Source organism: Plodia interpunctella, chromosome 15 (assembly GCF_027563975.2).
Source record: "Plodia interpunctella isolate USDA-ARS_2022_Savannah chromosome 15, ilPloInte3.2, whole genome shotgun sequence".
NCBI classification, from domain to species: Eukaryota; Metazoa; Arthropoda; class Insecta; order Lepidoptera; family Pyralidae; genus Plodia; species Plodia interpunctella.
Window position 1 is genome coordinate 9,821,279 of NC_071308.1, and position 270,015 is coordinate 10,091,293.

General features: G+C 34.9%; 4 protein-coding genes across 9 annotated transcripts; 1 reads left to right on the forward strand and 3 right to left on the reverse strand.

Annotated features, from left to right (window-relative positions):
- Nucleotides 1-10,280: 10,280 nt before the first annotated feature.
- Nucleotides 10,281-206,661, reverse strand: LOC128675763 (protein sidekick-1-like). 6 transcript variants are annotated; one of them, XM_053755418.1, is made up of 10 exons: nt 206,269-206,661; nt 200,664-200,744; nt 161,931-161,959; nt 127,646-127,798; nt 25,570-25,718; nt 23,500-23,716; nt 16,975-17,019; nt 15,703-15,820; nt 14,423-14,610; nt 10,281-13,773 (listed from the first exon to the last, which is right to left on the reverse strand). In XM_053755418.1, exons 4-10 carry the CDS (start codon nt 127,737-127,739, stop codon nt 13,664-13,666), a joined length of 921 nt encoding a protein of 306 aa, XP_053611393.1. In that variant the 5' UTR covers nt 127,740-127,798; nt 161,931-161,959; nt 200,664-200,744; nt 206,269-206,661; the 3' UTR covers nt 10,281-13,663. The 6 variants fall into 6 exon arrangements, with proteins under 6 accessions (XP_053611393.1, XP_053611395.1, XP_053611392.1 ...); XM_053755420.1 differs by lacking the exon at nt 200,664-200,744 and having other exon boundaries at nt 23,506-23,716; XM_053755417.1 differs by lacking the exon at nt 200,664-200,744.
- Nucleotides 37,435-39,284, reverse strand: LOC128675762 (cytochrome P450 6B6-like). The gene has a single exon (XM_053755416.1). It carries the CDS (start codon nt 39,235-39,237, stop codon nt 37,708-37,710), a length of 1,530 nt encoding a protein of 509 aa, XP_053611391.1. The 5' UTR covers nt 39,238-39,284; the 3' UTR covers nt 37,435-37,707.
- On the forward strand, nt 56,657-58,136 carry LOC135309855 (uncharacterized). Its single transcript, XM_064436437.1, has one exon. The coding sequence runs from the start codon at nt 56,666-56,668 to the stop codon at nt 57,509-57,511; it is 846 nt and encodes a 281-aa protein (XP_064292507.1). The 5' UTR covers nt 56,657-56,665; the 3' UTR covers nt 57,512-58,136.
- A 32,076-nt stretch (nt 206,662-238,737) lies between the features above and the next one.
- LOC128675931 (cytochrome P450 6B6-like) lies at nt 238,738-242,277 on the reverse strand. The gene is made up of 3 exons (XM_053755749.2): nt 241,028-242,277; nt 240,649-240,892; nt 238,738-240,078 (listed from the first exon to the last, which is right to left on the reverse strand). The coding sequence occupies exons 1-3, from the start codon at nt 242,141-242,143 to the stop codon at nt 239,906-239,908; spliced, it is 1,533 nt and encodes a 510-aa protein (XP_053611724.1). The 5' UTR covers nt 242,144-242,277; the 3' UTR covers nt 238,738-239,905.
- Between the last annotated feature and the right edge of the window lie 27,738 nt (nt 242,278-270,015).

Genomic DNA, 270,015 nt, shown 5'->3' on the forward strand with positions numbered 1-270,015 from the left:
TGTGTTTAACTTGTTGACAACGTGAATTTATTATATGTATTTACATAAATATGTAAGAATATATATTTTTCGATGGAAGATGAATGATAATAATCTCTATTTTTCTCAGCACACTTTTACAGCTTATCTTTTAAACTAAACTACACATGACAATTTGGAAATTGTGAGAGAATTATGTCTGAGGTGGGTTTCAGAAGAAACCTGAAATATGTGGTGGAAGAAACGCGTGGAAAAAGCCAAGACGATAGTAAGTATATTATATAATTTTGCACCTGTATAGCATTCTTTATATTACGAGTACCCAAAGATTGACTATTAATCTGATAATGCTTATAGCATTAAGTCTGCCTATTGTATTTTTACAAAATAATTTTGTGCAATAAAGCTTAAATAAATACTTATATGAAAAATAATAAATAAAATACTCATAGAAAATTAAAGCTATGTTGAATCAAAGATTTAAAAGAGACAGACACTGAATCCAACAAGAAATGAGCTTAAATCTTCTCCCTACTTTGAAAACAGTTTTAAAGTATCAAAAGCGTTTTATGAAAACATTTTTATTAAATTCCTTTTCATAAATATTGTACGTGGAAAAGAAACTGAACCTTATCAGCCTTTCAAAGTAGCATCATAACATTTCAAAATCCCATAGAGTGGGAGCGAAAAGTATAGTCACAAAGAGGCGTCAAAGGCTTCGACGCGTTGACTGATTAAACTGATAACAACTCGATGTTGCACCGGTTCAATGAGACTTTACAGACATTGTTTGTAGTGTCAGCTCTTTAGGATTCCATATTTTAATTCTTTATTTAAATTTTATTTACCAACATGGTACAGATGCGGAACTACCTAGGAGTTCCGGCCGAAGTGAATACTTGAATTTTGTCTTGTCTTACGAATTTTCGATCAGATCACGTGTTCTGACTCGAGTTAACAATTTCTACCCATCACAAAAAGTGCACAACGCCGCTAAAGAAGTTTTCACAATTTCAAAAAATTAAAAAATATTTAAAACCTTTTTATGCTGCTACGCTGGTCTGAAAGATATATATTATAATAATGGATGGAATTTTGAGTGTAAAATTCAATCAAGGGAAAGGGCTATAAACTATATTTTTTTGTCATAGGCGATGGGCTATCATTCAGTCATCATTTAATCTTAATTCCATCAATAAACCAGCTAAACGTGGCGTTCGGGTTTCGCAAATCTAAGTTCTGTCTACCCTATAAAGAATAAAGACGTGATATTGAATCTGTATTAAACCTAAAAAGATAAGAAATATTAATACGATATGATCTCGCCAGAGCGCAGAATTAAAAGTATTTTTTAAATTGACAATGACAGTGTTCAAAGGAATAAAAACAAATATTGACCTGTGCACCATGGCAACGAATGCTTTTTACTTTGGCTTTGCCATTCCGCGAAATAGTATGGACCGATGCGAGCAGTGCAATGCGTAGTTTGTGAGTTTCTTATAATACCACAACGAAAACCAGCAATGTACGTCGAATTTGCCTCTTTCGGCGAACTTTTAGCTCGTAATTAAAATTGATATCACTAATGGGTTGAAATCACGAAACTGAATAAGTTTTCGTATAAAATCACATTGTATTATCCTTACATATTATAAAAAAGAAGTCCCCCTGTTGCGCCTGTCTGTCTGTATGAATGCGATAAACTCAAAAGCGGATTTTTGATCAGTTTTCACAAATATATAGTGTGGTTCCTGAGGAACATAATAATTTATTGTGTATTATTTTGTAAGCTAACCTCATTATTATTATATACTCATTTTATACAACCTTATTATACTGCCAATTCCAATTTCTGACTCACATTTCAAACTATGACGCAGCTTTTATGCAATATTAACTGTCGCGTGACAATATTATTTCGTAATTTAGCCATTCTTTTGTTTTCGGCTGCACTAATAGTACACGCGAATGAGTTGCATTTGTTTCGAGGCCACAATTAGCCATTTTCTTAATCATTCTTTTTAATTTGTACATGCTTTTGTTTAATTGGCCTGTGCGAAGGTCATTTATTTTTATGTGCGGCCAGTATTTTTTGCGAACCAATAAATTATAACTTTTTTTTATAGATTGCCTTTCACGACGTTCTACAAAGTTTAACCTACTTATAAAGCAGCATTTCCGATAAAATCGATATCCAAATAACTTACCTACGTGACATTTTGGCGCCAAACCGCCCGTTCCTAATTACCCGATTCTAAGCGAGTTATGTGTGATTCCTCCGGGATCCTGGATTGAGAGCGGTATTGACATAAATTATATTTGGTGTTGTATGTGGGAAGTGGGAATTTTAATTAAGTAACTGTAAGTAAATATTGGAAAAGCGATTGATTGCGCAATGAACGGCGCTTAAGAGAGGTTATACAACTTTTGTAATAGTTCTTGGAATGGACAAGATATAGGTCGCTTTTCACGAAAAAAAAAAGTTTTTTTTATCTATGGGAATGCTGACCTGGCTGAGCTTGGAATAACATTGAATTTTCTATTTTAGATTTGTATGTTATCACGCGATCTTCGACTGTTCGCTAATTAAGTTTGCTCAGTTCTGAAGTAATTACCACTGGTTTTGTTCACTAATAAAAGTTCCAAAACTTTACGTTTAAATTATTCACGCGAGTATTAACCTGTTGGAGTTGTCGCCATGACCGAAATCGGTCAGTCATTGTAACGAAAAATTTTAAAAAGTCCCACAAAATTTCTAAAAGCGAAATTTGTAAGTAAATTTTTATATTGTTTGTAAGTCAAATAGGACTGTGGATAATAGGAGATATTTTGTCCAGAAAGCAGGGACCGGACCGCTATACCTCTCACGGGTTTTGAAGGGGTTATTGGAATGGGTTTGCTTTCGAAAGCCGTTCGGTGCTGTAACCCGTTCAATTTGCTTTGGTAAGCGCTATATCAACGACTACAAAACCCTTACTTTGATTATATATATATATAATCCTCCATCCAATGTCTGTCGAATGCCCTAAGCTTATCCGACCATCTAGCCCTAGGCCTCCATACCCGTCAGTTGGAATCCAGGCTGTAAGAGTGTGGGCCCATCTTTCAGGCTGCGTACGGCAAACGTGACCCGCCCAGTTCCACTGTAGCCTAGCCGCTTCTCCTATATCTGTTTCGAACTCGATCAGTTAATTTAACACCTAATATGCTGCGCTCGATAGGTTCATACATATAAATTAAATAAAAGCTTGCCTTAAAAAAAGAGTCCCTTTTATAAGCAACTTTATTTACACAATACGTATGTGTAAATAGTTCTCAGAAGCAAAATAAAATCCTTAGGGATTTAAATAACCGAAAACCCCGTGCGGATAAAAAGCTCATATTAATATTATTTTGCGGGAACTCTCAGACAAAATAAAATGTCTGAAGGATACATAAATATTTAATATCATTGTTTTACGGCCTCAAGTGCCGATAAAGGAATTATGATTGCCGCGTTATGACGCTTGATACGCCATATTATGCTTTATGTGTTTGAGTTAGGGACTTTATTGATATGGCTGTGATTACCCATGGTGCAGCGGAGGTTTGTTTTGGAAGTTAAGTGAATAATATTGTAATTGGATGAAATTTTGCTTCCAATTTAGTTTTATTGATTATCACTTGTTTATATTGTTAGTTTTTGCCCGCGGTTTCACCTGAGTGAATTTCCCACCCAAAAAAGTATTAAGTACACTAAATTTGTTTTGTTCTGTAATTCTGCAGGATTAGTTTCATATAAATTCTTAGCTCATAAAAAATATATTTTTGAATATATTTGTCTCTCGTTCTATTTACCGTGTCCCGCTAATTTCCGTCTCATTTCTCGTTATCATGTATTCTTTGTTAATTAATTGCCAGCATCGTAATATACATTCCGAGAGAATTTTATATAAATTCATTTATGAAAATCCATATGTTTATCTGTAATGTTATCAGGTGGGAATTTTCTCTAGCCTATTTACTTTGAGATTCATTTCTCCCTCAAACAGATAAAAGGCAGCAATCAGAAAGCAGTTTAGGAGTAACGAAACAATTTTGGAAAATGCCACATCATGCCCAAATCTCATTGGCTCTCACCAAATCTTCCGAGGGTGATGCTAGGCACGACCGCTTAACAGCTTTTTCTTATTGATAATTTAATTGCTTTTTAGTGTGTGCCTCCTGAGACGTGTGGTCCCGCTCCAAAAGGAGAATGACTCTAAGTTTTCCTTTTACATTACAGAATATATACACATATGCATAATGGTCTGACAATTAGGTAAAGTGAAGTGGAAGTGAAGAAGCAGAAAAGCTACTGAGTTCCGAAGATTTATTCAGGGCCGGGAACGCGCGTGTGGCACCCCTGGTGTTACAGGAGTTCATAGGCTGCGGTAACCACTGTCCATTATGTGGGCCGCATGTCTGTTTGCTTGCTCAGTCTTCTTCTTCTTATTTAAGAGCAGCTAAGCTCTTGTCGGTGGAGAATACGCCACGGCTCTCTATCCTCGGCTTTGCTTTTAACGTGTCGATACGACACAACGCCTGCCTTCTCTTGCGGTTGCTCGCATAACTCTTCCTTGGTTTCCCTGGACCTGTTCTTCCTTTCGGCTTTCCTTCGAAAATAGTTTTAAATAAGGCGTTGTGTCGTATCAAGTAACCATTCATCCCTTGCTTGCTCAGTACAAAAAAAGTGCACAGAATGAATCTGATTGTTCTTGCGTAAAGAGTAAAACATCCATCCTCACAACCTAACACATTTATAATTCGCCAGAGTGCGCTAGTGTAGTTTCTGCCTATTGTGTTACAAGGGTGGGTAAAATCTACGATACTTCTTTACAATAGCCTCTATTCAGAGTGCCCTATCTAATGCGTGAACACATTTCCTCTATCCCTTTCGTGACCTACCTAAGTGAAGCGACCTAATGACCTTACATCCTACAATTATAACACACATTTTTTAGCTACGCGTTTGTCTGAATTCTACATTTTATCTAGCCGGTGGATGTTGTGTCTAACTGCTGGGCAAAGGCTGCCCCTGTTTGCTCCACTTGTCTCTTTCTTTTGTATATTCTAGTCATTTTGATATTTTGATTAAAATATATAATATATCACAATATAAATATGTAATCTAAACTAGAACAGAAAGTTTGAATAAAAAGACGAGAGGAGCAAATAAGGAACAGCAGTATACTACTAATTAATTAAAATGAAATTTAGCTATTAAAATTGAAGGGATTGAGCTTTCTGATGGAGCGACAGACAATAGACATAATATTTTAACAGAGAAACCTAAAAATGTCGTTCTTGGACAAAGTCTATGTTTTTATGTTAGATACCATAAAGTCTACTTAAGTATAATACTGCACGAATTTTGATGAAATTTTGTTTACAATTTATTTATTTATTGATTAGGTTAATAAGATATATATTTGCACAAGTATATAGGCTACTTTTCACCTGGAATTCCCACAAGTACAGCCTAGTGGTGAAGCTAGTTTCACAATATAACTTGAACATAGTTCGTCTTAGCTTCAAAGCTGAATTCCCTAGCAAATCTTGGAGCTGGTTCGATAAGTATTTTGGAGCTGTACAAAGGCCAGCTTATCTGAGCTATTCAAGCTTGTTCTCCTGTGCAGTCAATGCTGGAAGGAAATCCAGTGGTGTAGCTAAGTAACCCAAAGCCCTAGGGCAAAAAACTAGAGGGCGGCGGCCGCCTGAATATGTTCGATTTTAACACATGAAAAGCGAACATTTTCAGGTGTAACAAATAATGTCGAAAGCCGTGCAAAATGGAACCTAGGACCTTAGACGCAGTTATGTAATAGCAGAAGAAGTCGAAAGAACGCTCAAATGAGACAGAGTTTAGTTGTAGTGGGGCTTCAGATATTTTCATTATAGTTTTATTATACGAAATGATGTGATAAAGGTCACCGGTGAAAGTCCATAGGTCCCCTAAATTGAGTGCCCCGGGGCCTGGAATAGTCTTGTCCCTAGGTAGCTACGTCACTGAGAAAATCCCTCAGTAATGGCGGCCTTGTGATTCGCTGTAGTCGATGTAGTTGCTCGTTTGTTTGAAATACATGTCTATTGTCTTTCTATTGTATTTTAAGGATTATTAAGCAACTGCTGGTTACATGAAAACTGGTGCACGCAGCTCCGCCTGCGGCAAATCTTTCTCCAACTACACACCAAACAAAATCACGTCGATCCAATGCTCAAAACATGATATGACCTGAAAATTGTCTAATAAGATAAGTAGACTATTTGGACAAGAGGTCTAAGTAGGAGACGATTGAGACAAGTAAGTAGACTGATGAGGAACCTAGATCGATCGTTACGAAACAGAAGTAAACGGATTGGGAAATACAGTTTGAAAAAGTATTTAAACGGCAAAGTAGACCATTCGATGTGGTTGGAAAATAAATAATAATAATAAATAAATAAATATATAATAAAAAGGACAAACACTTTCACAATAATATTAATTGTGTGACAAACTTTAGTTAGCTATCAGAGTTTAATAATAATGACCACTATGGTCAGGCATAAGTATTTATGTCGACTTCAATATCCAAAAAATAATGGCTTGTGGTCGTCAAACAGAATACGTGTCAATGTTCTGACTACTAAAATGTCTAATTCTGCTAAGAATATGCGAAATAGAAAAGAAAAGTATAACGGCTCAGGAAGGAACATGAATAGGCTCAGATGAGAGGGTAGCTATGTATTTCGCATTATATTACCTTATGTAACTATTCCATATGTTCCTGTAAATATGGTACGTGGTGATAGTAGTACGTGGTAAGGCAGCCGGTTATAAAATCAGAGTCGAATGAAAAAAACGGGTCCTGGGCTTTGGCGATAGCGGCCAGGTTCGTCCATACTTGTCACACTGCCACGGGGTACATGCCCCTAAGGGACATTTTGTATTTTAATTTTTAATTTATGTTTACTAACACTTAGGATAAAAGAATAGTTAATAGTTATTAACAATTTATGAGATTTGGTCTTGAAATAAAACTTTTATTTAATTTATTTTTATTTGAGGCAAAGTTTTTCTATCTACATAGTTGTTCTAATATTAAACTGACTCATTTCAAATGTTATATCAAACGTTGCTCCAATCGCGGTGAATTTTACTGGAGCGTTGAGTAAATAAATATTTTAAAGACAAATGAGGTACCAAAACACAAAAGTTTTTAAAATTCCATCGGGTTTTGTGCAAATGTATTTTTGTGTGTGTATTTAACTCGATGACTCGGAAAAGGCATGTTTGATGTGGTTGAACTTTTTGCTTTCACATTAACATGTGTCCATCCAGCCAGACACTTTTTCCGTTTGTACAAACATTCAAGTTTATTTTTGTTAATTCAATTGCCGACATTAATTTTAATATCAGAATAGGTAGTCGCTATCAGTCAAATTGGATACTTTTTCCATGTGTCAAAAAAAATATATAGGGCTTGTATGACAGTGGGCACAAGTGACGTCACAAATGTTGGAGTCAAAAGCGTTTTAATAATACTTTAATAAGATAAAAATAAAATGTTACTAATAAAATTGGTGAATTTCATGTTTCATTATGTGAATGCATTTATAAATTTTATTTTGTAAACAAACAAAAATCCAAGTTGATAAAATATCCAAAAGTAACATATTAAATCTATGAAAGATTCCTTTGTGCAAACATTTTTGTTATAAACTCTTAATGTCGCCATTAAAAACGGCTTAGATTTTCTTCATACAAAATTTCACCAAAATATATATTCGCGGGATTAAAGGAAACATAATATGAGGAATTGAATGAAACACATCAAACGAGTTACATTCGCAAGACGTTCTATTATATTTAATACAAATTTAATAGGGGCTTAAACTGTTGAAGATATACAAAAATAAAAAAGTTGGTATTCCAAATGCGCTGGGTTCCAAACGTGCTTGTCATTCAATTGTCTTTTTAATTTATTTGTTGACAGCATCACAGAAGAAAAAAGTGGGCTCGCTAATATATAATTTTATGAGTTATATATATGTAAACACCATAAATGTTTAATTATGCCAAAAAATGGAAGGCTTAATATTAAAGACCTTAGATACATGTGAGTAATCAAAATTTAATATTATCGTTTATCACTAAAGTTATTGAGGTTTGCGTTTATTCCAAAATATCAATGAATTTATGGACGTAATTTGAAACTTAAATTATTTCAATTCATAGTTCTCTGGCTCTCGCGTGCAGTATGAAAATAAATAAAATGAATTGCCAGAATTTATCAATGAAAATCGATTTTGTATGAACCGCTGCACTGAACCTACCTGGCATAATTAAAAATGTATTGTGTATATATGGATAAATCATACAGATTGAGCTAGCCCCAAAATAAGTTCGAGACTTGTGTTGTGGCATACTAACTCAACGATACTATATTTAATAACAAATATCTATTAAGTATATGACTTAATAGATCCAAGACCCGAGCCAATCAGAAAAAAGATAATTTTCCATCATGACCCGACCGGGGATCGAACACGGGACCTTTCGGTTCAGAGGCAAGCACTTTACCACTGCAATCAATAAATGTTTTGCTTGAACGAACTTGATTCTGAATTACTTACTGCTGTACGGTCACACCGTTCGTGTCATTCGTTTCGACTGATATACTTTTCGCGTCTTTTTTCGTCATGATAAAATTATGTAGATAAGTACACACTACTACAGATACCACAGGTACCTACTAAAGATATCTATAGTCAAAGAATTTAAAATTGGAATGCGAGCGAGCATGGCCCGGTCTCACGTCACGAGACGCGACGGCGCGGCGCGCAGGAGGAATAACCCGCGCGTATTTAAAAAAAAATCGAACAGAATAAAATTATGCGTAATTTATTTTTATGACGAAAGACAAAGTGTTGAATGTATATATGTTAATTAGCATAAACTATGAGTTAAAGTGTATTAGGTGAAAAATAAGTACAATAATATATTATGAATATTAATATAATAAGAAAATGAAGATTTAAGCGAACTCGAAATTTCGAATGTCAGAACTCAGAACGTGATCATGACCGTAGGAGAGGAATATAGGACTGCATGTACTTACCTTTCTAGAAACAGCTCTCCCAGGATCACAGCAACAGCATCTCGTAGCACGGTTCAGAGTCCACACACATTACGTCCACTAAGTCCAGTTCACAACGCGTCACGGGCACTTTTTGACACAGACGGAATTAAACTTATGAACTTATGCATATATTGTAAAGGAAATCAAAAAATGGGGTTTTCAATCTCAAAAACCTCGCACGGATAGCGATTTCGGCAAAATTGAGCAAACGACACACGCACGACAGCGTTTGCGGTTATTTAGCTACTAAGTTCGAAATTTGAATTGATCGTTATTCTCTCTATTATACACGTCATAGTCACGTGTAGATGGCGCAACAGAATATATAGGTCATGAAGCTATGGGTAAGTATTTTTTTTAAAGAGGATAGCTAAGGCCATGCAATTAATTTAATAAACTTGGAAGAAGGAAGTATGCTTAAGAAACGTTTTATTGGTAAGTCAAACGTGAATATTTTAATAATTTAAAAATAACATAATCATGGCGACTCTGCTACATATTTATATAAACTTTTTTTTTGGACGTATAGCTAAAATATATTTTGTTTCTTTCTGTCAATATCAAATATTATAAAGTGCGTTAATGACAAAACATATTTTGTGAGCTTGGGGTGTTTTTAACTTGTTGTATTTATATGCAGGGTTTCCGATTTTATTTATTGGAACAAATATACATTGAAAAAGTTGGCTGTCATTGTCAATATTGTTGCCTTTTTAAATTTAGAAAAAATCGATAGTACCGATAGCACAACGAGTTTAAAACATCGAAGTACAAGAAGATATTGTCGATACTTTTTGACTACAGTGTTGTAATAAAATTATTTGTATGTGTTTAAAATCGACCTATTCTAACAAACGTGTTGATTAATGTTTTTTTCTGAAACTTTATTTTTGCGTGACTCAGTGTGTTTTTGTTTAAGTCTCTTTTCAGAAATCCACTTATTTTACGAGATTATTTGTTACATAAGTGTATAAACATGGGCGTTATTATTGAGCATTCACTGCATCATCATTGGTGACTGATGATGATATCGGAGAGTTCACTATTATAGACCTTAGCATTTCTGATATGACCGGTTCCAGGGTTCCCCGCGACTTTGGCCAGGTCATCCGACCACCAGGTTGGCAGGTGCATTCACATAAAATAAAACAATTTTACTTTTTTATAATGTTTATTAATATCCCCTCTCACATCATTACAATATATTTACAAAGTACAAAACGAAAAGACCGCCAATAATTTTAAGGGGCGACGTTCACCCGCTATTTAAAAACGCTTGTACAAATAATCATTCAAATTACACTTATAACATCATCTACTTATTATAAGGAACATAGCTAGATAATTCATCTACCGAACTATAATACTGTGTAGCTACTTTACAAGTATACAAGATGGGAAAAACAGTTTCAGGCCAAGCAAGGTCTACGCTCACTTTGAAATTCTCTCAGAGGACTTACTAATTTTTGATGGATGAAATAGTGGTTGTATCAACCAGAAAAATCATATGGTTTTGTTTATTTTGGGCTAAAGTACGATAATTTCATCGCTCGATTTGATTATGACGGATGATTTTAAGATTTTTCATGAAGTCTCATACTAATATCCGATCATCTTTACTCATTCGCAGATTGAAGTTCGTTTCAAAACATCTCGTAATTAAGTAACTTGTCCACTACGAGCTTATTTTTATCAGTCGGATATTGTATTTAACTTTGAACTTGCCTAATAATGGTATATTTACTGTTGATGACGCTTATACGCATATAATGCATACACATTATAATTACCACTAAGCTACGACATACGTTTAAACACGTATAAGCGCCTTGCGTTCAAACAGATTTAAACAGAACTAATTCCAAATTCAAACAACTTATCTCCAAGAGTACGTGCAACTCATTGCAGAATCACCCACCCGGCACACGTCTCACTAAAGTTGCAGTTTTCAAAGCGAACGGAAAACAAGCTGTCAAATTAAACGCGAATTTCGTAACAGTAAGAAACAGTCGATAATTTTTTTCTTTTATAAATTTATTTGTCATTATTTCTAAGTAATAAAATTGGACCTCTTAATAAATTAAAGTATATAAAGATGAAGTGTTAACAAGTAAATATATAATACAGCGAAATATTTAGAGCTTTCTATACCTACTTTTAATTTATTATTTCATAAATTATATTGTGTTAATCAAAACTTCACTGAACTCTTCAAAAAATGTGACAACGAAAATGATGGGTATTATTATTGAAACATCAGCAACAACTACTGAATGAAACGATAGCGTATGGAGACTATCATTTTATTTAGTGTCCTTATGTTTTCTGCTGGAAAAATACACATATTGTACATGCCAAATGATCTGCGATTTGATAAAATATTGCAAAGTTTCTTATGACTATATCCACTATCATCAAAGAATAAAAATCTTCAATACCGATGCACTTATTAAGTATATCTATATGAATTCATCGGGAGCAGTTCACCGCGGCGCGTCGCCTACAAGCGTAGAGGAAGTTCCTAGTTTAAGTTGTGGGAAAATTTACCTGCGGAACTTATTTGACACAGTATAAGGCAAACAGATCTCGACGCGGCGTTCCGCGGATCTGCTGGAGTTTATCCTGTGGAATTTTGTTCGTAATCTTATTCTGGAAACTATGTTAGGTTTAGTGACAACGTACTCGATGGAAGTTTCGAGACGTTATTGTGGGAAGATGGTTTGTTTGACTTGTCTTTAGTGTTATAAGTTTTAACAATAATTGTTTATTTTCACGACATATGATGGAAAGTATATCGATAAGTAAGTATTTCTGCAGGTACATAATGTTTGTTTCTTCACATTCGATTTAATTATATTTTTTTTGAAGCTTAAAAAATAACATCTAACGGACGCAGCGTTGTTAAACGGGTTTTTGCCCGCCTCAGGTGACATCACATAAAATAGAATTCCTGTAGCTCGCCACAGGTTTATTGAATTTTCTAGGAAAGAGGTCCAACCTGAATTTAATTAAATTGTTCTAGGAACAAAAACAGAGTTTTCCACCACCCGAGTGGTTCCCTACGAGATTCAATCTTATAAACTCGATATATACAACAATACGAAATATTTACATTGTCTGATATAAACTTTATTCTACAATTACGTATAGTTTTAGATTTATTATTTACAAAGTTGTCAATGTACATTCCGTTTCAAGGATTACAAACTAAATGTGAGCAATTAATGTATTAAAACAATATCACAATCAGGATAAAATCAATCATCTATAGAAATAAATAAATAATAACACAAATGCTCTTAAAAAGGCAGGAAATGTACGATAAAATAAAATTTATCTGGAAATAACAATTTATTATCACTTGTCACATTTGCGTTTGTGACGGCCATATAAAATGAAAAATAAAACATTAAACAACCTCCGCGTTCAAATTTTACACAATATAATATTTTTCACCTCACAATTTGCTTTCGTTCATAATTATTTTTCAATTTGAAACATAAAACTAAATTGCAATTTTTATTGAATCGTTAATGAAGTAAGATCAGAATGATGTATTGGTTAAGTTTTGCAAACTTTATAAACGTTAAAAATTGTTCCACCGTGCATAGGACGAATATGCAAAATTATGAATTAAACATACACAAATAAAGCCGTACATTACAATAGTATACACTTAGAGTAAATTAATCTTATTCTACTTAGATCACTCATTTCGTTTCCTTCTGATCATTTTATAACAATTGTTCTAACGAGTTAAATTACTTATAATTTAGGTTTTTACTGCAATAGGAGGAGCAATAGGAGCCTTTTTATTCAGTTTTTCACAAATTGAAAAATAAATGTTTTGTGGTTCAACAAAATCCTTTTTCCATTGTTCACAACCGAATTTGTTTGGATAGATCTAAATTCATAGCTCTATGCAAATATTGAATGAAATGAATTTATGTCTAAAACAGTCGTTTTTCACAGGGTACCACAATATTTTTAGCAAAAAGTGAAATATATGTGTGGAATTGTAATTTTTTCTTTAAAGGACTCGTGAAAATCGAATTATGGCATCTTTTGTCCTTACTTTTATTCGCTCTCTTTCTCTCATTTTCGCATGATCCCAGTTGCATTCGGGGCCGTGACGCCGCGGCAACGGCCCAGGCTATAGTCAGCGTAAAATCTACCTTTAAATTTTGTGGAAATCTGGGACCTTTACTATTTTAACTAAGTATTATAATTATAATTTAATTTGTAGTAATTTTGACAACCGCGAGCAGTTTTCTGAAGGCATAAATAAGATTTAAAATAGATAATACTTGCCCGTCTGCAGATGACAAAAGATAGTATTGATCACATACCTACTGTCGATGTGATGTGACTTGGACGTGGTGTAAAGTTGACGTAAAAAAGGAATAAGTAAATGATTCTAATTATTATTCAGATGGGACGTGAAGAAGTATTAACGTAAACAATTCATTTAAATAAAGCACATTCACAATTCACATAAAGCTCCTATCGCCAGCTCCGACCTCCTTGAAGACTCAAGCCCATCATCTGCAGACTGCAGACGAGAGAAGGTAGGTGAGGAGAGCGCAGCTGATCTGGGACGTGAGGTAGGACGAAGCTCGGTTGCTGGTCTGCATCGCCGCCGGGTGCTCACCTGTGGAAAACAATTGTAGAATTTATTAATCAGGTCGAGGTGTAATGTCGCTTTTACTACCTACTGTCAAGGTGTATTATACTTTGCTTTTCACTTCGGTTGCGAGGAAATTGACAATATTATTTATTGTAATAGGCATTCTAATATTGGTTGATGTAAGTAAGCGACTGTTTATCTTGGCCAATCAAATTACTGGCCACTTATAAGACGATTTTACTATTTTTGTCTAGAGCATTCGAATTTTGTTTTACGCTGTCAAGCAAAAAAGAAATTCATAAACGAATACTATCAAGAGCTTAAAATTTAATTTTAGGCAATTTCCATCCAATCTTATAGTCAAACTTGACGAGCATAAGAAGTCAAAATGTAATTTTTGCCAGTTTTTGTCGTCAGAGAGATGTTGCATTATACCTACGCGTCATAAAAAATCATGTTCATATTTAGACTTTGTGTTAACCTGAGTCTTGGATGTTTCTTGTATAATTCTCGAACTTACTTTGAGGATAACTCAATCTGTATGATCTGTCTATATTTATTTATGAAAAAAAAACAAGAAATATATAATGATACTTCTGAAGCCAGGTTTACCAACCCGTCAAGGTCTGAAATTCTATAACCAGAAACTTCTCAGCTGTAAAGGACTTCCTACCATTGAGCACATGCACGGATACAGAGGCAGGGTGTGCATTGTTGGGCACACAAGTATAGTTCCCGGAGTCTGTCAAAGCTGCTTTGGTGACCAGTAGTTTGCTGGTGGTGCCCCCTTCCGTCTTCTCTGTCTCGAGGCTGATGCCCCCTCGCGGCGAGTCGAAGTCCACTACTGAGTTGCCGTGGTACCTGAAGATGAGGGGTTTTATTGGAACTTCTCTTTGTCAAAATGGAATAATTACTATAGAGGTTCTTGTTTAAACAATGTACAAGGTAATTAGCGGCTCAATGTAACGCCATACGACGAAATATATATAGGTATTATCATGTTTCTTTTATGTATGGATATTATATTATAAAATGCTCAAACTAGGCCACGCAGCTTTGTTCATATTGTAATAGCTATGATAAACAACTTTTATTTTATTAACTTTATTGTAAATGATCAACTAAATACAAAAATTCGTCAAAATCATTAGAGCCGTTTCGAAAAATCCATTTAAAAATTCAAATTATTTACACAGAATTGCTATTGCACAGATATACAAAAATACCTAAAAATAAAGCAATAACATCATGTTGGGTGTACATTTACTTGTAAATAAGAAAATCGTTAACTGAAGCAGATTGACAATCTAAGATCCGAGATTAAATTCCTCAGGGCTCTGGTTTTCAAGGCCTTTTGTTGGAATTTATTTAAGTAGAGCTTTCAATTTTGTGATCGGCCAGCGACCGATATATATTGTGAAACATATTTTTGTCGACATTCCCTTAGCATTTTTGAAATAACAAATGTGTAAAGTGAGAGACAAAGGTATAATTTGTAAATAAATGTTTTGACTTTGACTTAGCGTAGCTTATCATGATTATACATGTGGGAATCTTAATATTATAATATTTCTGGATTGCGGTTCCTTTCAAGTTCCAGAGTCTCTCTTAATCGGTTTCGGTTAGGTTTCCATAGTATTGGAGCCCAGGGTCCGCATTCCTACTATTCATTCTTCACTTCGCAAGGTTTTCTTCAACCTTAGTTGACAGACCATTAGCACGCATCCTCCTTACCTTGACGACATCAAGCCAGCACTATTCGGCTTTGCTTTTACTTCCGGGACTACCTGGCACAGCCATACGTTTGTTTCCTACGTAGCAAACTACGTAGGGAACAAACGTATGGCTGTGCCACGTATGCCAATTCTCGAGTAATGAAAATACTGGTTTTCTTATTTTAAAAGGACGAATAGTTGCAATAAATAAAAATAGTTAAATCAAGGATATTCTCACCATAAAACGGAGGCGCTGGAAGGAGGCGAGGAATGGACATTCACTGAACACGTCAGCGATATCGTGCTGCCTTTCTTCACATACACGTCTTGCGAGCCCCAGATGCTTGCCGCCGCCGCTGCAACAAGCAAAATTAATCCTAAAGATACACAGAAACTTTCAGCTGAAAATCCAAAATCGCCTGATGCAGCCGGATCGAACGCTGAATTCTAATCCAATGGACTAGTAGGATTTAAAGCGTGAAGGAATACAATTGATGTTTATGGAAATTCAAGTGCTGATTCTTGCTTTGTTTTTGTCAGTGATTTGTTGTATGCGAGATTTCTAGTTTTATAGGATGAACGAGTTATGGCCGAAGACGCAATATTGGGTGTTAGTGATGTACGCTACAATTAGATTGCTGAATTTAAAAAATGATTGTTATAGATATATAGATAGCACATCATTATAATATTGAAATAAATCTGAGGGTACTTTTTATTTCACAGCAACTCATCAGCATTCTACAAGATAATATTGTATTATAATAAGTGAGTACCTCTTTAGATAATATTGATGCCACTTCACATTGTGTGAAGAAAACATATCGTAAAAATGTATTTATTTTCTAAAATGATCTCTTTAAAGAATGTTATTTAAATATAATCCAATTCGTATGATCGAATCATTTTCATATAACATTAATGGTGCTCTGAATAAATAGAGTAAAAATCTTTATCTCTGTATTCGTTTCAATAGAAGTAGGTACATACTTGTATAATAAAAGTGGACCAATAGGCATACACCCAGCGTATGAAAAAATATCATCTATTTTTTTAATCGACTATCGCGATGTGTCGGGCACAGCCAGAAATGGTTTTCGCCTGGGCAAAAACGTTTATACTCTGGACATCAACCAATCTTTGTAACGCTCATAGCCGGTCCTTGATAAATCTCTTCGTAGCTGTTTCTAATAATTATGTTGTTGTAGATTTCAACCTTCATTTTTTTGATTACAGCAATGTAATCTATAAAATTATTGATTCTAGATCATGCAGCTAAATTGAAAACAGACATGCCACTAGCTGTTGATCCTAATGATAGAAATAATGAGATCGAAAAAACTTTGAAATTGCCATGTCTATAGGACATATTATGTACTAATATAGATAAAATAAAATATAATAAAAAAATATGAAATCATATCGAATCAACTAAAATTTAATAAAGAAAATATATCAATAAAATTCTAGTTATTGATGGAAATAATGAGAAAGGAATCAAAATTGATACCTGAGGAACGGGGCGGGGCCGGGGTCGCGGGTTGGGAGGACTCATCTGGAATTCAGAAGACAATGCTTAGGGATTTGTGGGAATTTTGGGAAACCTATTAGACCGGTCAACTTGAAAAGAATATGGACGGTGGATGCTACGGTTTGGAAGAGAACAACGTTCGACGTAAAATGTTTTAGGTATCGACTGATTTAAAAAAATCGTGTACTGGCTAAGAGTACCTATTTATAAGTCAATAGAGCAGATAAAAAATTAAACAATAATAAATTATTAATAACGTGCCAGTAATACTTTACGTCCATCGGAACTCATAATGCTCTACAAAAGTGAAACACATGTTCAGTTTTTAAGCATGCTTAGTTGTTACTTGCGGCTCTGACCACGACAAAATATGATTGGCGACTACAGTCTGACAGGAAATACGTAGAAGTTTAATAACGTCACTCGTAAACAAATGTCGATGTATAAAATTTAAATGATAACAATTAATTTTGATATTATAAAAAATTGGCAAGAAAAAATGGCAAAAGAACATTTTCACTCAACCTACCTACTAAGGACTAGAGGATTCTAGTCCTCAGCTTTTTAACTTTAGTATTTTTTATCTTCTACTTCTCTTCAGACTAGGTACATCTACAATACATGTGTAAAAATCCTTCTACAATACAATGTTTGTCGGTATTCAACATTGAGGCCCCGTTTAACATTATTCCACCCATTCTTTTAATTATAACCATATTAAATTTCATCAAAATTATCAACAGCTTAACCGAGCGCACCACACACAAAACATTAGCGTATAAAATTATGAACTACGAAGAATGGTGCGAAGTGGTTACGAAGAATTAAGAAGAAGTATGGTGCCAATAAAATAAACAAGCAATAAACTGACGGTGTGCGATCTTTAAAATCAGAACTGAAAATATTTATATCATAGTTTGAAATGTTTTTGTGAAAAAATATTTCTGGATTTATAGTGTAGCAGGAAGCTGTGAGGTATTGTCGGCATTTTTCAGATATAACAAGCGCCGTAATTGGTTGGCTGAATTTGAGATCCTTCACTAGTATACTGTATGATTAATGGCAGTGAAATATCTCATTTTGTGCCCAATTTCATAGATTAAGGCATAGGTAGATGAGGTAATGATTCTCATAAAAAAAAATGCTAAGTTCGAAATAACTGAACAATAGGTATGTATAAAACCATTATTATAGATTAGAAGAAAAACTAACCATTAGAATCTTCTAATTTTTTTTTAATAGTAATATTTTTAGTAATATTTTTTTCGTAAGTATCTACTTACAAAAAAAATATTACTAAAGGAGATAATGAAACATTTTTCGGAGATGTTCTTAATAAAGCGTTAGCTAGCGCTATAGAATACGGCCACTAGATATCATAAGAGGCGACTAATTAATTGACTTGGGCAATCAGTCGTGGAAGAAGTCGGAATCGAATATATTGCGAAACAGATTTGTCATCGGACCCTATGCTCTTATTCTTATAGGCTGAGGAAGAAACCGGAAAAAAAACAATAAACGAACGTAAAGCCACTGGCGAAAAATAGCCAATAATGAATTTAATTTATATGGAATTAAATAGCAGTATAGTTCATGAACTATTGTGAAAAAAAAATCTCATGATTATAATGTGAATGCAATACTCACACACCCATCAAAACATCAAAGGAAAATTGTAGTAAAATCTAGCAAAATAAAGACGTTATGTAAATTTTTGCTGCATTGAAAATGATATTCCTTTTGCATCAATTCTGAATTGAAGTTCTGAACAGTACCCCTTTGAGATAAACTTCGGAAAGCAATGTAGTTTTAATATTGGATAAAGTACGCGACAGTAAGACGTTGTGCAGCATTGGACTTTGAATTGTATGTACTTACATTACAATAAAGCGGATAGGTCTTATTGCATTGTAAGTACAATATTCATGGATGGCGTTGAAAATAGAAAAATAAAAACAATAAAGCTTTGATACGACATATCAATATAGGTAACCTCATACTGATAACAAAATCGATATTAATAAATTATATTATATAAATGTATAAGTTTCATTCTCTAATAGCGATAAGCGGCGGTGGTTCAGAGGTTAAGACCGTCCGCCTGTGATCATTAAGTTCGCCAGTGCGTGCTCGACTACTTGCCACTAAACGCAATAGCTAGTCGTAAAAAGTCAAGTCAGACGCTTTTAGGCCAATTGAATAAAATCTGACACCAGTTTTAGCAATTAACATAGAATGAAAAATATGAGTGAAGGAAAAATAGGAAGGTGGACGCCGACTACGACGCTCTATGGCCAAGGAAGTAATAAGAGAAATATTAAAGTTCTCTTTCTTTACTTTAAAAATAAAAATATAGTTAAACTCCTTTAAGAACTGGATGACATTCAGCAATGTGTTTTACTTATAGTATCTGCACAACAACATAAATCTTTATTACAGCGCACTGAACTCAAATATCTACTTTTTTAAAGCCTATCATTTAGCAATCAACAAATCTTTGCCTCTAAATAGCACAGTAAATAATTTCTTTGTCAAATAGCAAGATTCATTTATAATCGCAAATTGATCAGTTTCGTAAAGACTTCGTGATCAAAGTGACTCGATTTTAGTATGAACCTAAAACCAAAGCTTCTGTAATTAAAGTAATGAATATTGTAAATATTCATCTACTATATAAAATAGGTTTCTATTTTGAAACGCTTTTTAAAATTGGTTTTCAATTGAAATCATTTCAATGAATTTGAATTATACAAAATATTGTGAGTTCAATTTAATATTTACAATCCACATAATATGGACTTAAATTGCACATAGGTAAACAATTTCATGATTTTCATCTTTACATTAGTAAATCGTTGTGCAGCGCTGGACTTTGAATAGTGTGTACTCACAATACAATAAAACTGATAGGTCTATTGCACGGTAAATATTATATTCCTGGATAGCGTTGAAAATAGATAATAAAAAACATGCAATGCATAGACATTTAAAGTAGTCCGTATAGAAATAAAAGTTCTAAAAAATTCTTGTATTTTTTTCTATCTATGCTGTGGTAACAATGTGGGACCGTGAGACGTGCCACTAGGTGAGCCGCCAGCCTGTTCACCTGTATGTAGCACACATTTTATTCCGCACTAGCAAGGTGTGGAATAAAATGTGTGCTAACAGCAAAGATAATTTGTTTTAATAACCACAAGATTACAGTCGCCTCGGCCACTGCCTATTCTCGCCTCATCAAATATGCACACACAATCCCAGAACGCATTATAAATTCTGCTATTCCCGCGTTTTTCCTGAAATATTTAACAGCCCTCCCATCTGACAAGTCAGATCTATATTGTGTGTTAAATAACAACGATCTTTAATTCTACTTTCTAAAACAATTTATTTAAAAATTTCATTTTTGTTTTCTGCGAATTTTAAATAGTTTTAAATACATTTTGAATACATTTTTTATTTATGTAGGTAACTAACTTATAATAAATATAAAATAAATGAAAAACTTTTTTTCATTTATTCGATTTACTTGTACATATGATGTAAAAATAAATATCCGATAAACCAAGAAGCAAGTTATATTTTTTGGTAGATCGATCTACATAATGTAGAATATCCTCTTTGCACGGCATAATAGGATAAAAAATGTGGAAATAACAACAGAATATGAGTCCTGAGACAAGACGTTACGCTCACGCTTCGAAAATAAGCCTTCGCGTAAATTACTTTATTCCCCCACGTAACAAAATAATTATAATATAGAGGTGGAAGCAATCTCTTTACATATTTTGTAGCTGGATTTATTTTTTTATTTACCAAATCTTATTCAATTAATACAGGTTTACATCCAATGCAATAGAATAGACACTTTCAATAAAAACATAAGTTACAACAAATAACATGCAATGCTACGTTTGTGAATCCACACAGAGATTGGTTTAGTGTTCCAATTAAAATGTATATAAATGTATTTTATTTTTTTATTTTTTTTAAACAATAGAGTCTTATATAAATACTACGTCGTACTGTATTTTTTATTTGAATTTTTAATTCTTTATTAAGCGTCCCATGAAGTTGAATACAGCAAGTAGCAGCGTTTTTTTTTAAATTTAAATTAGCTTTTTTGAAATGTTGCAGGCTGTTTTATGGAATAATATAGAAATACTCGTAAGCATGAATGTGTTAACGGTTGCATTCACGGCTATGATACTGAAAGTCCAACGTCTAAAAAATTGAGTAACCAAGCAATTAAATTTGTGCTTGTATCAATATAATGGTATACATCTGCTCGTTCCTTTTACGCCCTTTTTGTTTTCCACCCACGTGTAAACTGAGTGTAAGGTAATGCCGCATTCGTCCCTCGTCATATTAGAAGAGGCTAATGCTGAGATACAAAGTGGAAAGCATCACTCTCAGTCATCTAGACCGCTACCACGGTCTTTGTCATGTTTATAAATTTACTATTATACTATAATTTTATATATAATTTTATATTATAATTTTTGGATAGCAACATAATAGAGACTAGAAATAATACAGAAATAAAAAAAAATATTTTACCAAAGATGATAAAAATTTGACTAGATCATTGCAAATTTCTCAATAAAATTTTACTACTAATGATAAAAAAAAATTGCGTAGTGCAAGGTTTTGTTTTGTATTATGTTTGTCTCTTTTGTCCTCGCGTATTTCCGGTTGTATCAGATTGTGATGCCAAGCCTTGAATTCAACCGGCTGGAGCCTGACGTCAATCCTCCTAGGGGGTACGCTATGATTGCCTTTTAGCGGCCAAAATATAACATTTCTGCTTTATTAAATTGATAAAAAAATGAAACTTTAATGTAAAAACAAATTATATTTAAGTCTACTACCACTAAAACGAAGTTACGGACACAGTTATATTTTTTTTGTGAATTTTTATTCATATTTGATGTGAATAAACGCCAATCGTTTAATTTCTGAATACAATTTCGATTTTAATTTTTTATCTTTATTTTTTTTCAAATCGAGTTTGCATAGTACGTCCTGTTTATTGTGTCAAAGTGTAAAGTGTCACTTTGTAATATTTTACAGGCAGGTGAACGCACTTATCAGGTTGGTTCGCGGATCAAGTCGCAAACATATTGAATAAAATCAGGGCTGTGACGTGGAAAAATCCTTATAAAATTTTTTTGGCACGTATTCACTCGAATTTTACAGAAGTACCAGTTAAGTACCCATGTAACTCAGATGTGATTCTGAAGATCAGAATTAAAAACTTTAAATTAATATTAAAGTATCATCCAGTACAAACAATACATATTTAATTTATTAATAACTAGTTGTTCGCCGCGAACTTAAACCTCGCGAACACAATACATTTTTGATGAGTTTATACAAAATTGTGAATATTTCAAAAACGACTTAACCGATTTTGTTGCCTTACGAACTCAAAAATTATATATACAAATGTATATTTTTTGCCCCAAGTTGTATGTTACATATGCAACGGTGGACTTACCCCATGAGATCTCTTTCAGTCAACCCATAGGTTGAGAGGAATTGTTTGTGTAAATAAGAGCTGGCTTTTGAGTTTATTTTAAGGCATCAATATCAATATTTTCTCTAACAATCAAATATTCAGTATTCTATTTTAAATTTATGTATTAACTATATTTTCACATAAAATCGTACGTGATTTTTTTTGTAAGTCAAATAGAATTTTAATTTGTATACAATTGTTGATGATAATTTTTTTTTTAATTTTATGAATTATTTTTAAATGATACGATTTTTGTTTGTGAAATGGAAATTTTTCTGCGAATTATTAATTGAAACGAGAAGATAATTTCGCTAAGTACTCTTTATATAATAGGATTATAATTATTTCAATGTCAAATTTTAATATAAGTACGAGTGTTACAGTCACTTGAGACAGGCTCTTCACCACTTTACATTCATCAAATTACTTCAGATTTCCAAGAGTTCCATTTATTGCCATTCGCCTACGGAACACTAAAAACAAGATTTATTTGGAGGGAAAAGAATACGTGTTCAAAACGGCATGGCTACTTCCGTCGGTTGATTTATGAAGAGGTGGCCTAACACAATCTTCGGATTGGCCGCGAGCGAACTTGTTGTCGGTTTGTGGTATTATTTCATTTAGATGTGTAGTTTTTTAAATGCACAAGGACCAACTTTTATCAGCATAAACTATTTGAATTCTATTTGCATAAAGAAAAAAGTATGGTCTACACCATACTTATTATCTACATAATATACAAAACCTGTTTCTCTTACATAGTCTACCAAATGTTATTTAATCAAGATTGTCTTTAATTTGACTAGGTAGAATTGAATTTTTAAACCCCATTAATTTTATTACTTTGATTAGCTAGAATGAGACTTTCTGTATCCAAGGTAAGAAAGTATGGATACAACCAGAGAGTACTTCAATTCACACTATAACACACACTGCGTACGAAAAAATACTGGCCATCTACAAGAAAATACAAAAAGAAAACTAACGTTCACCTTCAACGGAGAGTATGATCGCCATGTTGATTTTGGGCTCAGTATTAATCTGGCACTCGTAGACGCCGGCGTCTCGCGGCTGCACGTAGTCTATCTTCAGGTCCCAGTCGTCCGAGGGTTCAGGATGTAAGACGCTGAACCTTGCATCTCCGGTGTACGTGAAGATGTGTGACGTCAGGATGTGCAGGTCGCGTTTTCGCATCCAGGACACCTGAGGAAATAAGGATATTAATTAGGTACTCTATGGTCCAGTTGGTTCATTATTATATACGTTGGTGAACTCATATTTTATTATAATACATGTTGTTGTAATTGATTCATTTTAGATACTATGTAATATTATGATCTGAATTGCATGCTAATTTATGAATAACTTGTGGAACTAACTGTATATACCATATTAAAGCAAATAAATATATTCTATTTTGAAAACCTTGAGATGATCGGTGAATAAAGTACAACAAAATGTACGGATTTATCATTACAGACGTACAATACACGAGTCAACAATATGTCTCCACTTAAGACCAATCGAAAAATAATTGAACAAAATATTTCCAAGAAAGCTACTTAACCCACCTACTCCCAAGAAAAATAAAGGTACCCTCATCAAACATATGTTTTACATTCCGAGATAACCCCTTAGAGATTACGAGGGCTATCTCGGAGATCGAAAAACTGGACCTTTTTTATAAGAAAATGATGTAAAATAATCTCCGTGAACAATATATTATAATGCGTGGTGACGTGTCACACGGCTATTTATTTTCGGGGTAGAATGGGGTAGGTTGGACCATTAATATGGGAGCCACTCAGACGTGGGTGAAAAGGGATATTGAGGGCCGATGAGGACTTTGACAGTGAAAAATGGTATGCACCATGTAAGTTATGGGTCTTAGTTGTTCAGTTTTAATTGAATTGACAATTTTCAACGAGTTTCCTAAAATGCCTATTTACTCTTGCCTGAGAATATTCTACGATATTTGTTATTCTCAGATAGCATCACTTCTTTATCTCAAGGAATAGACAGAGCTAACAGTCACGAAACACGAAATCTGAATAGTGAGCTTATTTAATGGATTCGGAATTCAGAACTGAGTGATAGGTTGCTAAGCTATATAGCCTTTGAGAAGAATCCCCAATTCTCGAGAGAACAACTGCAAAAGGTGAAAGTGACAGTGAAAAACTAAAAAGTTAATAAACGAATTGACCAACATTAGAATACTATGAGATAGATTTACATAGGATCCTGATTTCAAAGGGCCGCCTACACATACATTGTGTAGTGACATGATAATAGCGCTAATAACGTCATTAATGTCACCGTACTGGAACATTCGAGAGCGACGCTTGAGCCGTAATTAATGAATCTGTGATAATTACAGCCATGTAGTGACGACTCCGAAGAAATAATATATTTTATATTAGACGGTAACAAAATAACTCATATTTGACAATAAATATGTAAAAAGGACAAACAAACATATTTTTACATTCATAATATTAGCCATCCATATCCATATATGGGTCTTGTAGCAACTTACCTATTGAAATCGTACCTATTGAAATGACGTGGTGGATACAGTTCACAGATAAACAAATGTACGTATGTACGTGTTTGTATAACACTTTATACATAAACCATTTCAGTCGTAGTGTTACACAATATTGAATGAATGGAATTGTTTGGAATGTCATTGATCTTTGATATTGTGCGAAATCTAAGATTATATATAACCTACTATTGTGAAACGGTGTTATAGTAACATTATTGTGTAATATACATAATGTTTAATAAATACAACTATGTTATTTGCAGAGTGAAACCAAGCTACAATGTTAGTTGTTGTGAATTTATGTAATTTATTTGCTCTTGCCTTGCCTAGCCTTTGTTTGATTCGGCTATTCACTTTGGGATTACAAGGAGATGACCTCCAAATGTGATTTAGATAAAAAATCTTATTTACTATGAAACCACACTATATATCAATATATTCGTATTTCCTAGGGTCGTGGTCATTACGTGGAATAATGACACCTAAAGCGAAGGCGAAGTACACTCACAGTTCTATTCCCTATATGTTTCGCTCTGCATCTCAACACGGCTGCTTGTCCGACCACCGCGGAGACGTTTCTCGGAGATACATCATCAAAGTACGGGCGGTCTTGACGCACGCCCTCGCTTCCGCTCACTCCCGGCAGCGTGCCCACACCTGAAACAACGACATTATTTGTTATGTATAAAACAATAAATTAGCATTTTTTTGGACATGACTTAATTTTGGAAAATGTAGGTGGACGCTAGTTGACCAGTCAAACTGGCGGTTTCAAGTCACAAATTTGTAGGTTTCAGAAATAAATAATAAGACACTATAAATCGATTTGGAAAAAAATACCGAAATAGAGTTTTTAGTTCGGCAATATTTTACTCAATGATAATGCCGATATGGTTGCCGCCCTAGAATTGGACCAATCCCTATAAGGGAGTCAGTAAATGACTGAAGGATAAAAAAGCCTGCTGCCAGCCAGCTGAGAAGCAAGTGTAAGAGACAGGGTGACTAATATTTTGAAATTCATTTTTCAATTTGAGCCCTGTGTTTTGAACCTTTACAGTCAAAAATATAACCGTGAACAGGCTCAGATAAAGCTCAATACTAAACAAATGCCTAATCAACATATTTTGAGAGTTCTATATAATACAAAGTAAAAACCGAAGAAAACAAAACTTTTCCACGAAGGCCTTTGAAGTTTGATTTTCCATGAATAAAGACGCTACAATCTCATCTTTGAGCTATATTAATAATTCCAAGACGATATTGTCGGAGATAAGCAAAGTCGAACGCTGGCAAATAGTATTTATCTGGAAAAAAATTGTAACAATATACTCACTCACCCTACATATATCTTAATGTAGGGTGAGTTACAGTCAACTTTGACGTTGACTTTAATTTGCGCGTCGCCGCCGACTCGTCGCGACTTTTAGACAAAATTGTGTACTTTGCGTTCCGTAACCTATGCAGAAACTCAGGCTAAAGTTAACGACACAGTTGACTGTTGTAATCCATCCTTAAGCTCACTCCACATAAAATATATTTGTAATTTCATTTTTTCGCTTACTGGATAAAACTAAATTCATGGAGCTGACTGACAACATTCAGTCATGAAAAGGCACATAAAGAAGAAGATACAATTAACCATCATAACTGGTATTTACATCAATCAATAAACTAAACCAGGGAGTGTAGGAAGCATGTTGTTTCAGCCCGGCGACCATCACAAACAGAGCAATCAACAGTTTACAAACCCCTCTGATTCTCATAATGAGCCTGTACCTCCAGGCTTATAATTACGGCTGTAATACCTTATCGTTATAATTAATGCTTGTTTACTACACAGCACTGGAATAAGGAGTTTACAGAACAATATATTGGTTAGCTTCTGGGAAAACGTAAATTTAAATAACAAATGACAAACAATTTTACTAACGATATGGACTTAAGTATATTACATTGTTAGTATAGTTAGTTAATAATTAGAATATAAATAGTTTATTCGCCACTAAATCATAAACATAACAAAAAATTACACGCTGTTTTCATAACAAAAGTAAAATATAAAATTGTGGGTGAACTAGGCCTCCGCTCAGCATATGCCTTACAAAATTCATGTCGTGGTATTGTTTCTAATCAGGAGTACACTCTTCTTTTCACAGTCGTATTACACAGCTTTGTGATGGTTTCACTGTGATGGTCACACCGGCCTTACAAGTTCAATGGTTTGCCCTTGCCAAATACAGATTTCCTCAATTTCAGAAAGTGGGCCTTTTTTCACATAAATATAAACTTTAATATAATATGCATATTTTATCTTACAAATATATCTATCTATAATTGAAAAAGCATTGGTTCTTATCACGCCAAAACGGCTAATTATTTTTTATCTCCTTCATCGGAATAGTATATCATTACCTAGTACAGGTATTGATTAAATAAATTTTAATTGTGCCAGATCTGCAAATTCTTTAAGTAGGTCAACTTTTAGAAGATGCCAGATTAAACACGTGCCAAACGTACACGACCGCCATGTATATTAAACATGACTATGTTCCACACTATGGAAGCTGTGATAATGAAACGGCTGTGCTTTAGCCTTAATTGGGATTAAGAAGTCCTAGGTTCAAAATTAATTTCATTTGTTACTTATATGTAACAACTTTATGGCATGACAATCCCGCTAATATGGAGGCGAAAGTTTGTAAGTATATATAACGTTACTCCTTCACGCTCAAACGGCTGGGCCAATTTTTAGGAAATTGGTATTGATGTAGCGTAGCGAAATTTCCATAGGATTTGGTCACAATGTATTTTTAAAACACCATTTATTGATAATAAATGGTCTTTTAAAAATTAGATATTGCTACAGTACACAAAATTAAAAGGTAAGTAAAGTTTTACTTTTAAAATACTATTCTTGAAAAGTACTTTACAAGTTTACAACTTTTAAAAAAATAGCAATGTTAAAGCGCGGGTAACACCGCGGGGTGCAGCTAGTAAGGACATAAATTAAAATTACTACAAGAAATATATATACAACGGCGTACATCACATGCAACCTCCTACATATTATAATGATGCTTAACGATTTTACATTACTGCATTAGTATACTACTGGTTAGATAAGCTAATATTGCTCTCACTAGTAACAATAAACAAACTGTTGATAAATTTCATGCGAAACTACCCGGAACCTTTCCGGGGATCATAAATAACACCTTTTGTTTAAAACTGGAGTACATTAAAATCGCGAGTTAGGTAATCCTTAATCCAGGGTTTGCGGTGACTCCGAGCGCGGGGCTACAGTTAAGCTGACTGCTGAACTAATTTGGAGTTCGTTTGGAACTAATCAGCGGTAATTTTTGTCTAGACTTCTTTATTTTACGAATTTTTTATGGTTTTTTATGACTTCGTTGTCAGTGATAGAATCTATCACTCGCTATTGTAATTTTCGCATGTTCGTGTGAAGTGTAGGGCCAATAAAAAATAACCTTATCAAAGACTTATGTACGAATTAACTATAATGGCGTGCATTGCAACTTAATTTTGAAACAGATATCTTAAACCCATGGAGCCGAAATATTGTATAACGTTATTTTTATATATCCAGTTTTTTAGACGACGTCGATGGCGCAGTGGTAAGGTTCTTGCCACTGAACCGAGAGGTCCCGGGTTCGATCCCCGGTCGGGTCATGATGGAAAATGATCTTTTCCTGATTGGCCCGGGTCTTGGATGTTTATCTATATATGTATTTGTTATAAAATATAGTATCGTTGAGTTAGTATCCCATAACTCAAGTCTCGAACTTACTTTGGGGCTAGCTCAATCTGTGTGATTTGTCCTAATATATTTATTTATTTATTTATCCAGAAAGGACCCCTCATGGATTCATTCACTTTACGAACATTCACGTGTTGAATTCAATAAAAAAGCTTGTATTAAAAGTTGTATTAAAATGTAATTTGTATATTTTTATTTTGTATGTTTTTTTAATACCCAGACAGTATTAAGTACAGATAAAAAAATTAATATGAATCTATAAACCAACAGCCACGATACGTTAATCTTTGTACTTCGTGCATTTAATTACCAATCCGCTCTTATAAAAATTATATTTCGATAGTTTGTATTGAGCGGAATTCATAAAAGAGCGGATTTTACAAAATATAAATGGATTTAACAATTAATTTTTTGTAAAATCCACTCTTTTATGAATTATTATTCCACTTTCCATGCAATTCTTGCTTTTACACAAACGTCAATTTTTTGTTGTAAATATTAAAACAATATATCGGAAAGCCGTTGCGTCGCTAATGGAGACCCGGCAAGCGTGCGACAAATAGGGCTGTCAGTTGAAATAGTGGTTGTCATAAAAATGCGCTCTGATAACCGGCGAGACACAAAGCGCAACCTTGGTGCACATGCACTGAGTGCAGTACAAAAGAACCCCGTCATTCCCATTTCTCGGTCGCGGACTTATCTTACGGGGCCACGAAACGGAAGGAGTGGAAAAACGCTCGCGCTTGTGAAATAGCTCTATGATAACGAACAAATTAATTTACGGTGGAAATACAAACACAGCAGCTTATACACTTGCATGCCAGCTACCAAGACTATGTCAAAGTCATTACATGCTGCACATGCCAGCTGCTGGCATCGCAGCCATTTGCCCGTTTTACTTATGGATAACATAAAATATGATTCAAATAAAAGTGGCTACAAAAAGTACCACTTCTCATTAGATCCGTTCTGGCAAACATTGGATCTACTGTGAAAGTAACTTCTCGCTAAATCTACCACGGTTCTCAATACTCACTATGAAGGACTGATAGACCCTACTGATCCATAAAAAATCTGGATAATGGATCTAGCGTACATGATAGGATTATAAAGCGGTATAAACATTGTTTACTGTTTTCGAGGCCCCAACCGCAGCTATATACGGGTGTGTTTCACTCACAAGGAGCTTGCAAGGCTGTGTTGTTATTTCCGGTTCGACGGCGCACCGGAAACGAACGCGGGCCTCTGCGGTAATGATGTGCTGTTTTTGTGCACTATGCTTTTGTACATGTAAATCCTGCTGTCGTGTGCGGCTTTGGTTGGCCGCTTCGTTAGCGGCAGGTAACTTTTTGGTGATCAAGTTGTTTGTTGAGAATCTAAACCTAGTGTGGCACTACGCGTTTGTTTTAAGTTACTTTGTCAACTCTACTCTTCATAGTCGTATCATGGCTGAGGATTGTGTCGAGATCTTTCAAGATTGTCTTTTGACGTGGTTTTCTTGTTGATTTTGTGTAAATAAAATAATAATAGGTACGTAGTTAAAGTATTATTATTTTAATTCTTAACTAGATGTCCGGGACTTCGCTCCCGTGGGAATTTTGAGATAAAATATAGCCTATAGCAATCTTGCACAATGTACCTTTCAAATGGTGACAGAACAATTGAAATCGGTTCGGTAGCTTCTTCACAAACGCTTACCTCTTTATAATAATAGTCTCTATTATTCTTTATTACAATATAATATTTATTCTTAATAATACATTTATTTTTTAAATGTCTCCACATACCTACCTAATACATAAATTCGATACAATTCAACACAATGGATTCGCACCGCGCTTTAGAAGCACATGGGCGATTGGGACATGTGTCCGAATACCTCGCGGTCCCAATCACGTAACGACCGATATTCTCCGTCCAATCGAGTGTAAAAACAGAAAAGTTATTCCATTTACATCGATACAATCGTTCCGAGTTTTAATCCGATAGTTTGAATCCCTCGATTTATCGAGAATTCGCTTCATCGGACTCGATTTTATCGCTCAATATGAAACTCCAATATCCAGGGATCTAATTAAAGTTTCATCTTATTGAACATATTGCTCTATCGTGAAGATTTATGCTTTTCAAAATTCATTTTAATCAAATCAAGAACTTTAATTTGGCTTCTATATATCTAAAACTGAAGAGTTTGTTTGAATGCGCTAATCCCTAGAACTATCTGTGCTTATTTTAGTCATTTATGGCATAAGGCATATGAATAACCTTATCCAGTTGTGTCCTTGCCAGTAATATCCATACATCGTCGGTCTATCTAGCTGCCGGATGACCTACGTTCCGTTTTTCATTTCTAGGATAGGTATCACTCGTTTGTAGCTTTACTTCCATCGATCCTTCGAGGTGTTATTCTAGTACTGCAACAACTTCCTAGCAAAAATAAACACCAATTCCAAATTCAGTTAAGTCTCCAAGTTATAAATAGTAAATGAATAAGTTAAAATTTTAAATTTAGTTGCAAAAATAGTTTTAAGTTCTCCAACTTGCCTATCCGAGCCGGGCAGTGCGATCATTACATCAACAGTTTCTCTTTTGGTCAACAGGCAACTAAGATTTCCAGGAACTATCGTTCGCATTGTAACTCCAACAGTTTTTGGAGTCGAAAGTTCAACACAAGTAAGGTAGTTAAAGTAAGTTTTGACACCGGGATATATAATAAATCAATTATTATTTATAGTTTACTTCTACAATGCTATAAATAAACGGTTCCTATGTCTATGTCTAAGGTAACGCAGCCAGTATCAAAAGTCAGTAAATATATATAATAAATAGTTCCTTAAAATACATTGACACTGGTACGTGCATGCTTACGCCTTTGGAGGCATATACGCCCTGCATTTGGTCTGAAGGTTCTTTTTCATTTCTTCCTACCTTTGATTGGTACATTTTTTTTCCACGATCCATTTAAGTCAACTTCCACCTAGAAATTATAGATAACACCAATATGGCTATGCTGTCTGGTGAAAATTGGCGATCTAAATGCAACCGCATATTCCCCGTCTAACGGCACCGACTATTCCCGAAGTTATGATCCCGAAGTGCGATTCTCAGTTATATTATTGGTTAATTTCAAAGTTTTTCAGTATCATTTTATTGTGTAGTAGGATTGGGCATTTTAATCACAACTCGCTTATTTGGCTTTCACAAAATCTAATTCCAACTTTGTTCTAGAATGTATCTTAAATCCAAAGATGTTCATAGAATTTCAAGTGGCCCCTCGGGCCACACGCACACAATTTGTTTCGATCAGTCGAGTGGTTTATTTATTTTTTGACTTTGTTACAAAAATGAAAATAGTATTTATTTAGCCTAGGGCATTTTACCAGTCAACAAACACAGAGTGATGTAGATATCAATGTTACGAGCGTTTAAATGAGATCATTGTCACAATGATACTGATTTGTTATATTTATATAGAAACAGCGACCGTCGACGTCAAATATTTCCGTCCGTTTTTGTTTTCTTATCCATAAAAGTTTGCAATGCAGTAGAACAAATTAAAAAGCGCATAAGTAACTGTAATGTACACCGCCCATTAAAAAGGTTAACATAGCATCTAGTTAAGCCCTAGTTTCGTGTCAATCAGTTGCTGCAAAAAGCCGACACGCGATCCTATGGCTGCCAAGTATTTTCGCTGTAAGAAATGGTCGAAGTGGACAGCTACTTACGTGATTTTACTTACCTATTTGAAATTCAAATAAGAAATTTAAAAAGTTGAAATTTGTTTTAAAAAAGTTATTCTTTTACACCTACATTTAACCATTTTTGACAGACTGTACCTTGGTCTAAATAGCTCAATATAGGCCTAGCAGAATAGAAGCAGGTTACACCTGGGTTACACGTGGATGTAGTCTCTGTCCATCTGAGAACGGCTCGGTCATCAAAGACGATAACAGCTAATACTAGGTATAGTCGAAAACAAACAGACCGCCACACTAAGGGTAAGTTGCACCAGTCAACTTTGACGTTAACTTTAACCTGTGCGTCGGCGACGTTTAGACTTTTTCGACGCGGGTTAAAGTTTACGTCAAAGTTGATGGGTGCAATCCACTATTAATATTACTACTCCATAACGCTCCTGTTAAAATTACATCAGATTTTGAGGTAAGCCAGCTTAAAACGCTAAAAGCAATAACTGGCCACACCTATCGAGGTTACTAGAGCAATATTACTAAGTGGCTCGCATCGAAAATCTGGTTTAATGCTGAAAATAAGGTAAGTGCTGTCCTGACTACATAATGTTAATATGACGGAATATTCCATGGAAATATGCTTTGTTGTATTAAAATATAATTTGTTGTTTATTAACTTAACGAATACGAAATATCGGCTAATCTCATGATTTTATCTATGGCTACTCCACAAAGAATTGATACAATTTCTACCATCGGGAACATATCGTTTTTTGTGTTAATTTAAACAATTATACACTTAGATATTGTAAATGTATTGAAGGAGAAAACATTTGACAGACTGAAGAACGAGAATACATAGAACAGCGATACGTCGTAGTCGTATACGATTAAACGATTTTTTCTATCGTCTTATCAATGGGACATCCAAGGAAATTACTGAAAAGGACAAAACATGTTAATTTTTACAAGAAGATCACATCATTCACATCGCCTACAATTTTTGTTATTAAGTAGCAAAAATTTTAAAAAGAATGAGCACTGAAAAAATGTGCGGTAGAGACTTTGCCCAACATTAGAACTACAAGGTACAAAAATCACTAGTACAGTTCGTGTCAACTAAGCATTATGCAGTAAAAGTGCATTTGGACATAAATGACATAATACACCGGACGCTGAGCCCCGCCGGGCAGTGCTAAACGGTTTGAAACCACCTCCGGGCGGGATGTGGGGATTATATTGCTAATGTTTTCTATTTTTCGTGGCAAGTATGACTTTTTAAGGTTGCGAGATTATCATGGGTAAAGAAAAATATATTTGCGATGATGAATGATGGCCACGCGACGGGTTATGTCTTATCTTGCGATCTAAAACAAAAACTACGCGACGACTCAAAGCGCCAACATTATGTAAATTTATTTACAAAAGAAGCATTATTAAAGGTTTTTGATAGGAATAGGGTATAAAGTAATGTCTTAAAAATAAACGAGCGCCAGAGCGAAACAAAACTTACCTTCAGAGCCTTCTAAAGGCAAATAAACGTAATAAAATCAAAACAGACGCTGCTGGGGCCATCTGCGGGACATTATGCCTTTTTATTTCAATACCAATTGTACTAAGCTATAATACGACTTTAACAGAATATAAATAAGGCTCGAAATCGCGTTTGTATTTTGAGGGTAGGTTTAAAAAATCAGTCACGTTTTGGAAGGATACGCGTATCGAATGTTCTGGTTTTTATGTGTTCATCAGGGGTTCGGCTGCTCGGCTGAAGCTTAGTTTTTATGGAATAGATTGCTGATGTCCAAGTAGCTGAAAATGGCCGCTCGATGGGAGTATCAATATTTATTGCGTGATTCATAAAATTTTAGCATTTGCACCATCTTTTTATAATTCTTTGAACATCGAAAAGTGCGTTTGACTACATAAATAAAGATGACAAATTTTTATTTTGATGACTATTCGAATGCCCTTATATTATATTATTAGAAACGTATGTTTTTTACGATGGTTGAGTTTACTTTTATAATTTTTTTGAAATGGACTTTCCAACCAACTTTGAATGTTCGCTTTTACACCCTTATTATTATAACAATCTATTTTATATAGATCATACATATTTTTAAAATTTTTGACTGTATCAAAAAGTAATTCTTTTTTATTTATTCGCGTGTATACTGAAAGTTTTATAAAAAAAAGTAGTGCTTTATTACTTAGTATCCTATTTTTATGTTTAATGTTTACACAGCTATTTCGTGTACACTGTACATAAATTATTTTAAAAATAAGTCAACTAAGTACAATATACTACTGAAAAAATGTCTTTGTTTTATAGCGAAACGTGATGCATATAATGTTTAAACACTCTGAATACCCATATACACCTATACCATACATCATTTTAAATTTTGTCCTGCACTATAATTACGTTTTGGATACAATTTTTAATAATTTATTTTTGGAATAACCTCAATACTGCAATTTATGTGATCCATTCATATTTCCACAACGATGAACGAAAAAGATTCGAAATGGAATACACAGTATTCAAAATATTTTCGTTAAATTTATAGCTGCAATGTAATTAAGCAATATGCAAAATATTTTTACCGGTATTTATATTTTATTATTCATACGCAAAATTATCTGTGTCAAATGTTAGTTTATGTTACATAGATTAATTAGTTTCACATAGATTAATCAATCTCACTTCTCTCAACAGGTATAAAATTAACTACTTCGTTTTAGAATTATTATGATAAGTGTGAACAAATATTGCGCCGGTTATATATATACCAGCACACAACTAAAGAACTACACGAATATTATTTTTCACTCGATAAATGCATTGCGTACGATCTTCCTGATGACAATAAAGGCTTGCCTCTCAAATACCTGGCGTTTCGTGAACTAAAGAAATAAGAAACAACAAAGTAGGTAAAAATAAAGACAGCAGTGTAATCAGAATTCCTCCATCCATCTATTAGGGTTTAATATTCTCGTAAAGCAGACAGCGCAGCAACATTGTAAGTTAGTGGCTACGGCTACGTGCCCTCGTAGCGTGCTCTCGTAGCCGCTACGAAGCGCTACGAAGATGCGAGTGCAACTTTCATTCGATAAAATAAATTGAGTTGTTGATTTGTTGTTCGTTATGGAATTTTTTATTTTAAAATTCAACCGTTATTGCAGCGGAGAAGGTGTGTGGAACTGAGTAGTGGTGCCATTGGGCCAAAAATTTGATTATTTAGTGTCTACAATAACATCTACATTTGTATTAATCTCTCAATCGAGTAAGATCCGAAGTCCTTGTTGTAGTTATTTTTACGCAACATATTTTAAGAGATGACTATGCACGTCTATTTTAGTGTGTAATTATTTTTTTATTCTCACTATAAATTTCATAGAATAGATTAATAACATTTGAAAAGGCCTGTATCAAAATATATATGTAGCATCTCATAAATTATTGACATCCAATTTTTATTAATTGCGAATAAGTACAAAGGTCACATTAAAATAAAATCTCACTTGCTGGGTGATCCTAATAGATTTCTAACTTCTTCCCATGTCATGTTATTATTACCTTCAATCTTTTTCTTCTGCAGCCTCTGTACTTCCATGCAATCCAGTTAAATGGAAACCAGCAATACATAAAACTCCGTTCACCATAAATACTTCAGTTCTCGAATAATAATATATCTTTCAGAATGGCGTCGTCGACGTCCGAACGGCCGGGAATCGAAGCGGATCATTACGATGCCGCTTTATGTGCTCGCTCTAGTGGCATCACTTACAAGGAACTTTTTATGCGACTTGTTTGAGAGCGTTGATACGGCTCGTTGAGTTGTATCTTGTAAAGTTTAAGAGTCAGGTCGTCTTGTGAAATTCCGTTATTCTGGATTGTCATGTGTCTCTTTGGTGTTTGCTTTTTTGCGCAATATAAACGCATTGAAAATCCAAAAGCATTGAAATTTTTCAAATCATGTTACCCATTATCTATATCAAGTTTCACTAATAGTGTTAAAAGAAATAAAGAATCACAGAAGTGACGTGCTGTAGTCGTAATTCCATATGTAAGTAAGGATAGATGTGTATTTATCCTACTTTTATATTGAAATACGACTTTATTACTATGAAATTATTTATAATTGTACTACACTCGTGTGAGTGTAGTACAGTTATAAAATTAATTTATGAAATTTGTCATTAATACAATATTTTATATTCATACAAAACTGATTGTCTCTTTATCAGTATCTTATCTAAGTATTTAAACATTGACTAAACGATCACAATCCATGTTTTATTGATAAAATGGAAATCTAAGAAACAAATTAAATATAAAAATTGTAATATGTAATGACAAATATCGCAATCTTTTGATGATTATTTTATACAATTTAATTAAATACACAGTTTTCGATAAATCAGTCACCTTTGTTCACTGGATAATAAACACACATACCGGATACAATAATTAATTTTTCACATCTTTTTTTTTATAATCGGACCAATTAACATTCTTCAATGACTGACGTGTAACATTAAAAAGGCCGACCCGAAAACATGTCTGTAGTCTTGATCAAAAATAATTTGTGTTTGGACTTAGTCCGTTAATACGTTTTAAGTTAAGTTTAAGTTGGCAAAACTTATTGCAAAATATCTTCTATTTATTAGAATTAAAATCTACCACAGGTGAATTAATTATATCATTGACCGTGACAAAAATTATTATTTTGGTCACGGTCAATAATCAGAAATTTCAATTGAATTTTTTTTGCACTGCACAGCAGTTTTGTTGTTTGGCATGAAGATAAGTCTTTTACTTTTTTGAAAAGGATCACAAAGTCTTCTTTCAAGTATTTTTTATTTTTCAATGAACTTACTAAATATAAAAAAAATGCAAGACGATAAAAATGATTTTAATTCATTTCATATATTAAAAACATTTAAAAATGTACTACTTACTAAATGATTTACGAATATAAAACAAAACATGGTGAATAAATAAATGAAATTATGATAAATGTATCATAATTAAACCGTTATAAACAAATATAGTCATGCAAAAAAAAATGACGTTTCGTGCTCTGTGATTACGCTATATATAATGAAGATTTATTGAATTTAAATTCAAAATCACAGAAGTATTTAAATTTATTGAAGAATCGTGAATAGACTACTTTCTCACACGGAATTGCAACGGCAAACCTCCTTTGATGGTCTGAACGATATCCGAGGTTGGGTCTATTTTTGGCGATCGTATTGTATTAGGTGCCGGTGATACAGTAAACTTTGACAACACAGCCGCCAGCCCAGCCACTGATTGCATCAGCCCTAATCTCTCGCCAATGCAGGCGCGAGGCCCAATACCAAATGGCAAGTACACGTCTTTCTGTTCTCTGGTCAATATTTCCGGATTAAAACGTTCTGGACGAAATTCCTTGGGATTATCAAAGTACTTTGGATCATTATGCAGCGCCTGCACTGGAATCGTTATTTGCACGTCAGCGTCAATCGTCATTCCAAGCTCGGGAAACGTGTAGGGCCTCACACTTTTGCGAATTAAAAATCCAAGAGAAGGCAACATCCTCATGCCTTCTTTGAGCGTCCATTCCAAATAAGTCATCTCTTTGACTGCATCATAACTTAATTTATTGTCATGCTTAGCCAGAACTGTGTCAATTTCTTTCTGTACTTTTTCTTGTATTTCTGGGTGGAAAGCTAGTTCGTGTAATGTATAGCTGGTAGCAGAAGAGGAAGTCTCAAAACCGGCTGCAAAGAAGACAAATACCTGAGCAGCAATCAGCGTGTCGTCCAGTTCAACGGTTGCGATTTCTGGGGATCCATCTTTCTTTCGCCGTTCAATAGATTCACCGACAATAGTACCCTTTGCTTTACACTCCAACATCAGATCGATAAAATCGTTTCTTCCTGATGGTTTGTAGTTTCTGAGACGAAGAACTTCAGTCACAAATCTCTTGAACTCATCTTCAAGTCGAGATAAATATTTCAAGTGTTTGAAAGTATCCGGAAACATTTCTTTCAATACAGCTACTATGATATCTTGGACTCGAGGCGTAAATATATCTTTGCCAAGTTTTCTAAAGGCTGAATCTTCATCACTGAGTGAATCAGCATTAACACCAAAGCCACAAGCTCCGATGAAGTCAGTCGTATATCGAGCCATCATGTCACGGGCGTCTATTGTCTTCGCGTTGATTGATTCAGAGAGGGCACGTTTTTGTAGTCTATCAGCGCAGTCAACGATCAAAGGAAACATAGCTTTCAGCTTGCCGCTGGTGAAGGCTGGTGTCATCCGTTGCCGTAAGAGCCGCCACAGGTCACCATCCGCAAAGAACAAATTTCTCATCAGAGGTTCCACTACTTCCTTATGATTAATCCCACGAGGGTAGAAATGTTCGAAATCAGTCACTAAAATACGTTTAATAATTTCGGGATCTCTTATCACCAATTCTGGTTCAACTGCACGAAAGAATCCCACGACTTTCTCATGTGGATATTTCCAATATGTGTCTACGACTACTTCCGTGACACTTTTCTGGATAAGATATCCCTTGAGGTTATTTCCAACAAACGGTAAAGGTTTATCATATTTGACACCCCGTTTCTCCCAGTATTTTGATTTTCGCGTTCCATAATAGTACAGCAAGATTGTTACTGCTAATATTGCGATAGGAAGAAACATTTTGCGAAATACGCAGTTTCGCCGCAAAAGACAGAATGGAACTGAACTGAAATTGTTGCATGATTTTTTATTATTATGTGCAGATATAATCTCACTGATATCAGACCCTGAATTATCGCTGTTATCAAAACATTTATTAATTTTAGGGTTTTGCATAGTTACGTATACCTATTTGACAAAATATATGAAGTGTATTTATATGTATATAGGTCGTTTCTGATAAATTGAATCATTAAAGACGCGTAGATATTTCAGATAGATATATAGACCACACTAAGTAAGGTTTTTAATTTTCTGTTTTTTTTTACAACTTGTACTTCAAATTTGTACGTCAGAAAACTGAGATTTTACTAGGACTTGATGGGTGGCTTTTACTTGAAAATAATGGAATAAACATAAATAATAAAATAATGCAATAAACTAATTATAATATTATTTAAGAAAACGCTCTTTCCCCTCTAGTCAACCTATATGAACCTTCTCTACGGAACCTTCATCTCCAGACAGCTCTTGGTTGGGTTTTGTTTTTAGGAATGCTGTACGAAACTCACATTCACATGTGTTTGTGTTCTTATCATTTTGATAAGATAACATTTGTCAACAATGTGGTCTTTTTCACATAGTGCAATATTATTATCTAATATAATGATGGAGGCCCTGGGTTAGTTTAATAGGACGGGAAAATAATAGTACCTGTGATGACAAATATTTGACTGTGGTTCTGAATGTGTTGTGCTCGTTTCTGTGTGTGTCCATCGGAGCATTGCTTAGTGGGAAACACCCACGACGCTAATCATGTAGGTAGTAAATGTGGCAAATATATTAAGATATACTAGTTTGCGATGATTTTATATTTGTTTTTATCAAAGCTAATGACACACTAATAAAATAATGTTAAGACCGTTATCATATCATATAGTCTAGAGACTATGAAGTGTAATAACGTGATAAGCATGAATCACACTCATTATAAAGTGTAAGGTTCGAATCCCACTCGTTCCATACTAAATCACGTTGGAAGAAAATATCGTGTGAAATCTTGGACTATTATCCAAAGTCGAAGGTACGTCAATAATGCATATATATGTTAGTACATGTAAATGAACTCTAAAATTGCGTGTGCTCTGTCATGCACTTGACCAGTTATATAATGATATTATTATATCTAAGACTTTAAGACTTTTGCCGTTTTACAACCAACACACGTAGTCATCAAGCGAGCACGGGAAGAATTTTGTCTGTTTGTATAAAACATGAAGTTGATACTTGAACTGATAGTGTAAGAAGAGGGCATGCATCAGAGAAGAAGGGCGGCGGCTGGTGGAGCGAGCCAACCAATATGACCAGGACCGCTCTGTCAAGAGCGTAACGGCTCAGATGATAAATACTGAAATAATATAAATAATCAATGATCAATTCAGTGAAGCTGCTGCAGCAAACAGTGAGGTGGTATTGCGGTCGAGACGATCGCACAGGATTTTTTACCAGGAATGGCGCCTTTTCCCTGCATTTCTTTTGCCTTGGATTTTGGTCCTGGATGATACGCTGCAAAATCCTGTATTTGAAGTTACGTATAAAATTACCTATACTTTGTTCATTTTATGCGTAACTTCAAATACAGGATTCAACTTCCTTCGTTACACGGTGTTAACAAGTTCAACAGTCTTATTCATTTTCAGGACATGATAATACGTATACGAAGATCGAGGCTTATGTTTCTATCACACTTTATTCATTTGAGTAGTACCGAGTAGTATAAAGTAAGTAGAACTAGAAAAACCTGCCCTAGAAAGCAAATGGCGTGTGTCAGCGAGCTAGAACAAGCGTAGGTGGAGGGGAGCCCCCTCGCTAATGGCCGCTGTCGCAGACCGACGTGTTATTTCTTATTCTCTCGTTACCGGTGATTAATGGCTCTACTGGTTCCGTATACTTAGTGCTGTGTTTGATAGCTATGGATTTCATACGGTAGGTATAGGGATCAAAACCAAAGAGAGGAATCTTTATTAAATGAGATCCAATGCATCAGTATATTTCAAAGACCGCTTGCTTTCAGTAAAAGGCCTGCTCTGGTCGAAACGTTGCGTGACAACTACCGTACTGCAATGATAAACAAGTTATGTCAGTTACATAAGGTAACTTTCTTCTTATAGTTATTCCTCATGCTGAAAGTCGTGGCTATTATATGGAATATAACATACACAACGACTTCCTGGGCAATATCCTTTCATATTGTCATTTCAGTTATCCATGGCCTTTTCCATTTTCATTTTGTTGACGACGATTTTCACACAATCAACAATCCATACAAAACTACATACAAGACTGTGATTGGTATAGAAACACGAGTAGGATTTGAACTTGGGACTTTTCGGTTCACCATTGCGAACCATCATTACTATTCCGTTTAAAATTGGGTTAATAAATGCCATGTACGAAGTTTATAATTAGTCAAAGCATTTACTGCATTGCATCACAGTATAAAAGTTAGACTACTAAGCACGACAAACAAAAGTTAATCAACATCTCATCACCCCCGCCATAAACACCATCTTAAATGGTCAATAAAGTGCCTAAATAGTTTTTATCGAGTCATTCCATCGACGTGACGTCATTTGTCACACGGCTCGTCGCCTCGCGATTAATAGCAATCTTCAATCTAACAAGGAGCTTAGAACCAAACCGATACAATGCTTGGTCTTTCTGAGAAAAGTTGTGGTTCTTTGCCATTTCCCCATTAGCGCTAAATTTTAGACGAGTATGTATCGTAACGCCGTCTTGAAGTTATCTAGTTCTAATAATAACATTGATATTAAAATAACCTAAGCATTGCTATTGAAGTACTTTAGTGAGTATACATTTTGAAATAGTTTACCTCTGTCGTCGTATATATTTTAATCTGATACACATACCTGTAACAAGGAAAATACAACAATTATTAGCATATCTTATATAAAAACGAGGCCTTAACTTTTCAAGATGTTCAGCTCTATTTTAACGGGTTGTCGTACATTTTCCACAAAGGTGATACGTCATGTTCGCCGAAATATAAATATTTCGACGAGCTACGCTGAATTTATTTAGTATTAATGGACGGATATTTCATTATTAAAATAAATAAATAAATAGATTAATAGATAATTCACTGATTCTCTTCGAGTTCGAACTCTTCGAGTTTCTTAGCTTCTTGTCTCAAAATGAACCAACAGACAATAGACAATTTTGTTGTATTTTTGTTTGAGATAATTTCCGAGATTACTGACTATTGAAGATTGAGTGGAATATAGAGCGGTGTTTTGGGAAAATTATGCAGAAAAATGTTTACCTATATATTGAAAAGTATTGTTTTCCTATTTATTTTATGACAAAAATAATTAACAATTCGAGACAGCTTATCCTGCAAAGGTGTGTTCCAGTGATTAAGACCGACCGCCTATGATCGAAAGGTTCCAGGTTCATCCTACTGGTGCCACATGATTACTACCATAAAGCAATGTGATTCATCTACAGCTGTTAGTGATCATTGACCACCACGAGCTACCTGTGAAGGAAAACATTGTGAGGAAACCTGTTCGCACTAGTATGTTATGTGGCCACGACCCAGATAGGGAGTCGCAAAACGCTTGTGGAATTTTATATTTGAGACTAAAAGAAAAATATTTTATTTATTTACCTAATTTTATCACGTTTCGTTCGCAGACGATTATCTGTGAACCGGGATAAGTTATGTAGTAACTTTTAGCTTTTAACATATTCAAAATTCAAATTCAAATCATTTATTCAGAAATTAGACCTTCACAGGCACTTTATCTCGTCAATCTTTATATTTATAGTTATTTCTCACAAGCTACAAACTACTGGCATTTCGGAACAACCACTGCTGAGAAGAAATGCCGAAAGAAACTCATTTGAACAGTGTTGGTCCCTATCATGCCAGATCGGCTTACCATTATTGTTTCTTATAATGTTTTTTTTTTTTTCTTTCTAATAATATATAAAAGTACATAATGTACATACATAGTCCAAAGGTATATCAAAACAGGTTATGATTGTGATCCGAGTGCTGATTATAATATATTATATATTTTCTGTAACGACGTCTCAATGTGATTGGTGGCTGCGAAATGTAAAAATAATATTTCTATAAAAGCCATATACATTTGTAAGGTTTTTCACAATGTTTTCAAAGCTTTGAAGTAGTTTACCGATGTATTGTTGTTGATCCACAAAACAACACAACAATAACACGTTCCGAACAATGACTTATCAAACCTTAAACGAAATCCACTAAGGGAGCGAGCCTCCACTCAAGCAGGCATTTCCTTGTAGGGTTGCCATACGGCTAGATAGTCAGGGATTTTCCCCAAATTAAAATCACCATTTTTATTACCATATCCATGCCATATCCATATTTAATAAAACTTATTTCTTAAATTTTAATGTGGTAATTAATTGCTATATATTTCTGTACAATGTGTATACACCAAGATAGTTTAATCTTGATGAATAAAAAGATAAAAAATAAGTAGATGTTAACCCTACATTAATAAGTATAACTTAATTCTACGCCATTAACAGTAAATGGGGCGGCGCTTATCGGGCGCATCTAGCTGCGATCAGCTCACGATTTTATATCTAAACATCCCATCAAATGTTTTTCTTTAATGATCTTTATGTTAATTTACTGGGCCTTCTAATTATTAGCTAAACATTAGTCCTCAGAATGTTCGGAAAGAGGTACTAACGTGACTTTTTTAATTTTGTCCAATTAGTATAGAGAATGGCCCATCTCAAAGGCTTTGAATGATTGGTAATAGACCTCATTCGACCAGTTAGTGAATCAGTTAGTGAGCGAGCAAACGGTACCTTGCAACTATTCCAATATAATCCTTACATATTATAAAAAGAAGTTCCCCTTTCGCGTCTGTTTGTACGAACCTGATAAAGTCAACTAATACACGGATTTTTGTATGGTTTTTATCAATAGATAGTGTGATTCCTAAGGAAGGATGGTCTCTCTCTAGTTGTATCTCTAAATTTCACAGTATATTTTATTTACTACGTCAGCCATCAAATTAGTTTATTATATTTTTATCATATTCATTATTTTTGCGTCTTATGCTTTGTGTAGTCTCTTAATACTAATTCATTTATATTCCATGTTCTTTAATTTAGGCTACAAAGTCTGCAACGCGCGTGCCCCTAGTGTTGCAGGCGTCCATGGGCTATGAAGCACACACCATCAGTACCTGTTAGCCTGCTTGGTCTTGGTAGTATAAATATATACTTACAAATTAATCAGGATAGTACCAATGTTGTAGAACAGTTGTTAACAGTAAAATTAAATGCGTAGGAAATATTAATGACAGATAAAAATATCGTTACTCATAATGACAAATCATATAGCAAAAATAAAATATCTCCAACCTCACTGATAGTATCAGAGATTATCTATTATTAGATTATTATTATTTTACTAAATATTTGTATTGTATTGTACCTTGGATTGTATTATACACGGAATGCTAGACTTTAAGCAATGAATGACGTAATAGGAGATACGTATTTCATATTCAGTAGGATTATGTACAATCTGTACTTATTACAGAATCATTAAATGAGTACTGGGGTGTTATGTAATATGTGCTATGAGTAAGCTAAAAATAATGAATTTTTACTAGTTTGGAATAAAAACGTAAATTATTGTATTTATTTTATGATATTCCATGTCAAGTTATTAAAGTTGTGTAATTCCTGCCCTATAATAGGACTATATAATATAACTCCTGCCCTATAACAGCATTTCCAAAGAGGGTTTTCGCCAGGCAAGGAGAAGACTGATAAATTGTATCTGAATCTTTAATATTTTAAGGTTGTACCTTTTACAATGAACTCAGGCTTCGCGGCGTTACAGCCCCGAATAAAATATCATGCAAGTATGAAATACCATCGTAAATAAATCGCGTTAGAGTTTTTCCTCAAAGCATCGAACAGCTAATCGCTTTGGTTTGCCTTACCCTATGAAACAGTCGTTAGTCAGCTGTCGCCTACTCGACATCAGTTTTTGTTGACCAATCCCCAATAACAAGTTAATCTTCTCCAATGATTTAGATAAGATCCGATTTCAAACTAAACATTTTTTTCTGAAACATTTTGGATGACTGCATATAACACATTGTCACTTATGGATGGACAAAGAGAATTGAGCGATTTTTCATGTATCCCAATTTATTTGAAGTCATCTCTCCTAATAATTCTGCGCCACGACCATACGGTAGCAAATTGTCAATTCGTTTAAATTGGCCGCTTTTTGGTATTTATTTATAATTTGTGTCCAGGATGTTGAAATTGAAAATCACCCACGGCCACGTTTACTGAATAACTTCTAATTTGTTGGGTTTTAATAATATTTTTTGTGGGTCATGGCCCATTGCCCATACTCATAATTCACATATAAGAAGGCTTGTGCCCCAGCAGTGGGACGTGGTAAAATTCTGTTAAAGATAGATTGAACAATAAATAAAATGAAATAATTATTGAATATTATAGTAATGATTTGAATATATTCTTTATGACAAAAACAATCTAGGAGATGAGACGAAAAACGTATATCGATTGGCGTCCAAGGGGCCATAACTTAGGCCTCCGCCCCGCTTGACCGTTACGCCTTATCGCGAAACTTCGCCAGTTACAATTTTATTGTTGTCTTTATTGCCGCGTTTAGTGAAAATTATTGCTGCAGATAATGTTTTATTGTAATTTGATTACGAGTTAATATGTTTGTTCCATTCGGGAAGTTTTGATGTAATAACTGCATTGCGTTTTATTGATGTGAGGGAAGGATCATAAGGAGACAATGAGTTCGAATTGCCTAACAAGTTTCCCAGACTGTCATGTACATCAACTCGTAGGTAAATGTAGAATGAATAGAGCAAGCTTTTGTAACGTAAAGTTATCTTATGTATTTTTTTTCACAAACTTAAAAGATCTAAATTAAAAAGAAATAGAAAACAATACAAACGATATAGATAGACTTACAAAAAATAAAAACAAAAAACAGTATAACTATTGAATAAATCAAAACTATTTCGATACAGAAGAACTTCGCAAATAGCTCATGTGTTATTTCGGTGAAAAATAAAGAATACCATAAAATATCTCGTGTTTTCCTTAATTCCGCAGAGTGGAAACAAATTGCCAACAATTTAGTCGCAGTTAACTTCCAAAAACACTACAAATTTCAGAAGGCCCATTCCTCAAAGGGGGGTAAATAAAATTGGGGGCCATAAAAACGGTATGTGTTATCACTTAATCAAAACTCAAGTTTGGGGAACTATAAGCGATGATCATTGGCATTTCTATTGCCGTATTAGGGCCCTCCCTGCGAAGGTAGTTCATATTGGACGCGTGCAGAAGAATCCAGATGAAAAACATTACATTGTAAATCTGTCATAATAAATAACATAAATAAAACGGATCGTTTGTTTTCATCATCGTAAGTTATAATATAGTTATAACTAGAGCACTTAAAACTAATCACTAATCGCTATTCGCTATATCCTCTACCGCGTCTGACTGTATGTTCGCTATAAATTCAAAACTACCTAATTTGTACGGTTTCCACCAATACTAGACACGTGTGATTTCTGAAGAAGGTTTTGAGTTTATCGTGTTCATGTAAACAGACGCGACAGCCTGACTTCTTTTATAATATGTACCGATTTACGATGTATAAAAAATGAGCAAAGTGAACTCGACCAATGTAACAATGTAACGTTAAATGCTACCAACTGTGTCCGGGGCTCGGTTTCGGAGAAATATATGCTTAACAGTGTTATTTACGGTCAGATTTATTTTATTCGCGAGGGATCCCTTTTATTCGCCATTTTATAGTTCCGTACATTCGGACCTCGGCATCGAAGCATCACCCCTAATGTAACCGGAATCACGCGAGGGTGAGAGGGAATTTACTCAAAATTATAAGTCAAATTAAAACGTAACGATCTTGACTCGTATTTAAATGACGACCAAAGTATAAATATTTTTCAAAGTTCTCGGCCCCACGCTGAACCGCGGCCCAAGTGAATAGGTAAAAAATACCCGGGCATTATGGAAAAGTTGGATTCCCCGGGAGCTAATGCCCATAATCTTGGCAACTTTTAATAGGACAGACCCGAATTTGACGGTCGTTATTCAAGAAATATACTCGCAGCCCGCCATCTGTGAAACTTTATTTCATTCGAATTATGTCATCAAAGTTATTTTTTGCGATGCTTCCGCCGGCGTTGCCTTTGATTCGGAACGGTTTAGACTGTTTTGGATATTTTTATTTCAGTTTAAAGTAATATTCAATCTACTTATGTTTAAAATATTACAGTGCAGGAAAAAGTTACGTGAAAAACGAACTGTAGAGGAGCGTCAATCGTCATGATGATGGGGTGGAACTTTTCCTTACGGCTAGTTTTAAAATTGTCCACAACAGTAACACTCGCATTCAGCGGCTACATGATCAAATAGCTCCTGAGAACACTCTTCATTATAGATGTGGCACAGAAGCGGAGGGACAATAGTATAACAAAAATAGTAAATAATAAACAGAACTATCGAAACTTCTCAATTATTGTGAACATTTATAGCTCTATAGAGCTTTGTATTCTTTTGAAAATGTCTCTTCACGAAATTATCCCATTTTCCTTTTGTGACGTCGACTTTCCCCTATTCTTTATTTATCTGCGATCTTTTAAAAATAATCATTATGTTGTTGAAGGATCGCTTTTCAGAGGTCACTTAGGGTAATGGTTCTTCACTTCAGCTCTCTCGTCTTACCGTCTATGGAAAATAGAATTTCCGTTCATTTCGGTATGACATCAAAGGATGTTTTCAATTTTCTAGAAAACTAAGCTACTTATTTTAACTTAATAAATATTTTCCATTTGTGTTTTTAAGACAACAATTTATTTACATATTTGCCTAAAATATTAGAATAATATTCATGGTTTTGTTTAATTTTTGAATATTCAGCGTTATTAATTGTGAATAATAACGTACGCCCGTTTCGTTTCTGTTATGAGGAAATTAAACAATACTCATATTATATAGTAAAAAACAAGTTGGACGCAGAGTCTGTTTCTAAGCGTTTTTCTTTTAAACCACGAAGCGGATTATGATGCAGTTTACAGAGTTGTTTGAAACAATTTATCAATGAATGTTGATACATGCAAAACCGACTAGACCGAGTGGAGTTTTAGATATTAACCACACAATTTAAAGTTCCAATAATAAATAAATGACCCCCGTCGCCTTTTTGCTTTATGCACTAGCGCATACAAATCCACACTAATGTTAAAGAAAAATGTATTTTTTTATGATTTGTTTGTAATGAATCAACTCAAAACTACTAGACTGATTTTAATAAAATTTGGCACAAAGACAGAAGAAACCTTCAGAAGTGACATAGGCAACTTCTTATAATGATTTTATCTGAGCCCGAAGTCGAGAGGGGCGCCAGTTCATTATGGGCAGGAAATATTTGAGCAAAATCACGAACTTCACGAGCAAGCGAAGTGGAAAATCAGTATATGGGTATTATAATAATGCGCAGTAGCCATGTTACAAAAATAACCTCAAAAAACAGACGTAGATTGCAAGCTGCAATACCCCATTTTAGTCCCTTTCATACATCCGACACAAAGAAGGGTAAACATCCCTCTAACCGACCACTGGCTAGTAATGGGCTCCAAATTAAAAGACAATATTTTAACATTACCTGTGTCCTTTCAGAATATTTGATGTGAGGATTATATCACAGTTTCACTCATGTAAATTGAGATTCTTTTCATTTTAAATTGCTCCTATAACGCTATATAGAAAAATTATTTATTTATGATCAAAAAATAAATACTTTTAGATTAACTTTATACATTATTATATATATATTATACAACACTGTTGCATTAGAATATAGTTATTGTAATGGATAATTAAATTTCTTAAAAAATAAACAATGTCATTTGTGTTTTTACGACAGAATCAATGTAGCTATGTTGATATCAATACAAATTTTTGTACAGCTTTGTACTTATGTAACTTAGATTTTTTATCAAACACAACTCACACTTTACCTTCTTCACTTCTTCATTAACTTCTCCACCCTGTGTGGATCTATTTCGCGCGTCATCGACTAAGCTCCAGCAGTTAGCAGTTAGATTTTATAGCTTCGCGTAGTAAAAAAAAACATAATTTTAATTTAAACCGAACATTTTAAAACATTTAAAATATGAAGTTAAATTCTCAAACGAGAGAAACTGATATTGCATTCGGATTAGATTATTTCAAAATTAAACGAGAAATATAACATTTCGAGTCTTTATAGTGACGGTAGTCCACCATGTAAATATTTTTCTGTAATTTTGTACAGTAGAGTTTTAAATAAATAAATGTTTCCCTGAAAGTTCGTGGGTTATGTCCTTGCGTCGTTAGATTTTACGTCAAATAAAATAGATGCTCCAGCATTTTTATAGACCTGTCGTTTTCTGAAGCGAGAAAAACTTTTAGAAATGCTTTAGTGAAGTTTGTTAGTTTCATATAAAAGTAAATGCTAGTGCAAATGTGATGCAAAAATATTATTAGATCACCATACTGGAGTATTTAAGTGTACTGGGGTAAGGTAACGGGTGTGAGGGCAAACGTTTTCCACATTGACTTCCACTTGGACCTGGACAGTGCTAATCAATTTCATTGAAAAGGATCGACATCATTGCATTGGGTTTCTAACTTTAAGCATACAAATTTAAGCCATAAGGTAACACAGCATACTGTGCTATGGCAATAACGTTCTTACGCATAACAAATTGAAACATAACTAACCTAACATATCCCAACTTAAAAGTTAATTATGCCACATTACCTATATGCCAAAAATCAATTATGCCTTAGATCTATGGAACCATCATGGAATTTGTTGTTTGATACCGGGTTTCGCGGGGTCACAGCCCCGAGGGAAATATAAGATAAAGACAGAGAAGGTCATGACCGAATTTAAAATATTTTTTAATCTAATGGCACACATTATAATAGATGTACTTCTGTGAAAGTTATAAAACTCAAGTTTAAGGGAATTAAAAATAAAGACTGTTCATTATTTCTGACAGCATGAAACTGGAAACCTACAAAATTTAAAAAGTACCAATAAAGAAAAAAGAAAACTGAGAAAAATCCTTTAAAAGTAACTTGAAGCCCGGAGTGTTTCTCAAGTTTATATTTCCGTCATTGGTGTTTTTCCATTTTCACTTCTAAATTACTTTTAGTAATGTAGTGACTACCTACTTCTGTCGTGTACTGTGTTACAGAAATAACTTGATCCCACCAAAAACATCATGTAAAAACTAGCCAAGTCTTTGTTGTTTCTATCTGGGGGACGGGAGTGCCCCGCCAAGACGAGCCAAGCGCAAGGGCACTACCTGCCTTTTCTCGAAATGTTTATTTATTCAAAAATGTTTTGCACAAAATTACAAAACAAATATGTACAAATGCATTCTCTACCAGTCCTCTATAAGACGAAACAGAGATAGCATTGTGGTGCGATAAAAATATTTTTACCCAAAAATATTTGCAGAAATCGGAATATAGTCGAAAGAAAACATTCGACGGGTTTTATCGCAAAAAGAGAAAAAAATTCCCAGTACATTTTCATCGAAAAGTGAATTGATGGAGCGACGGGCGAATATAGTCGGGCGGCGCGAAATAACGGCGGCGCACGGTGAGCGGTGTCCTAACTTGAACGAATGCTATTTCTGGATAATCGAGTTGGACGCCTTTGTGATAGTTTTCGGACTGTATGTTAGTTTGAAACAGGGTGACAATTAGATCGATCGACATGGGGACAGAGTTATGAAAAATATTTTTCAACACTTTGCAGGGGCAGATGTGACTTTCGAAATGTTGACGTCTTGAAGCCTCTGTCAGGTGAGTCAAGAGAAAAATTTAAACTTTGTATTTTAATGATTGGACTGTGATTTCTCCGGCCGTAGACGTCAACCATCTTTTGGAATGCTGTTGTTGCCTATCAGCTGGTAGTGTTTTTTATGCTTTCATCGCCACGTATGACATTCACATAAGGATTCACTAAGGATCATGAGTGCGGTGTCCACCCAAACGTTGTTAAAAAAAATATTAGGTAATAAGCATAATACATTCGAGGTAAAGTTAGGGTAAGGCCTAACTTTGCCTCGAATGTTTTATGCTGTCATTTTACACTTAAACCGGCGACTACTTTATAAACTTCTTCAAATATTTATGTGACAAACAAAAAACATATATAACAATAGCTGTGTAAGACTATAAACCAGTGAATAGTGCCGTCTCCGACACTGCACTGCCCGCTATCCGCTATTCACCCCTATAAAATTATAAACAAAGGTTGTAAAACATGTCCCCATAAACATCTGCATGAAGTATGGAGGTTCTGGGTAATGACAAAGTTGATAGAGGGACGACCCGCGGGGACTATTCTCCTAGTGATGGGGATTAACCCGATTGAGTGGAGACTCGAGACTCGATGAGCTAGCTACAGTATGGAATAGCGAGTGGCACTCCGAGTGAAATATGAGACATACAGTTGATTTTTTGACGTCCGGTAGCTAGTGTTGACCGTATGAAAAAAAAACGTGTCTTTTATAGTCGTGGCAATTATGAAGTATGAAACAAACAAATATTTTCTGAGCAATTTAATTGCCACTGCCCTTTTAATTGTCGTTTGTTATCTATGTAAAAAAAATAACATATAAGTTATAGTTCCTTACTAAGACAAAGAAGCTCTAACAGTAATACTTATTAATAAATACTTACCTACTAATCAATAGCCAGTTTCGCCGCTTGTTGATCATTTGGTTTGGAAAGTAATGTTATACAATAATTAGGGCCTGTTTTATTACTTTCTGATAAAATATTATATTGTGATCTGAGAGATAAATTAACTGCTAAATAAATTTGATTAGCCAGCCCTATTCAACACTTGAGAAACTCAATTTTTAACGCTATCCGTTCGATATGTTACTAGTCTATATTTTATTAGAAAGTAGGTACCTACTTTTCAAAACAAAATGGCATAATAGAACGAAGTCTCGTGGGTTTCCATGTGGAGATCTTCCTTCCATGTGGAGAGTCTCATTTCGCATCACTAAATAAAACCCGGCCAGAAAATGTTGAAAGCCGGTAAACTATGATACTGCAGACAGATATGCTCACTGAATTTGTAATATTAAGGAAATATAAGTGTTTCATTAATAAAAACGTTATTCGTACAATCAAACTGTGGAATCAAATTCTTGCGGCGGTGTTCCTGATACGACTATGACCTCTTAATTTTTGAATTCTCGAGCGAAGTTTACGTGTATAAATTATTATGTTTTTACCGAACAAAGCCGGGATGGGCCTCTAGTGTAATTTAAATCGTTTTCAATCCTGAGGAAGCTCGCAAGGTCTGCGATATAGATCTGCGCCGGCTGCCAACTGGGGCACCGGCGCTAATAACTGCGCTATCTACATAACGTGTGACGTCACTGCCTGCCAGTTGTTTTGGCTGTACCTGCTGGTGATAGAACAACTTATATTATTACTACGTGGCATGCACAGGGCGTACCTTAGACTTGGTCTGAATATGGAATTATTTCAAATACAAAATTCTTTATTCAATTTGATATACATAATTTATTAACGACAAAAATTTACTTAAAATTAAGTCAACTGCCGACTTTCAAAGCGCTGGAGAAGAAGCGGCGCAAAAAACTTCCCCGCAGCTTTTTCTCTAAAGACGTTAATTATCTAATGCAGGTCTTTTGACGCTAATTAAAGTAACATTTTTATCTAAACCATGGAATTAGTAGGTACTCCGTACGAAGTCCTACTATTTCCATGATCTGAACATTGAAAACAAAATGGTACGTTCTAAATTCAAAGATATTATTTTTTTCCTTTTTCTGTCACTCGACAGACTGGCAAAGCAGACGCTATAGCATGTGCATTGAAAATATACTACCTAAATAGTGACCAATTTCTTTTTTGGTCCAAACCACCATGAATACAAACGAAAGACATATGTGGAGAGATAATAAAATATTGTTCATTGTTCTATTTTTTGGGTAATGTAATTACAATTATTACGGAAGGTACGGGGCCTGATATAATAGTATTTAAATTAATAAAAGGTAACAAATACTAAGCTTTATTGCACCTACTTGTTAGGTGTTCAATTATCAAGATGTTATGTAAGGATACATATTTTAAAAATTCTGTCCTTCTTGAAAAATCCGACTGGCTCCGCCACAAATCCCTTATTAGAACACCACCGAACGCCCCATATATTCCAAAAGCACAATAATTTAACCCTGGCGTAATTCGCTACGTAATTGAATTCCCATTCTGGTGAAATATCGCGCGCCGTTGCCGCATCAATATTGTTAACTCTCGCGTTTTTTATCGCGACAGCGCGGTGGATGCCGGCTTTATTAAATGTGTTACGTATACAAGGGGCTTTAATCAGATTATGCAGTATGGTTAACGTGATATTCGCCTACTTTTGTGTGGTAGTTGTAGAACACAACAAAGAAATACTTCTTTGTTGTGCTCCGTTGCGTAGATGCAGCGCCGCTCCGTCAGTTTTGATCTTGATGTGTTGCGTTTTTGTGTCGTTTCGTCGTAAACCTGAGTGACACCAGAAACCTGAACTCTAGTTGATAATTGATTACCTGGTGTGTGAAATGGAGAAGGCAATGGGTGTTTCATTTCACTTAATTAATGACCACGACACTCACCCATTGAAGAATTCTAAATTTTTTTTAATATCTTTAAGAATGGTCTCTTTATACCGCAGACAGAGTCTTATCTCGTTCAAATCTATATTTACTATAACCTTATTAAAAGTTCTTGTTCTTCTTAGCTCCTTTAATTTTCAAAAAATAATATAAATAAATAATATTCAATTAATATTTTATCCTCAATATGGCAATGTGCTTCAGATGAACTTTTTAAATCCTACGCATCTTTTTTGTAATTCATTTTTCGTCGCCGATATTTATAAATGAAGTGGAATAAATAGTTATGTTAATAAATTCTAAACATTAGATTTCAAATTATTATATAAATATAAAATAATATTTAGAAAAAATGTTGAGAATTAAAAATAAAATTGATGGAGACAATCTTATAAAATAGATTTTCAGTAGCTATAATAATCCGTCATCAGGAATGAAAAACGTGGAATCTACAAGATTGAGATGTCATTACCAGTAAGATGAGATTTGGGAAATGTTCACATTGTGCAAGTAAATGTGATGCGAGTGATACAAATGTAGTTGTGAAAACAGATTTTGACATTTCACGCCTTTTATTATCATCAATAGGTTGTAAGGGTTATTATACCCGAGTTCTAAATTCAATTAAAATAGTCTAGAATTGAGCGCTGACATTATTCCAATCTATTGAATAAGGATATCGACACAAGAGTCAAAACCGCTGACAATATTTTTTTTTGAATTTTGACAAAAAGATTCTTTGTATAGCGGTAATTAAATTGTTAAATCCATTTATTTATTTATAAATCTAAATTAGTAATTCAATGTAAATTATCATAATTCATAAAAAGAAGTTCCCCTCGTCGTATCTCCAAAACTACCCGAGAGGCTTTTTACGGTTTCCACCATGTAATTATGTCGCATCTCAATAGCTGCAGTAGGGATTTCTGTACGATTTTCACCAATATACCTATTACCAATATATTGTGATTCCTGAGAAAGCTTTAGGTATATAATTTATTATGGTTTTACTCGAGTGACGCGGGACAGTTTGCTTATTTATTTATAAAGGAGAAAATGTCTGACTAAGTTTATGTGGGAAAAGCTGAGGGAAAAAATCTTGTTTAAATAATAAATATATATAAACTGACTAAACACAAAGTCGCTCAATGTGAACATCTGCAACTGGCAGCCTTCATTATATGGAGTGTGCTTCAAGCACGGCCCACGACAATAAGCAGCGAATACTTAAGACGAAAGACCTTCACAATTAATATGGACCCCACGGCTCAAGTGGAAAAGAAGGGGGAGGGGGGGTATTGACAAGATTAAGTCACCTAGCGACAGAGTGTAGTCAATGTTTATAATTTGAAACACGACGTGGTGCTGATCCAGTGCTTAAGATGGTCGTAGGTTCTTAATCGTGCCCCATTAATATATATATCGGTTTTTTTTTTACTTTTCATTTAGTACAATTTGCTTCCGAAGGAAAACATTGCATGAAAATCGGTTGACTCAACTCACACTAGTATGCAGACCACTACTTGCCGCTAGCTAGCTGCAGTCGTCAGCAAAGTCGGCCCTCGCTTACACCTGTCGCAATCACAATCATTGCCAAAACAAAATGATTGTCAGCTGTAATATTCACAAACCAAGTTACAAGGGTTGCCAACATATTTTTACTGAATTCTATTTCACCATTACCACACAAGTCAAAAATATATGCAATATTACTAAAACAGTAAAAAGTACGGATACCTATCCCTAGTTTGGCATCTAGGTTACACAAATACAGGATGCCAGCCAAATTCATTCTGTCACACGTTAGTGTCAAAAATATTTCCTAATATACTTTTGAACACGAACAATTTATTAAAAATAATAATTATTAAATAAATCAATTAAAATGATATTAATAGTCATTATCGTGTTTATTTAAATACCTTTGAAAATTTTGCTACGTCTACTTCTAACCGAGGGCAACCCTAGCAGCTACGATATTGTCTCGTCTCGTATGGAACCACTCCATTGACGTCAATTACGAGTTGAAATATGAAAATATATGAGGAATAGCATCTCACGTCCGTGCGCCTGCTTTCAAATATTATTCGTTTATAAACTATTAAATTAAAAAAAACGTCGAAGTATATGGCCACATATATATATATATATATATATATATACACATGCAGTTTCTGAAAAATAGAACAAATAGTATCGAGTATTATTATAATAACATTGCGTGTTATAAACTGCGTGAGACGGCAAGAAATAGAAGACGACAGAGTTATACAATGAAAAGACAAACTAAGTGTATTGAAGAAGTCAGGAATAATAATAATAATAACAAACTAGACCTTTTGCTAGGAACGTTTCAATATTTTGATACAATTATTTTCATATTAATAGTAATTAAAATAATTATTTTGTTAGTCACACACAACGTGACTGTTTTTAACATTCACCTTGGAAATTTGAATATGGATGTTGAGAAAATAAATACGCCACATCATTTTCTTTGAATGCTCTGTGGAAATCCTTGTGTATGTATTCTCATGGATTCCGATACGTATTTTTCTTTTTCTTTTTCCCCTTAAAAATAATCGGTATGGTTTGGTTTCTCTGATGCCGATATTTCTCTCATGGAAACCGACAACAAGATATCAGATGAATTGCGTGAATTTCGTGCAGAAATAATGACTCGATTCGACAATCAGGAAGCAGCTTACAAGCAGCTATTGGATGAGTTAGTTAAAAATCAGTCAGAATTGCAGGAGTTACGTAGGAGTTTTGCGATTGCGTTTCAAGAAGCTAAGAAAGTAACAGTGTTGGAAGATGAAATAAAAGTTCTAAAAAGTAGAAATGAATACCTGGAATCGTGCTTTAGTAGTATGAATAGCAACAAAGGGAAGATTGGAATATCGAATAAAAAATCAGAACCATTATCTTTTGCTTCGGTGACAAAAACAAAAGTGCAGGAGGTAGTCGCACCATCGTGTGGGGCCATGAAACAAGCAACCGTACCGGCGATGGCGAAGCCCCTCCAACAAGAAAATGAAGTTATACGTTTGGACTGCACGTTGAAGGATGTAGAAGTCGCCGAAAACAAGAAAGAGGAAAATAGCTGGACGGAAGTAAGAAGAAAAAATCGTTTTTCTAATAGCGAAATTAAAAGAGGAGGGAGTGTGATCTCAACAGATATAGAAGGAACAGAACGGAAAAAGTATTTACATGTGTGGCGATTAAAAAAGGAAACAGCGACAGAAAATTTAGAAGCATATGTTAAAAAAATATGTGGTAAAGAATGCCCACTAAAAGTCGAGAAAATAAATCATAAGACTGAAAGAGATTATGCTTCATTTAGAATAGGAGTGCCTGAAAGCCACTATGATAAATTGTGTCAATCGGACGTATGGCCTGTCAACGTCGAATTCTGCGAATGGATTTGGTTTCGCAAAACGCAGGATGCGAAAAAAATCTCCCCATAAATTGATAGAAGTCTATTACCAAAATGTCTGCGGACTCAGGACAAAGTTAGAGGAGTTTAGTGCAGCGGTAGCATCTTCAAGTGCAGATTTAATAGCAATTACTGAAACAAGCTGTAACCATTCTATCAGAGACGCTGAACTAATTCCTCCGGGTTATAAAATCATCCGCTGTGATCGAACGGACGGGCGTAAGCAGGGCGGAGCGTTTTTAGTGGCCACACCGCATATCGACTTGCGTAGTGTACCGATACCGGATGACGTCAAAATAGACAATCAGGTTTTCGAACTGGTTTGTGCCAAGGTGTTTATAGGTGATAAGTTTTTATTGTTGTGTTGTGTTATTTACATTCCGCCGGGTAGTAATGACACCGATTATTTAATATTATTTAATATAATAGAAAAACTTTATGATAAATATAATAGGCGATTATTAGTCATAGGTGACTTTAACTTGTACTCTGCTTCTGTGAATACTAATAATTACTTTGAGTATTTTCTAACATATTGTGAATTCACCCAGATAAACAAAATAGATAATAGCATGAATCGTCGGTTAGATTTAGTGTTAACTCCAGCGGGAGAAGAGTTGGTGGGCGTGCGTGCTGCTCCTGAGCCGTTTGTTCGCATTGACCGGCTACATCCCCCGCTTGAGATATCAGTGACTTTGTCGGCTTGCGCGACGGCGGCGGCGGACCAGCGACTGCACTGGGACCGCGATAGGAATGATGCCAATGTGAGTGCAGAAAACCCTCAGTGGAATTTCGCCAAGGCTGATTATCCCCTGCTGTACTGTAAGTTAACATGCATAGACTGGTCACCTCTCTGGGATTTGGATAGCGTGGAAGCGAGTGTGTCGTACTTTTATAATATTTTGAATATGGTTTTTAGTGAATGCGTCCCGTTAAAAAAAAGACACCATTATTTTTCAAGGTTAAATTACCCTGAATGGTACGATAGTGAAATTATACGAGAAATAAAATTAAAATCTAAGTATCACAGGCGTTATAAGCTAACTAAATCGCGGGAGGATTACGACTCTTTTGCTAAGTGTAGGGCGCGTCTAAAAACAATGATAAGGAAAGCTCATAAAGACCATCAGGACCGCGTCCAAAACCACCTAATAGAAGATCCAAAGTCTTTTTGGAAATATTTAAAATCATTAAATAAAAATTCAAGTGGGTCCAAAATTTACAAAGACGGGGTAGAAGTAGAGGGACATCAGTGTGCTGCGGAATTCGCTGAGTTTTTCCAATCGGTGTACAGTGCTGCTAGGCCGAAGCTTGACGTGGACGCAGCAATAATGGAAGCGGGTGCTAGAAATGGAGCTGCGCGGGTGCATATCGACCAGCTTCAACTGAGCGATGTGCTCCTGGCCCTCACAAAGCTGAAGCCAAAGCGTTCTGCTGGCCCTGATGGTATTCCAGCTTTTGTCTTTCGCGATTGTCGCATGGTATTGGCTGAACCATTGCTACACATTTACAACCTGTGCTTGGCGGAAGAGGCATTTCCAGATATATGGAAGACAACTCGAGTGGTTCCAGTACCAAAAGGTGGTGCTGCTCATAGCGTGGATGGGTTCAGACCAGTAGCAGTGCTTTCAACACCAGCTAAAGCATTTGATAGCGCATTGCAAACAGCCATATATGATCAGGTAAAGGCGCAGCTGACGGACGCACAGCATGGTTTCCGGCCGGGTCGCAGTACTACCAGTAACTTGCTTTGCTACATGAGGCAACTTACGCTGGTAGTAGATGGTGGGGGGCAGGTGGACGTGGCTTACTTTGATTTTCGGAAGGCGTTCGACACGGTTGATAACGACGTTCTCCTAAAGAAGTTGGCTGGTGTCGGCTGTACTCCACATCTGCTGAAATTTCTAGCCAGTTATTTGAGCGACAGGCAGCAATATGTGGAGTGCGCTGGATTCAGGTCGGACTCGTATTATGTCAGATCAGGAGTAAGCCAAGGCAGCAATCTTGGGCCCTTGGAATTTATCATAATGGTCAACGACCTGCCGGAAGTGCTGGGGGACTCGTCTTGCCTGCTCTTCGCAGACGATCTGAAAATGTATCGATCCATCACGGATGTTAACGATTGTGAGCGTTTCCAGGATGATATAGATAATGTGCTTTCATGGAGCGAAGCCAACAAGCTGAACTTTAATTTATCCAAATGCGTTACCATCACTTTTACTCGAGTTCGTCAACCAATTTATCACGACTATAAAATTGGTGACATGAGTTTAAAGAGGGTCACAGAAGTAAAAGATTTGGGAGTTAAATTCACGGCAGATTTACAGTTTCGGGATCACACTGTTAGCGTCTGTAAGAAAGCTTACAGAAATCTTGGATTTATACATCGTAGGTCCTACGGGTTCAATAACATAAAAGCAATCATCGCTTTGTATAATGCGTTGGTCAGGAGTAACCTCGAATGCAATGCAGTTATATGGGCACCGCATGAAGCAAAATATAGCCTTATGCTGGAGCGCATTCAAAATAAATTTGTTAGATACCTATATTTCAAGAAATATGCGGTGTATCCCTTCTATCCGCTAATGTACCCTACATTATTTATACTGGGTATGGTAGGATATAACGAGTTGCGAGTTCGTAGAGAGTTGCACCTGGTATCCTATATTTTTAAGCTGCTGAGAGGTAGGCTAACAAATAGCCAGGTCTTAGAGTGCGTTTGCTTTTTTGTCCCAAACAGGTACGTGTGGCGTCGCCGTCGCCCGCGTCTGCTGGCCGTGCCGCGCGGGCGCACTAACTTGTTCAACAAGGGGCCGCTTGCACAAGCACTGCTCACACTTAACCAAGTAGCTGACCGAATAGATTTATTTTCCTGTTCACTGGGTGAATTCACTAGAATTGCACTTTTTGTTATTAGTTATACTTAGGACTCAAATGATTTTTAAGTACCTATTTAATTAATGTAATTAAGTTAGTTACGCTATTATAGGCTAATGCTGTAAAAATAGCTGTAAGGGTGGTGAATAAATAAATAAATAAAAAAATAAATAAATGTTCGTTTGTTCATCAATTCCGATGCTCATGCCATACCAATTTGTTTGTTTGCCGTGTTTCTTTTTCTGGAATTGGGAAAGTCAATATCCTGCTCGTACGGTAAAAGAAAACATTGAAAATTATGTCAAAGAATTTATTCAAATGCTATTATATTCGTACATGAAATGAATTCTGCTAGAGTGTACATTTGATTGTAAAGTTAAAGTAGTAAAAATAACTTCATATTCAAAAATCGATTAAAACTTTTTTATTAAATAAGATTATTTTGGAAAATGCTGACATTTAAAAATGTTTCACACACAAATCTTGTTGGCTAAGTAGTATATACAACCAGATCAATTATTTAAAAATGCCCGATGCCTTGCGTTTTCAAAAAAGTTTAATTGATTTAAAAAAAGCTAAATGTATAGATTAGTTCAACACATTTTACATAATTGTATAATTCTAATTCTGAGAATGTAAACAATATTTATATATCTATGATTCTGTTATCGCAATTTCTGGGTTTCGAAGCCCAGGTACTGCTTTCCTATTTCATCACTTCGCACGTTGTAAGACCATTGGGTTGCTTCTTCTTCAAGGATCAGGCAAAAACGGCCATTTGATTGTGCGAAGTAAATATATGACTGCCACAAACGAATCTAGACAAATGCTCTAAACAAAACGCAAACTGAAAATTCACAAACAATTCTAACACAGATCCAAATCAGTTAAACCAAATCCAAAATAAAATATTAAACCAAGGAAATCCTTTCACCAGATAAATATTCCGAGCAACGCAATCGAAACGAATGCAGTAATAATTTCAAGTGCATTACTGGAACACTACATTGTGCAGACTGCTTCCACTGAAATGCAAATATAATGCGGGTACAAAAGGAAAAGAGATTTATATTTTGCGACACTTATCGTCTGAACAATTTCAAAGTGATCTACATCTAACTAATGTCACAAGTTGGAGAAGTTATCTCTCAAACAACTTAGCGTCTAGATTTAACCACAAATGAAATTATATTTTACACATTTAACTTATGTCATAACTAAGTATAATGTTTGGAAACGAAGCGGACAAAATAATGAAAATAAATTCATTTTATTTCAAATTTATTATTACATACAACCTAATAATAATTACTTAGTTAATCAAAGTCGACCAAGAAAATGATTTAATTAAGCACAAGAAAATTGTGATCAAATTACTCACAATGCGAGTTACAATGTAAAATTTTCGAACAATTCACTTTGTCATCATCTACGACTTGTGTCGCCGAACACTGAACCATTCAAAGTTGAGAAATCGCCGATCCTCAGTCAACAATAAATCTGAAGTCATTTTTGTAAATCCCACAAGAACACGGTCTTTTCAAATGCTTTTACTAAAATAAATCGAATCCAGTTTAATTGGCAAAGTTGGTTCGTTCGAGTTCGGGAAAATTAGCGAATTTCGTATAAATTAGGAACCTCAAGTCAAACACGAACGAGTAATATCGGTTATCGCTTAGCGGCCGAAAAGGCGAAAATAAAGGTAACTTAGTTACCAGCGTCGAAAGAGTTATTGAAACTTTTCTAACGTCCGTGATCGCAACTAAAATAAATTGACATTATTACTGGCATGAGATACTGTTTCTTTCATCTACGTGTGGTCCTATTGTATTCTCGGCTGTGGCACTCAAAAGCCCGGGGTACATATAAATCAAAATATTTGGAGAATTGGCTGTAATTTTATGACCTGATGTTAACTCTTTGGGTATGTTATTGATGGATTCGTCAGATCTGCAAAACACAGTTCTTTTAAATGCATAATACACCGTATCTTATTTAAAGCAGCTCAAATATTCATAACATGAAGCTAACCTAGTTTGCAAAGGTCAAACAGCGTCATTTGAACAGCAACTGTGCCTCTAGTGGACGGTATCGACTCTATCGGATACACATTCAGAGTTTGATGGAGTTGCCTTGTTTTGCCATTAGCTGCGACGTCCATTTTATCTGCCGGTCGTATGGTACTTAGAGATAAGGGTATTTTTTCCGTGAATTATATAAAAGAAGTACTTTGTAAAAAGGCATATTACAAGTCTGATGATTATGTGAACGACAATAATGTTTGGCCCAAGCATGGTGCAGTATGTAATTGATTTAAGACATGATTCTGTACGTTTTATATTATATAGTTTTGTATTTGTATTATATACATATTTTTTTGGCAATTTTCAATAATTTTATTGGAAATATTATACATTTTTAATTTATTTATTTAAATTTTGTCATTTTTTTGCTATAGGCTGTAATGATGTGAAGTTGTCCTCTTAATATTTGATATAATATTATGTATAAGACCTACATTAACGTCTTTGGAGAAAAGGCCGCGGTGAAGTTTGTTGCGCTGCTTCTTCTTCACCTGCACTTTGGAAGTCGGCAGTAGACTTAGTTTAAGTATTTGTTTTTACGTCAATAAGTGATGTATATTATCCTATATGGAATAAATAATTCTGAATTTTAATTTTCTTTAATGTAACTTATTCCAATTTATTACAGCAATCGAATTGTCTGTTATCTACATTTATACGCATGTCTAATTTCTGGACACCGAAAAATATATGTAGTTTATACTTACTTAAACATTGAATATTTATAAGCGAATTATGGCAAAACATAGGGGAGCACATACTGGACTGCTATAGGCTGATGATGATGTTGATGATAGCGCTATTTTCCGTTGAATAAGTTTCAACTAATTAAAAAAGAAATTGATTGAGAAAACTGGGGCATAATATATTTCATTGCGGTGAAGTTGGTTACGACGATTCTTACCTGCGCTTTGAAAGTCGGTAGTATATCTTTACCCAGCCTATCGCCGTTAAAATTTCACAAGGCTCGCTACAATTTAGGCAATAAAAGTAAAAAAGACAAATATATGTACTGTTAACAAATAAATTATCCGAGAACAATATCGCAGTGTTTATTCTTCGGCAGCCATTACAATAACAGACGAGCTTTTAACGGTTTTACAGTACATTCATGCGGTCAATAGGGTTGCCACTTTAATCATTCAATCGTTCATTTGAATATTTCTGACGTTATGGTCTATTTGTTTGACCAAAGACCATAATTAGACGACACGAGAACGGTACGTTTTATTAAGTTGGCAACACTTATTTATATTTTGTCTAAATTGTTTGGAAGTTCAAGTTGACAACTGAGTAAATGTATGTAATAAATTAAAATTTGGTAGGTAAACATTGCCGTTAACAAATATTATCAGATCTCTTTTAGCTTCTGTTTTATACCTCTAGTTTGACTATAACTTTAATAATGTTCGAAGCAATACAAGAAAACTGGGAGCCATTATCCCGAACACAAAACAACTAATGCCTTGTCAATGGACTATCTAAATGCACATAAATTATGGGATTACGCGATAGTCGGCGATGCCAAGTGGAAACGTCCTGTTTCTGTGTCGGTATTTATGTACAGGCTACTGACACAGAAGACACAGGTCTACTTTACCCCAGAACAGTTTATTTATTGAAATTGATTCAATATCAACTTCATAATCTTCTACTCCAGTGTGTTATTGCTAATATTGTCGTAATATTTGTATTCAAATCGCCAAGAGGGTTATACAGGTTGGCTTCATACAAGGCAGATTTTCTTACCTCTTAGCACAGTTTCAGTATTATATTATTCATTTTAGACACATCACACTATTTTAGTAAATACAATACAAGGTAGATTTTCAAAAATATGATTTTTTGAAAATCTACCTTGTATTGGGCAAACGGTAAATATAAATCCAGTCGAAATCGCCACTATAAAACACCAATAAGCAAATGTACCCGAAGAAACAATCGAATGCTTTAGATCCAATGCGCAATTACTATGGAATACATTACACTAACTGCAATAGAAGCGGCGGTGGAGATGCAAAGTGAGATCTAACCGTGCCAACTCGTATTTCACGGGTATTTCTTGACTTTGCATTAGCATAATACTTTTTGTCTATAACTACTACTTCGAATTGAAGAAGTTTTATTTATTTGGGCACGCTAATATCAGAAGCTGCCTGTCGTTTAGTTACTAAAGTAGTAGTTACTAAATTGGTCAAAATTAATTTTTACCGTTTGAGTATCAAACACATCTAAAACCAATTATTTTAGTCGTAAAAAACCGAAGCAATCACACAAAAAAAAAGAAACATTTTTCTTCAAATCGGCAAAGATAAGGCCTCAAAAATATTCTGAATAATACTCCAAATGAATTCGGAAGTGTTCGTAGTAAATTAAATTTCAAGTGCGTCCTTTATTTTTGCGCAGAAAAATTTTGCTGGATGATTTCTTGGATATAAAACGGAACAAACTGCTTTCGCGTAATGTCTTCCATGCTTGATGTGACCAAATGCCCGGATTTGGCAGGATATGACCTTTTATTTATTAAAAAAAAATCATGTTGGATGCGAACTATGTGAAGTTTCTGTCTTATTTGAGCCCGCTCCATTCCCTTATATATTATCGGCTATGAAGACTTATCCTGGGATCGGTTTAAATAAACCTATTTATTAAGATTCTGGTGTAGCTTTGCGACCGTTGGTGTTGCTTTACTACCTCCTTAGTTCCGATTTTTTTCAACCGTATTCAGTAATTCGTTTTACCAAAGTCAAATCCATTTATGAAAGGCTCTGAGAAATTTTCATGTCAAATTTTAATATTTCTCAAAACTACAATCATTTCAAAATTAACTTCAATATTCAAAGTCCCGAAATTACCTATTAGTTGGTTGCCCTACCTCACAAAACTAATAAGCCTCCCCAAAATTAAAACTAATTTTATGGCGAATCGCTTGGGAAGCAGACTTAACTCATTTTCCCGAACTCATAAAGACCGTTAAATATGACTGCTTAATATTACTTAATAGCAATCTTACGGTAATTTTCTTTCACAAACACTCTTTAAGAAGTTTTTGGGGAAGGAATAAAATCGCCTTTTAAAAAGGGATCAAGGGAGCAAGGGAGCTTGTGTATAGTATTATCCCGTAGTTTTGTGTTTGTAATTCCATAGAAACTTCAAAGATTTTTACATCAAGTTAATTTTGTCGAAATCGAAATTGTTCAAAAACAATATCTTCAAGCTTTTCACGTTAAATTTTCACTGATATAGTATTATTTGTATTTATCAAAGCTACAAACAACTAGCATTTGAAAACGACCACTGCTAAGAAGAAATACTAAAAGAAACCTATTTCAACAGACGAACAAACTTTTATGCGATCGTAAAGAACTCTTTGAAATCTGATAATTTTTAGTACTCGCATACAATTAAAGTTATCTAGATGTACTTATTTCCGAATTGAATTATTATATTTGAATTGAAACTTGGCGCGATTGGCTAGTAATAGTAGCGTAGGTACCAGTGATTCGGTTAAAGGCGATAAAACAAGGACGTTTCTTGAAAATGATGCTCATTAATTAATTCTGGTCAAAAACAAAACAAATATAAAGACGGATGAAAAGGTAAAAAAAATGTAAACGAGCTTTAAAAATGTGAGTCATATTAATTTAGTTCATTTATTTATTGAAACTTTTTGTACAATAGGCAGATTTAAATCTAAGATGAAAGTGTCATACTTATTCTAGGACATTCATATTTTATGACACGTTTGGTAGGTAGGACCTGTACAATTTTCGAGTTATTTTATTATATATACGTTGAAAAATCGTGAACGACCGTAAATTAAAAAATTAAGCTTTAAATCTTCGTGAATTCGAATTCCACTGAAAGTTTCAAGTGGCAGTTAGGAGTAAAAAAAGCACATGCAAATTCTGGAGAGTAAAGAAATTCTCCATGAAATATGAGTTGGCACGGCGTGATCGCACTTTGCATTTCCAATGCTAGCTTCTATTGCAGTTAGTGTAATGTATTCCATAGTAATTGCGCATTGAATCTAAACCAGTCGATTGTTACTTCAAGTGTGCTATCGATTTCGCTCAATGGAGTTGTAATGTTACTAGTTGAACTGAGTAGTTTTGCCGTAGGGAAGGAGATGGCACACAATAGCTGATAAATATAAGAAATGTATGATTTATATTCAATCAGTTTGACTCACTGTATTATGGTAAAGTGGATTTAAATTATAGTAAAAAAAGTCCATTGAAGGAGTCTAAACTTCAAATATACAGACAAGTAGTATGGCGAGATATCTTTCTTACGAACTAGTAATTACTGCTACTCGTCACTCTTTATTCTACCGATGTACCCCAGGCTTAACAGTTATCAGTACTTATAAGTAAAGAAAGGGCAATAGTATAATTATTACCCGACAAATTTTAAAAAGCAGCCTATTAAATCCCACTAATAATTGCGCACTTTTCTCAATTTCCCACGTGAGAGAAGCCCCGGCGCGCAGTAAGTCACCGACTAAAACTTAAAGCCGAAGACAGAGGAGCGTGGAGTATCTAAAGCCGATATCTCCAGTATTACGGCACCAAGTGTCACCCATTTGTCCCCACTATCTGCTTAACGGCCACACGACAGAAACACTGAATTTGAAATAAGTAAGCACATAGAAGTAGCTATCATAAAAAAGGGGTATACTCCTGGCCTAGAATTAGATCTGTAGATATGGTGCCATGGTGAGGGCATGAGATCCATTACCTTGGCATGGGTGGATTTCAGATAGGCGGCTGGTCGTAAAAATCTTAAAAAATATTGGGTTTTATTTTTATTTTTTCGCAAACCCCATCTAACTAGGGATAACCAACCATATTGGCCCGCCCATAGAAGCGACGGTGGTTCTTTCGTCCAAATTATTCAGTATGACAATTAGCTCCGAAAATTTATGTGCATATTCAAAATTAATATAAACGTACGATATTGAAAAATATGAAATTTCAATTTCAAAAATTTCAAATCAATTTAGCGTGTAAGGTGTTGACCAAATTCCCTTGCGGATTACATCAAATAGTGATTTAACGCTTTTTAGACATTTCTATTGTTATTGTATTTCGAATTCTCACACTTATCTTCATCACTGCGTTTATGCGCTCCGGGCGGTTCATATTTTCAGTGCTTAAAGTGCATCTTTTATAGCCCCTACCGAGGACGCTAAAATGACGACGTTATTAGTTATAAAAATGTTGTTACTAACCTTTAGTGAAATTTAGTTGCTAACAGATTAATGTGCTGATCAAACGGACAACACTCAACGGCCCACACTACCAAGCAAGCAAACAGGTATGCTGTCAATTTTATGGGAAGTGGTCACCGTAGCCTATGGAAGTCTACGGTCCTCTGTCACACACGCGTTGCCTGCTTAGTGGCCTTAATTTATGCCACAGTACCCACCCTATAATTACACTGCCTCTCGATTCAAATAGGAACACAACAAACAATACAAGCACTGCTGTAGTAGTCATCATCAAGCATTTGTTCTTGTCGGTGGAGCCGCCTCCATTTATACATCTATACTCTGCCATCGATTTTACCTCCCTACACGACACTACCCCCGCCTTCTCCTTCAACTGATCCATGAATGCCCTTCGTGGCTTTCATAAAATTGTCGTCTCGTATATGGTACAAGAGAGTAACAAACTACTACAAATAAAAACGTTGTTTAATTCACTTCTATGAATCTTACAAATGGCTTCTATCTGATAGAGTTTAATATTTGATATTTATATATGTGTCTTGAGAACAAGGTCTTGGCACCAGCTTCATTCTCTGGTCCCTAATAGCTTCAACTTGCCAAGCAATTGTAACCTTATCATATTGTTTGTACCGCATTTGTGGTGTTATTCAGGATTTATGAGTTTGAATGATGTATATGTGGGCCAAATTACAGCAACGAGTATTGATAAAAATCTGTGAAAATCTCCGTACATTGCAGGATCTTTCTTGCTCTAATAAAAAGCTCACAGCTCAAGATATCTTTATAATTATAATTAAAATATATTTTACTGTTACATCACTCACATGGGCATGAGCCTTGGATCCCGACGCTATATGGCTGAGCACTGAGAACGAGAAACCTAGTTGTAGCCGCATTTCCGAGCTTTACTTTAGACGTGCACAGATATACCTAATATTGTGGCAATGTTTATGAGCCACATATCAATTAACACGATAAACTGATTTTTCAATTTAGGTTTCTAACATAATTGACTATATTTGTCACAAAAATTTTGGTATTTCTAAATTCTAACGGAACAAAATTTCACTTACACTGTGACCTTGTTGTTTATTTATAAAACCAGGGCCGAAACCTGCCATTTCTTCATCCCTCCTAGTCGTTAGCTATTACGAGATTAAATCTGCTTTCCTTAAAGTCATATCTTAAAATATGCAAACAGAATAGCGATACCAAGGGTTGATACGTTTGAGGGAGGGCGGTGGGAGGGTGGGGTGACATTTTTTCCATGGTTCCGAAACAGGACGCCATTCGAATGCAGTAACAATAATCGTTACCATAGCGGACGTCGCCTGACGGTCCTGGCTAAAGATATAACACCTCTGGATACGGCATGTCAACAAATAAAGCAATTATATATTTCTAGAGCCTTTTTTTTGTTAAAATGGTTGTAAATTGACGTGAAATAATTTTTTACGCTGACCCTGGACTTTCCGGCATCACAGCCCCTCAATGCAACCAGGGATACGTGAAAATGGAGATAAAACGGCTTGTAAATATCATGACAAAACAACTATCAGTAACTTATGGAATTCACATGTTTTTTTAGAATCCTTACGGTGTCGACTTTATTATTCAAATTTAAAGCTATCTTCATTGAGTGTTTTTTTTTTATTTTTACATTTATCTCATCATCGCTCAGTTATAAAAATTGACGATTTTTGAATTTACCCATAATTTCTTTAATATAATATTTCTTCAATGTATACGATAAAATTTAGACAATAACGTTAGCAGTGTAAAAGTAATTTTTAACTGAGTCGAAATCGATCTCTGTGCAGATGATGTCGTTTATCACGATCCAAATTTTAATTCACATTTAGTATCAAAAAGCGACATGCCATGACATTGTTATTGAGCTGTTCCGTAGGGGTTTGTGCTCCAAAAATTTTTCATGATATTCATTTACAGATATGTTTTTCGCTCACATCCAGAATTATGAAGCAGCGGCGCGACATCATTACTCGCAGTTACTGCATTGGAGCTTGCAGTTATCTGATCATTGTTCTGTTCGCAGAGTATTCCAAATACTCTTGTTTCTAACTCGTATTGACATTTTATTTCGAGAGGTCAGCGTCAAATTGCGCTTGAAACTACTTTCTTATTGTAGTCTAGAAATAAGTATTTAAATAAAATGTTTTTATTTTATCTACGTTTTGCTTTCTGAATAAGCATGAGCCCTTTTTGTTATCACAAAAAAATTGGAAATTTTACTTTGACGTCAAATATGAGCTATCAAGACTTATCAGTCCTACTACAAAATCAATTTTGTAACTTTTTGTTTATCTATGTACAAAATTAAACAATGTCTAATGTTATGTTCTTCTACATATTAAAGCACGACTTTAACTACGCATTAAACAAATTTGAAACGTTCGCGTCAGTTCGCGTTCTGAAGTATAAAAGTACGTGCGCGTTGAACACTCGTATTAAGCAATTAACTAACGCATTTCTTGGTCTCGACGCAAGCCACTGCGTCAAAGGTCAAGGTCAGAGATACATTGGAATTGGATATTCACTTGAATTATAAGACAGTAATTCAAAATATTTATTCTGCATAAAATGAGTAATTTTAGTAAACGCAGTGTCCATGGCGATCGTCCAACAGTCGCATGAGATAGGGACCACTGTGTTCACTGATTACAACGGTCGCGTGGCGCTGATAACTGAGGGGTGTGCCAAATGCACTGTGGTTGTTTTGATATCAACATTCTGCGATAAAAAAAAATGCTATTATGTAAATAATTCGTATTTATGTACTGTTATAATTTTATTTAAGGAAAATGTTGTACCGACCGACCGACCGTAAGTTTATAATTTATATGTGTACCACATGTGATTTTAATTTTTTTGACAATTAAAAGTACTAGTATGTCCTAGTAAAAACTAAGATTTTCACCTGTGAGGAAGATTTCACCATAGTTCTTACCTGGAAAAAGAAAAATATATTAGTCCAAATATTTCTTGTTGATTCCGTTCAAAGAGGGTCTATATTAGACTTGGAAAAAAATACGATTTATCTTCGGAGCGCCCACAACCCACTTACAAAGCTAATTCTCTCTTTGCCTGATGAATCGCTTTGATTCCGCCAAAAGTCTGATTGTAATTTCTTATAGGATTGGTGAAATTTTAATAACTAATGAAGCAATCATCTTGCTTTGAATCAGGGTCTGAATCAGAAGTCTCTATGCAATGAAAGGTCAAATGTTTGAATTATAGAAGGAATGATGGTGTTGTGGGCACTCAAAGAGCGCGTCGTTTATAAAATGAAAACAACATTGTCTTATAAAATAAAGTCGGAAATGTGCCCGTGGGGTATCCACGCCGGTGAAACCGTGGGTAACAACTAGTTTATTATAAAAATGAGGAACTACAGTAATAGTCGATATACAGAGCTCTCGGATTATTTTTATCGTAAAGTACTCAAAATTTTCTCTCTCATATTTTTCGTAATATAACTAACATTTTATAATTTATATAAATAAATAACATTCAGTCATACCATTAAATAGTTAGGTATTTCGTCTCCCTTTGTGTCTCAAATAGACACAACGCTTCATAGAATTAAATCAAGGTGTCAAGTCTGTCACAAGCTGAATGCGATTTACGAGACCTTGTTAGAATTGTATGGCCGGGAGGAATGTTGACCTAATTACTAATGTGCAATTGAAACTATGAGTACATGCTATTACATGTGTTGTATGAACTGTAGGTTGAAATGCATAATTGAAATAAAGCCATAGGTTTTTTTTCGCACTTTTCGCGTGAAATCTAAATTTCCTTCCCATTCTCGCGTATTCCAGGATAAGTAAGTACATTCGGATCTGCAATGTCGCAAAGCCCGCGGGATCTGCCCTTGGGAATGCTAATGTCGCCTGTTAACTGCTAAGGCTACGCGTCCCTCATTATCCTCGTACGATATACATGGAGGGATATGTTGCGGTTCAATTATATAAGTAGATCGGACCACACATTTAATATCTAATAATCATAATTGATCGAGTCTCAAACATTTTATATTTAAAACAATGGATGTCTTCAACTCACTTGCTATTTTATCACACGATACGAATCACGGAACTCAACGTGCCGTCAAATGCGGTCACAGTAACTTTGTGCATATGGTCGTGATAGTTTGTAGCTAATTTCCCGGCTGTGTCGCAACATTCGTAATAGATTTCCAAGTCGGTGACTAACACAACTGCAATGTGTAGTCGAGGAGCTGCAATACATGTCATAACTTGCAGTTCGCGTTACGTTTGTGTCCGTAGAGTAATAAATACGTAGATCTCACTTCGCTCTGTATATTGAATAATATAAGAATAAAGTAGCAGTAGTATGACGTCAGGCAGGCGGCCGTAAAATCTAGTCAAGTCTTCAAAAATATAGTTTATTTTTTGCACTGAAAGAAGAGAAGAAGGGCTTCGCAGGCCCACAGCCCCGGAACACGCGTAGATTAGATAGACTAGATAGATTTTCAATCCTGTTCAAATGAAATTATACAAGTTGTTCGCCACTAACTTAGATCTCGCGAACACAATAAATTTTGATGAGTTTTTTTTACTAAATTATGAATATTTCAATTGTATTTTTGCCCCAAGTCGAATTCATATCTCAATCACAACATGGCTCAAAATGCATTCTAAGTAACGTATAGTATGGTAATGGTAAAAAAATCTTCTTTACCTTTTTCCCACTCATGTGAGGTTGGCACATTAAGTTAACTCCTTCCATTTAGTTCCATGCCATTTCATTTAACACACGGATAGACTGTGAGGATAAAGGTAACTTTATTTTCAATGTTGATACACAGCTAGAGCACGAATGGCGTAGATAAATAGTATACATAGAGTTTATTATAGCCTGTCAATACTTTTATCCTAAAATTTCCGCAGGAGCAAAGGCCCGAGATGGAATGAAATAAGTCTCATTCGATGCCAAACTTCCAATTACCACATGAACGAATGCACGTCGACAACAGACTCTGCAACACTGCAAACTACACAATTAACTAAAGGCGTGAATCTGAAATGTGGTACTGTTAAATGGGGGAAACACTGGAAATGAACACTGGCAGCACTATTGCTGCAGCCTCATTATAACTTGAATTGATTTTAGGCCTTTGTCGTCAATATTCAATAATATTCTATTTTGTGAGCAATTTGAATTTGTGTCATTTTCATATTTTGTTGATGAAAATATTATATTCAATTTAATAATGAGTCAAACCAAAAGCGACTTGTTTATATATCTAATTAGGTAGGTACATTCATGTGCTCTAGTTAATATTTAGTTAATAGGTAGAAATTAAGATACTGAAATACATTATAAAAGAGCATTTCTATAAAACAATTGCATTCGAAAATATGTATGGTAAAATATAAACTTAGAATAAAATTTAAACACTAGATAATACATATATTATAAAATAAACTTCTGTCAATATCAAATATATCAAAGTGCGATATTGACAAAACTTTTTTATGAATCAGAGGGAATGAGAGTTTCGATGAGAACTGGAACGAAAAAGCAAACGACAGAAATGAGCGGAGGAAATTGCACAAGTCATTTTCCCAGCAGAATTTAAAGGTCTACACTTCAAATCACTTCGATTTATAAGTTGTCAGTTGATAAAAAACAATAGTTTCTTTTGAATTTTGCGACACTCGGAATCGTGGAGTCAAAGAAGAAATGTACATTGTCGCAGAAGTGTATTGTCGCGATGAAGCGGCGGCGACGGCGAGGCGAGCTTAGTCTGACAAAGAAATATAATGAATAAAGCAGTAGAAGTGTTTGCATGTCACTTTGTCACCGTCCATATATATATGAAGTCCGAAAGAAAGCATTCCCACAAACCATTTGAAACCAATTTTCATTCAAATTTTAAAAGTATAATGAACAATATCTAATAACTTAATTTTTATTTTTATTAATTTTCATTACGTTAATATTGTTTATTGTAGTATTATTGTTAATTTCGTGAAAAGTTTCAATGCATCTCTTGATGTTTACTCATTGCTTGAAGTTTACGTGTAAAATAATTGACGAACGATTTTGATTCCATTATTAGAGACGTAGTAATAAAAATAGGCTGTAAAAAAGTACTGTTTCATATTTACACTTATTTTTCGCTAAGCGCTAAGCATTTCTATATAATGGTTATATTCCAACTTCCGTGGTCTGACTTGTATTGTCTGACGAATTTGGCACGCCATTCACTGCGGTGTCGTGAGCTATCATCTACAAATGCTGGAGAATCGAGACTTCTTATTCTTTGTGCAATAAAATACACTGGGATAATATACTTATTGCTCGAAGTATTCTGCATCAGACTAATAATACAAATGGGAGAGTTTGGTTTATACCACTATTTTCACCTGGGTGATGATTATTAAATTCTACATTCATGTATTTTAGTTCTTTTAATACTACAAAGTAGGCAGTGAGTGGTAACCGCAACCAATGGACGCCTGCAACACCAGGGGTATTACAGGCGCACTTTGTGGCCTAGGGTCTACTGCCACAGCACCCTACCTGCCTCTCGCACCCTCAAACTAGAACAACAATGCAAGCTGTATGATGGCAGAAATATGAGAGTGAGATACCCATGCAGACTTGTACCTAGGTCTACATCTGGTAAATATGGATGTTTGTTACTGAATCACGCATAATTTTCTGTATGAATTTACATGAAGTTTGGAACTTTCATGGAACTGACAGAATAGAACCTATTTATGCCAGAATCCAAGCGGAAGCGCAGCCCAGGACATTGTACGTGTAACTCATAACAATAAAGAGTACGTTAATTTTAGTAATTATCATTGAGTGGTACACTTCACGTTAGTCTTTCTGTACGCGATAAACTCCTACCTGACGGATTTTTGTACGGCTTTCACCAAAAGTTAAATTCCTGAGGAAGATTTCCGGTGAAGTCTGGACGGGCCCTTAGTTTACTCACCACGTCAGAGTTTCGCTACGACATTACCAGTCGATAAGAAGAAGTATATATTTATCTCATATACATATATTTAAACTAGCGACCCGCCACGGCTTCGTTCGGGGAAAAATTATAATAAAAAGTGGCCTATGTCACTCCTGAAGATTTCGTCTATCTCTGTGCCAAATTTTATCAAAATCGGCACAGTCGTTACAAACAAAAAAGAAACAAAAATACAAATCTTTTCTCTCTATAATATTAGTATGGATATGCCGATTGACACATATTATTGTCAAGTTCCGTCGCGGCTTCACTGACGTATGTGCGAAAATGAAAAATGGCGCGTTTGTCGTGCGCTGAAGGGTGAAATTGCTTGTTAGGGGCTGGTCCTTTGATGTTTTTCATAATGTGAAGAAGAACTGAATTTGTTACTTGATTTTAGCCTTTATTGCAGACAATATTAGAAGTGCTTAGTAGTACTACAAATTCAATCTTCAATTTCAATCGACTCTTTACTCTATTAATATTGCCTTGACTAGACAATGATAGACCGAAATTCGTAGCTATCTCTAAGTTGAATCAAAAAATCTCACTCATATTTGGACAAAACACTCGAATAAAGATCCTAACACTATTAGTGTAAAACTCAGACATTTTTTAAATACTATTTCGCTATTTCGTCTTGCTCAGCTAAAAGCATCTAAATTCAAAATCAAGAATAGCGCAATCATCACTACACTCACAGAAAGCGAAGACCTTTGCAGTGTTCAAACGTCGTCAGCAAAATCGCGGACACTGGATAAAATTTAAAAACCGAACAACATTGGACACTTCAAAGCCCCCATTTGTCGGCGTCACATGTCATCGGCGACCGCAACGAGCGTTTTTGACACGACCAAATTGTCGTTGTCACTTTTGCCGATACCACGCCGCTGTACGGACGGCTTCTCCATTTGGCCGGGTAAAATGATATTTCCGAATAGAATGATGATTTCGGGTTTGCCCTGTCTATCTAACTGTCTGTGTGTCTAACTTCAAGCATGAAGTTAGATGAGATTGTATTTTCGGGTTTCGCGCGTATTGTGTTTCAACGCTACGATATGACGACTAGACATTAGTTAGCTCATATATGGAGCACCCGTTTCAACATCATGGACCAACTATAGTTGGTCCATGATGTTGTTTCACTATAGTGAAGGAACCTGTGCAGCTACAGTGAAATGCCCACTGATTTTACGTAAAAGGGCGGGGCTTATTTAAACCGCTTCCCCGCTCCATCTTCTTCAGTCTCGCATATCATCACAAAAACTTTAGTCTATGACTTTTCTATTTGACTTTTGTTCCAGCCTATAATAGAAGCAAATACATAAAAATAATCAATTATTATTATTATTAGTTTTTAATAAAACATAACCATGTTTTATGAAACGAAATGCCTACATACGGAAGGCAAAATAAAAGTTCCATTAAACTTCCATTTACACAAAATTAAACGTAATCTTTGTGATACATTGTATATATCTGAAACACAGTCCTAAACTGATTATAATGATGGCAAAGTATGGCTAAGTTCCTTCTAATGACCGAATAATACGCAGTATTACAAGGCAGCATGACATGACACATTATCGCCTTTTGATTACACAGTTCTAACGCTTGAATTTCTAATTAAAGATGTTCTTGTGGTACGAGGCGAATGTGGGTCATATGGTTTTGGCATCTGATAGCTATTAATCGCTCTTTCTTTATTTTTGTAACAGATTTAACTCAAGATTATATTTCATTTTAATAAAAATAATGATATTAATCGCAGCATGTACAGAAGTGCTATTTCAAAGCGGGTAAAAAGGCGTTGTAATAGAATATGAGTATCTGATGTAACAGAATATGAGTATCTGTCTGCATAGTTTTTATTATGGATACTTTAGCGCATAAGCGTCATGTAAGTAATGTTGAAAACTATACAAATTCGCCCGTACGAACGAGGGCAACGTTAAACGTCGCATTTTTTCACATTGTTTAATAAATCGCTACATCACCATCGTTTGTCAGGATTGCAAAGTCACATAATAAAGTACAGCCTTTTGGCAAATAGCATGTAATATCAACCTATCGCTTCGTTGATATGATGTAGACGTTTAGTGGTGACTTGAAGAAAAACGAGTCAGTATAATATGAAACTATATAAATAATATTTTATTATTTTAAATTGCTATGAAACGGCATAAAATAGGCTTTTTAATTTGCAAAAATATGAAATATATCATCTTGTTTAATATCATTTTACTATAAATTGAACTTTTAGTATGTAGTACTTATTTACTTATGTAGCGTTGTCGATTTTATTATTACTTCTAAAATGATTTCATAGATTTTCTTTCATAATATTTTATCAGACTTCGGCCGCCATCTTGAAATCTGTTTTTGACATTGCTAGACTAACCAAACATCCCTCACAATAAAAAAAATATTACAAAACTCGGATTTACAAATTGAAATGGGAAAGAGAATCTTCAAAGAGCTAAGCAGCTGACAATCCGCGACACTTGACTGAGTGTCGGAGAGTGGACACGAGTGTCGGACACGGGCACAATGACACTCGAGGACAATGCGTGGGCGGTCGGTCGCTTTTGTTTCTTTTAAACCGCTGGAAAATTTCGTTTTATATATAAAAAAGGTTAGAAATATCATCATTTATATATTTTGTAGTTTAGACCTAAGGAGAATGGGCCATAACCAGATCATGACGCGGGCGTAATGAAATCCAAAAATATAATATAATGATATTATATTTTTGGTCACCCATCAAATGATGGATCATAGCGGAAGTGATTTAACCGTCAATATCGCAGGCCGAGCGCGCTAACCACTGCACCACCGCGCTCGTCCTGACAAAAATACCCAAGAAATGCTGGCTTTATTCATCAAGGAAGAATGATGACGCTTAACAATATGTGCCAATGGTCTTACAACTAGGGATGATGACGATCATGCAAATAGAAGACGAAAATGTAGGAAAACTGACCTTGAGCTCCGACGCTCAACGGCTAAGGAAGATAACGTGAGTACGCTCAGATGAGAGAGTAATTGCTAGTGCTAACGGAATAAATAATGTTTAATCTGAGCTAGTCTCAATAATGCGGCGACAGCGACGAGGGTCTGATCGTATCTGGATCGATTACCTGTAGGTATAGCTTTGGTTGCGATTGTGGTTGGCGTGCTCCTCTTGTACCCTTCCTAATAGTGCTATCACGTTTTTGTTACGGAGCCTTGCGGAATTAAAAGTGTCCGTAACCACTTACATAGAGATGTTAATCAGGTTTGCCATTAAGTACTGTGTAGATTAAATACACTAGCACTTGACAATAAGCAGTAATTCTTCTCGTTTATACAGCTTAAAGCAGACTTAATAATAAAAAAATTATAAATAAATACGAAAATAAAAATAAACAGGGGTTTTCGAATATTTTCTTTAACTGTAAACAACAGTCAATCAGTGGTCTTTAAAAGTACAGAATACAATTTTAATACCTACGTTCTCAATATAGCATATGACGAGTAGGATTAATTCCTGGACATTTTAATTACTTCACTAATGGTAGTTAAGACTACAAAATGGTTCTACAAAATCTTATCTAAATCATTTTCCTAGTACTATATATAGTCCATCAGCTTTGGTTGCGCGTCTAGTATTTTGTCCCTTGGCCTCTTCCTGTATTGGTTTTTTTTTTATCACAAAAGGTCTTCACGGAATGAAAGATACACGTATATGACACTATTAATGGAACGGTTTTTCATTTGTCTATAATTGTACTATTTTATAATTAGGTATAATTATTATTATACTTGAGTCCAGAAAATCTTAATATTAGAACAGGTGAAGGAGGAAAGGTGTCAAAAAACAGATCCAAGTGGAACCCACCCAGCCCTCGGACTTGGTAGTGACACCCCTACCATAATTACTCCCAGGCGCGTCCCTGGAGCCTCATTTAATTATTTCCAGATGTCGGAATTGTTCCGCTTTTGTTGCCTTCGGAAATGTAATATTTTGGATTTATTCGGCTGCGATTGTCTTTGTAATTATGTTCGTGTGTTTCTCACGCAACCGAATTGCGACTATTCCGTACGTGTTAAGAATAAACAACTCCTATAATCTTGTTTGTACGCAAACGATGTTATTATACTATTTGCTCGGGCGTTCGGAATAACTAAAGGGGAATGTTCTACGTGCATCGGACTCGAATGTCTATACCATAACTATATTTAAATCGAATAACTAGCACATACTAAATCTGACTGAAGTATAGATTTACAAAATTTGTACGTATAGAATATGCAAAGTTTTGGACTTCCGATGCGTATGTGGATATTTGTTGCAACGGGTTCGTTGCAGAAATATGCGGGAGTTGGGCCTAGGCCCAGTACACCTACCTAATATTAGTAGATATAAATGCATTATGATTGATTGATATAATAGAGTTGAGAAATAAATATATATATTATGAGTTTCCAGATATTCATAATAATTGAATTGTATTTTAGTTTGAAATACCGTAAAGGTAACTCGTACAACTTTGCATTTGTCAAACTGACGTTTGACGTAACTTTGAAGTTTGTAGTGACATAATAGCGAGGTTACGAAAACCGCGTTCGCAAAGTGCTAAATAAATATTTTGCTTCGTCAAATCAAAGTGCGACTTGTTTTAATAAAAACTATTAATAAATAAATGTTTATCTATTTAATATAGTCTATATTGAATATATTTAAATATAAAATATTGCCAGATTTATATCTCACAGGTTCCGAAGTCACCACGCGAAGCGGAAACTAAACTTCTAAATCCATTATTCGTGTACAAATTGACTCAAACATACATAACTGCGAATATGAAATACAAACGTTTACTTCGATTTGCTTCAGTAGAGAACTAGCTTTATTTGCGTGTTATTACGTATCGGAATCCTCACACAACTTCAATTACTCAAATATGAGCCCTAAGACGTGGTTAATAGAGTTGAAACTGATTTTCTGTATAGTAAGTGTCGTGGTTTCGTCAATGTCAGTTACGGCGAGAATTAAAATGAACATACTCGTAAGTACGGAGACGGCTCGGGACGTCCTAATTCACTAAATCACAATTGTGTGTAAAGTTGCTATTTACGATTCTATTCTAGGGCGGAAACCGATAAAAATGATGCGTAAAATCATTAATAACCACGTTTCTTCATATATATAATATTCAATAATTAATAACCACGGTTTGTCTTCTGTCAAGTTTCGTTGTGGGAACTTTGATGTCGCAACACTGTTTGTTTGCGAGAAATATGAAACATACTAATTATGTAACGCAACGTGTTACGTGTATTAAGATGGTAATTAAATATTTGATGACGTAATTGGATGAGCTTCATTTTGGCAATCGACAAATTTATCTTTTAGCGTAACTATCTTATTAATGGCATAATTAATATTTAATTTGTGATTTATATTATATTTATTCAAAGATTATTGCAATATAAATACATTTGATGAAACAATAGATCGATTTCAGACCCTTTTGACCGACATGTCATGTGTGGCCCACTCTTTAAAAAAGTAGGTTTTTTAAAGACTGGACTGACACGTTTGCCTGGCTTATTTGTTTGTGTGGCACACTGAGAAAAACCTATAGGTACCCGTAACACTGACTTCTTTTTTCTTTGTATGTATGTTCCATAGTACACTGATAAAAAGCACATAAGTTTGTGGTTAGTAAATTATTTAACTATTTTGAAATCCACTCCACAAATCGCCGCACACAAACGCACGTAAAACGCAATTGCAACATTTTTTTCTAATTCCCCTCTAACAGTCGACGTGGGCACAAAACGCAGATCGTAATGCGATACCTACTCATAACAGCACAAAGCTCGCTCGAGCAATGGACAGAAAAAGCTCACAACTAGGGCGCGGCACAAAGCTCGCGATTGAGCTGACTGATGCCACTGAAGCTTTGTCTGGGCCGAGGACAGCTTGTGATGGGACATTATCGTTTTTGCATGAATTCAGAATTCTTTATTCAATTTGGGATCATCTCAAATTACATCTCTTATTCATGTCAAAAATTGACTTAAAAATAAAGTGGATTGCACCAGTCATCTTTGAAGTTAAACGTGCGCAGGAAAACGCAAAGTACTTACGGCATTTTTTATTAACGTCATCAGCGGCGTGTCTTCAATGGTACTATACTAATAGGGTCAGCTTATTATGTTATCTCTGGCACAAATGACATCACGGAAATTATATAATACTAGCTGCGCCCTGGAGCTTCCCTCGCGTGGGAATTTTGGAATAAAAGTACCCTATGGGTTATTCCAGATTATGCCAAATCATAATGATTTGCGTATTCATAACGATTTTGCGGAAAGAATAATAATATATATAAATATCAAAAAGGATATTTATATATATATAAATATAAATATAAATATCAAAAAGGAGCTCAATGGCGCAGTGGTTAGCGCGCTCAGCCAGTGATAGTGGCGGTTCGGTTAAGGTTCTCACAATAGATGGGTGAACAAAATTAACCTGGGCTCCGCCGTGTTTCGGAAGCCGTTGCGTTGGTCCCGGTTGCATTTACAGTCGTTAACAATAGGGCCACGTGGTGGGTATGGCCCAAACTCCTTGTCCATCCGTAAGAAAGGCCAGTGTTCTAGCATTGAGGACATTGAAATGCCTATTGATGAATGCACATCAGTTGTAGCCCAGTAGTGGGCCATTTAAGTCAAAAACACATCGTAATTACTCTTTACACACCAACAACAAATACTGAAATTCTTAATTATTCATGAATTCAGCTGTTAAAATGAAAATTTACATAATAAATTTCACTAATATGTTTTTCTGTTTTCGCGTTGAAATATGTAAATTAGTTAATCCACGTAATTATAACTAAGTCTGGCAGTCTAGAGGTTACGTTGGTGTCATTAACTACATCAAACGAATTCATTCCATCTTAGAGTAGGTAATAGGCGTTTTCGGCGACTTCTTGAAATAATGATGCAGATTTTCAAATATTCGACGTTGTGATGTCAGTTAGAAAATATCGTTTCAAGAAATCACTTTAATATACGTTCGGCTACGTAAGTGTAATTTTGAACCTTATTCCATAGGAGAAAGACTATTATTTTGCAGCTGACCGTACCTAGTTGGAACAGATGATCTAAAATATTAACTGCTTTTTTTCTAGCTATTTACGTCCCGTTGTAACCACTAAGTTCAATTTGAAAGAATACATTGTAAGATTTTTTGTGTTGAATGTAAAGTAAAATGATGCGTAACAGAACGAAACATATTGAATTAACTGTCATATTTAGTAAAATAAGTAAAACTAAATTATTATTTTCTCGCAGCAAAATTACGATAATACTTCTTGAGCAAGTATTTATGTGCAAAAAAGACAACACACAACGATATAAAGAGGTATACTAAGCTAACTTGACCTCCGATGTCAAGATAAATGGTACGAGGGGAGGAAATATAAAAAAGCCATGTCACAAATCCGTTTGCTGAATAAACCACTTATTGTGACAAAATATATTTTCTTTGCGAATATTCTTAGAAGTGATTGGTAACTTTTTCACCTTCACCTCAAGAGATTGTCGTGGTCAGGACCACGACACTCTCAAATAGAATCAATTCATACCCTTTGAGATTAAAAAAAGTCGATCAAGTGCGGTCGTTGAACTCGCGTGGAGTTCTGTACCTTGAATATACCTCTGTTTATGTTGGAGGTTACTTTTGGGTGAATTGGAGCAAAAAGTATATTGGGTGGTAAATTGAAGAAAAAATTGTAGTTTCGCAAATTTCCAGCTTGTGGTATATCAGATTGAAAGGGTGTGTTATGAGTATTTAGGATGTGTTTTTTATTATAATGTATTTTTGAAAAATTAAATAAATTGTGCAAAAATCGTCTATTCCCCTGATCTCCGAAACTGCTAAGTCTAAGTTTAAGAGAAAAAAATAATGGTAATAGTTCTATATCTATTAATAGGTGTACAGGAAAACCTATGAGAAGTAGACATCCTCAAAACAAGTCCATTCATTTGATCATTCCATCATATATGTCACACGATATATTTCGCGAAACTTTTATTTTAATTGAAATATAATAAAATAGGTAAATATTTATTTAAGTTACGTATACTTGTCGTTGTCGCAGTTCGGAAATAAATAAGACAGCAATACTTTTCATGTCGGGATTTTTAATTCCGGAAATTAATTTCTAAAATGTTGTCAAATTTTATAAGGCCAGGGACAACAAAAGCTGTCTTTGGCCTCCACAAAAATACGCGGTTCGAAACCGCGGGCATAGCTAGTAAATTAATTAATTCTGTCTGAATGTTTGTCTGTACCGGAGTTGAAATCTATTTGACACCTTGTCGTTGTGCACAAACCAAACCATAGCGCGTTCTAAAATCCAAGAGCGCCATCTAGATTTCGTGAGTGTAAACTATTTTATAAGAGCACGATTACTGTCTTTCACAAACAATCGCCTGTTTCTTTTTATTAAATTAATAATTTGTGTGTGTATGACCATGGTTAGACCTCAATCTACCCTGTTGGAAAGCAAAATCATATTTTTATGTCTAGGAAGGTACAGTCACGGTCAAAAATGCCTACACAATTTTATCGATGCGGAAAGGAAATTTCAAATATAATCAGTTATTTTGTTATTCGAATTTTTTGGTTATCGCATTATCTCTCTCCTGAGCGTTTTCCCGGTTTCTTCAGCCCCAGAGCGTGGGATCCCAAGATCCGCGTTACTGTTATAACATCATCATTAAAAAATCTTAACATTTGTCACAGGAATCAATATTTAGGACATTGCAATTACATTTTTATGGTCTAATTACATTTCTTGATATGAGGACAACTAATTGATATGTAAGTAAAGGACGCCGTAGACCTAATGATGTGGAGAAATAAAAAATAAGAAAGCGACCTTGGGCTTCTTGGACTGATGAAGAAACCGGGAGAGCGTTCAGATATGAGATAATAAATTCTCATATTCATGTAATAATTACTGTGAAAATATTATTTTACTAACATTATAATATGGGAGTAAAAAAACCTATCAAATCATGGTATATGCCACCCAAAAATCACAACTCTGTTTAATACGCAAATGAGGGCGATTAGTGGACACATTCAAATATCGACTCGAATCAAACTTCTGATTGCGACATTAAAGTCCAAAATCCCATGCACTAGTCGCCATCCCCTTCCATATTCAAAACAAGACTTTATGCTCGAAATTATAAGGACGATGTTTGCTGGAGATTGATGCAGTGCACGTTACCCATTGCGGCGTATAGAGTGGCATGGTAATTGACAGCGCCCGCATTTACGTCAATGGATGGCGATCATGTCAAATTTGCGATGACTGAGCCGTTTGAGCTGTTTGCATTGGACTTGACGTGACTGACGTGGACGGGCCTGATTCGTTAGCTGGAGCTTCATTAATATAAGGCATAGTTTGCGTCGATTATTTTGTTTTCTTTCCATAACATTTTATACACGACAAATTATAAGGATTCTTATATTCGCGTTGTAATTCCGATCTTTGATTAAAATTAATCATGGTAATGAATGCTATATATGTATTATACTACCTTACCCGTGTTTTATCATTATTTAAATATTTTAATTATTTTTAATAAAACATATACCTAATAAATAAATAACTGTGCCACATTAAATAAAGACATTTATTTTAACGAAGAATAGGTACCTACTTAGATTTCCATTACAAAATTACACTTGTAATGAATGACACACACAGTCAGTTACACAGTTGACTAAATCGAATACGGTGACCGCTAAAATCCGTTTAGTCAACTATGACCACATCGTATTACAGAAAACTAAGATAATACTTTGTACCAACATTCTTTATCTCTCTCTTATCATCGCGTGTGCTGTTACATTTGGAGATGTGACGAAGTCCAGGGTTCGCAAGATTTGGCTAGGTTATCACAACCGGCTGCCTGCACGACGTCAACCCTCTTTGGGGATGCTATTGTTGCGTATCAGCTGTTAAAGCATATGTCCGTTAGTCGCGACATTCTCGGGAGGATTTCGAGTGGTGTTATTCTAGGGCGGGACCACACGCTACTAAAATTATTTATCTGGTATGGCATAATTGTTAAAGAGAAAACAGCTGGTGGCGTTAGTGTGCCGGACAATTTCAGTTGTCTTATACCGAGTTCTGTAGAATGAACGCTGGGTTACATAACATTAAAATATACGGGTATCGTAGTACAAAGTAGCTAAAGTACCCCCCTCCCCCTACATCTGTCATCGTATTTGTCACCCCCTACTTACTTACACGCGTCATCCCTTGCAAGCCATTCGTCTTATTTTTCGCTTTCTTCTTTGTGACATCGTGCTAACAGATTTTATAGGTTAACTAGCTTTTGCTCGCGGCTTCACCCGCGTTTGTTTCGTGCGTCCGCTCGTAACTTATTATTGTCAATAAATCGGCTTCTAAGTAACACACACAGCAGTAACAATATATATGTCAATTTAATAAATAACAACTTATTAACCAGAAATTTTCGTCCCAGTATTCGTTTAAGTTGTAATAACTTTTATTAATTAATATTTTTTAATTCAAATGTCAAAATTATAGCTGTCCCAATGAAATTTATATCTGTAGCCCGCGGCTTCGTTTGCGGCAAAAAGTAGCCTATGTCGCTGGCCAACTATCTCCATAATATAAATCACGTCTACTTAATGCTCAGTTTTGAAATGAAAGAAAAGGACAAGCAGTCTCACATTTATATATTATTAATATGGATTTCAGCGTAGTATTAACGCAGACGACATTAAATTTAGATGTTAATGAACCTTATGCAAAAGGACTCGAAATTAAATTATGATGCCTCTCCACATTTAGGACGTGTTTGTGACAGGCCTATTATCCAACAGTTTTATGAACCATACAAATTACACAAAAGTATTATTTATACACGACTGACTAAAAAAAGGATTATTATGTTTTTAAATAAATTGAATCCATCATATTTTAGGACAGTAAAAAAGTTGTAATATTTCATTGCGGAGTTAACACGTACCATAAAGCCGGAATAGGACTTAATGAGTCGCAATCGTTTAGCTCACTGCTGGACGAACGCCAACTTTTAATGAAGCGACTATAAATTTTACACGTAATGAAATAACTAACGCGTCACAGTAACTGCCGCCGTGTTCTACGCTCCGCCATGTCCGCATTACACAAGCGAGGTCGGAGGCGATTTTTGTTTATTTATTCAAACTTTATGTACCAATATGGTATGAAGGGCGGATTTGATGCTAAAAGGATTATCTATCTTTAGGGAAAATTGAAAGATAATTACTAAGATAACTGAAAAATAAAGTTCATGAAATATGCGATACATACAAGGTGACTAGGGGACAAGTAATTTAGGTGCTGATAAGCAACTATAATATTTCTACAAAGAGTTAAGGTTAAGCAGGCTGCCGGTTGTAAAATCATAGCCGTTTCTTAAAAATTGTAAGGTTTATTTTACACGCCGAATGTAACTGACAACAAGCGAGGCTGAGTGAGACTATGAAGAGGAATATAATTTTAAATGGTGTTGGTGGTGTGTTAGTATAAAAAAAACCCCATCAATGTAAACACACCCGAAGCTGTGAGAGGCCAGAATAGCCTAAATACTAGTTGTTTGGATAAAAGCTCTCCAGTTTGAATGGTTGCGACGGTTAAGCCAAATTGGGTGAGTTTCGAAACTCGCTGACAGTTTTGATATTACTAAAAAATAATACCTGACGTTTAATCATTAGCTCCTATCCTAATTTCAAAAAGTCGAAACCGTTTCGTTCTTTAAATTGCAAAATTAAAAAATTAAGGTATTCAAATCCAAGTCATTTATTCAGAAATTAGACCTTCACAGACACTTTTTCTCGTAAATGTTTATATTTATTTCTCACAAGCTACTAACTCTGCCACTGCTGAGAAGAAATGCCGAAAGAAACTTATTTGAACAGTGTTGGTCCCTATCATGCCAGAAGGGCTTACCATTATCGTTTCTTACAATGTATTTTTCTAATAATAAGTATTTAATTTTTTTGACAATTTGTCGTGATCTTGGTCAATTTAGCTCTTCCAATTCTTTTGTCTTACAAATCAAATCATACAATACAAATATTTTCACTGTTTACAGTAATTAACCCAATATACGTAAATTTTAGTCAAAGAATGGCCTCATGGGCTGTCAATAACAGCAGTTCCACCCGAACAGCAATACGCGGAATATTTGAAGATAATACAAAGGTATATGTATTCATAAATCAACTGGAGTCATCCATCTTGTTGTCTCGCGTTATCGACGCCTAGGATATCATTTATAACCTAACACCAACATTCATGCAAACTGAAGAAATTGCTTGGATATCAAGGGCTGCAATTAGGGTTGCCAGATCCAGGCTTATTATTTTCTGACACGTCTTAAGCCACGATCATTTTTGGCGTCCGATCCGTGACTACTTGAACCGTTGACGGTTCTAGATACATAGATGTAATTAATTAGATTCTATTCGCGTCATTCTATTTCTTTGGCTATTGAAAAGAAAAAATATTAATTCACAAAAGCTAGTATTTATGAATTACAGGACACCGAAGTAATATTACTGGACACAGGACAACATGCAGAAGTCCTGAAAAATCCCGGATTTCCCGGTCATTTGCCAACCCTAGCTGCAATACTTATACCTACTTATACTTTCACATTCATCCAAATCATAAGCTTTAAAAATTGTGAATTAGAATTTTGTATGCTGATGACCGTTATGTCTTCTGTTGGATTTGTGAGCATCTTCCTAATAAGTGACCATTATTACAAAAAAAAATTAGGAAAGTGGATTTATTTATTTACACGGATGATTTTATCAAAACCGAAACACTGTGGTTTCAATAATGATATGTATGCAAGTACTGGCACTTAATTGGCAGTAGTTGTATGTCAGATGCCTTTAGACGGTTTGAATAAAATCTGACTCAGTAACTGTATTAAAAAACATTGTCATTGTAATACAAGATTTATGATACGTTTCGAATCCTACTCGTGCCCATGAATTTATATACCAATCTGACTTATGTGAATAGTTTTCTCTTCTTCGGGTGAAGGAAAACATCGTGAGGAAACCTGCACTCTGGTTGATTTTCAATTTGTGTGTGAAATGGAGGAAGGCAACGGCAAAACACTCCAATAATAGTGCAAAGAAAGTCGTTATGTATTTTTCATTCCACGTAATGACTACGACCCTCAGCCATGAGGAATCCACGACAATGAATATTAATTATTTATATTTTCAAAATAACACAGTTATGTTTGGGATAACATAATATATGAGTATCAGTAGATTAATCCGAGCCTCAAAACTTGGCAAGCGAACAGTGTGTCTGCAACAAATGCCATTTCAATGGAGTTATAACGCCTAATATTTTGCACACATGGTTCGTGCGTCGTCTTATTGTCTCCGAAAATTGGATCTCGAATAATATAATCATAGCAACAGTTATTGTAGCGATAGTTTCAAATCTATGTCTCACCTAAGTGAAACAACTTGTACATACAAATTTATACAAAGTACCTGATTTAATATAGCCGTGTTATTCAGAGTATGTCGTTTAATAATATCCATTACCAACATATTATACTTGAATATGAATATGATATATGAATCTTTGTTATCAGAGGAAATAAACGAGATATTTATTATATTATACTAAAAATATTAAAAAAACGTCGTATTTGCTACGGTTCTACAACAGCGCTACGAATTTATATTTCTGCTACGATTGTTCGTCGAGCTGCTACCAAATTGCGGTAACAAGCTACCAAATTTTGTACCCAGAATTTCGCTTTTCTAAAAATGTTTACTTTATTTTTTTACGCCAAAATACCTGGACATGATTTTGTCGGACAACATGGTTTTATCTAACGTATTTCTAGTTTACAAGCACGTGAGTCGTGAGTACTACGTGTGAAAAATAAATGAAACGAGAAATAAAGCGGAAATAATTTAACGTTTCGTTAGTTAATGGAACAAACCAATAACCATTGATTTTCCAAATATTTTGTTTATCACAGCGAACAAAACATCCCTTTATAGGAATTAGCGGGTAAACAAACTAGCCTAATGCGGAAGGGGATGGCGGCTATTGTTTCGAGAGGACGACAAAGCGGGACAAAGGGATGAAGGCTGTTGGGGGTGGCGACGTACAGAGAACGTGAAAAATATTATGTGGCTACAATATTAGGTTACAGGACATTGTAAAAATAGCAGTTGCGATGATAAAAGAGATTCGTAAAAAAAGATAGGGGAGGCCTTTGCCCAGCAGTGAGACACATTTTATATTATATCTTACCCACGTTCTACGCAGGAATCTATACTGTTCTCATAATAAAATATCTGTAAAGATTCGGAAGCTTGATTTTACACCAACATTTGATTTCACAGGAGTCTCATCACAACTCCCATAGCAGCACGCAGGCGTACAACAGTAATCGCTCTTAAAGGCTTATTTCTTTAATAGCTTATGCAACGCGTGCCGTCCCATTTTCCATGACGTTTTACGTCCCGGTTTTTTATTAACCACAAACGTAAATTAAACATTTTTTGTATTTACTACCTTGAAAATTATATTATGTTCCATACAATCTAACATCCCCTTTTTGAAGGGGTTGAGGGTTAATTTTCAGAAAAATCTAAAACACGTGTTCATTATTTTGTTGTAAATAACCAAAATCTAAATTTTCAAGTCACTAACTTCAACGGTGCAACGGTCACGAACTTTCATATTTACAATTTTTCACCCCCTCCGGAGTAGAATGTTCAAAAAACCTCTCTTAGTGCTCGTGCCAAATTTCAGCTTCCCGCCCAGCAGTTTCGGGTGTACGTTCTCTGTCAGTCAGTCAGTCACTCAGTAACGGGAGTTTTATACACTTATATATTGATACACACTGCGCCCACCTTGATACCTTCTAATTATATCTATATCAGACTTTAAGCGATAAAAAAAAATGTTTATATTCTGTTTACACCTTTCTACAAAATTTTAAAGTAAATTCCTACAGGACCCTCCTCATTTTCCGGGATGAAATGTCTATAAGATGTTAACCCGGGATTCCGAGGAATTTTTGATTCATATCATAATTAGTTTTTCAATTATCCTACGGGAATCTGACCATTTACCGGGATGAAATGTATCTAATTTTCCCACAGGACCCTCCTCATTTTCCGGGATGAAATGTCTATAAGATGTTAGTCTGGGATTCCGAGGCATTTTTGATTCATAATTAGTTTTTCAATTATCCTACGGGAACCTGATCATTTACCGGGATGAAATGTATCTAAGATGTTAACCCGGTATATAAGGTACCTACATACCCAATTTCAAGCAAATCGGTCCAGTAGATTTCGAGTGATGTGCGTTCAGACAGACAGACAGACAGACAAAACTTTCCAAAACTATATTTTCGTCATCTATATCAGTAACTAAGTATATTCCATGAAGAATTAAAAAAAATATCCAATGTACAAATTAGGCCTTTCTTCAATTTTATTATATGTATTGATGATGATTGATGACGTACGTGTGTATACGGAACATTATAATATGTATTTTTACTGTTGATTTTCCCATGTGTTTGCGTACATGGTAATTCGTTTTATTTATTCATACACCTATTGCTATAATTGATATTTCTGGCAAATTCTAAATTCGATGTGTACGTAACTAGTTATTCGCCGCGAATTTACCTCGCTCGCTTCGCTAGCTGGGTCAATTAAATCTTGGTACGTAATTAATGTTTGAATAAGTAAATAATCATTGCGAGTAAGGTATCTTTATTTTCAAAGTAAAAACGATAGTAAAAAAATAAAAGCAGTATTTAAATATTTTTGACAAATATCCAGACTTTTAATATATTATTTAATATACATATGTATGGTGGTAAACAATTTATTTTGTACTGTCTCAGAAATAACGTAAATTTAATTTGTATTAAAAATTAACCAAGTATCGGAGGTATAATTAAAACCGCCATTCAAAAATTTATAATAAGGTCTAAAAGAGACACCTAATACCTTAAGCATCTTACAAACCTAATTTACACTTTAAACTGTAATTACATTTTTGCTAATGAGTTTGATTTCTATTTTTACTCGATCACGTTTTGATATATTTATTTTGATACATTTACTGATATCAAAACAAAGATGCTAATAATTTCTCATCTGATTATGTTTCACAATCACTGTTTTCATAAATTTTACCTTAAAAAAAGTTTTTACAAAAGGGTTTTATAAGTCATTACTTATTAACGTGAAATGAACTATTCTCATTAACCATTGTTAATGAGAATAGTTCATTTCACGTAGTGGCAAGTCGTTTCGCTTAAACGCATCACCGCAATAATTAAGGGACAGACTTTTTAGCTATCCAGCAATAATAGCATTCCCAAGGCGAGTTGACGTAAGACAGGCACAAATATTAACAGTGAAATCACTGCCGAATCTTCAACATTTTTTATATTCAATCCGAGCTTCGCGGCGTCTCGGCCCCGAACGAAACCAGAAAAATGCGGAAACGAGAGAGAAAGTACACACAGTCCATATTGACCCCGCTTTTTAACCTATAGGTAAGCCCACATGAATCGCTCGCCGCGTTACGGGTATCTGTCAACTTGCGAATGACGTCCTGACACAGGTCTAACGGATGACATAAGTTCTCCAACTATATTTACAATAAAAATGTACTCTATCATTATCGTGTTTGAGTTTAATTTACCGTGAGATTTGTGAAGTAATTTGCATGCATAAGTACGTGTCAGCAGTGAGTTGGGATGATCGAGTTGTGACGTTTAGTTGGTACTTGTATACTGTTTTGGGTGATTGACCTGTCATTGCCTGGCTTGCCTTGCCAAAATCACTATTTCTATTCATCCCTACGAGTTCTCGGCTTCATTCTCGGCTGTGATGCTCCAATACCTAAGATCAGTCATTCAAAAAATAAGTTTAATTATATGTATACGTAAATAAGCATATTGTTTTTGTATAAAACGCTCTCCTCATCTAACAGAATCGCTGACGTTGTTAATAAAAACAAATTACATTTTCTGCTCCAACAATGTTTTTAACAGTTTCTCAATGTTCTTGAGTTCAAACAATTTGCTACTTGTATCTAATCTAATTCGATGTAAAAAATTTAATAATGTTGTTGTGGAAGTTTGAAATCTTATTTGCAATGAGATTAAATTTTTATGGAATAGAAATGTATATGATGGCGTTGGCGCACATTCGCGCGCCCGCCTGCGGTAGTGGCAGGTTCGCTATAGTTGCTCATTGGATGGGTTAGAGGAACAAAAGTTTCTCATTTTCAATATGTATATTTACTTCGATATGTAGGCATATACGTTTATTAATAAATAACGTGAATATTTTTAATAGTTGTGTAAAAATAGCTATATAATAAAACCAAAGTTTCAATAAAATCGCCGCCGACCTTACGTCACGCGGACAGAACAATCCCGCACCATGAATATTTATAAAAACCGGTCAAGTGCGAGTTGGACTCACGCACCGAGGTTACGTGTTTACTTATTGCAAAGTTTCATCATTCTATTTCTAGATTCAAATCCAAATTTAAATTCAAATTAATTCAAAAACAAGCACAAAACATGTATAAAAATATGGTTTGTGTTTGGTTTTTGAATAAATTAATTTGAATTTGAATAAATCAAGAGGAAATACCCTGTAAGATTTTATTCCTATGTGTAATCGGAAATATACGACATAATTAGTCATATCTTTTGATCGGGTTGACTCACAAGTTTGATTTTCCAATAGCGAAAAACAGAACCCGAAAAGGGTTCTGCTTTTTTACCTTTTGATGTACGGAACCCTAAAAATGCACACGCTGTATATGTTATGCTGATTTAATATTTATGCGGATAATGTATGTCGGGGCCGGACACATAACTTAACTTGGACACGCGTATGAATGAAAAATAAATATATTTTGTCGACTCACGTCTCACTGAATCAATATACATGCTTCTATTGGCCCAATCGCCTACCAATGGCACAATAGGCTAAGAAATGTTTGTATAAAAACAAAATTGAAGCTAAAATGAATGGTGCTATTAAATCAACATTAACATTCTTCCGAACCCCGGGTCATTCCGCCGAAAAAAAGTGTCAAAGTTATCCGGAGAGTTTCCAGATTAATCAACCGGCGTTGGGCCCTTGGTATAAAACATCAGTGAGTTACAACCCTAGGTTGCGTTCGTTCATCTTATACGTTTGAGTACCGGCCGAAAATGCTGCGACTTTTTGTGGTTAAATAAAAGAATAGTTATTCATAATTTTATTGGCCTTGAAACACAAGCAAAGAAAAAAACCTATAACTTTTTCCAAAAGATTTCGCTGACAACCAGCCGCCTGCCTGACGTCAACTGGCTTCTGAAATACTGTTGTTGCGTCTTAGTTAACTAGCCTTTGCTCACCTTGAATCCACAATATGGACAATTCATGTATGAAAATGTCTTTTTGACCGCATTATCAACATAAGTGAATTCAAATTCAAAATTCAATTTCAAAATTCTTTATTCAATTTAGGATGATATACATTACTTATTGACGTCAAAAAAATTACTTAAACTAAGTCTACTGCCGGCTTCCAAAGCGCAGGTGAAGAAGAAGCGGCGCAACAAACTTCACCGCAGCCTTTTCTCCAAGGACGTCAATAACAAATATAGGTCTTATATATATATATATATATATATATATATATATATATATATATATATATATATATATATATATATATATATATATATATATATATATATATATATATATATATATAAATTAGGAGGACGAATTTATTAAAAATGTCAAAATTTGAATAAATAAATAAAATAAAATATGTATTTCCAATAAAATTATTGAAAATTGTCACACAAAATATATATATAAATAAAAAGTTAAATGTACAAAATGTACGTAATAATGTCATAACGTACGTAATAATGTCAGTGACAAAGTAGCATTATCATAGATTGATTTGCATCAAGTTTAAATGAAGTGAAATGTTACCTCGAGCTGCACAAAAAGGTATAAATAAAGCCCGGGACACGGCTAATTGAAATCGCTTATTTTCATTAAGCGCCGCTCAGAAATGTCCCGAAAACAGTTATATAAATCAGCAGGAATAAAAAGGTTGTGCTTCTGAGTAACGGGTTAAGTTTGGCTATTTACCAAGCGCAGAAAAACTGGAAACGTCATGAGTTATGGGATTTTAAGTAGTAGGCAAGTAGTGGCGAAAAAATGTGTAGATAGATAGATGAATTATTTTTGCATCATTTACAGAGGAATCATAACTTGAAAACATAAATGAGTATATTCAAACATGACACATAAATGAGCGCAAAGGCTCGTATCCTCTTACTCGTAGAATATGACGTGAAAAAGTGCCTGTGAAGGTCTAATTTCTGAATAAATGATTTGATTTGATATTCCAAATACTATTTCTTCCAGCCAACCTTTTGGTGGAAAGAAAAGAAGTAAACTAAGAAAGTAGGGTAACGCAGTGGTTAAGTGACTTTCCCAATGGTCAGTCTGAGACAGAAGACTGAAATTATTTTCCTTAAATTTCGTTCAGCTTCACTACGGTGGGTGCACAACGTCATTGATCCCATAACTAATTATAATAAGACACTCCAATGTCTTTTCCATCCATGTATATCGTCCCTTTACAGTTCCACAAAAATATACTTGTAAGAAATTGACTGTATAGTTATGTTTACGCAAAGAATCACCATAAGGCAAGTCGTTTATTTCGTCATAATTTACGTCACGAAAAACGTATAAATTTGGAGGGCAAGAATATCGTATAGTGGCACTCTTTGTCATGCGCCGTCGAGTAAAAGCATCATTTTATTATTAATGTTACTTCTTAGTTGTTCCCTTTTCTTCTTAGACCGTGGCCAATTGCTATTGCAGAATATGTTCTGTTTGAATATAAATAAAGTTCATTTTGACTTTCAGGTATATCTGAACTGTGGATTCCGTAAGCTAAATGTTATTGACCTTTGGAAAGGTTGATGTTATAAATAATTGAAAGCAGTAAATAAGGATATAGGGCATCCTGTTTTGTATCGTCCTTAAATAATTTAATAAATAAAGTTTATAGCGAAATATAGTTTTGTATATATACTTATAGGTTACACTCAATCTCAAGTTTAGGGTCTATGAGAAGAGAAAAAAACCAAACCCTAATAAGATCACTTCGTTGTCCGTCTGTCAAGATTTCAGGAACGCGGAAAGGTATAAAGTTTATATTTATTTTAAAACTTGTAAGAGACATACTACGTATATGTGGATATCCACAATATAGGTATTGCTAGTTATTTGTCACCCATCGTTGTTTTGACGTCCGTCGACAGACAACGCAGAAATTGTATGAAGTTCACAAAATGTACGTCGAAACTACATACAATTTATGGTTTTGGCACGTCAGTGTCAAAACCTATAGAAAACGGAGCTAAAATATACTGAGTCGCCACAACGCAACGGAGCACGACTGACAATGGGGCGTGGCTCTTAGTCAACATGAGGTGACCCTTTAAGTCACATGTTGCAATTTTACAAGAAAATCAGTAACTAACTTTTTCATTCAACGTTCCACCCAACCATTATTTTAACATTTGCCGCTATTTTTCATAATAAGAATAATTTCATACTATGAAAGTATTTATACGCAACAAACAAACTTCTCAAAACTAGGGTAACATTAATTATCAGTATAACTTGCGAGGCTGAGTAACGCTCGCAAAATGTAAATTAAATACCGGAGATCTTGTACAAAAAATAAAAGACATTGAAATTTATTTTGAACTAGCTTTTACCCGCGGCTTCGCCAGCATGAATTTCATAGCAAAATGTTTAATTTATATATGTTTACCAGTCTTACAGAGTACGCGATAAAAAAATGTTTTAACAAACGTAAATTAAACATTTTTTTTGTATTTACTATTACTGTTATTTACTACAAAAAGTAAGTGTGCCAATTTTCAGCTTTTTATCTTGAAAATTGTATTAAGTCCCATACAATCTTTCACTCCCCTTTTGAAGGGGTTAATTTTCAGAAAAATCTGAAACACGTATTCATAACTTTGTTGTAAACAACCAAAATACATATTTTCAAGTAACTAACTTCAACGGTGTAGAACTTTCATATTTACAGCTTTTCACCCCTCTCATCCCCTTCGGAGTAGAATTTCCAAAAATGTTCTCTTAGTGCTCACCTACATGCCAAATTTCAGCTTTCAGCCGCCCAGTAGTTTCGGGTGTATGTTCTCTGTCAGTCTGGCTAATATATAGATACATACTGCGCCCATTATATCTTTATCAGACTTTAACCGATAAAAACAATTTGTTTATATTCTGTTTACACCAGATACAGATTGTTATTTTAATTTTCCTACAGGGGGTCCTGTATTCTCATTTTCCGGGATGAAATGTCTAGAAGATCTACCTACTATATATGTAGTTAACCCGGGATTCCGAGGAATTTTTGATTCATAATTAGTTTTTCGATTATCGTACGGGAACCTGACCATTTACCGGGATGAGATGTATCTAAGATGTTAACCCGGTATATAAGGCCTACATACTACTACCTACATACCAAATTTCAAGCAAATCGGTCCAGTACATTTCGAGTGATGGGCGTTCAGACAGACAGACAGACAGACAAAAATTTCCAAAACTATATTTTGGTCATCTATAATTAACTAAGTATATTCCATGAAGAATTAAAAAAAAATCCAATGTATAAATTTGACCTTTCTTCAATTTTATTATATATATTGATATAATGGACAACATTTGAAATAATAGCATATTCAGTCTGAAGATATAGCTTAATAATAATCCAGACATGACATAAAATAACTTAAGTCTTTTCAATGCCTGATTCACTTTATAATACCCAATTACAAATATATTTTTAGTTAGCTTACCTGCTTAGACTTAACTATATTTTCAGGCATTTTACACGCTTCCAAATTCCGACATTTCCGCCCCTGAACTCCCGAACATAAAAACTTAATCTACATAAAAACAATACTATTGATCAGAATGAACAACACTAGAATCTAAATCAGAAACAATATAACAGTCGGCAATCTACATATATTGCGTTAAGTGTTACAAGTAATCAAAATATTATATCCAGTAATTTGTCAGTTCCCCACATAATACCTCAAAGTTCAAAAAAGCTTTATTAGCAGGAGCTATATTACGGTATTCTGTAATTTCTCATCATAAATAAGGAACAAAGAACTTCAGGGCAAATAATTAGAAGCCTTAATAAGACTTCATTTAGAGATGATTTATGATCACATTATGATAAAAGTTTGTACTCACTAATAATAATAGGATGCCCTTTTTATATTTTTTTGTTTATGTAAAAAGTATTTTATGTATTTTTTTGTGTATGTGAAAAAATAAATTAATCGAATTATTATAGTAAATACTAGTCTTTATTAATAACTTTTTCTGCACTTGTTACTTTTGAGAACTCTGTCGGAAAAGACTGATTATAAATTAATTATATTCTTTAAAAATATCAACCTATACGAAAAAATATTTTTTCTAAAAGCTTTTAGTTTTGATCATACCAGACAAAATCGAAATTTAATAATATTTTTTCATAAATAACTGCATTATGTGACAAATTTCATTTTATTATTAATTGACATGACATAAACTTACCAATCCAAAAATATATAATTCTTGTAACTTACCTGAAAAAGAAAACAACAAATTAGTTTTATTATACGATAAAGAATACTACAAAAATTGTAAAATTAAAAAGTTGACTCAAAGGATAGTGAATAAAAAGCACCGTTAACGTAACTTTAAAGAGTACTAAGTACAGGAATTGTAAATACTTATATTATAATTTCAACTCTTTTATACTTGGTCAGAATCATTAGTACACATATTCAGTGCATCACTCTTGCCAAAAATCTAGGTTACATCAAGCACTGGTAATAAATTCGTGGATTCATTTCATGCAATGGCGTGCGCATGAAATGAAGTGAAATTGAAAATGCCGAGAGGCCTGCCAAATATCACATTTTACATGTTCTATCTTTATAGAGGCTTACGGCGATCGGTATAATCCCAGATCTACCCCAGTCAGTTTTATTGGAAGACAGGCTATGCTCGGGTTGGATTGGAATTGTATTAATTGTTCAAACTGAACATTGATTTAGGAATTTAATACCCTGCAGGCATTAAGAACTAATACTGTAACATGAAGTTTTGGGCCATGTCCACAGCAAATTTTATAGTCGTTTTGATAAAAATCGAGAAATAGATTTTTTTTGAAAATAAGAAAAGAAGCTTGAACATATTTTAATACATAAACCGAAAAATAGATAAGACTTATTTGACTGCATGGGAAAGCCACTCACCTCGTCTTCATAATAAGAGAAGGCGTACCTAACTTAAGCTAAAGTATGTCTTGTCACTATCGTATTTCTTGTTATTTAACATTAACAGAAAAATAAACAAATAATAATTTACCTTAAAGCACGCTTTAACTTGACAACATCATTGATATGATGGTGAAAGTCAATGCGTTTCTACTTACCCTGTTCGTGGTAAATTATTATTTACTTTATTTTGTCAATGTTGAATAATAAAAAACGCGACATGCGATAGGTTATGTGACTATGTGATAGGTACATAGTCACATGACAACTTTATTAGAAACGAAACGTATAAAACTAACCAGGAAGACACCGCACGTAATATCCAGACATTTATTAAAAATATGACATCCCGGTACACGGACAAAGTTCTCATTCGCTTATAAACTGTGTACGTGCCGGCGCACCATGGCGTGCTGGACAGCGCTAGCGGTTCCGCAGCCAGTCGAATCAACGACTGGGATAGGATTATCGCCGATTAAATCCAATTTTCTGTTTATCTAATTTTTATTGTCCTGTGTAATACTGACACACAGTAACATGTCTTTACATTATTTATAGCGATTCGAGTTTATTTGTGGAATTGCATTGTGAAATGTTAACAAATTGCTAGCCCATATAATCTATGAGATGAATGTCGAGATAGCGAATAGGTAAAAGCTTAAAAATATCAAAAAATATGTAAAAAAGTGGACGTGGACACACGAAATTAACGCGGACGAAATGCGGGCGCAGCCTAGTGTCTTGATAGAAATAAAAATAACAACAATACCGTTACTGTATTAATATTACACTTAATTAGGTATATATTAACAAAATATATACCTAATTAAAAGAATCTTTGTTTGTAAAACTTTTTATTACATATAGAAAAAACATACAACCTCGGTGGCGCAGTGGTAAGGTTCTTGCCACTGAACCGAGAGGTCCCGGGTTCGATCCCCGGTCGGGTCATGATGGAAAATGGTCTTTTTCTGATTGGCCCGGGTCTTGGATGTTTATTTATATATGTATTTATTATAAAATATAGTATCGTTGAGTTAGTATCCCATAACACAAGTCTCGAACTTACTTTGGGACTAGCTCAATCTGTGTGATTTGTCCCAATATATTTATTTATTTATACAAAGAACGGTAGTTAAGAAAAGAATCGTACAAAGACGGACTTAACCTGGAAAGGCATTTCCTCCGAATTTGTTTTAAGAGTTCTAACAATATTTTCTCAAGCTACTTGGCTAAAAATCGTTTCTCTCATTTTTTATATCTTGAAAGGCATTAATATGAATTTATCTTGTGTAGATGTATGTCCGTGCGTGTAACAAATCCTACTCGTCTTGTGAAAATGATCCACATAACAAAGCATTGCGACCGCAGTGCACGTAACAGACGCATTAGCCACCCGTCATAACCCGGCTATAGCAAGCGGTACATACATCCCTGCTGTTTGTTATTATTTCTTACGATATTTTTATACATTATTAATCTTTTTCACCGACCGTTCTAATCGCAACATATGGAAATTTAATTGTTTTCTGGATAGAAGAATTATTCTTCTCATTCATGTTTATTCACATTTTTCGCCCATTTGTTAGGATTTCATGCCAGTCTCATCCGTTGCTTTCTTTTTACCCGAACAAAGCTGATGGTGGCATCCTGTAGCATACCATAATAAACTATATTCAAAATTAGTAAAAGCCATGTGAATTCAATTAAAATATCACTTAATATTATACACCCAGTTATTTAATTAGTACACCAGCATGTTTGTCATCAATATGAAAATATACAATTTTCGGTTGAAATTTCCGTTTAGTCGCACACATAGTAATTAGCAAACTAAGTTAAAACTGAACATAACAATGGAATTATCAAAATGTGGTGATTGCGAACACAATTAGTGGCCGGCCATAAATTGTTGTGGGACAGAATCACAAAGTTATGTAACTATTTCGTACGAATGTTAAATAAAGTTTTCGAATCTGTATATCAATACATGCTCAAATAGTCACACTAAAATTTATGATATATTAATGATTGTTATTGATATTTCAACATTAAATGGAGTAAATCACTTACTGACGTCTAAAATGTCCTTATCCTAAACTACTAGCGTATAGGGCGGCTATTTCTTACCTCCCCCCCTCACATTGAGACTCATCAATCACGGTCCTTTATGGATTATTTGCAAAGAGTAACTGAAACTTTAATTAAAAAGACACGTGTTATTTACGTTCTAGAGTTATAAACCTACCGTGTTTATATACCTACTAGAGTCCCGTTCCGGCTTCGCTTGGCTAAAACCATAATAAAAAAGTGACCTTTGTTATTCCTGAAGGATTCTCTGTGCCAAATTTCATCAAAACCAATTAGTGTTTTTTGAGAAAAGGTTTATTCAAAACAAAATATACAAATGTTTTCTATTTAAAATACTATGCATAGTATGGACGATGAGATATGAAAAATCTATTTTTTATTTCTAGCACCGTGATGAGAAAAAGGGAATTCCGACGTATATGAAATAGAGTGGAAAAACAACGCTAACACTATTCCCCGCTACATTACGTAAAGTCATCGCTTCATTCCCCACAAGCCACAACAGACTAACCACATATAACAAACAAATGAGAAGGGAGATATCATAATGATAACCGGTAATGCCACGTTTCAGCACCCTATTTTCGTTACAGCTGTGAACAGCTGTAACTTACTAGCTTACTTCATAGTCGATTTTTTCATAATATATTAAGAATCTCACAGCTGGTCAAAAACCTTATTTTCCATAATTATGTATCTTTAGCAGTTTTCTACCAACCACGCTGATGTTCTTCGCGAACAGACAGACAGACGCAGCAGAGATTTGTTGTTATAATATGCAAATATGGAGTCCTTGGTATTATATTGTTTTGTTTAAAGCAAAACAATGTCGTTACACTTCTAACTTCTTATAAGTTCTGATTGTTACCAATATTGGGGCCAACACCTCAAACATTAGCAATAAAGCACCACATCCCAGCACACCTAAACACAGCATCTTATTGGCCGCAATCTCGGGGGTTCATAAAACTTCATTGTGCAAAGGCGGCACTCGCAAATACCACTTATACTAAATTTATTTTGTGTGGTGAACATAAATAACAAGGGCGAACGTGGAATCGTAAGTAACGGGGAAACGCCCACCGTCGAAAGGCGCGCGGTGGACAGACAGCAAAGTTCTGAACCTACAGTTGACAGCGTAAAAAAAGTATACAGTATGTGGCTATGGCATTGACCTCGTATACGTTGGGCAGTAGGGAACTTCGGACACGATATCGCTATAGTTAACTAAGAAAATGAAAATCAAATATCATTGTCATTACAAATAGTATTTTTTATCAATGATACAGCGAGTTAATTCTTCTGATAGCAATTGAAAACTGTAAACATTTATTATTAAACATTCATAACATTTGTTTACTCCTTTACGTTTCCTCTTTCGCCCGAGACTCCTTACAGTGTAGACGTGTTACTCGTTGATATTAAAATCAATTAAAGACTTTCGCGCTGATTACGCTCTTATTAGTGTCAACATACGCGTGTTTGTCCTATCCAAACAATCCGTGCACTTACGTCGCATTAATATTAGTTCCTTTAACGTGTCACTGCCACCAAGGTCACGGCAAGTTGTAGCGAGTGCGGTTACCGCAACCTCACCTCCGCAGGAAAAAGACAATTACTACGAGTATTTTTGTCTCGCTTCTCAAATCATATCGCGGTGGTGGTGGTAGGGACCGGCGCCTGCGCTACGAGAGTGCTACGATTTGTGCTGTGTGCTACGAGATTGCCTACCGTGACGTGCGTCATCTACACTACAACTAAAGTGTGTGCTACGAGCAGCTACGAGGGCCCACAAACAGCAATATTTAGCTTGATTTACTACGCCGAATCGAAATAATGTGAGTGGAATTATACAAACAAGAAATTGAATGTGCTACGCTTCGTACGACTGCTACGTATATGTGAGAACGGGTTATTAGGACGAATCACCTTGTCATTTGATACACGGGTAAAATTTGAATGACACTTGCAGTGCTGCATTGTTACACAATACGAGTTATTTGTTTACGGAACTTTTGTCTGCGTAGTCTATCAAAATATAAATTATAGAATGAGCTTACAAACTATGGATTCTCTTAACAAATCTCTCTCTGACTCAAATCTAAATTTGTTGTCACAAGACACTACTCCACCAAATTATGTTGGCACTCGTATAAAGAGAAAGAGAAGTAACGATCTCTGTTCAAGCGACCTTGAAAGGTTCCAGGAAGAGATGAGAAATATGATGCTGAATTTGAGTGACAAGTTGGAGAAGAACACTGTCTCCCTGACGCATACTATAAATGAAATGAAACGCTCTATTGTAAATATAGAAAGTAGTGTTTCTTTTGTTACTACTCAAAATGAAAATCTTCAGAAAAAACTGGAGTCTATGGAGATCCAAAGAAAAAAGGACTTACAATATATATCTCTCCTGGAGAATCAACTTGAAGATGTGCAAAGAATAAACCGTAAAACTTGCATAGAAATCCGCAATGTCCCAACCAAACAAAATGAGACCAAAGAAGATCTTGTCTCTATGGCTTCTACATTGTCGGAAAGTGTTGGCTGCCAGAAGATTACTAAGACCGACATTAAAGACATTTATCGTGTTAAGAAAAATAAAAATAACGATAATAAAACTATAGTTCTGGAACTTACGTCTGTGCTAACTAAAACTGATGTTCTAAAATCCTGTAAATCTTTTAATTATAGGAATAAATCTTCTAAGTTAAGTTTGAAACACTTGGGATTTAAGACTGACGGTGATTCGCCTATATTTGTCTCAGAACTACTCACTGCAAAAGCTGCGCGGCTTTACTTCTTGGCCAGGGACTTGCATAGAAGACAACTCTTTAAATACTGTTGGACGGCCTTCGGTAAAGTATATCTAAGGAAGAACGATACATCGCCGATCGTCACGGTTGTTAATGAAGCCCAGCTTCAGGTGCTTTCCAAATCAGAGGCATGACTAGTTCTGCCTTGTAAACTTTGGTTAAATTATCAGCAAATAGTATTTTGGTTTCTAAAACGTATTACTTGTAATTATTATAAGTGCTTAATGGTTTCTGAAGCTACCTACTATATATATAGATCTATAAGTGTCCTAACAGTGTCTTGCTATTACATGTTTTTAGTATTAAACAACCTCACACAGTCAGTATCAGTACTCATAGTTTACAATGTAACAAACCCATATTTCTCGTATTTCGTCATTTTTTGTTATACATGCACATACATAATGTCCCGTAGAATGAAAATTTATGAATATGGATAATACATATTTTATTACAAAAGAAATAGACAACACTGAAGTAGCTTTTTCTATGGCTTGTACAATAGAGGAACTAAATAACCATAATAAAGATAGGCGCGTTGACTGCTCTATTATTACTCAGAACATCTGTAGTGTTTACTCCAATATTGATGACCTGTTAGCTGTACTCTCTTCAATTAGGAACTCCATAGATGTTTTGATCTTAACAGAATGTAGACTGAATATTGACAAGCCGATACCTCAGCTTGACGGTTATAATGCTTATCACTCCACTAAATATATAAACCAAAATGACGGTGTAGTGATATATATCAGAAAGGAATTTAAATCAACTGTAAAAGAAATAAATATAACTGATGCTTCATGTCTTCAGGTTAATATTGGTAACTGTATAATTTTTGGTATCTATCGATCGCCATCTTTTAAAAATGCTGAACCTTTTGTAAATTCCCTTGGCTGTTATCTTAATCAACTAAGTGACTTTAAAAATATAATCATTACAGGAGACATAAATATTAATTTGATCAGTTATCCGACAGATCTAGCAAATACTATTGCAAACAGGTCCAAATATTTAAATATGCTTTCTGTGTACGGGCTTTTACCTGGGCATTACTTTCCAACACGATATGATAATTGTTTAGACCATGCAATATTAAAAACTGAAAATAATAACGTCAATGCTTGTATAGCTGTGTTGGATTCTACTATTACGGATCACAATATGGTCTATATCGATCTCCAAACTCCTACAAACTGTTTTAAAAAATCAACATTTAATACCAAAATAGACCTCCTTAACGCTGTATCATCGCTAGAAAATAAAAATGTAGATTCCCTTCTGTTGCTTTCCGATCCAAACGATATAACAGACCTTCTCATTCAAAAAATTACTCAAACTGTAACTGAAAATACCAAAACAGTAATCGTTTCCAAAAGTAAAAGAAACATCAAGCCATGGATCACTCCTGGCTTGATTAAATGTATTAAAAATAGAAATAGGTTACAACAAAAAGCTAGAAATGACCAGCATAACTTAATATTAAATGTAACTTATCGCAGATACCGCAACTTTCTTAATAATTTGTTGAAAAAACTCAAACGCACCTATGAAAGAAACCAACTTAATATTGCTTCAAAAAATCCTAAATCCTTATGGAATACAATAAAAACAATCGCTAATTTAAAAAAAGCTACTTCTAATAATTCCGAACTTTTAAATATTTTACAAACTCCATCTGAATCTGTTGAATACGTAAATAATCATTTTGCTAATGTTGGGTGTAAACTTGCAGAGAAATTCAAAAGTGGTTCAGACGGGAGCACTGGTGACCCCGGTGCAGAATCTCAAACACATTCGTTTGTGCTTTTTGACACGGATTGTCAGGAAGTCTACCAGGTGCTGATGGGACTGAGAGCAACTAGTGCTCCTGGCTGGGACTGCATAAGTACCAAGTTTCTCCAATTAAGTAGTCATATTTTGACTCCTATACTCGCCCATTTGTTCAACCGGTGTTTTGAACTCGGTATTTTTCCAAGAGCCTTGAAACGTGCAATCATTCATCCAGTGCACAAGAGTGGGAACGGAGACGACATTAACAACTTTAGACCAATCTCGGTACTCTCTGCTATTTCCAAAATAATCGAAAAATTAATTAACTCGAGGTTAATAAATTATCTTAATAAATTCAAATTACTATCCTCACGTCAATATGGGTTTAGGTCAGGCAGGAGTACCGAAGATGCTGTGGCTGATTTGACTAACTTGGTAGTATCTCAACTCGATTCTGGCAAAAAATGTTTAACGCTATTCCTTGATTTAAAAAATGCTTTTGATACGGTCTCTGTTCCAGCTCTTGTGCAAAAACTCGAGAGGATTGGTGTACGAGGCGTTCCGCTGAGGCTCTTGTCTGACTACCTAAATGAGCGAAAGCAAAGAGTTAAAGTGGGTGACTTCACTAGTCGCGACACATCTATAAGCTACGGTGTTCCCCAGGGCAGCGTGCTTGGCCCGACTCTTTTCTTAATTTATATTAATAGTTTATGCGAGCTGAATCTTGAGGGAGGTCAGGTATTTTGCTATGCGGACGACACTGCCATCGTCTTTTCGGGTAACTCCTGGAGGAATGTATATGATCTAGCGGAGCGTGGACTTATAGCTGCTCAAGATTGGCTGAAATGTAATTTACTTACACTCAACCTTACTAAGACAAACTATATTGCCTTTTCTATTAGAAATAATACGCAACCACCCCTAAATCTATCATTAAAAATCCACACTTGCGGGGGCTCCCTCGAGGACTGTGATTGCCTTGCTGTTGCTAAAGTGACATCTACGAAATACTTGGGAGTTATCATTGACCAAAACTTAAATTGGTTCTCTCATGTTGATATGGTTGCAGCTAGGATAAGAAAACTTTCATGGATTTTTAAATATTTAAGGCATATAGCCAACCCTAAACTCCTTCATAATATCTATGTATCTCTTATTCAATCAGTGCTTATTTATTGTATTTCGGTTTGGGGCTGCGTGGCTAAAACGAAACTTATTGAACTTGAACGTGCCCAACGCTCCTTGTTAAAACTTATGCATTTTAAACCATATCGATACCCTACCCATATGCTGTACGCGGAAACTAATGTTCTCACTATTAGGCAACTTTACATTTTACACTCTGTTCTTAGACTACATAAAACCTTAAAATATGACAAAACCATTTTAACTCAGAGAAGAATGAACGTAATCAACATACAACCTTCTAAAACTATTTTTGAATCTAAACAAAGCCGTAAATTAACTGAATATCTGTATAAGACACTTAATAACAAAATGAAAATCTATTCTAAAACCTATTATGACTGTAAACGAGAAGTATCATCCTGGTTACAGAAGCTTACGTATGATGATACTGAAGCGCTACTTGTTAAAGTTATTTAAAATAAGCTAAATGCATACACATCTGTGAGGAAATATCTATTATATACCTACATAATTCACAAATGTACTTAATTAAGATAAATTAATATAAGATTAACTTAAATATTATGATCATACTTTAGTTTTGTTCTCTTATGTCATTGTACCGAAAGAGCGGGACTCGCCAGATACAGGTTTTACAAACTTAATTGGTGAGCCCCTGCAACCTCTGTATTGTAAATCTTTGTTATAGAATAAATGATTTTGATTTTTTTTTTTTTTTGATTTACGTAAAAGTTTGTTTGTAAAAACTTTATTTCACTAAAATAAGTACATAAACTAAAATTAATACAAGAATTATAAATGTATAACCTGCGGACACATCCCATAATAGTTATACATGTAAGATATAATATTTTCCATTTCTCGCTTCAATATCGAATGTGCAGACTTGGCTAATTCCCAACACGAAAGTTTCCTTGGATAAGTTTAACACAAGCGCGGCTTTGTGTCGGTTTCCGCGTGCGACGGGCGCGGGCTCAGGAAGACGCATCTAATTTAAACGCTGCTATTTGTTTACTAATTGTTCAAACTTGCAGAGTTATACCTTCCGATGTGGAGAGACGGATGGCTGCATGAAATGTATTAATGTATTTTCTGAATAATCATTTTGTTGACAAAATGACTTTGCGAATGTAGTATTTAGAGCTGGTTTTAATTTTCAATATGACAAATAGTATAAAAAATATACGGTTGAAAAATATAAAATAAAAAAATTGAAAACCAAATGTACATTATGACAATTGAAAATCCAATAAAATAATAAATTCTTTTTCTTTTAACTTTAAATAACAGTTTACTCTCAGTATTACTACATATTGTTAAAAACAAAGTCGCTCCTTTTTTTAAATAATAATGAGATGAAAAACTTCTGGAATCGAAAGTCGCTTCCCTCTCTCTGTCCATGTATGCTTAGATCTTTAAAACTACGCAAGGGATTTTGATGCGTTTTTTAATGGACAGTGTGATACTTAGAAGGTTTCGGTGTACAATTTTATAGTTATACCAGAACAGGCCGCTAGAGATATAAAATCTATTACATAAATAAAAGCTCTTAGTTCATTATGCATATTTAAGTTGCTGTCATTATTTGTCCAAATAAACGTTTATACTTATTTGTTTATGTATCCCACGTAGAATCCCGAACGAATATATCGACAATTTAAATCTACTCTCAGACAACGAGCGTCTAGACGGATTGACAGAGCTACTGAAGAATCAAATAACAACATATGTATTTGTTTAATCTAATAATTCACTTGTTTATTGTTGAACAAGTTGGGCTGGTTTATTACAATCGAAATATTATTGAAGTTTCTGAATGTATGCTTATTTATAGCAATTTTTTTTGATCATGAGTAACTGATGAACCAATTCTGACATTCCTTGAAGAAATAATAATATATGGTACGAAACATTCAAGATTCCCGCGGGACAACTAGTCAATATCAGATCAGAGACTAAACTGAACGAAATTAGTCAGAAATTTTAATGAAAATTAACAATAATCAATATTTTATCAAGTAATAATATTAAATATGAATATTTTATTTGCTTACAAATTGAATACTCATATTTTCGATATTAGTTTTGGATGTATATAAATCATAACCCATTTCTACGCTAATACAAAGAAAATTAAATTTTGTTGCTATCACAAAATTAATACAACATAAAAAGGCGTAAGAAACCGTCATGAGGCGTTAAAAAAAGGTTCGTATCTTTTTATACCCGCATTCTGAAGGACATTAACCTCACTTTAAGAATAAGAATTTTAATAAAAACGTAATTGTTATCACTTCGCAAACAATTTCTATCTGCAAGCAGCATTTTTGCGAAATAGCGGCGCGTGCATTGACATCATCCGGATAGACACCGTAAAGTAGGACACATTCACACTTTTTTTTAACAACTATAAAATATAGTCATGGATTTTTTCCCAGGTTTGGTTTTAAAACCTAAAAGCGTAAAAATAAATATTTTAATTACTTGATGTCAGCCCACTTTTGAGGATACTGTGTGGACATCAAATGTCATGGCTTCTTAATGCATTGCCTCATTGTAGGCATCCATGCCATTAACACTTACACCAGTACAGTGATATTGTTTGGTGAGTTACACCAGTCAACATTGACGTTGACTTTAACATGTGCGCCGCCGACGCCGCGACGTGTAGACAAAATGGCTTACTTTGCGTTTTTCTATGCAGGTTAAAGTTAACGTCAAAGGTAACTGGTGAAACGCATCCTTGATATGTTACATACATGAATGTTAATTTATGACCAAGCGTGACTACTCCATACCCTCCCGTAGATGTCGTACGAGGCGACTAAGGGATACATAGCTTTGACGACTAATAGGCAACAAATGCATTCTCAAAGAGGGTTGACGCTCAGTCAGCCCGATTGTAACATAACATCCCAATCTCCAAAACTTTAAAGTTTATTTTTTACGCTACCACATGGCTTCACGGTTTCACATTCATAGCCAGGAATGCGTCCGGGAACATGAGAAAAAAGATAGAGAGAGAGAGAGAGAGAGAGAGAGAGAGAGAGACACAGTGTCTGATCTATCAAGTAGTGTGTCAATGGGCACCAACACCGCCTCGGCTTTTTATTAAATTGCAGAGTACGTGTGCTTTGATCACAAATATTCACATGTAAAATCTTGTCAACATTCAACACAAGTATATTTAGACTTTTTTCCCAAAATTTTGTGATTGACGCAAATTTTTGCAACGTTTCCTTTAATTAAATGACGCGTGGTTACATGTTTGGCTTTATATTATAAGTTATGTATTAATTTATTAACAAAACCTATAGCCGGTGGATAGTTTACATGTCGGACAGTATTTTTACACACTGTTTTATTTTAATGCGATATTTTCAGGCGTAGAATGTTTATAGTACACAATCCCTCCGAAACGATCACTCTACTTTCCCATTTGGTCTATTTTGAATATTTGGTCTATTTTCACAATCAGTCTATTACATGTCTCATGGTCTGCTAACATTTATGTTCTTCTTGGTCTACTTCCAAAGACAGGCACAAAATTTAAAATGTTCCTTTTATTTTCATGATCAAACCCGGGAAAAATCCTTATAATTTCCAGTAAAATATTTTCATTTTCACTCAAAATAAAAAACAAAATCCCTAACACCGTTAAAACGAGTGAAATAAACTGGAAAAACGCTCCGTCAGACAAATCCAAAACAACTGGGTTCAAAACAATTCAGGAAACAAACGGAAACGCAACCCGAGGACGAGCTCATCAAAAGCTGCTAACGTTTAAAACACAGATAATAACATGTACGACGTAGGGTAGGTAATAATTGTGTCAGTTTTGAGCGCTCAAAAACCTAAGGCCCGTTTCACACTGTCCGTGATTTGGCTGCAGGATCGCTGGGACTTTATATGTGACTCCAATGAGAATTATATGTAATTTTGCATTTGTAATTTTGCCTGACTTTTCCAATTGATATCGGTATAGAAATCGCAACTGGAATTAAAACATTGATTTCATTTTTGTAATATAGAAATACGTAATTAGTTTGTTAACTTGATAATTACGTCATAATTCTTTATTTTCCCTACTTATTTCAATAAATATTTGTATGTCTACTGGCAAGTAGTACCTTACCAATAAGAGGTGTATGACAATTTCAATATTTTTATTAAATTTATATTTCTTTTTTCAACGTAGGCCGATATAAATTGCTTATTGACGTAAATATTTACCTAATACTTAGTTTATCGTCGATTTTCAAAGTGAAGTGAAGGTGAAGACAGCAGCTACGTTTGCAATTACAGTTTTGGTGCGCCGTGTCATGTGCGCAAAACCTAAACAAACTGTTTATTATACCGTTGCATTAGTCTCCGCAAATACCGCGGCTGGAATTTTTACAATTCCTTTTAATATTTATACCGATGTGTATGATAAAAGGGTTTGTTTTGAAGGAAAAGTTTATTTCGCATAAAATATTCAGATTTATGGTCAAAGCCGTGACGCAGCCGCCCGGTCACGCGCCGCGAGGAGATTATTTTAGACATTGCTTTATTAAATGTTAACTCTGCAGTAATTGAAAACTGGGTGCAGTCAATTTGCAAGCAGTACACTACTTTATTTTTTAGGGTTCCGTACCGCAAAATGTAGAAAACAACTGACATTTCCCATTGATTCGATAGTGAGTACTTATTGGAATGCAAAACCGCACTTTGCCCTAAGGTGGGCCACATGCCTGTTTGCATGCTCAGTAATACATAAAAAGACTCCCTATTTTTCGCAATATTCCGTAAAATGTAACATTCAAAAATCAATTCCCAGACAACATGAAGTAGTCACCTCTGATGTAGGAGATTCGACCTCAAATAAAGTGAAAGTAAGGGTAGACGAACAAGAACAATCACAACAACCCTTACACTCATTTCTTATCGTGTAATCCTACTTCCTACTAATATTATACATGCGAAAGTTTGTGAAAATGTATGTTTGTAACTCTTTCACGGAAAATTTACTCGACAGATTGTTATGAAATTTGGTACACGGGTAGAATATAACCTGGCATAACACAAAGTACTTTTATACCGAAATTCCCACGGGAGAACGAAGGAAAGTCCCCGAGGCACAGCTATGCTATTATATAAGTTTGAAATAAATAAGAAATTCTGTAAAATTAAGCATTTAATAATTTGTTTCTTTTTTTGCCCAAATCCACAGCCCTTTTTCCAAAGCTCGGCGAACACGAGCGACGCAAGTTCCAAGGTTATTCCGTATCAGTCCACACCAATTATATTGTAGTTAGCACACGATAACAGAAGTGTAACAAACTTTCACGATTGATGGTCTTATAATTTTCTTTTATTTCCGATTAGGCCGCATCATTAGCACTGTATTATTGTGAAGTGAAGAAGTGAAGAAATAACTAGGTGAAATCAGTCGAAACAAATATCTATTCAGCATTATTCCATATTTGAAGGTAACCAAAAACTGTGTGACTGTATATTACGAGGATGAGACAGCCTAGACAGGAACTGTGGAAATAAACTTACGAAATGGCCAAACAGAGCGCCGCGCGTAACGAGCTGGCTGAGAAAATTCAAATTTGTAAACGTATCTCGTGGAAATTTGAGAGTTTTCGCTAAAACGTTAGAGATAGTACCATTTTCAAGCTTATTATTTAGATTTATTTTTCAAAAAAATTCTGTGTTTGTTAAGACACTGAATAGGTAAGCCCGCATTTATTCCCGTAAAGACTAGACATTTTATTTAGGTCACGTAATTATTATGATCTAAAAGATCTAAAATAAACCTTAATTATCTTTTCTAAGTAGTTTTTATCTTTAGTTAAATACACGTACTTTACACCGTCTAATTTAAAACCAAAGCGACAAACCACTATTCGATATGAATTTCAAATATTGCTTATGTAGATAATAGTGGTAGAACAGTAAAATATGGCGCTCCCTCGTTTCGGATCATGGTCCACTTTGGATCACTGAGCCAGAGGATAAGTAAGTTAAGTGGTGCGTATATAAGCAAGCTGTAAACTATCAATAATTAATGAGTGTTTCTGCACTCACTAAATAATTTCTTTTGGAAAAGCGATAAAACACTCATGTGTATACACAGACAAGTAAAAGATATTAGATGCTTCATTTTCATGTACATATGTTTTGATGTTTGTAAGGACATCGTAAGTTTGCTGTGATTTGTTTAGATTTTTTAAACTAAATAGACGGTGTATAAATGCATTATAATTTGTACACCGTCAAAATCAATTATCTAAGTACTTACAACAATCCTATTCCTACTGAGAAGATATCACATGAAAACTTATGCTACAAATATTCTCCAATCACTGAATATCTATTCATCGGCGTGACGGCTTCTATTCTTATTTTCTTACGTCATTTTCCCTATCCGACCATTTTCATAATATATCGTGACGGTACATGCGTACATCTCTCGTATTATGTTATAGTTATTTCACGCAAATCACGCACGAAATTTGGTAGTGTTCGTCATACCCGCGATACAGAGATGTAACTAAGTCCAAAAGAGATAAAGACCTTATATTTTTACACTACGACCTAAAACTGGTTCAACACAAATCACAGATTGGTCCATATTTATTACTAACTGTGCCACAAAGTATAATTATAGAGTTATGAAATAATAGATAGGTTTTTTTATTGATTTGTTGCAATTGCTAATAAGCACTCATTTTCATTTTTTTTGTCTAGAATAATCAACAAAATATAATTTTAAAGCTCCAATCCAACAAAATACAACTTTTATTTTTTCAAATATATTGTGATGAGTGATCAGCTCGACTGACCGATCAGAAGGCGCGAAGCCCCCCACCACAAACAAACATCATACAATATCTAAGGTTATTGAAATATCACTGTTGCGGTCCCGTGATTACAATAACACTGAAAAGATATACACTGAATAATCTGTGTAATTATAAATTCATTAGTGAAATTATAAAACCACGTCTCTGATAAAATCCCTGCGATATATATTGAAGTAGTGAGTTTACAATAATTTTTAAACGCCTTATCAGATAATGACATGTGAGGGATATTGCTGTAAAATCAACATTACGTATTATGTAAGTACCCTACAATTCACAAGCTGAAAAGAGCGAATTGGATACCGAAATAAAGGATTTTTGAAATGACACAACTTTTATGAGAAACATCAATAAATGAATCTTACTTGCAGTAGTCTTTTTATATTTTTCGAAATTGCGGTAAATAATGATATGAAGTATGATATGATGTATGTCAATTTACTTGAAATAAAAATGCTTCATCCGGAATTTCCCTGGAGCCATCCACGTTAGTAGTATGTAAAATAAACAATTATGTAAAATAAAAATAGCTTTCAAAATCTGGAACACAGCACCGGATCACAATACCTAATAAAGTCACTGTACGTGTTTTTTGTGCCAGGAATATATAAAACTCAGCAGGCTTATCCAGTAAAATATATCAAAAAGTTTTCCTTATATCACAGAAAACAGAACATATACTACAACACAAAAGCTTTTCCATAACTTATGTGTCTCCTAACTTATTTATTCCATTTATTATGTTAAATCACAAAGAACACGAGGCGATTGAAATCGGGCGGCAGTTTGATGAATATTGCTATTATTGCTTGTCTGCTTGTACTGACAGACGAGTGTCTGAACCATCTGGCCTAGCTGGATGTTGCGACAACCTCCGTTGCGTCCGCTATCTGGAGATCCTGGGTTCATTCTCAGTGCGGATACATATTTGTATTTGTGATAACAGATGATTGTCTGCGGTTCTGGGTGCACCTATTGTGTCCGTTTCTGTGTTTGTGTCCATCGCACCTGCGATACTAGCTTAGTGTGGGTAGTTGAGGGTTGTCCATTTATAAGTATTCTAAAAATATATATAATATACTATTCTTCTATAAAATGAATATTATTATAAATGCGAAAGACTGCTTGTCACGATTTCAAGTCTAAACTGCTGGGCGGATTTCGATTAAATTTGGAATACATTAGATAATGATTGGGTTCAAACATAGACTCAGGCGGGCGGAGCTGTAGATAACAGTTAGTAATATTATATAGAGGAAATATTCATATTCTTATAATTGTTTATAATGAATAAACTCAAAAGATAGATAGATAGATAGATAGATAAAAACTTTATTTGTAGCCACAGTACACACACATACATCAATGTTAATACAAAAAAATAACTGACACAATAAACGGGTAAATAACAATCACACATAAGAAATGTGTATGTGTGCTGCAGCAATACAAAAAGGTCATGGCTCAACGATGATGTTGCTCCTAGGGGAGCAACGCGTTGATTTTCAGCCATAGCCACAGTAAGTGGAGAGCAAACAAGAAGAGTAATCAATCAGTAAATCAATAAAGTTACTTACATAGAACATTACATGGAAACAGGAAAGAGACGCAACAATAAAATGGAGAATTTTGTTGATCTGTCTATATCAAGCAATAATTCTGGAGATGTTCTTAAAACTGGTATGCTTACCAACTTATTCAGCGGCAGTGGCCGCTACCGGCAACGGCGCGTTGGATTATTAATCTTTTGTTTTTCTAGCAAATGAGAGAGCAATTGTTTTTTGAATGAAAATTTGGATTTTTCCTTGAATGGTGGGGGAATATTGTTCCAACATTTGGTCGCCTGATAACGGAAACTGCCCCTGAAAGCAACACTTTTATGTCGGGATAGTAGTAATTGCGGTCGGCACGATCTCTGATTGTTTCTGGAGTAAAAATTCAGTTTTGCGTACAGATATTCCGGTTTTTGGCGTTTTATTACTCCGAAAAGCAGAGTTGACAAGTGTAGTTGCCTACGCGAGTTCATGTTTAACATGGAGGCTTCGTTCAGGTACGGAGTTACATGGCTTCTAGGTGCGATATCAAAAATAAACCTACAGCACGCGTTTTGAACTCTCTGCACCATACGCTGAGTTCTTTTCAAAAGGCACGGTCCGTAGACAGTATCCCCATAATTGAGCCGCGATAAAACTAACGTTTCACACAATCTTGTGCGAACCTTTTCAGAGAGAAGGTATCGTATCTTGTACAGAACCTTCAAACGAAAGAAACAACCTCTTACAATCTCCAAGACATGATTTTCGAATCGAAGCTTGCTGTCAAACACGATCCCAAGATTTCTTGCTTCGTCGACCCTATCTATTGGCTTATCGTGTATTTCGATGTTGAGACCAGTATCGATAATTTTAGCAACTTGAACTCTAGTTCCGAGGACCATGTACTTTGATTTTGAGGGATTCAGAACCAAACAGTTTTTGTTCGACCAGTCTGCTATGTTTTTGAGATCATCGTTCATTTGTTGTGCTCGTATGGATATTTCGTCAGGAGTACCAGATATGTATAGCTGGACATCGTCAGCATAACAGTGATACTTGCAGTGATTAATTACACCTACAAGATCGGCGCTGTAAATAATAAAAAGTAGGGGTCCTAGAATGGACCCTTGAGGAACTCCCCGATCAACAGGTTTTGATTCAGAGACGAGATAAGAACCATCCTCCCTCAAGATTCTCACTCGTTGGCTTCGACCACTCAAGTAGCTGTTAAACCACTTAACAGATTGATGGTCTAGTCCATAAAAAGTGAGCTTGGAAAGTAACAATGAGATGTTAATACTATCGAATGCCCTGGAGAAGTCTAACAAAGACAAAATAGTACCACGACCCAAATCCTGTTCGGCCAGAATGTTGTCAGTAACGTCTAGTAAAGCTGTTGTAGTACTACGGTCCTTGCGAAAACCGGACTGAAGCGATGGTAAAACTTTATTATCCTCTATGTATTTCGATAGTTGCAATTGCGCTGCTCTCTCCAAGACTTTAGATAGAAAAGGTAGAAGGCTTATTGGTCTCAGGTCAGAAACGTTGCCAGGTTTATTGGTTTTAGGTATAGGAGTAACCAAAGCTTCTCTCCACTGCCGCGGGAACGTACCCGAACACAACGAGATATTCACTATCCTGGTAATGATACCCAATGTCGAAGGAAGAGTCAGAAGTATCATATCCCTACTGATATCGTCATTTCCAGTTGCGTTTGATTTAATCGACATTATATATCTTGCAACGTCTTCTTCAGATACAGAATGAAATTTGAAAATTGAGTTATTAAATCTATTGAATTCGAAATATGTCAGATGGGATAAGTTACTAAAATTATTATTATTATTAGGTATGTCAAGAAAGTGTTCATTTATGTCATCAGGATTGTCGAAAATATCGGGTAAGATGTCATTATTACTAGGATCCACAATAATCTTTTGTTTTAGGTTAGTCCAAAATGCTTTACTGTTATTTAATTGGGAATTTATATAATAATTGAAATAAGCAGTCTTTTCGCTTGCAATGCTCTTACGAACGAGATTCTTCAGGTCGTGATAATACTCCTTGTCTGAGTCACATTTAGTTTGATGGTACTTCTTGCGTGCACGATCTCGGAGTTCCATCATAAGTCTACACGTGTCTGTTATCCATGGCAAGGAATGATTGTAATTAATTTTTAACTTCTTAACTGGTGCATGTTTGTTAAACAATTCTAGCACATAATTGTTGAAAGTGTCAACCATGTCATCCACGTTGGACAGATAGCACATAGAATCCCAATCAACAGACAGCAAATCCTTATTAAAATCTACCAAATTTATGTTTTTTAGCGGTCGATAGTACGTATATTTAGGAGGAACTTTTACTTGTTTTATTTGTAATTCCACATTTACCATAGCATGACCCTCATCACTATCAGTAATTTTTATAACCGAGACATTACGTACAGGGGCATTTGTACACACCACATCGATGAGTTTCGCCGAATGACTAGTGAAGTGAGTAGGTTCATCGACAATTTGCTTAAGATCCATGCAACTTAAGTAATTATAAAACTTTATGGTATTTGTTTCGGACAATTTAAGCATATTTATATTAATGTCACCGAGAAATACTACGTAATCGTGATCTGAAAAAGATACCGTGGACTCCGTTAACGCATCAATGAATTTATCAGCGTCTACCCATTGAGATCTGTAAGCCGTACCAATTGCTAGGGTGTGTCCATTTACTCGCGCAGACAACCACATCTGCTCAATATCAGCCTCTGGATGTTTAAGGATACGTGCGCGAAGATGTTTTTTGACATAAAAGGCAAGGCCACCCCCACAACCGTCCTTCATGTGCTTGGGGCGGGCCGCAGTGTGCATCCGATATCCAGGCGGAGCCGGCGCTCGAGCCTCTGCACCATCTTTAATCCAAGTTTCATTAATTGCAATAATCTCCGGTTGAAAGCGATCCATAGCGAGAAGGAAATCATCATATTTTGCAGGTAATGATCCGGGGTTATATAATCCTAGTTTAAACTGTTTACTTTTCGGAACCATCACTGGTAATAAGTACTATACTTGTACAAACTGGTGTACAAAAAATTTTGTGATAATGAAGATTTGATTTCCATGGCAGTGTAACTAAAAGAGACGAAGAAAAGATCAGACAACGATTTGATCACACTAAACGCGGAGTTCACAGAATTGCTTAATATATTTTGTATTACTGCAGCACTTATACGAAATAAAAATAAGGCAAAAAGTATAAGTTTATGCGTATAGCTAATTTTAGACATTACATTATTACATAGAAGGCATAACAAACATAAATAAGTTGACTGTATTTTTTTAATGAAAACAAAAAAATATATAAATTTACCATAAAAAAGGCAATGATAATAAATTTTAAGAGTATACATGTTTGAGATGTATAAGGCGCACTGAAAAAGGAACAGGACACATGATCTGGGATCTTTCATTAACATAGCACTACTCGAATTAATAACAATAAAATATAAAACTGACATATAAAGTGATAATAATACAAGCGACATGAAACACAGGAGACGACGGTCACTTTCAATTAGATGACCCAACAGTTTCAGGGCCAAAAACTCGAATGAGATCCTGTTCATCTCGTATGCGGTGCCGAGGTGCGTCAGGAGACTGACGCTGCCGGATGTAAATGCGGCCATTTCGGGTCCAAACGAATCGCCAACCGCAACGCGAAGCCATATCACGTGCACGACGAAATAAATTTCTATTAATTTTTGTTAACCGCTGATTGATGTAAAAAGCGCGTGGACGGCCAGGCAACCCCATGCCCTCCGTTGTAGCACCACGACGCACACGCGCTGACTGCAGTAGACGATCTCGAAGGGCGCGGCGAGCTAGTCTGACCACGATCGGGCGCGGACGGGACCCAACAAGCTTCTCAGCTGCGTTTTGTTGACCAGTTGATAGTGGGCCTACACGCGTAACACTGACAATATCTTCATCAGCTATGTTGATCCCTAATTTGTCAGCCACTGTGATGGTTATGTGACCCAGACTCTCTCCTTGCTGTTCCTCAATACATGAAATTTCGATTTCATTAAGCAATAAATCCTGCTCGCGGTCATTCATCTCAGCCTTTAATTGCGCAATTGAACTCAGCAAGGATTGCTCGACATCAGTTCCAGTGGCTCTGCTACACTCTCTCGACTGCTCTCTCAGTTGTGTTTCAAGGCAATCGACTCGCTGAAACAACGTATCATACTTCTGTTCACATACATCTTGCCTCTGACTAATTCTTTCCATCGATTCCATTAGCGTGGTCATTTGCACCCTATCTTTTATTCGATCATCACGGTACTCTTCCCTAAACTGTCGTAATTCTAGCAGCAGGATTTGTACCTCAGATACTTCCAGAGTGTCATTGAGGCTGGTCATGTTCAAATCTGGTACAGAGGGAAGTAACTGAGACTTGTCAGCTTCCTCAGGGGGAGTTACCACTGCAGCTCCGCGACGGCGCATCACTCTATCCAGGGCACCACGTACAGGCGTATTAGTGTTGTCAGTTCGGGGCTGATTACAAATGCAGAATGGGCACTTCCACTGGGCGTCTTTGTGTTCAGACGACATCATACTGTAGAACTTTTGCTCTGATACGTTACCACAAGCAATGTCGTACTTTTTGCTACATAAGCTGCAAGAAAGGTACTGTCTTGAATCGATAGGTTTGAGACACCCGGCGCAGCTAAAAATGTGATCCATTGCAGAAGCCACAATACAAAACCCAAAAAAGGAGAAAAAAAAAAAAAAAATTTTTTTTCTACCACCTGGATTTGAACACAAGTCGTTCGGATCTAAGTCGGACGCACTCCCACTGCGCCAAATTGAGTTAAGCGATGGTAACGAAATTATCAGTATGTTGTCGAGACGGAATGTTAGATGACCAAATTCGGACGGTCAATGAACTTATTTATTTTTAGGGCACCGACAAATTACAACACAACACTTTTGCTAACAGACTGCGTCCAATTATTCACTTGCACTTTTCTCCAAGAATATTGCAACTTAGGTGCATCCAATTATAGCAAACGAAAGATCACAATGATAGGAAACTGGTAATGTAATTTATACGGAACGTTATTGGCAACAATGAAATATAATAATTTTATGAATATTACGAGTTAACAGATACGTGCGGCGCGATCGGAAGCGCACCCCCACTCCAAAAGCTTCGAAAAGTTGCCAACGACTTATCGAATTAAAAGGTTAAGGGTGGGTTGCTCTTTCACATTAGATGATAACTTTAACGTAGCAGAAAACGCAGAAAAACGCAAAGTACGCCATTTTATCAAAACGTCAGCGGCCGGTTAAAATTAACGTCAAATTTAACGGTGTAACTCGGCCTAAGATACATAATTATACTACAATGATAATCAAAATATTTTACATCAACGTTCAGAATAATCGCGATCTGAATCCTTCAGCTGGATAAACAGTACCGTCTTCGAAGTAAATATTGTCGATGTATTCGTTTCGATGAATTTAACATCTTACACTATGGTTCTCCAATGTTCGTAAATATTTGCCAAGTAATTATCGTCATGAAGAAGTAGATAGGAAACCATGCTATTAAAATTGCGAAGATCCATGAAATCAACTCTAATGTATAAATTTATTGTATGTGAATAAGTAATAATATAGGTGCACTGTCCGGTTAATCCGGTGGCGTGTGGTTCCGCCCTAGAATAAAAGTACCCTCCCGTGAATGTCGTACAAGGCGACTAAGAGACACATGCCCTTAGCAGCTGATAAGCATTATACCCAAGAAAGATAGAAGTCGGGCAGGGCGCGGTGAACTATATTGAAATATTCAATTTTTTTAATTTCAGGCGGACCTTGGGCTTAGTGACCCCGTGGTGGTGCGAAATACTTTCACGAACATCGCGCTTAATAATTTAAGATTTGAGTTTGAGTTAATTTTATAAATACAAACGTCGATGCTACTACACACTACATGTAACACTAATGATGTGGAAAGGGATTATGGGCAAGTTGATCGGTTTGGGCGGTCTAAACGACCCACTTTGTAGGTTTCTCAGGGTAAGTGGTTAGGGGAGACGGGATTTCGTAAAAAAGTATGTATATCCTCGTATTTGACGAGATTTGCATCAACCCAAGTTTAATTTATAATGAAAGATTATGATCTATTTAAATTGTAACTGTTTTCATGTTGTTGTTGTTTCGCTAAGCGCCGGGACTACACCACGTTTATGTACTGGTTAACAATTAACGGGCATACTTAGAAGTGTTATTATTATTAATACTGTATAATAACATTTAGCAGATGATGTCGTAGAGATAATAAAATACAATTGAAAATGCTAGAAAAGCAGTGTCATGACATATAGTCGGCGTTGCAAGCGAGAAGAGACAGCCTTCTAATGTCTTCTAACTTCTGTATGTAAGACAGCTATCTTGAGAGGAATTGTTGGACAAATTGCCAACGGCCCATTTCTTTTTTATTTTTATTAGAAATTTGAGTGCGTGTAGATTCTATCTAGCTTAATGGGAAGCAGAGATGAGGTCTAAGATATTTCATACAAGCTATGTGGGATTCGTGAAATATAACAGGGAAAGAATTCCAGACTTCAGCAATTCACATTAGAATGAGATGGAATGTTGACCACATAAGGGATGGAGACTTTGACCGCGCCGTGTCGTTCGGGTTATGAGGCGTTCTATGCTGGGCTAATGAGGCCATGCAACTCTTGAGCAAGTGCAGCCGGCAGAAAACAAACAGACTCGCTACTAGTCGGCGATGATCGAGGCTCTGGAGCTCATTGCACTCATCAGTATAAAAGTGTGACACCCCAGATGTTACAGGTGTCCATAGGTTGTCATTTATAATGTTCGTATGAATTATTGACGGGATATATAGTATAGTATATAGTATACCGAGCAGCTTTGGAAAAATATTTATACTTCCCATAAAATATATCATACGATAATATTAATGCACTATTTGCTTTTGTAACCGACCATTCTGTTGGTTGTATTTTAATTAATTAAACAAATAAAATATGAGAACCGCATAATCTGATTTATAACATTATTTCTGTTCGGAACGTGAAACTCGAAAGTTAATTAATTTGAATGTTACGTCACAATTCTGTGGCTCCTATACTCCATGAAATATGCTCAATTATTGTTTTACATTACACTGGCCATCAATGTTCAATTAAAAATAAATCTCAATATTTTTCACACATCTGTCGTTTTGTTAATCAAACCGACCAAAACTTCATACAAATGAAACGTACAGACTTATTTTTAAAATTTCTTTTATGAAACAATTGAATACGTAAAAAATATATTTTTTTAGTTAAGGCTTGTTATCGTTCATTCTTATATTATTCGTCGAGTTTTGAGAATTTTGTCCACAAAAAACATTTTTGTGGACCAGAGGTGCCAGAGGAATAGGCTAGGCCCTATTCGCTCAGGTGCATATCAGCCAGGAACATGTCAGCCAGGTGCTCCAAGTGGAATACGTCGAATTATTTATCTAAATAAATCAAACAACTTTTTGAAAATAAAATATTTCATTTGGGATTTGTCATCAAATTTATCAGAATTGTAATCCATTTGTGTATGTACATATGCAGTGCAATGTTTTATTGACAAGTTATTATTATATATTCAATTTTACTGAGAATCGATTTCAATATCGAGCATCAACAAAGCTTTTATATTGTTCAAATACAATTTCAGAATAGAAGTTATTGGCATAAGAAATTCAAGTCGATAGATAATATTCGAATCTTGCTTCAAGTTACTAACAAACAAGTCTTGCCTTGCAAATTGAGTACTCGACTTCAGTTGGGTGGTAGGTGGAGGATTAGTTTCAATTTGTTTTGTGCCGACTCGCATTATGACCTACTTTTGCCAAAGTAATAATTTATTTTTATTTATCTTTATACAAATAAGATCAAGATATCTTTCTCCAATTTCAAGATTATTGGTTTGTTTAATTTAATTTGACTAGCTCGGTGGCTAGTTGATTGTGAGAGAGTTTCAAACATATATCAATAGCTGCCGAAGACTGATTGAGTACCTACCTACTTTACAATTTAATATATGTAAAAAAAACTAAACAGACTAATGAAATAAATAAATAATAATGCTAAAATAATTCTTATAAATGGCTACTTACGATCTATTCTACAATGTCAAACCAAATGAAGCATTAATATTTGTAACTGAGAGCCTTAATATCATAAGCTCCTGATTATAGGTAACTGGCCATTCCACAACCTTTCAAAATTATCTGTTTTTATTGAATGCTTACCCTGGATCTTGACTGGACCTGTATTTCAGAGTTTGTGTCGATAGCCGACTCTCTCTCATTTTCTTTGCATGTCAGTGCCTAGAGTCCTAGCTACTTTTTAAGATTTTGTATTTCAAAAAAATACCCGTATACTTAACATCTATTATTCGAGCGTCGGTCTGTTCATCTGTCTGTCCGACCTTAGTAGCTTATTTCCTACGAAACTAATAAAGCAATTTAGTTTAAATTTTGTGTGTCAATATTAAGTAAATCTGTGACCCATAGATAAACTATTTGAAGAGATTAATTAGAAAATTAAAAGGAAATAACAATTCAACGTGACATACCAATTAATAGAGGCTTGCTTTGAGAGTCCACTTTGATGGTTTTGCATTATAATTAATTAGTCATATATTTATCAGTGGACAGAAACACCGAAATACTGAAAGGCTAAGTTGGAGTTGGTTGATTAATCTGATTCTTCGTCATAATCTTTTGTCGTCAAATGTAATCAGTTAAATTGGCAAAGATAAAATGATCTCTATTTAAAGCCAAATGTATATTAATAGAACATTTCCAGCTATAAAAACACCAAACCAGTAATATTTTCCTACTCACCGTATTAAATTCATTCAAATGATTCACAACATTCAAAACCTATTTTTCATAATTTTAAAATAATTGCGTCCAATATCGATTTGATTTTCTCAATAATTAATCGAATATAAAAATTTAATTCGCGCGTGAATAAATGTGGAAACCGCGAGAAGCGATGAGTGATATTTTGAGTGTAAATGCTGCGTCCCGATACTTATTCGAGTGAGTGAACTTACGCACGGACTCGATCTCTATTCGGTTCCAACTGATCGGAATAAATCGGCAACGCGAATAAGAGTATTTTTAAATTAAACGTCATTGTTGTGTATTGGGTATATTTAGCCTTTTAGAAATAGAGGTACCTATTTCGATTTTGAAGGACTAGGTGAAAATAATTTGTCATTCTAAATAAATGTGTTTCTATCGTGTCATCATTAAGTTTAAAAAATGATGGTGGCGCTAGTGTGCTATGTATCAACTGCACACTAGCGCCACCATCACTTTTTACTACCATGAAGATTCTGGTGGCCACCGTGTCCGGTTTAGTAGACTATGACTACATAGTGCAATGTAAAGCTCTAATACTTTGCAATAAATTCCATTATCTTGTGTAGAATAATTTGAAAAAAGGAGTTTTAGTTGTCCCTAACAAAAGTGTGCAGTTATGTATCACCTTAACTTAACCAGTCAAATTTGACGTTGACATTGACCTGCGCTCCGCCGCCACCCGCTGACGTTTGACAAAATGGTGCAACCCTGTATTCTTCGTTAGGTAGAAAACATTCTGCATTTATTAATTAAAGTAAAGATCTAATAATACATAATTTTAAATTAAGATAAAAGATTACCCTTTTATAAAAAATAATTTTAAAATATCGGGTAGGTATACGTAACAAAGTTAACCAAATAACTATTGTAAAGGATTAAAATTATCTACGTATCATGCAGGTAGATATAATTTTAATCCGCTCCACAGAGCAATGCGTGCAATGCAACCCAGTAATCCCCTCTGAACATTTTATTTTGCCAGCGGCTTCGTATACAGTATTACATTGTGCATTACTTTTTGAAAATTGATTGTTATGTTTGAAAATAAATCATTTTACCATCGTTTTGATTCAATGGTAAATATTGAAATCATTTTGGTTTTGATAAATTTTCGATATTTCTGTGGTCGAAAGACTATGTTATTATAGACCTTCTTCGTATCCTATTTTGGCAGAATAGGATATGACATTAAAAAATATATGAAATTATGACGAAACTAGAATTGAAAAATACTTAGTATTTACTTTTAAATGTATACTAAAACTTAGCCTATTCTGTATCTGATTTTACTTTGTCTATGCAATGCGTCTTTTGTTTTGGGCCAGAAAAATCATTAATTCTGTTTGACACGAAATTGTACTATGAAGTCCAATAGCTATATTGATCGTTTGTTTAATTTAACTTAGTTGTTACATATTTGTATATTTTTTTCAAATAAAGGTCGAATGTTGCGGGAATGCAGACAGTCACATGCAGTGGCCGGCCTCTCAAACGCTAATCTTTTAAGCAGAATACCCGCAAAATGTTACACATCCACTTTAAAATTCCTTATTTCGTTTGTGGAGAGTAAGTAGGTTTACCTTGAATCCACAATAGTCAGAAGAGTGGTTTTGTAATTATATTTATATTAATACATCATCCACCTGGATCTAGACTACTTTGGCCGACATGAAAATGTATCAGGCTCCGAATAAAGGATGTCCAAATTAAGGCGCAGAATTGGATTTACGGACAAATGGATGTTCAACGTATACGGTCGGCCGCTACAGCTCTGACCCTGCCTGCCAATGCTGTGGCTCTCTCCAAAACATGTCACACTTATTGCTTCTGTTCTGCGTGCCACCTAAATGATCTCAATCTGTACACAAACGGTTCTCATTTACAAAAACCGGCGCGAAGTGACGGGACTCGAAAATATCAATTGTGTGGTTGTATATTACTATGTTTATTTTATTATCTACTACTAATGATACAGGATATAGCCTTAAACATCTATAAATATGAAAATTTTATATTTTCACGTTGTGTCGCACCGTCCCGCTGTGTCTATATCTCCATTTTATCGACTTTGTTGCTGTTAAGACTAGTATCCGATTTTATTCAAGTTGCCTTAAGATATCTGACTACATATTGTCTAATGAGAATGTCTCCACAGATAATGTTTCAGTGGTATCTTAATTATTGGTAATTACCAAAATACAGGACAGGAGACAACTGACAACTCGGCTTTTGTAATTACAAAAGCCGAGTTGTCAGTTATCACGCTAAAAACTGCTTACATTTCATGTTCGACGTTCATCAATTTCGTTCCTAAGTTGAAATGCCAATTTTCACATAAAATTAACCAAGTTTAAGGTCCTCGAGTGCTCCCACGCACAAATCCGATCTCGTTTGTGCTGGTTAGTTCCACTGGATTGAACTTGTGTCCTGGTTTAGCAGCGTAAATCCCCTTTGTTCAGGTCACAATCGTATTTTGGTTATACAGATTCTAAAATGGAGGCGGTTGCGTTTATTTTTACTTACCTTTAAGCGGTAATTTCAAAGCGCCGGGTTTTTAAAATGTGTACATCACATTACATTATATTACAACTAGCGGCCCTTCCCGGCTTTGCTTGCCTGACGGGAACACAATAAATTATACACGTAAACTTTCCTCTTGAATCACTCTATTATTCATTATTCACTCTATTCTTCATTAACAAAATTTTACTATTAGAATGGAATAAAAATAAAGATTATATTTAGTAGACAGTTTTCCATATGAATTTATGTAAATGATAATTTTCATAAACCACTTTATGCGACAATTTCACAAATGAAAACGCGTATATTCGAAACAAAATATTCTTCTCAATATAAAAGATATAAATTCCATAACAAGTAGGATGTCACGAAATAAAATTCGGTAGCTAAATCATACGCATGGCCGATCAAGGGACTGTCCTAACACAATTCGTACATTCCGGCTCCTAACACAAAACCAATGGGAGTAAAAGAAAAATTGGATATCAAGTTATGCCGGTCCTTTTATTGGGATACGTAGATATAGAAAATAATAGATACGTTTTCGGTGGAACTGAGTAAGTGTACCGCTACTTGGTTTGCCAGCGATTAAGCTTGTGTCCTACATAAGTCACTTTGAAATGCAAAAGAGAAACTGTATAAAAAATATGATAAACCATTTTTGTTTTTGTATGCCAAATTTGTGACTGTTGTAAGATAATGTGATGATTAATGAGACTTAATGTGGATTTATAAAAACTGTCTTCATGTTATTTTTTCCACTTGCATTTAACGTCCTTTTAGCGATATGGTTTTCTTCCTGTGTCAAAATATGATCATATTATCCTATAAGTATTTAGCTTCTTATTCACTGGAGCTACTTTCATACTTCCTCTTACATAATAATCATACCGAATTTTGTCCACCCTTGACATCGGACCTTAACATACGCATCTCTATTGCAAGCACTATATTTATGAGAACTATATTTTACCAAAGTTTTAGTTGAGTTCGCAAATGTTTTTTCCCAGATCAAAAACTCTGCAATTCACTTCGCTCTCGGTACTTTAGGTAATACTAGATATCGTACAGAGCCGAGTTGTCCCTATTTACATGATCTGCCGCTTCTATTTTTATTAAGTCTTTACTAGAACCCTCGTCTAAAATAAATATTGGCCGAAACACGAAGCTGGGAACAACCTAAAACAGTGAATAAATTAAAACCGAAAAAACCTTCTATACCCTTTCAGAAACTCTTCCATCAAACTGTCTGCTAGGGTTCGATGACTTAAGGGATTAAATTTAATACTTACATTATATTGGTACGTAAAGTAAATGATGTGCTTATATTATAATTAGAAACAAATTATTATTTTTAATGCACAGGTGTTTCATCAGTAATCAAACATATTTGCCTCCATCCTGGGTGTGTTGTGTCCCTTTCTGTGTTTGTGTTCATAGACCCGCGATATTAGCATAGTTTGAGCAACGGCTCACATTATTCACATGGCATTCAAGGCATGCTGTTCTCCACAGTGATTTGAGATAAAAAATCTGAGACTTAAGAAGACTGACTGTAAGCGATTCCTACATTGGATAAGGCCGCCGTTGCATGTATCTTTCTTAAGTATTGAACTATGTAAGTATTTATTTTCGTCACTACAACGCATACGGGGACGATCCGGCCGCCTTTTGCCGTTTGCTGGAGTGATGTCAACAAACAGACTAATTTAAAACGTGTCTGACCTGAGCCGGGTATATTGTCGGTGGTGGCCACGCAGACGTAGTGGAGCAGTAGCGAGAGCAGCATCTTCGTCGCCATGTTCTTCTTCTTCCTCATTCGTGATCACATCGCCTCGCGAGGTGTAATTCTGACAGCTTCACATTTTATTGCGATTTCTGGAACAAAAATATTACTTTGGTTAAATTCTTACATAACACTGTTGAGGATTCCGAGATGAGCGATAACATGTTATTTTGGAACGTGGTGATATGCCACAATAACAAAGACAGGAATTCGTGGAGGAAGTTGCAAGAGGTAAGTCATTACCCGAACAAAATGGACGTTATAATGTCTAATGATGTTGACTTCCAAATTACTGGTATATTACTCGTATAGAACTGAATATGCTACCGTGAAAATATATCATGTCATGAGTTGAAGTAAGTGAGCGAAGTGCGGTTTAGATTTCACTTCTCTACATCTTCGAATCGAGACAGCGAACCAATCACATTACGCCATTGTGACGCAACGACAACCACACGGCAATGGGTCCGCTACGTCTCACTTCGAATCGATTCGATGGTGAGAAGTGAAATGCTAACCCGCACTAACCCCTCAGATTTAACAACCGCTTTTGAAAAGATACAACTGCATACTAAGTAAGTTAATCACATACATATATAAAAAAAATATTGTCAACTTGATTTATTCATTTAGTGGGAGGTACATGAAAAAACAGCACTTGAAATAAGGCTGCAAGGCCAGAATGGACCAGGAATTTATGGTATATTGAAATGAGTGCCTGTGTTATACCCCGCATTGAAAAATAAAATAAACTACTTCCACCTTTATCTAAGCCCCAAAGAAACTGTACGCTAAATGTAAAAAATTGCTATCTTAAAACATTAAAAAATTATTGAAGGACGAAACTCTTTTTTGATTTCATTAGCCGTGTCGAAAGAAATTCACCCTTCGAATTAATTAATCAAAGTCTTCTCAAATTACCATTTTTTCAATTAAAATGTGGCAACAAAATTTGTGTCCTAATATTTTTATTGATTATACTACTTTGGTGAATTCCATGAATGAGGTATCCGTGAATTTTGCAACACTTAATCAAACACAGGGGGGCTTACTAGAGAAATATCCTAATCAACGAATTCAATTAGAACGAAAGATATGCGAAATAAGCACTTACATAACAATATATTTTTCAATTTACACAATATTTACAAAACAAAACATTATTTTTTTAATCGAGAATTAACTGTGTATATTCACTACAAACTTTTTCACGTCAAGAGCCATCTTTTATTAATTAAAACTTCAAAAATCTTGATGATTCATGTTTGATGATGAAAAAAAACAAAGGTGTATGTGAGTGTTTGTACTTTTGCTTCGGTTTAATTATTAAAATTATTAAATGAAAAACTGTGTCACTGGTGCGATATTCTCTGCTCTTGGAAATTTTCTCACTTCAGAGAATTCTCTCAGATTTCTAAGAAAAATTCTCATAGAATCGCATTGAATTTTACGGGAACGATAAGGAAGAAAATTCTCGGAAATTTCCTTTTCGTTTCGCGGAAATCGCTAGCTCGCTCTATGATCTACAAAATCTTTATTCTAACAGAAATGTAAAAAAAAATTGTAACTACAAGACATCGGGTGTGAAGAAATTTCTGTAAGTACATCAGTCTTTGCACTTTGTTTTACTATGTTTGAGGTTTATACATATAAGTATGCTTTCATTGGGATTTGATTCTCAAGATCCAAAATCAAATCTACCACAGTCACATCTTTGTCATTCAAATAAGGGTAAATAGAGAAACAAGACAAGCACATGTAACTTGTATAGGAATCAACACGAAAGTTCACAACTACGAACAAAGCTCAGAAGCCCAGGCCTGCATTACAGTGTTGTGCACTTAAAATTGTTCAGGCGGATGCTGTGCCTACATGGACTTTGGTGATAAACTTGTCATGTCACACTAGTTTCATTTTGTAAATCACACTATCACACCATTTATATCTATAAAACTTCTATAGATTTCATACACCACTACTTGCATCCGGAGTGTAGGAAAACGTGGATGACTCCTGCAATATGCTACTATAGTATCAACTATAATATATATATATGACTTTCACTTGTGTGTGTGTGTGACATATGTGTGTGCCACTAGATGTCAGTAGATAGTCGAAAAATACCAAAAGCCTTTAGATGACTTGAATAAAATCTATATACGCGAGTGAGTGTGAATCGAAAAGAAAGAAAAAATACAGTATATAAACAGGTCGAAGACTTAATGCTGACTTGCGACAGGCGGCTGAGTATGATGATGGTAAACAAAGAATTCTTGAAATTTAAAGGTAAATAATTGAAAATTAAGTACCTATATTTCACACATTATTACAAAGAAACTTTACCCTCACACATCCTTAGATATCCTTGCTGAAAGGAAGACTATATAAAGTGATATCATGAATTAGATTATTCGATGATATTTCTTTTAATATACTGAACATAATATAATGAGTTAGATCAATGTACAAACTCACTAAGTACAACTTAGGTACTTTACAAACATTATCGTCAATAGAGCGTAGTTTTTTGCACGACTGGTCCATTTCCCCAAATGTCCACGGGTTTTGTCCTTCACGCAATTATGCCTACAAGCAGATATTTGTTCAGGACGGGTCCCGTTTTTATAACGTCCATAACACACCCGCCTGCGAGCCCGGTTCGAGCTGCTGCAAATATTTGTATTGATCGATATCCAGCAGTGTAATTAGATGAGTGCGTAAAATAACAGTTAATCCTTTTATAAAAGCGTCTATCTGCGACCGTGATGTTTGATGCACTAACACTGGCCATTGTTGAAAATTGCAGAAAAAAATTATAATATACAAAGAAGTTGGAATAAGAAACGATATCTGAAATATGACGTGTGCTGTGCTTACTAATAATACTTTTAATATTTTTTCTTCATAACCAAATTGTGCGAACTACTACATATATTTTATTAACGGGACTTAGCACGAACCTTTTTATTCATAGTCAGCAACATTAAATAGATTTATGTATAGTTAATATGTGTTAAAAGCGCGATAGTTTAAAAAACAGAGTTTTTATGACTTACGGGTTATCAAATTTATTATTCGTATTGTTATTCGTTCACCATACGTTTCTAATATTTAATTTTGATGAGGTTGATAGGGTTTTAGATTAGATAGGCTCTTCGCAATTTCGTCTCTTTATTTACTAATATAAAGTAAATCAATCTACTCACTTATTTATTGACCTCATTAATGTACAACAGGGCAAGAAAATAATTAGCGCAAACCACGTATTGCTCGTAAAATATGGTCATGGTCAGCCATAATACTGGCGCTGGGCAGACGACGTCGTAAACGGTGTAGTACATGTGCGATTATATGTCGTACTGATCGTGTTTGTTGGCAACTAATACTAGCTGGCTGACTATATAAAAAACTGATATAAATAAATACGGTAACCCGGTACGGTACATTATTTATATGGGTTGGAATATACTTCATTGCCAAAACCTTTATCATTATTTGGCCTATAGACCAAATTATTTTTTACCGTTGTATCGATATTTTTTGTTCAGATATTTGAGCCAGTTATAATTTTTATTTAGTTTCATAGTTGATAAAAACCAATATAAAATACGACCAAAATCAGTGTAACATAATCTATGCATATCTATAATGAAAATGTGTAAATGTGTATTGTCTAAAGAGATCTATTCCCATAGTTTAAAATAAAAACTGTGTTTAGATTGTTCCAATGATATCAATGCCTCTTTGTATGTAGGAACAAGAACCGAGAATCTAATTGAAGATAAACGTGGTAAAACGGCGGTTAACGTAAGATCTCGTATTTCTAACTATTCCCGCTCATTTAACAATTAGCGCTGAGTTCGCAGTAAAAACTAGTGAAGGATCGTTTAAACTGTTTCAGTAATGGGACATATTGTAACTAGGTGCTCTTTTTATTTGCAAAGTTTGAAATGGATGGCCAAGGAAAGAACTCGCCTCTATGTTTATTGGAAATTTAATTCTCACAGAAGATAGAATATGGTCCATTGTCATTTTGTGATGGTTATGAAGATTGTAAATGAATTTAAGTACGTTAGAACTTTTCATTAATGTAATGGTTTCGTATTTAATATAGTAATCGGTCAAAAATCGGTTGAAAATATCTGGTTCAAAATGGAGTAGTAAGATATACCGATAAACACCCGGATAAACACGCAAAAACTGTAGTAAAAAAAAAGATTTATAACACTTATTATAAAGATATTAACTACATTCAATGCGTGACTTCATTGACTTTAACAATCTGCGCGAGATGAGAGCAGCTGTTACATTTAATGTTTTTCCTTCGCCAGACTACCATGAAAGACATGATAAAGAATCATGACATTTTAAAGAATCCAATTTTAACTTACCTATTATCCTTTATTATAACATTGTAAACCACAGCGGTCTTCATTAATACCGACTAATACCATCTAATGAACCCATGTTTCACTATGAATAAATTAATTACATATTTTTTTATAAACTCTTAAAGATCTAAACTATATGGTGGCCATAATGTCATTAACCCCGACGCTTCAACTCTCCTGTGTCCCCCGTACGTGGTAGAATAAGAATCTGACAAAGGCAGCATCGATGCAAAATTTACTTCACATCACATACGAATAACGCATATTATGCCCTGGCAGAACAGTAGTTGCCGCGCGTTGCTGTTTTACCGACAAAGCGGCGCGTCATTTGACATCTCGCTTGCACATCCTAGAAAAATATTAGTTTTCTTCTTTTTTCAGTTTCCCGCGCAATTAAATATCGAACGCACGTCGTGTTTTTATTTATTTTTTCATTCGGAAGATTTTTATTTCTCGTGATGAATAAAGTTACGGTTAATAGAATTGAAACGAAGAATAAAATATTAGTTACGATTTAAAAATGTCATATTCAAAATATTATGATTTATGCTGATGTGCTAAGAGGAAGTGCGACAGAGTGTGAATGTTGTAGATGCTCGTTGAAAAGTGCATGTGAACGTATTATTTGTTTAAAAGCATTTGATCTTTAAGTGGTGTGCTTATTAGCAGACCTAGTGAGACACTTTTGAATCGTTGAATGTGAGTGATAAAAGTGCAGTGTGATCTTGTAGGAATGACGGCAGCGGTAAAAAGTGGCTGCGGTTGCTGGTTGCCGCGGCGGCGGCCGCCGATGCGAGGAATGCGACGGTCTAGCTGTCTAGGGGTAAGTACACACTAATCATTTAAATTTACTGTTAATTATTAAATTCCTGTATCGGTTTTTAATACTCATCTCGCCGGAACTGGATATTTGTTATTTATTGTATACCATTTTGTTTACAACACACTGAGAAACGTACGTAACAGGAAAGCGAGCGAAATAATCGCGTCAACTGCCCAAAATAAAAAATAATACCTCCATTACTAACAAAAGACACGACTTCCTTATTTTTGCTCGATTTGTTTATATTCCTTCAGAGATACCCTTAATCCCTTATCGCAGCCGTAATCCTTCAAATTAAATGAAGGAAGAAGACGCTAATGCAGAAAAATATCTCGAAAATTCGTAGGATAGATATTCTACAGCACTTTCATTTCGTACATTGCTGACACTCTGTGTCCTGGCAAGGGGTCCCGGGGGGCATGTTTGACAAATAGAGGTCTCGTGCAGCGAATTTGGCTTGAAAAAAATTGTCGCGGAACAAGGCTCACGATCTACCACGAGTCCTAAATCAGTCACCAGTTTGCCTTGACCTTCCTCGCCCTCCTATGTAGAACCTACTGCAGGAAGTTTAGCTGAAATTTTGCCGGCGCCCAGAGTCCTTATTAGTTTGGCAATGATTCGCCGACTGCAATAAAGTAAATTGCCAACATTTGCTATACGAATTCGAAGGCACGATCTTTATAGAGCCAATAATGTCATGGCCAGGTAATGTTCAGTTGATGTACAAATCGCCGGTTTCTTATTTTACTACGGCTTTGGTGACTGCAGGTTGAAGTGGATGCCTTATTGAAGTCACTATTAGAGAAAATTCTAGTAGTACTAGAGTATTTTTTTGTATTCTTAGAACGTTACATGAAAAATTGTTATAGGAAAAAATCACTAGTATTTTATGTGTGTTACTATTTATTGAGTCGGTACGCGTTTTATCCCATGAATGTTTAGTCCGAATCACAATTGGATAATACGTGTAAATTATGAAATATAAATACGAAAAAGTGTTTATTAATTTTGAGTGCGAGATTCGTCATAACTGTTTCTTTATTTCATCTATCTACATCTACTTACACTACAAATTTTAACAAGTAATCATAGCAATATTTTGTAGAGGGCAATCTGCTCCGCTTTCCTAAATAGAAAATGGCTTCATATATGTGTATCTTTTTATTAGAAACTTGATAAAGTTCCTCAGTTTTCAAACAATCAAAGTCAAGGCCACGGCCACGAGTCTACAAACAAATTGACATTTTAGTATACAAAACCATTATCATCTACAGCACCAATTACCAGTAACTGTAATAGAATGGAAATCTAAACAGATTATAATAATCGAGATACGTCGGATCGTTTTGGTAATCGACTAATTCGATTAGGAATAATCGGCTGAATCAATCATTCTAAGTCAATGGCTAAGGCATTAAATTAATGTAATAATTGCGAAATGTCTTTAGGATAGATGTCTATCTATTGATTGATTGATTGAAGGAAAAATCGAACCAAGAAAAGGAAAAGGAAAGCCAAGAAGGGCATTCCTAGATGAAATAAAAGAGAAAGCAGAGGTCGTGTCGTATAGCAATGGCTGAGGACAGAATGAGATGGAAAATGCTCCACCGACAAGAACAATGTTCTTAAATTAATTGATGATGATGATGTCTATCTATCAATCCTAAGTAAACATTCATATTCTATTAATGCAAACGTATACGTGTATGTCGTCGTCGTTTGGATTTCATTTTTTTATACCAGAGAAGCTGTAGTGTGGATCCGATCAGGAGTGGTCCTATTGCAATAGGACCACTCCTTATTCTCCCACGGATGTCGATAGGTTAGAAGCAGATTGGCAACAATAGCATTCCTAACTTTTATCGGTATGGGGGCGGTCGGTTGTAAGACACAGCTAAATATTTACATTTTTTTAAATTTATTTTTACGCTGAGCCTAGACTTCACTCACATCCCTGAATGCCACGATGAGTGGAAGTATGTATGTTTGTTTATTTGTTTGTTACGCTTTAACGCAAAATCTACTAGACCGATTGTCATGAAATTTGGTGCACGGGTAGAATATAACTTAGGTAGAATATAACACATAGGGTACTTTTTATCCCGAGATTCCCACGAAAACGAAGCCTGGGCCGCAGTTAGTAATTTATAAAAGTAAACCACACACTTTCATATCCCTAAGGCGCACCGTTTTTTCAAATCACCTAAAAAATTGCAGTGCCTTTTTGCTCCGTCCTCTTTGCATCTCAAACGGTCACGCTGACGGTGCACTTTTATTGGCTCTCTGCAAACAGCGGTCCCTGCGGACGAGTCGTTGAACCCTAATCTCTGAGATTACATTCCCTACTATTTGTACAACGTCTAAAAATGTATCTTCAACATTAATGCTATCAGTTTAAGGTCGAGGTTTGTTTTAGCCATGCCCTCCATTAGTTTAGAGTGGCCACTATTAGACCTCTAATCTCCATATGAAGCATCTGATTGATTGTTGTTAGCTGTTAGAGAACTAAATGCTTTGTCTCCTGTTCTAATCGAATTTATTTCCTGTTTAGGGTTGAAGTGGCAGTCTTTATTAAAAGGACTAGTAGTTATAAAATTTACTGAAAATGTCAAATTGGATTAGTCTGATTGAACACTGAATGGTTCGACTAAATTCTGTGAATAAACCAAGTTCAGATGTTATTGGTAATATATAACCTAAATTATTGTCCATGTGTCCATACACTTAATCTAAGAATTTTTATAATGCACTTATGACATTTGTCAACTTAGAAATATTCGTCATTTATATGATTAGCTTTAAAATCTATCCTCGCAAGGGTATGCGTAAAAACTTTGTTAATAGCCTCGTATGACAGTCCCGGATTTGGATTGGTCCTAATCAAAAGCTTGAATCACACGTCGATAAAAGCCCGTGCACACATATACAGCAAGAACGCAGCACGTTTATATGGAATTTAAACGCACGTGCACATATAACCATCGATTATGTACACGCACGCGTTGGAATTAGATACAATAGAGCTGCATGCGCATTGGATGTACACACAATAATACAATATGCTTCTTGCAATTCTATAAGCGTTGAAACAGCCAATTAAAGAACAAGCAAGCTGGCAGTGCTATCAGCTGGAGCGTCTATGAATCAACTTTAATTGACCGCAGGCGGTCAGAGCGAGCTCAGCAACTGTTTTAATGACCTCCTTGCTTACATTGGTAACTAGAGGATTTCACTTCTTACAACATTTTAAAATAAAAGCGGGATAACTTGTGATGATTTTTATATCAATGCAAAATGGAATGGATTCCCTTTGCGATTTTTTCTATAAGTAAATCTAAATATTAAAACATTTTTTTAGGTTGACATTTAAAAATATGGGGTCATCTATTTTAGTAAAACATCTACTAGGTTTAGAGAGAGATTTAACTAATAGCTATTTCTCATAAAAATGAAGATGAGAGCAGTACGAGATTTATCTGTTTAAATAGCAGTCCGCAAAACCACTAAGTTTTATTCCCTCGGAATGTTGCCAGCATCCAGCCGGGTTTGAACCAATCGTCACTTGGCACGTCGACTTCGCCATTTTATTTTTATACGTCGCCTGCGATTTATTAACTTCCGAAATATATAAGTCTGCGATCAAATTCCAAATGGCTTCGTTATTTTGAAATAAATTTTCGAATTTTATTTAAAAATTAATATGTAATGATAGTAGTGATGACAATAAAAAGAGACGAGTGAAAGAAAAGGGGGGTGGCGTTTGCCCATCAATGATACATAACAGGTTAGTTAAAAAAGCAGCCAAGTGTGAGTCGGACTCACACATGAAGGATTCTGTATTGCGGTTTACGTTTTATGACGTATAAAAAACAACTTACTAGATCTCGTTCAAACCAATTTTCGGTGGAAATTTACATAGTAATAGTACATCATATAAATTTTTGAGTTTTATCATCGTCTTATTTTAGAAGTTATATGGGGAGGAACACATTTTACCACTTTGGAAGTGTCTCTCGCGCACACTTTAGAAAAGAATGATAATAGAAACCTCAATATCATTTTTGAAGACCTATCCATAGATACCCCACACGTATGGGTTCGATATATTTTTTAGTTTCAGTTCTAAAGTATGGGGAACCCCAAAATGTATTTTTTTTTTCTATTTTTGTATAAAACCTTAATGTGGTTCACAGAATACATCTACTTACCAAGTTCTTATAGTTTCGGAAAAAAGTGGCTGTGACATACGGACCGCCTGACTGACGGACGAACGGACAGACAGGCATGACAAATGTATAAGCGTTCCATTTTTGCCATTTGGCTACGGAACCCTAAAAACATACAGCAATCATTATGGCCACATGTTTGAATAGACTTAATTCTCTAAATCGTATGATTTTACGTATCAAAACATAACACATAACTAATACAAACATATCAATAATATCATTAAGTTAGAAACGAGAGCACTATAAAGTCGTCTGACTCATTAAAGTGTGGAGTACTCCAAGGCAGCGTACTGGGGCCCGCGCTTGTTATCTCATACGTCTTTGTGCTACCGTACTTAGTGTTCGTCTGCCTGTCCACACCTGGTCGTTGAAACAACCATTGTTTGCTCAATTAGTTAACTGAACTGTTTTAAGTACTGTTTCTAACTGGACTGTGTTTCTGTTCCAGATTATGTTGAGTGACTTTGTTTGTTTGACTTAGTACATAGCGCAGAGTAGGTAGACCTAGCAGTAGCTAGGTGTAAGAATGTCTATGTAAAACAATGCCAAGTGTAAAACATACAACATTCTCGATTTCTCTTCTTTTTCAACGCTTTAAAACTATTAACGCGGAAAGCGGCTCGGCTCAACGCAATAACAGTAAATCTCGTCGACGTGTCATAATCCCAAAATCCATCAGCGTTTCATATATTTAACATCTGTTTCCGTTCCATTGGTCGATACAAAAAGCATTATCTCCCACCCAAACGAAAATTTCCACTTGAAAGACAAAATAAATAATTTTCGAGGCGTGATAGAAAAGACTGATGTCAATAATTTATTATTTTCGTTTCCCTTTAAAGAGATGCCATTAGCGTCCTGTTGAGTGCTTCCCTCTCCAGCTCAAATTTTCCACTTGGAAAATAAATTTCCTAGTACAAACTCACCGCCGTCTAAATTTTATCTTGCATTAAGTAAATCGACCTTTTTACGAATGGTGGAATTATCAAATTTCTCGCCACAAAGCCATATAAATGCTGAAGAGTTCGCGTCAATATTATTTTCTGAGACGGAAATTTTCTCGGTTTCTTTACAACAATACGATAAAATCTCCAAAACAAATGCCGTATTTAAGCTTTATATTTTGTTTAATACCTATTTTATTTTTCCTATAAAAAGTATGTTATATAATTTGGCGAAAAAAACGTTTATATTCCATTAAATAAATTGATGATTGTCACGCTGATGCGCTGTAAATGTTTGATTACGCACAAAATGTGTGTTTACGGAACAGAGCTATAAATCCGACTCATGAATCATTTATGATGCGGGCCGCGCGTATTGTCCAAAAAATGGGACACTTCGTTACATATTAAGTCTCTCGAGATCGTCTGTGTTTACTTTAATGAGTACAATAGAGCTTAGATTGTACTGTAGAGTACTGTAATGATACTATGTCATTTACGAGGCAGCTAGGCTATGAAGCCAAAGTTCTTTCTAGTAAAATGGGTATTTTACTAGATCGAAGTACACATACGATATTATGTACAACTAAGGTCATGTGTGATGTTTGAATTGGAATATTACACGTAAGTACAGCTCTCATTGTTGGAATTAGCATCTTTATAAGTCAAAATAATTTTTAACAAAAATCTGCATCTATGGATGCGAAGCAGCCGTATTTATCTGGTACATCTCCTCTCCTCAGGAGGTATCCAGTCCGTCACTTGCCTAGACCTTGCCTTGCCTTGATCTAGCGGCATTCAGACTTACCCCGCACAGTCCCATTTCAAATGAATAGTGATATTATTTTATAAGACATTCTACAGTCTGTCATGCAAAACATCCGTTTTATATCCTTGACTATTTCCATTGTAACTGAAACCTAACTGGCCCGAGTCTATGGTACGTGCGTCATTATCGCTGGCCGTTTTTGCCCCTCGTCCCTTTTTTGCTGAACCCCTGTAAGACAGATATCGAATGGGTAATAATTAGAGCTTAAGCCTTTTTTGTGCCGCTTCAGATTTTAATGTGTTTTCGGGTTCGTGATTTCATTGTACTAATTAAGGACTTTGTGTAATTTTGTCACTTTTCAGGCAAACATAATTCAGCTGGATGGAAAATGACTTACACAGTATATAATTTTTGTAAAAATATGTACCAAGTAGCTCTATTCCAAAAACACATGCCAATTCTACTCCAAAATAAATATCAACAACAACTTGTTATTTCGAGTTTTCAGCAGCAAGTGGTAATGTCTTCGAAACAATCGTCCATTACCAAAACAAGCTCGCTGGAGAAGCCGGGCATCGGGAACTCAGTTAAGGCGAGATAAGGCGAAATGCCCCGTGCCCAGACGGTGCGGTCACGTGATACGGACGAGATTACCTCAGTTTGTCGCAGTCCGTAGGAGAGTATAATTGCTATTGCAGTTACAGCAGATTTCCTCATGCCTGTACTTTAGGCCGTAGAAAAGACTGACTGTTGACTTATTGTTGTTCTTTTGTATGAGTAATTATGTTGAGTACTTTTTCTAATTATTATATTTATCTCATTATCTTGACATTGTGATTGGCTTAGAGTCTCGCTTTGCAAATTATGATGAATATAAACCCTTAAACGTTGTGAATAACAAAACCCTCAAAATCGATAATTTAACCGAGCTAGTTTGCCCAGGTACTACAAGGAAAATATAGAATTATATAAAATTATGCGAAAACAGTAGCAAATGTTAACAAAAATAACCGAAACATCCTGCTATATAGTCAGCGCCATACAATAGTAATTCTACTCTCAAAGGCACAATGCTCCGTTCAGCTCTCAACAACGACCATTACTTTAAATGTAAACATAATCCATAGTTTATTCACAAAGGCGAGGACGACGCTACACGCTGCTAGACAAAATATTCCCCTTGCTACCCTAAGCTAAAAATTCAATTCGGAATCACCGCGCCCAGTGTAAAGAGGCACTAAATTTTATTTAACATCCAGCTTAAAGAAATTCCGCTACTTGTTTATCCCGGATAAAGATACCGGCCTAAGTCAAAAGAGATATTTTAATTTTGTTTCAGGATTTTTATGAGCCATTCTCAGAATTGGGACGGTGTCGCTCGAGATTTTCCAATAAGATTTTTTTGAGAAGACTCCTCACTTGGCAACTTAAGTATGTTCTTGGAAATCTTGTTGGGAACGCTCTATTTTATTTATATTTTTTATGTGAACCAAAAAAACAATGTATAAATAAATAATCATAATAAAATTTTAAAATATATTTAGGCGTAAATTTATAATTTCCACGAAAATATTTATACTTATGTAAAATTACACTAATTTGTTAAGATTACATTAAATCTTAATTGTTTGCTCTTAGAAAAAATGCTTTTCTAAAAATACAAGAAAAATATAATGTATTTGATTTTGAGAAATTTTATATTATATTGCCATTGGTAAAAGTAAACATCGCACATCGCAGTGTATGTGCCTGGGCTACAAAACGTGACGTTTGATAAATTCGTGTTAGATACCAATACAGGCGGTTGATCATAATCTAACCAGTGTTTGCAACGACACTGTAAGTAAGTGTATACAATACAACGGTAAACAATAAAATAAAAAGTAGAGACTATTTCTGGGCTTAGAAAGCTAAAATTTAGTAAGAATATATTACTACCAAACAATGACTGTAGGGAAATATTAAGAAATGATTATATAATTTATATAAAAGCATGTAAACGCAAAGAAAAGGCTCCTTTTTTGGCAGTCGTGCAATAAAACTAGATGTAAATCACGTTAGAACGACGCAGGTACATTATGCTAACGAACATTCAGCTAATTCGAGTGAAACTTCACAACGAGTGCCGTGGATGAAGTTACATTGTCGGAGCTTCGAGTTATATCTTAACAAAAAAGAAACACCTCGTTGTCTTCTCACAATTGTTACAAACTTTTCAATACTTTTCTAGTTTGCGTGTTGAAGAGAAAAAGAACAGAAAACATGTAACACGACAAGTTCCAAAAAATATTTAATTTTTTGAAGTCCGGCCAGCTGATCTGCCGATTTGTATCAATACTATATTTCCGTTGGCATTACCCAATACTTGGAACAGCTGCTGGCTTTGTATCCAAATCCGCAGCACAAAAATGTGTCAGAGTGCCACTAACTCAAGGTACTAGTAGTAGTCGAAACTATATAATAATTAAAATTAATTTATGAATTAAAATGTTTGAACAAATTATTGCTTTAACTACAAAATCACTTACAGAGAAAAATGTTACCTTTAACAATTCTGTAAAAACATAAGGTATTTCGAATAAGAAAGCCTTTTAGTAAGTAGCTAAATTATATGAAATTCCTAGTACCTCGAGAAAATAAATAATCATGCTTGAATTGTGGCCAAAAAATCTGCTTCAATTAAAAATTTCATATAAGTCTACTTAAGATAGACATAATAAGAAACATAATGTTGATTAAACATAAACAATATTAAAAATGTTATATTTGCTTCTTCTCTTCAATTGTCTTAAAGGCCAACACTGGTGTCAGATTTTAATCAAGTCGCCTGAGGGCTTCTGACATGACTATGTCGGCTACCTACCGCATCTAGTGCTAAGTATCACATACTGACCGTGAACTTAATTTGTTGCTGAACCAATGCGCAAGCTTCCTCAAGATGTTTTCTTTCTCCGGAAGCAAGTGCTGGTCTATGAAAACTACTATTAATGATTCAGATTGGAATAAAAGATCATGTGTCTCGAGTAGGATTCGACCCATCCACCTATATACCTATATATAGGCGGACGGTCTTAACTACAGGACCACCACTGCTTCGAATCTCATAATAAATAAATTATATATTAATCAATAAAATTAGTAAACTTCACGGGCTAAGCGAAAAACTTTATTCTTTACTGGATTTATAGTTATGTGACGAATTAGGTGGAATTCCAGTTGACAAAGAAAGTTTTGTATGTATTTTGATTGTTTTCGTGGACCCAGTACTTTGTTCACCAAATTATTGTGGGCAAATAGAATTTCGGCAACTAATATTTTCTGAAATGCTGGCGAAGTTTTTGCTTGACTCATATTAGATTATTATCGAAATAAATTATCAAAATATATATTTGTCTCAAGTCCTCCGTCTTGTAGTGTTTGAGTTTATCGCGTTCATACAAGTTAACAGACGAACGTGACAGGGACTGGACAACGACAGACTTTTTGTAAATATGTAAGCATATGAATTTGATCACTTACACTTCATGATATAAATAAATAAATTTGGACAAATCATACAGATTGATGATACAGAATATGAAAGAAAGCAACACTGTTAATGAGTTTCTATCGGCGTTTCATGGCAGTATTTTTAAAAAATATTATACACGCGGAGATCTCATATGAACGACGTTGCGATACAGTATTTGTTATAAATATGTAGGATCCATAAAATGAATATATTGTCAGAGTATTAAAGTATAAATAAAGGTGTAACAACATGCATTTTAACGAGGTATAACTCAGGGCAAGTTGGGCCATTCGGGCTGCGGCCGGCCGGAGGATGAATGGTGCTAGTACTTCACAGATATGTAGACGGATAGACATTCTTCTTTCGTTTATAATTTTATTGCATTTTCATCCAGAAGAGAGAGATTAAGGTTCTATAGGCTCCAGTTTCCACCAACGTTACTATAATAGTGAGACAGAGTGAGGTAGCTTCAATATTTTTGTTTTCGTTCGTTCGGTTCGTTCGGTTTAAACAGAAAAAATTGGTATGAGTTCAAAAAGCAGCTACGTACCTAATTAAAACTAAAATATCTTACATATCAAAATGGTGCTTCGTTTTTAGTTCTTCTTCTTGCGCAGTAAATGGGTGAATTTTGTAGCTAATATTGGCAGAAAACAATTTTATTAAAAAATAGAAGAAAATGAATAAATTAGGACGCGTTATCTACATGTTATGCAGTCTATGGTACCGGTACCTCTAAATCACACCTTTATGAGATGCGGGGAGTGCGGAGAGGGGAGGGATATGAACTAACTTGAAACTCCGGAGGTAAGGGGTTTGGTATGGCTACTCGTAAATTAAGTGAATATTACGGAATATCAAGTATTTTTATAGCATTACTTGCTGCTACTTGTGGCTGAGTTTGTCTTTATTTTTTTTTTTATTTATTTAATGTTCATTCAGTAAAATCATATAATCATAATCATCATCGGTGTGTATATGTACCAGTTACCTAAATATTGTAAGTACTCTTATTACATGATAATACAAATGATTTTTTCTTAGTAGACGTTTTGAAAGTTTCGAAGTGATGAAAGGAAAAACAAGCTGTTTTATAATTGTTAATCAACTATTATTTGGTATAATATTTTTTATGAAATTTTCCTTAGATTCGAGTTTGTTTCAAGAAAAATCACAAAAATATTTTAAAAAAGACTACATTTATTTATTAGGTTTAGTGAAGGTAGGTACTGGTTTCGAAGTGAAGTAACTGTGGATGGACAGACAGAATAATGAATCTATAAAAATACCGGAATCCTGAAAATCCTAAAACAGAAGCTTTTATTGAATTATTCAGTACTTATCATTTATTGCTATGAAATAATAATATTTCATGAAAATAAGGATGTGTTCAGTATAACGTAAAAGCTTGTGTTTTTCGATCTTCGTACATTTCGAATTATAATTGAATATTATCGGAGCGTTATTTTATAAATAAACAGTGTTTTAATATTTCAACCAAAAATAAATTGAGGTTTCGGTATTTACTCCACCACGCGAGATATTTATTCAAATAAAATATTGTTGTTTCTTTTTTGGAAGGCACGGTATTTATTTTATTTCAAGTTCGTTTGTTACGCGAGGACGAAGTGGTCGAGTTCAAGGAACTCGATTCAATGGGATATGAGTGTAATGGCAGGATCGGTAATCTGTTGCAAAAATAATTGATTGGTAATAAATTGTTTTTCTTATACTTCACTTTCACTGTAATCCATAAGTATTCATAAGGATTCACGAGATATAAAGAGTAAATAATAAGTTTCATAGTTAGAAAAAACACGGATCCAAGTTGTGTATCATTATCATTTGCACAGCGAATTGAAACAGCGATTAATGAGTACAAAAACACTCAATGCTCGTTAAATTGGTACGGTCGGGTGCAGACGAAGCCGAGCGCGCGAGCGACTCAAAACAGCCCTTTGTACACAAATTGCTGTATTTACGGATCTTTGAGACGCAATCGGCGGGAAAAGATATTTATCTGTGCTTTCATTGTCTTCATCTTCATTTCATCAATACTGGATTTTCAATGCGAGAGTATTTTTTGTTGAAGTACCTATAAATTACAAGTACTTCTAAAGGATGTCTGGAATAAAAAATATGTCTCGATATTGAAAAAATACGAAATTAGTGCCTTCAGACTACGTACCGAGATTTCCATAAAATTCGCTTTTTTATGTACATATATACATTTTGCAGTTTTATTTATTCTTCATCAAAATTACTCAGGCACAATTGTTCAAAACATTGCTTCTTAGGGCAACGAGATATACCTAGATATACCTAGACGGTTTAGACTCCCTTGTAAAATCTCGTGTTAACCTAAAGATTTGATTTTTATCAGCTGAAAAGACTGTAGATTAGAATTTTCAACATGGTGCCTTTATGCGATCCGGAGAAAAGTGTTTTGACTGATGGACAGACAACATAGGTTTCCGTTATTACACTTGGTCATGTGGATCACTAATAAAATAAGTTTAAGTTAAACGTTTGAATAAATGTTTGTTGTTATCTTGCGACTTAGACTGTCACGTAGATTTTCAATCGCTCTTATTCCTCACTATTTTCTGGATCTGAAAGATTGATGTGGCTACAACGTGCTCGTACTTAGAACATTATATAGAAATTTATGTCGATTTTTCTTATACAAATAGTTTTCAAAGTAATTCATTTTCTTTTTGCACTGTGAATCACCATGTATATTTATTACATGGTGATTCACAGTGTCTAATACACTAGTTTCAATCAAGTACAAATTAAGAAATTAGACCTTCATGGGCACATTTCCACATCAAATGTTATATTTTATATATAAATTTCTCAAAAGACTACAAACTACTGACATTTCGGTGCGACAATTGCTGAGAAGAAATGCTGAAGAAACTCATGGTCCCATGGTATCATGCCAGAATGGCTTACCATCATTGTTATGTAGGTATGTTTTGATTGAAAACAAACACATAAGTCAGGTCTGTGTCGTGAGCTATGTAAACATCCGGATGTAGAAATGTTATATAAAATCTCCAACATATACACAAGTCATATATTACACCATTTAATATATTACGTGTACTGCAGAGAGCGTGCATTTCCTGGCAGGTCCTCAGAGTGGACCTGACCCGGCGTCCTAGTTGAGTTACAAATACGACAACACAGTGTAACGCGACATTAAAACACATACACTACTCATATGTATTTTATTATATTATTATTTACGTGTGGTCTATTTTACACTTCAATTCCTCATGATAATATTATAAAGAAGGAAGATTTAAATTTTTGTTTGAATAAAAATCTCAATCATTACATAGCACAGGAGTTAGACATTTAATCGTAAAATAGATTTTACCTTTTATTTGCTGCGGATGAGTACACGACGCGGTGCGACGCTGTATAATATAGCGTTGCACCGCGTCGTGTGTTCCGCAGCGCACTAGGATGCCGGGTGATGTAATATCGTTCAAACGACGGCTAAGAGAGTTTACTTTAATTCGTCCAGTGTCCTCTTAAAGGAATTTAAAACGCTTTGCGAAAACGTTTTACAACATGAAACTATCCAGGTATTTTCACTATGTGTTTTAAATCACTGAAAATGTTAATGGGGATTATATTAATCTTTTACCAGTTTTACAATGTTTTTATACCATTGAGCAGGCAAATAGGTATATGTAGTCCAAGTATTTATTCAAAAAACATATGAAAACGAAGCCCCGTCGTAGCTGACGTCAAAATTTATTTGAATATATATATACCTCTAACATTCGTAAAAAGAACTATTAATATTCCATATAATTTTTGACATTATTTATAGCTTACAGATGCGGTGAATACCATATAATTTCGCGGAGATCGTCCAATTGGAGTGTTATCAATATATGAATGGACGCTATCACTTCGATCATATTCATTGAGATATGAATAACTGATATTGATATCGGTATTTGACTGATATCGAATGGAAATCCTGTTCGATAGACGAATCACGGGGTGAATTTCACGAGCGTTTTGAACGCCGCCGTGGGGTATCATTAGTGTTTATTATTAGTGACGACCTCGGTGGCGCAGTGGTAAAGTTCTTGCCTCTGAACCGAGAGGTCCCGGGTTCGATCCCCGGTCGGATCATGATGGAAAATGATCTTTTTCTGATTGGTTCCGGGCCAAATCTTGGATGTTTATCTATATGTGTATTTGTTATAAAATATAGTATCGTTGAGTTAGTATCCCATAACACAAGTCTCGAACTTACTTTGGGGCTAGCTCAATCTGTGTGATTTGTCCTAATATATTTTATTTATTAATTTATTTATTAGAAAGAAAGCAGATCATATTTATTATATGTCTATTCTGTGTTAGCTCCAAGATAGCTGGCAACTTGTTTGATATTTTTTATGGAAAAATATTGTGTTTTGTTCAGCTAGTTAGCGAACCAAATATAATTTAAAAAAATATATCTTCGGCGACTCCAACTATTTTTATTTCCAAGGGTCTATTTATTTATTTATATACGCAACCTAAAGCGGTAGACCCTTGTATATCTCAAACGTCAACCATTTTACCGTCTTTAGAAACAAATTCCAAATCTGTTTTGACGAATGAAGGTATTGGCGCATTTGACCACATTTGCGTGGGATTTGAGGGGCGAAGGGGGCGGCGTTGTTAGTCCGGGCTTATAGTAATCAGTCCAGTGTGTACAAACCGAAGGTTCGAGCCTCTAATGCCGGGACTAAGAGCCGATTCAGTGCTCTAATTAAGCCCGTGTTGTGATTGGAGGGGATTGCTATTGCTGTGCGTCCAGAATTGAATCAGTCCGACCAATTCTGGCCACTTTCAATCTCTCTTTCGGGCTCGAACCAACTAAAATAACTTAGTAACCTTTTCAACGCTTTGCATCCAAGACTAACATTTCCTCAGGCCTGGAAGTGCCCGGTCTATATATCTTACTTCTTATTTAAACTCTTATCTATTATAGTGAAAAACTTGCAAGATATTTCTTGAATTTCTTGGCGATTATAACGGAAAACTTACAATAGGTAAAATGCAACCAACAAAGTACGAATCAGATTCCAAGCTTTGGATCACATGCGATCGTCTCAACTATTCGAATATTACCGCTTCTAGTTTCAGCCCCATTTCAATCCATTAAAATTTCCTATTTAGTTTGGCTTAAGTAAGACATTTTGAAAGTAGCGGTCCGTTCTCTAGGGTAGGTACTTCAAGGTTTGATGGTCGGGTTTAAGATACATTTGATTCGATTTTCTATAAGACCCCAAATTAGGAATGGTTCTGAGTATTTATGTCTTTACTAGAAAAATACAAAGTTTATAATTCCATTCATCAATGGCTTGTGCTAATAGTTAGACTATTTGACTATGATCTACCGCAGTTAAATCCGATTTCTGGAAAATAGAAAATTTCTAGTCAGCTTTAGTTGGACTTTAATGTGAAATATTAAGAAATATCTTATAACGGCAAAGAGTGTAAATGACTTTGCATTTAGTATAAGCGAAAATGAAACTCTGGAACATATCATCGCAATTTTATGCGGTCGGTATGAAAAACGCCAAAAAATAAAGTTAATATTTTCCGTCAAAATAAAATTTCACAGCTCAATACAAGAAGCAACAAGGAACGGAAATCCAATACGGCGTTTACACTACATAAAATTACATTGGCCGCGATGAAAATTGTAACGTATGTCGTATGTAATAAAGTGCAAAATTGAACAATAAAGCGATGGTCGTGTGTACAATAATTTATAGCGGGAGAGCGCTTGCGATTGGCTTTTTATTGTCGATCCGAGGCGGAAATTTCAGAGATGTAATTTGGACGAAAATTCAGGTTATTGCTGGCTTCGAACGGTACCGCATGCGCGACTTGTAAACAAAATGGTCAACAGTTAACGAAATCACGGACGCACAATTTCACACGATTTCGATAATAATAACAAGCACAGCATAATTCATACACCACTTAACAAAAAAGGTATGCTATGTTTTCAGGGTCCATGTATGTTTTATATAGCGTGAGTTTATTTCACCATGTTTCTAGTCTCATGAAGAAATTAACACAAATTAATTGCTTGGATTCCAACTGATGGTTTCCAGAGAATAGAGGAATGCCAAGGACAATGATCAGCTTATATAAATGCATTTGACACGGGTCGGAGGGAAACGACTAAAAACGTGAAAGGAAATAAGAGGAGAATTTTGTACATAAAATCTAGGAAATAAACCCAAAACGCCTCAACAGTATGAAACATACAACATTAAAAAAAATGTATTATTTTTATTTTTGCAAAATTAATAGTTATTTTAACTATGGCCTCCTTGCATCGTACAAAATATTGCTAAAACCAGAGACAGTTCTTTTGAATTATGTTCAGGAAGATTAAGCATTATCGGATTTTATGGAATCCATTGCGAAGGACTCGTTGACACAAATAGCTTTCTCAGAATACTTGACTATCAAAAATGTATTTCGTCTTAGAGATGAGTCTATGAGATTTTGCTCACGGCTTTACCCTTGTGAATTTCCTAAGAAAGGAATTCTTTTGCAACAAAAATAATTTAAAATAGCTATATTAAACTTTTGCTTTGATGAGGGCTACATGGACAATATGACAAATCACTACATCAAAAGTTTTATTTAAATAGTTTTATTTACGAGAATTCTGCACATGTTAGTCTGTGAATCTATCAACCAACGATCAGACTTTTCCATAAGTATCTCGCGTGCAACCCACACCTGAAACCCGACCTCGCAACTTTTAAGACTGTCTTCACACTAAAACTTGGATTGCTGCGCCCAGTTACAAAATGGAGTTATACTGTATAGAAAGTGTACATACGCCAGCGACGAAACGAAACGAAGAAGTTATGTTTGGTTTTACATAAGTAGCTTTTTGTGTGTTTTGGTCTTACGACACAGTTTTTAACCCAGTGTGAATTTTCAACGATATAGAGCTATAGATATGTCTAAAAGATGCCTTTGCTTCTGAACATTCAGATATTCGTAAAATTTTCGTGCATGTCAACGTCGATATTATATAAATCGATAGGTGAATAAAAAAAATCTGAAAACGAAAATCTATATAGTTACATATACGAGGTATATGAGAGGTATATATGTACATAACTAATCCTTTTTTGGCAGAAAAAAATGAGTAACAAAAATATATTGTTAAACACAATCTGATCTATTTAACTCAAACCTCGATTCGCTACACGTCTTCCGTGTGCACACGTAAATCGTACGATACGGTAGCGAAATCAATCGTGTTAGTCGTAAACCACGCACCCTGTGAAAAATATACAGACAGCCGTTAACGCCGCGCATATCTCCGCGCATCACCCTGTATCTCCGCTTCACGTGCTGTTGCCTCGGAGTTATAGGTTCTTGGTACACAAATACAATGCCAAGAAGGATAACTCGGTAAAAGGCGTTTTAAAGGGAGTGTTGCCGAATATATTATTACGTAAAAAATTACAAATTTACATATAAAATTAATAATAAAATTAATGGTCATCGCGCGCTCCGACTAAATAATAATTGTACTTGAAACTGAGGTAATAAATAGTGTTTCAAATTTGGAGGAGTAGTCGAGGTAAACCCGAGCTCTATGCTCCATGAACCGCTCCATCTAACTTCTTCTTTCGCATTATTGAGTCGTCGATCCTAGGTTGTTTCATTCAACTAGGCCTCTTGCAAAAACATGGCTGCAAAATTATTTTAAAAGGTGATCACAGAATCCTGCTTGTACGTATTTTATAATTACCTACATTGAATAAAGGGCGGCAGTTGTGCTTCCTATAATATTTTAAATCAATATTCTCATAAACCAAATAAATTATTGTTATTTTTAGTTCAAGTTTAAAATTAGAAGCCTTTGTTCTATTTTTGATGATACCCAATTATCGAGAGTTTGTATTTCTTTAACTAACTTTTTGTTGTTTCCACAATAGCCTGTTGAAGGTTGATTTTTAAAACACTGAAAGATTTTCCGACTCCACCGTTGGATTTCCTTTCTTATAATTTATTAATTTTCTTCCTTAATTTATTATTTCATACGGACGTAATAAACAAATCAACAATAATATATTACCTCATTTTTTACATACCTATGGCCTGAACCCGTAGAGGGCATCTTGTTTTATGTGCGCCATATTGTTAGACCCATATTTAATCATCAGCAAAGTTGTAATTAATATCACCATAATGCCCATTGGCTCAGGGCCTTATTAAACTTTACTTTGTAAGAATTTGACTTCTGAATTTCGAAGTCGCTTTGATCTGCAATGTTTCTAAGAAATTATATGATCAAAAGAGGCATTTAGGTTCATTAACCCGTTCTGTCTGCAACTTCAAAATATTAGTCTAGTAATTTACAAATTTTGTCAAGGTCGTGGTTAGTGGAAATCTCTAGTTTCTGTCTGTCTCCATGGAAAATTGGCATGGTTATATGTACTAGTATATTTAAAATAGAAAATGCACATTATGAGAGCAATATACATTTAGAATAAGTATATTTATTGTCTTATATGATAGTTTGTTGTACCTACCAATTAGGACCGAGCGAGCGGAGCGAGCGGAGCGAGCGAAGCGAGCAAGGTCTAACATTCTACTTGAGGCAAAAATTCATTTTGTGCATGTTTGTGTGTATGTTTATGACTTTCGAACCGTTGGTCAGATTTTGATGAAATTTAAAAAGTATGTAGAATATTCCAATAGAATTTTTAAATTCGCGGGGCTTCAAAATTGGTTCAGTCCTTTTCGAAATATTTATAATTTTGTAAAAAATTATTGTATTCGCGAGGTCGAAGTTCGCGGCGAACATAATAGAGAAAGTTTTAAAGTCGAATATCAAGGGCAAATGTTGAATGAAGTTGCGTCGACTACATTTCTGGGATAATAATTTACATTTATTTAAATTGACGACCTCGGTGGCGCAGTGGTAAAGTTCTTGCCACTGAACCGAGAGGTCCCGGGTTCGATCCCCGGTCGGGTCATGATGGAAAATGATCTTTTTCTGATTGTCCCGGGTCTTGGATGTTTGTCTATACATGTATTTGTTATAAAATATAGTATCGTTGAGGTAGTATCCCATAACACAAGTCTCGAACTTACTTTGGGGCTAGCTCAATCTGTGTGATTTGTCCTAAAAAAAAAAAAAAAAAAAAAAAAAAAAAAAAAAAAAAAAAAAAAAAAAAAAAAAAAAAAAAAAAAAAAAAAAAAAAAAAAAAATAATAGATTAAAAATTAAACTGGAAAGATCATATAGATGTAATGTGCAAAAGACTTTGTAGTTCCGCGTATGTTTTATTTAAGTTATCAAATGAATTAAACACGAAATCCCTTCTTACTGCAGGTCACGGTTTAGTTGAATCAGTTCTTAGATACGGAATACTTTTCTGGGGAAATTCAACAGACAATGACTTGCCTTCAAAATGCAAAAACGTTGTATTCGCGCAATGTTTGGTTTGCAAAGTATTGATAGTTGTCAACATAAAATTCTAACACTTTCTTCACTTTATATACTTGAGGTTGCAATATTTGTTAAATGTAATGCTCATTTATTCCCACGCCTTTGTGATGTTGTGTTAAAAAACATCGGGATAATTATAGACTATATTTACATGCTTCTAAAACGGCATCGGATAGATTTAGATAAAAATTTTGTTAATTTAATTACTTTTATTTATTCGATTTTGTTTTGTGGGATGATAGCATGCTCTCCATTTAAATTTGCATCCCCGTGGATGGTGAAACATGTAGGATTAAGCTTTTCTTTTAACACCACATTGTAAAAAAAAATTAATCTCATGTTTTTGCAAATAAATAATCTTTGTCTTTGTCTTTGAAGAACTAGTAGAGTAGGTAGGCTAAATTTAATTGAATTCCGACCAGAATATTCTAATCAAAATCAAATATCCTGCAATAAAAAATATTTACAAAAAAATGAATTCGTTAATAGCTGAAAACAGAAAAATCCAAAAGGTTTCTTGGAAAACGATCTAGACGAAAATACTTTCGTTAGAAGAACCCATACTTATTCCCAATTAATCATCTCGAGTACGTCTTTGCCTACGGGGAGTAATCGGCAAAGGGTTTCGTGAAAATCGTACGTACCTTTATTATCTCAAGGACGCTAGGAAGACCAAACAATCATATCGGCCACTGACCGCACTCCACTCGGACGGACGATCTTATGTACATATACTCGTATCACCAACCATTTAAAATGACCTCTCGAATGGCATTACCACACGTGTGAGATCCCACTTTTTCACTTCCCACTCGGGGCGAGGAAGCTCAAATTGAAATGGTCGGATTTCGTATAATGGTGTATGTAAGGTTGGATTTTCCTTTTCGCTTTCCACTCAATAATCTTAACAAAAGGAATCTAAAACGTCTGAACGTTTGTAGACTCGATTTTTTTGTATCTCAGCAGCGTGTAGTGGTGCGTTATAAAATATCTCTCGGATAAATAACCGTAGGATAGCGCTTGGCAGACTATTCTTTATCGTAGACACAAGTTTTTTGTTGAATCACAATGATTCTAGTAAATGTGTATGAATTGCAGGCTCGATAAAGATTCCTAATACTTAGATTAAATTTAAGTATCTTGTGTTTTAAGTTACTACTTGATTTATGGTCCTAAATCCATAGTACTCTGACATCGAGATCTGTGTTAGAGAATAAGCTTCGCCTTGGCTATGCGATTTATTAATAGCAATATTTTTTAACATAAGTTTCAGTAAAAAAAATATATTATAGGACAGCAAGTATTAAAAATAGTAAACGTGAAATATTAAACTGTCATGTTTATCTGCGAATAAATTCATTCAAAATTTATTTAAATAAATAAATTATGATATACACGTTCACTAAAACCAAGTGATAGGCAATTATATTTCAGAGACCAGGGAGATAAACTGAATAAAATATTGTAAATAGCAAGTTATTAGTTATTGTAAAGTTCATATGAGTGCATCGTGAACTGTTGATGGATCGTTTGTAGGAAGGTTAATAAACTGGTGTCTGGTTTGAATGATGGATCGTCCGGGAATAGTGGATTAATTTGTTTTGCTTTCAAGTGCAATTCATTTATTAAATTTTTCGATCAAATAGTAAATCACACTTACTGTTATAAGATAACATAAATTTATTAAAAGGACTTAATTTTAAAAAACAATTTTTAAAAAATAATTCATGACCAAAAATTTAAAAAAAAGTCATTAATGACTCCGATACCTACATAGGAAATGAAATTTTGGGTGAAATGTGGATGCAAGGCTGGAATCATTTTAACAAATATTTTTAAATTTCTAGCAAGAATGGTGCCCGAAAATCAAATCTTAAAAATAATTAAACTGTAGAGTTACTGGCTGGAATTTGTAATGCTTTTTAAATAATGTTCTATCACAAATAAAATACAACCAACACTAAAAACATATAAGAATCTCGTGATTGCCAACCAGAAGTAAGTAGAAATATATACGCTTGAGATCTGGGAGCGGGGCGTCGTCGTGAGACGGGTATTAATGGCGCTACGTGGAAACGCAAAACGTTAAATAATAGCCGTCATTTCCTGCGCAGAGCTTTCTGAACCAATTGCAGGAGAGAGAGAGAGTTTTTGTCAATGGTAGATAGATTTTATTATTTACTGGCTGTTCCCTGAGGTCTGAAGCCTATGTCACTCTACGCCCTTCCATCTTCGCATAAAAAGTTACATTAATTTGTTGTTCCATTTTGAAGTGAAAAAAGAACAAACTTCTTTACGCACAATTATTAGCATGGTAACGTGGAAATGTGACAGAGAGTCAGCACCCAAATATAGATTATTTTCTGGCTTGAGACAACCACAAGCAAACGGGTGATTGTTCCTAGAATTCTGGAACCATTCCACCCAGACCCCTGTTGAAGTGTAGGATAAAGAATGCTTGTTTTTTGTCATGGAGGATGGTAGGAATTCCTAAGAGGTATTTTTCTCAAAAGGACTCCATGTACGCATAACTGCTGTCGAAAACGAGTACAATCATCTATAAGATCTTGGCGCATCAACTGTCATCTCAGTCATATAGAATTGGAGCCCAGCATGTATGCTGGCTAAAATAAATTACTATAATAATATAATTATTACACATAGATAAAATAAATTACATTATTATTCATAAAATCATATATTCTATCTATCAATTGTAAATAGTCTTTCTTCAAAATGGACTCTATCAATTCTCTACTAGTTTGATATTTAAATCGACATGGTAACATCTGAACCTCATTCAATAGAGATCACAAAATAGCAGCTTTCGGCGATAGAACCCGTTTTTGCCAGAATTTGCATACAACTGTAATTCACTTCAAAGTTGTCTTCAGCCACTTCGAATCTGACCAGTCCGTTATTATTATATTAGAAAGTTACCAGTTCTAAAATCTAAGTATATATAATTTGGAAATTTCTCATTATCAATATTAGCATTCTTCGATTACTTAACTGTTAAAATAACATCTTTTTTGCAAAAGACACTTTAATTTGATATAGACAAAATTGCTTATCGAAAACGAAATTGCTTATTGGTTTTCAATAAACAATTTTGTCAATGTTGGTGAATCTTAAGTTTTAGATCTTAATTAAAATCTAATTTTATATACAAATTATTTGGTAAATGAATAAGGGCTATCTAGTCTCTTAAGAGCAGGTTCTTTCTAAACTTGGGTAAATGTTTACATAAAAAGACGTCACTCTTTTCAGATATAGAATTTCGAAATATATTTTATATGTATATCCAAACTGTATGCATATTTTAAAATATGATCAAACCAACGTCGATCGAAACTAAACAATTTTGATCAATGTCGAATCGAAATTTAGCCGGAAATAACTTATTAATAAAAACAAATCTTTACATTAATTTTGTCACCCACCCGTAATAGTCCACCGAGCCCAGGATATGGACAGTTGGACACATTTCAGTCTATTGACCATTATTTCATAAACAACCATCTTATTTCTTGCCAACAGTTCTCAGGATACAATCTTGTTACAGATCAAATATTTTTTGGGCTGAAAATATTTTCTTCTGTTGTTGTTGACCATAACTCATCTAGTCTTTCATAATTTTAGGCAAAACTCCAAAACAGACATCGTAATTAATGGAAATGTCATCGTCTGAAACATTAACTACAATTAAAGTAGTAGACAGGCGTCATTGAATTTGTGAAGTTAATCCTTATCAAAAGTTGCCAACTCGGAATGCTAATGGAAACAAAAGTCAGAACTGTGTTACAGTGAAATATCGACGAACGACGAACTTTGTCAAAGCAAGTCTGTGGGATTCTGAAGATCAGCTCTCGAGCGAGTTGGATGCTGAAATTATTGGAAATTGGGCAAAAGGAATATAAATTTTATTGGACTTCAATGTTTGATGTATTCTCCGGTAGTTTTCTTCCGCGGTTCGTATTTACATGTTTGTGCTTAAAGTTGTTATTTTACCTAGTCACGTTAAGCAAAGTGTTATTAACTTTGACATAACACATTTAAACCTATAACTTTACTACTTTCCGATTTGAGTATTGAAAATAGATGAGAGAAACACCATGTTAAGTTATTTTTATGCGTAGTTTAAAGTTGGCAACTCACTTTAAGGGTGGGTCAATGTTAACTTTAAATTGCGCAGAAAAAAGCAAAATACGCCATTTTGTCTAAACGTCAGCGGCACGCCAAAAAATCAACCTCTAATTTGACGGCTCACCCTAAATTTTCCAAAATTTTGTTGACAAAGTGTTACGATATCCAAACGATTTTGTAGAATTTAAGAAAACTGTTCATAAAAATTAAAAATCGGCGCCATGTCCTCGCGGGTTGGTAGTCAGTTCAGAAAGTTGGTACGCCAGCGAAATTTTTGTCCGGAATATAAAGCCAGATTTATTGGCTCGCCAGGGACGGAATATCGCCCTTGAACGTAGGATATTCCTCATTAATGCAAACTAGTTTTTGCCTCGACCTCGCCCGACCTTAACTGTAAAACAACGCGAGTGCAGAGTTATTATTTGTTTTGGCGAGACATTAATTTTTTTCATTTATTTCATGCTGAGTTTGACTCCAATTACACCGAAATATATATGTATATAAGAAAAAAATGTTTTGGTTTTTATCTTTTAAATAGAATTTTAAAAATGAAAACATGTATGAAATGTAATTTTAAATTTTTTATAATTAAAATTAAAAGCTTTTATAATTAATTGTCATTAATGTCGAATTATTAAAAAGATAATGAAATTCTCTACCGTTTATAATCTCGTTATTATTAATTTTGTACATCTAATTGAATAAAATATTGCGATATGTTATTTCCGTATCCACATTGGTTTGTTCCCAAATTAAAACGGCGCAATTTCCGATGAGCAAATATTACCATTCTTTTAATATGTCATAAAAGTACAAGAAATTCCATTTATTTTTTTTAATTAAGGAAATTTAGCAAATTCGCTCTGAGGACTATTTCACTTTTACCTAAATTATGAATTTTTGCATCGCATTGCATTATTACAAAACACAAAATTGTATTGCACAATTTTGTTGTATTGGCTTATAATTTAACAACGTATATAAAGAAATGCTTTTAGTGTGCATTTTATGCTTTTGTATATGTATTGTACGTTGTGAAAAAAATTACATTAGTACCTAAGTAAATAATAATTATAAAGTAATAAAATAATAAAAGCTAATTCTCAGTTCTTAACGATTAATTAACACAATTGCTAAGTATAAGGACTTATGAATATTCGGACTATACCCATTAATTCTGTGCAATCCAGCCCATTTAAAAAGTCTCCCGCGTGCCGCCGACTCTTTCAATTGGCCGGCTTATGCGATTACATGTAAAAAATGCGGCAGTTAGGGGCACATAGGGGCAAACTCTAGACCGAAACTGGCCAAAAATCCGTTTAGTCCATATAAACCCCCCGGGCTGCAACTGGATCTTTTTGAAAAAGACCATATCTGTTAGAGCCACGCTGAGCCCGCTAGCTGCAAGGCGATTAAGACCTACTTTATAACTACCATTTCCTGTTATGCACTTAATTCTCGTTTGTTTTACGTTTTTGAATATAAAATGGAAAGTGTACGGAATTTACTCTTTAGCACTTTGGAGCGGCCAAACGAAAATAAAAGCCAAAATCTAGAAATATACCAACTCCCTATTATTTCTCATAATCTAGAGGTTTCAAGGTAGTTAAACGAGTTACTGAAAACACTACGTGAATAAGATTTTAGCAAGCATCTTTCTTTATTTCACTACTTCTAACAACCGATTTTATCATTTTCCAAGTTCATTAAAATTTCTGTAGAGATATGTGATAAATACGCTAATACTTAGCTGCCCACCTGATCAGAATTCATCATGACAAAACAACATTAAAAACTGTCACGTCCTTCTCCGAAGAAGGATGAAAATATGGATTTATCCGGAATTTGATTTGGATTAAAGCCGGCATGAATGGCATCTAAACGCGGGTGATATTCTGTGATCGATGCGCTTTGCATTATTCAAGAGAAAAATATTGAAAATCTTGAATCTAATTCGACTCTCAAGCGGATTCAGAAAAATCACTTCGTTGTCAATATAAATGGCTAAAAACTATTTTGAGAATAAAAAAATCTAGACTTCCTTTTGGAAGTGAGTTTCCGTTTGATAGTGATTCATTTTCCCTGTCGCTTTCCATTTAAGAAAGCACTAAAAATATACTTTCTTAAACAAATCACTGAGTCCCATTCCTTTAGATGTACATGGTGCCCACACTATGCTTTCATTAAGTTTAAATTATATTTAAATTAAAATACCATAACATTCTACTCATCGAATGAAATAATAACGTGCAGCTCAATTTCCCCTCAACCAACATTAGGTATATACGTTAAAATTATGACATATATTTCTCCCAACCTCATTAGAAGCCTCATTAATTGGGTTCGTTCAGGAAGAGGCTCTCGTGTGGAAACGAGCAGTAATTATGTTTTTACTTTTAATGTCGGCTTCGCTTTTTGTTTTTGCGATGCGACATTTTGTTTTATTGATACTTAATTAATTTTAAATGAGGTTACATGTCAATTAAAGGGACATTTTGTTTTCTCCGGAGTGGTTGGATATTCGTCAAATAATTAAAATTATGTTTTGAATTCAAATTTTCTGCATAGCAATTTTATTGTGTATGACGACTTACCGCTTGCTTTCCTGAAATTTATATGAGTAAAATTGTGAAAAAATCGAAAGTACATTACGGAAAACAAAGACGATCGGGCTGACAGACTATTAGACATAAATATCGCAGACAGATTATGACAGTATTTTTTTTCTAACAACAACGATTTATATTCATATTTTCTACCATGAAACTAATCTTAGTCTTAAAACATACTACATTAAAATAAGTGGGCAGACATAACTAAAATGACATGAAGTTTATGCCTCAAAATTCGTAATTATAACAAGTAATTACGCAGTTTAAATTACATCACACGCTCCATTGTATTAGTGGTACTCAATTAAAAGCTTTGTCGAAGTTAATAGAAATTTTGGTAAACATTTTCCAAATGAAAATATTATAATAAACTTTGTAGAACAATAATTTTAATTAAAATAACACAAACTATTATATTGTCAATTAAAATAACACAAACAATTAAAATAATAGTTGTTGTAGTAGACTTCCGACTGTGCGACGATGGACATTGGAGGCATATTCTTCTTCTGTGTCTGAGTGTGTTATTAGCTAACACCGTTGTCAGATATTATTCAAGTCCCCTAATGGCATGTAACATGACTTTTCCGACTAACTATCGGCGTAAATGTAGCAAATATTCGCATACATACTAGTGAACTTAAACTGACCACCAGTGAAGGATGCATCGTATTTTGTGGTGTTGCTACTATTCGTCTGACAATTTCCTGTCACACGTCGCGGAATATATATAACATATAATGTAGTTAAGGAGCAAATTATATTGAATTCGTTTCTTGCGACGTTTCTTTACAGCAGTGCCGACAAGAAATCTTAGGTATTGATAGAATCGGAATAATTTAGATAACACGTGCTATTCCGTCGTTACACATCTTTGTAAATTATTTATATGACTTAGTGACTATCAATTTTACATATATATCACTAATTTAGTATAATTTAACTTTAAAATAAAGGTTTTAGTTTTTAATTTCAATTACTAGTTTTTTATATTGGTCGACCACATTGGCCGAGTGTGTGCTCGGTCTGAAGACGATCAAGTATAAAATATACAGAAGTTAGAAAAAGCTGCCTGTCTTGCACGTGACAATATTTTTTTTTTCTTACCATACATATATATCACTAATTTAGTATAATTTAACTTTAAAATAAAGGTTTTAGTTTTTAATTTCAATTACTAGTTTTTTATATACCTAATCAAAATTCAACATGAAAACCACTTGTAAAGGTAAAATTTCTGAAATTAGAGAGAAACTTGAACTTGTACCGTTGGATTGATTGCCCTTGTCAAACATAAACAATATGAAGTGCGCACGTTCCCTACATGTGATACGTAGCGTGAGCCAGGTGGGTTATTCTTTGCAAGTCACGTCTGCAAAGTGGCGCTGCTTGGGCCCGTCACGTATCGACGTCTCGTGCTATATCACTTATCTTGATCTAAATTTAATTTTCTATTTGTTGAAACATGTGTGACTTCCTTAACCTCAAAACAAGCTGAAAGCTTATATTATCGACTGTTTTTTGTTTTTCTAATTTTCTGATCATAGTGCAATCTTTTAAAATATAATAGTGTTTAGGTCTGAAGATTCAATTAATATGAAAATGTATGGTTAACGTGCGCTCTATTAAAACAAATCATTGTTAGTATAATTTTCTCTATATATAGAATCAAATACAAAGTATTTTTGAAACTATATTCATTTATTACTACTACCTAACAAGACTCAGTACTATTTATTTAGGCAATTTAAATGAAAAAAATGCCGCAAAATAGTATAGCTGTGTGTATAAAGCATGAAACTCCATTAAAACGTCAACCGAAATAAATAAAAATAATTCCGTTACGTTACACAATAACCAACACCATATTTTCGCACACAATACCGCATATCTCTTCGTGTAGGACACGCCTTTCCGTTTTCGCCAGGTGTCCATAAATAAGGGCTTTCACGGGACACCTAACCCCGAAATATGGCGTCCACACGTGAAGGCTTCTGAAATATTTTTAGTGCCGCGTCACGATGTCAGCGCGAGGCCGATGTCCCTCATTTAAGTTGGGGTGTGTGTGTAGGTGATTTTGTACGTACGTTAGTGTCAGGTAGAAGTTAATGGCCTGAGAAGGTAATAATATTAGAAATTTCGTTTTTCAATTACCATCTGATCTTTGCGTGTTTTCTCATCTGTTTACTTATTATAATATACAAAGTACTAGGAAATTATACTATAAAAATAATGTACATTACACCATAAAATTGGAACACCCAAGCCGAATACATGTACTTGCACTAATTTTAAAGAAACAGTTTATACCAACTAATGTAAAACTGTACATGTACCTAAGCATGAAATAAATGAATAAATTGGTTCAATTCAGTCGGTTTGTAATTCAAGTCAAAATTATATTCTAATTAAAATAACATTTTAGTTGCACATTAAATTAAGCGCGACACTAAATTAACCAACGTATCATGTAAGTGACAGTATAAAAACAGTATGTTCATTTCGTTGGGATCTGTATTTGATGCGCTTTGCTATACACCATTATGGTAACTACTATAAAATACGTCAAATAGTAAAATATACTTCGATTTTGTCTTGTGACGTATCGCCGATAAATCCTATCTTAGTGGAAACGTTTTAAGTAACAAACGTGGACAGATTTTGAAAATATTATTTTTTATATAAAAACCGATTGTAAAAATAAAATTTAATAGAAATAAAATGAATGGATATTCTAAATGTAATGAACATTGAATGAATGTTTGTTGAAGAATAAATGTTTACTAAACACTAACAACAAATTAGCTTTGACACATAATGAGTATTTTCACATCGTCGGTATTTGCGATAACAGAACAAGTATAAAACGTTAACGTTATTACGTAACGTTATCTAGTGCGGTCGTTAGTGATGGAGTGCGGGCCATGCTGAAAATGTACGCGATAAGTTTGCGGTGGGGTTATGGTGGTGAATACCAATTATTGGTTTTTATAGTTTTGAGTAGTGGCTAGGTTCCAGTTAAAATTAAGCATGAATAGTATTTAGAACCTATTTTTCAAGATACAAAAATGATCTGTGTTAGTAGAAGTTATAGGAAAAAAAATGCCTTATTATTAAACAGTCATATTTTTAATTATGATGAATATGTTTGTTTGTAATGGAAGAAATTTTTTATTATTAATTAAAATTGAAATCGATAAAATACTTTTTTATTGATATATAGTCATTAACTTAGTTACGTTATATAATTATTAAGTTATAACAAAAAAGGCATACCTACCTCATTAACACTCCCGCTCTCCTCTTCGTCTGTGAACAAAAAATGTAACTGTAAATTTTCACTTCAATTTGAGATATTGGTCACAATGAATTTTCATCGCTCCGCTTATAACTATAGCACGCACGTTAGTGAGTTTTCACCCCGATATCTCAAAGCGAGGCAATTAGGCTAGTTTTGCTGCTGCGGCCAAATGATCTGTGATCTTGGTCGACCACATTGGCCGAGTGTGTGCTCGGTCTGAAGACGATCAAGTATAAAATATACAGAAGTTAGAAAAAGCTGCCTGTCGTGCACGTGACAATATTTTTTTTTCTTACCATATCATCTCTCTCTCTACTAGTTCCTTCCGCCGCCTTTGAGCATCGGAGCCTAGTGTCCGTTCTTTCTTGTCTCAATATGGAACAGACCAACAAAACTCACTCGCGATAGACACTTGTCCAGTGCATAATTGATGTAATAACGCACCACCACGTGCAAACCCTTGGTGATTGGTCCTTACTTACCAATGTTACACCTAGATATTTTGTCATAAAATGGTTATAATTCTGGTATCATTTGACAGCGGTTGCAGGCAGACAAATCATCGTTGAAACGTATGTGGCTGTCAAAATATACTTTACATAATAAATTACGTAACTATTTCCTATTTGATAAAATGGAATACATACATATAATCGCGTCTGTTTCCCATGGAGGTACGTAGAGACTAGGAATTTCAACTTGCCACGATCCTGACTAATCTCACTCGCTTCCTCTTACTCATCACTCTCTTCGTGGATGGATGCACCTAATATCTCCTTTAAAAGGGTGATACATTACAAACGAGATAGACACTACAAATAGTACTTAAATGAATAACTATGGTAACATATGGTAACGGCACAAAGGTAAGGGGGCAACTAGTACCATACAATAATTTAAAGTAATCGGTTCGTTTTGACACATTCATAGACATGTGCAATATACATGTTACTCATAGAATATTTTTTTTTGTTTTTCCTCAAATTTAAATCAAATCATTTTAGAATCTGATTTGATTTGATTTTTATAAAGACGATTTTTTTTGCGACAGATATAATCTTGAGATTCATCGCAAGAGAAAATATGTTTTCCTCAACTTGACCTATTAAAAACGTTTTACATTATCACATTGACTGGATTTAACCTCGAAAATCTTTCGATTAGAAACGGGATCCAAGATGGTACCAATCGAATTGTCATGAGCGGTATTTAACGAGTGGTGTCGCCGCCACCTGCCAAATTAGCGATCAGACGACGGCCAAACAATGGGAGAAAGAATTATCAGGAAGATTTTAAAGCTTGCCTTCTACTTAATTTTAATAATTGTAGCTGGCATTTCTTGCCTTGCTTGATTAAATTCGAAACACTTCATTTCATCTTTATTTTACAAGTACATTAAAAAATTTCTATAAAATTTCTCATATGTGTAGCGTACAATCTGAAGAAAATGAGTAATTTCTGAATTGTAATAATATCCATGTGATTTCGTTACAATCAATCATGTTGATAAAAATAAAATTTGTATATGTGATAATTTATTGATTCAAACGTAGCTTTCTTACTAAACCATAATGGTAAAGTGTAAAAATTATATTATATACTTCTATATATAATCGTTACCCAGTGGACATGGTCTTTATTCAATCTTCTGACAATAGACGACGGATGCTTCTAAAGGCTGGCTGAAAATAATGGCGTCTTTATTTTATCAGAATATTATTTTGTAGCGATTCATTTCAGATGCAGACTTTTCAGATCTTTATTATTTCTTTAGCTACCAAAAAGTGTTACTTTTGTATAAAAATAATTTGAATATTTAGCGATGAAATTCGTTTGTTCGAAATATTTCTATTTATTGCACATAATACAGAACAAAGAAATACAGCAATTATAACGATAAATTTTATTATCAATCGCTTTATACAGACACAATACAATATTAAGTGACTGTTAGGACCTATTGACCTTGCTATCGAATTGACGATGAATTAAGAAATTTCAATTTAAAGGTGATATAACGTCAAAATTTATTAATTAGTGAAAATTGTATTATGTAGAAAAATGAAAATATAACAAACTATTTCCTGAAAGGCCTACCATTATCATAAAATATAAATCCAATATTCATAATGAACACACAATTGGCATTCCTAACAGACTAACACCAGGAACGCAGTTTGCATATCATTACGTTTATTAAATAACACCACTTTAGCTACGTTTTACTGTAATTGCACAATTCACAGCGACATTTAGGTAAATAGAACCAAATGTTAATTCTCGTATCTTAATTGTTTCTATTTTTATATTATGTATTGTATGTATGGCACCTAAATTTATAACTAAATTTCACAATAAGTTAAAGGTCAGAATTTAAATTTATTTCAATAGCACCTCAGGTCCTTGCTGATTGATAAATATTATAGTTTGAACGTTTTTTTAATCACAGACTCGGATAAAAATTTAATTAATTTAATTACTCTTATTTATTCGATTTTATTTTATGGGATGATAGCATGCTTACCCGTGGACGATGAAACATGTAGGATTAAGTTTTTCTTTTCACATTGTAAAAAAAAGTAAACTCATGTATTTGCAAATAAATATTTTTTGTCTTTGTCTATACTTATTACGCACGTAAAATTAAATAACATCGAAAAAAATAGAGACTTCAAGTTACAAGAATCACTACCCTTTTATCTGTATAACAATCGTAGCTCCGTCGTAGGCGTGCGTAGCATTGCTACGACGATAGCTACGATCAATTTTACAACCGCTGGTCTACGAGGTTAAATTGTATTTATGTTCATTGCATAAGTATTTGTAACTATTTACATGACAATTTCATCTGTATTTAATACTACATAAAATGCAGATGACATTGTCACGTAGGTAATTGCAAAGTACAAGAATTATAAATAAATAGTACCTAATTGGATTATCTTTGATTCCTAAAAATTAATGGGTATTATTTTATTTCACTCGAATGGTAAGTTAAAATGATATATTTTATAAAACTCCTTTTTGTAGCCATTTTAGTCCCAAAACTCCCAAAGCTGTGCATAAGCCTCCTCTAAAAGTTTCCAAGCTTTCCTTTATTTTAAAGACAAAAGTATTACAATGTGAAAAATACATATTATGAAAATTATAGTTATATTTTCACATAATCAACTTTTAAATTCATGCATACACTCAAAGTTATACCCTCGACCTCTAGTGAAGTACATACAAGGAGATAATGTTAAAAAGTGAACACTCGCGGGCAGCGGTCGGAGAATTAGGGTGATTAGGGTTGCACGCAGCTCTTCAGGTCAATTAGTTGGCACAGCGACTTCGGTGTGAGACAAAAAATTTAGCGTGTTGATTCATAGAACACCACATTTAAATATCTGTCGATTCGATTTTGATTTATATGGAACGTTATCTATTTCTGGTGTATTTTATGTGGATATAAAAAAGTTTAATCTTGAGATTAACATGGGTGCTTTAAACCCAATATCATCGGGCAGAAAGACTGGCAGTTTGGAACGATGTGCTTCTATATTAATATTATTCTACCAATTTATAATTTAGACGGTGTCTAATGTGCGAGCGGATTTTTGTTCAAAAATGTGGAAAAATCACATAAGCGATCGTACAGAGCACTGACCTATTTACGACCTATATACGAAGGGAACAACCTTATTTTGTAGACTTACATCTTTCACCATTATCCAGTTTACCACTTTTATGTATAATCGTCAAGGTAGGGGATAAATTACAGAATTAGTTTAATGTTTAATGAATCGGACAGCCCACTAGGTGATGGGGTTGAAAGCTCGCTAACTAATGGACGAGGGCGCGATTTTAGAGCTTTTACACATGAGAGCTTCCCATGTTACGAGCTAAAATGTTAGCTTGTAATTTTCACAGTTAATTATGAAATAATTAGTTAAGTTTGTTCTGTACAACCTGATTTAATTTCAACTAAGAAGCGAATATAAATGTAGTATTATTATGTTGCATAATTTAGATCAATACCTATGTATTTATTACAGAATAATTATTAAAATATATTCAAGTAACTAATGAAATAATATTTTCTGTAATTCTGGCAAGCGTTTTAAAATTGATTTTGTAAAAATATGAGAATCAGTTGAAAAATGCTCGGAAAGTTATGAGATATTTTTATATAGGCAACTTTACTTAAATACGCCCATAGAAAGAGGCACGCGTCGCTGCTGTCTCGCTTTCGCTCCAGCGCTAACGATATTTGACAGTCAAATACTGAATTCACTACGATGGTTGTTAGTTTTACAGTTATTTTTAATTATTTAAATTTTTAATTATATTTATATTTATTATTGGAATTAAGTACCTATGTATGTTTCTGATTATGTTTTATTACAATTTGATGCGATCATTCTCTTGCAAATTAACTATTTTTATTTATTTAACTTTTATTAACGTACTAAGATGACTAACTTATTAGAGGACTAACTACAAATTTATTTTTAGTCATGTTAAAATCTGACTTATATAGGGTTGAGGAATTTGCTTTTTAAGCCTTCTTATAATGTACTTTCTGTATTATATAATATTGATTATATTATTTCGTGAAGTAGGTACCTCACACCGCAATACATGACAGAATCGACGACGCCGTGTTATTGTTACTCCACCCGCATCGCTAAAGTAGGTCAACGAAGTCGCACCTCGTGGCGAGATCTTTTTCATTAAAAATACAATGTGTATTTGCGCAGATCAGCCGCTGGACGAAGATATATTATGTACTAGACTATGTGCTCCCCGTTATTCTTTGTTTCATTCTGCAAATGCATTGTTGTTCATTTTTATTAATTTTATTATAAATAAATTAAGTACATACATATAACAAAACTTTGTATCAATAAAATATATATATTTTTAATAAAAGTGAACTTTTGCAGTGTGATTTCTTTTTCAATTTGCAAAATATTTTTGATATTTTTTTTATAAACTTTTTTTATTAATAAACAAACATAAATTTTTATTTTAAGTTTCTATTCAAATTCTAAGTTTCAATAATATGCAGATCTTTTTTTAGAACTTCAAGCTCTTATTATGATCTAAACACAATAGTGCAACAAACATGCACTTTACCTCTATACACCGGATTACCGCCACGTCACGCCACGTCAGTGATACCCCCCCCCCCCCCCCTTCATATAAACACCTCCCCTTCTATCAAGATCCGGGGTGTAATTTCCGTTTCTGTCCCATGTGCACGATCATGATTTATGACCAGCTTATCTGATGATAAAAAACTAAAAAAGCGAAAAAAAAACTATCGGAGGAAAAGGCTAATGATGAACTCTGTTCCTGGTGCGCCGGATTAGACGGATTTACCCGATTTTTTACTTCACTTCCCGTTATTACTGTTTTTAACTAAAATAAAAAATAGGAGTTTCAAATGTTATTCATTAGAGCTCCGGGACATATAACTGATTTTGATATTTTAGTTTGTGTTTAAATGGATCTAGAGAGATATGCAGGGATTCTATTTTTTGTACCACATTTTTTGTACATTGTACCAAAAAATTCTGTTTACAAGCAAATATACAAATATTTTATTTTTTTAATAAATTAGTATACATGCATATAGATAAAGGGATCTGATTTTCTCAAATTGGATTGGTAGTTCATGAGAGCTGAGCTGAGCAGTCTCTTGAACTACTAAATTAATACTATTTGTGAAATGTTTTCTATGTATAATTGAGACATGCACGGGAAAACTATATGCTATCCCAGATTCCCACGTAAGATGTCTTTAGAATTTTATTACGGATATTTTATACACAAAAAAAAATGTATACCAAAATTTGAAGTTTCTCACAAAAAGAAATATAGAATAAAATATGTCTAAGAGCGGTGATATACTTCAATAAAGGTCGCTTTTTGTATTGGAAGTGTAATATTTCTTTTGAAAGTTGAAGTGGCTTCTACCCAGAAGTTATCTCTCAATAAATGTTGGGAAAAAAGCCAAAAACTGAAATAAGAGCCTTTATCTAATTTGAGAACCGTGATCTTACTACACTTTTATTTTGAAAAAAAAAACTAATAATTATGGAAACTGTAGTCAATTTATTGTCATGGATTTAACTTTTATTGAATTAATTTCAATCTTTATGTGAAAACTATTTTGTTGTAAATATTTACCTACGCTGGGTATCGAACACTGGGCCTCCAGATAGCGGATGGGCACCACTACGCCATGGAGGTCAAATTTGTTTTATAAATCTAATCTGGTAACACGCGGTATTCAACTATCTTTTATAATAATATTTTTACAACAGACGCCTGTATTTATTTACAAGCAACAGTAGACAAATAAAATCAGGGAAAGAAATACGAGGTGAATCTTAATAAACGCAATAGGAATAATAAATGTAAGTAACAAGATTCTAATACATAATGTATGTCCTGATAGCTAGTGGCCGAATATTTTTTATGATAATGCGCCGTATTCGGCGATACCCGGCGTGAGGGAGCTCCGCATTGTGATAGAAAATTTTGATAGCTACGAATAAGTACGGTGTACATACACTGTGACTATATATATATATATATATATATATATATATATATATATGTGTGTGTGTGTGTGTGTGTGTGTGTGTTTGTGTGTGTGTGTGTGTGTGTGTGTGTGTGTGTGTGTGTGTGTGTGTGTGCGTGCGTGTGTGTGTGCGTGTGTGTGTGTGTGTGTGTGTGTGTGTAGTGTACAAAAACATACAGAGATACAGTCGTATCGCATGGCAACTGTTGTCGCCTGCTTGGTGTAGTTGTTGACAACAAATTTGACCGTACACACTAAATTTATTCTAGTTTTTATCACGGACAAAGACCAACAATTACTTTAACTATTAGAGCTTGTTCACACAAGCTTTTATTGCCATCAAGAACTTGATACATTTAATGCAGAGCAAGACTGCGAACAGGTAATTAAATAAAATCTTGTAATAAATGTGTCTATTTTTCTTTTTGTTGATCTATGGTAGTCATGAATTGTTGTAACATGAATCAGAAGTTACTACGCAGAAGTACTCACTAAATCCATGGTGGTAGTTAGATCAAAATGACATTTCATGTTTAATTCACTTATAAGTTTTTACAAATATCAAAATGAAGTAAAGACAACAATTCTTGTCTCTGAATCACGCAAATTTAATATAAACTATTAAATCTTTTGTGTCCTTATTTTCTTTTGTTACAATAAAAGGAAGTAAATAAAGGCAACAAAAAGCAAATCCAATTGAAACGCTTCCGGGAAAGGCGATCGAAGGATATCTTTTTCATTAGAAAATCGCCCCCGGCGTCAATACAGAAGACAAAAATGTTGTATAAACCTGCGAGAAAAAACATGTTTCTAATTGTTGCGTCCCCGCTGCTGGCATTCCCATTACCGTCTGGGGCCTGAAGGACCTTCCACTTCTATGGAGTATAGAAAACAGAAGCGTGCCAGGGGACGCAATGCTGAGAACAAGTGTACCATGTTTGTTCCGAAATTCTAGCTGTTTATAGGTTTGAGAATGTAATTTAATTTAAAAAGTGATCTGAGATCTACCCTGTCATCCATTAAGAGTTTAAGCATAATTTAAGCATGTTTTGTCTCGTTTTGTCAATGTAAAATTTTGTTATGTATGGTAGTGACAAAATATACTTTAAAAGTATAATGAATATGGGTTAGTTTATGAATAAATGCTTTAACTTTTATAATAGAAGTAAACTAAGCTTAGTTTGAATAGTTTGTTTTAATATAAAGTAAGTATTGTGACCTATAAAGCAAGTCCCTATTTCATATCATCTTTCATTTTATATCTTCACACGTATCTATACTAATTCCATAGCTGTAACTAAATTCTTGAAGTCAATAAGCAAAATAAACTGTACAATATATCTGTCACCATAAAATTGTACGCAACGTTAGTTGTATGTAGTTTGTGTAGTAGTGTTTTCAATTAGACACACACTCAAATTCCCCTACAAGGAAAACACCAAAAACGTACGGAATATATTTATTTTTAAAATTTCGTTATCTGTAATTTCCTTAATTTGCTCTTGAGGGCCGTCCAACGTTCTTTGTCTGGAAGTCGAGATTAAAAGTCGATCGGTGGACTTTTTGCGTGAACAAAGAAAAATGATAAACAGTATCAGCGCAGGAACACAATGGACAAGCGTTTGCGCCCTTTGTTGAGGATTCCAACTTAAACAATACACTTCTCAAAGTATACTCGTATTGAAACGGAAATAAAAATCCAACCCAATATTTGATTTTGGTCTCGGCTAGTTTCGGCCTCAAAATGTAGTTTCGGTTTAGCCAAATGATTCAGCCGAGACTGTAGATCCATTAAAACTAGTTTTTTTAAATTTGTATTTGCATTATGATGAATAATTTTATAGTTGTTTGGATTCTAAATAACTTTGAAATAATCAAAATTATATATCTTAATATTATTATGGAGATGATAATGACAAACTAAATTTTATACAATTTTTATTTTGAATGTTTAAATACTTTATTGATCATGAAATGTTGGCAGGAAATAGATATGCCGATAGATATAGATATGAAGTGTTTAGCGAATTGTGTAAATTGGACATTTGTGTCTGGTTTTTTTTTAATCATTATAGGTATCCATAAACGTCAATTTATATTTATCTCCATCAAAGGGTCTCACTAAAAGTTCCAACTTGACTGGTCTCTAATTGATCTCATCTTCATTAAACATTCAGGTCTATCAAGTGATCGGAAGGATTGCTTTCCCCGATTTCTCGGAACGTCCCGCTCCAGCACAGAATTTATACTATTATAAATGTGTGTGTTTATGTCCTACTTTCGCGTTAAGATGGAACGATGTATTAATGTCATATCCTCTCGTGGATTTGGTACGAAGCGACTAATTAATAAAAATGAAATAATAAAGAAAAACTGACTGATGGCAGGCTGTCGATTGGGAAATCTCAGCTAAATCTTCAAACCCTTTATTTCCGTGAATAAAAATGGAATCACAAGCGATTTAGAGAGAGCTGTTTACGCAGCGAATGTTTACTCAAAAGCATATCAACCTACCCAAATTCATTGCAAATTCGCCCCAATTACCCCGGTAAAAAGAGCCATGCAAGACAATTAACATACAGTCGACTGTATTTGAGTTATCTTGCGATAATATTTAAACAACTGACGGCAATTCTATTTCCATTAATATTCCAAATTCTGTGCGCTATCCTCTTCCATAAATAACGAGGTTTCGACGCTCACCTGAAGTCCACGGTCCTGTGATAAATATGGTACTTTATCGTGAGGCGTAGAACGTGAATTGACTATCAACCACCATCACTGAGCCCATTATATTAATTTGTGGAAGCATGTATGAATTATTCATAGATGCATCGAAAGTCACTTTCAGGAGGCAAGGAAGAAAGAAGGGCCAGAGTAGGAGTTTTGCAGAGATCAACTACATTCTGTACCTGATCATTATAGGATGTCTTGTAATATTAGAATTATAAAATTAGATATAATAGAAATATTCTTAGGCGGACTGCAAGGATACTTGATTAATTCGACATGTTTTCTCGTCAAACAAACAGAAGCAGCGACTTATTCATACATAGAAGATATCCATTGCTGCACCTGATTGGCCGTCCAGGGGCTGCTCGACTGGGTGCGTGTGTGAGTGATACAGCGATTACGGAGTAAGAAGTAATTAATCGTTTGTCACGCGGCGCGTGTGAGTGACGCGTTTTAATACAACGTGTCACGTGACACCACACGCCGACCTACACTAGTACGGAAGATTTATTGTAGACTAACTGAACAGTTGGGTTCCAGTCTCGTGGGAATTTTGAAGTACATAGGTTCATTTCTGTTTACCAAATTTGATTGAAGTTAATCGTTAGTTTTTTACCGAAAACATAACAGATTCTTATCAAACATCCACTTGACTGGTTGATTCGGTTAGGTTTTGATGAAATATGGCAACTTTAACGTGGTAACTTTTAAGTAAATATCACGTTAACTTTAACTTATGCAGAAAAACGTAAAGAGTAAGACATTACATTCGCAACATCACAAATCGCATCAGTGCAACTCACCCTTCAAGTGATGGTTGCTCGTTTGCCGTCCTATAATATAAAAAGCTACAAAAATCCACTTAGAACCAAACAAATGTTTTTGAGTAAAACAATGGAAAATTTAGCACAAAATCCTCTAATTGATGAATCAATGTAAACCTGTCAAATTGACTTCTATTTTTATTAAACTCTGTGTTTCCTGCGTTCGGAATAATTAAAATTAATGTATCTGCACGGCGCCGCCTCGCTTTGTCTACGTCAAAACTGACGAATCGATTTTATTCGAGCCAGATTATTTTCGTTTCATTAGTGAGTAATAACTTCCGAAGATAAACAGTTTTGTATTAATATTGATACAAAGAAGTTTGGTATTTTGTTTAAACACTTTGCAGATTTTGAGGGCCGTTTTGTAAGGAACCTTTGTTATTCTACGGGTAGATAATGGTCACATTATGAATTCAGTAAATTTTGTGTTTCGGAGGTTTACAGAAAATTGACAAATAATACTTTAATCTGTGCTTTAGGCGTTTATTATCTAATATAGAAATTATAGAATGCGCAATACCGTAGAAGTTACTGGTGTCCACAAGAGAAATCGTGACTAATAATATTTTTTAAACATAGCAAGAAATAATTTACGTTTTCACAATTGAGCCCAAATTTGATCTAGATCGATTCAGTTATCATCAAACTTTACCTGAGATAGACATACATATAAACAGACGCGTAAAACCTATAACGCACAGAGGTATGCGAGTATTAATAAATAACTAAAATATCAAATATAAATATATAATTTAAATTCAACAACAGATCACTTGCAGATTGTACATTCATAAAACCTAATACTTGTAAACCGACTTTTAAAAAAGGAGAGGTTTCTCTGATCTTTTTCCATAATCATACACGGTTGCGGCGTAGCACGCTACGTCGTAGTACGCTACGCCGTAGTACGCTACGCCGTAGTACGCTACGAAGTAGATGGCGCTAGGTAATCGTCATATTGACGATCCCTTTTGCATAAACAAGTATTTTTCACATTCCGCATACAGAAGTAGACAGGATCGCAACTTCTTCCATTATTTGTAGTTTCTTTGTGAATGATGAATTTATGTTCATGCAAAATAACTACGGTGCGAATACTAATCTTCCTGTGACTTTTTGTTGATTTCTATTTTTTTAAAGTTTTAATGTTATTTAAGGAAGTAAGCTACTTAAATAACATTTAAACTATATAAGCTAAACTATGTTTTACTTCGAAATTTCTTAACATAGATATGTAAATCTCATTATAACTCAACAGTTGTGTTTAGTAGGAGATTCACATATCTATGTTAAGAAATTTCGAAGTAAAACATAGTTTAGCTTATTTTCGTTACATTTCTTTCGATGGGCCAAAACTAAAGGCGCATGTTGATTGGTTGACTGCATCTCATTATGAGCGTTCTGAATTCCAAACCCATAGTAACCCAAAGGACTCATTAAGAAAAGCAGCGCGACTCAACGCGACGCGAAACTATCAAATGTATGGACGTATATGGGTTTGTCTTGCATAGATTATATCCCATAAGCCCTCGAGCTAGCACAGTTATTTCATTTATTCTATGCTTATATGATTGGTATGAAAAATGTATCTATATATAAGAAGTACACGAAATAAGATTGGGTTTTGCAAATTTTGTCAATAAAATCATAATCTATGTAGCAATTTGTCACTAATTGAAAAAAATAAAAATGAATAAGTAAATGTTAAATGTATCTAAATAATAATTAACAAAGATAATTAAAAGATTGTCAATATATAAAATGTACAATGCTGTTTAGAAATATGGAGCTATATTTCTGTACCATTTCTGTACTGTTGTGTGTTTGCGTTCGACGCGCGCTCGCAGTGTGTTTGACAGCGCCGCGTCCCGGCGCTTTGTTTTTATTGTTTTCCTCGCTGCTACTTTCGGCAGCTCAGTGCTGTGTAACTTTATTATCCTTTATCACACAACTTTCTATTCGTTTCCTATATTTCGTACATTTTGAAAATAAAATATTTCGAACCTGTTTACATAAAAAAAGTTAAAGCATGTTTTCCGATATATCTCACAATAAACATTTCTTAATCGAACTAATTGACCAATGGTATTTCACCATTACAAATATTATCCAAGTGCCTGCAAGTAAAAATCGTGTCAGTCCATTTTTTCGATATTAAGACGGCTCGCTATCGCTACCACGCAATGTAATAAATTTCAAAAAGAGCACCACATTTCCTGGATTCCCTTACTAACGGCCCCGTAGCCCGGGATTCTCCATCATAATCAGAGTAACTCCTCCCCGAGGCGTCGTAACCTGCAGCTAAGCCATGATTAAGGACGGCTTTTAATATTACATGCACAGAAACACGTCAATATATAATTACTAGACTCGGACCTTTAGGTCACGTTGTCATTGGCAAGTGTGTCTCATCATTCCTTGAATTGATTTTTTCCGTTTCGACTAGAACACTTTCACAATAAACAGTATTCTTAAAGGTGGTGTTATACACACTATGCTAGGGACAATCACTCAATGTAGAAAAGAAATATTTAACTCTCTAACTTAAACTTTAATACACAAAATAAAATGTGAAAAGTAACGTAACCGTATATCAAAGGCGTAACATGTTATCTCTAAACTTAATCTAAATATGTTGGTTTATAATACGCAGAACTTAACAAATGTTTGTTCCGTATTAAACCGCCGCAAATGGTAATATTCGCGGATAAAACGTACACTAGAGGGCAAAGTTATTAGCGGAGCAAACAAGGATTTGCACACAAGTGTACACATCGAGGCCCCGATCCGAGCCCATTGTTAGCAATGGTCATCGGCACTGTTGCAAATCTATATCAAACAAAGCAATGTGACGCTGTATTGCGTATTGTAACCTGAATATAAGTAAGCCGTAAATTCGGACATTATACTAGTATAGCCTACCTTGGTCGACATGGAAGTTTATGAAACAATTCAGTAGAAGCAAAGAAAATTAGTCTAGATGGGGCTACACCTCTGACACCGCTTGCTGATGTGGCTCTCACCAAACCATGGAACACATTCTGTCGTACCTCCCACCTGATTACTGGAACGCCACAGACAATGCTGTATCAGTGGCATCGGATTGGTCCTCACTTTGGCCGAGTCGATAAGCTAAGAAAACTTGCTAAAGGTCTACTAATAGTCTATCGTGTAGACGTCGCTATATAATTTGGGACACGGAGAAAAAAAGGCACAAATACAAATAAACTAGGTAGGGGAGTTTCGGCATAAAAATTCACAAACTTTCGCATTTATAATATTCTTTTGTTTCTTACTTTGTTTTTATATGTGAGGTCCTTTAAATGGCCGAATGTTTCTTAAATTTAGTACATATTTTGTATGTATGGCTGTTGGTCTTCCTAATAAATAAATATAAGATATTCAACAACAATCACCATGACCGACGTGTTAATGAAACGTATCTCAATTGCCATCTCTATTTTTGAAGCCAAGCTCTAACAAGTAAAAAGATGAATGAAGGCACACAACATCGTAACAAATTATCCTGCCCCATCATCCCTCATCAAAACAAGCCGCTGTATAGTCGCAAATATGTAATTTCATCTCTTAATTGCCCCCGCCCCGGTCAATCTGACGTGTTGGTAAATAATTGCCCACCATCGATCTTCAGAAACTTGATAAGTTTAGTACTACTACTACTTATTTACTTCTACTACTAATTTGTCTAAAAAATATATAGACATACTAGAAATGTTATATGAACTATATATAATGTTATGTTATATAGTATGAGGGTTTATATGATGGATGATGGTTACCTGTGAAATTGCAAGAATTCGGCTATGTTAATGTGGTGTATAGGTAGACTGTGGAATACTGAATAGTTTACTGAATGTCCATGAAACGTACTATATATGTATACATTATTTTTAATATCTATAATATCGTCCATGCAGCTAGTAAACCAGGTGCAAATTTGTGTAAATTGGAAATTTTTATGCACTTCCGTGTCGGTAAATACATATTTATGGCCAGCTCAGGTGTTAGTACAATTTTAGTGGTGTCATTTTCTATGATGATGAAATTTATAACACCTTTGGATTTCGGTTGAAAATGATATCATTTCACGAATGACATTTTTATTTAGTTCTTAATGAAGAGTTGAGCTCTTGTCGGTAAAGACTAAGCATATTGTAATAAAAGTTATTTATAAAATAAGTCATAACAGTTCACATTAGGAAAAGTGAAAGAAACGATTTAGTCCCAAGTGGAACAGGCTGGAAATAAATAATAAAAAATAAATTACTAGGAATAAATGAAACGAATGTGCTGCATCGAACCCAGATAGAGCGGCGAGACATATTTAGTTAGATAAACTAATTTTGTCGATAAATCACATGTGTGTTACCCGTATTTACATTAATAATGTTTGTTTCTCACTATATAGTTTTAATCAAATTAATTAAACTTAACGTGCTGTTACTGTGTGTACATTTTCTGGCGAAAAACTTGCAGTATACACAAGCAAGTCCCTCAAATATACAGAAGTACTAATTAAATCAGCTGAATTAACAGCCATCCACATTTAATTTCAAACAGAAACTTTTCAGACAAAATTAGCGCTAAATAATGGAAATTAGCTGCAAAATAAAAAGTGGAGTGTGGCGGACTCGGCTTGTTTATTTTCCCGGGATGAAGTGTCGCGAAGTTGCCTTTCAATTCCAGTAAAGCATGGCACGCTAAATACCCTTAAGCCAGGGCCGCAGGCAGGGAGGGGCCGCGATTTACTGGATTTATGCTAGAAGCCCGTTACAAATCTTCGGTAAGCCACAGACGAAATACAGTTCGCTCTGTACAAAATTTCGGTGGATTTATGTTTATTAAAGTGAGGATACTCAGACTATGATTTTGGCAAACAACAGCAATATAACTGCGCCACTGTGCAAACTAAAGCAATGATAACTTTATTCGCATTCCATATGGATTTACTCACGTTTATAACATTGCACAAATTGTATAATTTTAGACTCAAAAAGCAGTTACTGCAGAAACGGTTTTTTTTTTAAATTGCATAAGTCAGTCATTCAATAACCTATTAATCATAAGTGTTTCATTTTTTTAAATAAAAAAAAACGTGTTAATTCGCAAAAACCAACAGAGATATTTGTTTTTTAAAATTCATGCAAATATGATTTGATCGTAATACAGACGGCTGCTGTAAATCATAGTAACTTTTCGGTTGAAATATGACTGTTGTAGTTGTTGTACCCACAATGCTACAAACCAACACAGCAAATACAATTATTTGGTATTATTATAAATTACAATCGGAGTGTATTCAAGTAAACTTTAGCATCCGTCAATTCAAATAGTATAATTCAAATAAAATTAAAACCCTAATGAGTTTTTAAATGAGATATTGACGTATAATTCCTTTTTCTTGCTTCGGTCGAGGATTCAGTTGGAGTTTTAAAATTACTGGATTAACCTGGGCAAGGTAAAAAAAAAAGATTCAATTTAGAACCGGGTACGATTTCAAAGTAATTGCTCACGGACGAAATTCTTTCACTACCTCCCCAGGCTGTAAATTAATTTTATCTCAGTCATCTATTTATACAATATTTAGGATTTATCTTATCTCAATTCTGAGTTGTAGATTAGTGAAATATTAAGGATATTCCCCAGGCTACGATTAATATAACTTTGAAATATTTAATTCATTAAAACATAAATTAATACTATCGTTTAGAATGTAAATATTATTTTTACCGAGTTTCGTTTTCTTTTGTAAGTGTATATAAATACAGAGATTTCATGTACGCGTAGGGATCGCGTTATATATATAACGCCATGTCGCGCCTGTCAGTCTGTATTACTGACTTAGAGATATTATAGCCTATCGCCGGATGACTGTAAGAGATCTCTACATGGGATAAGTCCGTAATGTATCTTTTATTAATTTTAATCTGTGTACTTTTTAAGAATAAAGTAGACAAACAAACAAGTACCATATATAGTACACACGTAGGTGTGTATATCATTGATTTTTTGCGATAGGTACACAGAATTGTCAGTCAGTGACAGGCAGACACAACTTTATTACAATATTTCCAACAAGTAGATATTTAGGGCGTGTGATATCTATGAATATTACATTACAATAGTTCCACTTTATAAAATTCCAAATATAATCCGACTTTGCTGGATAAAGGGAGAATACTAAGAAAGCTACAATGGGTAGACCTTTTCGAAAACATCTATTCAGAACTTCTATATAATCAAATCTTACCTTTAGAGGAAGTTATATTAAACTAAATTACCAAAAATTGCATGAATCTCTATGCGATGGTATTAGCAATGAATTTGCAAGGAATTAAGGTAGCTTGATTGTTGTTGCCTCTAAATTGTTGCATGTGCAAGCTTGTTAAAGAAGAAAATCAAGATTATTTTTGATTATTTTATATTATTGATACTGAACACGCGATAAGATAATAGTAAATATGACTTTCCACTCCTTTCTAGTATGTGCCACTTTTTGTTATCTCTATCACCTATCCAGTGTAGGCCCCAAGTCTACTCGTATGTCCTTCACATGACTTAGAGATCGTAATCGAAGTTTAAATAATAATATTATCAATCAGCCAATTTTATTTTATACGTCCATCTACTTCATTCATTCTTTGGTATACATTCATTTTAGATCAGAAATTATCGATAAAACTAATTGAAATGAAACTTAATCGTGGCATTTAACAACTTTCGGGTTCATTAGCGCCCGTCTTTTCGGAGTTCAACTTGGAATTTCCGAAGTCGGACTCACAGACATACAAACTTACTAGATAGGGACCGCATTTTCAATTATACATTTTCAAAATGGTTACTTCTATAATTAGATTGTAGGTACAATGAAAACCGAGTGCATACTTTCGTAATTAATGTCGAAGTTGACACAATTTATTAGTTTCTTTCAAGTCTATTATTCTTTTCTTATTTTGGGTTCCTCTAATTTTGAATTCAGTTTTATTTGTTTTAATATAATCCACATTGTAAAGACTTTTAGATAACAACTGAATATTTACCATTGATGATACCATGGAACTAGGATTATATAGTTTCTTAGGAAAGTCATGGGAACTTCGGTAATATACGGAGGAAAAGGATTCCTATTGGAGTCTAAAAATACAGTCTAAGCACGCAAGACAACCTATTATGTCATCTGGTACCATAAATACTCATAGAATTCGATATATACCTACAGGTATTCTAATTCCGGTATCCGGTATATAGAAGTCTGTAACTCAGCTCTTTGCCGTTCTGATTGTTTTGCGATAAATCGGAACGAATTCCCGCCAACAACTCAGCTCATTTCTCAAGAAAGTTGTTGCAAAATTATAACGAAGTCAATGATGACTTGTACTATGAACACCTTAATTAAAGCGAGAATCGGACAAGGCATTGTGACCTTTGATGTGAATGTAGAAGAGTTCCAAATCCTTCAACAATCGCATGAGACCTCTTCTAATTTATTTACATTTAGTTATCAACATTATTCCAATTCTTGTTCCTACTTCAAACACAAAATGAACTTTGAGTTTATTTATGAATATATTGTTTGATTTTATTTTTAATTTCAAAGTCACAAGTTTATTCAACCTAAGATTTCAACATGTAGATAACTGATATTACGTATCAGCTTGTGTATGATATGATCTCTTTCAGAAGTGTCAAATCATTTAAATTTAATTGCATAACATTATAAAAGTGTGCTGTTAGTCTATGATTCACAATCAAATAAATGAAATTTAATTTAAATTCTACTTATACATAGAATCGGAAAAGTATTTCATATTTTTTCTCATATATTTAACTTTATATAATTAAAATCTCTAGCGTTAATCCAATAAATCCTGCCAGTGCCAAGAGCCAATTCGTCAAACAAAACATTTGACTCTATGCCAAAAGTTAAAAAAGACTGCAGCAATATCGCTCAGTGTGGAGGCGGGAACTTCCCGGGGAGGAAACTTGTCAAATCGGGAAACACAACGACGGGTTATAAAAAGTTAACTCGCACTCGAGTTCATATGGAGAAAGTTAGCGAACACTTTAGTAAATGTACCGATTTCGACACACCACACACAGGGCCGAACTGCGTCGCCCCGGGGCACTACATGAAGGCCCACTGGGCTTATTGGGGCAACTGTGGATCTTCATATGGGTGATAAAATTTGCTGTACCCTATTAATATTGTTATATTGATATTATAAAACAAAAATTGCTACAAACACTTTATTATATTCAGATATCGGACCTGAACCACTTATATTTTGATTTGTACTTGTTAATACCAGACTAATAATGTTAACTTAAAGGACCTTATAATTTTAAATAAATATTTATGAATAAGATAAAATAAGAACATAAGAACAATAATTTATTTCAGCGGAAAAGTTTTAATTTAAATGAAATTTAAATTATTAAAAAAATGTTTCATCGTTCATACATTATTGAAAAATATAAATGACAGAAATGAAAGCCCATTCTGAGCTATAAATATCAATGTACAACATTACAATATTGAACGAGAAAACCAAGTTGTTGCGAAGGTAAGAAGCCGGATTAGCCGCAAGTCCGCCCCTGTCCGCGCCCGAATAACAAAAAAGTTTTGACTTATTGCCCCTTCGGAGCCGCACGTAAACAGGCTAGATGTTTTTTAGGCAATATCTTGGCCAACTACTGTGTAACTTTAAGCGTTTCTGGTATGAAATATGTGCGTGCATATTATCGTAGTGAATGCCAAGATTTAGGAGTCCCCGCTGTGAGTTGATTTCCATAAATTTGGAGAACAGGGGTGATTGAGGAGGCCACTCTTACGGCTAGCGGGCCACGGGCTTGAGAAAAAGGAATAAACGGTTAGATTGGCAGTGAAAAATGTTATTTGGATTATATTAGAATGATCCTGACATATTTCGGTCAGTGTTTGTGCGTTGATGATTCACGGAAATTGAGTACCTATTGCAAAAGTAATGTGTTTGATTACTAATTTAATATTTTGGAAATATTATTATTTGTTTTTTTATAAAAGTTAAAAAATGTGGAGTGAGCAAAAAGTTTTATAAAATATTCAAATTTAAACCGAAAGAACTTCTCGAATTCCATTCCACCGCCAATATTAAATGATAATATTGCGGATTACCGCGAGAAAGTGCAGAATAAATGGGGAAATATCAATAATTCTTAATTAGAGAACAATTACGCTACAGATATTAGGCTCTATAAAATAATAGAACTTGACATATTAGGTATTGAATTCCCTATTATAATATACTTGAATTTTAATTCACTTTCAACGCTGAAGTTTCTTTCTTCTTTTTCTGAAGTTTTAAATGCCCGTGTTTATTTTTATGTTAAATCACTCAGAGGTGACCAAAATCATCGGTATCAAGTCCTAAACACAGGCATTATACAACTTAAGCTTCATAAGTTTTTCAATGAAAATTGTATAACAGGTAACAATGTGTTATATGTGTCAAGTTGGTATATAATTAAAACAATTAGTCACTGAATAGATCTTAGTCGGTATATTTCGCAAAGCTGTTCATGTGGCCTATGCCACAGCCTAATTTCTAAATGTAAGCGTCTCGCACAAATGCTGAGCTTGCAAGAATGTCCCGAGTTTTAATTAAACATTTTTAAGTAAAGCGGCTTTGCAGTGATTAAGCGCTCCGCATTTGTACTGCCGGCTTTGTACACTCGCCCAAGAAATGCTAAATTTATTTCCGACAAGTACCCCTTATAATTTATTCGAAAATACAATTAGAATAATTAAATATACCAATGTAAACATTTATTTAAGAGAATTACTTACATGTCACATTTTTTAATCTGTGTACGTAGGTAATCAAGAGCAATTCTAATTATAATTTACACACTAGAAATCAGAATAGGTTTTATCGATATTTTTTAAAATCATGTACAACATTGATTTTTTGGTTTATTTAGTACCTATATCATTTTTAATAATTTAACTGGCGACCTCACACTTCCCTTCGGAAATATTAAAATATTAACTCAAATCAAAATCTCAGTTAAATCAATAAAAATTAAACGAAACAAAAATTTCGAAAGAAAGGTAAAATCTTTTGTTAATGGTATGCAAACTAGTTTTCATATGTTACAAACATTTATATAAATATATAATATAATAATAAATAAATAGGTAAATCTCAAAGGCATTCAGCCGCAGAAACAATCTTAAAGGCTTTGTCAAATCTCAAAGACAGCGCGGTAAAATTTATAACCAAAGGTAATGTTCGAGTGTTTATTTTCCTAAATTCACTTCAGTATTCATAGAATTATGATCAGACTGCTAAGTATATAGCCAGTAAGATGACCTTTGGCAAATGTATATTTTTGCGAGCACAAGTTGGCTGAGTTTTAAGGGACCGGACAAGTTGTGCCAACGGAGAACTTGTAAAATTGTTTTGCTCATGGAATTCAACTTTGTGTAGTTCATTATTTATATAACATATACGTATAAAATCTTATATTAATTTAAACTTTAAATTGTTTTATTGATTAATTTAATTTATAAATAAATATAACGTAGTGTGGTATACAACAATATTTTTTCTTTAGAAGTTTTTATAAGTCCGTTATTTGTTTAAAATTATATTTTATTTTATAATACAGAGTTTATTTTTAATTGTGACGAATAAAATTAAAATTCAGATTAAGTTTGAAGAAATTTGGGACAGACATGGTCTATATTAGGAATAACATAGGCTATTTTTTGTATACTACTTTTCATTACTACAAGTAATTAAATAAAAGGCGGCTCTGTTTATGACTACTCTGTGCTGGCTTCTGGGGTAATTAGCCAGCGGGGCCGAAAATATCTGCATATTTTACTTTTTTTCAACAGCGTAGCGCTGAAACCTTTGAATAATACGAGCTGCCTGCGTTTGCTATCTCACTCTAACGTTTTAATTAAATTAGCATATGAGTTTTTTAGAAATGTTAAAAGCCATTCTAGTCCACGCCATACAAGACTCATGGAGTTACAGTCACAACGTAGTCGATATTATGGTACTCATTCGTAATTCCACAAATTGCCACGGGATCTTTTCGTGGTACACACTCGCAGAGAGAAAAACAAATAATATAATGTACCCAATATCCGCATATTTTAATACGGCATAATGAATCATAATAGTGCCAATTTATTACATAATAATTATATATTTCCATTGGTGGCTTTTTAACAAATATTTATATTATAATTATTACGGCATGTTTCCATTTATGTAAACTTGCCGAGTGATATGTTCACTGGTTTAATTACTCTTTTCACAGAAGTACATATAATAATAATTTCAGTTAATATCACGTACAAAATAAATTTAATATAGGCAGTTGAGAATTTAAACCTTTATGAAGAATTAACAACTAACGTGATGTATTGATAATAATATAACTCAAATAATATTTTTTACAAATTAAAAAATGGTAGCTCTCAGAGCGTTTTGACCACTGCGGCCGCGCTGTAATTACGATCTGTCAATTCGAAAGGAATTATTTCCAAAATCAACGAAACGCTCTAAGAACCACCAATATTAAACTACTACACACCACTAAACTACCGTTTCGGTAGTAGATTTCCTTCACGGTAACGTATTCACTACTTACGAATCTGTAAAAACTTATCTAAAGTCGTAGTATTTAAAAGCATAAATGTAATTTCTTACAAAAAATAACAAAAGTGAGCAAATGCACACAAGCAACAAGCAATAAAGACTCGGAATTTAATAAAGTCTGCGAAATCAGTACGAGTTTGGACCACACATTCCGAACGACATGCGAATTACACAGGCTACATTTATTACAAAACATTGCGTGGAATTAATAATGCGACGGCACGCGGCAATGGCGAGAGATGAGATGAGTAACGTGTATGATTTTTATCACTTTTATTTTTTTTGCAAAATAATAGCAGTTGAGAATGACACGCGGACAATAATTTTTGTTAATGGGCTTGAAAGTTTACGTAAATGTGCAAAATAAGCGCCATTATTTGCGAAGTATTAACAATATTGGCGATATAATCTGGAAAACACTTATTATAAATACATATTTGTGACTATGGATTTATTACGGTGATATTTTAATACTTACCACTAACAAAAAAATTTAAAAATATTTTAATAGTTAATAGGCCTTGATAGATCCCCAATCGAATTCGAACAGTTGTAATAAATAAATTACAAATATAATTAAAGATGTGGGCTCCGTGCTCCGTATGGCACGTTAAATTCCCCGTCTATGAAGAAGCCAACGCAGCTGTGGCAACACCAGCGGGCACGTCCATTAATATACATATTTAACCAATAATATACTTAGATCGTCAATTATTTTTTATACTAATGAGAAAGCAAACAGACATGCCGCTGCAGAAATGGCACACGTGACAACCCTGCACACTCCATACTTCATTCGGTGCCATCCTAACCCTCCCACCTCTGGTTATGACGTCCATTGTGACCCGGGACGTCGTTTTCATTTGGGACGACAAAAACATGAATGTCGCTGTATCTTATATCTGCCTCTTGTAATGAGAACAAGGCTAAATTGTTTATGAGAGCTTATAGCCATATATTTCGAAGGTAAACTTGGATAAAGTAAAGTTGATATAAAAGAAAAATAAAAAATTCTTAGCACATACTCGAAACGCGCGCACATATTAAATCTAAAAATAAAATATTTTATATTTACATGAAAACCCACACATATACCTCTAGTATTCTTATACTAGACTATACATATCACAGTTATTAAGATTACCATTGAATTGATATTTAAGTATATAAATGCATCCTTGAAACCGTTACCATCTGAATTTTAGTGCTGAAAATGTCATGTAAGTTAATCTGCCTTTTAAATATATTTTTGAGATAATAACATATAAATAATTAAATCCCAAGTTTATACTCCAATTCTTGAGTTATAATATTTCAGCTGGCAGTGACAAGAATAACAAACATCCCTTTTCACATTGAAAATATTAGGAAAATATTTTATGCTCGCTCACCGCGCTCACCACTCGTCAATCTCTGCTGAGGATACAGGTATGAAGCTAAACACTCACGTCAATTCACATTGAAACATGGAAATTGGGGTACACAGTGGAATATATAGGTGGAAACAAACATTTGAGAAACCCGTCTACAATGACATAACAATTGACGGCGTGATCATTCACTTTCTACCTTATTTTACATTTAAGAGGTTTCCCTCGGAAATAAGGGTTTAGATCACCGATCCATGCGCGACGAGGGTCGACAGAAGCCTATTCTTGCGAACTTATAGCGTGACGCGTGTATGGATGGATGCATTGTATGTATATTGGCGTGGATAACGGAATGGAACTGCTATTGGAAATATATCACAAGGCTATGGTTTGATTTTATTTATATCAATCTATTTAAAATTTGAGAGGAATATATTAAGCTTTAACAAAACACATACTTTCTTTGCAATGTTTATGAATCTTCTCTATTGCTAGCAGATACATTTCTCAATATTTTCTTCAACGAGAGCAACTAATTATTTCTCAAAACCGAGAAGAGTCCTATCGATAAGTGATCACGGGACACGAGTAGGATAGGAACATCATAAGTGAAAAAAAGGTTTCACGCATTAAAAAATGTTATGTAAACACAAAATACATATTATTATACGAACAGAGCCGGATGATACGAACTCAACGTTTATTCTATTTACCTTTAATGAAATAACCTTGCAAATTAGCTTCCCGATCTTCGGTTCAAAGCGAGTATTTACGTCACAAATAACTTCAAACGTTTTAACGAACCCTGCCGTAAGGTAGGTTACTTTTAAAATTGTCTGTAACCCTGTTACCGGGCTCTGCATACGCGATGCTCAAAGGGAATTGAGCGAAGCACAGGAAATTAAAGTAAGAGCTACACGAAATATACGCTGCTTTGAGCGACGACGCTTCATTGTCTACGGTGACAGTCGTGATTCAGTTACACTGGTGAAAGTTACTCTTAGTATAACATTGAATCTCGGATTTAATATCACCTTAATATTTGCTTCCTTGCTGGTCTGGAACGAAAGAGAAACATAGAATGTGTCAGCTGATTCTACTCCGCACATTGTACAAGTCTACACGAGTATGGGCTAAGATTCTTCTCCTAGGCGATGGGCTCACAAGCTGTATGTAAACGTGGCCTTCGAGTTTGACAACTCGCGGCTCTGTCTGCCTCGTAAGGGATAAAGACGTGATACTGTATTTTATTTATTCTTTCGTTTACGTTTGTCAGGGCAACGTAATTGTCAACGCGCCAGGACATTCGATATGACCTTAACAAATATCTAACGAAATATGATCATTATGGTCCATATTTAAAATTAGCATTTGGCTTTAATAATTATATTGTGGTAGTTGCGGTTAGAATATTATATATATAAAATGCTAAAACATTTAATTATTTTATCAGTTACCTATAGAATATCATAATATATATTATCATATTACAAGTAATTTTTTAAGTCGTTGTTTTTAATAATTATTATTTTTAGTTCGTTATATTATTTTGTTTGTTTAATGTACTGTTACAGAAATTATATGAATATATAAAATAAAGTCGATAATCAGCTAAAATTTCAACAGCGGTGCAATGTATCAAGTCATGTGACAAACGATGTCGATCGTCAAGTTAACACTCCTCGTCATTGTTGTCGCTAATTGGATCAACAATGACACGTAGGTATTGATCGTATCACCGCGACTGCACGCAACATCTGATAGGTACCTTATTTACGTGTAATTTAAAATTTATTTTCTAGCAATAACTATTAGTTTTAATACAAAATAATAGAGATATCTCTCGCATGTATTCAGCCTTAAAAACGATTAAGCTTCGTTGAGCATCGATAATGTTCATGGAATGAAATGTAGATACTTATTTAATGGATACTCTATATTGAGCTGTTTTCATTAATGATACAAAATGTAATATTGGTTATATCGATTATTTTAATAAACCTCGGACTTTGTGTTGATTTCACGCTGACCAATTTTACTTATATATAGGATTCTATAATTAGTGATTAAAAAGACGTAAGCTAGTTATTATAATTTCGTTTACAGTTTCCTTAGACAATACATAGTGCAAGCAAAGTTAAAGATAGCACAATGGCATTGTGGAGATACTGATATCCCCTCCTCCCGCACTTCCGAGTCTGGAGGTCTCTGAACAGAGTGTAGGGAGGTGCCATGAAAACCGAGTCAAGTAGGGTTTCTCAAGCAAGAACATTGGTAACATGTCGCGGCCACAGACATCACAACTGGTTTCTATGTAAAACTATAAAACTGAAGCTGGCTGGTGACATGTCACCAATCAAAACTATTCTATAGAAATACATGGACATAAAACATGGTGACGACGACGTGTCGCCGCGTCGTGTCGCCGACTTACTACATGCAGCTTTAATTTTAAACCAACAAATTTATTATCTACTTTTGTGTATACATACGTGTACTTTTAAAAGCACTCAGTATTCCTGAAACAACGGCAGCTCAAACAATTTAAAGTGTGCTCATTACAGCAACGCAATTTAAAGTTGCCGATTGCCAAGTTGAGCCAACACTCGCTTATTATGCTGTAAGCGTTCCTGCGCTATTTTAATTACTCAAACATCTGCATCGTATATTTTATGAGTTTCTTTTACTATTATGTTTATGTTACATTTTGCAATATTAATTATATTTTCTAGGATTAGTCAAAGATATCGTATTTCTATAATTAAAATTACATTACAATGAGAAGGAACTCGATAGCGCAGCATGATTGATCTGCGATAGTGGCGGTCACCCGTCCAAAGACTGGCCTTCCTTATGGATGAAAAGGAGTATGAGCTATGATCTCCCAACAGCGTAGCGTGCCTTCCGAAGCATCAGTAGCTTTTATAGTCACCCGTCCAAATGCTACTGCGAAAGTAGAGTTACTTTCGCAATGGTCATTGGTCGGGTTGGTCCTGGCATTTGCGTTAACCCGCCAATCCGCAGTAAATCCGTGTAGTAGATCATAGCTCATATTCCTTTTCATCCATAAGGAAGGCCAGTGCCACAGCAACGAGGACATTTAAATAAGAAAGAAAGAAAGAAAGAAGAAAGAAAAATCGTTTATTTGGTTACATGGTTAACAGTTTTACAGACACATGTTTAATTTACCGGGCATGAACCAAAACGGCCTTCGCTCAGCATGTGTCGTGAGCCGCTTGACGGCCACGACGCTGATCTTCCGCGAATACCAATCAATAATAAAAAATAAAAAATAAAAAAATAATAAAGTAATAAAAAATAAAATATAGACTCCACAATACTTATACATTTAAATCTTTATACCGGTAACAATATACATACACAACTTATACACAACTACACAACTTATAACCATACTAGACTTAAATTTAAAACAAATCACCTTTTACTCGTAATATCGCAAAATACAGTTAATGCTGCAACTAGTTATTAATTTGCAAATGCAGAATATGCTCCCTTAGCTTGTTCTTAAAACATTTTACAGTTAGAGAGTTTCTAATGGGAGGAGGAATGTTATTCCAACACTTGGTTGCAGCGTATCTAAAACTGCCACGGAAAGCAGCGGTCCTGTGTCTTGGAAAAATAAGGCAATTTCGGTTTCTAGCACGGGCAGAGAAAACCAATTTATGAAATAAATAGGATGGGCACCTGTTCTGAATAATGCCAAACAGAAGAACCGCAAAGTGAAGCGTGCGCCTGGAGTTCATGTTCAGGAGTTCGTTTCTGTTCAGATAGGGGGATATGTGTGTACGACGAGGGATGGTAAAACAAAATCTCGCACATGAATTTTGCACACGTTGGATTAACTTTTTAGTTCGAGCTAGTAAACAGTTTCCAATAACAACATCCGCATAATTCAGCTTAGACAGTACAAGAGCCTCACATAGGTAAATTCGCGTCTCCTTATTTAAATATTCTCGTATTTGATATAATACCTTAATCCTATAGTAACATGTTTTTACAACTTCAATTACATATTTTTCAAATTGAAGTTTGCTATCCATAACTACTCCTAGATTTCTACATTCATCTACTTGTTCGATGTGTACCCCTTTTATATTTAAGCTATGGTTATGAATGTGAGTGTTGCTTAGTTGAGTTCTAGTGCCAAGTACGAGAAACTTAGTTTTATTGGGATTCAGTACTAAACCATTTGCATCTGACCATTCGGCCACCGTGTCCAAGTCCTTATTTACCTGCTGAATTGCAAAGCGAGCTTCAGCAGGCTTAAAACACTTATAAATTTGTAAGTCGTCTGCATACAAATGATGTTCACTATTTCTTATAAGATCTGGTAAGTCTGCTGTATACAAAATAAAGAGTATAGGCCCCAGAATAGACCCCTGTGGAACGCCCCTAACCACAGAAGTATACTCAGATGATAGCTTAGTGCCATCATTCCTTGCAACCTCAACTTTTTGATATCGATCAGAAAGGTAGCTACTAAACCATTTTATAGTAGGGCCATCAAAACCATAGAAAACAAGCTTAGCTAGAAGCAACGTGTTGTTTATTGTGTCAAAAGCGCGGGAGTAATCAAGTAATACAAGAATGGAAGCCTCACCCACGTCCCTGCCTGCCAATATGTCGTCAACCACATTGAGAAGTGCCGTTGCTGTGCTTCTACCAGCTCGAAATCCACTCTGTTTAGATGGCAGTATATTATTCGCAATTAGATATTTTACCATTTGGATACAGACAACTTTTTCCAATACTTTTGACAGATACGGTAAAATACTAATTGGTCTAAGATCTTTCAATTCTTTAGGGTTGCTTACCTTAGGCAATGGTCTAACTATAGCATTTTTCCATAAATTTGGAAATTCACCTAGCTCAATGGACATATTTACTAAAGCTGTTATAACGGAAAGTGTACGTGGTAAAGTAAGTAAAATCATATCTGAGGATATTTCATCGGAACCCTGAGCTTTAGTGGTAATTTGCTTTATGATTCTAAATACGGTCTCTTCATCTACTGGTTCAAGGCTAAAAACAGCTTGTCCAAATCTATTGAAACAGAAGTGCATTAGATGAGACATGTCATTGGATGAATTCCCCGGAACATTAAGAAAATACTTGTTGATGACATCAGGATCACAGATACCATCGGGCAAGTCAGATAACTGTTTTTTGAAATTTACGGTATGATTTATATTTTTCCAAAGCTTACGCGAGTCTTTTATGTTACGATTTATTTTATAACGAAAGTATGCAGTTTTTTCGTTGTGTAATGCTACATTAACCAATTTCTTAAACTCTTTGTACGCCTCTTTATCTTTATCAGAATTTGTATTACGATATTTAGTGTAAGCTTCATCTCTAAATCGCATCATGGTCTTAATGGTATCTGTAATCCAGGGATAACTTTGCTGCTTGACATAAGACACTTTGAGAGGAGCATGACGGTCAAATAAATTATGTATTTGTTCAATAAAAGCTAAAACAGAACCATTTACGTTGTCACAAATACAATCCTCCCAATTAATTGAATTAACATCACGATTGAACTCATCGATATTTATATCCTTAAGAGGTCTATATTTTATCCAGTGTGGTATTGATTTAGGTAGTTTTATATTAAGTTTAAAGGAAATAAAGGCATGGTGGCTTAATTCGGCTATATAGTCGACGACAAGGCCTGTGACCTTAACACTACTACAAACAACATCTATTAAGGTTGCCGAATGGTCAGTGAAATGTGTAGCATCCTTAACATATTGTTCAAGACCCATATAGTCAAAGAAGTTTACAAGCTTAATAGTATCACAATCATTTGGTTTGAAAAGGTCAATGTTAAAATCACCAACCAAAACCACATGATCAAATGATGAGAAATGAGACACGGACTCTGTAATTGCATCAATAAATGTATCAACGCTTATCCATTGTGGTCTATATGCAGTTCCGAAAGCAATATTAACCCCATTTACTTTTACACTTAGCCACATTTGATCAACGTGTAGAGTTGGCGGATGATCCAACGTTTGTACTCGTAAATGGCTGATGATGTTGATGTATACAAAGAGAAACCATTACAACAAGTAAACAAAAGCAAACCTTACAACTACAACTAGTTTGAGACTAATAACAAGTTGACATAGTCGAGATGTGGCCGTAAAAACCATTACTACGGCCCGTACTCAGAACTTAGTAATGCGTTGTTCTCAACGAGTAATGTTATCTCAACATTATACATCGCCCGCTAACTTACAACTACCACGGAGATGCGTCTTGTTTAGTCGGTAATGGAGTTTGTACTCAAGTTTAGGTGTAGTTTAGTTTTAATGAACTGTTGCGGGTCACAGACGTTAGTACTATATTATTGTGTAATCCCACTTCAGCTTTAGTTTATCTTAGCTTACCTCTTCTTGGGATATATGGAGTCAGTTATATTACAATTCAACTGGAAGTAAATGTGGATTACGCAATGAAACATTTAATATACAACAGTTAATATTTTCGATTGCACATTTTATCTAATCTTCGCGTATTCCGAATTGCATGAGAAGCCGCGTGGCCGGAGTAAAGTTTTAAAAATTCGTCTGTGATTTGAAAACCTTTTGGCAGCGTCGTTAGCTTCCTAGTTATCAGGCTATTCGCACGCATGTAATCTTTGACGACATCAAGCCAGCACTTCTTGGGTTCACCCCCTTTGCTAGAGTCAGGCGGAAGTTTGCTCGTCTAGATCATATCCTAATCTTTCGCGCAGCAATCCCAACGATGTCAGCGTCATTTTCTAAAAGTCGGTCAAAAATATCAGTAATCTTCGGCTCCTGTTTACCGAGCCACATTTGGCGTGACAGTAAGCCTTCCCGTATTAATCAGGCCCTGCGGATCGGCCCATCAATTTGGGGCTAATTTCCGACATTTGTATTCCTCTCGGCTCGACACGAGGTCAGGGTTAGAAGGAGATATGGCGCTAAATTCCTCTTTTTTTCTTTACCTTATTTACCTTTTTGGCTCGTTATCATAACAGTAACTAATAAATGTAAGAAATACTTAATTGAAATAATACTTTCGTTTCCTTACGAAAAACAAATCTACATTCCTATAATTCATTAAAACAATGGGAATCATGAATATAAAAATTAAGCTTAAATGTATCATCACTAGGATAACGTTTTCTAAATCTGTAACACTGATTATAAGGTACTGATGAACTTATGAACTTCAGGGGTATAGATTAATTTCAAATTTAATAAAACACATCTCCTTATTTCATAGACCTGGGTTCAGCATAACTTGACGAATACATGGCGCGTGTTCGGCCATACTTTTGTTCAAAACTGGGTTGTAAGTTACGCTCTTATTAACTAATTGCCAAAGAGATTTGAGGAAAGGTACTGGGCAGGTTTGTGGAAGTTATAGTGGTAAGAATATATTATATTTCGATATTTTATTATTGTCTTATGCAGAATGAATATAACCTGGCTACGACATCGTACCTACGCCCGAGGAATATCTTGAGGAAGTGTTAAAGATCTTGAGTAAGTGAAAATAGATTAATAAATACAGAAGTCTGGTCGTAATGGTGATCGAAATTATAAGCTTTTTCTAATTTAACTTTATTCACATACAAAGAGTAAACAAAATCTTGCAAACTACCTATCTTCTAAGATCAAGTTCGCAATTGTGTACTCTCGCGGACCCGAGTACTCGCAGGTGTAAATAAACCATAAAAGCCTATTTGCGAGGACAAAGGCCGAGAGCCGGCATAAAGCGGCGGAAACCGAATCGAGCGGGTTTGTGTCGGGGGTCCACGAAATTTCACGCGGAAATTCGCAGTGGAAATGCCGCGGAAATCCAATCGAAAGGCGCTTTTCTAAACATTGGGAGCCCCTTTTTTCTTAGCGTTTGGAACATTAGGTCATACAATGCGGATCTTTAAGTACGACGTTTTAGGCGAGTATGTATTATAACTACAATAATATAGAATAAAATAAATAAGTATATACAGAGAAGTTATAACAAATACAGAGAAGTTGTTCAACTGGTTGTTGTGAGTATAAATTGAGTTGTTCTTAAATTTAATATACCAGCTATGTATATCAAATTGTACTATCTAAAGCAAATTAATAATTTTTAATATGATTTATATATAATTATCATTATATATAAATCAAATTAAACATTAAAAAATAAAGAAATAAATAAAATAAAGGAATTATTAATGTGAAAATGAGAAGGTGTGATTTCGTCATGAAATCTATTTTGAAGTCTCCAATGAAATAACTTTTCCAGTACATTGTATGTACAGTTAACAACACTTATATTTATTGCAAAATTAGCCTCAATTACCAAGACATAGAACAATGTAGTGAAACTTCATATTATGCAGTTTACTGTGCAATGTAAACTTACAAGTACAAGGCTCGTCGTCGGAATGGCGATTGCTCGTAGCATCTGCTACGCCGTAGCAATGCAGCGTAGCGGTGCTAAGAGCTACGTCAGAAGTCCACATCGAAATCATTTCGATAAACTTTCATAGTTCAGTGCGCTATTATGATAAATGAAATTCTTACCTACGTACTAATACGAAAAATACATACAATTAAAAACAAGTACAGAAAGGACGAATGTGATACTATATGAACAATGATTTAATAATGAAGATTTGAAACTCTTCAACATTTTTGTTATGCTCCAATATGTCAAATAAACATTCGGCGAATAGATCTTCGATTTTTGCACAGGTTTTTTTCAGATATTAATCAAGAAATAAACTTCATCATCACGAGAAAGCCATGAATCAATAGAAGTTCTTGTATATGAAACATGAATAATGACAATTAGTTATTATGACTTAAAAAAAGGAATTAACTGAGGTTATTTAAATACTAAACTGGTAATTATTGTCTTTAAAAATTTAATATTTTTTTTTTTTAATAAATGAGGACAAACCACACATATTGAGCTAGCCCCAAAGTAAGTTCGAGACTTGTGTTATGGGATACTAACTCAACGATACTATATTTTATAACAAATACATATATAGATAAACATCCAAGACCCGGGCCAATCAGAAAAAGATCGTTTTCCATCATGACCCGACCGGGGATCGAACCCGGGACCTCTCGGTTCAGTGGCAAGAACTTTACCACTGCGCCACCGAGGTCGTCTCAATATACATTTTAATATGATATTTATCTTCAATGTTACATTTACCGACGCAATTATCACAGTTAAATTAATGAAAATAGCGAAATATATCGACAGCCGCAGTTTTATGAAAAATCCATTCAACTTTTAAATTAAAATTTCAATTCAAATATTTATTTTAACAACTTATGCCGGATTGAACTGGGTGCCGGATTAGTTTTGCTTTAAAGATTTTTCTATTTAATGTTACCTATACATTTTCAGCTGCTGTGTCCATTGAAACAGTGGCTTATCAGAGTTATGGTCTTCAAAGGGGAAAATTGGAACGCTCATACAATCGTTTTAATTTCATCTATTTGTCTAAACCAAATTCCTAAGGAATCTTAGATATTTTTAAGTACGTAGGAACATAGGGACAAGATTTGAGGAATAAAACATTCGTGCATTTATCTAATGACAATATTATACGTCGACGCGTAAGACGTAAGTATATGAATGAATTCAGCCGAACTGGCATAATGTTGATAGCTCACTGGGTGAGAGCAATGTCCTGGCTAACAAGAGGCGTGGGGTTCAATTCCCGCTCAAGTTCTGTCCTTCTGCCCATCTCGCACTTGGTCGCTTTTCTATTAGCTGAAAATCATCGATTTTATATAATGTCGGTAAGACAACTATTGAGACATACAAGACGTCCCTTGCTATCAGTCAAAGGCAAGCAGTCGTGTGGTCGCCCTTTGATCCCGACCACGTCGCGCTGTCGATATTCTATCGGCCCTCTGCTTAATTTATGGAGCGCTTCAGAACTATGCCTTTATGAGTTACGATGGCGGGACCCAACCCGAGCCTAACGGTAAAATATGTACTGTCCGTCCGATTCACGCGGCCTATTGAAAGACCTCCCCGTGATAGAAATATAGCCCTATTCAATTTGGCCGTGTGTATTACTCCAAAATGTTTCTTAATACCTTCTGTATTAATACTCCAAATCGCAGATAAAGATTTGTTAAAAATTGTTCTAACATTTACCTCAAGAACTCAACAGAACTATGTATACTTGGACATACTTTGATCAATACAACTTAAAATCGTGAATCTTCTTCTATTTTGTGTCCATAACCTCAACGTGTATACAAATGCCTGTATATATATTTATTAAGTAACCACAATACGGTTCGACATATACCGTTAATTGGCACCGGATCTGCCGTACGTAACTAATGAGCTGGCGTCAAAAGACGACCTTCGACCTCATTTCCCGGTTCCACTGGCACCCGGAATGTGAGGATTTGGCAGGTTTTATTTACTAGTTTTGTTCATGGTCTATGTATATCGTATTGGAGCGACAATAAAATTAAAAGCATTTTTTTTCAAAAACTGGGCGTTAGTGACTCAGTGTATTTAACTTTAATCACTATTTTTATTTTCGTTAAATGTTTATTTCGTATCAGCGTTTGATGTCAAAGTATGGAAATGTTAAAATCCTTCGCCTTAGCGTTTGGGAATGCTATTGTTGCCTATTGGCTGCCTGAGCTATCTGCTCCTTAGTCACCTATATATTCCATTTCCTTTTATTTATAAAAAGATAAAGTTTACTTTAAGGTATTGTCTCGTTCTGTCAATATCAAATATTGTCAGGTGCGATAGTGACAAGACATATTAATTTAGAGTATGCTTTAATTTTTTATAGGTACCTTATGTCTTCTACGTACCTCAAATTATCAAAATTTACTTCTACTTTTGGCTTGTTTTGCTAAATTCCAGTTGAGGTACTATATCATATTATAGCAGTGTACAATCGCCACAGTATCTGTTATTAATGAGCGCACGTCAACAGTCCTCCAACCTTCGACCTCATCACCGTCACGGGACGCGGCAATTAGTCACTCTTCCTTGTGATTTGTGTATTTACGTATACTATGGCCATGTAAAGTAGGTCAAGCAACTGATAGATGTGAACAAAAAGAGAAAAATGCTAGCAAGTATTGTTCAAATCACATTGGACATATTTCAAATAAGTGTTTTTCAAAAGTTTCAGATACAGGCTTTTATTATCGTCAGAGATATCGTGTATATCACACTTAACGCGCTATATAAATATCATATCTAAGCTGTAAACCGTTGAGCAGTTGCCTCGTTGGAAACCAAGATTTGATTTCAGACAGACGAGAGAACAGAAATTAAATAAAAGCCTGTAAGAAACAAACCAAGAGCAGAGGTTATAATATAACTAAGAGCGTTAAAACTTCTCAAACATGTCTATTTAAAATCTCAAATCTTATAAAACTTGAAATATCCGCTGCATTTGATAACTTTCATAACAGTTTTTGCGAATGACAATAGATGCACCTGAATGCAACTGCTGTGCGAACCTCGACCGAATGAACAGCTCGGCGGGATAAAGCGGGATTCCGCGAGCCCGGGGATTCCGGGATTACCGCCCGAAGAACTAACTAGCAGACTTACAGTTTTTGCGCAACTCGCAAATAGGGATTACCTACCCTCGATGGTTTTCGACGGAATTTTTAAGCACCTGGAATAAGTTATTCAAAGTCCTACAAAGTCTTGAATCGAGTATATATTAAAAATAAAAATACCAATAAGTGAAGTAACAAGCAAACAATATAATTAGCCATAATGACTTGAAAAGAAGAAGTTAATAGTTATTTAAAAAGCATCTATATGTTTATATATAAAACGAAAAACAATGCACGTGCTTGACACAATTTTAGCTTTTGTGGTTCTGATGATTACGATGACTGAAATCACATAATGTTGTTACACCAAGGTGAACGAATGAGGACCACGGGTTGAGAATATAAGCAATGCTTAGCATGCGAGACTTCAAGAGAATCACCTCAAACAACCGTACAAGAAAATCCACTCCACCACAGTATGTCCTTGGAATAAATTCTTCCGGAGGTGTATATAAAGGTGTACTGAGATGTCTTTCTCCTTATATAATAAAAAACATGCTTCATTTAATTTCGTGCTATAAAATATTCTTTTTATATTTGAATAATAGATTTCCCGTGTACCGATAACAACGCTATTTGAAACCAGGCTCGCGGCTCGCTCGCGATATACAAACAAATAAAAATTTTAAACGTGAGTTTTGTAAAACTAACGCAGCGTCGCTTTTTGGATATTGATATTGTTCACGCCCCAATACCCATTTCGTTTCGAATATTCATATTATGTTGAACTTATAACTTCATTTCTATAGAATTTCGGGCGTCCCACAATTGCAATATTTTCCAAAAAGTAATAATTGAGTAGAGAGAGAGAGTTTTTTACAAAAATTTCATTTTTGACACACACTTTTATTGTTTTCAAAGAAATTTAATTGCATTCCATGCTTGACAAAATATCATGTCCGTACAGTATACCGTCAGGAGTACGCTCGTCGGGTAATAATGCAAGTCGCTCATAATAATGCAAGGTCATTCAAACGAAAAGTTTAGTTTTTTATTTCAATTTATTTTCTAATCAATTAGGGTGGATTGGTCAAGTATTCTTTGACGTTTACCTGGCTTTAAAGTTCAAGTCAATCTGGACTTACGCAACTCATCCTAAGGATCATAAACATTTAATTACAATGAAATTACATCAAAATGGCTTACAATTTGAACAATATACCCAGTATTTCAGAATTAAATTTTTGTTTATACTTTGAATATGGTATCGGACGAATCCTCGTAAATAAATAGTAACTAGAATAACATACCAACATCGATCAGAGCGGGTGGTTCATTAGATCTATCTATCTCTGGGATTATAATTGACTTTGGAGATCACAACACGCAACGATAGATGTGGAATTCTGAACCGATGGTGCTATATGACAATTATTAGACAGTTTTGGTTGACTCTAGTTTACCACAATATGATTGAGCGAATCGTCAATTGTAACAAATGGTTTATAAATTATCTGGTTTAATATTTAATAGGAAAATTGATAGCACTTAAAGGTAGATAATATTTTTTAAAGTAATTTTCATATAAGATGGATATTTCGTATATTTCCAATGCCATTAAATCACACAACATACACTCTCAATTTCAAGCCATGGGTACTATTTCCGATTCTCAGTCATTTTTCATGGCTGCTCCTACATAAATCAATGGCAGTGCCGTATATCATAAAACTGAGGGCCGAAGCGGACCAGCAAATTGCGGCCGGACGGACGACGCGGTCGGACGCGGTCTGGAGTGAACCCATCATGGGACTATTCTCAAAGCACCAAATTGAATAGCACCTAAAGTTCAGCATTAGCATAGTTCAACATTAGCATTTCAGCAGAGCTTTGGTCAATGTTGTTGATTGAAACAAAAAATAAAATCAACTTTAAACCCAAATGTTAACTACAGCACCTACAGTCAGACTCATTAGTCAGACAGAATCGTTTAGTGTGTTGGACTTTTGCTGATCTGACTACGTCTAGTGACATATGTAAATAACAAATACTCATAGTCACATTCACACTGGTATAATAAACTAATTGGTGTGACTGACAGTAGAGAAACTTCATCAAAGCGCTGATCATTTAAAACAAATTTTAACCATACCAGAGCGCGGTATTACATAATGGTTCAGTCTCCTTCGTTTTCCATCTCTAAATACGTTTTTACAATTTGTATATGTGAACAAATATTACTCCAGTGGAACAAAAGAAATAAACTGTTAAAAATATTAACTAAGTCCACCCGGCGGCATTACCCGCGGTTTATTATTCGTTAAAATATATTTTTTTTACTACTATTTTCAGAATTGCGTATTTTCGTAAAGTACCCTACGTGTTAATCCAAGGGATCAACTTCCTCAATACCAAATTTCAAAAAAATGGCCCAATCATTTGAGCGTGAAGAATTCACAAACATACTCACAGACTTTCGCCTTGATATTATTAGTGGGATAATAACATGGTCATCGATTCAAGTCGGTGCAAATGTAATAGGAGCTATTCGAATAGGTCTTCTGAGAGGAAACATCGTGCGGTCTGATTGAAAAGCGCGTGATTGCTGCGTCTCGCTCACATGAGCGGTCTCCCTCTGACCTGTTCTCAATTTTCCACTCTGAAAACTTTGCCTTTGTGAGATTTGATTGTAACTAGCAGCTACTGTGTGCTTCAAAACATTTGAAAATTTTCATTTTATACAAATTTTATAAATTATAAAGTCTATCACACTTTCACGACTAAATTGCAACAGGTCAAACTGCTGGGCAAACTGCTAGGCAAACTGCTGGGCAAACTGCTGGGCAAACTGCTGGGCAAACTGCTGGGCAGTTTCTTATGAAATTTGGAAGAGATATAGTTAATGAACCATCAGAGTCGATCCACGACAGCCGGCCATACATATTATTTTCTTAATGATTACGTCGGAGGTGAAAAATCGTGGCGTGTACATATTGCAAGAACTTATATGTTAATTATGATGAGTTCTCGCAGTAAATCAATTAAAATATTTGTAAATTCTGGCATGACTGGACACTAGGAGCACCATCAAAGCAACTGGTTTCATAATTCTTTATAATTTTAAACAGTTTTTTAAATACTCATAATTCGTAAAATAAAACTACATTACTAAATTTTTATCTAACTCATTTCTTGTCATACGCGCAAACAAGAAATTACGTAGGAACGTACGAGTGAAAACACTTTAGATTTAAATTCAATTCTAAAAGGCGAAGTGAAAATAGAGACATTTCGACATTCCGCTTCACGTGCCCGAACTAAACCTGACGGCTTCATAATATATCCTGCAGTACCACAGACTTTGCAATAAAAAGCAAATAGAAGTGCCTGTCAAAATCTCGTAACCAATAAATATTTGGCAATTTAATTCGAACGGTAATTCTATTTGGTTGAATTTGAGCGAACTCTTTAAAGTACTATAGGCAGCTTATATCTCAGATGTCACTTCTATTCTATGACTTATCATTTGAAACCCGTGTATAGACTCTCTCATCTCTATATGTTCCCTGTGGCGTTCGAGGTTGTGAAGCCGCGAAACCCGCTAAACCCGCGGTCCGGGTAAAAAAACCTTATGATTTTGAAGATTCGGCTGTAATTATATAACCGGACGCCTGTCTCGTCAACCCTCTTTAGGAATGCTATTGTTGCCTTTCAGCTGCCTAATCGGTGTCTATTAGTCGCCACGTACAGCATCCACGGGAGGGTATGGATGGTCCTATTCTAGGGCGCAACCAGAGCCACATACATCAATCCCGTTTACAGACTATCCTCAGAAATACCTTTTAGGCATTGCTCGTCTTCATCGGACTGTGGAGATCCTCACCGTCTCTCGCTTCGATGACCTGTGCAAGGCCTTCTATTGAATCACGGTTCTTGGTTCGAAAATCTACAAAGACGCACTTATTTTGGTCAAATTCTCGAAATAATGCCTCATTCGTGTCTGGACTTTTGTCTTCATTTATTTCCCACGGTGTGGCAGAGCTGTTGACAATGATCTTATTTGAATGATTCTTTTTTGGAAAATAGAGTTTCAAATTAATTTCGCACTACTATTAACAAAAATATATCTTTACGCAACGAAATGTTAAAATTTCAAAAAACATTCTGTCAAATTGTGACAAACAATGAAATTATATTTAGTTAAATAAATTACAGTATTACAGGAAGAGGTTACACATAAACCAACTCTTACTTCATTTTTTATCTAAGTTATTTTAGGTAACTGAACTACCTATGTGTAACCTCTTCCTGAAATTACGCCAAAAATATTTTATATTTTATATATATATTTTAATGAGAAATTGCTTGAGCAAATGAAGGCACGAGCAAAAGTTAGTTGTATAATAAAGTAAAAATAAAAATTTACCAAATTTTTTTAACACGTAACTTTTATACTTCTCATATATGAGAGTGTCGCAAAAAGCAATTAATGAAAACAACACCTGAAGAAACTGTACTGCAATGACTAGTTTCAGAACTGAAGTAATAAGTAAAAGAAATGAAATGAAGAGGCCCGATGTCCGGTGCACGCAATTTTGTAATTAAACTTGAGCGAACAAGTTGCTGCTTGTTTTAAATTCCTAGTTCAGTTTGTACAAACGAGCCAAGTTGCGGACTACATCTGCCCGCACCACGGCCCGAGGAAGTTTCTTAACTTGGTACAAAACAACATTTTACATCTTCTTGTATGCTGGGATGGTAGCTTTTCGTTGCCCAACGAGACAGAGATTCCAATTACATAATTATTGCTGGCAACACTTATGGTTTAAACGTGTCTTCGAAATGATTTCCTTTCATCGAATTGCAATGCCTAAAAAGAACTGATGGGAACTTTTCAAAGGATTTTTAGCACAATAACAACTATCGCATAGTTGCAAACGACATCCTACTACGGTCATACATGAGACGTTCCAAACAACTAGATTTCACCAAACAACTAAGTTATTTTAAATTTTTAGAACCTAGAGCTGATGTCAAGCGTGTTTTTTATGTACAAATTATTATACTGTAATAATAAATAAATAAATAATATAATAAATAAATAAATAAATAAATATATTAGGACAAATCACACAGATTGAGCTAGCCCCAAAGTAAGTTCGAGACTTGTGTTATGGGATACTAACTCAACGATACTATATTTTTATAACATATACATATATAGATAAACATCCAAGACCCGGGCCAATCAGAAAAAGATCATTTTCCATCATGACCCGACCGGGGATCGAACCCGGGACCTCTCGGTTCAGTGACAAGAACTTTACCACTGCGCCACCGAGGTCGTCAAATGTAATGGAATATTATATAGGAATTCGAGTATATACTTTCAAAATTTGCCAAAGTGACGGATCTTTTTTCATAAAACTCAACGTCTAAGAGAAAATAAAAGACAATAATGTGTGAGGTAACAAGGTAAATATGTAAATTTTATATTTTGATGCTCATCTGAAATTCAGATCAAAGGTTGGCACGAGCTAGAATTTACATGGGAACATTGCAGGCTTTTAATGAGAACACAGCCTTCATACTAATCCGAAAGGGTTTCAAATATCAGCAATGTGTTGAGGAAAACATTCACGTTTCATAAATATTAAAGTTGATAATGTAATGGACAACGGAAATTGGCCAGGATTTTTGGCAAAGATTTCTATTTAGAAGGTATACTCATAAATACATCGGTGATGTTAGGCGCAAGTTGATAATGTTTAAAATCATACTGTAAACTCTTTGTTAAGAAAATGGTTTAATAATATAATATGTCATGGCTAATAAAATTCTCGGCATTCATGAAATTGACTTAGGTATAAGTCAATTTCATATAATTCCTGCCAAGATCCGAACAAAACCAAGACAAATTATTGCCGATATCGGTTACGCCTGACAAACATTCGAACGGACCCTTAGGCCGTTTGTCTACGGCGACCGTCTGTATGGATTCGTTTTTGAGAAAAAATCTGACTGAATAAGCGGTCCTGAACTAACAATGTTTGTTTTCTCAACGTCCGGCGTCTGAGGACAGTTATCCAAATTTTTGACGGACTCGTGTAAAAATAATTGTCTGTTATAAATAAAAGAAGCTATAAAAAGCAAATAACTGCCATTCTCCTTACTCATCTGACTGAGTTCATGAAATATTTTGCACTCTCTACCACCTTTACCAATACTTTCGGATTATTAAACTTCAATAGGTACCAATATAAACAAAATTGTTATTCTGAATTGTTCATCAAAATTAAACCCTGTATTCACTGCACCTCATACATGTATCAAAGATATTTTTTCATGATAATAACACCCTGTAAAAATATACGTTTGTGAGACAAACAATTCAATTTTAAAATATTAGGAAACTCCACAGTGTTGCCTTTGTAGATACTTGCATTTAGTTCAGACTACCGAAAACACCCTAACATAGTAATATAAATAGCATTACCATATCTTATATGTTCATTCGACACATCTTCGCGTTGTGTACAATAAACAAGGAAAACAATATTATAACTGACCCCCTGTGCGCCGGTGCCCGGGTCGGACCCGCAAGGATATTAATCCGATGATCTCGACGTTATTGACTTGCCCGCTTTGTCTTCCAAACTTATCTCCTATAGTGTTGAACAACTGTCGATATTGTAAACCTATCGGTGCTGTGACATATACAACACCTACGTATATGCTGAAAAAATATAGCTAAACATTTATCGTTTTTATCTTATTTACCAGTATATCATTTGTTATTTGTAGATAAGTATTTTTTATTATTTTATGATAATGTAATTTTTCAATCTTGTGTATAAAGCAAGTAAAAGAATAGCATTTGCTTACAACTTTACTTACTTTGCAACTTATTGATAGTTATATATTTAAAATATAGACAGTGTTTAAGAATTGTGATTTTTATAATATATCAATACTACCAATCCTTAAAGTAATAAAAAAAGAAGAAGAAAAAATTGTTTATTTCCATCATAATTCAAATTACATCATTTATATTTAATAATACTATGTATATTAATACTTACTCGTTAAAATAATAATATTTATCGATATGTCACTTAAATTGTTGATAGATACGTGCTATTGATATCGATAGAAACACGCAACAACACTTTTCCGAACTATTCTCCTGTTATTTTATTTATCGCAAGTGAGAGTGTGGCCGACAGTCCGCTTTCTATTGATTAGTTAACTTTAATGACTTGAAGTTTATACTATATTCGGATTGAGAAAAGTTTAACATCTTTTCAACGCACGACTATCCGATAAACAAAAATGTTATTTATTTAGTTTTATTTATTTATTCCATTTTACAATAAGACATTGTGTCGGAATTAACATTAGGCATACAATTAAATCATACAAAATAAATAATAATAAATAATGTCCTATCCATATAATAATTTACAATTTAACATTTACTAATTTACATTGTTAACATTCACTTACATAAAAACAATTAAAAATTCAAATTCGTCATTTAAGTATTTATAAGTCATATTTAACCTATTTAACATTCAATTATGAAATTTGTGTCATCAAGTTAATTCATCTACTGCATAAAAGCATTTGTCCAATAAATAAGCTCTCAGTCGCGCCTTAAATACATTTACGTTAGTTATTAATTTAAAATCGCGAGGTAGTCTGTTAAAAAGTTTAACTGCTTGGAATTGAACGCTTTGCTCAGTTATTTTTAAATGTGGTATAAGGAAATTTGGAATGTCTTTTCGTCTAGAATTTAAGCGTTCTATCCTTTCACCTTCGGTTTCATACTTATCTAAATGCTTAACTAGATTTGTAAGTAAAATGAAAATATACAAACACGGGACTGTGAGGATTTTTAAATCTACAAAATGTCTTCTGCAAGACTCCGTTTGATGTTTACAGAGCATTGTTCTTATTGCCCTTTTTTGTAATATGAACGCTTTTTTTTAATTATAATCATAGCTTTTCCCCCAAAATTGGATACTATATCTCAAGTGAGCTTCAACCAGTGCATAATATGTCATTTTTAATTGTTCCAACGTCAAATCCTCCCTAAGGCTTCTTAGAGCATAGCATGCAGAACTTATTTTACCTAAAGAGATGTGTAATAAATGATGTGTAGTAAATGTTAACTAAAGAGATGTGTCTTCTCTGTAAATGAAATGTTTAACTTTTTATGAGAATTAAAAAATATATATTTAGACCTAAGAGACCCAAAATGTCTACAATTGTAATAAACAAGTTTAAAACGTGCAAGTCATGTGGAGAATGAATTTTCTAATCCAGAGGATCATCCCAATGTAAAATTAATTTTCACAAAGACATAAACATGAGCGAAGATTGAAATATAGATAACCATGGAATAAATAAAACCTTGGACAGAAGTCCACAGTATTGGTTTAGTTGTTATTATTAATGTCATGTCCCAATATTATTTAAAATATGTGAACATTGATGTACAATACATATATAACTTACGGCAATTTTTCTTATTTATCCGTGTCAACAACCTTCACAAAGTTTCAAATATCAATTAAGTAGTCGCGAGGTAGCAACATTACGAAATTGGAAATACCAAATCAAGTTCGGAAGGACAGAGTTATCGAGCATCATTACAGCTCTCGATCCTCCAATAAAGTTTTAACGAAGCTCGAGTCGCAGAAAAAAATGTAAATTACACGGAATTCTACTAAAATAAAAATTGAAGATCGTAATGAGCCGAGAAATAAAATTTTCATTGTTTGGATTAATCCTCAGCAAATTAATTCCGTTGGGAATGTTTCTCAGTCGCGTCCCATGCTGCCTTCGTTCGAGCGAATTGGAATATGAAAGAAAATTTTTACCTAAATAGGAGTCTCCAGAGTTTCCTCTAGAGACTCGAGTAACGAACGGTACTGTAAAATATATGGAACTTAAATGTTAATAAGTCCTTAATATAACTATCTAGATGTTAGTTTATAAAGTTTTAAGGTAAGTAATTACAATATAAGACGAATACAAACTTCAATGAAAAATAAATTATAGGCATAAAATAAAACTGTCTTGTATTGTAGTATGTGTATGTAAAGATACGTCTAGGAAAAATAAAACACAAATAAACATCAACTACGAACCCGAGTAAACTTAGATCATTTATTGAGTCGTAACCTCTTGTACCATGGCTCTTGTTTACCGTGGCAGCAATTTTGAGATTTGTTGGTCCTTCGCATAATAATTCATAAAGTACCGTCTTTTCAATTCCAACGCTTCGCAAACAGAAGTTCCTAACAAATACTGACCAATTAAGAAGGCGCGAATTCAGAACTCCCCTAATCCATTTAAGCATTATCATAAATATTAATAAGGTTCAATTTGCTAAAATACAACGCTGCCATCCTTCTACTTAAGATAAGTAAATAGAAAAAACTGTTTGATTTAGTACCGTTTACCAAATAGCGAAGTATTTATTCAATGTTCATTAACATATTCTAAATTAATCCGTAGTACTACATAGTGAACATTTTCACAAAAAGTATATACTTACAAATTAATTCAATTCCTCCAGAACGATACACAAATGTCACGTGTCACTTCACAAGTTTTTCTTTCTAGTGATTTAAACAGATTACTGTAAGAAATTCGGATTTACATTAGCTTCCAATTGTCTTATCAATTTAATTGATAGCAATTTGGTCCTTAGCTACGATTCACTATTTGTAAGATAAATTTCCAAAAAAGAAACACAATCACTTCAACGATACTGGTTTCAGATCCCTCACATCACAGTTATCGCTCACTAAGCGTATATACGGAAAGCATTAGTACCGCGAGTGTTGATAACATGCCGATATCGCGGTGAGGATGACTGGCGCCCAACGTGGGACGGCTGGAGAAACGCGCGGCGCAGACGTCCGTCGTCTTCACGCGCCAGCGAGAAACTGCCGGGTGCGCACGCCTAGACCCGGCCGGCCCCTCCCCGCGCGCTTTTCCCTGCTCCGCCGCTGCAATTCGGCACACAAAAAAATCACATCAGAAAGAAAACCTTTCCCTGTCAGTAAGCTTCAATGGACGTCCTCAGGCCTTAAGTGCTAGTCTTTTGGTTATTAGCGATCGACGCCATTGTAACTTAAATGACGCAGTTCCGTTGAATTACGATTGACTCGTGTAAGAAAGGATTAATCGGTGAATTTGTAAAATGTTTCTGAATCAAATTTAATGTCAATTTCTGTTGAAACTTATGAAGAAGTTAGGCTTCGGCTAAAATTTTTCCCCGTTCCTGTATACACTCGAACATCAAACGAGCCGAGTTCAAAGCGTTTTTGCTTATATTCATATTATTTCTCTCCTCTCAGAGCGTTTACGTAACTTATTAGCATGTATTCTTTTATTTACTTGGCAACTTGTGATCGTTATAAGAGCTTCAGGTTTTGATAATAACGCTCGCTCACCTCGCCGTTATCCTTATTATTTGCTATTTCAAGCGGTGTTCTCTTTGAGATATATTTCTAGGTATATTTTTGATCTAAAATGTTGTATGTCTATCATTATATTCGGTAATTTAATGAGCAGTTGTCTTGGTTACCAAAGAAACAAAATAATTTGTTTACTGAAACAACATTTGTTCTACGCTAAAAGAAATATACTTTTTATAGGCACGTTCTCTTTTTTTTCATAGACGTATTCCTCATGGCTGAAGGTCGTGGTTATTATGAGGAATTAAACATACACAACAACTTTCTTGGCTCTATTAATGGACTGCTTTGGAATTGCCTTCTCCATTTCTCTCAATAAGTAGGGTCCAGGTTTCAGGTTGAAACTCATCTGGCACGAGTAGCACCACTACACTTAGGCAAATTACAAATAAGTTTTATCAGCAAATAAAAAAAAATTAACAATTAAAAAAATCAAGTTCAGTACTGAAACCTCAGAATATACCTCAACTAAACCATTTTCAGGCGGCAATAAAAATTACTGAAGGTATTTATTAGTTGTGGTAGATTAGAATTACTCACACACACAGTAATGTAAAAAGATCCGTTCGAAAATATTATTTTAGATTATCCGCTATATCATTTTATTCTTTAGCAAGGAGTGAATCTTGATCAAATAAATCTGAAATAAAAGAAATCGTGGGTGGGGCCTTTCCTGTGTTTGAAACTTGGTAATACTCTTTACCTAGAAAAAATAAAAAATAAAAGGAGAGCACGTCACTCTCTTTTTCCGAAGAGGTCATTTTGAAAAAATACTTTTGTGTATTTCTGCACGGAGACAATGTAGTTATTGATGAAGTGGAGAATAAGGTGGTTAGAAAATATCACTTTGACATGATTTTCAATTATTAAAAAGAAATAGGTACCACTCACCATCCAATAAGCTATTAGCTGCGCTTTTGTTTGTTATGAGCTTATTTACTGAGGTGAAATGAACATATAGGTGTCCATGCTGGCGCGGCAAGCACTCATAGATCAACAAAGAGACAAAAATGGCGGAAGGATTTCTTTATCTTAACCTTATGTCTTATAATTTTATCTTCTTTTTTCTATCTTTAACTTACATAGTTATATGAATTTAATGTTGGTACTTATTATTGATGTGCTTCTAGTTAAGTTGTCGTGATGTTTGTTCACACGTGTAATTTTCGCTTTAAGATTATTGTTATATACACATAGTCGGCTCTGTTTGGTTTATTATATTGTAAAGTATTTTTTATCTTATGACTGTTTTTGCCAAAAAAATTGATAAAAAAAAACCGAGTGGTTCTATTCCAGGGCGGAATCACATGGCATTTTATCACGTACTACTATTAATTTACTATTCGTATGTAAATATAACATTCATTTCACAAAATTATTCTCGAAAGTGGAACAAAAGTTAGTGAAATTTCTATCTATTCTCTGTATGTACGTTTGTTTTCCACATAACCTGAACTAACAAATTCGCTGCACACATTTCAAAGACAAAGAAGTGCAAAATAACTCCGATTCACCTTTATACGATATACGGCGAAACTTCCCGGGAAATAGAGATATGAAATAGTGATATAAATGTTGAATCGAGTCTCAGGGTTGCCACATTAAGTGCAGTTTATGCATTATTAACATTATATGTGGTAGGTAATAAAATTTGGATTATAGTCACGCCAATAAAACTCAATGGATCTTTTGATTTTTTACACGTTGGTAACGACAATATACACGTTGTATTTCATTCCATTATATTAATTCAATGCACGTGACTGTACATGGAATCACACATAAAACGAAAGATATTTTTTCCAATGTGAAATTTTATCGGTTTAAGTTCATACCATCTAAACAAAATATTGACCTCAGCGTACCTATCAGCAATGACTATTGAAGATAAAAAAAATAAACCTACAGCATTTAGCCATTAAAAATAGCAATATTTATTAATATAGCAATGAATATTGCCAAAAAATTTTCGCCCAATATGTCAACACTAAGAACTACAAAGAGTTCCCTGCGCGAACCGCGCGGAAAGACCAACCAACACACCAAGAAAATCCTGGCAACACTAATATTTCACGCGAACCATGCCGGCACTTATCTTCGATTCCATTCCATTCAAACGTGCACTTTATTGCCACATCATAAAGGTTAATTCTCTTTAATGTGATAATCATTTCATTTCCACCTCAGGGGATTCAATCTAAACACAACTCTGTTGTGTTATTTTTAAGACTGAATTTACAATGGGTAGGGAATGTTATCAATTCGCACCTAGAATTCGGTATCGACTCTTTTCGCGCGCCTTTGTTCCTAATGTTCATTACGTATTCTCTCTACTGATATTGGTAGATATAAATTTTATAGGTTTTATTGTGAGGTCGCGGTTCGAGGCATTGTGGGTTGGATTTGTTTGGCCCATCGCCCGCGAGCTCCTGAATACTTGATGCGCTCTTAAACGACTGATTTCGGCGGTTCCCCCGTAATGACATTTAGTACGTGTTAAATGGATTTATAGGGCCGCTGTACTTTTGCCGGGTTTTGCTTTGGGATTATGATGGGGGTTGTGGATAAAGCAATCTGAATGTTTATTGATGCTATAGTTACGTTATATTCACTGGAAGACCATATAAAACAGGAGTTTTTATCATTATCATATTGAATCTATACCTATATCGAAGGGACGGTAACTGAAAATAGAATAACATTCGATACTTTTTTTATAATAACACTTCCGACAATATCAGAATCGACATTTTTTTATAATAAAAAAAATCAGGCTTTCGCGCTAACAAAGTGTACTAAGTTTATCAATTAGATAGTTTTCATAACTACCTTAAAACTTTCGCGTCGCATAAATATAATACTAAATAACAGGTATTAAACGTGCACACACCTTTTCTATTTCCCAGACGTTTCGGACCTAGTTACAAAGGTGGGCGACTGACTCAGCTAGCTACGGCGGCGACGTCTTTCCGGTAGAATCTTCTTCTACCGCCATATTAATTCTCCGCCAAGTACCATCACAATAAACACCTACAGTGTCCTTATTCTGAATCAATATATATATATATGAAGATGAAATTAAACAGGAAGGTAGATTATGACTAGGAAAAATCTTTTTGGATTCTTGGAGAGGATTTTTGGAAATTCCATCTATAAGAGGATGAAAGCTGCGACCAAAAAGTAGTTATCTATATTAGGTTGCATTCTTTTATCGTAGAAACTGAAGTTTTAAGTGTAACTAATGTACTTACAATTGCTTGATGATGCCATTCACAGACAAAATATTTTGTGATATTACCACGTACTCGTAGATTTCCTTGTTTCCCAGCCTCACTGACAATCGGCTACAGAGAGCTTAAGAACACGAGGATCACCTGGCCCAAACTTTATAAGAAACAGGTTGAAGGGCCCTTCGCTCCGAGCGCGGGCCTTGTAATGACGTCCTCACTATTTCTTTGTCATCTCACGAGCTCGAGGGCTGGATAGGCTATTAACTATTTTTTGCTTCTGTCTTCCAGCTTAGGTGTAAGTGAAATACAAGATATATGAAATAACAATATATTTAGTAAAAGAAGAGAGGCCTATACACAGCAGTGCGCTGAAAAGGACTGAGATGATGATGGTTAAGTAAAAATAGAAACAATTTTTGGCGTAACATATAAATTATCTTCATACTTAACGAACAATGATAATTCAGTAATTAAAATATCTATATATATAAATATCTGTGTGTCGCTTTGGTGAATGTCCGTTTCCAATCAGATTTTTACTATAAGAGCAATGGTCAGATATCAAAATATTGCCATTCCATTAAATATTGCTCCATATATACATAAATATTACCTCCAACAATGATTATCTTCAATCATTAAATCATCCACCATTAGCACTACATCGCAGGTCACCGTAAGCGTCGACAAAGCCCCCGCAACCCATGGAATTCAATTTGGATGCACTCGATAACGCTATTGCGGTATACTACCCATACTACCATTGGGCCTTCAAGATTCGTTCCAAAAGGCCAAAGGTATTCAATTTAATGCAACTATTGGACCTCGTTTTCACTAACTCTGCTTGTGAGTGAGAGATGACACTATTTGAGACTATATGATGATCGTTATGAATGATCAACTTTCGGGGCTCCAATTGTTTTTGCTCCAATGTTTTTGATTGTCTATTTTAACTACTACGTGAGGTCAGAGTCAAAACATTTGCGCAGAAAATACGCTTTTACAGACACTTTTTTGCATGTCAAATTTAAATCATATATAAATGATATTTCTCTCAATGTTAAAAATTAGAATTTCGAAACGATCTTGTTGAAGGTCGAATTATGAAGGTCCAGTGCCAGCAAACTCGCCCCCACTATTGCGGTCTGCGATAACTTCCAATGCGCAATGTGGTCAACTGGTACACGATCATATTAGGACTACATTACGCCGATTGTACGGTTTGTCCAATTATTTTTCACAAATTGCCGCGACTCACTGAATGCTGGGATAAAAGTGTACTATGTTAGTTTCTTACGCTAGAAATAATTAGATTTCTCTTCATATTATTATAGGTACAATAAACAGTACATCAAGTAACATTAATTCATTGCAAATATCGCTAGTATCGCAGCTTAAAAGTGAATATAGGTTAGCTTTAACATTTGGTCGACTGTATAATCTGACTACCTCGGTGGCGCAGTGGCAAAGTTCTTGCCACTGAACCCAGAGGTCCCGGGTTCGATCCCCGGTCGGGTCATGATGGAAAATGATCTTTTTCTGATTGGTCCGAGTCTTGGATGTTTATCTATATATGTATTTGTTATAAAATATATTATCGTTGAATTAGTATCCCATAACATAAGTCTCGAACTTTATTTGGGGCTAACTCAATCTGTGTGATTCATCCTAATATATTTATATTTATATATTCCTTAGACAATAAACAACAGATCTATGGTGCAATGAAAAGTGTCGCGACGTTTATCTCCATTTTATGTGTATTCAATATGCGCATTGCCGATAATTTGCATACAATTGATAGCTCTGTAAGGAGCGGACGTGCAACTTTGGTCGAGTAAGTCGACTTGATTTTCGATGAACCGGCTATTTTGCTGATAAAATATGCTGATGATCGACATTAGATCTGTTTAAATTAGGTTATGGTGTCCACAGGGGAGGCCTTTGTCAGTAGTGGAACTCCATATATTGGATTATCCCTACTTGATATTAGTAAAATAAGTTATTGCGGGCGTTTTATGTAGGAATTCAGGTCCTGTCAAATTTGGTTTCTTACAAAGAGTGTTTACTTTGCAAAAGTTGTCCATGGATGTACTCGTAGATCTTATGTATCTTGTGTATGTACTTAGGGTTGTGATGTTAAGGTTCCCGTTGGTATTTGAATAATAAATAAGCAATGTTATAACAACATAATGATGTCTTAGTACATATGAAATCTGATAGCTATTATGAAACATAAAATCAACACCATCGGCAACATAAAGTACTCTATATAGTATTCTTCATTTTAATGTGACTATTTTTGATTCCATCATTGTTTACTGTCTCTTTCTCTCTCCCTTTCTCATTCTCACGCAGTGACGCCCCGTAACAGAGTTCGTGGAAATAAAATAAACCCCGAAAAAAGACTTGGCTATGCTTTTACGACCGGCTGCCTACCTGACGTCAACTCTCTATGGCGATGCTATTGTGGCCTATCAGTTGTTAAAGCATGTGTCCCTTAATCGCCTCGTATGACACCCACGAGAGGATTTGGAGTGGTCTTATTCTCGGGCACATTATTTCACTCAACCAATGTAAACTAAACGGAATCGTTCACTGAATGATCTCCAATGGTTTACGGCCCGGGCCGCTGTTATACTGCGACTGGCTGCTGTACAACTTATGGCTACGGATGACATATTTTAAATTGCTTTTATATGTATCTATCGATAGTAAAAAATGCAAATACACTGGCGATGATCTGTTTATATAAATTAAATTAGACATTTTTTGTATTATGTATTTCTATATTATAAACTATATGATTATTCATTGTATAATAAACATATATTTATTATAAATATTTACATATGTATTTTTTTAAATAATAAGTATTGTTTATTATAATTTTACTTATAACTTTTTCCGCAAGTGTTTCATACTAAATAATATGAAAGGTGAAAGCGTGTTTGTTCGATAATATACATATATATATAACAGAACAATAATTTAATATTATTTTTTGTGTGGAGAGGGATTCCGTCAATAGTTTATTTCATCAAATTTTTATTAATATTTCTATCAAATCGTCGAATTATTTTAATTTGATATAGCATTTTGTCGTTAATGTTATGGTTTTACAAAAGGGTTTGGAACAAATTTGATGTGCTGTAATCATAGCCTTGACTGGCTTTAAAAGAAGCTAAAAAGAAGATCTTTTGAATGAAAAATATAGTCCGCACAGTCTGCATAATAGGCGAAGCAACGAAACATATATCTAGTGAATAAATTTTAGTGTAATTCATGATCAGCTTACAATAGACGATGTGAAGAAATATGTACCAGGTAAGGCACTGTATTGTTTTGTGACTTATAAACATCATAAAGAAAATTATAATTAAATTATAACAATAATTATCTATTCCTAATATTTAGTACAATATATATATTTTTTATTTCATTATTACTGAGACTATTGAAAGTTGTTCAAATTTTTTTTTTTTTTTCAAATTTGACGACCTCGGTGGCGCAGTGGTTAAGTTCTTGCCACTGAACCGAGAGGTCTCGGGTTCGATCCCCGGTCGGGTCATGATGGAAAATGATCTTTTTCTGATTGGCCCGGGTCTTGGATGTTTATCTATATATGTATTATATTATATAAAATATAATATCGTTGAGTTTAGTATTCCATAACACAAGTCTCGAACTTACTTTGGGGCTAGCTCAATTTGTGTAATTTGTCCTAGTATATTTATTTATTTATTTATTTATTTTTGCAACAAACATGAATTCAAATTTTGATTATAACATAATTATTATTGTATGTATTTTAATTAGTAAATAGTTTAATAAGTCATTTAATTAGTAAGACCAGTAATATATAATATTATTCTGTTTGTTAACACAAAACTGGTAGCCCTCAATTAACAACACTTCTTTACCGCGCACTGATTTTTCTATTTTTATATCTGGATCTGACATAAGTGCAGCCGATCAAATGGGACATCGCCCTATTAACATTTGATTTAGTGTTCCTAGATGAAATCTTCAATCGGTAGAAAGTAATTCAGTAAAGTATAGCATCGATTAAATGTTCTTCGAAATGTTGCGCAGTTCGACTTATTATGTTTTCGACCAGGCGCCATCGCTGAATTGCAATTCGATGAGATGTTTCTCGAAATGGAGTAGTGATTCCGGACAACAGAACTACCTAGTCCATTACTAATCATTACGTAGTATAAAATAAAGTCGCTATAAGTAAAGACTAATAGGTAATTTAATAACTCACAATCTTGTTGAAAGACCAAGACCAAAACTGGGAGTAAAACACTATTTTTTTTTGTTTACCCAGGGGAATGCTTGTTACGCACTAAACCCCTGGGGCGTTTTCACGCTGCCTTTATGGGGGACGTCACGGGGTCGCTAGAACAGGCCTTCGGCCGCAGAGAACAGGGGGGATCGTCGAGAGACATACCGACTCTCCTCTTCCCCTGCAGCCCTACCGCACCGTGTTCAGCGCCACGGCCGCGCTGTAGTCACGGAGGACAACCCCGCGACCCCACCTCTGGTCCCCTCTAGTTTCATTCAAAGGCTGGTGGCGGGTTACCAGCCAATGGCAGTACTACCGTCCACCAGGCCCAGAGCACTCACCAAAGTCTCTGGGCCTTGGGTTCCTCTTGGTTCACCGGTGTGGCTGGTTGTGTCAGACCAGCCCCCCAGGTTACTAAGCCCCACCATCGCGACAAGATGGGAACCCGTCGGAGGGGGAGGGCAACACCAAGACCAACACCAGATGAATTGGCGCAAGACCAAGACCAAGACTGGTTAAGTATCGTCTTGTTCTTGCATTTGGGCAACACTAATCTTAATAACAGCGCCCCGTAATCTTAATAACCCGGGATGGGTGGATGTGATAGATGGATCAATGTATCAAATTGATTTTGAATTACGCATTTTTGATTTCCTTATAGCGGGGCACATTTCGGCCGAGTCGAATTAGTTTTTTATGTAATTGAAAGATCAGGTGTCGGTGTGTCTGAATTATTCATGAGCGGGGCGGGGCACGTATGGAGCTAACTCATTGCTACAGTATCTGGCAGTTAATGAGCTCGCTAAATGAGTTTGAGGAACAAAGATATTACAATATGTCTAATTTGAAGTCTAATTTATTATTATAATGGAATTTGGAGCATAAAAACGATTAAATCCTGCATTACAATCCTTTTTGTAAATATGAGCAATAGTGAATGTTTAATTAAACACACGAGTGAGAAAGAAACAGTCACATTACTTTCTGTCTCTTATCTCCACATGTTCCCGGTGTTGTTCGGGGCTGTGATGCACCGAAGCTTGTGGTCAGTGTAAAAATTAACCTCGAAATGTTTGAGATTCTGCTGGGATTTTATAAGCCGCCGCTTACATGACGTTAACTCTCCCAGGGAATGCTATTGTTGCTTATCATCTGCCTAGGCTGTGTTCCTTAGTCGCCTTGTACGACATCCACGGGAAGATATGAAGCGATCCTATTCTAGGACGGACCACACGACAAACAAACGAATTACTAATATAAAATAATAATGATAATAAATGCTGAATATTATGTTGAAAAGGGTAATTATACTATTTTTCATTCTGTCAAAATCAAAACTGAAAAATTATGGCCTGTATGACAGTGGGGACTAGTGACGTTACAAATGTTGAAGTCAAAAAGCGTTTCAATTATATTAAACTAAGCTTCACTTCGCTTCATTGTCTAGTCGCTTCACAATACAAATTCAAGGGCATCATACATGAAAGTAAGAGTAGTTAGGTAAAGAGTAGTAACCAAATTACGCAGTTCCTTAGAGAACTACTTGCTTAAGGTAGGAAATGTCACAGGTCAGGGCTTTGTGTGGGATCAAATGGAGACCGCCGAACCAATATGTGGCGTGGGTGGTTATTCTTGAATTTAGAATCACGATTACTTCTCAGTTGATCATTAACAAATTCAGTAATCGATTTGAAAAGCTCTTTTCAACAACTTTGTATACAATAATTGTAAGCAATTTGTGACATAGCAGCGCCCGTCAGGGGACTTAATTGTTACTATTTATTGTAAACAAAGACCTGTATAATTAAGGAAGCAATAAATGATTTGATTTGACACAATACAGTACGGATACCTAAAATGGATGAAACTTAATCGAATTTACTGCATGAAAAGAAAACCAATTCATAATAAAATTTAGTATGCTCATTTGAAACATACTCAATTGAAAAAAATTAATGCTTTACAATATGTATTTTTCCCTCATTGTATGAGTTCAATGTATCTGTATCATGTAGTAGATATATATAGGTAGTATTACCTATTCTGCTTTTTAATATAGAAAGCAAAGAATATTTTTTAGATAAGCATCGTGTTTATCATAGATAAAAGAATTTTATCTATGGTGTTCACACTGTTTCTCAGTATTTGCTTCACAAATTGGCTCAGTAAAACTATAGCAGATCTCCGAGAGTCCAGCTTCCATATTCATCAGTTGTAATAAGCTGCATTTCAACAACCGCAGCAGGTGGCGCCACCCCTGCGCGGGTTCACCCCCTACTGTTTATAACAAACGGACCAAGGCGAATTTTAAAATGAAATAACGAGTGAGCTGCACAGCATAGAACGACTCTACACACTTACGGCAAACTCAGGAAGATGCTGACGCGAATGTACATGCGTTACGTAGTTTGTAAGTTTTTTACTGCAAGAAAAAATCATGTTCGTCGATATTGTGTGTTGTCGGCTAGCTTGCAAAATAAGAGCGCTACCGCCATCTATACGGAAAGCGATATACTAACAAAGGATATACGAAACTACGAACTCTAATATGAAATTTATAGAAATATATATATTAAAAAAATAGACATATAACGCTTATTTATAACATATTTTTAGATAGTTTAGGCTTAGGCACTATGACACTAAAATCAAATATCTTCAATGCAAATGAATGATAGACTGTCAATATAATGCTTTAGGCATTACCTTTTGTACTTTACCAAATGCAGAAATATAATGTGGTTAGAGGTATGGCTGGTTCGTACAACGTATATCTTGCCGTTTCAGGCGTGCAATCTTAACATAATCGCATGATATATATGTACAAACCATTTTATAAAGTATGATGGTTAGTTGCTAATTACGAATACGAGTAAAAACACAACTTTCACTTTCACTTCAACTAACCAAAAAGTATAACTATAGACTCCATTTGATTCAGTTCACGTAACTCATATATCTTTTTCCAAATTTTATTTAGAAAGTTACCGTTTTATATAATATTGAAATAATAACAAAGTTGGCATTGTATATCAAAAGTTCGTCCGCTACGCTACTGTATAAAATTGCTATAAATAATGGAGTTGTTAAGTCCCCGGTTCACACAACTTATTTAATAAGTCTGGCCCCCGTACTCGATAGTCCCACTATAAGTGTGAGCTTGATCAACTATAAAATGGATCTGATAATAGTAGCGGCATGAAGTCCTCTCGTGAAGTCGTGCATTTCGTACGGGTCGACAAAGGGCTAACAAACTTTAAGAACTGAACGACAACAACATCTTGGCATTTCTTCTCAGCAGTGGTCGTTCCGAAATGCTAGTAGTTTGTAGCTTTGGTAAACATCATTTAATTTAGAATATGACGTGAAAAAGTGCCTGTGAAGGCCTAATTTCTGAATAAATGATTTGATTTTGATTTTGATTTTGATTTTGATTTTGACATAATTCCCAGAGTTGACTTCAGGCATGTAACCAGTAACACTTGTAGATGATAGAGAGAGAGAGAGAGAGAATATTCATGCATAATAATTTTAATGCGAAAGTCTATCTGTTATGCTCTCAAGGCTAAACCGTGGTGCCCATTTTGACATAATAATAATATTTTTCTTTCAGCAAAAATATTTCTATCCAGCCAAATACGAAAGACGCTTTCATTTAAAATAAATGTGATTAGATGATGATGTAATTATTATTTTTAAGTTGATATTACACTGCCCACAGCAGTCTTTCATGATGTTTGGGAGAATTGTACCTACTTGAATTTAAACGAACACTGACTCAGGGGAACAAATTCCTTTAATCACAATATTTTTGTATCTATTTCGGCGTATATCAACGGGACTTCAACGTTCGGGGCAGGTCCGCACTCAGGTCGAGAGGAATGCTCGGTTTTGTTCCAATTTGTGATTGTAGTTCGACTCTATGCGGTGTTCTAGCTCGCGCGTCGAGAGCTGGCTTCTAGCTGAGTGCTTCGGAAAACGAAACGAGGGCGTTCATTGCTATTTTCTAGTGTTATTTTACACATTCTTCTTATTCTTCACTACAAAGTGCCTTCCGTGACCCACAACTGGGTACAGGCCTCCTTTCGTCTACGCCTAGTTTGGGTATTACTATACCCAAACTCGCATTTCGCCTGTAATATTTGTGTTTTGATAAACATTCCGGTGCGGTATTCACTATTGAATAGATACGTAAAATATTATTATCTACACATCTATTTTTTTAGAAAAATGGAAACCAATATTGTTTGTAAACTGTATTGAAATGTTACCGTATATAATGAAAATCTACGTGTTAAATGGATTCGAATATAGATTTTGCATGCATAAAGTAAATCATAGAATATCCAAGCGCAAACACCATGTTTTCACGCCGAGGTGTTACAGGTTACAGCCAAATGCAAGGTGATTTCGGGATCTCCGCACCAATCCGCTACGTACAGTCCACTACACATCAACAAGTGAACGGGACTGTGCTACAGTAATAGAGGCGAATTTGGGGAGTTTAAAGTGCTGCCGCTCGTACCGTACGATGTAAAATACAAATACACACACATTGCAGTAAAATCCTGTAGCTTAAACATTTCACCATCGGAACTAAACGTTGGCATTACAAAACAATCTCCTAGAGCCGGCAAATAAACTATATTCTCTTTAAGATATATACTGGGGAAACGTACTTGTCTATACAAGTACGTTTCCCCAGTATATATCTATATGTAGGACTGCTGTATAATAACACAGAAAATATATGCCAATTGTGGCTTATAAATGAGTATTATCTTCTAAAGTAAAGCACAAATTGAAGTATCCTGTCGTTAAATGATGAAATTATAAAAAAAGGCAGACACGACTCGTCTTTAGTTCACAAGTCAGTTGAGAAGTCCAGTCCAACTTCGCTAGAAATATCGCAATGGACCAAGTGTTCGGTGTTATACTTTCTACAACTTTATCGCATCAACTCATTGATTTCAACTCGGCAACTACCGACTTCAAAACGGAAGAAGTTTTGATAAATTATTCTCGAAATAAATCTAGACATTAAACATTTATTACCACGCCATTTAGCCTGAGATATCAATTCATAATTTTATTAATCCTAATTAAATTTCCGAGCTTCTCGAGTGATTTGTATAAATTGTATTTTTCTATTATTGTAAACGTCATAACAGTTTATAAGAATAAATGAATATTTCAAGCAAAGGCTAAATTATTAATGAATCACATTTACGTGTGATCATCGATGGAAAAGTGAACAGACAGAAAAGCTTCATTTTCTATCACATTGACGAAAGTATAAATGAAACGTCGAAAAATGAATGCTTCCCACGGTTTTAAGCGTAAATTATCAATCAATTTTAGTAAAATGCGTCATATAAGTTGGCTTTAATATATATTAGATGAACTACAATTTTTTGCTACAGTTTCAATTCCACTGTATGTATATTCTGTCAACTGCATATACATAATTAAAATCTGTTAAAAGTTGAACGTAATTGAACGACAAAGTTATCATCTAATATGATTCCCAGTAAGACATCTCAGGACACTTGGGTGAACTTTCAGATATGGAGGAACTAAAAGCCCCGGATTAAACTATGAGGGGGAAGAGGAGGATTAAAGACTGGTTATTAAATAAGTTGGGGGTTAAAGTGCAGATCGGCTTACGGAGACCGGCGCGCAGACGGCCGCAGGCAGGAGCCGCTGATTCGCGCTTCTGATCAATAGCACTGGATTGTTTCTATTAAAAGGCATTTACTCTGATTAGCTTAGCTGTGGGATCTGGGAAAGGAATGTGGGAAAAAATTCCAAATAAGTAGGTGTATTGCAGTATTGATCAGGTATTGAATTACTCTGACTCTATGGTTGGCTGCCTGCCTGACGTCAAACTTTTTTGGAAATCTATTTTTGCCTATCAATTGTCAATAATTTAGGCCCTTGATTTCTGCTTACGTAGTTAATAACTAATTAATATGTTGTATTATTTTAATTTTGCCACACATTTGAAATTCATATATCGCCGATAGATGACTCGAGCGACGTTGAAACAATATTTAGAAAAAATTAAAATGATTTGATGTTTAGCAAATATTTGACACGAATCTTAAATATTTATCCTGAAAATTACTAAGAAATAGCAATCATTGACTCAACAAACCATTCGTGTGAACTTTCTCCACGTTGGTTTATTAATCTAATGTTCAGTTAGCTCCGGGCTGTAGCCGCTAATGTTGTCTACTGTATTGACGTTACTGCGACTGTGCAATGCCATCAAGTAAGTGTCGACACGAGTCGCAACAGATCTGTTGACTTGGCTCTGCAAACTAAGCAGCCACAAAGGACATGGAAGCCAATGCTGTATGTTGTGTTGAGACCGCAGACATAGTATGTTAGTTTAAAGGCCTGAAGATGTAGAAAACAATTTTAAACCTGTCGAGTTTGGTGTTTACTAGTTTTTTTATTCTACATTCTAATTTTTGAGAGAAGAGTTCTACATTATTAAACCATACAAAACTTCAATAACTCAATTTATCTTTCCGTTATAGGTATATAGTGTGAGCTGTAGAAATTTTATTAATATGATTTGTAAAAATGTCACTGTATTTTTCCCTTTACCCATACATGATATAGTTTATAAATCGATACATAACTGGTTATTATACAATATAAGTTTGTGACATGCCTTTACCTGACAAAAGTTGCATGAAACTTTTGCAATAACCAAGTCAATCTCCTACAAGAGCGGGTAACAAACACAGGTAAGTTATATATTAATGCCCACACAGGATATGTTGTTTACTTTACATTAATTCCCGTGTAAATTTAGGAGTGTAGAGTGTAGTAGACAAAAACCGCGACCACCGGGAAATACAGAGAACAAAACGCGATACACAAAGAGCGTCACAGGCAAAAAATATGCGAACAAAGTCATTTAGCTTGGCGCGGCCGTTTGTTAGTTCTCTCACGTGACCCGATGCGACCATTACGTGTTTTTAATTTCTATTCTTTGAGTTTTTCTGCCGAGTCAGCAGTCGTATGCTGCAGTAGCTTTGGCTGACACTAGTTGCTGTTCGTCTCGAGGAAAACTAGCTAATGATTATTGGGATTATTTCAAATCGGTCACGTGCGAGTTGAACTTGCGTGAAACGGGTTACATACAATTTACAGAATTCTTATAGATTTTTCTGAAATCTACAAGCAATGAACTACTTATTTTATATTATTTTCTAAATTTAAGGCTCAGGAACAGTAACAAAGGTTGTCACGTGCGTGTACTCTATACGAGTATAAGTTTTTGTATTGTTTTGACAGTATTATAGAAATTTAAACAACATTTTTTAAATCGTCGCCACCAACCCTTTAATGCACCATCTATCCATTTTTTTCTGATATTCATTAAAATTAAAATCATTAGCGCCATCTATCCAATTCTTCTCGAAAGTGTTTGAGTCATAAGATACCAAATTTAGTCCAAGATTCGGAGAAAATTTTCTGCGATAGACGGATAGAGAGACAGACACATCCTTTAAGGGTTCCGTTTTTTTATTTTTTTTTTTGTACAGTATCCTAAAAGGGACTTATCGTATTCAGTTGTTTTCGCGTTAGGCAATAACCTATTGAGAGATGATTATCGGCAATAAAAATAATTACTACGAAATTGAACTTTGAACCAGGAAAAACTAAACTGACAAGAAAAATAGTTCTATTCCTCTTCCTGAAATCTCCGGGCCAAGTATAACGACGTCGGCGTATTAACTTTTAAAACCGAGATTAAAGCACTAAGTGAAGTCATATTGCTTCGGAGCCGGTCCCACTTTGTTTCATTCAACTTTCCTCTGGACTTGAATATCTCGTAATTGAATTGAGAATACGAACGCAAAGTGGGGTATTATGGAATTTATGAAAAGTGGAAAACATTTCTGTGAAACTGATAGAAAATTCAAATATCATAAAAAAAATATCGCATTTAATGCAGCAATGTCGAAGTTCTCTTAGCTAAAATTTATAGTAAATGAAAATAAAGTTGTTTATAAAATGAAACTTACAAAAAAGGAATACAGGGCTTACAACAAGCCAGATCAGATTCAAGCTTTAAACATAATATTCTATTGAAAATGAAGTATGGGAACCTATTATTGTGGGACAGGAGCACAACTTCAAAGCTCGACGTTCCGAGGGCCGTCTTGCCCAATTTCTTCGAAGAGAAATATCAAATTTTGACGGCCGCCGTCATCTGCCGGCTCCTGCCTAATGAATATTTTACGACGAGCGAAGCCAGAAATTTATACATAAACGGAATATATTATTAACATATTTCTCGAGTGTTACATTTAATCTCCGCCTGAAATTGAGGAAATGTGCAAGTTTAAACACTGTTGGTTCAGGGACGGTTGACTGCTCACTTCATAATTTGAGCGATGTGTAACATGATTCATGGTCTATTTATACCAGAGTTATTAAAGAATATTTTCTGTATACGGAAACGGATCGTGCTTCATCAAAGTTGAAAATATCGTGTCGATACATTACGACATTAAAGAAAACATTTTATGAATTCCTAAGTATAGGTTCAAGACTCTTGAACTTATACTTGAAATATTACTCACCTTAGTTTAGGTATACCTAAGCAAATTGGAAATACTCGATTATCAAAGTTATGGTATGTATATCTATTTTTAGTGTTATAAAATCTCACATTACATAATTACAGTCGGCGGCTAGCGAACGCCCTACGACTATAACTATAGTTGCACAGCATTCTGTCAATCATAATCATAGCGATTTAAACATCCCCATTGCTGAGGTACCGGCCATTCTTATTGATGAATTAAAAAGATTGTCCATGACCTACCACGCGGGCTTCGTCTGGATCGGTGGACCTTAAATGCCGTGACCACTCCCCTCAAACGTCGAACCGCTATATTATTGGAACATCACCTCAATAAACCAATTTTGTTTAAATAATTTTCAGTTATCTACAAACGATAGCCCTCAATCATATTAACATTTTGGAGGACCCTCATGTAACCCAGGCATTTATATAGTCAAATATACGTCGTGCCTCTATGCGACGGTAATAGAGATTAAATTTCGATTAATTTTAATAGGTCTACTGACTGCACTCACCCTTCATAAAAACTTATCGTTCATTTCTGTAGTTGGTAGCGTCGATAAAAACTTTAATTTGATTTTCATTTCATTATAAATAAAATTACTACTCAAGAGTCAGATTGGTATTCACACTCATGTGGTGCGAGTAGGACGAGAAGCTGCATGAGCCCTAGCACAAACGAGCTGCTACATCAGGGTGTCCTAACCACCAAACCAGTATCGTAACTTCAATAAATACCGTTAAAATAGATCTACAATTGGCAGTGAAATGCAGTAACAATCGAGTAACCGATCTGTCGGTTATCTGGCGGACGCAGATCCCATTAATCATGTAAACAAACAATCGCAGTTTAATTGCCTTTATACAGTCTTTATAAGCGTTTTATAACACTGGTATTTCGCTGAGCTTGTAAATTCATTATCAACCAAAGAAATTTTTTCTGCTCTTTTTATAGTTTTAGTTTTCACTTGTAATTTTCCTTCCAAATAACTATTCTGAAATTTACTCGGTACTAATTTTCTTATTTTACTTATTTATTAATTTATGTATGTACACAAGTTTATTTATGTACACAATTCTCTCACCTGAGCGTATTCCCAGTTGCTAGCTCAGCCGTTAAGACTATATGTACAAAACATTACAGTCTAAATAAAAACTCACTAACTTAGGAAACTAAGTACAAAGGTTCCTAGAAATTTCTATAGAGATTTCTTCCCATACACCCGCGAATTTTTCTAAACTTACAACACATATACCTCTCATATAACTATACGCACTGTATAATTGAATAATATTACAGACATAGAGAAACGTTTAGTAGTATCATATAATTCTAAATAAACGAGGAGCTTCACATTGATTTTTACAGCAGTTAGTCCGTAAACTATAATCATAGAACTACGCAGTACCACCAGTAACCACCGCGCTACGCTATACTCAAGTTTACAACAAAAAGCATCATTAAAGCTGCCAAAACAGCGCGCAAAACAGCGTCTTTGTACTCAACGCACGCGGCGCAGCGACGACGCCTACTTCTGCATAATAAACACCTGAATATGTGGAGTTTTCATGTAAAATCTACTAAGATTCAAATAGTTACTTGCATACCACAGATATATCTATAATTCTATATCTATTCTTGTGTTATGTCAGATCAGACTACACAATCATAATTATTAGCATCGTGTTCAAATATTAAATACAAAATACTTAATTAACGAAAACAAACAAAACCACGAGTAATTATATGTTGAGCTACGTTTTAAAAATATCTTCATGCATGCTTCTCGTTATTACTCTGTAGTCCCATTTTCTGGAGCATATAAAGAGGCAAAAAACTAACACTCCCGGGTCGTGTGGAAATGAAAATGCGTTTACGTTACCTTTATCTCAGTATTTTACACAACTGCAAAAGCGAGTGTGAAGTTTTCAGAATTCCTTTCTGTAATTTTAACAGCTTTATTTCCAAAACTTCCAAAAGAGAGGGTTGTTGAGATTTTTATTTGTTATAGAAAGCACTACATATGCTCGTAGTGGACGGAGGGAATATTTGATGTACCTTTCTTACATATTTTGCATGTATGTATGTGAATAATGTGTTGTCAGTCTGGGTCAAAATGACATGGCATAGCCATTTATTTATGCCATTGGCTTGATCAACAAAAGCACACCTACAAACTATGTTGAAATTGACTCTACTTCTCTGGATCGAAAATAAAAAAATATATAAATGTCTTTGTCATAATATTATTGGCCAAGACTTCGTAGTGCCATGAAGGCGCTTGGCTCGTGATGTTGCAAGTTACCTAAACTACGCTCGGCACAGAAGTACTCAGTGAGCCTAGAGTTGAGTTACTGACAGATTCACATAAAGACCGTGCGTGGCCTCGGATATCGAACTAGATGTCGCATTCTATTCCCCTTACTTTATCATTATAGGCACACCACACGTGAAACAAGAGTCTCTTGCAAAAGGTCATTTTCTATTTTTGTCTACATTTCAGTGTGTTTCATATATTACCTATTAATTTTCAAATTTTCAAATGAAATGAAAATAAAATTCTCGCATTTCTCTCACCGGCCAGTCTCAATTAACGTTATTTATTGAGTTTCAAACTGGAATGTGTAGCGGCCATGCGGAGCCTTTCAACAAATACTATCGGAACTATGTTACAGAGATTTTCACCTTCCATTCGGAATAAATGTTTTTTTTATATTGGCAGTGTATAAATGCCGATCGGAAAGTATTCACAGATGCAACTCTGTTCGAAGGATAACAAATTGTTAAACAGAAATTCATAGAACGATAGAATTGTAACGGAATGTAAATTCTCCATTGCAACGTAGTCGGACATCCAATAAGAATATATTCTACATTCTAGTGTTAGTAAATCTGCAATACAAGTGTACAGGAGCGTTGACCGGTGCCTGCTCTCAGTAAATTATCCCCCGGTGTCATAAAGAGTTTTGGAACTTCAGAATGTGCACCCATTTTATTAAATATTCATGCAAACGGCGAACTATTTGATAAATTTCAATGTTACAACGCAAACCATGAAAGCATCAGGACAAAAATAAATTATTAACTTTTAACACGTTTTGACATTCTTTCCATTGACTCTACTACTTTTTACAACCTTTTATTCACTTGCGATGTAGTAAAAATAGAGGTAAGTATGTTCGGGTGGAATCTTGTAACTCAATTTTGAAGCAGATCTTCAACAGATTAAGCTGAAATTTTATACACACGTTTACTTTGTATAACAATGCATGGCCTGATGGTGCACCCAGGAACGGGTCCCGACGAGGGAACTCCTCAACGGTTTACTGTACAGACGTACGACTTTTTTGTCATGCATTGAGTGCAATAAGATCTCTCTGATAAAAGTAAAAGCCCGTGTCAAAATGTCATTTTTGTAAAAATCTTATTGTACCATACCTATTATGTGAGCTTAGTTATAATTTATCTGACATTAAATAAAAACATCTCGTCTTGTCATCGTAATTCTTCAAAAGTAATTTTCAGTCACTATGGCTCAAGCTGCCCGCGCCCTCGTCAGCGGCCGACAGTTTGCACACAAACGACCAACTTTCAGAGTTTAAAACCAAATTTCGCAAAAGGTCTTAGAAAGTCGGAGCTTGGGGACCTGCACTGACGCTCAACTTTTTGTCTGTTACAGCTAAGGCGTTTTTAAACAACTTGACCCCGTGGGCGTGCCAAGAGATGAACGGTAAGCGGAAATTAGATTAATTTATACGTACTTACTCTTATATTCTGTACTACACCAAACTACTTATTCTATACCAAATTATTATAGTGATTTATGTAAAAATGGAAGTCATATAATTTAAGTGGATGGCTACGCCAATCATGTAGTATCTGCACATTCATAACGCCTTAACAGATTCTCAGTCTATGAACCAAGGAATATAAATTTCCACTTGGTCAAATAAACCTAGAGCGATCGTTGAAATTTTGACGTTAACAATTAAAGTAATGAATTTCAATAACACTTAAAAATCACATTCTGACGAGTCAACCATTGCAAACAAAATGCCTCTGGATGACATTAATGCTACTTGCGAGCGCCCAGAGCATATCACAGGGTAATATTAAAAGGTAAACAAATATTTACATCCAAACAAACATATATTTACCCAAGCATTGCCGTTGCCAAAATAACAAGTTTACCATGCAACAAGATAACGATGTAACGAAACAGCAAAAAATGCCAACGATCTCAATTGCGCGATATAAGTACAACCGACTTTATGCAGTAAAAAATACATATGAATAAAGGATTAAGTCGGTAACGATTAAAAATTATACCCGCTTCCTCTTCTGTATTACACCAGTTACAAGGTGCCGGGTCTGCAAGCCCAGGTGCGAAAGTTGCCGCTTGTTTGACACTTTGTTGAATTTATTCCGCCGCGTAGCCGAGTGGACGTTTAAATTGCCCACGGTGATATAATGCTTATCGCTGTCGCTCGGACCGCTAGTAGCACCTCTAGGACATAGTTCACTGCTGTATATAATTGACAAGTAAAGATATACGTACCCGAGGGCGTAAGCTACCCTCGGCTCCACATGAATCAGTTAAAGATCCGTTAATGATGTTTGTTTAAATGAAATCAAAAATAATTGCAAAAGCTCAATAATCATTAGCTCATTTTCATGTGTCGTACACCTTGATTCACTGCATGTTTGTTGCAAGTTCAAGTAAAGATCAGACAATATTGCATGTTTTACGAGACTGGCACAGATCATTGCCGGAGAAGCAGTACGTACACGAATATGTTTATGCTGCCAAATTTACTGCCTCCTATAAAACTAGAGGTGATCCAAGTCTGAAACATCATTGCCGACAATACGTTATTTTATCTAATACTTAGGCCAGATTTTTTATCGTTGTCGTTGTGCATGTAACACATTTTATATGAGATAGTATAGTTACTTTACTATACTTTTTCATGGAAGGTCAGGGACTCAAGATAGTTATATTAATTTAACAAATTTTTGTGTTTGCCATTTGTTTCATGCAATGGAACTCGAGTAAGCATGTACATAAGACTCAGTAAATATGTTATAAAATTAAAGTGACAATTGTATGCCAGACCTGGATCCTAGCGATCGAGCGATCCAATAAGCTTGGTTTATTGTCCCAATCAACTACCGTCTGTCCGTTAGTGCTAGACTTTGAAGTCGCACTCCCTAATATTTTGGATATAACTTGAATAGTTTCCATGTTATAGGTTACTGCCAGATTGAATTAAACTTTGACTTATCAACAAATTAGAGGAAAGTATATTACCTCATTCTACGAAGTTACAATATTATATCAATATTGGAATATAAGAAGTAATTCGTACCTATTTCTTTAATATTCATTACCATCTAAAGAATGTGTGAGAAATTTTTTATCGTAAACTATTAACAAATTCAGATTAAAGTGACACTTAATTTTATTAATGCAGCGACATACAGCGGAGACCGCGCCTCCTTTAAATTATTCATATTATTTTTAAATTCTGTAGATTGAATAAATCCCCTATTAACAAGCACCCTCGCACGCCCGAGGCATCTCATCCTCGAAGGAATGTCGTCGCAGGCATCACTATAATAGTCACAGAACTTGCAATATGTGGCATAAACTGGTTGTATTGTTACCGCCTAATATTTGTAATTCACTAGCAACTCGTTCCAGCTTCGCTCGGGAAAAACCATAATAAATTATACACCTGAACCTTTTTTAGGAATCACACTATTTATTAGTGAAAATCATAAAAATCCGTCCCGCAGTTTTTTAGTTTCTCACGTTCATATAGACTGGAAGACAGACAGACGCGACAGAGGGAATTCTTTCTATAATACATATATAAGGAGGCTCTTTATAAAAAATAATTAAGGAAAATATTTTCTTTGTCTAGCATATTCCAACTTTTTTTTTATTTATGTCTCAGTTGATTCAATAAACTTTCTATCTAATAGCAATGAGTTGCGGACCTTTCGAGAAACGATTTAATTTAATAGATTTTTTATTAGAATGCGAATATTCAATTACGTCTTGCTGTACACGGACACCTAAACCTCATATGTCCATCATAGAAAAGATATTAGGTAGCCTAATATCTTTTCTATGATGGACACTTACATTAGTAAGCGTCAGATAGATGAATAAGACCGTGGCAATATATATTTTGTAATTAATTTTCATAATAATAATACTGGAGATTGTTCTCCTAGGCACTAAACCTGTCATTATCTAATCTCAAATCCAGCAACAAGCCCGACGTACAGGTAAATGTGGCCTTAGATTTTCGCGACTCTTGGCTCTGTGGCTCCGTCTACATAAAGATAAATAATGTATAATTCATCTAAAGGAGAGCAGAAAGCACTTCTATTCGCATGTTATTTTCAATTCCGCGGAGATACGACACAGTCTAGACGGGGAGCGCACATAACGCCCCGTCCCGTTGATTAATCTCGTTAAATGCATTATGATAGCAATCTGATATTCACCTGTACAATTTATATGTTTAAGGGCTATTATGAATTGAGTAGGTATGTAGTGAAGGAAGATAATAAATTATAATAAGGTCTAATAAATTCATTTTTGTTTTTTCTTCACTCAAATAAGGCTGAGACATCAAAATACATGTAGAGAAGAAGCGTGATTGTTATTATCCGACACTACTGTAGGTACAGTCCCTGCCCATTCCGACTCTATTGCTTCTATTGTAAAATTGTAGAATATTCATAACGTCTATGTAGGTAAATTTGTATGTAGGTTTTTAGATCTGTGGCAAGATCTGCATTAGTGCATTACATTTTATGGTGAATAAACAAATACGTATAAACTATACTATACATTACTGTCTTATAGTGTAATAGAGGCTTTATAATAATAAGCTAGTGTGGGTTTGTCGACGGTCCCCGAGGGCCCGTTACGACTAAACTACTGACAGAGGGCAATAAAAAGTTTGGTCCAGCGTCTCTCGCCGACTATCATGATGTACTACGTCCCCACTACACATGAACATACTACACTATTGTATGTAAACTGATATTGCAAATTGTGCTTTGTTTGTTTGTAATTTAATTTAACTTTTGTAAAAAATGTATGTACATGTATGTACATACTTTTATAAAAAACACGTTTTGTAGGTACATTATTTGCTTTATTTTTAATTAATTACGTGAATACTGTATAGTAAGAATACCGGAGTAAGTTTTTAGGACAATGTCATTTGAGACATGCTTTTATGGTTGGATTCCACACTTGACAAAAAAATCAATCCATGCACTAAACCTTTGAGCAGTTTCTTCGTCGGGAGATCTGGGTACAGCATCAGACCATGCAACTTCTAAATGTCTATATCCAAGTGAAAAGACTACAAACGCTTAATGTGAAATCATAACAACGTCAGGCTCTGTCTACCCCATGAAGAAATTGAAATACACGTGCAAACACCTCTCCTTCCTCCCCTCCCAGATTTCACCCGCGTTTTCATGTCTTGTACACCTCCGCACGCGATTCCAACTTACACCTGCGAACTTGTAAGTCTCAACTTGTGCGCAACTCGTGAGCGTCTTCCAAACGATAATGATCGCTAACCTTAGGATTCCACATAAACTTTAAATTTCAAATTACATTAATATTAAAATGTGCCTGTTTTTAATCTTACTTTAGATATGATTATATAGATATTATCAATCAAAAAAAGCCACCTGGTTACACTAGTAATCTACACTTTTAATCCACCACAAAACAAAACGCATGTAAGATTGCTATGAATTATATTACCACACGTTGGATGATGCGCCGCTTCCATAAACAAGGTACAGCAATTAATTAATTTATGACTGTACCACTGCATAATTAAAAATTATCTATATTCTCTAAGTATACTTGTCCTTCCAATTTATTTAGTTCACGTATTGCACTGTTACTTTGTAATTAATTCGTGTCAGTGAAATTTGAACCACGTCCTGTTTTTTTTTAATATTTTTTGTCTGTCTGTATGTTTGATCGTCCATCACGCAAAAACTGCTAAATGGAATTTGATGGTATTTTCACAGTGTTGTCATGTGATCTGTCTGAAAATCTGGTATAGGTTTCATCGCGATACGTTGCTTAAAACCAGAGTTATTGAGAAAAATAAGTTACGAGCGGATCACGTAATAAATGCGTGCGAAGCTGCGGGCAAAAGCTAGTAATTATATAAGTGTAGACTGTGGAATGAGGCACCGTCGCATCGTTGTCACGTGATTTCATTTGATTCAAGCCCCCTGTAGTGCGACTAAGACCTGCTACAACATTCAGGCAGACACGGGGCCGCACGCACACTTGTTATTAATCATTAGTCTTCATTTGATTTCTCTCACGTTTCACTAATTTGTTGCAGATGCGAAAATGTCGACATTTACAGCTTTTTCGTTTCGCTCGAATTTTAATACGTTTTGCATCATCATATTTTTACTTTTTTTTTAATAAAAAAGATTAGTACTAGGAAAGGAAGATTAGTACTATTTACTACATAAGATCAACATCGCTTGCTGATGTAACTGAGCCTTGCCGAGTTTTAAAATTTTTAAATTCTGTAAACAATGTACAGTGAAATCTTTAAAATTTATGTTGACTTCACAAATAGTGAGCCATCTCACAAAATATTTACTTCCACCAATTCCGTTCCCAAACTGGCAGTTCACGGAGAACACAATAAATTTTAAATGAGTCGGCATTAACAGTGGAAACAAGTCTGTATCGTTAATTCGTGTGTACTCCTACTTACTCCGCGGCGGCGGGGCCCTACTCAGGTACGCCTGCCCCGATTTAACGAGGCACTAATTTTTCAATGTTATGTGTTCTACAAATGTGATATGCGTTCTTGTGTATACCTAAATCCTTATAATTTTTAAATCAAAAGTAAATGATTTTCTTGTACTTTATCTCACGGGCAATTAGATATAGATATATGAGGATCTAAGGCACGCCATAGGTTACGATATGATTTTATTCGATCTATTTTTTCTCGTTATAATTTGATTGTAGCCTTACTAGCCCATTCGCCGCCCCCTGGGGGCGTTATGTTGCTTTATTCTGTAGCAATATCTATAACATAACTTGAAGCGACAGCGGCGATCACGCAGCTGCGGATGATTGCTTTTGCAGCACGATGGTAAGGTTCAGCATTACAAACAAGTTCGCTGAGCAAGCTGCTGCGTCTGTGCGCGGGGCGGCTAATTGAGACAACTCTCAAAACTTGCAAAATAAATAAATGAACTTTACAGCTAAATCTACTCGCTAACGTCAGTATGTACTGAGATGCGAAATATTATTAGTTAGTTACACTGGTCGCTATTGGTTCATATGAATACACTAAATATTATTTTGTACTGATATTTCATTTATAGGCAATAACATATTTTGTATTACACAAGTGATATCTATAGATGTTTTTTCTACTTAAGACTCATACCTACTTACTTTTTGGGCTCATATGTTGAGCCTTTTTTCAAAATCATGTGGCAACTTACAATTAGGATGTGACAGATATAAAGCTGTCAACAATATTCAGCGCCTATTTTCTCATTTTCACATAAAAAAATTTAGCATTTATTTAAATGAATATATTAGGCCAAATCACACAGATTGCGCTAGCCCCAAAATAAGTTCGAGACTGTGTTATGGGATACTAACTCAACGATATTATATTTTATAACAAATACATATGTAAACATCCAAGACCCGGATTTAGTACTAATTATAATATTAGTGGAATAAATTTAAATGAAGAAACACAATATACCTCACATTATTTTTGTCTAACATGAAATAAATTCCATTGAAAAACTCCAGCAAAGGCCTCCTCAGCGAGCGCCCGTAAAAGAATGTATAAAAATGCTAAACGATTTAATTAGGATTAAAGTAAAAGTGTAGGGGCTGTAACTTTTTATAATGGCGGCCTTAAAATTTGAATTTAAATGTAAGCATTGTAAAAAGTAACGGCTCTACGGGAAATGAGCTTGCTGTCGTAATTTATAAATAGTATCTACAATACCTGCAGCTTGCATTGGCTATAATATGTGGTGTAAAAACTAATTTCGTCATGTGGCGTCTAGATAAGATTAGTTTTCGGGTTAATCGAGGATTCATTTTATTTATCGAGTACGATAATGTAATCTATACGTTATATTTTTCAATCACATATAAATTGATAAATATAAAATATGTCGGAGTGTTAGATTAAAAGTTACTACTGGTGCCATCTTGTTCGTAGTTTGCTAACTGATTTAATTCAAAACACTGACGTTAAATTTACATGTGACAATTTGTCTTTGGTAGAATGAAAATCATCAGTTGTCAGTTAATTAACGGATCAGAATTAATAAAATGCTTGAACAATAGTTGGATTCAAATATTGTTCAGTACCTAACCGTTACGTTCTTGACATTATCTAACTTTGGCGCAGTTGCGCAGAGTGGTCGTGCTTTGTAACGGTTCGTTACCAATACTTTCCTAAAATTAATAATAATTTTATTATCCTTTATCCAGTTTCTTTGGAAATGTTAGTTGCTACGTTCTGCTAATGCTCTCACAGGGACCGGCAGCGAATGAAGCTATTGAATGAATGACGGAACTTGACGGAAGGTGGCTAACTTCATGGCATTACATTCCTAGGATTTTCAGTTCGGACTCCATTTCGAATTGCTTTCTTTCTTGTAAAAATAAATAACTAATTACTGATTCTATTACCTATATAGGAATTGTATTATTTTATGAGTTACCCCGTGTACAGGGTGAGTGTTGCAATTTATATTAGTCTTAAGTGATATTGGATTGTCAAGCCAAATTTATTATTGGTTTTACTACCTTAGAAATAAAAATATTAATATTGTGCGTAATTGAAGATTCGTCTTATTACTCGTAATTCTATATATTCCTAACTAAATATTTCACTGCCACATCATTGATCACCATTCAATATCCTTTTATCGGATCATCTGCTTTATTGGCAGGCGATGTCACAGAAACTACGATGATGATGATGTTTTGAACGTTCCGTTATTTGGTGGATTCTAGGGTTTCTTCTGCTGGGCAAGACGTCCTATTACCGGGAATTTCTTTTATCACCTGACTTTTTCGAGGATAAGAAAACTCTGTGGTCAACTTCTACGCCGAGCCATTCCACGGAGAATCATCGCTCCAAGGACAGTGTGGTTCGAATTATATTGACTATTGGTAGCGTTGCGGTGCGATATGAACTCACTCCTGAGACTTAAATTGTAAAGGTTAGGCAATAAACCTGTTTAAAATTGCCGACACTAGTTTTAATGTCTTCTTTGCAGTACTCCTCTAAGGAAAATCTGTACAGCTTCTCGTAGAATATTTATTAGGAAAGTGAAGTGATTGTGTAGTCAGTATGTGTACACGATAGTTATTGCTTTGTTCACATTGCTTTGGGATTTTAGTTAAGTGGCTGTGAGGCCAGGTGCGAGAATACTCATGGATTATTTGTGATTATATGTGAGTGGGTGAGTGTGAGTGGTTTAAGGTCAGTGAGAGAACACGCTTGTGGTGTTCGTTGATGTTCTATTGTGATGACCAGCTTCGTGATAAGAGATTCTTACTGTCTTTCAGCGATCCTAATGAATAATCAATTGTGATTGATAGATAGATAGATATAGATATATTTATAGTCAGCACGGTGGAACGTAGATCAGTAGACGTAACTAGTTCCTCCGTGCGGGGCGGGGCGCGGTACTTTGCCGTGGTAGGTAGGGTTTTCCCTGATCAACGAGCAACGGCCTAAATTTTATAATTATATGGACCACCATCTATGTAGTATTTGAGGGTTAGAAAGGACTGACGAGAATCCGAGGTTATCCCAGTAATTCCATGATAATTTTAATTGTAACTTGATTTAAGACATCTATTACCTGTTCATTGCGGGTCGTGCGTAATATTTTAGAGCAATACCCTTTTCCTTTTAGTTAAACATGATCATTGATCTTCCTCCCAAAAGCCCACAGAGTCGGCCATGTTATTATTATTTTTGGTTTAGCCTGCGTGCCCCTTTGTCTGTTTTGATAACCTCTCCCCGACATATACCTAAGTTAAATTTTGATTTAGGAATTCGGATAAAAGTTTTTGAAATTAGTTGTATTACACAAATATAATAATCTCAATTAAATGTATAATTAAGGACATTACCTAAGAAGCACGTAGGTATGGTTCAAATGTCAACAACATAAATCTCAATGGTTTCATTACGAATAAATGGCGATTTTTGCATCTGACTACCTATCTAACTATATGTAATACTATCTTCGGCGAACTTATCTTTGTAGTTGGTTGGAACTATACCAACTTTAGATGTACCATATTAAAATTGTGAATATTTCAAAAACAACTGAACCGATTTTGATGCCCTATGAATTTAAAAATTCTAGTGGCATATCCTGCATACCTTTTAAATTTCATCAAAATTTGACCAACGATACGAAAGTTATCGCGTTAAAAACTTACATAAATACAAAAAATGAATTTTTGCCCCCAGTAGAATGTTAGACCTCGCTCGCTTCGCTCGCTCGGTCAATAGGTGTGGGATTCCAAGAAAGTTTTATCAAATTGATTCGGCTCTACATTATCACATCGAAAAATACAATAAAACATTTTGACGTAAAAACTGATATTATCATAATATAATTTATATGCATTATCATATGTATTATCATACTATAATTATCATCATATAATTGTTGATTTGATTGTTTGACTCTTTCCACCCAAAGGTTGTCTGGAAGAAATTGCATTAGCGATAAGTCCGCCTTTGCACTCATTATGTTTGAATATCTTGTTGTAACTTATAACTACTTTGTAAATAGTGCAATAGTTTATCTATCTATCTATAATATCAACACACACATGCTTGTGATAAACATTACATTTACAGGTGATCGTGACATCGGCTAAAACAATCCTATTCTTTGTCGATCTCAGCTCGAGTGCCGAAACTGTTTGTGTTCTTAACAAAATAGCTTCACTTCAGATCTGAAAAGCTAGTGCAGCAAATTTTATAAATAGCATCTAAAAGTCACATCATACAATTTAGTTACCAAAAGGTATTTAGGTAATCTAGGAGACAATCAGCGAACCACTTTGAAACTTCGTTTTATTAGCCAGAAATATTTCACAGACTACTGATAAAACAAGTAATTAAAAAACTACTGTCATACAAACACATGCAACGAGCCTTAAAATTGCGTATCGACAAGTTTCTACCTACGTTTCAGACTTTACCCTTTGCGTACTCATGACCAACGATGAGTTTGCAATATTATTCGGCCAACCCAATGTAAACCAGTCATAATTGGTCAAGCATGAATCAACGACCAAAGTCCAAAACAACAAAGGTACAAAACTGCTTCGTCATTGTGTTGGAACCTGTTTTGTTATGAAAGAGACGGCAAAATTATGTTACCAAAATGATACTACTGTGAAATGGGTTATAAATAATAACAGCTAATTTAATTCACAAATAAGTCGTAGCCTTTGATTAGGAACTGCTGTCTTAATTTCGAAGATTGCGGTACTATAGAAATTGCAATGTAAATGAAATCTATTAGAATTTTTAAACTTTTAAATGAATAACTTTTAAAAATAGTTAAAAGCCGAGCTCATTTATATGTTTATGACACGCGCTGTTCTTAATTTATTATTAATAATATTATTTTGCATGTCTAATCATAACATTCTAATACTACAATAATTATGTATTGTCAATGATTTAATCAACATATATCCTACTTGTTATCATACATTACAAGTATAGTCATTATTGACATATATTAAGTAATAAAATTATCGAGCACACGGCAATTAAGAAGAGGAAAATTAGTTCTACCAAGTATTTACCTCATATAATCACATATTTTCATGTTATATATTAACACACAATCGTATTAGAACATTAATGTTGAATGCTGAAATTAATTCTCGACTATAACAGAACATTATGTACCACACAGTATGTTAACCTGTAATCATTTTTAGTTTATAATAATTATGATATATATTTTTTTGTATTTTATGTACGTTTTGTATATACAATACAAATAATGCATTTGTCAATACATCATTATACGTATGTACATACTTAAATATTATAATGAATTATCACTCTTTCTAGTTTTACAAGTCATTTGTGTCAACATGAATTTATTTTAAATGAATACACATTGGTGTATTCATTTAAAATAAATGCATGTCGATAATGATTTTATCAATCAGTCAAATTGTTGATTGATTGATAAAATCATTATCGTAAAAACCAACTTACCAATCTGATAATAATAGCATTCATTAATTTTCTGTGAGTCATAGACGTTTCGGAGAAGTTCGTCTACAGCTGTCTACAATTACTTCGTTACATGAGTGAGGAGCAATGATTTTCATTCATTCAACTACTTAAAGTTTTCAGTTTTGTAGGTCAGTCTATTGTAGGTACTACCTTAGGTAAGACTAGCTTTTACCGCGTTTAAATTCGGTTCTTAAAAGGAATCGAAGTGAAATCTCAGTTATTCTTTTATCGCGTATTCTAAGGCGTATACTGGTAAACTTTATTTGTCACTATGATTCAAATTCGTATTTTTGTCATCTTTAGTTGAATTCCCGCTATGATATCCCTTTCGTGTCTCGTTCCGAAATTTATCCTGTCCCGTTAAATTGTCCAATGTATTTTCCCGCATCGTGCCCCATCCCATTTCCCGCTACGTGGCCCACTCCTTTATTCCTTCGGTCGCCAATATAAAAAGACCTGAAAGTCACTCTGGGGTCTGCATCAGGTGTTCTAGATCTTCGATTTTTCTACCTTAACAGCAAATGGTCATCAGACTGACCAATTTTTGTTAAGTCGTCGTTTCTATATTTCCTGTAGTTTAGCTGGATCACCATGGGACTGCATCAGGTATTAAGATCTTCGATGTTTATACCTCAACAGAATATGATTATCAGACTGAACATTTTTTGTCAAGTCGTCATTTCTATATTTCCTATATAGCTAGACCATCACGGGTCTACATCAGGTGTTCCAGATTTTCGATTTTTATACCTCAATAGAAAATGCTCATCAGGCTGAACAACCTTTGTTGAAGCGTCATTTCTATATTTCCTTTAGTTTAGCTGGGCTATCGGCTATGGGCTATCTATAAATGGAGAACTATCTCCATCAGGTGTTCCACTTATCAAAATCATTTATACCCTATATGTTGCCCAGGCTTAATAGCTATATAACAAAGAAAGTTTTTCTATTGTTTTATTATATGTATATTGATCATGATCATGATATCAGCACCACGTTGACTCAATTTATTGAAATGATGAAAAAAGAAATAAAATTTTTAATATTTTATGATGTTGTTTTATTAACAAAATAATATCACAAATGCTAAAAAACAAAAAAAAAGGTTTTCTGATTGCTTTTCTTGCACACACACATGGCACATACAAACATTTACGCGAATGTTTAAAATATTTATTTACAAAAGCAAGAACATATATATACAAAAATATTATATCTAAAACTACGATAGGTACTTTTACTATACTATGTAACAAGGAAAATATAATCACAAACCCCTTTTTACGTTAGAAATTAAAAGGAAGTTGCTCAAACAGGGGCTTACGTGATCCGCTTCACGACCTAAACTGAACTGCATCGCAAATTCGTACCATCGACTCAATTTTAGGTTCCTAATTTGAACTGAGTTGCATTGGAATCGTTCTGTAAATGTTGATGGTAGGCAGGCAGTTCTGCGTTGCGACCGTCATACGGCAGCTAAGTTCCAGTTGAAGGTCGCCAGAGGCTTCCTATGCAACAGATTACAGAAAGGTAATACTAGCATACTAGCAAAGCGCCTCTTATATTTTGTTGTGGAATGTAGAGAGGTAGATCTCGTGTTATATTTAAACAATATAGTACAGTCAACGGCACGTCGTTTTTCAACAAATCGGCACAAATTTACTTTTTAAATTCACGCGCGGTTGACTGTACTGAAACGTAAAGAAATGGGTAATGTAAAGTATCACAATTATTATGCTAACAGATATAATAATGACTGGATTTTATTTAAGACGAAGAAAACACAATACCTAATCACACTTTACTGTAAATGCAAAAGATTTAATGTATTTCATACCGCCTCTATCGGAAAGCGGATTTTCGTGAAATACCTACACATATCGACCGCAGCAAGTCAAACGATAAATAATAAATGAAATCACAACAAAACACAAGCACAATCTACGCTACAACTGACCTGAAAACTTTAGAAAGTCCAAAGAGTTCCTCACTCATAATCTTATATCAGTTTGCTAAGTTTTCGCACTTTGTAGGTACCTACTACTTATTTAGTGGACATAGATCAATGCACTTATTTATTTGTTAATATTGCACACTTTTATAAAGTATTTTAATTTTTAATCCACACTTAATATATAATAACTGTCTGTCTGTCTGTTCCGCTCTTACAGCTAAACCGCTTTGGTACTGGTCTTGTATAAAAAAACAGGCAATCATTTGACCCTCTCCTCGAACATGAGCGGGAGGCCATCCTTGACGACCTGCACGATGCCGCCGCGGGGGTCCACGGCCGGCCAGCGCTGCGTGGTGGGCGCTGGCTTCACTGTGAACCTGGCCATCACCGCCGCCAGCCCGGCCAGCGACTGCATGAGACCTAGCCGCTCGCCTGAAAGTTTTATTAAGTGTTTAGCAAACACCACTAACATTGTACTTTATTATCTGCCTTAGGTTTTGCCCACAATATGTATATTCTTTAAAATTTTTACCGTGGCTAGTTTTACTGAATTTACAGTGTTATTACTTTATTTATTTATTGCTCTAATTTATATTAAGACTGTGAACTTATTTGTGCTCCAAAGTAATAAATGAAAAAACAAATTGTAAACTACAGGGGCGCCGCCCACGGTGATATGTGTGCATACCAGCAGAAGACAATTTGACAAATACAAATAATATCAATTACATTGTAATTTTTTTTAATATTATAAAAGAAAAACATAGCTTATACTGAAAACTTTTTGACTAGTCGGCCTGCCCAATACAATGTTTATTACTATATAATATTTGTATATTGTATAGCCGTAAACACGCCTCACGTTAGTACCTAGTCTTTACTGTTTTGAGTATATATTTTTTTTATCTCATTGACAAATTTTGATTCTGTGCAAATATATTACTTTATATTCTCAAATTTCTTCGGGAATGAATCCACAAAAAGTTAATTTACAAAACTTACCAATGCATGTTCGCGGTCCGGCCCCAAAAGGAATGTATTCAAACTTGTTGCCATTGGTATCTTCCATAAACCGCTCCGGTCTGTACTCCTTCGGGTTGTCGAAGTACTGAGGGTCGGTCTGGATGGCCTGCAGCGGGATCGCTACTCGGATACCTTCGTCCAGGAAGATGCCCAATTCAGGGATCTCGCTCTTTGCCGTACACTCGCGGAGAAGGAACCCCAGAGACGGGAAGATACGCATACCCTGAAAGCGCAAATCTAATTAGCTCAAGATGGTGACATTTCTTTATAGCACTTAAAATCTCCGTGCAGTGTATTATTTAATAATAAAACAGTTTATAGCTAAAATATTTCACGTTAAATATTTAAAGTATCATACCTCTTTGAAAGCGCACTCCAAGTAAGTCATTTCTTTTATTGCATCGTAACACAATTTGTTATTATACTTGATTAATACTCGATCTACGTCATCTTGTACCTTCTTCTGCACTTCAGGATTGAAAGCGAGTTGGTGCAATGTGTAGCTGGTAGCAGACGAGGACGTCTCGAAGCCAGCGGCGAAGAACACGAACACTTGAGCAGCAATCAACGCCTCGTCCAGTTCCATAGATACCTTCTCAGGAATACCCTCAGCGTTCCTCTTCTCGATAGACTCTCCGACCATCAAACCTTTCTTTCTACATTCCAATAATAGGTCAATGAAATCATTTCTTCCCGAAGGCTCATAATTTCTCTGAGTCAAAATTTCATGAACGAGAGCATTTATTTCAACTTCTACTTTTCCGAGAATTTTCAGGTGTTTGAATAAATCTGGAAGTACTGTTTTTAGAACCATTTTTACAATTGTTGCAAAGTCAGGTTTAAATATCTTAGCGCCGAGTTTCCTAAAGGCGGAATCTTCATCATTGAGCGAGTCGGCATCCAGGCCGAAACCGCACGCGCCAATAAAGTCTGTAGTATAGCGCGCCATCAGGTCTCTCGCATCTATCGGTTTGTTGGCCGCTGCAGCGCTCAGTGCTCGAGACTGCAGTTTTTCAGCGCGCTCTACGATCAGCGGAAACATCGCTTTCAGTTTTCCGCTTGTGAAAGCCGGCGTCATACGCTGCCGCAACAACTTCCACAAATCACCGTCAACAAAGAATAAGTTCTTTACCATTGGCTCGATCGCATCTTTCCTAATATTTAAACCTCGGGAGTAAAAATTCGCAAAGTCTGTAACCAGCACGCGCTTCACGATTTCCAAATCTCTTACTACCAATACCGGCCTTTGGCCTTCAAAGTACAATCCGACTGCTTTCTCATTTGGGTATTTCCAATAAGCTTCCGTAAACATCTCTGTAATACTCATCTTCCCGGAAACAACTCGGAAGTTGCTCCCGAAGAACGGGATTGGCTTATAGTGTTTAATGCCTTTGTTAAGCCAATAGTTGTAAGTACTAGTACCAAATAGGTACACCGCGTAAATCACGATGACGGCTACTATTACAGTGATCATGTTTACAAAATACGACTAGAAAATTACGATGCACAAATGTTTGAGTCTGTTCAAAAACTCGTTATCTGTAGCACTTCACACAATTTAGGATAGACAAGCGTCGCTCGCGGTTGTCAGATCGAACTGACTTCACATTCGCCGGCCGTTTATTATATAGATGTTGACACTACAAGGTACGCGGTCGAAACTAGTTGCGACTCGCGGTCGTCGCTCGTGTGTCGTATCCATACTTAAATCAGTTTCAACTCAATATCGAACTGCTAATTGCAAGCTTCATAGTATTATACGCGTAAACCTCTTTTTGGCGGTTTTGGTATAAGTTTGTTAATATAGAACTTTATGATATTTAAGTATTATGTACGTTAGTCCCTGTCCGTCAATGAAACTGTTATCGGATACATGGTTTCGATTATTATATTTTACTGCCCGATTTATATGTACGTTTGTTATGAGTAGTCATAACAAACGTATACAAATAAATCTTATTATTTTGGTTATCTTGTTTGTCTGTAATTGTTAACGTAATTATTAATCATTCTCCACTCACAATGTAACATTTACAACAAAAAAGTAAATTTTTTTCTTTTCATTTACTTTATATTTATCAGTTCCCAATGAGATTTTAATTTCAATACTTTCTGATAATTTAAATTCAATAAAGATCCTAGAGATAACCTAGAAAAATCCTACAAATTACATAATATGATGATATCGTGTGATGGGATCCTGGAGGAATCGGAAATCGAAGGAATTTTATAGATAGTCTTATAGTCGATATTTTTATAGTAATTCATGAGGTGGAGCTGATGATGAAACCCTAAAATGACCTAAGTAGTTTCAATACGTTGTCATATGTGTTTGGGTAGGAATCATCATCATGGGGTGCTATCTTCGAGTTGAAGTTTGGAGGTCACCATACGGAAATCCTCACGGCTTTGCGCCGCTATTTTCAGTTGGTTGTATCTAAGTCCGGTCCAATACTTTATATCATCAAACCACTTTCGTCGAGGTAGGAATGTTCCCGTCTAAACACTGAAAAGGATGATATAAATACCTTAGTACTTACAGTAAAAAAACTAACTTTCTAGAAAATTTCTAACACTCTAAATCGTGAATTAAAATCAATAAGTAGGTTTAGTCGAAAGATACAAAAATATATTGACATTTCAGCTTGAGTTGAAGTCGGTGCCAAGTTTATCAAGATTGCTTAATAGACTTAGCACCGACCTTTTATTGCAATGGATTCAGTCTTAGCGACATTGTATAACAAATATATCCTCACTCACATCCTAAAATTTTCATTTATATATCACTGGCACAGACCTCGTATATATTAACTTCAAGATTACTGGAAATAGTATTATTATAATTAAAACTTGACTGACTATTTTAATTAAGTAATGCTCATATACGCCAAAATATTGGATTGTAAAACGGATATGAAATACATTATTTTAGTTGATACATTTGTCCTTATCGCTCCTCGAATAATCCGGCGGAATCTAGTACGAAAAAATATCTACTTCGCTAGCTTTCGCATCTATTATCGCCAGGATTTGTGATACGAGTAACTGAGTAATCTATCATATATCTAAGGATTGTGTTATACGAGTGCTTGTTATATCGACCATTCATAAGTTAATATTCCAATCACTCTGTTGTCATTCTTGTTGTCCTGGAGTTTTAGGGCTTTAAACCACGGCTTCGCCTGTGTTAACTTTCCGGGATGACAGGCATCCTATGTCCTTCTACATACTTCAAACTCCATTTAGGCAAAATTTCAAGAAGATTTGTTGAGTAGATAGAGCGTAAATAAACTAAATTTCACATTTATACATATTAGTTAATATTAGGATTGCTTCAGCGATGTGAATTTTGTTATCGTAATAATTCATTATCAATATTTACGAATTTTCTGTAAAAGTTTCGAGATAACATTTTTAAATCTCTTCGGCGTCGGTGCGCATGTCTAGACATAAAGACTTCATTTCTCAGGAATTGAACACAATTGTGCTTATATTTACAAAAAAATCTCATTAGACATGATATTTACATTATTGACAATATTCACACACATAAAAATCCCCCCCTACGATATCAATGCGCATTCGCGTGAATTAATTAAAGTCCGTTTAACAAAATCGGTAAATTTTGTGAGTATCGCTTTTTTCGCTAAATTGTAGGATACCTGCCGCCCAATTATTGGGAAACACGTTTCGATTTAATAAAGCAATTTAGAAAAAGGCCAATTTGCATGAGAACGAGGGAAGGGTTGTCTGTCTGTAGCCTCTGCGTCTGGCGACCGTCGTTTTGTAGAACTCGCAATGTACTTATATATTACTAGCGGACCGTACCGGCGTCGCTCGACTGAAAACATATTGAAGTATCCACCTGAACCTTCCCCAAGAATCACACTATCTGTTGGTAAATACCGCATGAAAATCCGTGCATTACTTTTTGAGTTTATCACGAACAAACAGATAGATACAACAGAGGACTTCGTTTTATTTTTCCATAGAAACTATTGATGTATCTCCCACTAATAAAGCAGCGTTCGTAACGAAAACTTTCATTTGAACATTTGTTCGCCGACTTACTTTACAAATTCATATTCCATGGAAAGTCCTGGTTATTTTATGAAATAATATATAGCCTATGTCCATCCTAACATTCCATTCTACATATTGGAGAAAGACATTTTGAAATCGATACAGTAGTTCCGCAGATTACCTCATACATATAAATGAGTTTATAACACTTCCCCTTTATAATATTAGTTAGGATAAGGAAAATGATATTAGATTTACAAATCAGCATTAAAACGAATTGGAAAATAAAAATACTAATTAAGTGGAATTGATTGATATCTTTGTAATTACTATGTAGTAATAAGTATGTGAGATTGCAAATTCATGAATCATTAGATAATATTACGATCAAGGTACTGTTATAATTCCAAAGGAGTCTCAATCAGCCCATTACTAATATTATTTCGTTTTTATCAGTCAATAATTTGATAAATTTTAATCAGGTTGAAATGCTTCCTCCATTTGTGACTCATGCGTCTGTCTAATAAATTAAAATGTCTGCATTCATGGGACTTCATACGAAACGATATATTTTAATTGATATTATATTCTGTAATTGGTAAAACTATAATAGTCATGCAGAGCACTGTATCGAGCTAGTTGTAACTCGAACGAGTCATTTCTCAAAGCAGATAGTGTTCTGTGGGAACAATTCGAGTTGGCACGAGCCGTGACGTCACAGGGCCGTCGATTCTCGTCGTGAGTCTAAATTGATCTCTCCCCACACCCCCCATTTCATTGCGCATACATAGGGTCATATATTGACTTCTTTGTATATCATAAAAGTTTCTCATGGTAATACATTATATGTATAAATGTACGTTCATACATGATGCTGCGTGCCCCCAGATAAAAATAGCTGTATGGCGTTAAATCCACCATTTTATAATTTCGTGCAATAAAGTTTAAATAAAATTAGCTTACAAATTAAATTATTGTATCAGGTTCGAGTCGATCAAGTTGGTATGTATTTGTTTTCTCCTGTGTAATTTTTGTATTCAAATAATAGTAGATATAGTCCAGATTTTTTTTCTGTCGCCCAGCGTGTGACCTGTAAAGGGAAAAAAACCACAGAAACAGCTGTTTTCGAGCAGCTGTTTTAAAGTAAACGCCGCCCTGCCCCCCGCATACCTGCCCCCACACTCCGCGCAGCGCAGCTCACATTCCCCCGAGAACCTTATTGGAAACCTATCTCACTTCAAATCTAGACACAGGAACTTTTCAACTTCACTCTGACCTTTCCTGTTCTGAACATCCAATTTTATTATTTAAGGTTCCATGGCCACAAATTTAATTGGTAAAATGTTTTATGCTTTATCAATAATAAAATATTTAAGCATCTGAAGCAAGTGAAGTTTTTTATATAATAGTTGTTCGTCGCGAACCTCGTGAATACAATAAATTTTGATGAGATTTTACAAAATTGTGAATATATCGAAAACGACTTAACCGATTATGTGCGTGAGGCATCAAAATCGGTTAAGTCGTTTTCGATTTATCGAACTTAAAAATTCTATTGACAGATACTACATTCCTTTTTAATTTCATCAACATCAGACCAACAGTTCGAAAGTTATCGCGTTACAAACATACATACAATAAATGTATTTTTGCCCCAAGTTGATTTGAAGACTATTAATAAATGACTGGAAAATTCTACTGATTGGCATAATTTCATTTACTTATCCTTTCATCTCATTTTTCGTTAAATATTTTATATATAGTGAAAAATAGTCATAACTACAAATTGATTCAGGGTTAAGGCTAAATTTGATAGTGCGACGTAACACTGGTAATGTCCGTTACAGTATTTAGCCATGTCCTAAATGTACAATTACGTTATTTTTTATTTTGACAATACAAGTTATAAGCATGTTATAAACCATATAAGTATATTCTTATTTTATTTACCATTTTAAATAAAATCGACTCGGCTACATAAAAGACATATATATACTTAACTTCTAGATGCAATAAAATATACATTCGCTGACTGTTACTTAAACGTTTAAAAACTCTAATTGTCAATATCTCAAAACACCTTTTTCAATGTTACAGTCTGTATTACACACGGCAGCGCGTGCCGTGTTCAACAATATATAGGTACCTACATAAAATAATTTGGAGTGCGTATTTTTTAATTCCACGATATTTCAGAATCTATTCATCAAATTTATATGCTGTTAAGGACAAAATTTATCTTCATGAAATTATCTTGATGGTGAAATAACTTTTAATCATAAGGATTAATATAACTGTAGTAATAATTGTCAAAATGCACCTTTTAATTTACATTATCTTTTTACTTATAAAATGCCTTATAGTTACTTCATTATAAAAGATAGGTGTATAGTGTCGCGAACTTTTTTATGGATCTACTAAAAACCTATATTATTACTTATACTTGTAGTATACTATATGCATGTATAATCAACAATAGAGCCAGAGCACGCACGTAATAAGTGTCCATTGATTTGGTTGAAAACTAATTTATTTTAAAACAAATATATGCCTATAGCAATCCCGGATAATGTAACTTTCTTACTGTGAAAGAATTTTTTGAACACACACACACACACACAAACACACACACACACACACACACACCCACACACACACACACACATCAATATCATACATACATATATACAAACATGTATACATACAAAAATTATTATTTTTGCCCCAAGTACAATGTTAGATAATTAATTAAAGTTACTAATTAATATTAGAGTACCAATGCACGGAGAAGCTTTAAAATTATTGCAGTGCGTGCGCAGTGTGTTCAAAATAATTGTGGACTTGGATACTTTCATCATGCAGGATGTGATTGCGCGAGCCAGTATCTCACGATGTTGTTTTGGACTTCACACTTTGATACGAGATAATCAGCTCAGTCAATCGGGAAAGATTCCAAAGTCAACAATATCAAGTTTATGCCTTGTCATTATACTGCCAGGCGATGACTCTTATTTGAATAATATATATATATGATGAGATCATGTGTCTTGAGGAGGTTACAAAGGTATACTCGTACATAGATAGTTAGGATATCACTCTCTGCTCGCTAGCGCCATCTCATTTGTATCAGTTTAATTAAATTGCAAGAACTAAATAATGTCACACTAATTAAACTAGATCAAAAATATTATTAAATAATAATATTATTGTTTGCAATAATACAAAATGTATGTCAAAATTTATGACACGAATTTTGGTGGCCATCGTTTTCTGTATAGTGGCAACTGTGTATTATTGGACGATTTACTAAAAGCAAAAGGGATTATATTTTGATACAGAGCAATATTATAGTATAAGCGGTGCCTTTTCGCCTATTGATTCCAGTTTCTATATTTATATTATGTGGATCATTTTCTGTGGACCCTAGTTAGTAAATAGGTGGACTTGCTGAAGGTTTTATGTAATGGATTTGAGTGTTTCTAAAGTCTACACGTAACTTGTTCATTCAAAATGGGCCAGCATTAAGTCTTGATAAACATACTAGCTATATCGGGTCAATTTTACGCTTTGTTTTATTCAACACTTTTTTTTTCAATTTTCGTAAACCGTCATTTTTCTCATTGGGGATCGTCTAAATAATTTTATTTAATGACGATACATGGGTTATTAACTTGACACATCATGATTGTAAAACTTTATGCTGCGTGAACTTATAATTCATAAAATACAAAATTAAAGCAAAAACCGAGAATCAGAAATTAATTTTTAAAAATTGATTAAGTATCGAATCCTAAATTCAGAATATTGAAAAACAGCGCAAAATATAAATTGCGACATTAATTAGAAACCGTTCGATTGCGAGTCCGTAATTAAAACGACACATACGTAATAAAGGATTTATCAGGATTTGCCCTGGGAATGGGCTGAGCTCAATTAATAATAAAAATGTTGGCAAATTTTAAAATGTGAAAGCGAGCAAATGCTAATCCCGCCTTCCGCGACGACAAACCAAATGAGTTATTTGTGACACTTTAGGGTTAGGCAGTGACCACGGATAGAGGGAGGCATGTTGTGCTACGTGTTATTGACACCTATCATTCATCCAACTAGCTAATTTTTGGGGAATCGTGCTGGGTCCCAAATTAAATTTAATAGTAATATATCTCGCTTAACCTCATATGTTCCCGGTTTCATTCGGGGCTATAAGGCCGCTAAGTCCGTTTATCATCATCATCACCATACAATTTTAAAGATTCAGCTGTGCTTCTATAACCGGCCTACCTGTTATCATTCCACCGTCTAGTTGGGAATGTTATTTTGTTGCCTATCAGCTACTAAAGAATGTCGCCTCCAATATAAAGTGATTCTATTATATTTAGGCTACTATCAAGATTATTTTCACATGTCCAATATTTAGCAAATGCAAACCCTTCTTAAAAATTGTAATTTAAACCTATGTAATTTTATAAAGATCTATCTAACATCCTCACATGATGAGTTTTAAAAATATAATCTACTGATCGACAACATAATATCTCAACCGCCTTTTCCAGTTCTCACACCATATTTTCAATTTAGTCACGTCTCCTTATTTCTCTGATCTCACCTTGGAAGGCTTTTTGCTCATCGCTATCTCGTGCGGAGCGGTGCGGTGCAGTGCGGCGCGCTGCGATTTATGTGCCGGAAGGGTCGCGCCTATAATTACAGGGCTGATCGCACAAGTAATGTTGCCTCAGCCCCGCCGAGGGGGTCGGTTCATACCTAGCCATGCTTGACATATAACATTATTGTCACGGAATTTACAAAATAAATAAACGATATTTAGATATAAGAACTTGATAAGAAATGGATATTTTTATTTGACTTTTACGCGACGCTCTATAATAAGACAGACTTTATTCTTACGTTTCATCTACTTTAGTTAATTTAGTTTAGTTACCATCAAAACTATTTCAGATGTTAAATCGTGAAAGACTAATTAGGTACCTAAAATATAGTAGTAGTAGTATTTATTTCTGTAAACTTAATTTAAAGGTTGATATTAGGTACATAATGGTACATAAATGGTGCAGTTTGAGAATTTTTTAAGTTAGAATTCTAAGAAAATTTCGTAATCTATACAACTCGTACTCGACAAGGAATAACAACAAAACCGCGCCTAAGTTCAGAACTTCGTTTTGTGAATTCCCGCGACGTCGCGTACCTTTTGTTTTTATTGCCATTTCTCACAAACAAACTCTCATTAGCGTCTCAAAATGGGAAATGATCTCCGCCATGTTTACGTGAGAGCCCGAAACGTTGAATTTTTTTATTGTAATGCTATTCATTAGCTTCAGAAGCGCCTATAATAATGGTATTACCGAAATGGCGCATATAATTTTATCTATCGATGGTATTTTTGCGATCGGGGGATATTGCAGTCATTTGCTCGGCGCGCGCCGTCATCGCGCTCAATGGACGCAAATTGGCGCGCGATAATGACTGACCGCAGGCTTGTCTCACACTGCACGCCGAATACATCGCTCCATGTGGTGATAGATAGATAGGTGGTTACACTTCAGCGGGCTCATCCACGAGATGCTCAAAAGACATACTTACAGTAAATTATGATTTATCCATACGTTTTATTTTGTCAAATCAAACGTAAAATAAAAATAGTGGAAATCCGTTATGGTCGTCGAAGAAGACGGACCAGCAAACGGCTTGATGAGTATTTGTCCATCTAACCGATAAAAACTCCAACTTGTTAGACCTTTAATAAAAGTTACTATCGAGTAGTTTAATGTCTGCTATATTGAGTGTGCGCAGTGTTTAACTGACAATTGCGCGGTACATTTACCGCTGATGCGCCAGTTAAAACTACGTCATTTGTTACAGATCTTGATGCTGCCTGCATATCAACCGCCTAGGGCGACTACACAACGACACTTTAAATATAAGCAAAAAGTTACAGTAGGCGTAGAAGTCATGTGTGATGCCTTTAGTCGACTTAAATGAATAATATGAACAAAGTAATAAATATTGTGTAAACACATCAACTACACAATAACTTCAATTCCGTAACAAATAATATACGGGAAGCACGGCCGCTCTGTACGACGATTGCAAAGCTAAAAGCGTGTCAAGAACGTAACGGCTACTGAACAATATTTGAATTTGATAATCGTTCAACCGATTCATCAGTTCCGGTTGCAAAAACAAAGACAAACTGTAACATGTCAGTGTGACGTTGTGTTTCGAATTTAATCAGTTAACAAACTATAAATACTTGATCCTCAAGTACTCATTTAATTCATATCAAAGCATCCACTTTGATATGAATTAAATGTGTAAAACTTATTTACTACTTAACTTCTTTTCGAACATACACCTGTGTAAAAGGTCCGTAACAATATTAAAGAGACGCTATACATCACAGCTTAGCCGAGGAGAATAAAAATATGCACTTGAGACTCCGGAGAGTCATTGATAGCGTACTTAGTTATAATTTTATATTCCAATAAAAAATATAAAATTCTCCTCTAGTTGAAAAATAAAGCCCTTACTTTGTCATACAAACATGACTGTCTATTTTACAGCGTTGTTAAATTAAAGAAGAACCATTATCTGCATCTTTAGAAAAATCTTGAATCAACCCTAACCTCCATTATAATTACGGTGCATTAACTCTCTAATAAAAAAAATACGTATACATACCCTATAATTTAAATTGTCTCAAATAATTCGTACTTAATATATTTGACATTTCATAATGTGCTTTAAAATCGCAGTCACGTTTGGAAATTGGTTCGCAATCGAACGCGAGTGTAACTGCTAATTTCATACAGATCTCATTACTGATAGCAGTGTTAATGATATTCGCTGCAAATGGCGCGATGAGCGGGGCGAACAGCGGCGTGTCTATACAACAATATTATATTTATATCTATCATGCTGAACTTTACCCCTTGTAATAGCCCGATGGTTTAGTCCGATGGTCGATCTAATAAGTCCTTTTTGATGAACGAAACGTACACGCCTTCTAAGAACAAATATGGTAAAAATCGATCACATAAATGAATCAATGAATTAGTTAATACTTTTGGTTTGTCAGATCAAATTAATTAGAATGTTTAAGGAAATGCAAATTCTAAATAAGCTACAGTAGAAAATATACATTCTAAGGTACAAGTGTCCCGAGCTGATAAAATTACTGGCTATTTAATCCATTGACATTGTCATTTTAGTTTGAGCACGGTTCGCAAAAGGAGCTGTCGGATTACCATTACCTACCAAAACGGGGCGGGCCACGTACCGTGCTGACCCACGTCGTAGCGCTCGTAGCGGTAGTAGCTACATCGCTACGGCTACAGCTATCGGCTACGGGCGCGGGCGGGAAGCCGGCTTATTATTATTTTATTGCGCCGAGCACGGCACGATAACAACATTACTCCGCAATTATTACTAAACACTGTTTATTTTACACACGCATTCCTTGTTTTACAACTGTTTTGTTTGTTGAACAGTTATTTTTATTGACTACTCCGAAAATTTCGGTGAATCATTTAGTTTCGTATTGAATGATACCAAATGTTATATCATATTATAATGCAGTCGTGAAGTGTGTATGATGAAGTTTCGTAATTATAACATTATTTTTAAATATCTTACATGTATGCAATATTTTTATAGCCTGTATTTTGTGTCCCACTGCTGGGCAAGGGCTTCCTCTTCAGTCTTCCAAAGGTCTCTATCCTGAAGCATTTGTTGCCAAATACGCCGAAACCTGCCTGTGCCCATCTCTCTGGCGGCATTCCGCAAACATGCCCCGCCCAATTCCACTTGAGCCTTGCTGTCTTGGCGCCCACGTCAATAATCCGGGTTTTGGCACGTAAATCTGTATTTCTCACCCTATCAATTCTGCGAACACTTAGTATGCTGCGCTCCATTACCCATTGGCAGACCTTGAGTCTGAGCTTTTGATCCTTGGTCAGTGACCAAGTTTGTGCACCATAGGTAAGGATGGGCAGAATACACACATATCCGACGTCAATGCCCATCGTCTTCCATGAGATAACTAAGCTACCTTCTTAAATATCTCCTTAAGGCAGCTGGTAAACAATTGCGGAGTAAACCGGTCGCCCTGTTTCACTCCACGGTTTATATCAAATGCAGGTCCAGATTTTTGAAGTTTTAATGGAGCAGTGCTTATTGTAATGTATATTTTTCAATAGTTGAATGTACGTATCGGGAATATTCTGTTGTTTTAATGTAAATATATAATCATCTTTTAAGCAATCTTTCGATAGCGATAGCATTAGTAAAATCTATTTTATTTATAATATAATAATTAATACTAAGTAAAAGCCAGCAATGTCTAATGAGATCGCCCCACCGATAACAAACTGAACTGAAGTTAAATGGAATGGATCGCCGCCGGCGCTACTCCTGCGAAATACGAATCACAGACGACGCCATATTTTACGATTTCATTTCACGTTCAATTGTATCAACTGATTGTTTTCTCCCCCAAGTTTTTGCGATTTTGGCACCTCTGCCCCTACTAACGTTAAAATTTCAATTCTAATAACTGTGAGTCTTTTGTTGTTTTTATTAGAATTTTATTTACTCTAAAATGAGAGCCTTTACATATTTAGACTCAAAAGTCTTCACCTCTTCTTATTTTAATTATTTACAACATTATCTTCTCTATCTTATAGTATATATTCATACATTTTTATTGAATTTAACAGATCACATATAAATACAATAATAATAATTTAATAAAAAATATCACCCTGGACAGTACCCGCTCAAACGTACCTTCATCACACTGACCGCATTTCCTCTTTTCATAGCCACGGATATCCTTTGAACCAGTTACCAACCAGAGCGAATGTCAAGGCTACGTTCGCTTAAACGGCGCCCTATCTTACTCACAAACTCTTTTGCTACCACACACCAACCAAGGGCCAGCTGTAGCGATAGCTACTGGAACAAAATCATATTGTTGTGACAAAATGGAATATTTACTATGGTTTTGTCCAGCAGCCGCACGCGCAGCCCCAGCTTCACGGATTGTATAATTAATAAAGAACCCACTTAAGTGTTGATATACGTCACATCCGAAGGAACGTTCACAATTCTTAACGTCAGGTTTCAATTGATCCAGCATGGTGATATAATATTTTCGATGAACAAATTAATGCCTTGTCTGGCTGAAATAAACGCGAGTAATTACACACGTCTTCAAATTGAGTTTAGTTTTCAACATGACACACACTGTATCATTTATTTGCCATTTTATATGCTTTGAACATTTAATTGCTTTACGTCTAGACACGAAATCGGTTTTTTGTCGTGTGGACTCCAAATACTCGTATTTGCGAAACAAAAATTGTATGTTCAAATAATTTAATGTGAACGTAATCTACGGGATAAACCGGGGGATTCAGCCGAAAAAAGTGGATGTTATGTGAAAAAATATCATTTTCGTTCACGTCAGAAAGGATTCGAATGACGCCGCTGTCGACATATGATATAGCCGATAATGCCGCGCGAGAATGACGAAAACGGCACTTGAGATGCTGCTCGCTACTTACGTCTTATGTCCTGGCATTAGAGGTCATATTGCGGCAGATGGGTGTGCCCAGGATGTTGGTGATGGCTGTAATGTTTTAGCAAATGTACCGAACACAGTTCTCGGTCAAGCCTGGCTGATCCTATTACGATAGCGCGGGGAGCCGCAGCGATCCAACAGAACTATTTTGATGGCCCACTTGTTTAAATAATGTTTATAAATACTTCAGTATTTTTTGACATTGGTATAATGGCTTTATAAAAAAAAGAAAGCTCCATACTGAAGCGTCTTTTGAAACCATCCAAGCCTAATTAAAGTAGTTTGGATGTTATTAATTATGAACATTTTATACATAGAATGAAATTCATTAAGTATATATAACGCTAGCGGCTCGCTCCGGCTTCGCTCGGGTAAAATCATAATAAAAAGTACCCTATGTCACTTCTGAAGGTTTCGCCTGCCTGTGCCAAAGTTTGAATATATTCATTACAACAAAAAAATACAAAGATACAAATATTTCCTCTTCATAATATTAGTATTATCAATATATATATATATACTTCGAACTTACAAAAGGGGCAGAAAATAGTACTTCTTCTGAGTTCAACCAACTTCTGGTTTACTGCACAGAACTCTATACAACGACAACAGCAGCAATTTTACAATGAATTTGGTCAGTTTGATGTGCGATTGACTGTACTTCAGTCGAACTCTAGCAAGTCATGGTGCTCCTTTTATTTACTTATTTAAATATCTTTCTAAAACAATTTGTATGTATTGCAATTGTTGAAACAAGTATTTCTAGATAAGGTTTATGACAGTTATCTTTCTGACTTTTATATGCCTTGTTGAGATATAAAACAAATACAGTTTCACTTATCTTATCGATCCATATGTTATTATTAGATACGTATAATGATAACGTGTATTATACATATTTACCTCGATCTGTTAGGTTTAGATATTACCTCTAGCGTTAAATGTTAAACTAATGCAAGTTTTAATGCTAGTGATCTTCAGCAAATGATCTCCGATTTTGTGTTATTAGCATTTTTATCTCGTCTTGAATTGATAGTAACAAGACTAGAAACATTCGGTCGCGGCCTACGATTGGTTTAACACTCAAAATAACAAAAATTTTATCAAAAGCTTAGAGAAATTTTAATTCATACAAAGTATTTAAATCATGTAGTCTGAGTCGAGCTTATATTCCAACACCAACTGCAACACCAACTGGGATGTCTGCAACGTACCTAACGTTGCAGACATCCCTCGGGATCGTGTTCACTATCAACTCGACATAAATAAAGCCTGCGCAATGTGCGCGTCGCGAGCGTGTGTTGCAGAGGTTTCGACGCGCCGATTGCTTCGTAAATCAGCCGGGATTCTTCTGTTCCAGCCTACACCTCCGGTGGGTAATTCAACGTACCCTGTATAGGTACTATTCTGATCGCACGGGTAGGAAATATTTTATAGACACGTGACACAAAAAGAATGAAACGAAAAGCTGAACTCTCGACTTCTACCTACTTGATCCGAAATACTTAAGCAGTTCAATCTACGAATGTAAAATAAAAATTTTAGAAAATGTACATAACAACAACTAAATATCAGTAAAATATTAAAGGATACTCGTAAAAAAGTAGGTTATTTTTCCTTTAGTTACCTAAATGAAAAATAATGCGCTTCGATGCTTAAAGGCTGAAAGCTCAAATTAGAGAGAGAAAGACTACAGACGACAAGAGCTATGGACTTATATTTATCGTCTTAAAAAACTTTTGATATCATTAAAAAATCGATTGAAATAAATGTTGTGTTGTGAAAAGTGTACTTTACTTTTATTACGATAACAATCAAATTTACAATAGACTTTGCAAAGAATCGATTGTTTCCTATATAATTACTAATTACCAAGAAAAAAATAAATATACCTATAGTTACTTTGAAAATAACTTCAAAATACCGGTCATAAAATAAAAATAAGATTGAACTAAAAAGAGAAACACTTTCCGGTGGGATTCGAAACCTAGCCTAGGTTTTTAGCCTCGAATTAACCAGGTATGTTTGTAAACAACCCAAATTCAAACACTATTTATCTTTTAACAATGCTGGAGAAAATATCTATATTATGTCATAATAGAAAATAAAATTCCTTTGTTATTACGTAGTCACTTTCAAAGACAAAATGGTCGTAAGAGCCTTACAAAGTAAAAGCGCTTAGGACCTTTGTGCCAACTCCGCCGTCTACACGCCGTTATCAAAATATTTTCAAAAATGGCTCGACTATCGATTTTCACATGTACCTATATCGAACCTGCTCCCAAAATTTCACGGGAATAAGTTGGTAAATGCAACCTCAGAGGAGAACACACAGAAATACGAAAGCATTTATGTCTATCTGCCAGCGGGCGTGGTGACCGCTTCGCCACGGTTACAAAAATACCCAGAATTATAAAAGAGTTTTCTGTTAACTAATTTATACTAGAACCTTTGGATTTAACTTCGTGGGTATATACGATGTGGATATAACTAACAGATAATGCTACTCAACTTTTTGGCATCTATGTTATTTCCATCGTAAAATTATTTAGCTTCACTTAAATTGGTATGAGTTATTGTCGAAATTATTTTAGTCGGTTTAACTACTATGTCTATTAATTGAAAGACTTTTAATATAATTCAGCAGTTAGTAATATTGGCAGCGATGTTGATACAACGTGGTGTAATTATATGATGTTAATTAAAATATTGAACGCGTTATCAATATATCTATATATCGATAACGCGTATCTAGCTCACTCACACCATTTCTGGAATTATTTGCCTACTATCAATAATTATGGACCCTGTTTGTTTGATATTTGGCTGTTTGTTAATCAATCATCTAAACCAGGGTTGCTCGGCATCAACCAAGGGTACAATTGATCCGGGGCTACTACTGAATAAATGATTTCAATAATATTTTGTGCCTGCTCTTATCTCAAATCTACAGTTGGAGGAATTCCACGCCAAAATATAAACAGCTCATTCCAATAAAAGCGACATCTTTATAAGCAAAGCTTTCTAAGTTTTTAACGATGTTTTTTGAAGTTTATAAACTATTGAATATAACATTGGCAAATATAATATTGGCGAAGATCAGGTTGGTATTTAGTTATTCATAGAAAACCATGTTTTTTTTTTCTAAAGATAACAAAGCTCGAGAGTCCATCAGCATCCCTCAGCGTATAATACAAAGGCACCAAGGGGCATACACTGTCAAACACTCTTATTTATATTTAAACACATTTGTACTATGAAATATAAATATGTTATGTAATATAGAGACGCAACTTAAGAAAATATTACATGAATAGATTAATTATCCTTATAAAATCAATTAATTACGCAAAGCAAAGTGGGGCCTTCAAAATAACCCCGGTATAATGCGATCCGGTCTATTTGGGGCACAATGCAAATGGGTCGGGTAACCACCGCATTAACTGACTCCTTCACAAACTATTTGACGCGCGCCAGCGATCAAACGCTGTCACTGCTCCAACGTTGAGACAGATAATTTGATTTGGGATATTAGCCATGAATAGTAATAATAGGAATTTGATACCTACAAGTCGAATACTTTGAAATATATCAAAACGTCGTCTTCTTCGACCAATCCCAGGGTACTAACTCAGGGATGAGACGAAAACAATTATACTATGTAAAATAGTATTGGTCGCTATACTTTTTACGAGCTTTTATTTAACTTGCAATATGTGTATGATAGTAATTATGTTCGGGTGGAATCTTGCAACTCAATTATGAACCAAATGTCTTCAATCGATTGAACTATTGATTACTATACATTTAGTTTGTATGGCATTATATTATTGTGATAAGCAAGATCTGGTGGTGGACCAGCTCCTAACTGGAACTCTTCAATGGTTTACTGCACTGAAATTATATTTTGTCACGTTTTAAATGAATCAAGATCTCTACCGATAAACCGTAATAAAACAAATATTGTTTATCATTATCGCTTTAAAATTCGTTACTTTTAGAATTTTATTTACTCTTTTAGGTAAATACGATCATGGAAATAAACTTTCAACATTCATTCTCTGATAAACTCTTTCTTCTTATTTCGTCAGATTTCAAAAAGGACAATAAAATCGCGGCTGCTAACAATATTTGATGCATTGCCGGCGGATTGGCGACTTCGCTGAAATAAATAAATCACAGTGTTATGAAAGGAGCTCCTTGTGATCGACCACCTGATTGATATGTCCAGCCCGGTACTTTCTCGTATTTAATTGTTTTACATTTCTATAAACATTTTTGCTTTTGTATATTTATTTATTTTATTGATCTAAAGTCAAGTCAAGTCAAGTGTCCCACTGCTGGACAAAGCCTCTCTCCATTCTTTCCACTTGATCCGTGCTTTTGTATAGGTACCCAATCCTAACTGTAATATATCCTAATCTTATGATTTCGGCTTTCACATTTAAATATTTAAACATCAATTATTGTAATATTTAATTGCTGGCAAAACAGTCTGATGAAGTTTGTAGGCTACGGCACTAGAGTACTATTATGTCACTCTTATTGCCAGTCGGCTTCATTCATAGCTCCATCCATAGGGCTTTCAGCTCCTTTGACCAACTGTATATGCATTTTACTAACTTAGATCTATATTTATTACCTATGCTATTAAATCCACTTAATTCTATTTTTAGTAACTTAAATTACACTCGTATCCTAAAATACGTAGTTTAACTTGAACATTTATCACAAGCGGAGAGAGAGATCTGTGTTTTGGGAATAATTTACTTTTCTAGGGCATTATCGCGTAAGCTCGTAGTTTTTCGGGTCCCAAATAAACCCGTTCCTAATTCAAACGCTGGAGTTAAACAAATGTGGACATTGCGGATAGTGTGTGCTCAACAGCCCGCGCCCGGTCTCTCGGCGCAAGCACAGTCTACGATCATGCAGTGGTCTAAAAGGCACGTCTCTTGCTGTTAGTGTCACCAATCAAATTACCATTAAATGAACATCCTACTATTTGTTTAAAACAATTAATCAACTCCAAATACTATACAATTTTCATTTTAAAACTTAACTTCCTCCATAAGCCTCCTCATTAATGTAGTAAGAAAAAAATACAAGGTAATTTTCGCCGTATGGTGATGATTCCTCCTTGTCCTCCCGTAGATGTCGTACAAGGCGACAAAAAAATCATTGTCAACTCATACGCAACAGAATTCACAAAGCGAGCTAAGACAGGTGGGGATGATACAGTAGTAGATAAAATACAAATGACCTAAATAAGGATCACAGGTGTGAGCATACTGCTTTGTTCAGCTAGTCTGCGTCGCGAACACGAGTGGCGACAAAAAACAAATCGTCGCAGTTCGGCCGTGATATACGCGCTCCGCGTCCCGCTCCGCGCCACACACGACGCATACACTTGTCTACACATCAGAAACGCATTTTGTTCGACTATCTGTGTTGATGTACCGACGTAAACTGTTAAATTTATTCGACTTCACGTGCTTTGAATAAATATCGTAGCTTCATTTATTAAATAAAATTTTTTTCAATATAATTATTTTTCTGAGGGGTCATGATAATATTTGAAAAATCCGCTTTTTTTTCAATTACCAGGGGGTATGATAGTAATTGAAAAAAAAAGCGGCCAAGTGCAAGTCGCTCATGAAGGGTTCCGTAGCAGCAAGTAACTAATAAAATAACATAAAAGTTCTTGTTAATCGCTTTGTGTATATTTTTATATATGCGTTGATTGAACGAAAGGTAAATTGCGATTTACGATTTATAACGTATAAAAATAAACTACTTACTAGAAACCAATTTTCGGTGGAAGTTTACATAGTAATGTACATCATATAAGTTTTAGCATTCTCTTATTTTAGAAGTTACAGGGGAAGGGACACATTTTACCATTTTGGAAGAAACTCTCGCGCAAACTATTCATATATATTAAACTATATATATATATATATAGTTTTAAAAAAATATATCGCATACGTATGGGTTTGATAAAAAAAATGAGTTTCATTTCTAAGTATGGGGACCCCCAAAATTTGTTTTTTTTTTCTATTTTTGTATAAAATCTTAATGCGGTTCGGATGGACGGGCAGACAGACAGACATGACGAATCTATAAGGGTTCCGTTTTTGCCATTTGGAAAACGGGTTTCGAGATAGTTTTACGGATTGTTTCAAAAAAGTTTAAGCTAAGCAACCAAATATATGTTTAATCGAGTTACAAAACGCATGTACTGTACACGCCGTGTAATATTACTAAGATTTTTATTTATTTGTTACACTAAGAAAACATTTTATTAGGGAACTGTACTCTAGCCCAGTGCTGTCCCGGCCACACCCGCCGCGCCGAGCCATTGTATCGACACCTCGCGGAATCTACACGTTTATTTATTTGACTACGTACAAAGAAACGTTTTTTATTACACCTAACACTATTTACACTATTGATGAACGCGCTATAAATATCCCTGCGCCATATTTCTCTTGCACCCGACATTTTTACACTAACATATATCAACGGAAAGTTTCTTTCCTTTTCGTTCCATTTTTACGCCAACGATTCGAATTCAGAATTTTCCAGAATTAATTTTAGTTCTGGTTATGTGGCAGTAAAACTACTATGTTGGGATATGCAGCTGTCTCACCTGGTTATCTTTCGATTCACTGAGGTAAATATTTATTTCAGTTTTAATTATGTACCTATTACTAGTTGTTAGTTGCAAAAAGTTGGCTCTCCAGCTCTTCTGTCTCCACACTAAGATGTCACCTCCATCTAATGCTACATTTTGACGTGAACGAAATTTACAATATTAGCATGGATATCAAAGGTTAAATTACACGTAGGTATTTCTTTTATCGAACAGGCCTTCTGCGATCCATGTTATTTTTGCCGGCCTAACCCAGAACTTCATGATTCGGAAACCAGGCCCACAAAACTACTTGTTACATAAAATCTTTGCATTATTTTGATTCCTATTATATAACCACTTGAGCAGAAAGTTTCAGACATAGCCATATAATCTCAACATTCTTTTCACACTTTTCCCATCCCATCCCACTAATATAAGGCGAAAGTTTGTGTGTTTGTTATGACTTCATGCTCAAATGGCTGGCCCAATTTTGTGAAATTGAATGATAAGCAGCGGGTGACACCGCGTGACGCAGCTACATAATTCTTAGCTGTCTATTTGAGTGAAGCGAAAGAAACTCAAAACTTACAACAAACAAAAGTTCTAGAAATAAAATTTTGCTGGGCTCCACCCACCATAGAGTTATTAATAAAGTTATATAGACCTTCGCTTCGGTGACCCAATTAATCTCGTGGTCTCGACGCTACATGATGCAATTAAGGAGTTCCTGTAAGCTGCAACAGGCGGCCATTGCAAAATATTGAAAGAAAAAAAAAACATTAATCTATTAAGTACTTTTAATAAGACCTCTGAAACCAAATCCTTGACGTATCCCGAATGTGAACGTTTCCCGGTTTCTCGCCCAGGGTCTGCTCACTCGCTCCATCGTCACTACATCAGCAACAGGATGATGGAACATCCGTGTTGGAACTATTTATTTATGATTATTTCAATCATTGGTTCTGATAACAAAATATTTTGTCTATTTCCTATATGTTTTTTTTTCAATAATAATATTTATTTATCAATTTTAAAAAATAATTTAAGTACTCCTAGTTTCGGTCAGAAATTAATATGAATAAACAAACATATAAAACTATTTTCTAATTATACTTTTCATTTTAGTATACATTTAATTCATATTCTTATTAATACTATATTTACATTAATACTTATTTATTTGAATAATATAATTTATCACTTGAAAAAATTTAACATATTTTATCTCTGATTAGTTTGTCTATAAGCTGAAGTGCTACATCGCAGCAGCGCGCGACGCAGCTACGCAGATTCGTAGCAATCTACACCATTTGTCTGGGTTGTATATTACTGAATCAAATACCATTAGCACGTCCTAGTTGGGCGACTCAACGCTGCAAGTTATGTTGCAAACCTGTGATTGTATGAATTTTACAAAATCTTTATATACATTAGTCTACTCCCGTAAAAATGCTAATCTCATCTTCTCCATTTTATATTGAAGACTCATTCGTTAAATCATTATAATTTTAGATCTAGCGTTAATCAGTATTTAGTCTTAATATACCTAATATCAACTTTGACCTTTCCAAAACATGACGTCGATGTGGTGTTTTCATTATCTATCTAACGGATCGGTGTAAATACGTCGGTCAAAGAAATGGTTTATCCATTAAATTGTACTCCATCGATGGGTTAAAAAAGTTATAGTTGCCGAAACGCCTGCCTTAAATTCTACATCAATTCGTCGGGCATACTCTTCGCTGCTAATTCATTGATGAAGTTTAAAAACTAAAATTACTAACTAGCATCACACCCCGGCTTCTCTCGGGTAAAACCATAATAAAAAGTAGCTTATGTCACTCCTGACTTTTGCCTATCTCTGTGCCAATTTCATCAAAATTGGCCCAGTAGTTTTTGAATTTATCTATCAAGTACCTATATATTACAGATAGTACCAACCAATAAAAAAAAAAGAAATTTTAAATATTAATATTTACTATTTCTATTTGTTCTTATGGTTCGCTATTAGAGAATCCCATATGGTGTTAAGTCCACTATTTGTACACAATTCTTATAATGAAATAAATTGTTTATTAAATTATGAAATAAATAAATAAGTGGCGTTGCGTTACAACAATATTTAGCGAAATGTCATGAGCATTTTGATAAACTTAACATTTATATAAAAAGCATATGGAAACTCGAACATCGGATCATAGAATCCCAAGCACACTCTAGATTTCAAGGATTCTCAGAAACAGTAACCCAATAGAGTTCGCAATGAGTGAAGCCAGAGAAGTTGACTAACGTCACCACGGCCTGAAGAATGGCAGTAACTAGCGCGCGCCCGCGGCTGCGGTCGTTCTCGTGTCGCAGGATAACAGCAAGTGCCAGGCTCCACTTGAGACGAAATATTATCGTTAGTATAGCTTAACTCGTGATCATGTACGATGGTTTTAATTGACATTGATGGATACCAACCAGATCGTTCATAAAAGCTTTCAAACAGCTTTTATGAACGAACTGGTTGGTATAAAGCTTGTCGCTACTTTTAATTGATATTTATTAAAAATCATAATATTAAATACTAATAATTCAATTAAATGCCTTCGATTAAAAGCGTATTTAAACTAAACATTTATGTTCATTATTCATTTTTGTTTTTTCGAGTAATTTTACTTGACAAAAACGAGTACATAATATAAAATCCCAATTTGATTTACTGCTCCTATTTTTCCAGGCCGTGGCCTCGTCTGCGCAAACAAAACATCGTCAGTGAAATACATTTAGAATTACTTTGACCTTAAGCGGACATCTCCCTTCAACATAAAAGACTCAAGATCATGTCAAACGCAATATCTCTATAACTTTGTTTACCAAAACCTTAGGCTTCAAACTGTAGAGGGGATACCTACGGAAAAGTATGCGAGGAAACTATTTTATTGTTATTTTATCTAGATGTGTCAAGACGAAGAAGTGTGAAAGACAAAGAATAAGTTTTGTGTAGTTGAGTTTCGTGTGGCCTTTTTTATCGTAGTCAAAAGTTCCCTTAACAAAAGATTCAGCACCAATTTTAGTATGATAAAACTTGTAATATTAAAAATGTATTACCACCATCACAAATGCATAAAATTTGTCTTCGTAGCCCGACTTTGCCACGACCGGACGTAACTATTTCAAAGTCTATATTTATTCGCCGCTCACCAGCTCAATGGGCGCTTTCCCTAAAATAATCTTTTGCATAAACAGCGCACAGTACCTCACCCGGCGCAGAACTTGCCCTATAACTGTCAATAACAAATCCTAGACGTCCCAAACATATCCACAAATATTTGCCACTATCGGCTCCCAAATACCGCCGCCAAAGGGCGAGATTTGCATACTCGGGAACTGGAGTAACTTTGGCGGGTTGGAAGAAATTAAATCACTAAGATATTACTTTGAAACAAGCCGTGCTCCGGCATAATATCCTCGTGGCAAAGCTTAAATTTGATGCGTTATTTGGACCCTTTCACCGGCGCGGCCAGTCGCTGCAAAAATGCCTCTAATACCTTTATTTAATTCCTCACTGCGGAATGAGGGCTAAGTTGCGACGGTGTTCCCACTTGACTTCTTTGTTGCTTTTTTAAATTAGACTAAAATATTAAGCTCGTTTTTTTTTAATTTGCGCTTTGCTGTAATTAAAAATTAATTAAAGAAGATAAACATCCACGTCCATGATTACGCATTAGAATCTGTATTCGTTATTTCTCGGTTTGAGTCTATAGGTAAGTGTGCATTCAACTCATATAACATTTAAAAAGGTAATAGTGCTTATGAATGTCGTGTTAGGAATTGTAACACTCCCCCGACCCGTCCGGAGTCAGCACCGGATGTCCAGCCGCGGCGGAGGTCAGACCCGGCCAAGAATTATGAACCATTTAGGTCGGAGGGGGGCTTTATTTAGCGCATCAGCTCGGACGTCAACCAGCGAGAATACCAACACACAGTCTCGTATATAAATACACCCATGATTCGATCCACTAATCAATCAATATTATTTATTCCATGACCGTGATAAGGTAATTTATAATTTTTATTAGGCACTAAAGAAATGTTCTATATATTTTTATGGTAGTAAGCAGTATGTATAAGTCTGTTGACGATTATTTATTTATTTATGTATTATAGTTATAACCTCGCATCACTAGCTAATCAAGGTATTCATTTCGTTACGTATACTAAGATGCTAAGGTAGAGCTTTACTTCTGTAGCATCGGTAGTCTACAACTAAGGTTAGGATAATTATCCCTTATGAGGAGGCAGATTGCCTTTCGGCCTGTAATTGGATGGACCATTCCGTTTTACGAGAGACGACGTGAGGTGCCTAATGTGCCTGATTGTTTTTATTATGCCTTTTTTACTCAAAGAAACAGGCGATATTTTACCGGGGATTTCTATAAACAACATGGCAAGTTAATTTCACGCTTGTTTTATTGCGCCAGGGTTTTCTTTTCTAGAACACCTGACGCAGACCCATGATGGCCCAGCGAAATTATAGGAAAATGGAAATGACGCCTTAACAAAAGTTGTTCAGCCTGATGCAAATGCTAGGAAATGCCTGTTGATGTATAAATATCGAAGATCTGGAATGCCTGAAGAAGAGTCAAAATGGTCCAGCTAAACTATAGGATATATATATTTCAGACGTATGAGCATCTTCTGTATAGGTATCGTTACGGTTTGTCTGTACAGTTAAATTTATTTAATAATTTTGACTCCTTACCAAAAATTCTTCGGCCACGCGAACGAAGTCGCGGGTATCAGCCAGTCGGTCAATAATATAGGTCAAAGTAGCGTTTTCAAAAGCTTTCATTTAACTTGCAATGTAACAATGTCTCGGGTGGAAGCTTGCAACTCAATTGAAGCAGACCTATTAAGCTGAAATTTTCTACACACGTTTAGTTTGGATAACAATGCATTATTATGATATGCATGTGCAATCTGATGGTACACCCAGGAACGGCTCCAGATAACATGATTTTTTATTACATATGGAATGCAACAATGCCTCTCTGATAATAAAAGCTTGTGTCCAAAATGACATCTTTGTAAAAAACGTATTTTACGTCGACGCTACAGGGGACGAGCTCCACAAGCAAGCACACACGAAGATGCTCGCCTCGCAACTCGCGGCTCAACTCCGGAAGTCGCTCGCCAGGTGTTTCTACTGTAGATATATAATTTCATAGATACACACTTCGATTTTTTTAATAAATGTCATATAAGTGTACAAATCCAGACTAATTGCAACATTAATCAAAGATATTAATATACTGTGCGTGCGCAGATAGCACCGCGCCAAGCTCATAAAAATGTGCGAGTGTAGCATAGTCGATATCAATATATCTTAACAAAAATTACCTAAGTCTTTTTGAGAAATATAAACCGCTTCAATAAATCGCACAGACATTCCAGCAATATTCAGTGTTGGTCTGCGTTACAATTACAATGCTAAGCTTTTATGGATTAGTAGAGAAATATAACACACTTTATTTCATTCATTATATATATTCTATACACAAGAACAAATACGAGTATCCGGAATCTAATGGAAGTTAGTCAGTGCTGTAAGCAAGACGTCGCTTAACCGCGCAACTATTTAGCAACTGTTTCCGGCGCGCGGTGAATACTGATTCGTCATTACCTCAGCTTTGGCGGCAGGCGCCGCTCAGCTACTAATGTTGTTTTCTTTCGCCGCTTGTAGAACACGTGTAGTTTTAAGCACCGAAAAACTTAAAATTAGTTTTTAAACTTTTCCTAGAATACAAAACACCACTGACTTTTCCTTAGGTAATAATTTTTTTACACAAATATCATTTTTACCACAAGTATTTACTGTCATCAGAGAGATCTTATTGCGTCCAACGCGTGCTGAAACAATAATGTCAGTCCTGGTAGACAATAGCGCCCAACTTGCAGGAAGACGATATTTGTAGAAGTTTTGAGGGAGGCACATGTTCAGTTATTATTTTTGTTTTCGACATTTTTTCTACAGTACAACACTTCAAAACTGGCTGTAACCGCCCAAATGTTTTGTTTTCATTCGCTATTCAAATAAAATTATCCAGCTTTGAAAAATCCGTGTACATTTCAGGTGTGTGGTAGTGATGCCGCTCGATAGGAACCCGTCGATAATGAAACATCAGGAATGTCTATGGTACAAACTTTTCGTATAGATCTATAGTATATTAGCCTTTGAGTCGTAGCTATCATTCATCGTTGCTGTCATTACGATGACCACTTTAATGCCAAAAGACATGTTTGAAAATTTAATTAAATTAAACATCCAAAAAAGCAATCAACTATGAATAATTTAATTTAATTTTAACATGTTCAAGGAGAACCAACAGCTTGCATCCTTAATAACTAGATCTATGTATATCAATGGGTCACAAGAAGCCAATTATAGGTAATAATAATGTCAATAATCCTACAGCATAATTAACAGCACAGTCTGGTTGTGCCGTGGATACTTCGATAGATCTGCTATCGATATTGTTCTATAAGTATTGTAGATCATCACTAGTGCGGGTAATTGTGTTGGCAGTATATCACGGCACACGGGAGCTTGCCGAATCCTATTCAGCGGGGATTAACGACTGACGATAGTGGGCCTTTCGCGCCATTAAAAGTGTTAAAAAGCGAGCTTGATACCCGTTACTCGCCGTCCTCACTTAGCGGCGGAGCGTTGCCCGACTTGATATAATGCTATGCATTGTATGAGAGCACAGTCCACAGGTATACATAGTCTGGTAGTCGCATCGTGCCGCGTTAAGCGGCTTTGTGGCATTTGTAGCTAAGTGAGGACGCCGGGTTGCCAGGTGGGTGCGAGCTCACTAGAGGGCGGAACGAGTGGAGCTAGTGTGTTATGAGCGAGGTTAGCAACGGCCGGAGTGAAGATAAGGCTAAATATAAATAGCTTTATATCCGATATGTTAATGCGATTTAGATTTACATTACACAATCTCCCATTATTACTGAGAGAAATCTGATGCACCGCTGAAAGGATTTTGTGATAATTTACAGCCAATCCATTGAAAGACCCTTTTGTTTTTTTCAATAGATTAGTTTTATGAGCTTTACCTTTCAATTATTGAGAGGTCAGAAACACCAACTCGATCGTATTCCTCGTGGCAATGAAACAGAAACACACAAAATGACTATTTTGACAATATTAATAGACATAGACTGTTACTTTGTTATGCTATTACAAGAAGAAAAAATATGTAAAAAAAATAAAGATAAGGTCTGGCATGAGGGACTAACACTGTCAGGATTGATTTCAGGGAGATGCATCTGTATCTACAAATAATTACGTGCATTCATTCGAAAATCATTTCACTCCCTATGTCCACATTATTATTAATGTTCGAGACTTGGCGGTGATAGGAAGCGTTACCGAGGTGACGTAGCCGGGACATCCGATAGCGCGATCGGATGTCGTCTAATTCCAAGACTTCAGCGGGTGGAGAACATTTTATATAAATGCCTTAATATTATTGGGATTTTTAAAGATATGATCAAGAAGTTACCAGAAGACTACCTATCTACTAACGAATAACTGTATCTTATTTTAGAACCCTTGTCGGTTCCATTGAGATTTAGATCTTCTATATTTTTAAAAACAAGAAAGCCAATTCACTAAGCTTATTTACGGCGGACAAACAAGTTGACGCCGTTTTTTTCATACTTTCTCCAATTTCCTAGTTATTATATCGAGTAATTTGAAATAAATACGTAAACAGAAATACACTGAAATAGAAATGCGAGGGTGGATAATCGAAAAACGTTTTTACTAAATAAAAGAAGATATCAGCCAAATTAAATGGCTCGTGGACATTGAAACGAAGGTCGTGGAATAAACATTCGTTCGGAAACGCGGAGGAAGGTGTTTATTTACCAAGGCCTAATAAATCAAACCCCCTCCCCCGCCTCGCACACCCCTCGCACCACCTCACCGACAACGTGCGTTTTTGTTCGAGCATATAAACCCCAACCCGAATGTAAAAGACCAAAAAGGCTTAGAAAAATGCCACCTCACCGCCATACATTCAATGACAAAAACTTGAATTCTAACACTTTTACTTGAATTTTAACTTTTATTTAAATGTACTTTTCAGCTAAACTTAAAATGACATTTTTATTGAAATTACTACAAACTGTATATAACTCAGTCACTTATATGCATTAAAAAGTTCCAGTTTAGAACAGATTTCAAATTTTGTTCGAAGTAAATATGCTAATGAAAAAATGAAAAATAATGCTGCTGAATTATAGTTATTAGATGAGCTACGCCCAGTGTGGAGAGCATGGAAGAGCAGGGCCAGGCTGGGCCTGTGCTTCAAGCAGCGCTGACGCGCACTCCCGGTGGATGCCGACACCGGACACCGGACTACGGAACGACAGGTGCACACCACTGGCTGTATATAATAGTAACCACAGTGTACTACTTGTAAACTCTATTCAGCAATTAAGAATACATACAGTCAAGTGAGTCATCACCACAGCCCCGCAACGCCTGCAACACCAGGCCAGGGGTATCCCAAGCGCATTGCGTACTTGTGTCCTAGGACACAAGTACGTAAGTATACTCACTCGCACCCTATCAACCGGAACACATAGATATAAGAAATAGATAAAAGGTAGAAATAGTTTACGATAGTATATTGGATACCCTTTGTGTAAATTATTTTTTGTTTTTAAATAATTCGTGCCAGAATATTGTGATGCGACTTCAGCTATATTTATATCTTCAACCGCGACGCTCGCTCTTTTGACTTTAGTTTCAGTCGGAATCATTAATCTACCACAAGCAGCAATGTCAAACATAACCATTCGTTATGTCCAAAATTAAAAAACAAGAAAAAAGTTATTTCACAAATCTATCATACAATGAATTTAAACTTGTCACTTTTTATTACATGAATAAGTTATATACTTGTAGTAACTCGGTTATAACCGGAAATTGTCCAAATGCAATCGGGCCAAACCCGGGTAATCCAGTTTGACGACGAGCACCCGCTATTTATGACAGCTCACAAAATGGCGGCGGTTGACAAGATGGCGA

Bases quoted from the DNA above. Each gene is read 5' to 3' on its own strand.
- LOC128675763 (XM_053755417.1), bottom strand. From the start codon at position 127,739: ATGAGGAAGAAGAAGAACATGGCGACGAAGATGCTGCTCTCGCTACTG. The intron at 25,719-127,645 runs GTCAGACACGTT...TCGTTGTTTCAG, and splicing joins CGACAATATACCCGGCTCAG to GTGTGGGCACGCTGCCGGGA. The intron at 15,821-16,974 runs GTATCAATTTTG...TGCTTGTTGCAG, and splicing joins GGCCCCGCCCCGTTCCTCAG to CGGCGGCGGCAAGCATCTGG.
- LOC128675931 (XM_053755749.2), bottom strand. From the start codon at position 242,143: ATGATCACTGTAATAGTAGCCGTCATCGTGATTTACGCGGTGTACCTA. The intron at 240,893-241,027 runs GTATGATACTTT...TTGCGCTTTCAG, and splicing joins TGGAGTGCGCTTTCAAAGAG to GGTATGCGTATCTTCCCGTC. The intron at 240,079-240,648 runs GTAAGTTTTGTA...TAAAACTTTCAG, and splicing joins CGGACCGCGAACATGCATTG to GCGAGCGGCTAGGTCTCATG.
- LOC135309855 (XM_064436437.1), top strand. From the start codon at position 56,666: ATGGAAACCGACAACAAGATATCAGATGAATTGCGTGAATTTCGTGCA.
- LOC128675762 (XM_053755416.1), bottom strand. From the start codon at position 39,237: ATGTTTCTTCCTATCGCAATATTAGCAGTAACAATCTTGCTGTACTAT.